Genomic DNA, 274965 nt, shown 5'->3' on the forward strand with positions numbered 1-274965 from the left:
GTGCAGAAGTAAGGATGGCATGGATGGTATTATCCTTACTTTTGCACTGCTGTCTGCAGAGCTGGGCCCTCAGTCAACAGCTGCCACTCTCCAGCTACTCAGCTCTGAAGGTAGTGCAGAAATAAGAGTGGCAATACCGCGACCCCTCGGGCCCTAAAATAATTTGGTGTTGGCAGTTCTTGATCACGTCTCCCTCCTGCCAAACTGAGTAGAAGACATGGTGCAATGGGATGATGATGTGGTTCTGCTCCTGCTCCATATTATGGGACAGATTAAGTTTATGCAATGGAGTAGACTATCAGCGAGATGCTGGATGAAATTTGGGCAGAACTCTCTGACACGTCAAAAAGTTCCAGAAATAATAGTGGGATTTTGTCAGGAATCGGAGCCTACAGCACAGCACAGCCAGGCTGTGGGTAACCTAATGGATGCAGCTGGCCTATAGTTGTCTGCCTGAGAGGTTACACTGCCTGATTGGTTGGAAGAGTCAGCAGACCGGCTCTTAAGTCCAGCAGCAGTTCAGTGGCTGCTCAAAGCATTCACCCACAGCTGCAATAGTTCTTGCAGCAGCTTGTTCCCAACCTTGCTCCTGCCTTATTCCAGTCTTGCTCCTACCTCTTTCTAACCTTGTTACAGCCTGGCTCCTGTCTTCACCCAGTCTTGCCCCTGCCTTGATTCACTGCAGGTAAGCCAGTTCTGACCTTCAGCTCTGATTCCTGACTCCAACTCTGACCCTTGGTTCTGGCCTCTGACTCTTGTTCAGACCCTAGGCTCCAGCTCCTGATTCTGGTTGTCATGCTTTGGCTCTGGCACCTGGCCTCTGACTCCAGCTCTGACCATGGGCTCTGATTTCTGGTTACTGACTCTTGTTCTAACCACAAAGCCTGACTCCTGCTTCAGTCACTAGGCACATCTGAACCACGTGCTGGTCACATGACATTTGAGAGGATGGGGCTTCCATCAATGGCACCTATATGCCAATACTTTGCCCACCAAAAGAGGCAAGTCAGTCTGTGAACCAAAAAGGTTACTATTCACTCATTCTGCAAATCTTAGTGGACTATAGAGGGAGATTCAAGAATAAAAATATGGGAAACATTGGAGAAGTTCATAACACCAGGGTGTTAAGGAGATCAGGATTGTACTTGAAGGGGGAGGAAGGAACTTTATTCCACAGAAACAATATTGTTCTTTGTGGTGTGTCTGTGCCAGCAGTTATTTTGGGGCCCCGCATACCCGCATGTAACTTGGCTCATGGAAGGCCCAGGAAAAAGGGAATTCGGTTACAAACACTGGGTTCATCTACAATTACTGTGCTGCAGTGGCTCAGCTACACTGGTGCAGGTGTGCCACCGTAGCACTTAGTGAAGACTCTACCTACACTGACAGAAGAGCTTCTCCTGTTGGTGTAGGTACTCCATCTCTCTTAGAAGTAGTAGCTATGTCAATGGGAGAAATGAGACATATAGCGCTGTCTATACCTGGAGTTCAGTCAGTATAACTGTGTCGCTCAGGGGTGTGGTCTGTAATATAGACTGTGGCTCAGTAGTTGCAGAGTGGTCATGGAGTGCGCGTTTGGTAGGCTGAAATCATAAGAACGGCCATACTGGGTCAGACCAAAGGTCTGTCTAGCCCATTATCCTATCTTCTGACAATAGCCAATGCCTGCTTCAGAGGGAATGAACAGAACAGGTAATCATCAAGTGATCCATCCCCTGTCGCCCATTCCCAGCTTCTGGCAAACAAAGGCTAGGGACGCCATCCCTGCCCATCCTGCCTAACAGCCATTAATAGACCTATCCTCCATGAATTTATCTAGTTCTTTTTTGAACCCTATTATAGTCTTGGCCTTCACAACATCCTTTGGCAAAGAGCTCCACAGGTTGACTTTGCGTTGTGTGAAGAAATACTTCCATTTATTTGTTGTAAATAAAACAAAACAAAACAGCTGCCTAGTAATTTCATTTGGTGATCCCTAGTTCTTGCATTACATGAAGGTGTAAATAATACTTCCTTATTCACTTTCTCCACACCAGTCATGATTTTATAGACCTATATCCTATCCCCCCTCAGTCGTCACTTTTCCAAACTGAAAAGTCACAGTCTTATTAATCTCTCCTCATATGGCAGATGCTCCATACCCCTAATCATTTTTGTCGCCCTCTTCTGAACCTTTTCCAATTCCAATATACCTTTTTTGAGATGGGGTGACCACATCTCCACGCAGTATTCAAGATGTGGACATATGGATTTATACAGAGGCAATATGATATTTTCTGTCTTATCTATCCCTTTCTTAATGATTCTCAACATTCCGTTAGCTTTTCTGACTGCCGCTGCACATTGAGTGGATGTTTTCAGAGGATTATCCACAGACTCCAAGATCTTTCTTGAGTGGTAACAGCTAATTTAGACCCCATCATTTTATACGTATAGTCAGGATTATGTTTTCCAATGTGCACTACTTTGTATTTATCAACACTGAATTTCATCTGCCATTTTGTTGCCCAGTCACCCAGTTTTGTGAGATCCCTTTGTAACTCTTCACAGTCTGCTTTGGACTTAACTATTATGAGTAGTTTTGTATCATCTGCAAATTTTGCCACCGCACTGTTTACCCCATTTTCCAGATCATTTACGAATATGTTGAATAGTATTAGTCCCAATACAGGCCTCTGGGGGATACCACTATTTAGTTCTCTCCATTTTGAAAACTGACCATTTATTCCTACCCTTTGTTTCTTCTCTTTTAACCAGTTACCAATCCATGAGAAGACCTTCCTTCTTATCCCATGACAGACCTTCCTTATCCCATGAAGACCTTCCTTCTTATCCCTTTCTTTGCTTAAGAGCCTTTGGTGAGGGACCTTGTCAAAGGCTTTCTGAAAATCTAAGTACTCTATATCCACTGGATCCCCCTTGTCCACATGCTTGTTGACCCCCTCAAAGAATTCTAGTAGATTGGTGAGGCATGATTTCCCCTTATAAAAACCATGTTGACTCTTCCCCAACAAATCATGTTCATCTATGTGTCTGACAATTCTGTTCTTTACTATAGTTTTAACCAGTTTGCCCGGTACTGAAGTCAGGCTCACCAGCCTATAATTGCCGGGGTCACCTCTGGAGCCTTTTTTAAAAATTGGCATCACATTAGCTATCCTCTAGTCATCTGGTACAGAAGCTGAATTAAATTATAGGTTACATACCACAGTTGTTAGTTCTTCAGTTTCACATTTGAGTTCCTTCAGAACTCTTGGGTGAATACCATCTGGTCCTGGTGACTTATTACTGTTTAGTTTATCAATTTGTTCCAAAACCTCCTCTAATGACACCTCAATCTGGGACAGTTCCTCAGATTTGTCACCTAAAAAGAATGACTCAGGTTTGAGAATCTCCCTCAGATCCTCAGCCTTGAAGACCGATGCAAAGAATTCATTTAGTTTCTTCGCAGTGGCCTTATCGTCCTTGAGTGCTCCTTTAGCATCTCGATCGTCCAGTGGCCCCACTGGTTGTTTAGCAGGCTTCCTGCTTCTGATGTACCTAAAAAAATGTTGCTATTACTTTTTGAGTCTTTGGCTAGCTGTTCTTCAAATTCTTTTTTGGCCTTCCTAATTATATTTTTATACTTCACTTGCCAGAGTTTATGCACCTTTCTATTTTCCTCAATAGGATTTACTTCCACTTTTTAAAGGATGCTTCTTTGCCTCTAACTGTTTCTTTTATTTTGTTGTTTAGCTGCAGTGGCACTTTTTTGGTTCTCTTACTATGTTTTTTAATTTGGGGTATACATTTAAGTTGAGTCGCTATTATGGTGTCTTTAAAAAGTTTCCCTGCAGCTTGCAGGGATTTCAATTTTGGCACTGTACCTTTTAATTTCTGTTTAATTAACTTTCTCACTTTTGTGTAGTTTCCCTTTCTGAAATTAAATACTACCATGTTGGGCTGCTGTGGTGTCTTCCCTGCCACAGGGATGTTAAATTTAATTATATTGTAGTCATTATTACCAAGCGGTTCGGCTCTATTCACCTCTTGGACCAGATCCTGTGCTCCACTTAGGACTAAATCAGGAATAGCCTCTCCCCTTGTGGGTTCCAGGACTAGCTGTTTCAAGAAGCAGTCATTTAAGGTGTCGAGAAACTTTATCTCTGGATCCCATCCTGAGGTGATATGTACCTAGTCAATATGAGGTTAGTTGAAATCCCCCATTATTATTGAGTTTTTTTTATTTTTATAGCCTCTCTAATCTCCCTGAGCATTTCACAGTCACTATCACCATCCTGGTCACATGGTTGGTAGTATATCCCTACTGCTATATTCTTATCATTCAAGCATGGAATTACTATCCATAGAGATTCTATGGCATTGTTTGGTTCATTTAAGATTTCTACTTCATTTGATTCTATGCTTTCTTTCACATATAGTTCCACTCCCCCACCAGCACGACCTTTTCTTCCAATATATTTTGTACCCTGGTATTACTGTGTCCCACTGATTATCTCATTAGGGCTGCCTATGCACCCATCTAGGTGCCAATGTGGAAAACACCGTTTGTACAGGGCCGCCCGAGGGGGGGGGGTGGCAAATGGGGCAATTTGCCCCAGGTCCCGCAGGGGCCCCCACGAGAGTTTTTGGCGGCTATTCGGCAGCGAGGGCTTCTTCCACTCCGGGTCTTCGGCGGCAATTCGGCGGCAAGGGCTTCTTCCGCTCCGGGTCTTCGGGGAGGAGCTGTGGGTGTGGGACAGAGAGAAAAGAGTCTGCAGTATCATGACACCAGCCAGTTACACCCTTCCAATTCATGTGTTGTGAATTGTGGGACCCAATCCCAAATTGGAAAACATCTTGCATTCATCATCCTTAGGAAGAAGGGTCCACACACAAGTCAGGGAAACTATAACATTTATTAAAAGTACTTTGAAACATGTAAGTAAAATATTTTTTAAAAGACATGTAAACCAGCAAAACATAATGGGACTGAATCCGTGAACAATGACATGTTAATGTCTCTGCAGCTGTGTCCTTGCCCTCTCCTCTTTTTACATCAGTAGATTCCTTTCTTTCCTTCCCACTGTATGGCTTCAGTTGTGTAGCATGCAGCCATTGGTTCACTACCCCTTTTCATCTTTTCCCAAACCAGGTTTATGTCGGTTTAACCACATCCCTCAGGGGTATTGATTTTCACACCCTGAGCAATGTAGTTATACCAACCTAATTTCCTCAGCCAACTTAGATATCAATATCTCTGCTGCCAAACTTAAACAGTTCTTCTTCTGACAGGCAGTGTTAGCTTCTGTGTTATTCGTGTTTTTCTGATTGAACTTACCAGGTATTTCATGCCCCTCCTTTTTTTTTTTAATTATCAGCATTCTCGTTGACATTTACACTTTTAACATTTTAACACTTGCACTACTCCGATTGTCTAGTCCCGTCCAAGTTCTGCGGTGTTCTTAGTCTGTGCAAGGCCATGTCTACACTAGAAAATTAGATAGACCTAACTTACGTCGGCATACAGCCACCACAGTAATTACATTGCTTGTCCGTGTCTACACTTTGCTCCTTCTATCGGTGGTGCACATCCTCACCAGGAGTACTTGTATCAATTGTGGGGCTATTAGTGTGGGGCATTGTGGGACAGCTCCTAAAAGCCAGTAATAGTTGACCTAAGAAATGCAGTGTCTATAGTGACACTACGTTGACTTAACTACATCGATCTTGACTCTATGGTGCTTGAGGATGTGGAGTTATTAAATTGGCATAGTGGAGCAGTTACATCAGTGGGAGTGAAATTTAAGTGTAGACATTTCCATAATTAGATGGACATAAACTGCCTTGCATCGATCTAACTCTGAAGTGTAGATCAGACCCAAAACTCCTTTTAACAATGTCACACTCCTTTTTCTGAAATCACTCACCTTTAAACTTTTTACCTTTTTGGCCAGAGTGACAGTTTTCAGCCAATGTATTCTACAGCCTTAAATTATCTCTGTGCCATTTATACTCATTTTTCAGTTTAGCACACTTTGTAACTGTCGGCAAAGCTGTACTCCAGACACAGCCCTTTAAGGACAGCTGCTTTTTGTTGTCTTAAGCAGTCAATAGCCACATGGATTGAATCCCCTCCTCTCTAGGGTAGGGATACTGTTGCTGGGGAGGGGGACCCTCTCCCTCAACCTGGATGCACACATCCATACTCCCACACTCAAAACTTCAAACATAAACTTCAGGAAATAGCACGCATCATTCCAGAACCTCAGCATCTGTCACATGTTCCCTCTAATTTAAAGAATAAACCCCTTTAACTGTAAACACTGCAGTGAGCCATTAGTATGGAAATGTTCTCATTTACCTTGTGATGAATTCCACAGCAAAAGGTTAGCCAAATTCACCTTACAACCCCAGGCTTTCATTCACTCTGCTCCTAAAATTTCCCTACAAGCATCAGCCACAAAGACATGAGTGACAAAAAAGCTGCTCACCATGACATCAAAGGTTTAGCAAGCCAGTGAGTGGTTCCGTGCTCGTCAGTTCAGTCATGGTAGTACACTGTTGTGTGACATCTCCCACCAGGATTCTAGACGTTAAAGAGACAGACATCCCACTAATAAGCAAAACTTGCCTATGAATGCCTCCTCTAACTGATGATATGTTGGGGGCATCCCTACCCAGCAAAGGTAATGCAGGTAAGAATCCTGGATGAGTGGGAGGCAGCTGAGTATCCCTATTGGGGGATGGAGGAAATGGTTCTACCCAGCAGATCACTCCCCGTCCCTGAGGTCAGTTCCTGAAGCCTCTCTACCTCATGCAAGGTGATCCATGGGTGCCCATGGCCACTCGCACCCACACCTTCTCCAATAACCAGGGGGTCCTGGACTACCCTCCCTCAGAACTGGGTTTCTGCCACTTTCAAGCCTGAATGCTTTAGCCTCACCCACTGTGTCCTTATTCTTACCCTCCAAGGCATGGAAGAAAGCACATGCCGCTTTTTCAGACAAAGTCTGAACATTAGTACTACCCCATCAAACCCCATTTTAACTGCCCCTTTAACCTCTGCAAGTAGCCCATCTACAACAAGTTGTGGTGGGTAGTCTGAACCATCACAAGAGGGATTATTAGTGACCAGAAAATAAGCAAAGAAAAGTCATTCTTCATATTCTGCAGGGGGTTCCTAAGTTTTCAGCTCCACAGCACCAACAATGGTGATTGCTGCGTCAGATCTGCCACTGTCCCTGACTCTCTAGCCCTGTGGAATACACAGCCAAACCCCAGGGTCCACTTCCTTCTCCAAAATTGTCTCCCAATCTCCTCTAGTCAGATCACAAAATTCAGCCTTCACCCTAATTTTCAGAAGCCACTTTAACACCTCCTCTATAACCCTGCTTCTGGGACAAGGATCTATTTCTTTCATTATGGCTGATATCTCCACTGGTGAAAGATTTTTAACCTTCACTTCCCTTCATGTACCACCTTCATGATTGTTTTGGACTGTCACAGTCACCTATGAGCATTTTAGAGTCCAGATTGTTCAAGGAAGGAAAAAATGGATTATAAAAAGGTGGAGCCTCCTGACTATATTAATGCTTTCTCCTCCCAAAAGTTTCACTGTCTGATTAAAAGTGCCTGTCAGTAATGAACTGCTTTTAGCTGTGCTTGCAGAATGCTTTCTGCTCCTTCAGAGACTCACATTCTCACTCAAAGCCTCAGAATTGTAAAACACTGTGCCTGTAATTCAGTGACCTTGTTTCTCAGTTCTTGTATCTTTATATCATATTTGTGTATTTAACTTGAGTTTCATATTTTCTGCATTCCAATACTCTTAGGTCACGGGCCCTGGGATATTGGTTGTTAACCCCAATCTACATACTGGCTGGCTTGCCAGAATGTTGGATTAAGATTCACTTCTCTCCCAACAAAACCAACAAGGAGTCCGGTGGCACCTTAAAGACTAACAGATTTATTTGGGCATAAGCTTTCGTATTTAAGGTGCCACGGGACTCCTTGTTGTTTTTGTGGATACAGACTAACACGGCTACCCCCTGATATTTCTCTCCCAACACTGGCCACTGTTGGAATTTGGAAGGCAGGATACTGGGCTAGGTGGACCATTGATCTAACCCAGTATGACCATTCTTATGATCTTATAACATAACTTTGCGGCAGAAGCCTACAATTTTGATACTTTTCAGCATTCCAGGAACGTGACTGTTAGGCTTTGTCTACAATGGTACTTTCGTCGCTAAAACTTTTGTTGCTCTAGGGTGTGCACACACACACACACAAACACCCTGGAATGGCAAAAGTTTTAGCAATGAAAAGTGCCGGTGTGGACAGCGCTTTGTTGGAGGTGGTTCTATTTTGTTGCTGGGAGAGCTCTCTCCCAGCGATAAAGTGCAGCCACACAGCACACCTTACAATGGCGCAACTGCAGTGGCACAGCTCGCTCTTGTAAGGTGTGCAGTGTAGAAATAGCCTTAGACTATCCTTGGTTCTCAGACAACTTTTGCAGCCCATGAGGAAGGAGCAGAGGCTATTAATGGTAAGAAATATGTACTAATGGTTTAAAAAAATTAAAATGTTCATAATGTCTCAATTACCAGTTTGAAATTTCTTCTTTAAAAGCTGGCCAACATTTGGAGACCATGACAGTTTTCAAGGTACCAGAATGGAAAAGAGAGGTGGCTTTCCAGTCTTGTGGAGAGATCTGGCAATCTATGCCAGAGAGGTTTCTGCTAATGTTCATACTTCTACATATTGCTGAATGGAGAGGTCTGGTCAGCTGTGAAGGTGGACCAAGCAGCTTTGCACTGCTGTTGAACCTCAAGCCCCAGATGGAGTTTCTGCTACACCAGAAATTTGCTGAAATATGCTTACACGACTGGAAATCAATTTGACTAGAAATTGACTATATTCTCAGCTGCCATATGGAGTCAATATATTTGAAAATGTAGAAAAACGTCCAAAAATATTTAAAACATTTAAATTGGTATTCTATTGTTTAACAGTGCGATTAAAAGTGAGATTAATTGTGTTTTATTTTTTTATCGCCATTAATTTTTTTATTTAATCGTGTGAGTTAACTGTGATTAATCAACAGCCTTAATTTGCCATATCACTCAAAGAAGCTATTGTAAGATTTCTTGGCATTAAATGAACAAAATCTGCAATGGCAACAACAATCTAGAATGTATGAGTGTATTATCTTATAAGGTCCATTGTTTCAGTTTGTTTATATGTTAGTGTAAAGGAGGTTGTATAAACATCGATTTTGGATTAAATGAAAGTAAGTTGTACAATGTTTTACATGATACAGTCATGTTTGCATAGCAGTGTTATCTTTACAGGAATCTCTATTCTAGGAATCCTTTGCAATCTTTAGTAGGCACCCACTTGTAATACTCAAACTACAGAATCTTGGTGGGTTGTGTTTCTGTGCTTTAGTCAAATACTGTTTTTCTCCTTGGCCTCAGTCCTGTTTCCAAACTAGGAAATGGTTAGCATCTCTTTCCGTCACCCACAATGGTGATTGTTTTTCTTTCAATATGTGGCTTTGTTAAGGGTATACATGGAGCCAAGAAAATGGCTTGGCTTGGCTCGTGCTCCTTAGCATGCACAGATTTTTTAGAAAAGCCATGCTGGGTAAGTCAGCAAACTGGTGAGGGTTGTAAGATGTAATATGCTGTCTTATTTAAGCACAGTAGAAGGATACAAATTGCTCTTTATTACAACTAAAAATAACACTTGGACTAATAGTTTTACGTATTAAGTCAGTAAATCATTAGGATAAATTGGAAATCAGCAAAAGAATTAGTGGTGTCAATCAGCTCCAAAATTCTGCATTATAAAGAACATTGGCAATGTGGTCTAGTGGACTGAGCACATTGCTGGGAGTCAGAAGACCAGAGCCCTGTTTCCAACATTCCCATTGACTCATTCTGGGACACTGGACAAGTGACTTAAACCTACATTTTCAAAAATGGTCTCTAATTTTGGGTGCCTCAATTTTTGGCTAGCCAGCTTTACACACCTACAGCTTTATTTTCAAAGGTGCTGAGCATCTGTAGCTCCCATTGACATCAATCCTGGGCCCTAGGTATCTAAATCTGGGACCCAAAACCCAAGAAGAGCAAACTTAAAAGCCAATTTTGAAAATGTGGGCCTCAACTTTCCTGTGCTTTAGCTATCTCCTCTGTGAAATGGGGATTAAATGTTTTTATCCACTTTTGTAAAGCACCTTGAGATCTACAGATTAAAAAATTCTATGTGACAAGTATTATTATTATTATATCTCACTGATCATGATGAAAAGTTTAATTATTACCCAAAAGACTATCAAAATTTCACAATGTAGTCATTCTAACCAGAAATAGCTCAATTACATATTTAATAGTGCTTGACACTCATATAGCATTTTAATGTTTGTACAGTGATTTCAAAATGTAATTAACCAACCATTATTATCTCTGTTTTACAAAAGGAGAAAATGAGACTCAGAGAGGCTAAATTATTTCCACAAGACCACACAGATTCAGGAGCAGATTCATTACTAGAATCCAGTTCTTATACAATGCTCCCTGCTCTACCCACTAAATCAGCAGTGCTCAAACTGTGGTGGCCTACAGACAGAGGTTGGTCACATGGTGCTAATTCTCTTTCTTGTGTCCAGCTGCTAAACCACATTAAAAGGAGGCTAAAAATACATCCCTAATAATACCTTTCCTTTCCCCATAGGCAACTGCTGTAGTTGCTGCAAGGATTTTATGAAATCATGAATATGAGGGGAGGTGATCTGCTCCATTATCAATCAGTGCTGATATGATCCACAAGATTCTTTCTGTGAAAGTCAGAGAACCTTTGCACTAGATATTGCTGGTACTCCAGTAAAATCTGATTTTGACTTGACTGTTTTAAATTTATTTCTTCAGTTTGCTGAATATCAAATGCTACTGGTTAATTTTCTCAATTTAAATTCCAAAAGAAGTAGGACTAAGACAGCAAATGAAAGGATTTATAACGCCATGTACAATGGGTTATATCTGTAAAACTGACTCAAGTATTTAAGTATTGCAATTGAACCAACATGATTTATAGTATTGCCCTGAAACTGATAAGCACTTGAAAGCTAGTAGGTAGAAACAGTACACACACAGTGCGTACCCAAGGTTACCATTTGTGACACCGTCAGCATGTTGTGATGCATTATGATGACACTGGGTCACATCACATTAAAATATAATTATGTTGCAGTTCAGCATTGTGATGTGATGGCTCTGAGCCCTGAAATTTTATTTTGGAACCTGTGGATGTCCTGCAAGCATTGCTTGAGGGATGCAAAACCACATCAATAAGTTTAGTGCTGTCCAATAAAAAGCTAGAAGTGGCAATATGCCAATTGACTCAGCTCATTCACCAACACAACTGCAGTTTATTGGCTGATATTAACAAGGCCCCCAAGTCATGCCATTGTTCAACTTCGGATACAGTAATAAATAAGAGCAGTTAGGCCTATGATGTCAAGTATCAGGGGGTAGCCGTGTTAGTCTGTATCCACAAAAACAACCAGGAGTCCAGTGGCACCTTAAAGACTAACAGATTTATTTGGGCATAAGCTTTCGTGAGTAAAAAACCCACATCTTCAAATGCATCTGAAGAACTGGGTTTTTTACCCAGGAAAGCTTAGGCCTATGAGTATCTTTACTGAGTCTTTTACTTGAGTGTATTAGATTTCATGAAAACTTGAGGAATATTCAGTAAGAACAGAAACACAGGGTGGCCAAATAAGCCAATGTAAGGCATCCATTTCTTGGAGAAAAAAAAAACAGGTGTCAGTTGTACTACTGTAGCGTTTCAGCGTAGAAACTCACTACAGTGAGGGAGAAGTGCTTCTGTCGCTGTTGTTAATCCACCTCCTCAAGAGATGGTAAATGGTTCGACAGACGAATTCTTCCACTAACCTAATGCTGTCTATGGGGGGTTAGGTCGGCTTAACTATGGGTATGTCTACACTTGCAGAGTTTTTGCACTGTAAATTTCATCGGCGATAGGGAACCGGTGAAAGAAAAGTGCTCTTTTGTGTACTCACTTAATTCCTCAGGCGTCAGCGAGTGTTTACACTAGCAGCACTTCCATCGCGGATGACAGCAGCGCTGTAGGACAGCTATCCCACAGTGCAGCTCTCTCGATAGGTCTTGTGGAAAGGGAGGGTGAGCTGAAAGCATTCTGGGTCCCTGCTCAGTGCTCCGTGCTGCCCTGCTTCCTGTCCCAGCAGCCCCATTATTTCCTTGTTTCTTTTTGGGATTTTTTTTTTAAAACCCCCTGCTGTCTGGCTGCTTCCTCTGCCATATCTACAAGCAAAGGGAAAGGAAGTTTCAAACTTCCCGGGGTTTACAGGGGGAGGGGTGGATGTCCGTTTACCTGGCGTCAGACCAGTGGCGATGCTGGCCAGAGTGGTCACTTTTGGAACTGTGGTATATCCTTCGGAGGCCAAAAGGTGTTTACGCTGGTAGAACATGTCTTCACTTTCACAACAGTGCAAAAAGAACAGTGAGAAGAGCTATATGCCTCTCGTGAGGGTGGTTTTCTTGTAGACGCTCCCGCGGTTTTAGCGCAAAAAAGGGACATTTTGCGCTTTAAATGGTAAGTGTAGACATAGCCTCTGTAGGATGTGGTGTGGATTTTTCACACCCGAGTGACCTAGCTGGGTTGACTTAACTTTTTAGTGTAGACCCGCCCTAGTATCTTCCTTGAAAATGTATCCAACCGCACAGGTTCTCACTTTCTTTCAAGTGTGGACCACGGTATAACAGGCAGGCATTTTCTTGTAGATTTATCTCCCCTCCCATTTTCAGTCACATCCTTGTGGCAACTACAGCAGTTGTTTCCCTAGAAAAGTACCAGTACAAAGGTGTCATGTATTTTTTAGCAGCTGGAAGTAAAAAGGAGAAACCAGCCCGGGGGTTTAGCCAGCTTCCTGCTGACCACCCCCAATACTCTGTAGCACACCAATCTGTGAACTTCTGCCCTGGATTGGGCTGGGTAGGCAGAAGACCCCTCAAGGTACCCAGGAAGGTAGGAAACTACTTTTGGGGAAGTAGGCCCCTCAATATGGGTAGAAGGGCACGAAACCCTGCCCTATCCTCATAGGGATAGGAGACACTCTCAGCACAGGATGACGCCTCCTAAGGATTAAACCCCTCTCCGTGTGGGTGGGGGCCAAGAGGCTCCCCCAGGGGAGAATAAACCCCCCGAACACACCAAAGAATGGGAGACAGGGGAGACCCCTCCTGAGGGGGCCGGAAGGCAGAGTCCCCCCCTGAGGAGTCTCCCCCCCCCGGGTGCGTGTGCCCTCTCGGCGTGGGGGAGGGGTTAGGGAAGCCCGTTGTGAGTATACGGCTAGCGGGGGACCCGGGGGGGGGGGGGTTCCGCGTGACCCCGCGGGGGTGACCCCGCTCGGTGGCTGCTGTCCCATGGTGCCCCGCGGAGGGCGGGCGAGCGGGGCGGCCCCATGGCCCGCAATCCCAGCATGCCGTTCGGCCAGGGAGCAGCAGCAGCAGCAGGCGGAGCCGCCGCCGCCGTCGTCTCCTCCTTCACTGTGAGACAGCAGCAGTAGCAGCAGCAGCTTGAGGAGAGCGAGTGAGGAGCCGCCGCCGCCCCTGCCCTGCGCCGCTGCCCGGCCGGCCATGCCCTCTCGGGCAAGGTAATGAGCCGCAGAGCCCCGGGGTCTCGGCTGAGCGGTATCGGCACCAGGCAGCACTATCACCCGCGGAGCTGGAATGACTGGCAACCCAGGTGGGTTGGGCTCGGGCAGGGGGAGGCGCGGCCTAGGCGGCCTCCGGGGCCATGGGGGGTGCCTGGCCTGGCCTGTTCCCGCTGTGCAGGGGCCTGTGGAGATTGGGAGGAGGGAAGGTGTGTGGGAGAGGAGAAACCCCCGGCTTTCTACGTAGGCAGGCACAGCTTCCTGAGTGCTGGGGCCTAGAGGGAAATGGGGAGGGGGGAGTGACCCACCCCCTGATTATTGGGGCCTAGAGGGAGGGGGGGTATGACCCAGTCCCTGTCCCTGTCTATTAGATCTAGAGGGAGATATGGGGGGAGGTGCGAGTGACCCAGTCCCTGACTATTGGGGCCTACACACTCAGGCTTGGGGTGTGTGGGGGGTGAACGGCCACTGCCTCTCTAATGTGGCCTAGTCAGATGGGGAACGAAACGCCAGGACGCCTCTGATATAAAGGATCCAGACTTTGCTGGGTACTGGAAAGAGCTGGGGTAGGACGTGTGGACAGTGGAGGGGTATTTCCTGCTATATAAGCAATTCCTTATCTGTTGGTGGCTAGAGAAACAAAATGTTTCTGTATCACACAACACGTAACTTCTTAGAATCCTAGTTTGGTTGGGTTTATGTTGATTTAGCCCAGCCTCTCCTTCCCCTTTCAGGGTTTTGACCTAGGTGATTTATAGTTTATGATGATTTTAAGACATTTCAGTTCAGCTGCTGCTGGCACCCCACACAGTATTGTAAGTAGCAACTTTGTTGCTCAGTGATTTCTTTTATACTAGGAGACACTTTCCTTTAGTGGTAAACAGACGTTTTGAGTTGCTTATATTGAAACAGAATTTACGGGAACCTTCAGTAAGTGCATTTTTGTTCTTTGTGTTTTTTAATTGGAAATTACTTGAAGGAGAATAGAGGCTGCAAACATACTGGAGGTCTTTCAAGGGCTTAAAAAAAAGCACACACAATGTATATATAAATTTTGTTCTTTAATCAGGAAAAGTAGTCCAGAGTTGCAAGTAAACTAATGGGATTTTTGTATGTGATGTATTGCAGTTATTACATTTCAATAAGTGAAAGTGTATTTTGCATCTGAATTATTCCCAACATGTATCACCCGTGTAGTTGCTAAACTGCTTTAGTTTCTTGATTTAGTATCTTGATTATCACTTCAAAAGTTTTTTTCCTCTTACTTAATTGGCCTCTCAGAGTTGGTAAGACAACTCCTACCTTTTCATGCTCTCTGTATGTGAAAGCTTATGCTCAAATAAATTTGTTAGTCTCTAATGTGCCTCAAGTACTGCTGTTCTTTTTAGTTTAGTGTATTAATTTTTAAAGTTGTTTTTGTGAAACTGTTGTAGTTTGGCCTGAAGTATCTAAGTCCTTCGACTTCTTCATTATTGTTTCTATGTTGAACTTCTTTGGCTTCGTTTGAACGTTACCAAAACTTAAGTTGACAGAGCAAGGGACTGCAGTTCTGAAGTTTGCTGTCAGTATCACGGTAGTTTCTTAAATTGATGGGATTGTCATTGGAATGGGGAGATTGAATGGATGTGGAAGTGGATCCTGCTATTGTATGGGTGGAACGCTAGTTTCATATATGTGAAAGAAACAAAAGTTCATTTTGACTAAGTAGTCAGCACTCCACATGTTAGGGATGTTGAGTATGCAATAAGCATGCAACATTTAAATGATCACATGGTCACACCTCACTAAATTCTGCTCTCTTTAGTTGTTGAGGTGTAGTAAATTGCAAGTTTAAAAGTTAGAAATTTGCAAGCCATCATATTGATGTCCTGTTGTGGCATCCTATTTCTTCAGTAACAATGGAGGACTTCCAATGGCCTACAGTCTGGTACCTCCCTTATTCCCTAAATGATTACCTGCAGAGGAGTCCTGGACTCCATACTTGAAGTCAAATACTTTTAAGCTCTTGACCCAGAGTTTCCCCCTAAAAGAAAGGGTTAGATGTAATTTGTGTCCCTGCTGATATTGTGACAGCTGTGATAACAGCTTCCTGATAGGACATGTTAATTTGCCACAAGACCCATCTTTCTTTCAGCATAGAAAATGTGCTTTACAGATGCTGAAGCCCTGTCTATACTAGGAAATTGACTTACTGAAAACCATTGAAGTGGAGGAGGCGAAAATGGTTTAACTGTTGGCACAGTAAGAACAAAACTGTATTCAGCAGTATTACAGAAAGTGTGACTGAGAGGAGATGAACCATTGTCACTGACAAGTTAGTTTCCCAATGTGACTGGGGCCTGGTCCTCTGTATCCAGAGGATCATGAAATTGGAGCATTTGTAAAGGAATAAGTGAGATCTGTAGCTGTCCTTGGGAGTAACCTCAACCTACAGCAATTCGCTTTACCCCTTAGTTTATCTCCCAGGCACCCCAAAGAGTATAAAAATGTGCACAATGAGAGTTGTGAGATAATTCTACATATGTATGAAGTCTAAAAATGTTACCATAATACAAAGATCACTTTGACCGTATGAATTAATATACGGTTGTTTAATTGAGCCTTCAACAAGGAAAAAAAATCTTTGCAAAGGTATATTGTCAGCTAATTAAAAAAATTCTGATAGAGCTCCCTTAAATAGTATGTTCTGATATTTTTTTTTAATTTAAAAGTAGCTGTGAATTTTTTTGTTTCCTTGTTTTATGTTTAGAATGAACTTTTGGATAACAATTATAACACAAAATATACTCAGAATTTTTCTTTTTCCTTCTGTGTATACACCTGTCTGTTGTTTACTACCTGTTCAGTTCTAGCTCTGTTGCTGCTGGTTAGTGGTAAATAGCTTCTTGCAGGGGCAGAGGAAGGTTGTATGCAGGCACCAAAATTGCAAAAATTCTATCAAATTTCCAAAGCAGGAAAAAAGAAAATAAAACTTTTTTCACTAATCTTTCATGGCCAATAGTATGTACAAAACTTTCAAATGGAAATACTATTTTTTTAAGTTGACTGTATCCCTTTAATTAGGATATTGTGTTTTGAAGTTTAATGATCTGTAAACGTGATAAATGAGATGAAATCTGAACTATATCATCAGAATCAGAACCTCCTGAACCTTGAGGTGTGAAAAATCTGATTCTGAATTTTGCAGCTCAGATCCATCTCTAATAAAGTCTAGTTGGTGAAGCAGAATTTGAATTTCGTGTCCATGTGAATGCGGCAATACCTGTCAGATGTGTGTGGGCTGGTTTACACACAGTTTTTGTAATGCTGTATATTGGAGAGTAATAAGCTATATGATATACTATAAGCTCCTTTATTGCTGAATAACTGCATCCACACTAGGGAGGTTGTACCAGTTTAACTATATCTGTTTCTAAATGAATATAGCTAACTGTGTATGGACAAGACCTGAGTGTATGTGGCAGAATTTTGATCAGGAGACTTGATCACATTTAGACCCTCAATTGCTGCCTTTCTGAACTTCCAGGCCTCTGCCTCCTTAGTTTTCCTTACAAGTGTCCACTTCCTTTGGCTTTTGGAAAAAAAATTAAAAATTTATATCACTGTGGAGTTCCTGCTAGTTTGTCTGCTATTAATCTTTAGCATTGGGCTTAATTAACTGTGCAACACACAGTACTTCTTCACACTCACAGGAAAGCAGGCTTTGTGCAACACAGAAGCATTAAGCAAACTGATGTCTACTGATGCAGCATAATGGTAAGGACTAGAACCATGGTTTTAACATTCACCTTTTCAGGCCATGGTGAGACAGGGTAGATGGATTTTAAATAGTCTGCTCCTGTAACCAGGAGTTACTTCTGGAATAACTGAACTTCTCTTTATGAACAGAAAAAGACACAAACAATACAGTAGCTGAGGATGTATATAGAGAAGTAAGAAACAAAAGCTCTGACTGGTAAAAGTTCCAGAACTACTCTGATAGATACAAGTTCAATCCTGGAATTTAATTCTTGAAAATGGAAGTTATCCTTCTCATGCAATGTAAGTTAGTGTTCTGAATTATTATTATTTGTTTGTATTACCATGGCACCTAGAACCCCTGGTCATGAATTAGGAGCTACTTGTGGTAGGTGCTGTACAAATACAGAACAAAAACATGGTCCCTGCCCTCAAATTGATTATAGTCTAAGTATTAGGCCTGAGCTACATTAGAAAATTGTGGATCAGAAAATCCACGCCCTTGAGTGCTGTAGTTAAGTTGACCTAAACCCTAGTGTAGACATGATTGAGATGAGACCCCATAAGAGTTTTAGCTGTGTGAATGGATAGACAAGTCTGTATCTTAGATGTTATTCAGAAAGAATCGGCAAGATTTATACATAGACTTGATGTGAGGACCTAGAGAGAGATCCAAGATGATAATGACATGTAGGTTACAGGCAGGAAGGTGGTGTCGTCCACTGTGAGTGAGAAAGGGGGTAGTGGGGAGGGTTTGGTGGAAAAGATTAACAGCTCTGCTTTAGCTGTATTCAGCTTGAGCTGACAGACAGCCACAAAGTCATGTCAGAAGGAGACATAACTGGCAAGAAGAGGTAGATCTGTGAGCATAGAGATAGTCATTCAATTTGTCTTTGTGGATGATATTCCCCAGAGATAAGGTGTAGAGAGAGAAGAGAAGGGGCCACATACAGAGCCCTGTGGAACCCCCACAGAAAGTTGGACGGGTGATGGAGAGGATGTGCCAAAAGACATGCTGAAGTACCAGTTACAGAGGTAGGAGGAGAACCAGGAAAGGACAGAAACATGAAAGGCAAGAGCGCACAAGGTTTCAAGAAAAGCATGGTTGACTGTGTTGAAGATGGCTGACAGGTCAAGAAGGATGAGGATGGAATACTGGTTCTAAACTTTGATTAGGTAGAGGTTGTTAGAGCTTTTGGTGAGAGGGATTTCAGTGGATTGCGAGGGACAGAAGCCAGATTAGAGAGGGTCAAGGATGGAATTGGAGAAAAGAAAACAATTGTAACCAGCGTATTCAATGAATTTACAGATGGGTGGAAGAAGGGGTTGGAGAAGTAAGTGGGGTCAAGCTTTTTTTTTTTTTTTTTTTAAGTAATTAATTTATTTTTTAAAAGAAAGACTAAAGCAATGGCTCTCAACCTTTCCAGACTACTATACCCCTTTCAGTAGTCTGATTTGCCTTGCATACTCCCCAGTTTCACCTCACTTAGAAACTACTTGCTTACAAAATCAGACACAAAAATACAAAAATATCACAGCATATATTACTGAAAAATTGCTTGCTTTCTTTCTTTCTTTCTTTCTCATTTTTACCATATAATTATAAAATAAATCAATTGGAATATAAGTATTGTGCTTATATTTCAGTGTATAGTATACAGAGCAGTATAAACAAGTCATTGTATGGAATTTTAGTTTGTGCTGACTTCGCTGGTGCTTTTTATGTAGCCTGTTGTAAAACTAGGCAAATCTCTAGAAGAGTTGGTGTACCCCCAGGGATGGCATGGGATGGGGTCACTGAGGCAAGTGGAGGGATTAGAGGAGACGGTCGGACAAGAAACTTCTATGTCTCTGACAGGAGAGAGCTATAGGAGGGGATTGGGAAAGGAAGGAAACTAGGGGAGAGGGAAAGTTGTCATATTTTGCCCATGTTGTCAACTTTTTCTTGTACAAGTTCATCCTGTGCAGAGAGAGAAATTAAGGCAGGAGGCAGGGAGGGTTTGAGGATTGAGGCTGAGATGGAGCACATGACAGTCAGTTAAGTTGGAGAAGTAGAGTTGTTTAGGAAGATGGCAGAAGTGAAGGGGGAGAGATTGGATTCATAGTGAAGGTAGTTAGCTTGATCACAGGCTTTTTGCCAGAGATGCTCTGCTGTGTGGGAGCAGAAGGAAGTGAATGTTGTGACTGAGCCAAGGTTGCAGATTGACAGGATGGGTCTTGCAAAAGAGTCAAGGTGTGTGGAGGGGAATGAACCATGGAGAATCATCCCACCCTATCAGTGGATAAAAAGGGAGGTGAGGACTGAGAGCAGATGAGAAGTTATCAACCTTGATAGACTGGAAGTCACAGAATATTCTGAATGTTTCAGTGTTGTATGTAGCAAAGAATTAAAGCATATTATAGTTAATTTGATCAGCATCTCCTATTTGATAAGTCGTTCTGTAGGTTTCATGTAATGTTCATGGAGCAGTTTTTTATGCAGCCCATAAACTTTAGTTTTTCTGCAAGTTAAAAGTTCTTGTGTGTCACTTTCAGTTTCTTTTCAACTGAGGCACATGGATTTCAAGACTTTTTGTTCTAATATACAGTGCTTTTTTGCTAATTATGTCAAGGATTCAAACTTGTATAGAGATAATGTAAGCATGTAGTGTAGTATACAGAGAGTTACCTGCACAAGTCCATTTACTGTGTGCTCTATTGCCTTTTTGGTGCCAGCTTGTACTGAAAAGATAACTTACTTAGGTAACAACTGATAGTTGTGGTTCATGTTGCCAACAGAGATACTGCAAAATTCTAGTAGAATGCTTTTCCTAGTACAGAAACCCTTTTTTTAATATTGCAGTGTATCAGACTTCTATTCCACTCAGAACGAAGAGATTATAACAAGCCCAACGATACTTTTTTCTAATTCAAGCAGTTTTACTGGGGATTGTGTTTTAATTTTATGACAAGAAAGAGCAATAGGCTTGATGTGTAAAGTGAAGGTAAAGGGAAATGAGGTAGCAGTGATCACATTAGTAAAATTACGGTGAGAGAGCATGAATATGCTTCATATGATGAATATTTACCTATAATGACTCATGCGCCACACTTTTCTGCTGGCCTCCTTGAAGTGTGTGTGTGTGTGTGTGTTTTTAACAAGTATTCTATTTCTGTCTTTGTTTTTTTGAATCAGTTTCAGTAGTTTTTCCCAAAAGCCATGCTTTTCTAACCTTGAAATCAGTCAGTTCAGTTGTTCACTGAATGCTTTACAGAAATCTGGGTGACTGACATGTAATATTTCATCCTTGTTGGCCACATTAGTACTGTTATCTAAGCATTCATGAAAACTGTTGTGAATAATTTTCGTCATCAATCTTACTAGTCTTTAAAGGTGACCTGCAATGGATTTTTAAGTATTTATACATTATTAATTCTTTATAAAAGTGGCCTGTAAGATAATGTAAGTGGGGGAAGAAGATGTTGTATTTTGTTCCTTTTTAATAATCTGGTAAATAACTAAAATATCAATCTTGTGTTTTTCTGGTTTTGCTGGAAGACCCTTCCAGGTCTCAGAGCAAATGGACTGTGATCTCTCATGTCTTGACTGAATGGTCAGTGGAGTTAAATTTTCTAATAGAGATATCCTTTCTTCAGAATGTTCTGTGATCATCCCTGCTACTATAGCTAGCGGTCCAAATCACTTTTGAGATCTTATTGTGCTAGACACTACAAATACAGAAGTAGACATTGTCTTCTTGTCATGGGAGGATTCTTTAACCACAACATTTCTAATTGTATTTAAATAGGCATCAACAAACACCATTTTAAACTTTCTGACTAAAAATCCCTTTTTCTTTCAGTTGCTTAGGTTTGTCTTTTGACTTCTGTGAAATAAAAATTGGGGGAGAAAGGGATAATTTTTCCTTCCCGTTTTCCTTAAAATATGGGGGTTGGTGGAATAGCAGTGGAAGTTTTCTCCCATTTTTCAGATATATGGACTTCTGTTTTAGGAAGTGGGAGCTTGCTTTCAAAAAACAGCCTTGGCAAACAGGGCAGGAAACACAGATCAAAGCCTGCCAACCCCCCCAATCCCCCCCACACACCTTTTTTAACCGGATTTCGGTGCTAATTTCTTTCTCTGTATTTTGGAGAAAGGAGAGCAGTTCTGTGACCCACTGGGATTTATTTTACATTCTAGAAATGTACCTCAACTTCAACATATTTTCAAATTCATATTTTCCCTCAAGGTAAAATACACTACCTGATGGATGTATAACTCCTCTGCTCCTTCAGTGTTTCCATCTTGAATTGTCAACATGTAGATATTATCAAAAAGTTCAGTTACTATTGTCACCTCATCTGTTATCTGTACTCCTTTCTACCCTTCATTTGTGTCTTGTTGACCCCAAGCAGTTTGGTGGACCACCTTGTCCTCTAGCACAGTAGTGGTTTTGTCATTTTTGTTGGCACAGTGTGAAACTGACCAGGATCACATAAACCTAGTGCTGGCACCATTGTGGGTGGGTAGTTATAGAGGATTGAGTTTGAATGGCAGTATGCCAGAGGGGTGTGAAGAATATTAAGCATTGATAGTCTCTTGGCTAATTCAAACCAATGAACGTGCTACATGTTCAGCCAGTCATTCACCTGTGCTGTTGCAGGTTGTAAAATCTCTGCTAAGAGTGAATATTTTAATAATTCATTTCCTCTGGACAGAATGCCTACCTTGCAGGGTGGGTACAAATCTGACTTAACCCCCCACCCACCCCCCACTAAAAACAAATATATTTTTTTTCTTTTAAAAAGTAAGTCTGTTTAAAATGAACTCTGAATTTAGTCCCAAATCTGTTTTAGGCCTAAATTTATTATTATCTCTCAAAACATTCAAATAGAAAATAAGTAGGCTGAATCCATGAGCCTCTATGACAAACTATGTTAAAGGCTGCTTTTCTAAATAAAAAAAGAATCAGGGGAAAAACATCTAACTTGGTGTCAAGCTTTATGAATGTGGCCCAATAGGTCATGTACTGTAATAATGGCTTGTTTTGTTTAAAACAATTTATATGCTATTTTGTGTATTTAAATTCTAGTTAACCGTTCTAATGCATCCAGACACAAATCATGAGCAGAAAGTTCATTATCTAGTAAATAAGCAATATATTCACCATTTTCTAATATATTAAAAATGTACAATTAATAAGAATCTGAAAATATTAAACTTTTAAACTATAGCCTTTATTTAAACAACTATTAAGGTTACGTTTTAGTCACGGGCATTTTTAGCAAAAGTCATGGACAGGTCATGGTCCGTAAAGAAAAATTCATAGTACTATATATCCCTAACTAAAACTTGGGCCGGGCACTGCGGGGGTGGGGTGGGGTGGAGGGACATGGGCTGGGACAGAGCCGGTGCTGTGAGGGGGCGGGCAGGGCCGGGGGTCTGGGGGGGGATCCAGGAGCGCAGTTGGCGCTGGGGTGGACCAGGCGGCAGCAGCGCATGGCCTGGCACCGCACTGGTGCTGGGGGACGGGGGGTTGGAGGGACTGGCAGGCTCTCTACCTGGCTCTGCGCAGCTCCCTGGAAGTGGCCGTCATGTCCCTGCAGCTCCTACGGGAAAGGAAGTTCAGGGGAGCTCCGTGCGCTGTCCCCGCCATGAACTCTGGCTCTGCAGCTCCAAATGGCTGGGAACTACAGCCAATGGGAGCTGCGGGGACGGTGCCTGCAAGCAGGGGCAGCGTGCAGAGCCCTCTGGCCCCTCCACCTAGGAGCTGCAGGGACATGCTGGCTGCTTCTGGAGAGCCCCCCACCTCCCCAGAGGTAAACACTGCTCCACACCCCAACCCCCTGACCTGGCCCTGAGCCCGCTCGCACACCCAGACTGCTGTTGCTGCTGGTCCAGGGGCTGCCTGAGTGCTCGGGCAACCCCTGAGCTAGCTGCACTGGCCACTGCAAAAGTCACGGAGGTCATGGAAAGTCACGGAATCCGTGACCTCTGTGACACACATGCAGCCTTAGTTATAGTGCAAAAAGATGTACCAAATCTAGTGTAATGGCTCTATTTAGTTGTAAATCAACATGTTTTAATGGTTATATCAACCGGTCAGAATGCACCTTTCTTTAGAAAATAACTGAAGTACTAATGGAAAAGTTGCTTAAAATTGATGATTTAAATTGAGGCCTTCCGGTTGGAGATTTAAATCAATCCACCCTGCTACTTTGGGCGCGTAAGTACTGGGATTTGTCTGCATGGAACAGTTGACCAGCAAGGCTATTCCAGAATAACTAATCTGTTATAAAATCACTTTTATTCCAGAGTAATGTCCACAGAGGGCAGTTATTCTGGGATAGCTAAATTATAGTAGAATAGTTAATCTGGAGTGGCCATGCCAGTGAATTTCCTCTGTGTAGACAAGACCATAGAAATCTTAAACCCTTCTGGCTGTCCTAAAAATGTATAAGTGTTATCGCCACTCAACTACGATGACAGGTTATTTTTACTGACTTGGAACTATAATCAATATATTCATCTAGGAGGGAAAAAACAAATCTATTTGTAAGGTCACTGACCCTCTGATCCTTTACAGGATGATGTATTCCTTCAGTCATAAATTTGTGCAGTCAGGACATAATGACTACTTTTGACAGGCAATGAAATGAACTCCTTTTCCAAAGAGATTTCTGCCTGTCTCCTTACTTGTGTGTTAGAACGTGAGTACAGTAACTTTTGCGAACATACAGTGACTATTTGAATGTTTAATAAACTGGACTGCTCTTTTTTTCGATAGGTGGGGAAAGAGAATTCAGAATGTTGCTTTGTGAATGTGAGCTTCCCAATATAAAAGTGCAGCACAAAAACAATCACTCTTTGGGCAAGAAAATTTCTCAGTAGGCAATTATGCTGATTTGCTTCTCTTCTGTTACCTGACAATGCATCTTCTATCCATAATACTCTGTTTTCTTTGTCTATTCTCTAGTCATGAGTTTATCATATAGAAACAAAAACTTAAACGTATTTAATTGGCACTGCCTTGTGGTAGTACATCAAACACCTTATGGATAGTTATGGTTATCCACCTTCATTGGGTTGCTCACTTCTCATTCCAACTGCACAATTTTTATTATCTCATCTTGTATTTGTGACTGAGCTGGTCTACTGGCACCACTGCATAATGGTTTGGTCAGCACGCTCTGTGTGTGAGTGTGTTCTCTTATGAGGTCATGTCAAAATATGTGACTGATATAAAATCGGCATTCCACAAGACTTTATGAGACGGCATGTTATGTTCATTACTCAAACTTATCTGCCTGGCACAGTCTAGTCAAAATAGAAATATTACTTTATGAACAAGAAAAGTGCCATCTTAAAATACAGGCATGAGTTTAGAAAGGCAAGAATACAAGTTTTGTATATCTAATTTGCTTGATGTTTGATGGCACAGTTGTATTGCATCATAAAGGAGGAAATGGGGAGACAGGTCAAGGAAGTATACCTTTTAAATGCAAGTCACTGAAAAGGTTCTGTATTTGTAAGTATCTATATAAAGTGTGTTATGGTTTTAAAGTGGGTAAAATAGTTTAGCACTCTCTCCAAAATACATGTACTCTAATATAGAAAGAAGCTTTTAAACTTTGAATGATTGAAAATAGGTTTATTTTTGATTTTCTTCTTGGTGTTTACCAGTAATTGTACAAACATATTTGGATAAGCATGCACAAGCCATGATTTCAGCAGTCATCTTGCTGTTTGTTCCTTCAGTGAAATATAGAGGCTGAATTTCCATAGTGACATATTATGATGTCACACATGGAACTCTGATAAGATCAAATGAAAAAGAAAATAGGGGCTGTGTGACTGTTACGTAAACACACATTTTGGAATAAATAACAAGGTAATACTGAAATGACTGCTAAGAAAATTACTTTTTGCATAAATTTTCTTATTCCAAGCTTGCTTCAGTGTGAGAGTCCATCTTCAAAGCACGACCGGTCATAATTGAATCATTAAGTCTTTTCTCAGGAAACCAGTAACTTGTATTGAAGTGGCCCTTTGGGCCTGCTGAGAGAGGATCAGAAATTGATGGTTGTTTGAAATGAGCATGTTGATTGCAAAGGAGAGGCACAGACTTTTTAAAAGAGATGATAATACCTGCTTGAGAAAGATGTGTGGGGGCAAAACAGCTTTTTTTATTTAAACAAAATGCCACTCTTCCTTCTGCAGCTGATGGGCTGTTATGCTAGGCTGCCCAGCATCTCTTGAGTCTGTTAATTTGCAAGACTCTGCTCCCAAACACAGAACCAAACTAGTACATAATACTTCTCAAAGCATTACTTCTCAAAGGCTTGTAGAGCATGTAGGCTTCACCACAATGAAAAGATTCTAAAACACCTTTAAAAAGAAGGCAACATTTCAGGAAGTGAGGTTAGTCAAGAACATGTGCAATTCTCAGGCCAACTGACGTACAAAAAACCCCAGAGTTTAAATGTGCCAAGTCAATTAATGCTTAACTGAACTAAGTTGTGTTGATTGTCCCAGTTAATGTTGTTTCGTTGTGATCTATTAGGGAACCAGCTTGTTTAAAGTTGCGCAATGCTCCCTTATAAAGTCGTTTGGCAGCTGCCTGCTTTGTCCACTGCTTGCAGGATTCTCTGGAAGAGTAGCCCCTCATTGTGGGGATTAGAACTGGGGTGGGCTGCAGCCCCTCCCTTCATCAGCTCCCCTAAATTCCCTGTAAATTATGTGGCTTGGCAACTGCCCAGCAGCAGTTCAGGTGGCCCTCCCCCTACTGCTGTGCTGCTCCTGCCCTGCCCTCTGCCTTGGAGCTGCTCCCGGGGGATGGGGGGAGAAGGGTGCTGATATTAGGATGTGCCCCTGCTCCTGCCCTCCCACCCCATACCCCGTCTCCACAAAGCGGAGGAGGGGGACAGGGCTACAGGACAGAACGGAGGGAGCTTGCTGGAAGCTGTTGCTTCCTGTCTGAACTGGCTGATCTGTTTAAAAGGGCAACGAACTTGAAGTGATGTCAGTGTACTTAAAGGGGCAATGCACGTCACTCTCTCTCACTCATGCTTGCACCCCCCAGCACTCTAGAAAGTCAGCACCTGTGCAGCTCTGCGTGTGCTGTCAGGAGGAGGGGGTGGTGCGCTCCAGCTGGGTAGCGTGGGCTCATCATCATGTTTGCAGCTACTGCCCTGCATCTATTGTGTTTCCTCCCTCCTGCCTCAGTCCATGCTGCCTTGTAGAGTGTCAGGCTACATTAACAACAGTGTATTAACCCATGAGGAATCAGCCGAGTGCTAGTTCATCATTTAGCAGCAAGGCATTGCCTTACTCCACCACCTCAACCAAGCTTCACAATCATTCATTGCTGTGTACAATATTAAACTGTTGGTTTAAAATTGTTTATATACATATGCAGTACAAGTTTTAATGTGTTTTGTCTGGCAAAAAAAATTTTCCCTGGACCCTAACCCCTCCATTTACATAAATTCTTATTGGGAAATTGGATTCGCTTAACATGGTTTCGCTTGAAGTCGCACTATTCAGGAACATAACTACAATGTTAAGTGAGGAGTTACTGTACTGGAGGGCCATGCTTATCAGAGGAGCCAACTGTTACGAAACTTTTGGGCGTTTAAGCTCATAGCAATTGAAAATCTGCTGCTCTGTTGCATTGGGTGCCTGAGACGGCAGAGACCCTATATGGGACATTCTCCATCTCCCTGAGGGTGAACTAGAAATTTCTGCAGTTCACGCTGGAGGGGGAAAATGTGCATGGGCCATGTAAGTGGAGTTGAAGTATGATGCAGATACATGTGGTACAAAATGGGCTTAATTTGCTACTTAATACCTTATGCTGTAGTAGTGACTGTAGTCCAGTTGTGTGGACATCTTCACAGTTAGTTCTCATGAGCAAAGTCTTTTATTCAGGCTTTCCCTGCTGGATCAGGATTTGGGCCTAAGGGGCATCTGTCTTTATTGCAGTATTGCAATATACTTTAATATGAAAGTACTAATTGGGACACTTATCTACTTGAGTCTGTAGACTGGGGACAAAATTGTAATTTGGGGTGGGCATTGGGAAATTCAGGAAAACAGATGTCTTTTTTTTTTTTTTTTTTAATCCCCAATAATATTTTTAGTGGTTTTTCACATGCAAAGTGCTTGACAAGCACTAACCCTCAGGATTGTTATTCTGCTCTGTAGATTGGGAAGCTGATCTTTGAGAGCACCAGGTCTTTAAGAAACGGTTTAAGAAATAAGTCTTAATATTTCTTGGTTTGGTAACCTTTTTGCCTGCAAAGTGTATTTAATTTCACTGTTTTGTATTTGCCTCTTGGCTTTTACCACAGTGAACTTTTTTGTTTTGTTTTTATTGGAAGACCATTGTAGGATTTGTAGTATTTTTCCCTTCTGACTTTTGGGGGAGAGGGGTTATATTTAAGAGTAGAAAAATTAGACTATCATTTTTTTTTCTTGATTTATTAAATATAAACAAAACCCATAATCAGGGCTTTGGAGCAGAGCCCTGAGCTGGAGTGCGGAGCAGCTCCGGAGCAGTGGATCTGCAGGTTTTTCCTGGAGCTGGAGCACAGCTCCAAAGCCGTGCTCATAATGAGTATGGGAGATCGTTAGGGCTTGCTGAACAGCCCCCTCTGTGAATAATTTTCAACAACGTAAACTCAGGTATCATTCAGTGTGTTGTATAAAAATCATTTTTGTTGGATATAGTTTTACTGGATTTAACCTAAAACCTTCAATGCTACTTATAAGGAAGCATTTAAGAGTCTGGTCTTAATAACTTAAGATAGTGGACTTGGATATGCAAAACCAATAACTTCAGAAAATTTATTAAATTTTACAGCATTCAAAGTCAAATTCGCTTGGTACATATGGGGAAAAAATGAATGTTGAGGTTTCGGTTTGTCACCGCCCCCACACTTTTTTTTTTTCCATTATGTCATGTTAAATAAGTTTATAAAGTATATCCAACACACTTAATGAAAGTAATGCACCTTTATAGTTTTCCCCCAGTTTCTTGTTATGTAGTTACCTTGTGTGTGCTAAATAACTTCCTAATGTTAAACTTACTGCTATTCTTTTGCACTGTACTTGAAAGGTACTGAAACTATTTGGTAAAAATTCATATTGTATAATTATTTTGAGATGTGTTAGTGTGATAGTCTTCCTATGATTTGGTTTTTAAAATCTCCAATTCTGAGACATCACAATTTACACTTCATACTGCAAAGGAATTGCCTGAAAAGTCATTTGTAATTTCCTGACCCTTGAAAAGGGTAACAACTTATTCCACTCCGTATGCATCCGAAGAAGTGGGCTGTAGTCCACGAAAGCTTTTGCTCTAATAAATTTGTTAGTCTCTAAGGTGCCACAAGTACTCCTGTTCTTTTTACGGATACAGACTAACACGGCTGCTACTCTGAAACTCTTACTTTGCAGCTTTAACTCTCCCACAGTCACTTTCCCTTTAAATCTCATCTACGTATTACACAGCTCATCATGAACAATCTACCTACTTACAAGGAGGAATTACCTTGGAGCAGATTTAAGTTCCTCCACCGTTAACTAGAGAGAGAGAGAGTGAGTGACAGAGAGAGATCAATCTGTTTTTCTCTTTTTGTCCATCCCTTCCTTCTTTCTTGCCAAATTGATCAAGATCTAACAGTCCATGCAAACACACAGTCCATCCAAGTCTGAGCACTTGACCAGGTAGTTCTTACAGCAGGGCATTAACACACTAGAACACTTTCATTACCTTTATGTTCTGTTACTGTGCTTACTCAGTTCTGATTCAAGGCACAAGTTTAAGGTGCTTACTTCTTCTAAAAGTAGCTAGGGTATACAGTGTAACTTTATTTTTCTTTCTAAGAAAATTATTGGATTGTTTTTAAATGTGAGTTGTGTTCATAAATGTGAATTCCTCTTTTAGTGTACTCTTACATAAAAATAATTTTCTTTTTGTAGAACTGACAGTGCATCAGCTGACCAAGACAATTTAAAATACCCTGCATCCAGAGACCGGGGCAGCTCTGCCTCCTATGGATTACAACCCTCAAATTCAGCTGTGGTGTCTCGACAAAGACACGATGATATCAGAGTCCACACTGACATACAGAATGAAGAAAAAGGTATATGGATTGCTGTTTCATGTGTAAAGCACTAGGGGATATCCAAAAAAACCTTGAAAAGGCAGAAAACTTAAAACTGATAAAAGGGATTGTCTTTACATAAAGCACAGATAATCTGTGGAACGTATTGCCACAAGATATCACTGAGTCTAAAACATAACAGGATTCAAAAAAGATTAGACATTTTATATGGATAATGAGAAAATCCAGAGTTACATTATATAAAATAAAAAAACCAGATATTAATTGACTGATTAGAAAGAAACTTTGCTGTGGTCCTGTTATTCCATAATTGTCTGCTATGGTTTTCTGGCACCTTCCTCTGAAATACCTGGTACTGGTTGCTGCTGGTAGTAAGTTACTGAACTAGATGGACCATAGGTCTGATCTGTTATGGGAATGTTTGGGGGGGAGGGGTAGCTCAGTGGTTTGAGCATTGGCCTGCTAAACCCAGGGTTGTGAGTTCAGTCCTTGAGGGGGCCATCTAGGGATCTGGGGCAAAATCAGTACTTGGTCCTGCTAGTGAAGGTAGGGGGCTGGACTCAATGACCTTTCGAGGTCCCTTCCAGTTCTAGGAGATAAATTATAAAAATTAATGGAGATATCCTATTTATATTAATCACTATTTTTCTAGTGATCATAGCAGTGGATTTGGAATTTACTTCTGGGATCTAGTCTGTACTTTGCTGCTTGCTGTAATCTTGAGCAATTGTTTAACTTTTCTGCCTCTGCTTACCTTTATTATAAAATGTGTGTGTGTGTATATATATATATATATAATCTGAAAGTGACATTGTCTACTTCAACTTTATAGCTATTTTCTGGTTGGGGAAGTTCTCTAGATTCTAACAGCTTGTCTACAGAGCACAGCAACATGCACTAGATTAGTTTGAATTCTAAAACCCACCAGTGTTGTGCAGTAACTAGCATGCATAGACTCTGCTGTGTGCACTAAAAGTTCCCTAGTAGGAAAGAGTGTGAGTTAGAAAAGTCCATGATTTCTCTTCAGAACTCCCCCCAAGTTCTGAAAAAGCAGTTTTGCTGTTTTCATTGCAGAAAGTCTGTACTGTGGAAATGACCAAATACTTCCCAAGCCTGATTACCAAAATCAGTGTATTTAATTCTAGTAGACTTAAAGGATACATACCTCCACATTTTTATCTTATCCACTAAAGAAACTTGCATTTTATGATGACAAGAAATCCGTACTGCTGTCTAACTTTGTTTTTTGCTCTGGTCTTTGCACTAGTGGTGTTTTTGAGTATGTCTACGTTACAGACTTCTCTCCACTGAGTCTGCTTATAAAGGTCCAGGTACTTTTGGCTGCTTGTGTGTGAACTAGGACGTGTATATTTAACCTGATCAGAATAAGTTGTCACTATTTGTCCAGGGAATAGTCAAGCTAATAGACTGTAGACAGATAATTGTCACAAATTGATTTTCTCTTCATTCACAATTTTGACTCAGTAGTGATGATTGGACTGCCATTGGTGGAATATTTCAACCCCGTAACAAGAGATTTGAGAGGTTACACTGCTCTTGAGCAACAGTCCAGGAGGTGGTGTTTTGCAAGGAAGGGAGAGTACATTTCCTCTTTTCCTCCCTGTTGTAGGCAGGTAACATTAAATTTGATTATGAGGGTACTGGAAGTTCATTCCACAGCCTTTCACAAGAGCCAGCTATCCCCCTGTATATTGCCTCAGTTTCCACCACTGCACACAATGATGTCTGCATGTTTCTGCTAAAATGAACAACACTATAATATTAACATATTGAATTACTCCTGGTGGAATTCTGCACCAAAATGTTACAAATTATGTGCACAATATTGTAAAAATCTACATATTTTATTTATCAAAATAACACAATATAATTACACGAGTGTCAATTATTTTGGTAATTTATTTCAAAATACCTGTCAGCAAGTATGTCTGTAACAATATAGATGACAAAAAAGATTCAGGAAATATTTTTTGACAAATAGATTCCTTACTAGGCATATTAACATAGAATGTTGAGTAATAATTCATTTAAACTACAGTACAGGAACATATTTCCTGTACCCCTCAGAAGCAGTGCAAAGGCTTGGGGGAGTCAGGGGTAACAGGAGCTGATGGAGCGGGAAATAATTGCTGGGAAGGAACACGGGTGTGAACTTGGAGGGTTGTTGGGTGTGTGTGAGAGACGAATGGAACAGTGTTTTGGTTTGGTTTGTTTTTTTGCGGGGGGGAGAGGGAGTCGGTGAGCCTCCAACCCTGGTTGGCCCCTAGCCTCTCCCATTCAGTCGGCACATCTGCCCCCGTCCCATGTGTTCCTGCACCCCCACTCAGCCACCCCTCCACCCCTGTCCCCGTGTGTCCCTGCACTCCCACTCTCCTTCAGCCCCAGGCTCAATACTGTCACCCCACTAGCTCCTGTGCCCCCAGTCCAGTCTTACCCCCCCCCACACTAGTCCTTCTGAACCCCAGTCTGTGTTCCCCCTCTCCCCCAGCAGCTCCATGTGCCGTTCCTCCTTATCTGTATGACAACGTGGATATTTTGGAAAGTGCATATTTAAATGTGGCTTCGGTTTAGTGTGAATTCAAATGTTACCTGAGACCTTCAATTAAATTACATGCGTTTAGTCTTGAATTTTAGTGTGGTATTCTGTTCTTTAACCATAAAATATATTATAAACGTAACAATTAAAAGAAGTGTTGTTGTAGCCATGTTGGTCCCAGGATATTAGACAGACAAGGTAATATCTCTTATTAGATCAACTTTTGTTGGTGAAAGAGACAAACTTTCAAGCTTGTACATAGCTCTTATTCAGATCTGGGGAAGGTATGCGGTGTCACAGCTAAATAGAAGGGGGGACAGATAAGGAGTTAACCCATGGTGAAAGAGACTATTCAAGGTGAAGTGAACAGTTAACGTCTCTAGAGTCATAGGACAAAGGAGGGTTAGTAGTTTACAGATGGTTGTAATGAGCCATAAATCCAGTGGAGATATATCTGCAGGTTTTGTATCTGTTATTTCTCTTAAAACTGCCTTCACCAAACAAGGAAACTCCACCGGAGTAGAGTATTGCTTACTTGTGGCAAAAAGGCCTTGATGACATATATGCTTTCTGTTTGAGCAAAAAAAAAAAAAATATGGGAGAAATGTTGCAGATCAAATAAAAATACATAATAAAAGATTATCCTTTACTATAATTTTCCAGTTAATTACATAATATACTGTACATAGTTTCAAAGTAAGGATGTTATAGGACTCTGTACAGAATTTTGTGGGGTCCTGAGGGAATGGTGAAATTTCTATTAACATCTCAGATTCGCTGCTTTTGGAGAGAAGCTTTATAATTTGGTCTTTGGGCCCACTGTATCTCAACATCATTTGTGCTTCAGTTTTTAAATTTCCTAATTCCTGCAGCCTTAAAAGACAGCCCTGTTCCAAGCAGCTGCTATGGCTGCTAGAAGATGGTCTACGTCAGGCCTGTGCAACATACGGCCCGCGGGCCGCATGTGGCCCATGGGGGCTCACTGTGTGGCCCGCAGGGGGATTCTAAACCCCATGCACACATTTGTCTTGCGTCCCAATCGCACATTGGTCGGGACGCCCTTTAACCGCTCGCTCACCATCACCGCCAAAGTCCCGAGGTTGGCGTGGCGGTGCTTGCTGGGGCAGCTCCCGGTGGTGTGCCCGCCCACCGACAGGAGCCAGCAATGCGCGCGGCTGAGTCCAGGCCAATCAGAGCTGCGGGGGCAGGACTTCCAGGCCCCCCCCCCCCCCCGACCCGACGCAAGAATATTTTTGTGCCCTCGTGCACCCCCGCCCCAAGCGGGACACGGGGATGGAGCCCTCGTGCGCCGTTGCGCCTCCCCCCCCCCCCCAGCAGGACACGGGCACAGAACCCTCTCCCTCCCCCCCCCCAGCGGGACACGGGGCTCAGCCACCGCCCCAGTCCTGAGCGCTTTTTGGCCCACCCCCCCCGGGACTCCTGCCCCATCCAACTCCCCGCGTTCCTTGATACCCTCCCTGGGACCTCTGCCCCATCCACCCCCCTTCCCTGTCCCCTGACTGCCCCCCGCCGCCCCATCCAACCACCCCTTCTCCCTGTCCCCTGACCACCCTTGGAACCCCTGCCCCTGACTGCCTCCCACCGCCCCATCCAACCCCTGCTCCTTCCTGACTGCCCCCAGGACCCTTGCCCCCATTCAATCCCCCTGTTCCCTGCCCTCTGACCGCCCCGACCCCTATCTATCCCCCCCCCCTCTGAACTCCCATGCCCTCTATCCAACACCCCCTCCCTGCTCCCTTATTGCGCTGCCTGGAGGTGGCTGGCGGCGCTACAGCTGCGCCGCTCGGCTGGAGCCGGACCATGCCGCCACCGCGCAGTGCCTGGAGCACTGGGTCAGGCTGAGCTTGCATTCCCCCCATTTCCTGTGAATCAGCTGTTTGCGCAGGAAGCCTGGGAGGGCTGAGAAGCAAGCGGCGGCTTCACGCTCAGGCCCCGGGAGGCGGAGCGGAGGTGAGCTGGGGCGGGGAGCGGTTCCCCTTTGCGCCCCTCCCCCCCAGGTTACCTGCTGTGGTGCGGGCAGCTCCCCCCACCCCAGCTCATCTCCGCTCCGTCTCCGCCTCCCTGGGCTTGAGCACGAAGCTGCCGCTTGCTTCTCTGCCCTCCCAGGCTTCCCGCGCGAACAGCTCATTCGCTGGAAGCGGGGGGGGGGGGGAGGGAGAAGCGGGACAGAGTGTTCAGAGGCAGAGCAGAGGTGAGCTGGGGTGGGGGGAGCCGTGGGGTGGTGCTGAGGAAGGAGGGGTTGTTTCCGCGGGGCCAGGTGGCGCTGGGGGGGAGGGTGTTTCCGCGGGGCCGGTGTGTTTCGGCCCTCAGCTATTTTCTTTGGAGTAATATGGCCTTCGCCGCTTTACGAGTTGTGCAGGCCTGGTCTACATAATAGTCATATTTCTTTTTCATCTTCCTTGTATTGTGAGGCGATTTGGCTTTTGGAAGTGGTGTTGCTGAGAGAGGGCCTAGCGACCACTGGTGATCTAGATATTTTTGACACAAGATGAGTTCTTCCCTGGCTATCTGTAGGGGTCAGGTAGGGAAGAAATTTTAAAAGGCTGCCTGCATGGCTTGAAACTTTCTTTCCATGTTTGAGTTTAGAGTTTGAGTTCTTGCCAGTTAGCCAAAGGATTGTGAAGGCCCAATAGACTATTCTTTGCCATGTACAAATTGGCAATCCTATGGAAAGATGGGCAGAGGGAAGTCCAGCACACAAAGTGCTGCAGCAAACATGATGGAACAGATGGTTTCTTCTATTCACTATGTAAATTCTCAGAGAACTGGTTCTTTCAGAATGGCAGTGACATTTGGCTGTTACTATAGGATAGTATGAACACCACTGGGCTGTGCAGTACTATGAAGAGGTGCTGCAGGACATTGGGAAGGTCATGTACAAGAGACCATCCTTTCTTCTGGTTTGGCTGGTCAATAGTGAATCAGCATCTAATTAACTTCCAGGGCTTGTATAGCCTAGAAATGTGCAGCCTTTTAAGGAACATGATCCATTAGGGAAAAATATGTCAAAAAGGGTTTTAGAATTTAAGGCAATGACAACATTTTAGATTGTATTTTACTGTTAGTGGAAGTGTTCCCAGTTTAAGCATACATTGTGCACTTAGAATGGACCAGTGGTTCTCAAATTTTTGTTGGTGACCCCCTTCACAAGTAAGCCTCTGAGTGCGACCGCCCCCCCTTACAAATTAAAAACACTTAAAAAAATGTTTAATGCTGTTATAAATGCTGGATGTGAAGCTGTGTTTGGGGGTGGAGGCTGACACCTTGCGACCCCCACATTACCTTGTGACCCCCTGAGGGGTCATGACCCCCAATTTGAGAACCCCGGAATAGACTGTTTCATATTTAAAAAGGTTTTTCCAAATAATAGACTTGTTAGTACACCATGTGTGAGTGAGGATATTTGTTGACACATGCTTAAAAGGGACATTGTCAATTTGAAAAATTGCATTTTTACCTGGAATTTTTTTACTGGCTATTGTTACAAATGACCCCTAACATCTTTATAACTGAAACTAGAGAACTTCCTCTCAGTTTTTTTCACCGTTTCCCAGAGTGTACAAGATAATGTTTACCTGTTAATAGCAGCAGCAGATCTGGAATTGGAAATAAGCAGGCAGCAAGGAACAGGTGGGCATGTGCATAGAGGATGGGTGGGCCCTAAGCCCACCCAGAAGACCTCTCTAAGTATAAATAAGAGCAAAACACCCTTAATCTTTTAAAGGGATTTAAAAAAAATCAAATATGTATTATTTTGAAAATCGAACTCTTTGAAATTAGAGTTAAAAAAAAAAATCAAATTGATAGTGTCTCTTTAATCTGAACAAGGGACCCAGAAACTCAACGGGCCTAAACAAACACTTTTGCATATGAAAGTCTAAAATCAAGCCAAATAACAAATTAAAATAATTAAAAGGCTTCCAGTTTTAATTATGAATAAAATTGAAACACTTTTTATTACATAGGTATAACGTGCTACTAAATAGACAAGGCAATAACATTCTGAATTCAAACCAATTTTTTCCCAGGTGGCTACAATGTCAATGGAGGATCTGGGGAAAATACTTATGGTCGGAAGTCGGTGGGGCAAGAGCTGAGAGTTAACAATGTGACCAACCCTGATTTTACCAGTGTTCAGCATGGAAATCGTGCTTTAGCCACAAAAGACATGAGGAAATCACAGGGTAAGAATGCTATGTGTTTACAGGAAGAATAACAATAAAAAAATTTTTTTGGCCAACCTCTGTCATATATTCAATGAATGAAAGGAGCAGAAGTTTTTTGACTAGGCATTGTGTACATATTTTTCAATTATTTTGAAGTCTAAAATTGTAAACCTCCAAAGATAGGTTGACTGTGGATGAAAAATATTTGGGAAAAAATGCACAATTTAAAAACACATGTTTTGGCTATATTGTGTCATGGGAAAAAGAGAACATCAAAATATGACTCTCTAATTTGACAACTCAATTTATCTTCTAAAGTGAGGAGCGTGGTCTACTTAGTGATAAGAGCAAGATGGGAATCAGTCATGGGCTCTGCTGCATCAGAGACTTCCTACGTGAAGTTGAACAGATCTTCAGCCTTATTTTTTATGATGGTTTAATTCGAACTGCGTTTGCATGAAAATAGGATTTGTTTTATGACTAAATGAAGTCATAAACACTAACTACAGTTGTGTTACTTAATTATTCCAACAACAGCTGATTGTTATAATTAATTAGTAGTTCCAAAACAGAGGCGGGCAAATTACGGCTTGCGGGCCACATCCGGTCCGCGGGACTGTCCTGTCCTGCCCAGTCCTTGAGCTCCTGGCTGCGGAGGCTAGCCCCCGGCTCCTCCCCTGCTGTCCCTCCTCCCCTGCGGCCTCAGCTCGCTGTGCCGCCAGTGCTCTGGGCAGTGGGGGCTGCGAGCTCCTGCCAGGCCGCGCAGTGGCATGGCTGGCTCCGGCCAAGCGGCATGGCTGCTAGAAGGTCCTGGGGGGCGGTCAGGGGACAGGGAGCGGGGTGGGGGGCGGTTGGATGGGGGTGGGCTCCCGGGGGGCGGTTAGGGGCGGGGGGTCCTGGGAGGGGGCAGGGGACAAGGAGATGGGGGGGGGTTAGATGGCTCAGGGATTCTGAGGGGGGCACTTGGGGCAGAAAGTGGGAGGGGGCAGATAGGAGGTGGGGGCTAGGCTTTTTGGGGAGGCACAGCCTTTCCTACTTGGCCCTCCATACAGTTTTGGAATCTCGATGTGGCCGTCAGGCCAAAAAATTTGCCCACTCCTGCCCTAAAGGCCTCCACCAAAATTGACTGTGCTATGCAATTTATAAACGAATAGTAACAGACAGTCCTTGTGCCAGATAGCTCAGTCTACTTTAGGCAAGACAGACAAAGGCTGTGAGAGAAGAATATTATCTCCATTTTACAGATCAGAAAACTGCCACACAGACTGACTTATTCAAATAAAGATTTTGTGGCAGAGCCAGGAATTAAACCTAGACCTCCTGAGTCCCAATCTAGTTTCTCAACAACAAGAATGTCATGTCTTTCTGATCTCTTCAAATGAGCCATAAGCAGGTGAAGTAGATGAATGACTAATAGCTATCCCTGTTTTAAGTCTCATGTCTCTAGTAATAGAATTTGGGGGTGAGAGGAGAGAATATTTTTCAGTATTAGCAGAATATTCTTAATTCTTAATATTCCTTTGAGCTAGCCACATCTCTAATTTGCTTCTTAAAGTGCAAAAACGACAGTCTTTGAAGAATGAAATTTAAAAGTAGTCATCTGTGACTAGTACACATCTGTTCATATTTCATCTGTCTTTGGACTCAGCAGTTTGAGGGCATCTTTTAAGTTGAGGAGCGTTCACTAATGTAATGGGTGATGTCGTTTCTTAGCAAGTTATGTTGAAACTTGGTGGTCTCCTTTGACATATAGAATAATTTTGTTGCAGTAGGATTTAATTTTTAATTTCTTTGTTGCCATGATCTGAATGTGGTTTCTTTACAGTTGTTTAAATATGGAGGTTGTCTTAGTATGAGGGGTAATTAGCATGTTGCAGAAACTTCCCTATTTTGCAAACAAAGTCTTTTGCAGATGTCCTGTGTTTAGTGCATTGTTTTGCACAACTTCATTCATGCTGCTGGATGTTCATTTTGACCTTCTGACTTGGTTTTCAGCCTATGATTTAGGCTCAACTAACTGCCAGTCTCCACGTTTATTATGTAATAAAGATCAATGTTTCATTTATTAATCAAATCAAAAAAAGCTGTTTTTAACAGAATCATAAACTGGAAGACTTTTTCATGGCGAAATGAAGTACATCTGTCTATACCAGTAAACTGTCTTTTATTTTTTTAGTTTCATATTGTAGTTTCTTTTTGTATATAAAACAGCACAGCTGCATTTTAATTGAGAAATGTAAGGTTCTTGCTCTAAAGAGATTACAAACAAAAGGATAGACACACAGAAGATGACACCAGGAAGTCAAGAGATGAAGATTTAACTACTACAGGGTTAGTTATTTCTGTTAACTTTAGATCTACAAGTTAAAACTGAAGAACCTGCCAGTTTGCTCTACCTCCAGAGCTGCAATTGGTGATAGAAATCCCTCTGTGCAGGTTAAGCACCGCCTTATTCAAGAAATTTCTAAATTACTTACTAAAGAGTACTTATATTCTTATTGCTATCTGATTTTGCACCTAGCTATAGTATAACTAGTACAGAGTGCGTTTCAGAAAAGTAGTTTCTCTCTAAGGCTCTGGTGACCTGTTGCTCTGAATGCTACAGAAATTGGCTGACAAGGCAAAAGAAAACTTAGGGGAAAACTACTCATCCTGTTCCTCTCCTTTCTTCCACAGTGGGTCAGAGATTGGTGATTTTCTGTTTTCAGATGAGTCACTGCAGTGCCTTTGCACCCTGCTCTTCTATCTCTATAGCTCAGCCATGTATGGAACGTTGGCAGGTAATCTTTGCAGAGCAGCTGCCAAATCAGTCCAGCAGCCAAAGGCTTCTCAAATTAGAGTGATCTCCTTGTAGCAGGGATTCCAGTTCCTAGGGTGGTAACTTCATGGAAGAAATTCCAGCTCTTGCCTTATGAACACCAGGGGCTGACTTTGGTTTCTTCAACACTCCTCACTGGATGTATGGTGTGCTATCCCATTTCTTAAGAGCATGCCTTCCAGATAAGCCAAGAGAAAAGGAAAATGAATTCCATCTACATGGCTATAGTAATCAGTAAGGTTGAATACATTGTGCTCAGTTCCAAGGAAGAAATTACAATGAGGAAGTAACATGTTCTCCATAGGCCTTTGTGAAATTCTTTGAGCTTTTGGGGATGTATAGACATGCTGGCCAGAAACAAGATGTACATTAGACTGCATCAAGTTTTCCTTGCCATTTCCTTTTCATAAAGATGCCCAATCACCTGTAAGGTCAAACTTCCTCAAAGGTTTAAGACTCTGAATTAATGGCCGATGAGAAACAGATTCTCAAATGTCTTTTAATTTTTTTTTTTTTTTTAAACCAGGCAGGACAGTTACAACAATTGATACCTGTTTGGAAGGTTGGGAAGCACCTTTGCCAATCAGAATAGTACAAGGAGCATGGTCTCCTAGGGTGAAATAACGAATTAATATTTACCAGAACAAAAAGAGTGACAATCCACAATGGTCTCAAACCATTGATCTAGTAGTCAGTGATGACTAACCATAATCTTTCTCATGCTCCATATCTCTTTAAACAGCAGGGAAAATCTAGTCAACCAATCTTCCAGAAGGAGTCCTATATTCTCCTATAAACAGAGGAAGAAAAACTACTATCCATCTGAACCCCTCCATTCAAGAGAACACCATCACAGTTGGCTGGCTAAGCAAAGAACAGATGAATTTATGGATTGGAGTTGCTACCTCCTGTCTTGGTATTAGTAGTAATATTGGTCGGCTTTAGTCAGACCTAAGGGCTTCCAAGCAAAACTACAATTCTTCTTTTTGTATTTTTATGCCCTAGACCAAAACATGGAGCAGTAGGCACTCACAGTTAGGACCAAGGGAACTCCTGTCCACGATTACTTTTTTCTTCAGAACCAGAGATCCTATTGAAGATCAGAAGAAGAAGAGCAATAGTCTTTCTCCTGATGTAGGATACCATGTATTTGGGGATCAACAAGTCTCTGGGAAATAATCTGTTTGTTCCACACAGGAAGAATTTGCTAGCATGGGAATTAATGCCATATCAAGATCCTACCAGGTAGAAGTTAGCTGACCGGTTGTTTAGGTCATCTAATTATTCTTTTTTCCCCAGTGTTGACATGCCTTTCTCATCAAAGAGAGAATTATGAATAAAGTCTATGCATGCCAGTTGGTGTTCAAACACTAGAACAAGATCAGACAAATCACTCATCATTCACATAAGATTGTACAAGTTGGGATTTTCACCACTATGATATGGATAAAGATGAATCCATGTAGAGTGCATGTTTCCTCTATCCTTGTTTGTCCTCATAGTAATAAGACTATGATTTTCCTTACCTCCAGATGTCAAGATATAGCTGAAAGCAGACTCTCTATTACTTCTGATAGATGAGCAGTTCATTCACCTCAATTCTTTTATCTGATATTAAAAGTATTTTCTGAAAATTGATTTAGGTTTCCCTAAAGTTTCACTGTACGTTTTATTTATCAGAGTCTCTTCACTTCCTCATGACCTGATTTGTAGTGAGGGATCTCTGGGAAACTCACTTCTGTATGTTCTACTTAGATAAACGGGTACCAAACATAGATTCTATTTCCAAAGTAAACCAAACTTTTCATAGTTCTGAAGTAATTCTGACGTCATTTGGTAAGATTCTCTCCATGTAAAATAAATCTGACAAATTTTAGACAACTGCAGAGTCCTCAAGATTCCTGAAGCCTAGTAGGTTACCATCTTATTTAGGGCTCCAACTCACCTATCAGTAATAACCTTCTGGACCATGGGATGGTACATCTCAAATGAAGGTACTGGTCAGGTAGTAAATAGATCGATCACTCACTAAACAATAGAAAACTTATGTGGAGTCCATACTCAACACAACATTTGGACGGAAAGTTTTGCATGTAGTAGTAACTTGTTAACTTTTATTTTATATTACTGTGGCACAAAAGAAGCCCCGACTGAGATCAGGGCCTCGTTGTTCTGTACGTAGACATATATTATAAACAGTCCCTGCCCAGAAGAGCTTGACGTAGAGAGGATGGAACAAATAAATATGATGCCTATTTTACAGATTAAAATTCTGTATTTGTCTCTCTTCGAACATTAAAACAACAATATGACCTGCCACCCTCAGTGGAGTGACAGTACTTAAAACGAAAACCGTTGCTAATCTTTCCTAGGGTGTGGATGCCCTAGGCCTGCAAGAGGCCCCAGCGCTACAGGAAACCTTGGAAATGCCTCAAACTCCCCAAGTCCATGTCTGCTATATATGCTTTACAAATGAAGAACTCCTTTAGTCTGGAGTTCTTTGTGTAAGCATAGGAACATGAGTTATCACAGCTCTTAAAAGAATCTCCGTGGCAGAGCATATTGGAGAATGTTAAAAATGCTTCTGTGGATCTCAGACTATGCCTGATATACAGCAAAAGTTCTATTCAAAATGTATTGGACTCCACGGAGGTTTTGCAAGATGGGGGGCCTTGTCCTCTGGTGTATGTTGATGCTGTAATAGAGAAAAAGGAACCCTTCTGCATGCTATGGGACTGTCCAACAGTCAGGCAGTTGTGGAAAGAGGTGGACGCAAGTGATATTGGTACTATGCTTCTACAACCAGACCTCAGCTTAAAATTATTTCCTAGGTTATGTACCTACTGTGCTAGGTTTAACTCCACCACAAGACTTTGATTCTTGAGGGTTGCCATAATTGTGAAGCTCATGATATTACAAAAAAATGGAGTAGGCTTATGCCCAGAATAGAGCAGTGGTATTCGGACCTGTCTGAGTGAGCAGCGAAAGAGAGAATATCTTACCAATGTAGAGAGCACTTATATGAATTGGAAGAAATTTGGACCCTGTTTCTTGATACATTTGGATAAAGAATGCAGACAGCTCAAGGAATACAGACTTCCATTCCATCTGACCCCTCTGCTTTTTTTTCTCTCCCTTCATCCCCCCAGTTTTCTCCTTCCCTTTTTTGACTTTGTGTATTTTTATTGTTACCCCAACCCTAACATGTTGTCTCTGTGTAATATTGTTTTATTTTTGTATTATCTAGTCTTGCAGCTTTGACAAGCTGTAAAATTGCATAATTTTATTGAATTGCCTGTGAAATGGGTGGTATTTCGTAACATACACAAGCTGTAAATTATTTAGTTTTTGTATTTTTTTTGTTTCCTTATGAAAACTAATAAAAAAGGAATGTCAAATCTGTGTTCTGCTGTCCTGAATTTCTGAAAATGTATTATCATTCCATTCCAGTTAAAATCGCTCCTGCTTGGGACACCAGCTGCTAAAATTTCATTTGGACCTGAATATACTGGAGATTAGGAAAATTATATTCACCTGAAAACTTTCTCTTAATAGTTAGGGCGAATAGGATTAGTGAGTCTATAAGAAGAGGAGACATAATTATAGTAAAGGTATTCTGTTTTGAACAGCTCTGTTTTCCTGCCTCTGCAGCAGGGTCTTCTACTTATAAAACAAAATAGTTAATCTGTTCTTATTGTTAATCCATCGTAAAATTTAAATTTATTTCAGTTTTGAAGTTCTTGCACTGATAGGCTCTTCAACAGGCAGGGTTAGCCTAATGCTGTAGCCAAAGGTTTTGTTCTGCCTCAGAGCAACAAGGAGACAGAAGAGACATTATAGGGTGTTTCCTATTTGCCAGAAGAGAAGAAATTTTCAGGTATCTGAACCTATTTTCCTATTTCATTTTTTTTAAATTTGAAGACTAAGGTAAAAACAAAAATAAAACTGGGTTTTGTTTTTTCTCAAGGAATGGCTATGCTATTAAAATATACCCATGAGTTTAAGTTCAGCTTTTTTAGTAAATACTGATGCACCACATATATTATAGAGAATAAAATATTATTTTTCAGAGCGATCGTTGTCTTATTCTGACGAGTCTCGACTGTCAAATCTTCTTCGGAGGATTACTCGGGAAGACGACAGAGACCGAAGACTGGCTACTGTAAAGCAGTTGAAAGAATTTATTCAGCAACCAGAAAACAAACTGGTTAGTAATGTTAACATGCTGTTCCATGTATCATTAAAATGTATAATATGTTTGTTCATTTTCTAAATCAATTTTATAGAAGTTTTACTATTGAAGTGTGAGGCTGGGTTAATGCATTTTTTTTTTTTTTTTTAAGGATAAACATTTCTGGGCCATGTGCCCTTTCTGTAGCGTTCAGGAAATGATTTATAGCCTGATTACTTAAGACGTTTGCCTCGAAGCAAAACCACAAAATATGTGTGAGCCCAAGATGTAAATATGACATCCATTGAACAACAGTCAGTCTGTTCTTTTTCTTTTGACTGCTCCTGGAAATGTTTTCTTAATGCACTAAGTGCATTTTTACTTGCATTTAAATTGTTTTCTTATATTCAAAATTATAATTAACTTGAATATTTTCAATGAAAATTGAATACATCTATAAATCATGGATTACTGTGACAAGGTTCACGTCTGAGGGAAATGCAATTTTCTAGAAAATACAGATGGACAGGGAGGGAAGGGGGAAGAACTTCCTACAATGGTCTTGGGGAACCAGAAGCTCCCCATCCATCCCCACTTTAATTATGAGCTAGCTTGATGCAAATATCATTGTCTCACCAGTAGCTTCCCAGCTGTTGAACAGGGATGGGTGATTAGAATCTTATGAAACCTGCATGATAGATTATTTCAGAAAAATGAACATTTCCTCAACACCAACCTCTCAGATCTCTCTGAAGGGCAAAATAGAACCACTGAAGCATGAATCTTCTACTCCTGCCCAGGGATCACTGCCAAGTTAGCAAAATCTCATAGTTAACTGTATAATATAGTAAATCTGAATCCTGTTCATTACCAGGATTGGATTGATATTTAATGATTAAAGGGCAGTCTCTGTGTTGCAAACTAGACTTAAAGCCAGTTAAAAGGGGCAAGGTAATAAGAGGGCTCCACATGGAGTTAATTTTGCTATAGCCGTCTTATATCTTTGCCCAAATAGGAAAGATTGTGGCAAAATAGCTTTGGTTCCGCCTGCAGTCCCCTGACTTTCTTCATCCTTGACCCTATGTAACAGGATAGCTTGCACCTTTTAAAGGTGAGAGGCCTGGGGCAAGCCAATCTTAGGTAAGTAGGCACACCTTAGCAGGGATCAGGTTAGTCCCCTATAAGAGCAGCAAGAAGCTGCAGAGAGAGGGGATAGTCAGGGATAGAGAACCGGAAGAAGCTGTGACAGAGACTGCAGAAGAGCTGGTTGGGCACAGGAGACCTTTGTCCAAGCAGAAGGGTTTGGGCCTGGAAGACAGAGAACAAGGCTGATGGCCAGGCAGAGCAGATTCCATGGGAGGAGGGTAGGGCTGAGAGTGGCTTGCCAAAACAGGGAAGAGCTGGGGGGAGACGAGAAGTCCCAGGACTGAGAATAGTTTTGCGTTTCATGCCAATAAATTAGATCCTAGAAGGGGTGTTATGTAAGGCCCCTTGCAGTAGGGAAATTGAGGCAAGCTTGCCTGTTGAGTGACCTTAGGCTGCAAGAAGGCATGGAAGGCAGTCCTCACAATGAAACCCTGGCTGCAGGCCTCTATATGAGACTGCACTGAAGTTGTTAATTGATATCTTAGCAATAGTCCAGTTTGCAAGTTGGAAGTCAAAGCTTTGTGAGCCCATCTAGTATTTTAAAACTGAACCAAAACAGAGAAGATATTGCATTTGTCTCCTCTAAGTACAAATTTGCTACTATGAAGGCATCCAGTCTGGCCACAACAGAAATATTACTGTTTTTTGGAGAAGGCAGTCTTGATTCAGTAGACAGTATACACCTCAAAAAAATTCTGGTTTCCTTGTTCTGGAAGAAAGTGTTTTACCTCCTCTGAATCACTGTTAGACACAATAAGAGTCTTCTAATCCCATTCTGCAATTTACAAAGATTTGGCATTATAGACCTGAGATGTGAGAAGCAAAGAGCAAATTTGTCAGTATTTACATATTGGCGAGAAAATGAATCTATTGCAGATAAAACATCTACATGGGATATTTACAAATCTCCTGTTCTGCAGCAATTGATGCTGAGTTCAGCAGTCTTGCTATCAACATCAGAAGCTTCTTTTGAAGATCATATAAATGTTTTTCCCTTTTAAAGTTTAAACCAGTGCACTTTTCTCATGCAAATGAGACCTACATCAGTTACTCTCCTTTAGCTTATTTAACTGTAACTGTAAAGTTTCCTTCTGAAAATCAGTGTGGTATTGATTTCTGCATCATATTGAGTATCTTTTTTTTTTTTTTTTTTTTTTTTTATTGAATAAATCTTGTTGGGTCTTGATAATTAAATACCAGAAAATGTATATATCAAAAAAGGATTCCTATTATCTGTCAGACATGTGAGAGGATCTGATATATAATATATAAAAATTTTTTTTTGAAAGACTAAGGCATAAGAATACTCCCAGTGAAGTGCATGCCTGTTTTATGCTTTTCATAGCCACAGTGCTGTTAAAACTTCTGAAGGAACCCATTACTCATAAAAAGTCTTATCTGCTGCTGATTGGAATAAAAATTAAACATAAGTAGCTGGGAGGCCAGACTACTTTTACATGTGAATTTTAGTTCACATGTATTTATAAACATCTTTTTGGAATCTAACATAGGTCTATTCCACCCCCTACCCCTTGTGGATCTTTCATGTTTTAGGCTTAGTTATCTCTCTCAAGCTCTCCAATGGCCTTGGGATTTTTCACAAGTATGCTCAGGAAAAAAATACTGATGGGCATCTGAGCACTTCATGTTGTTTATTTTGGGGTGGAGTATAAGTGTTTTGTTTTTTAATGTGGGAGAAGTTAAGATTCCTCAAAATGGGACAGTTGAGAGCACTGTCATTTTGGTATGCTAGCATGACGACAGGACTTCAAAATTAAGGGTTAGCCTAGCTGAAATTATGAGCACTTGCTAAAAATCTCTTCATATCATTTTACTTGTAGGACCTTAGCTCAGGCTCCCATTATTTGTCAACCTCTTCCCCCAAGCCCTTCTCCATCCTCAATCCAACCTCAGTTTTTCATAATCTTTTTAATTTAGACTTTTCATAACACTAGGGAAGATACAGTAGACTTGCAGCTGTATTTCTCAGAACGTAGTGGCAATGGCCATCTAACTTGTCCTTAACTCAACAGTGAAGAAAGTTTTAGAGTAGACCTACAAACAATTAGGACACTAAGTATCATATTTTTCACACGTTACCTATCAGAACTCTGTCAAAGCCTCTCAACAGTGTCAAACCATTAATATTTTTATAAAGGAAATATTTTCTTTAACTTAGACAATTCCAGGAACTACACTTTTCATGACTAAAATGTTTAGTTATGAGCAGATAATGTTCCTGACGTAATCTTGAGCCAAAACTTTAAAACATACTCAAGACAAAGATTTTTAGTGAGCCTGTAGGGCTTGTCTACACTGCGATGTTGTTGACAAAACTTTTGTCTTTCAAGGGTACTTTAAAAAGCTGCTCCCTGCCCCTGCGAAAGACACAAGTTTTGCCAATGCAAGTGGCAGTGTGAACGCGGCTTTGTCCTGCCGTCAAAGCTAATGCTGCTCGCAGGGCTGGAAGTATTTTGTTGGCATAAGTGCCGACAAAATACTGACAGGGTTCACACACACGCTGACTTTTAGCGACAAGGCTGTGTCGATACAGCCTTGTCGCTAAAAGCTGCATAGTGTAGACAAGCCCAAAATGTTTGTAAGCATTAGATGCCACCACTGTTTTTGCATTCTGTCTCGCAAAGCCTGCATAAGACTCCCCCCTCCTTGTTCCATGGTATCCTGTACCTTTTCATACTTTCTTTCCCAGAAATAAAACAAGTTGGGGATCCTTTACAATGACACCATGGAATTCTGAGGGAGTCAAGCACACAGACCCTCTTATTTTGCCATTGTTTTCTAAAGTGGATCAGTATTTATCAGAATGTAAGATTTTTGAAGTGGCCACACACTTTTTCCCCCAAAGCACATTAGAAGGTAAACGTGTTTTATAAATGAAGCAAACATAAAAGTAGGAGAATTCATTTTGAAAACATGTCATGTTTTTTGCTACATAGTGCCTAATACTACTGCAATTAATGTATTTTTGTTTGACTATGCACTGCAGTATACACCATGCAAATAACTATTCCTCTAGCTTCAGCAATAATTACCTTTGCAGAATAAGAGATGTTACTGTTTTCCAAAGTTAGGATCACCTAACAAAACATGTTTTTTGTTTTTAATACCCCACAGCCTTAACTCCATCAGTTAAAGAGTTATTCTGCTGATATACCTGATGGTCAACACAAAAGTGTGTACCTGTTGAAGACATTACAGTAGAACCTCAGAGTTACGAACACCTCAGGAATGGAGGTTGTTCGAAATGTTCGTAACTCTGAACAAAACGTTATGGTGGTTCTTTTAAAAGTTTACAACTGAACATTGACTTAATACAGTTTTGAAATTTTACTATGCAGAAGAAAAATGCTGCTTTCCCTTTTTTTTTTTTTTTTTCTTTAAGTAGTTTATGTTGAACACAATACTGTACTGTGTTTTTGGATTTTTTGGTCTCTGCTGCTGCGTGATTGTGTACTTCCGGTTCCAAATGAGGTGTCTGGTTGACTGGTCAATTTGTAATTCTGGTGTTTGTAACTCTAAAGTTCTACTGTACTGGAGATAAGGCTCTCTTCATGTTTGTGATGCAACAGTATTAGTGAGAACTGCATTTAGGCTTAATTGCGGTATGTTAGTAAGCTTTCCTAGCAAGTGCAGATAGGTATGAAAAATAATCTGTAGCACAGTATTACAAATCTATTTAAAATAATTCATAGCAGTGAATGATGATCAAGGAAGATATAATAGCAGTCCACTATTGCTAATAATGTTTTAATGTGAGTGTAGGAAGGATCTTTATTGCAGTAGCAATTGTGACAGTTTTAAGTGTATATCCTTTAATTATTGCAGGTACTAGTTAAACAACTGGATAATATCCTGACTGCCATACATGATGTGCTTAATGAAAGGTAAGCCGCAATAAGCTAGAAAAATGAAGCAGTCCAAAAGTTTTAAAGGGAAACTGTCCACTTGAATTTTTGCAAATTGACTAAATGATAAAACGTCCATTTTCTTATAGAGCACCTTTTCAAATATTGTGCCCTGACTTAAAATAAAAAATCCTTTTAAACATTTTTAAGTGCTTTTCTGCTCCTGTGTTAGGGGCAAGGGTGAAACTGACTGTTGGAAGTATGTAGAGTCAGTTTCACAAAGTAAACACAGTGCAAAAAGACATTTTTCTCCAACTGTCTATGAAGTCATACTTCATAGGCATGACAAGTTATATGAGTAGGGTGGGATTTTAAAAATATGCTTAAGGGAGTTGGGGTTCCAACTCTTAGGCATGTCAGAAAATTCCACCCACATTGCTCAAGTGCAAAAATGACACATGCCTTATATTTCTGAGGTGTTTACTTTTTTTTTTAAATCTTAGATGCTACTTTTAACAATAACATGTACAGAATTTTCATGTAGAAAAGTGATTGTTATTTGCAAGGGGTTATGATATCTCTAACTGAAAGGTTGTATAACATCATTGACACTTGTTTATTCTCAGTTGCTATAATTAAAATGTAGATTAGTATGTAAAATTAGTATAAATGCTCATTAGTAGCCATAGGTATTTTGACAAACTTTTATTTGGTGGTCACTGCAGCAGAAAGCCTCTCTTGGCTTTCATTCAACATGATACATTATATGTATTGTATTACGATCAATTTTCTAATCGTGTCAAGTTGCCAAGGATACTTTCACAAAGCTACTGGTCCTGTTTCATGATGTGTATTGAGCTGGCCACTGTTTAGTAAAAGTCACTAATATCCCTGTTCAGTGTGAGGTTTTTAAAATAATCCTTCAGTTGACATTTTTTTGTTTGTTTGTTTGTTTCAAATTCAGGCGATCTTTCAATATGAACAAATTCTACAAAATTAAAAAAAAAATTAACTTTAGCTTGTCTTTTAAAAGCTGTTTGATATTATATCTATCTTCAATTTGCATCTCTCCATAATAGTTTCCTACTCCTTTGTTTATATAGTAGCTTTTTTCCAAAATTTCTACAGACACCCAAATCCACCTCTTGTCTCTGTCGCTATACATATAATGAAGGGGACGTTAACTATGGTTACAAGGAAGTAAAATTTTACACAACACATAACTAACCTTTGGAACTAAATGCAGCTAGAAATCATTGGGGCTAAGAATTTAAGTAGCACTCAAAAGAGAATGATTCATTTGTATGGGTAAATAAGAACATCCATAACTGCATTAGACTCGAAATACCTTTTTAGAAGACACACACACCCCCAGCCCCACCCACCCACCCTTCATGTTGCTGGACATAAGCAAACCCACTAAGTGACAAGGGTTAGAAAGAAGCTTCTTTTGTGAGCAGGTTATTCCATCATTGTCTGCTATGGGGTTTTTGGCATCCTTCTTTGAAATATCTAATGCAACTGCTAAACAGGATATTGATCTACACAGACTGCTTATTTGATCTCGTATTGTACGTAATTCCTAGGTTCCTAAATAATGCAAATAATTCATACCTTAAGCATTAGCATTTTTTAACTTAACCTGAAAGCTCATTTTCACTACAGTAGCTTCTGAATCTGTCAGTTTTATTTTGCTGAGTTTTCTGCTGGCTGAATTAAATAGTTAGACTCTTCAAGTTTTTAAATGTTATACATAGAATATTGGAGCTTTATTATAATGTAAAGGAAGTAAATTATCCTCGGGGGATTGGGGAACAAGAGAACCCAAGATTTACTCATTTGAATATCTAATGATAGGAGCGTACAGATTACAGAAGTTTTGTGCCAAATGCAACCTTGGTACATATATGCTATAACTTAAATTAAAATAAAATGAATATTAATGTTAGACATGAAAGAAAGAAAGAAAGAAAGAAACTAGTATTTTCTTAAGCCTCCCCATTGGCCAATAGACAAACTTCATACAAGCAAAGAAACACAATCCAACTAAAAGCTAAATGAAAACTGTTTTACATGGTTTCTAGAAAATGGCCGGACATAAGTTCTCATGTAGTGTGAGAGGGAGTGAGTTCTGGAGGATCACCCATTAAGAGTGCATTGCCATAGGCAATAATAAGGTCATTTTGTAGGGTTGCCAGAAGAGCACATGAGCGGATAGAATCTCTTGCAAGTGGAGCATGGGAGGTGGTGTCTGAGAGAGCCAGGTCCTGAACTTTACCCCTGCTATATATTATTGTGTCTAAAGTCAGCTGTCTGTTTACAAGGGGAGATTTGTTCATCAGATGGCAGATCTAAAATAGTTTTGCCAATCTAACTGTAGTATTTCCATATTTATATAGACTTGTTTAGTGGAAATCCATTTCATATTATTCATTTTTATATAACTCATCTAAATGGCAGGTGCAGCTTTTATTGGAAGGAATACAATAGCTTCATATATACATGCTTTTTTTTGCTTTAGAAAAGATTGCTTGTGCAAAACTTTTTTAATGAATATGTTCAAGATGTTTTCTTGTACTTGTTCACTGTGTAAAAGGTCTAACTGATTTTACCCTCTGAAAGCTTAAATAAATTTTTTTTGTATAAATACAGTAGCAAATTGCTTCAAGAACTGAGACAAGAGGGAGCTTGCTGTCTTGGCCTTCTTTGTGCTTCTTTGAGCTACGAGGCTGAGAAGATCTTTAAATGGATTTTTAGCAAATTTAGCTCATCCACTAAAGATGAAGTTAAACTTCTTTACTTGCGTGCAACCTACAAAGCACTAGAGACTGTGGGAGAAAAGAAAGCCTTTTCATCTGTAATGCAGGTAAGAATGAAAGTTAAAATTGGGGCATTGTTGCTTTTCCGGTATTGTATTGATGCACAGCTTCAATCAAATCATTGCTTTTACTAAAATGAACACATGAAGAGTAAGCAGTCAGGGTGTTAGAATAATAGAGATACATAACCCTGTGAAAAACACATTTTTCACTTTGTTTAATTACATGTTTAATATTTTATGAGATTTAAATTTAATTTTCCTTTAAAAATGTGATTTGAATTTGATATCTGGGTTATAGTTTGAAAAATCTTTACATAGTAAGGATGTATGACATGTCCTTCTTCTGTTCCTGGTTAATATCTAGTCTGTAAGTATTTTAGAACTAAAACTACTATTTTAGCTCACTTCTTGTGACATTGCTGCCTGCTCTTGGTTATTATAGCAATTTTTTCCACCTTTTTACTTGATTAAAGTGGAAGACTTGGCAGCAAAACTTGCCAGACATTCCCTCTCCTTGAAATTTTTTTATTTTCAGTCATAAGGACATCTGAAATATCATCTGTCCAGAATGAGGGCTGTGAAGTATTTAAAATCAGCCTGGTGGCTGAAAGGTCCACCAGAGCACTAGCTTGTGTTTGCCTTGTATTTTAATTTGCACCTTTTTACTCTTCATCCCGTTTTGTTCTTGTGAGTATTCATGATTTCATCAGTTTCCTGGGTTGTTTTTGATAGGGAGACCTGCCTACGCTTAAAAGGGTTTGCGGGCATAGATATGCTGGTAGAGCTGGTTTGCTGGTAGAGTTATGTTGGCAAACTGCCCTAGTTGGAGATGTTCTTTTGCTAGTATAGCTTAAACCAGTTTCTAAAATGGAGTAAGGCTTGGTCTGTATTTAAAAGTTTTTTGCTAGCATAATTATGACTGACATAGTTATGCTGGCAAAAGCCCTAGTATAGATAGCCATTCTGGCAAACCTTCTAGACAGAAATTATATTAGTAAAAGAGTTCTATTGCCAATATAGCTTACGCCATTTCCCAAATAAACTTTACTGGCAAAAGGACTCTTTTGCCAGTATAGCTGTGTCTACACTAGGGTTTTTTATCTCCTCCTATCCTTGACCGACAGCTATGCTGGCAAAAGCCATAGTATAGAAGCAGTTACGCTGTCAGAAAAGTCATCTTGCCAGTATAGCTTATTTTGTTCAGGGAACTGGTAAGAGTTATACTGGCAGTAAAACTGTTTTGCCAGTATAAGTTGCATCTATATTAGAAGAGTATACTAGAATAGTTATAGTGGTATAACTATACTGGCAAACCTTTTGTAGTGTAGACCAGGCCTAAGTTATACCGGCAAAAGGACTCTTGCCAGTTTAACTGCATCTATACTAGGGCTTTAGCTGGCATAGCTATGTCAATCAAGGTTGGAGAAAAATCACACACCTTATCGATATAGCTACGCTGACAAAAGTTTTAAGTGTAGACCAGGTCCACACCTGTAGCACAGTTGCTACGCTCATTTTGAAATGCTAAACTTTTTTGTCACTGTCACTTATGAGGATTCCTTCAGTGGAAGAAGTCTGTAGGAAAAATGCTAATTATAGTCAAGAAGCTCATTTTATTTAGTGGTCACTTCAGTTAGCCTTTGGCCTAAGGTACCTTACACTTTTTTTTCATCTCTTAAATGTTTTGTTATGGAGTGGCTATAGCGCCATACTCCCCTTCTCCAGACAGTCGCTCCAAGCTAAAAATATTTGTGATTTACCCTGGGGGTGAGCCTACAGTAAACCCCAAATGTTTGGGTAAAAAGTATTCAAACTGTCTTTTAAAAGGTGTTAAAATTGTCAGTCAGTTAAGTCAAGATAAACTCTAGAGAAACAAGACATGAGTTTATGCTTTACCTTTAGATTGTGTCTACAGTCTGGAGACTTGGTCTGCACTTAAAAATTAGGTTGACATAGCTACATCATTCAAGGCTGTGAACAATTTCGCCCCTTGAGCACTGTAATTAGGTTGACCTAACCCTGGCGTAGATCTTCCATCAACCTAGGTACCACTGAGCTGCAGTGCTGTAGCTGTGCCATTGTAGTTTGTGTAGTGTAGACATAGTTTGGGTGGTGGTGTTCCTACACGGATGAAAAAATCCCTTCTATTGACATGTCTGTGCTCCAGGGCTATGCTGGCATAGCTACATTGACATTGGAAGGTGTTTTTCCCTCCGTGTAGGAACACTACCTCCACGAATGAAATTAGATACGTCCCGATAAAATCTTCGGTCGGGACACAGTTTGTTCTGATATCCGCTGGCAGCACTCCTCCCCTCCCCCCCTCAGCCGGCAGGACTTGGCTTTTTTTTATTTTATTTTATTTTTTTTTTTGCCCCCCACCCCCCCAATGTGTCCCGATATTTTCTTTCCCTCTTCTGGTCACCCTACTGTCAACATAGTTGCATCTACATGGTGGAGGAAGGTCAGCATAGCTGTGTTGATCAGGGATACGTTGTTGTTTTTTTGTTTGTTTTTGTTTTTTGTTTTTTTCCTTCACGCCCCTGGTCAGTGTAGCTATGTAGATCTAACTTGTGAGTGTGTAGGCCAGGCCTTAGGAAAGACAAGGCTTCTCTCACAAGGCTAAAGCATGAATGCTTGTAGCCTGGATCAAAGTGAGGAGTGACCACATAGTCTTTATGAATGTTAAATATCTCCTAACTGGATGTGAAGACAAGCCCTTTGTGAACCTCAGGTATTTTGGAAGATCCATCCATATGTTCAGCTCATACAAGTGTTAGAATGATTGTTAGGGGAACCTTCAAGTCGTTTGTAGTTGGTTGGAAACCCTAACACCATGCAGCCCCTCTCCCCTGGTACCCTTATTAGTCTCTCTAATTCCTAGTAAGTTTAAATAAGTTTGTCATTGGTAACATATCATTTTCCACCCTTTCACATCTTGGCATTTCCATGTTTCCTAGGAAGGCAGAAAATATATACTATACATCAAAATGCTATACAAATACCTGTTGCTTGAATCTTAACAATGAGCAGCCATCTGTTTTGTAGCAGACCTTTCTTATTTCAGTCAAGGTTACAATCGATTTAACAACATTCATGACATTTCAGCTTATTCAAAAATATTAAAAAGACTAGTAATTTTTTTTATTTGTGACTCTTTTTAAGCTTGTAATGACCAGCCTGCAGTCCATTCTAGAAAATGTGGATACACCAGAGTTACTGTGCAAATGTGTTAAGTGCATCCTTCTGGTGTCCCGATGTTACCCACATATTTTCAGCACCAATTTTAGGGTAAGTGTGTGCCTGACTTTCTTCTGCCCCCTCTTATTGTATAAAACATTGACGTAGCACATCACATAGGTGACTTACCTTTTTCTTTGCTTTCAAGGACACAGTTGACATATTGGTTGGGTGGCATATAGATCACACTCAAAAACCTTCTCTGACACAGCAGGTGTCTGGTAAGTCTGGCCTATAAAATTGTTACATGTGGTGACCTATTAGTGTTCTGTTCCACCTTGTGGAGGATGAGGATTTATTTCTAAGTTTTGCTCACTGCCACTGCGCGCACACTGCTGTGGAGGCAACCTGCCTGATCCCCAGACAGAGGATAACTCTTGTCACTCATTGGCAACTCCTCCAAGTAAGTGGCATTCATGAATTATTAAAAGTCCAATGCAGTTCCTCCCCACATAGGGTAAAGGAGTTTACATAAAACCAAAATAAAAATATCTGGATATATAGGAGACTTAATATATTCATAGAACTCAGAACCAAAAAACCTATTGTCATATACCCTGCATGTCAGTCAGTTAAAATTTAATTAAAGGACGTTTTAGCCAGTCTACATTTAAACGCCATTTGCTTTCTCTGTTAGAGAAAATTAAATCATTCTTACAGTTATCAACCCTCAAGTGAACTTCTGAAAACATAACCTCCTTCTTGAGCACCTTTAAAAATAATGTTGTGTTGGAAAAAAGGAAGGATGGATTGGGATTCAGGAGACTGAAGTTAATTTCCTGGCTTTACCACAGACTCCCTGTGGTGACTTTGGGCATGTCACTTAATCTCTCTATGCCTCAGGTGCTCATCTGTAAAAGGGGACTAATGTTTCCTTTGTCTGTTTAAACTGTAGGCTTTCTTACAATATACTTAAGCAGTGTATAGCTCAGTAGGACCCCAATCTCTTTGAGGCTTTTTGTGTTACTGTAATATAGATAATTATAAATAAAAATAATTTTGTTTAAAAAAAAAAAAAAAAAGTAAATGAGTAATCTCTTTCGTCCTTCAGTAATATGTATCTGAAATTTTATACCTGTGTTTTACCTTGCTTGTAACAATCTATTTCACTTGGTCTGACTTCTACAGGATGGCTACAGAGCTTGGAGCCATTTTGGGTAGCTGATCTTGCTTTTTCCACCACACTTTTGGGTCAGTTTCTAGAGGATATGGAGGCATATGCTGAGGTAAGCAAAGTTTATTGTGCAGCAGTATTAAGAGTTTTATAATATAGCCATAAAGGCCTGTTTCAAGCTTACACAGAGCTCTTCAAAGCTCATCTCTCTCCAACATAAGTTTATCCAATAAAAGGTATTGCCTCACCCACCTTGTGTAGGTCTGTTCATATTACCTTGTTCCTTGTTTTGTTAAGTTTATAGAAAGTATGTTGAAATAAAGGTGTGGGGTTGATGGGAGGGGATTCAAATGCTGCATACACTTGTAGAATATAAAATAAAGATGCTTGCATACTGATGTACTTCTTGGATTAAATCCTAGCCCCATTAAAGTCAGCCCCTCTTGTTTTTAGGAGGTCTGTAATTTTGAGGATGGGAATAGAGAAGTAACAATCATCTTTTGTAAGAGCTTAGTCAGTAGCTCTGGGATGTGTTTAGGGCACGCAAATTGAAACATGGGTGCAATACTGCATTTTCTTTGAGACGAGCTGGGTGAGGTAATGTCTTTTATTGAACCGACCAGCTTCTGTTGGTGAGAGAGACAAGCTTTTCTTAGCATTTTTCGCTAGTTTGTAATCTTGTCGTCGTCATGATTTCCTGTTAAAACAGATGAGATGACATTGAGATGATCACAATAATTGAAAAGACAACATAAGAAAGTTGCTTCTTAAATCTTATTTAATATGGTAACTGGTTTTATTTTGCTATAAATCACAACAATAATGCATCTGTAATTTGTACACCAGTAATCTATCTCAAAATTTGTGGTGACTATATACACAGGGCTAATGTAAATACAGTTTTCCAGACATTTTGTGTTGCTTGTCATCTTTAATTAACCAGTATAATTACAGCTTGCTGAAGCTATGCGAGGAAACGGTGGGCTTCTTAGTGTTGTCATATTTATTGTGATACACATGGATATGTCTGATATTAAAACTGAATTTTATATATACTTTGTCTATATTAGTACTGCTTGTACTTATTACCTAATGACATAAATTTTCCTATCTAGGACCTCAGCCATGTGGCCTCTGGAGAATCAGTGGATGAAGATATTCCTCCTCCTTCAGTATCACTACCTAAATTAGCTGCACTTCTTCGGGTTTTCAGCACAGTGGTGAGGAGTATTGGGGAACGCTTCAGCCCAATTAGAGGACAACCAATTACTGAAGCATATGTAACTGATGTAAGATTTCCATACCTATTTCATGCTACTTATTAAGAAATATTTGGCAGCATACAAATGTACTCATGATCAACTTTATTCAAGGACTAGATTTGTTTGACAGCTAACAGAATCTGATTTAATATTTAGTAGTGATTGTGACTTAGGCCAGTGATAGCCATATATACCAGAAACCACAGTGTATTTGATGTAAGTATTTTTGCAAAGGTTTTTCAGTCTGACCTGGCTATAGACATTTGTTGTTATGATCTGTTCATGTAACCATTTGTGCAAGTTATCATGGTGCTTTAAAAAAACTGGAGTGTAATTATAGCCAGCTAGAGGTTTGTACTTCATCCCTTTCTAATTTTCATCTAGTTGAAATCTGATATATAAGAAGTTCTTTCATTTTAGAGTATCTTTTGGAATAGGTAGTATTGCAAAGTATGAGAAGGTGACTTTTGTTCTTACATTTGTAATACAAAAATAATTAATGGGTTACAATCACAATTAAGGCAACAAGGATCCAATTTCATCAAAAGAAGGAAACTCAGTATTAAGGTCCTGATCCTGCAGTTGGATCTGAGTGGGTGGACCTATGCCTGTACCGAATCCCATTGATAAATCTGGGATTCCTTGCAGACATAAGGGTCCACCTGCACAGATTTCATTATTGGGGTCTTAGGTTGTCTTTGATTGACATGTGCACAGGCACTTAAATATGAGACCCTTGTCAGACAAGTTAAGAAAAGAAGCCCAGTTCTTTTCTCACTGAACGCAATAGAAGTTCTACCATTGACTTCAGTTTCAAGCTGGATAGGACCCAGAGTAATTACTTTAACTCTGTGTTTCAGTGCTTCTTTTAATTCGTTGTCTTTAAAATTATTCTAAATTTGGGGTTGTTGCATTTTTTGTATTTAATGAAAATATAAATGCACATTGTCAAAATAAATATTAAAAATGGTCAAAGAACTTGCTCCAGTGCATAGTAGTGCTGGATTCTGAGATGATTAACAGGAGTGTCATGTAAGACATGGAAGGCAATTATTCCACTCTACTTAGCACTGGTGAAGCCTCAGATGGAGTACTTTGTCCAGTTTTGGACATCACACTTTAAGAAAAATGTGGAGAGTCTCTAGAGGAGAGCAACAAAAATAAGAGGTTTAGAAAACATGACCTGTGAGGAAAGGTTAAAAAGCCTGGACATGTTTAGTCTATAGGAGAGAAGACTTGTGGGGGACATAACGGTCTTCAAATATGTAAAAGATTGTTACAAGGAGTGTGGTGATCACTCGTTTTCCAACCCATCAAGGGTAGGACAAGAAGTAATCAGCTTAGTTTGCAGCACAAGAGTTTTAGGTTAGATATTAAGAAAAACTTTCTAACTCTAAGGATAGTTAAGCACTGAAACAGATTTCCTAAGGAGGTTGTGGAATCTCCATTCTTGGTGATTTTAAAAGAAAAGATTAGACAGCTATCTGACAGGGATGTTCTAGATGTACTTAATCTTGCTGCCTGATGGGGGTATGGGTGGATTAGATGACCTCTTGATGTCCCTTCTAGCCCTGCATTTCTATGATTCTATGTAGTTTCAAATGGATGTGGGTTTTTCCCCTATGCTTAAATAACATCCAATACTAGTTAAACTGACTTGAATTCACTTTCCTTCTTTTCCAGGTTCTGTACAGAGTAATGAGATGTGTGACTACAGCGAACCAAGTGTTCTTCTCTGAGGCTGTACTCACGGCTGCCAATGAGTGTGTTGGGGTTTTACTTGGTAGTCTGGACCCGAGTATGACTATACACTGTGACATGGTCATCACATATGGCTTAGATCAACTGGAGAATTGCCAGACTTGTGGTACCGATTATATCATCTCTGTCTTGAATTTATTGACACTGGTACATACAAATTCTCATTTTTGTCGGGCTTTTTAATTAGAAAAAATTATTTATCATATCTCATTCAGGCACCTGAATAACAAACTGCTTTAACAGTAAATCATGATATTTGCTTCCTTTTCGTCTACTTCAATGTCTTGTATTCCCCTCCCCACCCCACTGTGAAGAAAAAAACACCACAAAATAAACAAACAAAAACCTATCAAATGTTAGTAATCATTTCAAAAAGCTGGTAGAACTTGTGCTGATAGCCCTCCTACTTGGTCCCGTTACTGAGTAGTTTCCAGTTTATCCAAAATTATTTTCCTTTCCACTTTGGATAGTGCCTATTCTTTAATCAATGGGTTAACTTTCCTCTGCAATTAGTAGCAGCATTTTTGATGAACCGCCAGAGAGACCAGGCTTTAGTATGTTTATGCAGTCACTCTGCCATGGCTACACGCTTTGGATACCGGATTACTTCAGAATATTGATCTCAACAACCTGGGTGTTGGCTAAATAACTATTTTAACCTTCTGTTGACTAAATAACCATATTAGCACATCGCCATAGAACTTACATCCATCAACCTATATTGGTTATATGTTTGAGTTCCACTTAGGTTGATAGCATAAAAATAGCCTGTCCTTTGAATATTGAATTTTGGGAGAGTAATTATGTTTTTTCATTAACTTACAAAAATAACTAATCTATATCTATGTAACTGATTTCTTAACTCTAATGTAGTCAAATATCTTTAAGGGGTTCTGATTTATTAAATTCTATAAATTAGTGCCATAAATGTGTGTCTGAATAAATAATTATTACATTGAAGATGTATATTATCAGTGCTTATGTTTTGTCTCTAGATTGTTGAACAAATAAATACAAAATTGCCATCGACATTTGTAGAGAAATTGTTTATACCAGAATCTAAACTGCTTGTACTCCGTTACCATAAGGAGAAAGAGGTAAGGATGGATGGTTGCTATTAATATGCTACAGCAATTCTAATACCGTTTTAGAGCACTGGTATATTATCTTATGGAATTTTGCCCCATAAGAAAAACAGTTAGTTGCATAGATGTCTGAACTCATTAGGAAAACAGAAGCCCAAATTCAGGTTTGGTTATTGTTCATTCGGTTGTGGCATGTGAGGAAATATACTTTGTCACATACTAGACAGAAGAGAATTCTTTTCTAAAACTGTTTTCATAATTTGCATAGGCATCATTTGTAGCAAATATAAATTGGAAGGTGGAAAAGAAAAGGATTACAATACAGTATTTACTTGGGGTTTTTTTGTGTGCACGCTAAATATATCTTAACTCAAGGTTTATTCAGTAGAGCTTTTAGCATATATTTTAAGATCAACTCAATTTTAATTTTAGTTTTACAGTTGATTCTTAATGAAAGTTCAGCTACTTGTGGCAAATAGTCTAATTTGTTTTACTATTGACTGGTGTAATTTTGGTACCCTAAAATGATGATCAGCTTAATTTGCCTAGAAGAATTAAAGAAACAGTTAATTATAATAATCTGAAGAGCGAGACACTGTCATACCATGTTTCATTCATCTAACAAGAAAGCTTCACTTCAGAAATATCTCACTGTTAAATAACATTTTGAATCTTTTCATTTTCAAGGTTGTTGCAGCAGCCCATGCTGTCTATCAAGCAGTATTGAGCCTGAAGAACATTCCTGTTTTGGAGACTGCTTACAGGTTGATTCTGGGAGAAATGACCTGTGCTCTAAATAGTCTCCTTTGTAGCCTACAACTTCCTGAGGCATGTTCTGAAATCCAGCATGATGCTTTTAAGAACCATGTATTCAACGTGGCTAATGCAAAGTTTGTAGTTATATTTGACCTCAGTGCCCTAACTACTATTGGAAATGCTAAAAACTCATTGATTGGGGTAAGTATTTAACTGCAGTAAAAATAAATACTTTTTAAATTTTTGCTCAATAAATCATATAATGTTTGGATTTAATTGATAGATACAAGTCTGTGGACTTATATAATGCACATAATCTTCATTTCATGCTTGCATATATGTACTTAAGGTGTCTTTTTCTTGATCCTTCATTACTTTTGAGGGGGGAGTTTTAATATTAACTTCCATGGTACAAAATTGTTTGAAATAATTATTTCTAGTCTTAAAGATGTGATGAAATGTAATTTCCACATTACAATACTTTACTGGTGTGATGGTTATTGCTTCTGATATTGTCAGGACATTCTACTATCTTGATGAGACAAGAAAGAGACTAAAGTAGTTTTGGCATATTTTTTGCAGTGATCTTCACTGACAGTAAAAAGCTACCTTGCATTTGATGTCATGTGTTTTCTGTCTTTTCAAGGTAGAATATAAACCTTTTGGGGCAGTGTATGTATAGGGTGCTTTAAAAAAATGGGGACAGCAAAACAGAAGATTAGCAAACAAGGTCAGAAATATGAAGGATATACTTTCATTAAATAATTTAAAATATAAAACAACCAAAAAAAAAAAAAAGGCAATGTATTTGAATACAGTATATAGAACAGGGGTGGGCAAACTTTTTGGCCCGAGGGCCACATCTGGGTGGGGAAACTGCATGCAGGGCCATGAATGTAGGGCTGGGGCAGGGGGTTGAGGTGTGGGAAGGGGTGTGGTGTGTAGAAAGGGGCTCAGGGCAAGGGGTTGGGGCAGAGAAAGGTTGCGGAGTATACGAGGGTGCTCAGGGAAGGGGGTTGGGGTACCGGAGGGCTGTGGGGTGTGGCAGAGGGTTGGGGTGCAGGGTGTAGAGAGCTTCGGGGTGCGGGCTCTGGCCCGGCACTGCTTACCTGGAACAGCTCCAGGGTGGAAGTGGCATGCACCGGGGCCAGGGCAGACTCCCTTCCTGCCCCTGCCCCACGACGCTCCCAGAACTGTCTGACACTACAGCCCCTGCGGGAGGGAGGGCGGAGGGCTCTGATCACTGCCCTTGCTTGTGGGCACCTCCCCCAAAGCTCCCATTGGCTGTTGTTCTCCCTTCCCAGCCAGTGGGAGCTTTGGGGGAGGTACCCACAGGCAAGGGCAGCGCGCGGAGCCCTCCGCCCCCTCGTCCCCAGGGGCTGCAGGGATGTGATGCCTGCTGCTTCTGGGAGTGGTGCAGGGCCTGCGGTGTCACGGGGGTAGGGTGACCACCCATCCCGATAAAATCGTGACAGTTCCGACTTTGAGGAGTTTGTCCCGCGTCTTGACCGAAGTATGGTCGGGACACCATTTGTCCCGATATTTTATTTCAGGTGGTTTTTTGGGGTGTTTGTTTTTGTTTGTTTGTTTTTTGTTTTGTTTTGTTTTTTACACTCACCCGTCTGGGTCTTCAGTGGCAATTTGGCGGAGGGGTCATTCAGTCGCTGACGGTCTTCGGTGGCATTTTGGTGTCGGGTGCTTCTGTCTTTGGTGGCAAAGTTTATTATCCCCCTCTGAAATGCTGCCGGAGACGGTCCGTGACTGAAGGACCCTCCACCGAAGACCCGGATGGGTGAGTGTAACAATTAAAAAGGCGTGCCCCCCCTCTCCACCGCCCGCAGCAGTCCTGATATTTTCCACTTAGCATCTGGTCACCCACCCCAATACAGAAATTACTGAGTAGGAAAGAAAGATGTAGAAAGCTGCACTGTCTCCAACTTTCACATTGTGCCGCTTTGATTCAAAGTACCCTTGCATCACCTTTTAAAGAGAACTTTTACATCAGAAAAGACTGGTGTGTGTTTCTTCAACTATGGGCAGGAAAGCATTCACATTTGAGAAATTCTAGATAGACGACAGTAAAGATTACTAGTAAAAATGTCCTAATTTCAGCAGGTTTTTTGTGATTTCAGCAGCATTTTTTGTTTAAAGCACATTTAGGACCATTTCTTTCTTTATAAAACAGATGTATGTAACTATGACTAATAGCAATATCCTTTACATACATATTTTTGTGCTTTTATTACAATTGTTTTATAGATGTGGGCCCTTTCTCCAACTGTGTTTGCACTGTTGAGTAAGAATTTGATGATTGTTCACAGTGACATAGCCGTTCACTTTCCTGCTGTCCAGTATGCAGTTCTCTACACTTTATATTCACATTGTACCAGGTAGGAGGATCACTAAGGCATTAATATTTAAGAGGATAAATAGATAGATGTAAACCGTATTTGAGTTTAAGGAAGAATTTTATTATAGCGGCACTGATGGTAGTGTAATCAATGTTTTGCCACCTTTTCTCTTAAATCTTTATTTTCATTGATTTTATTTTCATAGGTACTAGAGATCACCTATTAAAAATGGTTCTATGTTGAAATTGGCCATGCATATTCTCAGTTTCCTAAAAATCTTGTGCAAAACATAATGTTAGATATTTTTAAGATTGAGAATTAAGTTTAATTTATAGTGTGTCTAAAATTTTGCAAGCAGTTCATGATGTGAACTAATGATTTTCCTTATTTGAAAAAAAATAACGTCTGGTATGTTACATGATTCCTCTGATATTTAGCGTATTCTTTTCAGTACACATTAAACAGAGCTTCATTTTGTATGGCATCTTGCATGCAAACGTTAACTGAAACATTGTACGCTGCAACTGGAAAAATTAAAGTAGATTTTAATTGTTGTATTAGGGATAAAATGCCTATAAATAAAAAACTTCTAGATTTCAGATCAGCAAGTAGTCATAACATAAGTGACTGCAAGGGTGAAATAAAAAATCCAGCTTTAAATGGAAGAAATCTGGGAGGGGAACAGATTGCTGAGACACAAGTTGCTCCTTTGCCACCTTGGAATTAATAGTACATGATTGGTCACTCGTTATTTAATGCTTGCAGTGATGTTGTGGGCCGTGTTGGTCGCAGGATATTAGAGACACAAGGTGGGCGAGGTAATATCTTTTATTGGATCAACCTCTGTTGGTGAAAGAGACAACTTGAAGAACTTGGTCCAATAAAAGATATTTACCTCACCATCTTTGCCGCTCATTATTTGAGGTATTTTGCAAGGTATGTCTTGTGGTTGAATCCAGCGTTAATGAGGGTGATGAGGGATAGTAGCCTTGACATAAACTAGAACCATGGTGCACACAAGCATGGTGCCAGCATCTACGTGCAGTTTTGTAGGTCAGGACTGAATGACATAGGACAAACTGTGTGGTGATTTTGTAGTGGCACACATCTGGATCAGACCCTTTCAGCTTATCTAGCTTTAGCTTCCGTTCTTGCTTATATACCTTATATTTTTTTCTGTCACTCAGTTTAATGTTGAAATTATTTATTTTCAGTACTTCAAAGGATTTGAGGCTGTAGTTAGCATAAAAATAATTAATTTATCCCATTCTTATTTAGCTACGCGTTCATACTGCATTGGAGCTTTTAAATTTTAGACTATCATGCGATTATAACATTGAAACTACTTTCTGGGCAACACATCTGAGTATAACACTGATTTTTTTTTTTTTTTTTTAATTTAGTTGCATGTTTAAGGAAATAAAATACTTTTTTCTAATTTTCTTTCAGGCATGACCACTTCATATCCAGTAGCCTCAGCTCCTCCTCTCCTTCTTTGTTTGATGGAGCTGTGATTAGCACTGTAACCACAGCTACAAAGAAACATTTCTCTATCATACTAAACCTTTTGGGGTTATTGCTTAAGAAGGATAACCTTATTCAAGATACCAGGTAAATAGTATTTTCTTCATATCAGAGATTGAGATTTTTTTTTCAAGAGAATTTAGTTCTGATTTAGAACCAAAAAAATGTTTGCATTATTTTTCTTTAAAATAAAAAAAGGAGGGGGGAGGACTAAACATTTCAAAGTGGAGGAATTCTGTTTCATACAAAACATATGAACTAAAATGATCATTCATGCTCAACATAATTGGTTCATAGGATTCAAGCTAAAACATCTGAAAAAAATTAATTGATCATATTTTCATATTCATGAAAACACCAAAGGTGAAAACTCTTCTAGGCCAAACATTGAATATAGAGCTTCCAAAATTCAATTGATAGGTAATTTTCACTTATTTAATATTTGCAAGTTTGCATTACCACGTTGATGTGAAAACGTAAATACCTTACGTTTTATGAGTAACTTTGTCCTATTATCTAGTTGTTTAGAATGACTATTCTGTAATGCATTTTTAGGAAACTACTGATGACCTGGGCTTTGGAAGTGGCTGTTCTAATGAAAAAATCAGAAACATATGCACCATTATTCTCTCTTCCATCTTTCCACAAGTTTTGTAAAGGACTTCTAGGAAACAGTAAGATCGCACAAAATTGTTTTTTCTTATTGGTTACCCTTTATAAGCTGCCATTAACTGTATTGATATGTCCTTGGGTAAAGACAGCTGATTGATAAATACAACTGTGGTCATCTTCTGATTTGCAATTTTTTTCTGAGCTCTGGTTGCAGCTGCATAACCACTCCCTTGCCTTCTCCTCTTGTTCCTCAAACTGTCAGTTATTTGGAGAAGATAATATCCTTGCATGAAGGGACTACAGTTATGAGGTTGATTAAGGTTCTCAGTGGAATGATAGATATTTGGAAGTCAGATTGCATATGTTTAACAAAGGGTTAGGAATCCTACCATAATTTGAGGTACAGGGGAGTCACATCTTGCACAGGGGTTAGGTTCTAAAGTCAGCGCGTAAGGCAAAAATCGCGTATAGTCAAAATTACCCTCGAAAATCCCTTAAATCACCCATAAAGTACAGTATACTGTACATGGTTTTGTGTATACAACCCTGTATAGTAATATGTATAAATGTATACAGTAGTGTACAGCATATAATAGAGTACATATGCAAGATATAATTTTACAGTATTTTTAATTACATAAAAGAGAGAGAGACGGAAGAATGAAAGAATAAAAAGGAAAATAGTAAACCTAACCACTCACCATTCATCCTGGATAGTCTTGGTAGTCTACGATGATGACGATAATGGTGATATGACGATGAATGATGACGATGATGGTTAGTATAGCACCCATATGATGAACGATGAGACAATGAAGATGGTCGCTGTACACACTCCGATGATTAGTCTTCCTCTTCCCTTGACAACATTATTGGGAGGAGGGGACCTCAGGGTTTGATGACGGAGGTGACGGAGATCGAGTCATAGACGAAGTGGTTGGCTCTGATTCAGCTCGAGAAGTTGACTGCGTAGGCTCATCTGCTGCTGGTTGTTTTTTCTTGAAAAACATGGTGATCGGCAACTGTCGCTGTTGTCTCTTGAGCTGCTCAAACATTTCTTGATACGGTCTCAAATTGTCTGTAATACTGCATGTGATTTTGAGGCTTCGTTCCATAGAGGGATCATATTCAGAAATTAAATCATTCAAGTGTTTTGCTGCTTGGAACACTTCAGCAAATTTATGAAGATTCCAACTTGCTGGCTCTTCCTGTTCGTCATCTTCATCTTCTGTAGACGATTTTATCAGTTCCTCTAACTCTTCGTTAGTCAATGTTTCTCTATGGCCCTCAATTAATTCTTCAATTTCTTCCTCAAGGATGTCGACGAAGCCATCACCACCCACTTGCCTGGACACCTGAACAATGCGTTTCACTTCTTTGTCAATGGTCACACGTTCTTTCCATAGGTTTCTCCAACATGCATTGACTGTTTGAGGCTTGATTGCATCCATTGCCTGTTTAATATAAGTGATGCAATGGACGATGTTGAAGGATTTCCAACACTCCATCACGTTAAGATTGGGATCAGCATCCATAGTGCTACGTATCCATGAGAACGTAAGCCTCGTGTACGTGGCCTTGAAACAACGAATCATGCCTCCATCAAGAGGATGGAGGTGGTATTGGGGGGGAGAAAGATGACTTCAACGTCGTTATGCGCAAACCGGAGTGCCTCAGGGTGACCAGGAGCATTGTCTGCGATCAGCAACACTTTAAAGTCAAGTCCTTTTTCTTCAAGGTACCACTTGACTTTCGGAATGAAACACTTGTGGAACCAATCCAGAAATAATGCTGCCGTCACCCAAGCCTTTTTATTTGATTGCCAGAACACAGGCAGGAGATTTTTGTTCTTGCCTTTTATGGCATGGGGATTTGCAGCCCTGTAGAACAATCCCGGCTTTATTAAACGCCCAGCCACATTGCCATAAAACCAGACAGTCACACGGTCTTTAGCTACTTTGAAGCCAGGGGCTTGTCTTTCTGATTTCAAAGTGTAAGTGCGGTTGGGTATTTTTTTCCAGAAGAGCCCAGTCTCGTCAGCATTAAAAACTTGTTCCGGAAGATAGCCCTTTTCTTCTATGATTTTCTTTAATTGTTTGGGGTAGGCTTTTGCTGCCTCTTCATTGGCAGATGCAGCTTCACCAGTAGTCTGCACGTTTTTGAGGTTGAAGCGGTTCCTAAAACTGTTAAGCAAACCTTGGCTGGCTTTGAATTCCTTTTCATCAGTAGGATATCCCTCTTTGGCGGGAGGTTTGAACAGCGCGTAGAGGCTATGAGCCTTTTCTCGTAACGTGTTGCCATTGATAGGCACACATTTATGGTTCATGTCTTCCAGCCATAAGTTTAATGCCTTTTCTGTCTTTCACTAAAGTCTTATTACTCACCTGGCTCATCACGTTAGCAGTTATTGGAGCACTTGATGCCACGGCTTGACTCTCTTGAATCTTGATGGCACGGATCCTAGATTCGTTGTGACCATATTTACGCACCACATTGCAGACCAATGTACTGTCTCTCAATAAGTCCAACACAGCCAGTTTTTCCTCCAGCGTTGGAACAGATCGCTGTTTCTTTGGTTGAAACTTTATCGCCAGATGAAGTAGTTGTCTTGCATTTAGGGGCCATGTTGTACGAAAAAGACGCATCTTTAAACACTAGAATCACACTCAGCGTGGCGAGATGCTCACACTATGAAAGGATGCGGGATCTGAGACCGACTGAGGGAACAGCAGATTCACGTCTCCCATCTCACGCTCACTCTGGGGCATATGCTCATTGAGTGGAATGGTGGGCGGAATCACCCGCACTACTGTATTTAAATTGTTGTTTTTCTTTTTTTTTGCCGAGCTTGTATAGTTGAATTCGCGTAAGTTAAATGCGCATATGATGCAACTCCACTGTATTGTGCTAGATAGAGCTTGGAAAACTAAATGGTGACAGGGTTATGGAAACAAGTATTCTAGCCCTACTGTTATATCCTTCTGGTCTTGGGCAATTAATTTACTTTCTTTACCACTGCCTATTTTGCCGTTGGGGAAACAAATGTGTATTATCCCCATCGCATAGGGCAATCTAAGGATTAATCTGTCAACACTGTTTTAGGTCAGAAAGTGCTACATAAGTGCCAGGGATTATTATTAATTATGGTTATACATTTTTAAAATGACACAATTATGTTAAATATACATGGTAGGGATACAATTTAAGCTTTGATTTCCATGCGGCTTCTTTTAGTATTAATAAAATCCATACAGCTAAAATGGAACAAAAAAAAGAAATGATTTTTTTATACAGTAATGTCCTTTAACGTTCAGGATAGCTCTGTGTGGAGATGAATGAATTTTTCCATCTTAATGAAAATGGCATCCTTTATTTGTACCCTTAATGCAGCCCTTCTTGAAGATGTGAATATCTGTCTTCAAGCATGTAGTAGCCTCCATGCCCTGTCATCTTCCCTACCAGATGACCTTTTACAAAGGTACTTTCCCAAAAATTCAATAAATTTTCTTCGTATGTTACTGGTCGCACATTTTATTATGACTCCATTTATTTATTTTATTTATTTATGCAGGTGTGTTGATGTGTGCCGGGTTCAACTAGTCCATAGTGGTGCCCGTGTAAGACAAGCTTTTGGAAAACTATTAAAGTCAATTCCTTTGGATGTGGTTCTGAGGTAAATAGTTTGTTTTAAGTATTTGTGTATCTAGAAAGTGTTTTACTTCTTTGTTTCACAGTCTAACTTTATTTTAATATTAAGAAAGTACACTTCTGTAATGTATCCAAATAGCTTAGCTATACAGAGTAATATTTTTTAAAAGGTCATATAAAACATGACAGTACTGTGAGACTATTTTTTTACTGGGTGCTCAGTATACTTTTAGTATAAAACAACAGTTATTGACTTGGAGATTAATGAAATGTGAATTTTGTAAGATCAGTATCACCCAGTGTTTCAACAATAACTACTTCTTGGTCTCCAGGACACAGACTCCTGGCTTCCAAAAAGCATTTTTCAGTCTCATAATCTGAGAACATACTTATTTCCAGCAGTTATAACTTTTATTTTGATTGGGAAGAAGATTGTTGCTTCTGTGCATATCTAGTAAATTCTGTTTTTAATATATCAAATTGTAGTCTTAATCTAGGAACATATGAATGTGTTTCCTTCATTACTTCTTCTTTTGGGCTGAAATAGCCTCTATCTAGAGTCAAATACTGACAAACCATGTATGGCAACTCTCAGTTTATATATATATATATATATATATATATATATATATATATATATATTTTGACCATCCTGTAATTCAATAAGATGATTCAACTTGTATAGGCGGAGAACTTGAAATCCAGAAATACTTCTAGTATCTGGTAAATTTATTGAAGTATCAAGTCCCTCAAACCTTACATAAATCTTTAGATTCTACCTTAAGATATATTTGTGACCTGTTTTCTTTTATCCTTGGATAATTAAATAATCTCTATTTTTAGAAATTTCTTACTCTAATTTCTCCTGTTCTGCTAGAGAGTGCCATCTTTTTAAGGTATTCTCCCGCCTGAGAAAAACAAGTGGCAATGTTATACAATTTTTTTTTTAAAAATTAAGTAATTTGTGGTTTTATCCAAGTCTATATCTACCAAAGCTTGGAAAGCCTGGCAAATTAAAAAGGTGTATGAGTGGCAGAGACTCTTACCCCTATTCTTCTCAGTCCAGAATTTATATATATGATGATGGGATTTCTCTGGAAACTTTCTCTTTAGAAGCTTTTCCGAAACTCAATTGTTTTTCTCAAGGAAATCCTGTTAATATAAAATTCCACACCATTTATTACAAAATGTAAAATGTACTAGTCATCCCCAAATCTCTAAATAATAACACACACAACAGAAAAGCCCTTGCTTTACTCCAAAGGGTGAGTAATGTACTGGCAAAATTGTAGTTACGAAACTGATTATAATCCTTAACTTCAAAACTTTCACTGTGGAGTTTCTAAGCTATTTAGTATAGTACGTTTTCAAGCAAACCAGACAAGGCTCAAAATCTTTCAGTAACATAAAACAGGTACAAAAGCAGTTCAACAATTGTACTCCAAAATAAAATATGTAGTTCTGCTTGGTTGAGGTCACTGATTTGAAAAAAGGTAAAAAAAAAAATAATTACAAATGTACAGGTAATTGAAGATAAAGTACATTACTTCTTTAGTTTTTGCTTACACCTTCTCTCTAGGCCTGTGTGGGATGAGATTGGCCCAATGAGCTCTAGGGACTTTTTGCTGTACATGCAAAAACTAGTTAAAATTGAAATCGTGTTGCAGTTTCTTTCCTAAAGTTAATAAATACCGGGAATAATTTAAATTTGTTTTGCGAACTTCCTTCTATAGTATAGTTTTGGTCTCAGGAGGATCAGACATATCTTGCATGTTTTTTTGTTTGTAGTAACAACAACCACACAGAAATACAAGAAATCTCTTTGGCTGTAAGAAATCACATGAGCAAAGCTCCAAGTAATACATTCCATCCACAGGACTTCTCTGATGTCATTAGTTTTATTTTGTATGGGAGCTGTCACAGGACAGGGTAAGAACTTTTTGTACCTTTAAAATAAAAAAGTATCATGTAGAATCCACACTTGACTATTTACTAAATATATGCCTATCATTATTGAACAAGTTTAATGTGTTTTGGTTTGCATTGGTTACCTTGAATCCTGAAATATTAAATTAACCCATCAACAGACCCAGTTCAAAAGCAGTAACTAATTTACAAATGGTTTTGCTTCATAATATAGATATTACCTGTGCTGGGATTTGAGACTCTGCTTTTATTAAATATGTAAGACCAAATAGCTTTGGCAGCTCTTTTCAATGCACCCTGGAAGAATTGGATTCATTTTAGAACTTGGGCCTCTTGCTCTTAAGAGTTATGGAAAGTCACTTTGGTGGTAGAAGGCTGCTTCCACCTTTCAAAAAACTCCTGTTCAACTAAAAAAACCCTGCTTTTTGTTCACCCTCTCAACCTTTCAGTTAGCGAGAACTGTGTATAGGGTTGTGCTAGTGACAATGTAGTTGAACAAGCATTTTAATTACATGACTGTTTTTTTCAGATATTTGTAACTGTGTGTGTACTTTGTGCCCTAACTTCTCGTTCTTTTTCTCAGCCCAAAGGCTAGCCTTGTTTTGGAAAATTTGGTAAAATTCCATTGAGCTGTTAGAATTATCAGGCTAGGAAGTGCTTGTGGAAAGGTATCTTTAGTCTTAAGCCCCAGTTCTATAAAGAACTCCATGTGAGCAGACACCCATTGTAGTTGGTGTTGCTCCACCCAAGCACGTAGGTTTACACTTGGCTAACTTGGGGGATTTATTTTTAAAAACGAAACTTCTCATGCTTGAGCCTTTAGATACATGTGAAGAAATTTAGTTTAGAAATCCCATAGGGGTGTGATTGAAGTAGCCACCAAATTATAACAATTTAGCCCTGTGAGTTGCATGTACTATTTTTTTCAGTTAAATGCAGATGCCAGCACATTTGTTTGTGTGCAATCTCACAAATGTGATTATATTTATAGCATACACAATATGATTGTGCAGACATTGTAACGAATGCATCTCACATCACACACTACAAAACCTACAATACTGTGTTATAACCAAGGGGGATTAGTTACAGACTGAGATGTTACTGCAGTACAAATAATAAACAGTAATTGCAGGAATGCAGTCGCTGTGGGAAAATTGCTTTATATATCCTGACCTTTTAAGATGTTATTAATCCTCAATCACTTTTCCATTGAATTAAAGAAAGTAAGATTCTTCTTTGAAGTAGATGTAGCTATGTATTCCATGTGGGTGTTCGCACCCCACATACCTGTGAGCCAGAGATCTTTGCCTCACAGTACCTATAGGGGCAGCACTTACGCCCTGCAGCCATCGCTCTTCCCCTGGCCACATAAAGGTGGTGCTGCCCTCACCACCTCGGTTCCTTTGCACTGCCCATGGATAGAGTTGGAGCTCCGTGTGGTATCTTCACCTCATAAGATCAGCCATACTGGGTCAGACCAACGGTCCATCTAGCCCAGTATCCTATCTTCCAACAGTAGTCCATGCCAGATGCTTCAAAGGGAATGAACAGAACAGGGCAATTATTAAGTGATCCATTCTGTTGTCCAGTCCCAGCATCTGGCAGTCAGAGGTTTAGGGACACTGAGAGCATAGGGTTGCATCCGTAACCACCTTGGCTAATAGCCATCGATGGACCTATCCTCCATGAACTTAGCTAATTCTTTTTTGAACCCAGTTATAGTTTTCACCTTCACGGCATCCTCTGGCAATAAATTCCACAGGTTGATTATGCGTTGTACGTTTTTTGTTTTGTTTTAAACCTGCTGCCTATTAATTTCATTGGGTGACTCTGGTTCATGTAAAAAGCAACAGAGGGTCCTGTGGCACCTTTAAGACTAACGGAAGTATTGGGAGCATAAGCTTTCGTGGGTAAGAACCTCACTTCTTCAGATGCAAGTAATGGAAATCTCCAGAGGCAGGTATAAATCAGTATGGAGATAACAAGGTTAGTTCAATCAGGAAGGGTGAGGTGCTCTGCTAGCAGTTGAGGTGTGAACACCAAGGGAGGAGAAACTGCTTCTGTAGTTGGATAGCCAATCACAGTCTTTGTTTAATCCTGATCTGATGGTGTCAAATTTGCAAATGAACTGGAGCTCAGCAGTTTCTCTTTGGAGTTTGAAGTTTTTTTGCTGTAAGATGGCTACCTTTACATCTGCTATTGTGTGGCCAGGGAGGTTGAAGTGTTCTCCTACAGGTTTTTGTATATTGCCATTTCTGATATCTGACTTGTGTCCATTTATTCTCTTGCGTAGTGACTATCCAGTTTGGCCAATGTACATAGCAGAGGGGCATTGCTGGCATATGATGGCATATATAATATTGGTGGACGTGCAGGTGAATGAGCCGGTGATGATGTAGCTGATCTGGTTAGGTCCTGTGATGGTGTTGCTGGTTCATATGTTATGTGAAGGAATAAATAACACTTCCTTATTCACTTTCTTCACACCATTCTTTATTTTACAGATCTTTGTCATATTCCCCCTTAGTCATCTCTTTTCCAAGATGAACAATCCCAGTCTTTTAATATCTCCTCATATGGAAGCTGTTTCATACTCTTAATTGTTTTTGTTGTTCTTCTCTATACCTTTTCCATTTCTAATATATCTTTTTTGAGATGAGTGATCAGAACTGCACACAGTATTCAAGTTGGGAGAGTATCATGAATTTCTATAGTGGAGATATATTTTCTGTCGTATTATTTATTCCTTTTCTAATGGTTCCTAACTTTCTGTTAGGTTTTTTTGACTGCTGCTGCACATTAAGCGAATGTTTTTAGAGAACTATCCACAATGACTCCAAGATCTTTCTTGAGCGTCAATAGCTAATTTAGACCCCATCACTTTGTATGTATAGTTGAGATTATTTTTTTTTTCAATATGCATTACTTTGCGTTTATCAACACTGAATTTCATCTGCCCTTTTGTTGTTCAGTCACCCAGTTTTGTGATATCCCTTTGTAACTCTTCGCTGTCTGCTTTGGACTTAATTATGTTGAGTAATTTTCTACCATCAGCAAACTTTGCCACTTCACTGCTAACCCCTTTTTCTGGATCATTTATAAATATGTTGAACAGCGCTGGTCACAATATAGATCCTCTGGGGACCCTGCTATTTACCTCTATCCATTCTGAAAACAAACCATTTATTCAGTCCCTTTTAACCAGTTACTCATGCATGAAAAAAACTTCCCTCTTATCCCATCACTGCTTAATTCGCTTAAGAGCATTTGGTGATGGACCTTGTCAAAGGTTTTCTGAAAGTCCAAATACATTGTATCCACTGGATCACCCTTGTCCACATGTTTTTTGACCCCCTCAAAGAATTCTAATAGACTGGTGAGGCATGATTTCCCTTTACAAAAGCCAATTGACTCTTTCCCGCAACAAATTGTGTTCATCCATGTGTCTGATCATTCTGTTCTTTACTGTAGTTTCAACCAATTTGCTTGGTACTGAAGTTAGGCATATCAGTCTGTAATTGCCAGGATCACCTCTGGAGCCCCCCCCCCCCTTTTTTTTTTTTTTTTTTTTGTCACATTAGGTATACTCCAGTCATCTGGACAGAGCCTGATTTAAGTGATAGGTTACATACCACATTTAGTAATTCTGCAACTTCATGTGAGAGTTCCTTAAGAACTTTTGGATGAATACCATCTGGTCCTGTTAACTTTTTCTGTTGAATTTATTAATTTGTTCCTAAACATCCTCTACTGACACCTCAGTCTGAGATAGTGCCTCAGATTTGTTACTTAAAAAGAATGGTTTAGCTGTGTGGATCTCTCTCACATCCTCTGCAGCAAAGACCAATGCAAAAAATTAATTTAGCTTCTCCACAGCGCACTTGTCTTCCCTGAGTACTCCTTTAGCACCTTGATTGTCCAGTGGCCCCACTGATTGATTGGAAGGCTTCCTGCTTCTATTGTACTTACATTTTTGTTGTTGTGTGCTAGATGCTCTTCAAATTCTTTTTTCACCTACCTAATTATACTTTTACATTTGACTTGCCAGAGTTTATGCTCTTTTCTATTTTCCTTAGTAGGATTTGGCTTCCAATTTTTTAAAGATGCCTTTTTGACTCTTATTTATTCTGTTTAGCCATGGTGGAATTTTTTTGGTCCTCTTACAATTTTTTTTAAATTTGGGGTAAACATTTAATTTGAACCTCTCATGTTTTAAAAAAGATTCCATGCAGCTTGTAGTCATTAAGCAGTCACACTTTCACTCCTAATTTTCTGAGAACTTTTATATAGTAATATTAGTACCTTAGGTTAAGTTTAAGTGTTAGTTTAGTGTTAGTAGAGTAGTTAGCTGCCCAGTGTGATGCCCTAACCAGGGTTCAAGCAATGTCCATCATGTAGGGGGGCTATTCCCAACAGTTTATTGTGTCTCAGCAAGGGTCTGATTAAAGAGAGGTGCACCATCTGCAAGTCATTCACCAAGAGGACTCAGGTGGCAAGAGACTTGCAGTTGAAGCAGAACCTTCTGGAGCAGGCCTTGCCGCCCTCATCTCCTCAGCAGACAGCTTTGGATCCAGCAAACGATGCCATCCTGCGCTCGGGCTCTGGTGCTTCCCCCCCCCAAGAGAAAAAGGGGTCGTTCACCATTTTTGGTACAGTGAGAAAGAGGTTCTAAAAAATGAGTTGGGCCCATTCCGGGGCTCGGGGAGATGACAATGACTTTTCTAGGAGGAGTGTTGACCGGCATTTTATTTCCTCTGGCGTCAGGGCTCAGCTTCTGTCTCAGCACACTGCCCCTACCAGCCTCTACAAATGCCTTCTCCTCCAACAGAACTCCCACTCAAACTCCCCTGTTTACAGCTCTGTTTGCCGGCTCCTGTGCCACTGCAGCTGTCTGTGCCGCTGCCTGCAGATGAGAATATGAACCAGCGGGTGTTGCTCTCTAAATATGACTTTGTCAATTGGGCAGCCATATCTAAGTTCATGGACAAATTGCCAGAAGCCTCTAGGGAAGAGTTTAAGGTATTCATTGCAGAAGGCCATTTGGCCAAAATTTTGTTGCAGGCAGCTCTGGACATGGCGGGTACCTCAGCCAAAACCAACAAAACTTTGCCCTCTTTTAAAAGACTCTTGAGCTACTTTATGTTCTCTGGCTGTGAAGAGGCACCACTGTAGTGGTAAGCAGCTGCAGCAGTTACACCGCTTGCAGTTTTTTGATAATTGTCCCATCCTGTGTGGCAGTGGGATTACTCCAGAAAAAGCCAGCAATTACAAAGGAGGAGGTCCTCTGGTTCTGGGTTTAACCAGCCGCTCCCACCCATTTGCCCCCCTGGCATCTAGCAGGTACCCATTTTGACTTGTGTAACCTCTCCTTTTCCATGTCCCCAGTTCAGGGACAAGCTGGCCCACTTGTACAGTGTTTGGGACTCAATTACAATGGACATCTGGATCCTAAACACAGTCAGATTGGGATATGCTATACTGTTCCTCTCCATCCAGCCTCCCCCCCGCCCCCGACCCCGTCCCTTTTCAGGGACCCCTCATGAGACACTGCTTCTTGAGCAGGTTACGTTTTTACTGTCTTTGGTGGTCATAGAGGAGGTCCCCCTGCAGCATTGGGGAAAAGGGTTCTACTCCTGGTATTTCCTGATCCCCAAGTCCAAGGGAAGGAGACAACATATCCTCAACCTCCACAATCTCAAATACATCAGATATGTAGGATTCCATATGGTCACCCTAGAACTATTGTCCCCGCCTTGAATCACAGCAATTGGTTTGCTGCCCTGGACATGCAGGATGCTTATTTCCATATAGCAGACCTCCTGAGCCACAGGAGGTATCTCTGATTTGTCATGGCTGGCTAGCACTGGCAGTACACTGTGCTGTCTTTCGATCTGTCTTCTGCTTCCTGGGTTCATATCAAGTGTATGACTCTGATAACAGCGTACTTCAGGAATATGGGAATTCATATTTTCCTACATCTAGATGAATGGTTGCAGAAGGGCAAGTCCAGAGAGAAGGTCCTCCATTCATGTTCACTTCACACTACACCTATTTGATTTGTCTAAACAGCGGGAAATCAACACTGGTTCCAACTCAAAGAATTGAGATCATTGAGGCCTGATAGACTCTCCAAGCTTGAGAGCATTTTTACTGATTCCAGGCGATCCACCATGTATGTCTGGAGCTTCAGACTCAACAACAGCCCACTGATGCCTGAGGTTCCTAGGCCGTATGGCCGCATGCACGCAGGTAGTTCAATATGCCAGGCTGTGCCTATATCCTCTTCAGATGTGGCTGAAGTTGGTCTGTCATCTGAGTTGCAACCCCTTGGACGTGCTGGTCTGACTTCTCCCACTAATTCAGGGCAACGTGTGCCAGGGTGTTACTTTCTTTCGGCACCCACTGATCAGTACTATAAGTCATCAGTGCCTCCTTTATAGATTGGGGAGAACATCTGGACTTGCTGAAAGTTCAAGGCATGCAATCAGAATGAGAAGCTTCTTTGCATATCAGTGTGCTGGAGCTTCATGCCATTTACAATGCCTGTCAGACCTTTCGAGATCACATCAGAGGCTCAGCGGTTGTCATACTCACTGACAATACCACTGATTTGTACTATGTGAGGAGCCAAGTAGGCACACTACAATGTGCTTTATCAGCAGGCAGTTAGGCTCTGGCAGTTTTGCATTGGGAAATCATTACCCCCGTAGCCAGTCACTTGTCTGGTATTCATAGTCATCTAGTAGATCACCTCGACAGGGGTGGGCTCTGAAGCCCAGCAGTGTGCAATCCATCTCTGCAGTTTGCGGCATCCTGATGGTCAATCGGTTTGCCATGAGAGACAACAGAAATGCCAGCAGTTCTGCTTCCGAGGGTATCTCAATCTGGGCTCCTGGGCTGGTGCTTTTCATCTGAGCTGGTAATCAGCACTCCTGTATGCTGAAATTGGATTGTGCCAAGCTCATTCTTATTGATCAAGCATGGCCAAGACAATGTCGGTTCTCTGACCTCTTCACATTAGCTGTTTGCCCTCCCATATCTTTTCCTCATTATCCTAACCTCCTGACTCAGCATCATGGTCCAGTTTTGCATCCAGTACTCCGCTCCTGCATCTCACAGCATGAATTCTGTATGGTTAGATGAGGAATAGGAACAATGTTCAAAGGCAGTCTGGTAGGTCTTGCTTAACAGTAGGAAGCTCTCCATCAGGGCAGCCTATTTGGCCAAGTGGAACAGATTCTCAATATGGTTGTTAGCCCAGGGAGTTCAATCAAAGCTGGCTTGTGTCCAGGACATCTTGGAGTACCTGTTATACCTTCAGTGTTCTTGTCTTCTGCTTAGTTCATTGAGAGTCCATCTGGTTGCAGTTTCAGCATTTCATCCACCTAGCCAGGGGAAATTGGTGTTTTCAAACTCCATGGCAGTGAGATTCTTGAAAGGAGGAGACACTCCTCTCCACCCACCAGTTAAAGAGCCAGTTCCTTTGTGGGATCTTAATACTGTTTTAGTGGCTCTCATGGGACCTCTATTTAAGCCTCTAGCAACTTCTTCTTTCCACCTTCTATGTCAGAAAACAGCCTTTCTTGTGGTGATAACATTTGTAAGGAGAGTGTGCAAGTTGCAGGCTTTGATGGCGGAGCCTCACCACATGCAATTTTCAAAAGGCAAATTAACCCTGAGGCCACACCCAAAGCAAAGGTGGTTGAACAGTGTTATATATTTACCAGTGTTCTTCCTAAAGCTGCATTCAACCCCAAAGGAACAGCATCTTCATACCTTGAATGTCAGGTGATGTCTAGCTTTTTATGTGGTTAGAACTAAACCTTTTCATTCCTCGCTTCGTCTGTTTCATATGCAGACCGAATGAAGGGTCAAGTGGTCTCTTCACAGACAATCTCTAGGTGGATAACATCATTTATTGTGACAGCATATGAAGTAGCCCATGGTAAACCTCCTCAAGGGGTATGAGTGCATTCCAAGCAAGTTCAGGCAACGTCAACAGCATTTCTATTAGGCGTTTCTATATTGGACATTTGCAGGGTGGCCACTTGGTCCTCTTTGCATACTTTTGCTATGTGCTATGTCATTACAGCTGTGTCCAGATCAGATGCAAACTTTGGGAAGATAGACCTGCTGCCTTCTTTAAGTAGACTCTGAGCCCCACGTCCTGCAAGTACTGCTTGCAAGTCACCCACATGGAATACGCGGCTGCATCTACTTGAAGTAAAAAGAGTTACCTACCTGTAACTGTTATTCTTCCAGATGTGATACAAATGTGTATTCCACGACCTGTCCTTCATGGCCTCTGCATTTGGAGTCTGTACTTCTGACCTTTTATGTGAAGGAACTGAGGGGATCAGGGCAGTGCAACCTGTGTACGGCCAGGGGAGGCTCTACAGCCATAGGGTGTGAGAGCCTCTGCTACGGGTATGTCCCAGCTCCAGAGCATGGAATACACGTCTGCATCACATCTTGAAGAACAAAAGATTGCTGTATTTTTCCAGGCAGAAACTATTAAAATTACATAATTTACTAATGCAAATTGTAAATATTAAATTTAAAGTTTCAGTTAATTTTTTGGTATGTAAAGACTTAATGTATTAAATCTACAAGAAGAGATGTTATGTAAGCCTTTGTATACTCCATTTTGTCACCATGTAGCTACTAAAACCCACTACTCTGCTCACATCCATGTTGAAAGAATTGGATATGTTTTTTGCTTTTACTTTTTATTACGACTGGGTTGGTCATGTGGCATTAGGAGGGCCTTCGGTGTTTTCAGAAGTTTCTGAAAGCAGACTAGGTAAGGCAGCATTTGTGAACCCAGAGAGCAAATTCTATATACATCATAGTCTTCAACCATCTGTTTCTCCTTTTATCCCTGCCAAGTCACTCTTAAAATTAAGGTATTTTCAGCTGTAAGCAAATATGTTTATTTTTTTTTAATTATGGTCTGTTTAATAGTTTTTTTCTGATAGCTTTGTCAGCTTGGTGTGATAGGTGAATTTGAGTAACTTCTTTTTCTTGTCTTAATCACACCATCGTCATAGTGGATTTCCTTAGCTTGATGCACCCAGTCCTTCTATACAGCTAGTCCCAATGTGCACAAAAGATGCTACAAATTAATGTTGACTGGGATATAGCACACTGCTTCCTCAGGAACTCCAGAAGCCATCGACCTTCTTGCCAGGAACCATATGTTCCATATAGTTATACATGCCCCTTCCTCCCCCTCCGCCCCCCAATGAGCTCAATGTATACATAGTCAATACAGATGTCTTTATACTATTTCTGTAGGATGCCTATCTCCTTCTCATGTATTTGACATATGATACACTGAGAAGTTATACTGATATCATCTGCATTCTGAGACTGCAGACTCAATGCATACTGACAATGAGGCATGTTTTGGTGGTGCATGTTAAAAGAGGAGACAGTGTTGGAACAGATATTGAGTTGTACTACTTGCAGTTGGCTTCACTGCGGTCTTTCTAACTAGTGGGCCTTCTCTGTCATTTTGGATATCTGGAAGAGAATGCCTGAAATCCTTTTTCCAGTTTTTGTCACCAGCTGAAACTATTTACTATTCTAGTTTTTGGGATGCAATATTTTATGCTGCCAAATCCTCACCATCTTCATTAATTTCTATTCACATCTATTTTTCTCTCTCTGAATTTTGAATATCTTATTTCTCTTTGCTCATTTTCATTTTTCACCAAAAGTGAATGCCTCTTTTTTAAATTTGTCTTCTGCACTGTGTTTTCTTTACTTTTGGATAGCAAACCCTTTATCTCCATTTCTTCTGCCTTTAAGTCATTTTTTTGCAATGTTCTTGAGCTCTGTATTTGTTCCTCCAGAGTAATCCTGTGTGTGTATATACATGTGTGCATGACCATAGGAAACATAGGTCCATTAGAGGTTTGATTACAAGAGTAATCAACTACAAGCTGAAATACATTTACAGCTGTGTATGTAGATATGAATTGCTGTATTTGTCTTAACTTTTTTTCAGGAAGGACAATTGGTTAGAAAGGTTGTTCTACAGCTGCCAGAGATTAGATAAGCGTGATCAATCAACCATTCCGCGCAATCTATTGAAGACGGATGCTGTACTTTGGCAGTGGGCTGTTTGGGAAGCAGCTCAGTTTACAGTCCTTTCTAAGTTGAGAACCCCTCTAGGTAGAGCCCAAGATACGTTCCAGACAATTGAAGGTAATGTAAAGAAGGTATATTTTTTTATGGTATATTTTATGGTATATTTAAGAAATAAAGCAGTGAGCTATTTTCTTAAATTATGTTCGATAGGAAAAAATTACTTTCTTTTTCAGCAATTTGCTGCTTTTTTAGACATTTCTTAAATGTCAAGAAATCAAGTTATATAATAATTTTGGAGGCATTTTATGTAGTTTTTAATTTGTTGAAGTACATGTTAATGATTTTAGACTCAATTTTCACAGCTATTTTTATATTATATAAAGATGTAAATACCTGATTATTTGATAACCAATGTGTTGAAATGTTCTGACCAAATGTTTATAGGTATCATTAGAAGTCTTGCAGCCCACACGTTAAACCCTGATCAGGATGTTAGCCAGTGGACTACAGCAGAGAATGATGAAGGACACAGCAGTAATCAGCTTAGACTTGTTCTCCTTCTACAGTACTTGGAGAATCTGGAGAAATTGATGTACAATGCTTATGAAGGGTGTGCTAATGCACTCACTTCTCCACCCAAGGTTTGTGTCTTTCAATGCTGACAGTACTGCAAACTGTCCCACAAAAGTGGGAATATTTCACTGTATGTCACTTGATGCTTATCAAGAATCAGATGCCATTCTGAATGATTCCTTGTAATAACTTTTCTATAGAAATGTCTGATATACTACCCTGATTATAAGCCAACAATTTTTCCACTTTAAAAATAAAAAAGCTCAGGATTGCCTAGCTGTTCTCCCTATTGGTGGAACTTACATTGGTTTTGAAAAAGATCAGCTGCAGGCAACTTTGTTTCCAAATATTTTAGGCCTGTGTTCTGATTTTCATTTAACCTTGCTTGTCTAATTTCTTAAAACAAACATGATATATTCCTTCAATTTGTTTTGCCTTACTTGATTTAATGTTGTTTACTATTAAACAACTGAAAAGGGAACATCATTTTCTTGAGTAACTGTTTACATAACAGCACAATATCAAACAGGTTGCAGATGATAAAATGAATAACTACTGAATGTGAATTAAAGGTACAGTAGCCACTGCTCTGTTAAGCTATTATCAAAATTACTTATGAAATGTATTCAATTGTGAGGGGTTCAAGGTGCCATTTGTTGGATATGAAATAAAAATTGATGTATTTACAGTTGAATCTATGAAGTATTGGCCTTCATAGAAGCAAATAGCTTTAAAAATTTGAAAGGACCACTTTGCTATTTTCCCATTTCTGCTTAAACAATCTGTAAAATGGCCAAGCTGTTAACATTGTAAATCGTATCGTAATTGCAATGAGTTTTTGCAAGAATTATTTATTTGTTTGCTATTTTGCCTGTCCAGATATGTAATTGGAAGGGTTCCAAAGAAACCATTTCTGTTTGTTGAGAACAAATCCATCCAAATCTGATTGATTATAATATTTGGTAGAAAGTTATTGCACCACTTGTGTGTGTTTGCCTCAGAATCTCTATAATTATAATGTATGTTGTAATTTCCCAATGTCAGGTCAAACTGAATTTGGAAGTAGTCTAGAATTAGTATATTTTGCTGCTGTGCAGGGGATCAAATTTTAAGGATCAAGCTGAATTCTTTTCTCCAAGGCTGGCAAGAAGCAGCAAGTCACTGATGAGGCAGAATTTCTCTCTTTTCATCCCTTCTTTTCTCCCAACTTCCAGCCTCTTTCATATGGAAATGTGGTCCTCCAAGAGGCAGGTATTGACAGAGGGTTGAATAAAGCAAAAATATTTCTGAGAAATCATCCATTATAAGTAGGGCTTTTTAGGTATGGGGGAAAGAGAATTTGAAAGGACAAGTTGAAACACATTTAAATGTAACTTCTTGTAATGGACTTGCTGACAGAAATCTACCCATGACGAGGTTGTTACATTTTAATCATTCTATAGTTAAATTACACCACTTGAAAATTTAGTCAGAGAGGGGAACCCTTCCCGATAAAGATTATGCTGTTCTACATATTATTAAATATTATAATGCATCTATTTTAATTTATACAAAAATTGAAAGTATTGTTTTATAAAATTCAGGATCTATTTTTTTTTTTTCTCTATTGTAAAGGTTATCAGGACATTCTTCTATACTAACCGCCAGACCTGCCAAGATTGGCTAACTCGGATTAGACTTTCTATCATGCGGGTTGGATTGTTAGCTGGTCAACCTGCTGTGACAGTCAGACATGGTTTTGATTTACTCACAGAAATGAAGACCAATAATATCTCTCAGGTACTGTGTTTTTCAAAATTTAGTAGGCTGTAGAAAAAAAAACATTTCCATAGTATTGTATGTAAACTAAAAGCAATAGGCCTGTTAAAAACTGTATTCTCGAGCAACAGTTTTGAACTTTTACTTATCTGTTTTTGCGGGGGTGGAGTTTTTTTCTAGCAAAATAATTAAAATTTGGAAATTCTGTGTGTTACACATTTAGTCAAAGATTTAATAGTAAACAGATGCTGGAGCTAGCTCATATTTTGAACTATATAATTCCCACTGTTTAAGTAAGGAGCCTCTGTTTAAAACTTGCAAAAGTATCAAAAACTTCCAGTAGACCCAGTATTTTTCAAACTTTGTCTGTGGAGCCCTTCCTGGTATTGTGAAAAGCAACCCTTTTCTGACCAAGGTCTGGGATGAGGACTGGAAGAGGATGTGGTCCAGGAGAGGATCTTTCTACAAAATGTTGGCACAATGAGTTGGAAAAACCACTGTGTTCAGAACCCTTTGTATAAAAGCTGAAGGGTACTGATGACTTGTTCAATAATGTTATTTGACCTTCTTAAGATGTGTGTTTTTAGCAGAAAAGGCTTTCTAGATTTATGCCTAGGTAGTAATTTGTCTGCTGACGAATTTCTGGGGATTTGTGAAAAAGTAATGTCTTTACATAAGTATAGGCCATGAGCTGGATGTGTTTTTCAGAGGGTAGTGTACAGCGTCTGGTTTTCAAAGATTCTTTGCTCTACTCTTTTTGGGAGTGGGGTAACTGTGACCATTGAGAATACTTTATTAAATATAAACGTGAAATATATTGCATTACATATTTAAAACATTTAACAATGTACGTAGCTTTTCTCTTCAAACAAGATCTGTTAAATTAAGCTTAAACTTCATTTCTAGGGAAGTGAATTAGAAGTGACAATTATGATGTTGGTGGAAGCACTATGTGAGCTTCATTGCCCTGAAGCTATACAAGGACTAGCTGTCTGGTCTTCTGCTGTAGTTGGAAAGAGTCTGTGTTGGATTAATTCTGTAGCTCAGCAAGCAGAAGGACGGTAAGTTGGCACAAATGACTGGAGAACTGGTCTAAACGTGAGCTTATTTTCTAAATACATGAAGTGCCAATATTTTTATCTCAATTAATGGATCAAAGCAGCTCTTCTGGTTTCCTTATCTGAACAAGAAGTTCACTTTTAACATGTCTTTGGGAGATGGTTAGCATGTCCTAGAATTTTTTTAAAACAGATGCATAAGGACATCACTAAGTTGTCAGTATTCCAGGATCAGCTGTACTATGTTACATTTTCATAAATTCTCTGTAGTGTAGCAGCATTATTTAGTCAGGTTTATGTTGCAAATGATTGTTTAATCTGAATTTTTTTTACCCGGTTTCCTGGCCAGAGGTAGTAATCTGAAGGTTCTTTAAGGATATCCAGATGTACTTTTCAGACCTGGATTTTAACCCTTTTTTTTGTGTGTGTGTGTGTTATGAGTGTTGATCACCACTGAGGTAGTATCTTAAATTGCAGATAAACCCTGGTCTACACTACAGTGTTAGGTTGACATAAAGCATCTTATGTCGATCTAATTATGTCAGTGTGCACACTACAGCTTTGCTCCCACGGATGTAAGTGCCCTACTACACTGACATAACTTCACCTCCTTGAGAGGCATAGGGCATATGTTGATGTAATTAGGACGACAGTGTCCCTGTAGACATAGCGTTACTTACATCTATTGGCTGTCATTCTTGTCAGTTTCATGGCTGTGCTGAAGCTGTGAAATTTACAAGAAAGTTGGTTCACAGCTCCCCAACTGAGCTACTGCTTGATCTCTGCTACCAGCTGAGCTGCCACCCTGCTCCAATCTCCCCCAGACTCCCCACCAGGAGCCCAGCTGTCGTGTCCTCCTCCCTCCCCCCCGCAGTGCTCTCTGCTTGCAACTCGGAGCACGGCTGCGCCTGGCGGGCAGCTCCGCACCCAGTTTGGTTGGCTGCTCCATTCCCGGGGGGGGTGGGGGGTGGGGAGTGTGGGGATCTGAGAAGCCCAGTGTGGCTGCCCCGTTCCTGGTGTGGAGCCAAGGGGGGGGAGGGGCACTGGTGAGCTGGGTTATTTGCAGGGAGCTGTGCTCAGAGCTGAGAGCCCCATTCCTGGTGTGGAGCCAAGGGGGGGAGAGGCACTGGCGAGCTGGGTTATTGGCAGGGAGCTGTGCTCAGAGCTGAGAGCCCTGGCTCTCAGCCCCCAACACTGCCCCTCTTAAGTCGGTGGAAGTGCTCCTGGTGAGGACACACACCACCAACAGACGAAGGGCAGTGTGGACCTGAACTACTGCAGTAATTACTGCTGTGGCTGTAAGTCAACCTAACATAGGTCAACTTGTTTATAGTTTAAACATGCCCTAAGAATCCGTAGGTCAGTGTGGTAGATTTTAAAAAGTGGGTCAAAATACATTGAAGCATACTGAAATTTTCATCCACTTTTGGGGAAACAACTCATCTTTTCACTGTGGAAGGCACTTACTGAATCCCAGAAAGGAAAGCGGAGATACCCTGTTAATTCTTAGGTACATGTGCGGACAAACAAAACTTAGGCAAAAATCTATAGAATTTTTATAAGGATTATTGATGTCTGTTTTCTTTTGTTAGGTCCTTCAAATAATGCATATCTTTGTAAGATACAAAGAGTGTTCTTCAGAAATATTTTGTTAGTAATGTGTACTATTGCTGTACCAAGACTTACAGAAAACCATCAGTCCTAAAATCCACTGCACTAAACATTGTTTAGCTGATGGACATCCAGTGGTACTGTGTCAAGACAGTTATTACATGTGTGACTCAATAAGCAAAATAATATTTGATAGATTATTCAACTATTTGAATAGTCAAAGCTTGCAAATCTGTTGTTATGCAACATCCTTTCAGATTAATGAGATGTTGGGATATGACTAGTACAACAGGCCACAGTGAAAAAGGAAATTAATGGGACATTTCTGAAAGGAAGATTAGCAGTGAAAAGGGAAATGTTGGTTTACATTGTTTGGTTTAACATTTCTTTTGCAGTACTAGTCAGAGCCCCTCTATCATGATGATGGTGATCTCATTCTGTTAAGTGCTGCACAAAGGCATAGGATGACAGTTCCTGCCCCTTCTTACAGTCTAAGAAAATATGCAATATACAAAGACTAGCGGGTAGAAGGGAAAAGTCAGATACAATTATTTTTATATATATATATATATGCATGCCTTTACATTTTTTGTTATAAATAAAGTAAGAATTATTCCCAACTGCTACTTAAACTAGCCGACATTATATGCGCTTCGGGATGTTGAAAAGTGACTAGTTTTGTTTGCCCTAAATTAAAACAGTCAAAGACACCAAAATTTGGGATTTGTGCTGTTAGCTGTATGCAATAAACTAAAATAAAACACTGTGGTTTTTTTTAAAGGTCCTCATGGGTTATATACTTAGCACTACTGCCAACCCACAGAGCTAATAATTTATAGAAGAGAGATTATGTTGTATAGTTCTAATGTGGGCAGTCTTCTGATTTTTGAACACACAGGGAAAAGCATCCTTTCCACCCATACCAAAGTACTTTTGTCTTACATATTGGACTAAAAATTCACCTGAGGGAAGAACACACACACACACACACACACTCACTCTCACACTCACTCTCACACTCACTCTCACACTCACTCTCACTCTCACACTCACTCTCACACTCACTCTCTCTCTCTCTCTCTCTCTCTATATATATATATATATATATATATATATATATATATATATATATATATATATACATACACATACACATACACATACACACACACATACACACACACACCTTATCCTGCTGGCATACTGAAAGAAACACTCCTAATCTCTCTCCCCGCCTCTGTCACAGGTGCTTCCTGCCCCTGCTTTCTTAACTGCTTGATTTGGCCTGTGTCGAAGCGTCTTCTTGCAGGACTAGCTTCTTTGTCTCTCTACCTCCAACATTTTACCACTTCCTTCCTCTGCCACCAGTCAGGGCCCATAGACACGCTGCCTGAAGTGTCGACATACCTTAAATAGGATCTGGCCAGAGGCATGAAGAGTCAGTGGCAGAATGGATGCAAATCAGGCCTGCAGATCACACCGGTGATCTTCTCTTGTCCTGCTCTATTGAGTGAGGGAAATGGGAACTTCATGGCTCTTCTCCTTCAAACAACTTCAGCTTCCTCCACAAGACCAGCAGTGTCTGATAAGCACTCCTACCATATCAGCCTCAGTTAGGTAACCTTGCCAGATTACAGTTCCCTGTCTCCTGCTTGTGGTTCCTGTAAGCAGAGAAAGAAAGAATCCAATATTTGCTTTTCTCAGTTAGTCATGAGTAGCAAACCTATGTGAATATAACAAAGCTGTTCGTCTAGTCATCTTTCATCTGTGGAAGTACTCCCAGTATGCTAAGTGCTTTCCAGACAGGCGCGAGAGAGAGAGAGAGCCTTGTTGCAAGGGCTTTAGAGTCAAAAAAGGAGAAAACATCAGGCTGGGAAAGAGGTACACATACAAGCAAAGAGGCCATAGCAGTTAGCGTGTGTCCTGTTTGTTCTGTGGTTTTCCTTTGTTCTTTTAAAAAATGTTTTGTTATGGGGACAGTGGCAGCGGAGCAAGGAAGATATGAGGAGCAAGGGTTGTGGGAAGGTCATTGAGAGGCAGGAGTTCAGGAAGAGTGGCAATGGAGGGGTGAGAATGAGGTTAGGGGGGGCAAACAGTCAGCAAAAAAACAAGTCTAGAATCCAAATTGTAAAATGCCAGCTGCTGACATCACTAGGGCCTAGAGGCTGTGAAAGCTCGTTCCACTAACCATGGCTTCTGTTCTGTCTCCCCAAACCAACATAGCTGAGGGAGCTCTGCTCGTCCTCACCCTGCTGTGTTGTTGCTTCTGTCTCCTGTGAGGGAGGGGAGTTTCTGGCAGACTTCTCATGTGAAAATCATATTAAAGCTATTCATCTAGAACAGTGCCAGCAAGTAAATTTTGCTTCAGTTCATAGTAATTTGAAGTTGGCGTGAAAAGCTGATACATAGAGATAATTTCACATATATGAAACTATCAACTGACAACCTTAATTGTTTTCCATCTTATTCAACCTTATTTTTTAAAGATCCCAGTTTGATGTTTTGGATTGAAAGATAAAGAAAGTTCCAAGAATAAAAGAGATCAGTAACTACATCACCCACCTTCAGTAGCTTTTCCCCCCACCACTTCTGTTTTCCACGTTTTACCATAGGGAGAAATCCTCTGTAGTCTTTCTTTGTTTTATTCTTGTGGCATTGCAGGGATCATTCATTCTCTTTTATAGGAAATTTTAATACAAACTCCATATACAAAAAGTAGAATATCATTGCTGTGAAATGTTGACTAAACATTAAATCTTAAATATTTAAGGTTTGAAAAAGCAACTGTTGAATACCAGGAGCACTTGAGTTCCATGACAGGAGTGGATTGCTCCATAGCTGGTTTTGATAAATCTGTCCTGAAGTTGGCCAATTCAAGTAGTGGCAATAATGCCAGCCCAAAGCATTCTTTGAATGGTAAGTATTATTAATTGCTTTTTTAAATGGCCACAAACTCCATGTACTGAATATGTACATACATTGTTGTGGTTTACAGGTAATATAGTCAACAGTAAAGCTTTGTTAAATTACCTTAGTAATTTACATTGTAAACACTTACGTACAAGTTTAAGTGAAAAATCCAGTTGAAGTTATTGGGGTTACTCATATATGTAAAGATAAGCACATGCACAGATATTTGCAGGTTTGGAGCCTAGTGAAGAGATGGTTAAAAGCAAGGATAACACACAGTAAAATGTACTTTGTATTTACTTGAATAATACGCATTACTTCCAGTTATTTGTATACTTCAGGAATGTACTATAGTATAAAAAGAAGCCTTAAATGAGACCTTGCCACAGCACTCTATTAAAATCTTGAGAAGTGGGAAGGAGTATTTTGTATACTTTTTTGTGTGTCTTATCAGGTGCACATATTAGTTTAGTTCTTCTATACTGATCAGATCATTTTCTATCTTCCAGTTTCTTTATAAATATTAACTAAACTCTTCCAAAGCCTCTTGCATAAGTATTTCAGTTTTACAGGTGATAAAATATGCTATAGATGAGAAGTTAGGCACTGTAAATATTGTGTAACTAATTTTATCTAAAGCAGATGAAACTTTTTGCCTTAAACATAATTTCCAAATGTTTTGTCAAGTAATGAGATTTATTTTTCTTAAATATTGATTTTCTTAATTTCACAGGTGAAGCTAGAAAAACTGTTCTGACTAAACCAAGTGATTCTTCACCTGAAGTTATAAATTACTTGGGTAACAAAGCATGTGAATGTTACATTGCAATTGCTGATTGGTCTTCTGTACAAGAATGGCAGAATGCTGTCCATGACTTGAAAAAAAGCACAAGTAATACCTCAGTCAATTTAAAAGCAGACTTTAACTACATAAAGTAAGGTTCTCATTCATTTATTCAATAATATCTCTGAAAACAGTAAACTGTTACATGAAAGCTTCTCTTAGTCTCATCATATCAGTGCCATGTGGTTTCCAAGATCTTTATCTTTTGTGATGCAAAATCTATAATGATTTAGTAGGAAAACTTCCTTGATGTATAGTAGCTATAACAGATAAGTAGTGAATTGACACCATCCTAAATAAGCCTTTGGGGCTTTCTTGATTCTTAAGATTAGGAAAGGCCTCTTAAATTGTTTATTTGGCTGCAGAAGATAATGGATTTGTCTGTTATTTTTTTAATTGTAAGGGGATTCATCCATTCTCTCAATTAGAATAATTTTTAAAATATCTTGTCTTTCACTTGTATCTTTTTTTTATTCTTTAGATTTGTGAATTAAAATATTTTGACTCTAAAGCTTTTTTCAGAAATTAAAAAAGATTGTCGATTGATATCTAATGATTCGTTAGAGATACAAGGTGATCGTGAGGTAATATATTTTATTGAATCACGATCTGTTGACAAGAGAAACTTTCAAGCTTACACAGTGGTGTTCTTCAGGATCTCTGTGTAAATTTGAAAGCTTGTCTCTCTCACCAACAGAAGTTGGTGCAATAAAAGATAATCTTTTCACCTTCATCAACTTGTCTCTAATGTCCTAGGGCCAACACAGCTACAACAATCCAGCGTATATCTAATGAATCATGATAGTCTTTAGGTTTTTTGAACTAAATATAAAAAAAGCACACCTAGGATTCTAGCAGACATTTGACTTGTTACTCAAGTGGGTTTCAGCCTTTTTTTCATTTGTGAACCCCTAAAAATTTTCAAATGGAGGTGCAGACCCCTTTGGAAATATTACACATAGTCTGTGGACACCCAGGACCACAGGTTGAAAACCACTGTTCTATGGTCATAACAGTCTTTTGCGAACACCTTAGACGTCATCTGTGGTCCATGGGTCCAAAACCACTGCTCTAGTTAAAATTAAGTTGGAATTGCAATAGGTAAGACTTCTGAAGCCATTCCATTTGAAGTTCTATTTTTGAAGATCCAATAAACTTAATAAAAAAATCTTTTGTCTGAAGTTTCTCACATGCAGACTTGGCCTAAAAATAAATTCTTGGGGGGAAAAATTTAAATATAGTCTGTCAAGAAGTTTGAGTTTCTAAGGATAGTGTGTGCCTTTTCTTCTGTTAGTAAAACTGGTGGCCTTCCTCATATAAACATAACAAATGGTTTGTTTTTAAAAGTTGCCATGTAGTTAATCCATAATGTGGGCAAGTCTTTATGATGTGTCTGAAAATATTTTGTTTAGAAATAGTTATGAATACTTCATATCCTTACCCGTTTTAGATACATTTGTCTGTGCAGGCAGAGATTTTCAATGTTAAGTATCCACAAATAGTTTGTTTGCAGGTGCAGAGATTTGATCATTTTGAGTTGTGTGGGGCAGGTGTAGTTTTATCCAGATAGTCTGTCAAATCTACGTATTTTTCTGGTTTTTAGGCACCAAATTTGTACACCCTCTAAAAAGCTTTTTAGGGTTGCTCTATACCCATTTAAGATTATGACTTCACTGCAGAATCAAGCAAAAGGGAGAAACTCTGTATTTAGAGAAATTTTTAATCAAACAAATCTGCAGTAGTAATGGGAATATAAACATTTTCATAGTGAACATGGATTTTTTTTCTTTGTCAGTCCAGACACTTCATATTTCCTTTCTGCCAGCAGATGGTAACAGAACACTTGAACATTTGAATCATGACATTGTCTGTTAAGGGGCTTGTGGGCTCAATCTTCAATGTCTTATCTCAGTTGGCTGACTGATACTGTTCTAGAAGAATCTGGTCTCCTGAAATGCTCAACTGATATGCTGTCAACAGGGTAGAAGGATTGGGTGAGGAGTTAGATTTTGGCTGTTGCAGGCTATCGGCATACTCCTGTGTAAACAAGGCCCTACACAGGACTCTAAGGTAGTGGTTCTCAACCTGCAGCTCATGGGCTGCTTGCGGCCCAATCAGGACACAGCTGCAACCCATGTGACATCCTCAGGGCCATATACAGGTAGTATTGGATGTGGCCCACATAACACATTGTGGTCCATAATGGTAAATAGGTTGAGAGCCACTGCTCTCGGAGCTTATCTATGGAAGGACACTCAAGAAAATTAACTGAAGGTGTAAATTTAAAGTGGATTAGTTAAATCAAGTTTAAACCCCTTTGTGGATGCTACTATTGAGAATTAAAGTGGCCTTAATTCACTTCAATTCTGAATAAGAAGATTCATGTAGGAGTTTAATGCAGTTTAACTAATCCCCTTTAAAATTTAGTTTGGATTATTTTTTCTGAGTGTCCCTGTGTAGACAAGCCCTATGTCTCTTGCCATGTGCACCAAGCAGTTCAATTTCAAAAAAATTTGGGGCCTCTTTATTGGCCCTATACAAGTCAATGGTAAAACTCTCATTGGCCTGGATGGAACCAGGATTCCCCCCCTTGGACATAAAGGAAAGCGCTTTTTAATTTTGTTCCCCTGAAAGGATCATACTTTAATTTGCCAGTACTTATTCTTTTTCTTCCTTCATCCCTACACCTAGTGGAAGAGCACTAAGTGTGTGGACTAATTGATGATTTTCTATAAATATGAAACTTTGAAATGTTTATTCTTTAATTTTGATAGTCTGATAGCTTCTAAATTTTCATGAATGGCAGAAATTGAATTAACTGTGTTCTGCTACGTTACCTTCATTTTACAAATTATGATTGTATATTAAGATTGAAATCTTTGTTTTAAAGTTATGTGAATGTGCTCTGAATTCCACCTTCTAAAGTGCTGTGTAAAAACCCCAGGGCTTTGAATAAAGGTATGTCTGCACTTGAAGCTGGTGGCATAATTCACAGCTGGAGGAGACCTACAGTAGCTCTGACTGAGCAAGCATGCGAAAAATGGAATGTAGTTGCAGCAGCGCAAGTGGGCTAGCTGCCCTGATTGCCTGTCTAATGTTTTTGACACACATTCTGGGTGGCCAGCCCTTCATGATGCTTGTGCTGCTGTGAGCTAGCATGTTAACAATAGAATATAGCCAGTCAGAGCTAGCGTGAATATCTCTTCAAACTGGGAATCACACCCCCTGCTCGAAGTGTAGACATATCAGAAGGCTACATGAAAGAAATGTGTTAAAAGAAAATTGGTTTATTCGTAGTGCTCCTTCTGGCTTTTCATTGCTGTTAAGTTGTAGGATATTCACCAACGAGGGTGAAGTAGAAGTATGGAAATAAAACTATAAAAATTGAATTGCAGATCTTTAAGCAGCTTTGAATGTGGAGAACTTACTGACTGTACGGAACAGCTAGAACTGCTACCTGGAGAAAACATCAACCTACTTACTGGAGGATCCAAAGAAAAAATAGGTAAAAATAAAATCAAAATTCATAATAAACAAAGTAATTCCTAAACACGTATTATAAGCTTAAAATACTGTACCATATCAATATAGAAATGATACTTGGAGACTTTCTGAATATGGATTCCAGAGTTCAGCAGAACGACTGTAACTTTATTTACCAAGTTGAGAAATAATTGGCAACCATAATCCTAAATGCTGTTGTATTTTTTTTTTCTATTTGTGTTTTGAGAAAAGAATTTGGACTTAGATATGTAATTTTCTCATTAAAAGAATTATGGTAATGGTTGGTAATTTTTAACCATTTGTGGAATGTATGTATAATCTTTGTAGACATGAAGAAGCTGCTTCCTAACATGCTAAGTCCTGATCCAAGAGAATTTCAGAAAGCAATTGAAGTACAGTTGTTGAGAAGTTCAGTATGTCTGGCAACAGCTATAAACCACACAGAACAGGAACAAAAGTGGCAATTGATAACTGAGTAAGTTTAAAGAACCTTTGAGTGAATACAGTGACCTTGTATAATTTGTGTGTGTGAGAAGTTGTAACCCATTAAATTCCACTTTCTAGTAACTGTAGTCTTCGTTGTATTTAAGTATCAAGCTTTTGTTTGGCTGCCTTTCTGAGAGTACATGAAGTTGTGTTTCATGGATTAGGAGTATAAACTGCTAGGAGGGATTTTAATTTTAGAGATCTAATGCTTTGTTCACCTGGGCAGTTGACAGTAAACAATGCTTTGAAACAGACAATCTGTGGAATTTACTGTGCATGATAAATGGTTATGCAAGACCTGATCCTTTCTTCCATACGAAGAGGCTGAATTTTGCTGCCTGTTGCCTGTTCATAACTTTTGTATGTTAATAAATATCAATATCTATTAATTAAAAAGACAAGGACAATTAGTAGCTAATAGAATGGACTGTTCTAGTTTCTAACACTAAATCTTTATTTCAGAAATGTTGTAAAATACCTGAAGCAGACGTCACGAATAGCCGTTGGACCTTTAAGACTTTCCACGTTGACTGTGTCTCAGTCATTGCCAGTGTTGAGCACTCTGCAGCTATATTGTTCATCTGCTTTGGAAAATACAGTATCAAGCAGGCTTTCATCAGAGGTATATTTTTTGTGTATAAATTTTTTAAAATAATATAAGGTCATGTGTTAATACATGCATCAGGTAATATCTTTCTACTGAACTGTTATTGCACGAACACTGTTGCAGAGATGGGCTCATTCTTATTCAAACTAAGTTGAGAACATGTTGAATTTCCTAACATAGTTACACTTGAAAATAATTATTTTTAATCTGTTAGTAAAATTTCTGACTATTTAACACCACTTCCATCTGCACCTTTGTAATCCTACAGTAAAAAGGGCTTCATTGCAGGACTCTTCAGACCTTACTTTAGACACCTCTCTCATGCAGTAACATTCCTGCTCAAACAGTCCAACTAACCAAATATTTTTGGTGTTATTTTGCTATATAAATTTAAATTAGTAAATTACAGCTTACTCCACTCTAAAATGTTCTTTAGGTATTGAAAACTACAGGCTCTACATTATTCCATGACAAACATGAAATTTTTTATGCCTTCCGCAGGACTGTCTTATCCCTCTTTTTAGTGATGCTTTACGGTCGTGCAAACAGCATGATGTAAGACCATGGATGCATGCCCTAAGATATACTGTGTACCAGAATCAATTGCTGGAAAAACTTAAAGGTATCTAAATTTTACTTTAACGTTCTGAAGCGTCTGTGCAGAATTAGTAACTTAGATCTTTGTTTTGGTAGAAGCACCTGCATTTTCATTGTTCAAATAATTTGCTTAGAAATATGAAATAAACATGTTTTATTTAGCAAATGCTTATGTATGTTATAAAATATTTAGGAAACGTTGCTATAATGCAATTAACTCATCCTCAAGTTTTTAAACATGTCCATTGTATTCTTAGCCATATCTTGTGCTGTCATTAGTGTGTTTTCAAAAACAAGCTCCTTTACAGTCATTTAAGTATGCTTGTGGTGTGTAAAGAAGCAGGGTATAGGTAAAATCTCTGCCCTGTTTGTTTTTTTTTTTTTTTTCTTTTGGTAATCCATGAGTCTCAAATTTGAAATGTCAAACTGGAATTAAAAGTAGCTACATGAGACGAGAGCGTACTATGGAAGAGTGATTGATGTTTTTTAAATTGGCTCCAAACAGGTTTTTTTTACTTTTATATTGTCTAATAGAATCGTAAAATGGAAAAACAAATTGCAAAAATATTGCTTTGCTTATGTAACTAGTTTTGTGGCCTCTGACATCAGCCATCTGTTAAATTGCATGCATATTAGAAGGGAGAGAGCCCACAACCTTCTGCTCCAAAGCCATCTCATATATCACTTGACCTAACAGACTCTTCACTAGTTGTCAGTGATATATATATATATATATATATAATTTTTTTGCTGTGAATCACCCATCTAATACTCTGGATTTTATCTGTCGTCTGAAAAAAACATGTATCAGTAAAATCGCACAATAATGAATTTGGACCATTGTCGAGAATCTAAATACCCTTAAGTCATTCTTCTATCTTCAGAAAAGAAAACTCCTACTTAATGGTCATTTAAAAAAAAAAAAAAAAAAAAAAAGTGCCTGGGAGAATAATGAAGGTTTAGCATGATCTGAAGCTCAGTACAAATGTGGATTCTGGCAAACCAATTAGAAATATTCAAGCAGCTCTCATTTCTTTGAAGAGAAAGCAAGTAGTATACATAGACTTAAGCCAGCATACCAGTTCTTTAAAATACTTATTTAGGAAGTTTTCCCGGGATTACAACATAGTGCCAAATCCAAAAGAGGTCCTTTTCTTTTGTTAGAATTTGATACCGAGAAAGGTTTTGGTAGAATAGAGTGGAACTTTCTGTCTATGTAGTCCTATCATATTGACTTTGACCCCCAATTCCTTAAATGGATAACTGCTCTTTATACTGGCCCGACAGCAGCTGTGCCTTTTGGAGTTAAAGTTCCCCTGTTTAAATTACACAGGGGAGCTAGGCAAGGATATCCATTGTTTCCTTTACTTTTTACATTTCCGTGGCCTTTATACAGAGGATAAAGAATAACAAATTTATCACAGTAAGAACGACAACGCCTCAGAAAATAGCTTTATATGCTAATGATGTAATAGTATCTAACCTGAACATTTCCTTAAAATTAGTATCTAAAGAAATCCATGATGTCAGGAAAACATGAGGCTTGAAACAAATTATAGTGTTTTTATGTGCAAATATAAATCTGTAATACTAGCTATAAATTTGCTAGACTTTGAGAAGTTATCTCTCCAGAAAACATTTGGGTTCAAATAGGCAACAAATTCTGTAAGATACTGGGGAATTAAAATCTCAAAACAGCCAAGAGCTATATGATTTAAATTTCAAACTATTGTTTTAGCAGATGAAAAAACATTTGGGGTGCTGCGGGAAGTATGCAATTTCTTGGTTGGTAAGAATAGCCATGATCAAAATTAATATTGTTGCCCAGGATATCTATCTTGCTTCAAAATCTTTCTACAATCATTGCAGATAAAACTCTAGCAGGCATACAGCGAATATTAGAATTTATATGGACTAAGAAAAGACCAAGAGTGAGTGCAGTTTTTTTCCTCTGTTGGTAATTGCATTCTGTATATGGTTGGCATGGTGAGGCAATCATCTACTATGTGTTCCAAATGCAATTATTGCTTTAAAACAAAGTTTTGTTAACAAAAATTTGCTTTCTTTTTCAGAACAAACTGTCTCTGTTAGAAGTCATCTAATGGAACTGGGTCTAACGGCAGCAAAATTTGCTAGAAAACGGGGGAATGTGGCCCTAGCCACACGATTGCTTGCTCAATGCAGTGAAGTTCAGCTGGGAAAAACCACTACTGCTCAAGATTTAGTTCAGCACTTCAAAAAATTGTCAGCACCCGGTCAAATAGATGAAAAATGGAGTCCTGAACTTGATATTGAGAAAACAAAATTGTTATACACAGCTGGTTAGTGTTTGTTTGATAACCTCACACAGATACTATGGCTTATGGTACTTCTTGCCAGGTTGTTTTTTCCAAGAAATCATAATGGTACAGTAAAGCTAGAAATTGCTTTCAGCCCAGTAACTAATGTCTAAGTTTTCTCTTCAGCTGTTTAGATTTGAAGGAGGAGAAACTCACTTTATTACAAATTGCTGAGAGTATATAATTGTTTTTATATTATAAGTTTAACTCTTACAAATATTTGGCCCTGTAGTATAGACTTGTAATACCCCAGTAACATTAGCAGATAGAAAAAGGCAGTCTTTCATTTCTGTTCATAATTTGTTAAAGCTGCATCTGAAATTTGTGGAATTTGAGATTACAGGGAAGTGCTTTGAATAAAACTAACATCTCTAGTAAAAATGTACTGTGTGTCTTGATATATAGGTCAGTCAACACACGCTATGGAAATGCTGAGTTCTTGTGCCATATCCTTCTGCAAATCTGCCAAAGCCGAATATGCAGTAGCTAAGTCTATTCTTACACTGGCTAAATGGATTCAAGCCGAATGGAAAGAGATTTCAGGACAACTAAAGCAAGTATACAGAGCACGACAGCAACAGAATCTCACTGGCCTTTCTACATTGTCTAAAAACGTATATACTTTGATTGACCTGCCGGCTGTTAATACAATAGAAGAGGAATATCCTAGGATTGAAAGTGAATCTACAGGTAAAAGTTCCTCCTTCTAGTTTTGCTTTGCAGGGCTATATGGTTACTCAGATGTGATGGTTCCAATAAGGGACGGAGCCAGTTGCACTGGTAAAGTTTAATGTGGTACAACTGCTTTGCTATTTAAAAAAAAAAAAAAAAAAAGATTTTCAGACTTAGGGTAAGATTTTACATAAAATTCATATTTCGGTGTTTTGTCGAATTTAAATAATAATGGGAAATACAGGAACTCGGAATGAATTCTCTAAGGGCAGCACTATGCTTTGTTATGCTTTTGTGATAACTTTAAACTCTCACTTAAGATCTAGCACCCAGACTGTGAATATAAAAGATCTGTATTTAAATATTTTTAATAAATCTTCTAATTGTGTTTAAAGTTTTTTTCCTTGAGGGATAACTGATCTTCTTTCTAAACAACTTTTATTTCTCTTACAATTGTGCTGTTTTGCAGTTAGTAAAGTTGTTTGTGTTTAGGAGACTGCTCCAAGTGTCACAATTAAATTTTTCTTTGTTTGAATCTGAACTTCCTATCTAATTCAGGCCTCTGTTCAGCACATGCTGTCTACCTGACTTGAATCTATATTCTCTTCTCTTTACCCTTCCTATATCTCCACTCTCTTTAAAGTGATATATAGAAGTCTCAGTCTCTGAAGCACAGAATTCTGGTATTTTGGAGATCAGGATTCTCATAAATGTGAATCAGATGTGTTTATTTTTGTGTGTAAACCTCTGTTGCTCTATTTCCATCACCACAGTAAATATTGGCGTTGGAGAACCTGACTTCATTTTGGGGCAGCTGTATCACCTGTCTTCAGTACAGGCACCTGAAGTAGCCAAGTCATGGGCAGCACTGGCTAGTTGGGCTTACAGATGGGGCCGGAAGGTAGTTGATAATGCCAGGTAAATCCATTATCCTTATTAAAAAAAATTTTTAACTTCACATTTGTTGAGTATATCTTAGCTCTCAATAAGTGTAATTCACCCCTGTGTGGCGCAGAGACAAAAACAAGATGGATGTGCCACTTGTGTTCTGTTTTGATTGCTGGCCTTCCGAATAGGGGTGAATTTCACCCTAAGATGAAGCCTTAAATATACAGTATTTAAAAAGGTAGTAGCTCTTTAAATATTTACATTAATTGTGGTTTTGGGGTTGATGACTTATTAAATGTTACAGTCAGGGAGGTGTCCGTCTTCTGCCAAAAGAGAAATCTGAGGTTCAAAGCTTGCTTCCTGACAACATTGCAGAGGAAGACAGAGAGAAAATCTATGGCATTCTTGGACAGGCAGTATGTCGTCCAGCTGGAATTCAGGTAAGTGGAAACTTGAATTCTTGAAAAATGTTCCAGTTCATTCAGTTTGCCACTTTAGCTTTCCTCCCTGCTTATGTAGCGGACTACAATATTTATATAATGCCTTAAATCAAACTTCTACCAAAATAGCATACTGCACAAAAAATGCAGAAATTCCCAAAGAACTAAGCTATGTTAGTGATTATACGTGTATGGCATTATGTCTGCTCTGGGAGATTATGGCTATATTATGGAATGAGGCAACTGAAAACTGTGTGTACACATTTCAAATTCCCCCTACCCTTTCCAGGATCAGCAATTAATATACATTGTGGAAAAGTTTTGTGGTCTTGTTCAAAACCATTATCTCATTCTTTCCTCTTAATATTCTTGCATAATCTGAATTTAGGATGAAGACATGACCCTACAGATCACAGAAAATGAAGACAATGAAGAAGATGACATGGTGGATGTTATATGGCGTCAATTGTTGACTAGTTGCCCCTGGCTTTCAGATCTTGATGAAAATGCAACAGAGGGGTTAATTAAAGTGTGGAGAAAAGTAGTAGACAGAATCTTCAGTCTCTATAAACTGTCCTGCAGTGCATATTTTACCTTCCTTAAACTCAATGCTGGTCAGGTATGCATTACGGTCTGCTGTGGTGATGAAAGTTAGTTCCTAAACATTTTTAAAGCTCAAGACTCATGACAAAAACAGTATGGTCAGTTAAGAGTGCTATTTCTTTGTATAATATGTAGGTTCCTCTTGATGAAGATGATCCCAGACTACTGTTAAGAAACACTTCTGAACAAAGCACTGATGATGTTATTGTGATGGCAACCTTGAGATTGTTGAGGTTACTTGTGAAACATGCTGGAGAACTTCGACAATATCTAGAGCAGGGACTAGAAACAACCCCTACTGCTCCATGGAGAGGTAAGGTGGTTTTAGCTGAATTATTAAACTGAATTTTGACACACTTCTTTGCTAAATATAAATAAACAGAAAACTTCTTATGAAACTTGTCTCGACAAACCTTTGTTTTTCAACCCTTGTAAACCCTAAGTTTATAAAATTTTTGTCTCCCACCTAATAAGCAGATTATTGTGTACTCTTCATCTAACAAAACTTAACTGCTAAAAAATTTTGGGTATTTCCCAAGACTTTTGCAAAGACTAACCTGTATTCAAATTTGAAAGACTATTTTAAGTTTCTTGTAGGAAGGTGAATGACCCCTTCCCAGCTGGGCCAGAGGGATGGACCATATATCCCTGAATTATAGTGGTAACTGCTGGACAGTGGCAGCCCTTCCAGGAATGGGTGAATTCCTACCACTTCTTTCAAGTGCTAGGATTAGTCAGCAAGATGCAGTGACCTGACTATAAAAGAGTGATGCTGAGTGGAAATGGGTCTCTTCTTATTCCACCTTCCACACTCTCACAAAATTACATTTGTTTTTGGAGCTTCTAGTGACGCAATCCCTAAAAACTATGACTCTAACAGACCCAATGTGCAGGACTCAATTCCTAGTGCTCTATTGCAAGATTTATGTACTAAATATAATTGACTCTGCTCCTTGAATGGGGTGGGGGGAAATAATCTAGTACGCATACAGTAAAAGGTAGAGATCTTGCTGTGGATTAAATAACAGGAGAATGTGACTGTTCAGTTTCTTGTTACAAAAATTACACACCACTGAAAACATCTTTCTGTGGCTTGAGTGTACAAAAATCAATGTACCCCCTTTTTCTGCTTCTTTTTATAAAGGTATTATTCCTCAGCTCTTCTCCCGCTTGAACCACCCTGAAGTATATGTTCGTCAAAGTATTTGCAATTTACTGTGTCGAGTAGCTCAAGATTCTCCTCATCTTATATTGTATCCTGCAATAGTGGGTACCATTTCACTTAGCAGTGAATCCCAGTCTTCAGGTATGGAAGGATTCTTTTTGTTGTTGTTGGGGTTATTACTGAATGCCAAATAGTTGATAAATGCAAAGTGAAATAATGTTCAGAAGATCCATTTTAAACAATTTGCTGAGAAATACAGCAAGTCTATGTATGTGTGCCACTAGCTAGACTGCAGTATGTTTGAACTTTTACTGTTTATCCAGTAAAATGCCATTACAGTAAAATTGTTCTGATTAGTTTCATCACTTCGGTAATATCCTTTGATACAACACTCCTTTAAGCGTGAAGTATTATGGACTACACCTGTGAAGGGTCTAAAATTCAAGTACCTTATATGGAGACCCCTTTGGCACACCATAATTTTTTCATCATGATTTCATATATTATATCTAAGCCTTTTATATGTCCATAACTTTGTGCAGTACCTAGCATAATGGGGCCCAGATTCAAAATTTGGCCTTGGTATGCTACTGCAATATGTATATTATTCAATACACTTTTTCTAATGTAGGGAACAAGTTGCCCTCTGCAATCCCTACTTTGCTAGGTAACATTCAAGGTGAAGAACTATTAGGTGGTGAATGTGAAGGAGGAAGTCCCCCGGCTTCTCAAGAAAGTAATAAGGATGAACCAAAAAATGGATTAAATGAAGACCAAGCAATGATGCAGGACTGCTACAGCAAAATTGTAGAAAAACTGTCTACTGCAAATCCAACCATGGTGTTGCAGGTAAAATAAATTTTTTTTTGTAATTTATTCAGGCTGACTTGTAACCAGACATACAGTTTGTGAAATTACGTATTCTTCTTTTGGGTTCTTGCACGTGTCCATTCCAATGTAGGTGTGCATGCGCCCTGAGCACAGTTGCCAGAATTTTTTCCCTTAGTGGTATCTGTTGGGTCGGCTCCAGTGCCCCCTGGTGCCGCGCGCTCATAGCGCTGGTATGAAGCCCTGCTGAGCCCGCATCCCTTTAGTTCCTTCTTACCACCCATGACGGATGCTGGAACTTCCCTCTTTGCTCAGGCAATCTCTTCCAGTGGTTTCCTTCTCCCTTTTCTTTGTGTGTATAGTTCTTGTAGTTTAGGTAGTTTTGTGGTGGTACTTTTAGTAGTTAGTGTGTTTTGGATGCCTCTGTACTTAGTTGGAGAGGCTTGTCCACTCGCCAGTGCCAGGGCATGCCTCTGTCACCGGATTTTAAGCCCTGCTCTTCCTGTGGCAAGTCGACTAATTGCATCTTCACCAGACCGGCTAAATCGCCACCACTGCATTAACTACAACAATGGGCAGGGCGGAGTGCTCTCTTCCTCCCTATGCCAGGAGGCAATCTGGCTGTGGGAGTTCTGCATTACACACTCAATCTACCTAGAAGCATCTTACCTGCCAGGTACACAGAACCAATTTGCAGATCACCTCAGCAAGTCCATCTCCACTCGTCACAAGTGGTCCCTTCATCCAGACATGGCAAGGGACATCCCCCAGAGCTGGGGGACTACCTTTATAGACCTGTTCGCTACCCACGACAACAGGAAATGCCATCAGTTTTGCTCCCTGAGGGGCCACAGCCTTGTGTCTCTTATGGGTGCCTTCCTGTTGGTATGGACAACTTAACTGTATTACACTCCCCCGCACCCCCTCCCCCTTTCCATTAATTCACAAGGCTCTGTTGAGGATCAAGCAGGACTGATCACGGGTCATCCTTACAGCCCTGGCATGGCTCAGATAGCACTGGTTCACCATCCTCTTAAGCCTTTCGATGGAGCCCCCAATCCGGCTCCCACTGCACCTGGACTCATGGTCAGGACCATGGTCAGCTGCTCCACTTGAACCTCAGTGCTCTTCATCTGACGGCCCGGGATCTTCATGGCTGAATTCTGAAGAGCAAGCTTGCTCAGAGCAGGTTCATAGAGTCCTACTAGGCAGTAGAAAATCTTCCACCATGGCAACTTACCTGGCAAAATGGAAACGATTCTCCATCTGGTCTTCCCAATGCAGGGTTCCACCTATACAGTCCTCATTGCAACTTATTTTGGAGTACCTTCTGCTCTTGAAACAAGAAATTGGCCATTTCATCTTTCTATCCTAAAGTTGACAACGGATTGGTCTTTTCACACAAAATGGTAATCCGTTTTCTCAAAGACCTGGAGAGGCTGTTTCCTCAGGTAAAGAAACCGATCTCTTGTTGGGACCTAAACCTTGTCCTATCAAAGCTGACAGGCCTGCCCTTCAGGCCGTTAGCAACAGGGTCGCTGTTGCACCTCTCCTGGAAAGTGGCCCTCACTTCAGCCAGAAGAGTTTCAGAAATCTGAGGCCTCACATTGGAACTCCTGTATATGATGTTCTTCAGAGAGAAAGTACAGCTGTGCCTGCATCCAAAGTTCCTCCCAAAATTGGTTTCACAATTCCATTGCAGCCAAGCAGTTTTTCTAACAGTATTCTACTGTAAGCTGCATGCAGATGGGGAAGAACAGCGTCTGCACTCCTTGGATATTAGATGGGCCCTGGCATTTTATATTCAAAGGACCAAAACGTTCTGCAGATCAACTGTTCATGGTGATAGCTGAGAGAATGAAGGGGCTCCCCATCTCTGCCCAGAGGATTTAGTCTTGGATTACTTCATGTATCTGGGCATGTTACGACTTCGCGGGAGTCCCTCCTCCACTTAACCTGACTGCTCGCACCACAAGATCTCAGGCCTTTTCAGCCGCTTTCCTAGCTCAAGTCCCTATTTAAGATATCTGCAGGGCAGCAACCTCGTCCTCGGTGCACACATTCTCAGCGCACTATGCCATTACCCAACAAGCCAGAGACTGTCAACTTCGGCTGCGCAGTGTTGTAGTCAGTGTGTCCTTGAACTCTGAGCCCACCTCCTGTGCAACTGCTTGAGAGTCACCTACATTGGAATGGACATGTGCAAGCACTCTAAGAACAAATGTTTGCTAACTTTTCTATAACTCTTGTTCTTCGAGATGTGTTGCACATCTCCATTCCAAGACCTGCCTGCCATTCCCTCTCCTGAAGCAATCGGTAAGAAGAACCTGAAGGGGGGTGGGGACAGTGGGGACCCTTATACTGGTGCTATGAGCATGCAGCACCAGGGGGTGCAGGAGCCAATCCAGTGGAAAAAATTCCAGCAGATGTGTTCTGGGCACTCTCACACCTACATTGGAAAGGACATGTGCAATACATCTTGAAGAACAACAGTTACAGAAAGGTTAGTAACGGTTTCTTTTGGGTGGAGGGTTGTTAAAGTTTTCAGTGTAACTTTAATCTTACTGTAAGGATGTAATTCTTTCAAGACATTCAAGCTGCTATTAAATAGATGAACTAGAAAAAAAATTCTTGAACTTTAAAAATAAGGGCATTTTAATTTATTTTATACAGGTTCAGATGCTAGTAGCAGAGCTGCGCCGAGTTACAGTTCTTTGGGATGAACTTTGGTTGGGAGTGCTGTTGCAGCAACACATGTATGTCCTCAGACGGATTCAGCAACTGGAAGATGAAGTCAAAAGGGTTCAAAACAACAACACTCTACGGAAGTAGGTTTTCATGAATAACTCCTAAGTAAAAATTGGTGAGAAAAGACAGATTGTCACTGTGCACTAGAATTATTAAATTGACCAGTCACACTTTTCCTATTAAATCTGTATCAGAGGTCAGGGTGCAACAATTGGTACTTTGGTGCATTCCATTTGCACCACACAAAAGGTGCAAGGGGAGCAAAATACACCAACAGGTCTTTGCTGTGGATTCCTTCAGTATGGAGCAGTCACCTGTGGGCATAGAGCTACAGTATTCATATCCTACTCCTTCTTCCCTTCTCACAGCCCGAGTACAGGCTCATGTCAGCTGAGTAGAGGTTTGTCAGGGGGTAGAGATGGGAGTGGCTTGTGTACACTACTCCAGCTATTCACCACTGGCGTACAGTAGCAGAGGGACAGTTAACAGCTCATGTTAGGCTTGTACAGGAAGCTTTAATCGATTTTCAGTTTTCAGTTGTCTTTTTTCCATTCTTGGGTTTTCGTGGATGGCTGTGTGGAGGAGGGAAATGCCTTTTGAAGCACTTGTCTTGCCTCAGGCAGAATCAGATGAGCTTCAGTTCTGCTCTCCCTGTAATTTACTGCAGTCTAGCATGGAAGCAGACGATAAAGAAACCAAAATTATTACTGCTTCTTCATATGCAGCGCTGCATGCAACTATGCAGAGCCCTCCCTTCTCACCCCAGAGCAGCTCCTCTGAGTGGAGAGGAAGAAGTGACAGGTTGTGCCTTTATTCCCCATAGTGATGGGGCTGATTCAGAGGCTTCCATTTAAAAAATTAGAAGCCAAAGCTCAGGGGACCATATTTTCAATATGTAACCATATACAAATTTTCATCTTAACATATCCATCCTCAAAGGCCACAGTTTAAAGAACTGAGGACCAAAGATTGGCTATCCCTGTCTTAACTCCTTTTAGTTTGTTGTCTCTTATTAATGTATGAGATCACCTTTATCATATATCTGTTTGATTCTAAGTTCTTCACTGGTAGGCAAGATTGAAGGTGGCAAAATATACTCAGATTTAACTATTAACAATCTGTAATTCGCTTTTTCAATTCTAAGATATTTTATTTGGTATAATTTTGTACCCAACACTAATGTATCCATTTTTGAAATGTTAGATTTAAGTATTTCTGGTACTACTGATCTGTCTCCTGTCCTGAAACATCAACCATTGACAAGTTCCCAGTGTGTATTGCCTGCTCTTCTGAAAGGCATCACAAATGGTTTGTTTTGCAGTGTTTTTTTTATGAAGAAGACTGGAGCTTAAAAGAATGATGGTGGTTGTTCTTTGACAATTATTTCTACATTTCTAATATAATACAGAAATGCTGTTAAGTGTTTTGGGCATACATAAGTAGCTTTTTTTTTTTTCTTCCTGGTATTAACGTCTGGTTGGCTCACTTGTGGGTTTTTAAATATTGCTTGCTGGTGTTAAAATACCTATTTTCTTCTATTTTATATTTATCCTGAAAGATTGGTATCTTAATTTCAGTCTTTCTATTTAACTGGGTAACAGTCAGTGTGATGTATCCTATAATAAATATGCCATTTGTTTTAAAATACTTCATTTTTAACGCTGATCTAGAATTATTTTTTTCTCTCCTTCCTACATAGAGAGGAAAAGATAGCAATCATGCGTGAAAAGCATACAGCTCTAATGAAGCCCATTGTATTTGCTTTGGAACATGTACAAAGCATCACTGCAGCTCCTGCAGAAACTCCTCATGAAAAATGGTTTCAGGACAACTATGGAGATGCAATTGAAAATGCTTTGGAAAAACTTAAGAACCCTTCTAATCCTGCTAAACCTGGAAGCAGCTGGATCCCGTTTAAAGAGGTACTGTATCTTCAATGTGCTAATAAAGAAAATTATATATACAATCTGATTACTACTTCTGCTACATATGATTAAACTGATTTCTTACTTGTTAGTGGAATGACTAATGTACCAGTTAGTTTCTTCCTCTGTTTCATGAGTTTGAATGTCACATTATTTTAGGGCTAGATCATACCTGGTTGAATCTGGGAAGATCAGATTTTGTGTCCTCATTGCACAGGCAAATATTTTTGTCTCAAGAGGGGAAGCTAACATTGGGAACTTGTTTAAAATCATAATAGGGCCAAATTAGGGCAGTGGTGCTCAAATTATAGTTTGCAGAATGACATGCTTAGTAATCAGGCAGAGGTGCGTTAGGACAAAGGAAATATCTTCTCATGGATTAAGTAGACTGCAGACTGAAGCAATGTGAGAGCTACCAATGCATCAATAAGCATCTGTCCTCCAGTATCATCCGACTATAGGTTGGCTTCATCCTTTGCAATTTGGGTAATGTTCCATATGCACATTTTTTTTTATGCCCTCTCCAAGCCTTATAGGAGCTCTGCGATCACCAAATCCTAGTATTTTGCCTCTGCCACAAATACAGCTTATATCTTTACCCTCTCCATTACTAACCTTCCAGCCACTGGTAGTACTTTCCTTTTTTAACCTCCTACCTTCTAGTCTGTGGGATCCTGGAAAATGATAGGAGCAAGCAGCTATTCCTTTCCTGTTTTTTCCCATCCTATCTCTTCAAACTTCTCCCCATCTCCCTCCCCATGAGCCTAGTCAGCTCGGACTCTGCTACCGAACACATTCCCTCTCTTGGAAGTCCAGCAGTGCTCCAGTCAGTTTCAACAGCAGTTCTCAACTTCTCCAGTTCTCTTTATATGACATGCTTTCTAGCACCTGACACCCTTTCTTAAAATCTCACAATTCTTGCAGTCTCTCCTAGTTCCTCCAGCTACTGGCTTTGCCATCTCAGTACTGGAAGACTTGGGCTGCTAGATCAAGGTATGAAATACAGCTCTCTTCTGAAGGTTTCTTTGGTGTGACTTTAGGGTTCTGAAGTAATGAGACTTTTATAATCCTTCCACCAGTGCATTTGGCTGATATTTTTCTACTGGTTGAAGGCTGCGTTTGGAGCTTCAACAAGTTCCATGAACTACCATTCTGGAGTTGTTTTAGATGGTTTCATTAAAGGTCTCAACCCCAGCACTGTGTAGAGACCGTCTTCAATGTTGGCAGCTCTGGACCTGGCAGAACATCTTGGTCACCTACTGTAATATGGGGCCTTTATCTGTTAGCTGTCCCTTGTGGCAGGATGGGGAGCTACACCACCTGACTCCATCCCCCTTATGCCACTGAGTTCCAGCTCAGGGCCCTTGTTTGGATCATCCAGAACCAATCCTTCTCAGTCCCTTGCTGCTTCCTGCTGCCTCCTACCTTTCTTTCTCTATAGGCTTGCCCTGCTTCTCCCTTTTTGGAGCATTGGCTTCTCACCAGTTTCCTGGGATCTTCTCTGCAGTCCTGGCTCTCTGGCAGCTGCCTTTTCCCTCAGGAGTTCCCCCTCTAACTGAAACAACAAGGAGTCTGGTGGCACCTTAAAGACTAACCGATTTATTTGGGCATAAGCTTTCGTGGGTAAAAACCTCACTTCTTCAGATGCATAGAGTGAAAGTTACAGATGCAGGCATTATATACTGACACATGGAGAGCAGGGAGTTACTTCGCAAGTGGAGAACTAGTGTTGACAGGGCCAATTCAATCAGGGTGGATGTAGTCCACTCCCAATAATAGATGAGGAGGTGTCAATTCCAGGAGAGGAAAAGCTGCTTCTGTAATGAGCCAGCCACTCCCAGTCCCTATTCAAGCCCTGATTAATGGTGTTAAATTTGCAAATGAATTTTAGTTCTGCTGTTTCTCTTTGAAGTCTGTTTCTGAAGTTTTTTTGTTCAATGATAGTGACTTTTAAATCTGTAATAGAATGACCAGGGAGATTGAAGTGTTCACTTACTGGCTTTTGTATGTTACCATTCCTGATGTCCGATTTGTGTCCATTTATTCTTTTGCGGAGGGAAAAGAATAAATTATTATTGGGAGTGGACTACATCCACCCTGATTGAATTGGCCCTATCAACACTGGTTCTCCATTTGCAAAGTAACTCCCTGCTCTCCATGTGTCAGTATATAATGCCTGCATCTGTAACTTTCACTCTATGCATCTGAAAAAGTGAGGTTTTTACCCACGAAAGCTTATGCCCAAATAAATCGGTTAGTCTTTAAGGTGCCACCAGACTCCTTGTTGTTTTTGTAGATACAGACTAACACGGCTACCCCCTGATACTTGACACCCTCTAACTGAGGTACCTTTTATCATGTCCAGGTGCTAAACTGTCAAATTAACTGCCTCCCAGTTACTCCATGAGTTAACTTCTCCTAGGTGAACCTGAGCTGTCTCATTCGCCCTTGTGGAGCCTCTCAGAGGTAGGCTGTGCCCCTGACTCCTTAAGGGGGCTAACTACGCTCTGACACCTACATATCTCTCACTTCATACCTGCTAAGTCTTAGGATATGTCTTGTGACTCCTTTTTGGTCATCTCCTATCCTGTTTTATTGCTGATGCTTTAGAAGGTTGTAGCAACAAAAATGCTCTTACAGGCTGGAAAAGGGAACTGAAACCTGGTTTATACTAAGATCTTACATTGGTGTAGCTATGTCTGTCATGGGTGTGAAAAGTTTAGAGACATAGGCCAAGTCTATACTACAGACCTATTATGGTATAACTACGTCACTCAGGGGTATGAAAAATCCATACGCCTGAGCAACATAGGTCAGTATAACTATCCCCATGTGTAGACAGCGCTGTGTCGACAGGAGAGCTTCTGTTGACATAGCTACCATCTCTCGGGGAGGTAGATTAACTGCGCTGATGAAAGAAGCTCTTAGGTCAGCGTAGTAGCATCTTCACTAAAGCACTGCAGCAGTGCCACTATAGTGCTGTACGTGAAGGCAAGCACATAGCTATACCAACCTAACCCCCTCAGTGTAGACAGCACGAGGTCAATGGAAGAATTCTTCCAATCTGCCGTCTCTCAGAGAGGTGGATTTACATATATTGGCAGGAGAAGCCCTCCCGTGAGTGTAGGTAGTGTCTATACTGAATCGTGGCAGAGTTTTGAGTGTAGACATGCCTAAAGAGAGAGAGGTTGTAAATGACATTGTCCAACTGTTAAATGGCCAGAGCCAACATGGTAATTGAACTGGATTGGTAGATGGATGCTATTTAATATGTAAATTGGTTTTCTTGAAGTTAGCCTGTTCTGCAAAACAGAAGTGAGGAAATATGCAGATTTCTTGGTAGCAAGTAACTCTCTAGTGCTCTGCTTTGCCCTTTTTTCTGTTCCCAAAACAGACCTAGTACCAGATCTTAAATACAGGAACCTAGCCCCTTTTAAGAGCGTTCCCTTACTGTAAATACAGTTATCACTAAGCCAAAACCGTTTCTTTTGTTAAATAAAAATGGTGAAAATGTTAGTCTTTGATATGGTTTTGTCACCAATAATTGTAAATATAGATTAGTACATCAATAAAATGGAAGAATACATGACTTAAGAAAGCAATTCCTTCCTCCCCCCCAAGAAAGTAGAAAATCTATTTGTTTTTGTAAATGTTTACCACTACATCAGCTTGACCTTTAGGTTTTTAACAATTTCTTTAAAAGGTTATGCTAAGTTTGCAACAAAGAGCACAGAAACGTGCCAGTTACCTCTTACGCCTTGAAGAAATTAGTCCTTGGTTGGCTGCCACGATGAACACTGAAATAGCACTCCCCGGAGAAGTGTCCGCTAGAGACACAGTCACGATTCAAAGCGTGGGGAGCACTATCACAATTCTGCCTACTAAAACCAAACCCAAAAAACTCCTTTTCCTGGGTTCAGATGGGAAGAACTACCCATACCTTTTCAAAGGTAAGACCTGGAAATTTCCTCAGGATTGTGTGTGTATGGGGAGGGTTGCTAAAATATTGGGCAGATGCATGTTTTATATGTATATTCAGGCTTACACTCCCTGTAAGTTAGAGAGTAGCACCTCTAAAGATGGAAAGACGTATTGTGAACATTGAGTGTGGATGTGATAGTCAGCCTGGCCAAAAAACTTTTCAGGCAGCCCTTAAAATTATACCTGAACAGTGGATGAGAGACATTGTAGGTGTCCATATGTAATAGTGTCGATCATCCATCGGCTTTTCTTTCCACAAATGCTGTAAGATTCTTTGACTCACATAAGCTGCAGAAGAAGAGGCCTGTGGGTCCTTGTGGCTGTTGCAACAGAAAACAGAGTTCCAGCTGCAGCCTGTTTTGATCTTCCTTATCCGCTGAACTCTCTCACAAAACTCATGCAGTAGCTGGACGAGAGGGCGTCAGCCTGAGGCTTCACACATTCCTGTGAACGGTAGGGAAGTGCTTTGCAGAGCTGGCACTCCACTTGCATGCTTCTCCCATGGAGTTAGAACAGCAGCCCAAGCCCAAGGACTGTTCCATTAGCAAATACCCCATTGCTTAGGAACCCACTCCAGGCCTGGATAGATATGTAGCTGTTTTAAGTCTAAAATGAAATGTGCACTTCAGAAATGCTACTTTTGGGGATTCATTTAAGGGGAAAGAGCCTTTATAGTTTGTTGTAGAAGCTAAATTTTAAACAGAATACTTTCTTAAATTTTATAATACAGGTTTAGAAGATTTACATCTAGATGAGAGAATCATGCAGTTTTTATCAATTGTGAACACCATGTTTGCTACAATTAATCGTCAAGAGACACCACGGTTTCATGCTAGGCACTATTCTGTGACACCACTGGGAACAAGATCAGGCCTAATTCAATGGGTGGATGGAGCCACTCCTTTATTTGGCCTTTACAAGCGGTGGCAGCAGCGAGAAGCTGCTTTACAAGCACAAAAGGTAACTACTGTATTTTAAACTAATTAGCACCTCTCAGAAGTGGAATATTTCATAAGTTGCTTTAAAACCTAAAGCAAATATTAAAATATTTTTCATGATTTTTATCTGTACATGCATTCATGCTGAGTAGATCTGTATGCCCATCTCTCATGGGGTTTGATCGATATCAGGCAAAACTGTATAGTCAAATTTTGTCTTTTAGAGAGAGGAACATTTCTTAGGTATATCTTTAATTCTTGTGTGATACTTCAAGGGGAGGAGCATTTTTGTATGGCTAAAGTTAAAGTTACTCTAAACCATTTCAGTTTCTTTTCCCATTCTTAGCTCTTTTGTCGCTTTACCTTCTGTAGCTTTAGAATGGGATTTTCAAAAGTGCTAAATGTTGTCCTAACCCTGCTGCTACTGAATTCAGTTGTAAAAGTCCCATGGACTTCAGTAGAAGTTGAGGTAGGACAGTGCTGAGTGCTTTGAAAATCACTGTCATAAATTAAAAAAAAAAAAAACTACCCTCCTGAATTTGAAATAGTTAGTCCAGGCGCTGCAAGTCATAATCCAGAGAGAGGATTATTTAGATTCCAATTTTTTTTAGTCTGAACTGACTTCAAGATAATTTTGTAACTCAGTATTGTAGTTAGAATAAATAAGAGAGCTTTATAATGCGATTTCTTGTAGGCTCAGGATTCTTACCAGACCCCTCAAAATCCTGGAATAGTACCTAGACCTAGTGAACTTTACTACAGTAAAATTGGACCTGCATTGAAGGCAGTTGGGCTTAGTCTAGATGTATCTCGTCGTGACTGGCCTTTGAACGTAATGAAGGCTGTTCTAGAGGAGCTTATGGAAGCAACTCCACCAAATCTTCTAGCTAAAGAACTTTGGTCATCATGTGCTACACCTGATGAGTGGTGGAGAGTTACACAGGTAAGCTATAACATATATTATTTTCCTTTTTAAAACCATATTTTTGACTTGGGGGCGGGGCAGCAGATGCTTGGGATGCTTATAGCAATGGCACTCTTGTAGGGACAGGTGAGCTAGTACTGTTCAATCATCACTTAGCAGAAGTGTATGCTTTAATATGGATAGTTAGAAGAAGGGAGAGCGAGAGAGTGGGCGTAAAAGCAGAAAAAATGGTGCCCTAGAAAGAAGTGGAAAACCTGATTACCTGTATCTTAATTAGCCTATTACTTGAAGTTCTTAAAGAAATGAGTGCTCTGTTGGTAGATGTCCTGAGACAATCAGTAAAGGAGAACTTGCAACTGACTGCTGTGAATTATCCTAAAAAGAATAATAATAATAAAATAATTAAGTGATTTTTTTTTTAAATTCCTAAAATCAAAAACATGATTCTGAAATTTTCTTTAAAGTCATACGCGAGATCCACTGCAGTTATGTCCATGGTTGGCTATATAATTGGTCTTGGAGACAGACATCTGGATAATGTTCTTATCGACATGACTACAGGAGAAGTTGTACATATAGATTACAATGTTTGTTTTGAAAAAGGTAAAAAAAAATTTTTTTGTTTTATACATGTTCAAATATAACCTTTTTCTTAATAATTAAAAATCTGAATCTTTCTCTTGAAGGAAAAAGCCTTAGAGTACCAGAAAAAGTTCCGTTCCGGATGACACATAATATTGAAACAGCACTTGGAGTAACAGGAGTAGAAGGGGTTTTCAGGCTTTCTTGTGAACAGGTAGGCTGTGTGACTTCTAGAAGTGTGGGGAACTCTCATCTGTTGTTTGTTTTGGAAATGCTTCCCTTCTCCTTACTGCCTTTTCAAAGTCTTATTCTATTCTTATTCTTTAAATGTTTGATATGGAGGAAATAAGAGTATTATTTTGGGGACATTTTATATTTTTGTGAAACACCTAAAAAAAAAAAAAAAAAAAAAAACGTGCAGGTATATAAAATTTAGCTCCAGATGTTGGCATGATCACAATAGTCCATTGTTTGGCAGGTTTAACTGACTTCTAAAAATTAGGCTCTCCAGATAAGAAATATAAAGTATTATGTTTAGAATACTATGTTAAAATTTGAGATAAATGCAATGTAAGAAGCACATAGCCCATCATACCTGCTAAAATTAGAAATAAGGCACACCTTTAACCGTGAGTGTGATTAACTATTGGAAAAAACTACCAAGGGAAGTGGTGGATTCTCCGTCTCTTGATGTCCTCAAATCAAGACTTGGATGCCTTTCTGGAAGATATGCTTTGACCAAACACAGGTTTTTGAGCACAGTACTGGAGTAACTGTGTGAAATGTACTGGCCTGTGATATACAGGAGGTCAGACTAGATGATCTGATTATATCTTCTGGCCTTAAGCTCTATGAAGCTATTATGTCTTATGAGGATATAAAAGATGGTTAGAGAATTTAATACCTGAAAAGTTTTTGTATTCTAATAGTAAATTGAGGGGGTGTTTCTGGAGAATTTGTGGTGATGTGACAAAGAAGGCATTAAGTTTCACTGAAATCTTAACTTACTGCTGAGCATGTTCAGAGACTTCTTTCAGCCGCTAAGAACATTTTTCTTTATTACTGCATACCAAACAAATGAAGTAGCCCTCCAGGAAGACTATATGTATGTCAAACTTACATTTCAGACTTCAGCTTTTTTTGGTTGTGTGGTTTGTTTGTTTTTTTGTTTTTTTTAAGTGGTGAGATTTTTATTTATTATATATATGTTACACAAGGGGGAAGTGGGAATTTTTTTACTCAACCATAATTCAAATGACTGAAGGGATTTTGCTTAGTTGTCATTATCTTTCCTCTTCTTTCGCTACTACTTTTCTTCTCTCTGTCTTCCCACCTCTGCACTCTTTATGCACAAATAAGAAAAGAAAAATCAGCTTTGGGCAGAGACAAATATAGGAAAATTCAGCCCCAAAGTAAATCTTTTCAAAGAGTTAGGAGCTTGTGAAGAAAGGTTAGAATGCAAACTCTAGTGTAGCTGTAACTCAAGAAAGCGCTATTTGAACTTACAGCTATAATTCAGTATATCCACCTTCAGGAAAGTTACGGATTGCTTTATTTAGCTATTCAAATATTAATGTCTATATTGTATTTAAAAACTGTCCTATTTTATGAGGATAGCTTAACCTGACTACATTTATTAAAATACAGGTTCTACATATTATGCGACGTGGGAGAGAGACTTTGCTTACATTGCTTGAGGCTTTTGTGTATGATCCTCTTGTGGACTGGACAGCAGGAGGGGAAGCAGGATTTGCTGGCGCTGTGTATGGTGGTGGTGGCCAGCAGGCTGAAAACAAACAGAGCAAAAGAGAGATGGAAAGAGACATCACTCGTAGCCTCTTTTCTTCAAGAGTAGCTGAGATAAAGGTGAAGTAGTCACTACAGTAAAATGTCACATTATACTATCAGATAAAACATTTTTAAAATGCTAGACACGTCATGAATAGTAATTCTTCACATTTGAAAGTAGTTTTTGCATGTTAGAAAATAGTATTTGTTAAGCGCATAACACTTACAGCTTTTATTGAGCTAATTCAGGCCCAGGTTTAGGAAAGTATCACTGTTTAGGAAGGACACTTAAGAACATGCTTAACTTTTAAGAACATGAAGGTTAAGTATGTGCTAAAGTAATTTCCTGCATTGTGCCACAGGGTTGAAATCTGAAGCCTAGAGACAAGATCGATATTTTGATCAATCTTAAAAGCTTAATACCGGTGAGAGTTGAGGAAACCTGTACCCATGGATTACAGCTGAGCAGCAGCACAGAAATGAAGTACTCCCTCCTCTATCCATTTGAATAAGTAGCACATCTATTTTTCTAATTTCTATATCTTGATTTATAGGTAAACTGGTTTAAGAACAGAGATGAAATGCTGGTTGTGCTTCCTAAGCTGGACAGCAGTTTAGAAGAGTATCTAAGCTTGCAAGAACAGTTGACGGACATTGAAAAATTGCAAGGCAAATTACTAGAAGAGATTGAATTTCTAGAAGGAGCAGAAGGAGCCGATCACCCATCTCATACGTTGCAGCACAGGTATAGAAGTACCCGTGCTTCTACAGTGCTTTTATTTGAGGATCTTAAAACTTTGTTTAATATTGCACTGTTAGCACATTGCAGCTTTTTATGAATTAGATGCTGTATGCGCATTGGTTAATTTTATAATGGTTACTTCGGACCAGAGATTGACAGCAGTGAGAAACTTCTTCTCACAGTGCAAATACAATTTACAGAAGTGTTTAATATATTCGTTTTAAACTTTTTATAATATGTAATCTATGAAAATTATAAAATAGATTTTCAGATCAATTGAGTTAGTACGGCTTTGAGCAGTGTAATTAAATATTTCTCATAGGGCGGTTAATAGATTCTGTGACTTCTATAACTCAGGTATTCTGAACACACCCAGCTGCAATCACAGCAAAGAGCTGTTCAGGAAGCAATCCAAGTGAAGCTGAATGAATTCGAGCAGTGGATAACACATTACCAAGCTGCTTTTAATAATTTAGAGGCAACACAACTTGCAAGTCTTCTTCAAGAAATTAGCACCCAAATGGACCTTGGTATGAAATAAATAGTATTGTATCCTTCTCTTGGTATTTTTATCCATGAAAAAGTAATTGAACTAGTATTTAAAACCAAATGCTTTCTTAACAAATGACTTAAAAGTATGTTTGTAATACTCTGGTTTTAGACATATAAAGATCTGATTTTTAAATTATGGTCATATTACATATGTGATCACCAATAGTTACAGGAAAATAGTTAAAATTTAATCTCTTTCTTGAAAGGTCCCCCAAGTTATGTACCAGCAACAGCCTTTCTGCAGAATGCTGGCCAGGCACATTTGATCAGTCAGTGTGAACAGCTAGAGGGAGAGGTTGGTGCCCTTCTTCAACAGAGGCGGTCTGTTTTACGTGGCTGTCTTGAACAGTTGCATAACTATGCAACAGTAGCTCTTCAGTATCCCAAAGCTGTGTTTCAGAAACACCGAATTGAGCAGTGGAAGACGTGGATGGAAGAACTCATCTGTAACATGACAATAGAACGTTGTCAGGATCTCTACGGGAAGTAAGTTGACAGCACAATGGATTTCCCTAGTAATTTAATCCTTGCTACTTTCAAGATACTTTTGTTTTAAGCAGGAAATGTAAAACACTAAAGTTTTGTTTTATGTTAAAATGCCATAGTCTTTCCAAGGAGTGTTTCCTTTTAAGGTGCTATTGCAGCGTTTTAAAAAGAAAATAGAGAACATCTTTTAAAGTGTGGTCTCACAGCTTCATCCATGTAGTGACAAAACAGAACTATAAATATTGTTGCTTTATTTTGTGATTAATGGCTGTGCACAGCTCTAGGAAAGTGATCTTAATTGGTTTAAAACAAAACAAAACCCTACACCACACCAAGCAGAGTTTTGGTCATGAAAAAGAAGTGATAGAGGCTCCATGAGGTCCAATAGGGATTTTGGTATTGTTATCAAATACTACAACAATGGGCGGTAGAAAAACACTAAAGCACAGTGAACTGATATTTTAGCATGGTTAGTAGTTTTTAACGTTAATTGTACTTCTGACATTAGGAGACTCCTGGCTTGTTGTCCACCAATTGATCCTGAGAATAGATTTTAGTGTTAATGCTGGATTATACTCAAAAGGCAAGAAAGATAGGAAGTCCATTGACTTACATCAGTGCTGTTCTAAATTTATTGCCAAGTCATTCCCTAAAGAATGTTGAAAGGTGACATTAAAGAAGGAAGACTTTTTTTTCTTTTGAGTTAAAATAAGCATTGAGTATATTGATCTAGCCAAATGTATCTACAGTATTAGAGATGTTCTGGAAACAAAGGATCGAATTCTGGCTAATGAAGGGGAAGTGAACTTAAACTCTCCACCTCAATAAAAGGAGATGTATTCAAAACAAAAGCAGTGTTAATTTGCATTTGTATCCTGGCTTAGATCAACTCTCATGATTTTTTTTGTGTGCCAGGGGGGAATTTGGATGGACATCATGACTTGGGCCAGGCACTTGTGTATCAGCAGACTAAAACTGGTTGGAAAGAACTAAAATTTTCAGAAAGGGGTGGGGAAGGGGAATCTTGTGAATGTTTTGCCATCGTTTTTTTTGACCAAGAGACATGATCTGCACAGGAGCTGTCCATGCACTATTGTACTCCATGTCAGGAGCCATTGAATGAGTTATCGGTCCATGATTTGACAGAAGAGCCAAAGTAGGGTGGCCATCCTCCACTTTGTTCACATCTAGAATTTGGCCCAAAATATTTGATGATTCGTGTTTAAATATGGAGTACTCTTCCTAGGGAATGGAATGCAGCTTGTTAAAGCTTCAGAAAGGAGAACTTGTCATTTTGCTGTCATTTTACAGGTATGAAATGCAGTATGCTCCTCAGCCACCTCCAACTGTATGTCAATTCATAACTGCTACAGAAATGACTCTTCAGAGATATGCAGCAGATATAAACAGCAGACTAATCAGACAGGTGGAACGTTTGAAACAAGAAGCAGTCACTGTGCCAGTTTGTGAGGAACAGTTGAAAGAAATTGAACGTTGCATTAAGGTTTTCCTACATGAAAATGGAGAGGAGGGGTCATTGAGCCTAGCAAGTGTTATTATATCTGCTCTTTGCACCCTTACAAGGTGAGCAGTGTGTTATACAATATACTATAGGTAGTTGATCTCATGGTCCCTGGATAGGGTGCCCCCTATGAGACCCTTTTCCAGCCCCCTTATTGTACCCTTTCAAGTTCCAGGCCTGTGCCTCTACTTCTTTTTGTGGTCGGGTCTTGTGATCCAACCACTGTCTCTGGGTTACAGCCCCCTGGCTACCAATTGTGACTAATTCAGGAGAGCTAGCTGGGGTTGGATACTGCAAGGTTTCCCTTTTGGGAGCCTGAGACTGTATGCGTGTGATGCAGTGATGCAGAAACAGCTGATTAAAAAAGAGCATGATTTATTTTTCCCAAGGATACCCAGTACTTAGAGAAGTGGATTTAAAATAAGAAACCTACATGCATATTTCCTTACCTAAGCTTTTAACCTCTTTATCCATGGCTCAGGTGAGTCTGGCTTATTCCCCATCTCTGAGGTGGGTGAAAAGTCTGTCCTGCTTGCAGCTTTTCCCCCCAGTCCCTGAATGTCAGTCACTGTCAGCCTTTTCACTGTCACATCCTGACCAGCCTCTCTGACCACTTCCCCCTACTTTCCTGCCAGAAGCACCTTTTAAACTGGTCAGGATTTTCTGATCTTTCAGGTTCTCCTTTGATCCCCGTTTAACTTTGGAAGAGTAAAACATCATAGCCCGGATGGATCCAGCTAGGTGGTCCTTCCCCACACCACCACACTTGATGGCCCAGCCACTGTTATCTTAGTTCCCTTGCAGCTGCCTACCTAAGAGACTGTCTTATCTGTGTCATTGTTTTCCCTTTCTTACCTGACTCCTCAGAAACCCTTTTACAGCCTCCTTTGATTTCACTCTATGCATTTAGGCAGGCAGCAATACACAGTTGCTGGGAAACTGTCATACAACAGGGAAACAGTCACACAGTATTCATAAGAAATATAACAGACATTTTCCCAGGTCATCACAGATGACTTTATATTCATGTTTTGGCCAAAAAAAGGTAATTTTTTTACACTTGAGTTATTGCTATTAATATGTAAATTTTAATATGATTTTCTAATCAAAGTCAATTTAATATTAGTATTAGAAATCTAAATTATCATATTGCCTAGAATATACTATAAAATATGTTGCCTTTTTTAAGATCAGTTCCATTCCATGTTTTTATGGCTAGCTTATCAATTTAAGTGGTAGCAAAGTAAACTTAATATGCATTAGCACATGTCCTTTTACTTGTTTAACAAAACCATTGCTTCATTTAGACGTAACCTAATGATGGAAGGTGCCGCATCTAGTGCTGGAGAGCAACTGGTTGATTTGACTTCAAGGGATGGAGCCTGGTTCTTGGAGGAGCTATGTAGCATGAGTGGGAATGTTACATGCCTCGTGCAGTTATTGAAGCAATGTCATCTGGTCCCACAGGACTTGGACATTCCAAACCCAATTGAAGCATCAGAAGCAGTTCACTTAGCTAATGGAGTTTACATCTCACTTCAGGTGAAGTGTACTTTTATGCGATTGGTTTTTTCCAAAGACATCGGTGAAGCCATATAGTTTGTTGTGTTCCAGAAATTCTCCTAAAAAAGTATTTATAATTATTTTACATTATTACCAGAAGTCTTTTATCCCATTTATTCCCTGACTCTCAACCTATTACATTTACTATAATTACTTAATATTTAAATGACTAAAACAAACTATTAATGCAACCCAGAATTTTGAAAAAAGTTACTATTTATTAATGAGATATAGAAGATGGAGATAGTAACAAATTAGTCAAAATAACAGCTCCATGTCTTGCTGTTATTTCATATTATTCCCTATCACTGGGAGTCCAAAAAGGTTTCCAAATAGTGTTTAAAATTTTTCATTTCTATTTATTTCTAGCTTTAATTCCCCCCCCCCCCAAAAAAAAACCTGTTTGAAACACGCTAAAGGAATACTTTACAGGCCTCATTTCCCTGACATGGGAGGGGGGGAAATGAACTATCTTAATTTTACCCACAGAAGAGTGCTCACTGATAGAAACTTTTGACTTTAAAGGCAACTCTGAATCATATGGACCAATTACTTGATTTTCACCAGCCATCCATTTGACTATGACAGGTGTGACTGTTATTTTTTTTGAGGATTTTCGTGCTCCTGAGTCACTTTTCAAAAGCACTCTTTACCCATCTTTATAAAGGGCTTTGAGAGTCTCTGGAGAAAGGTGCTATTATATTATTAACCTGTGTTTCAGAAGCATGTATATAACTTAATTGCACTGCACACAAATAAGGCCATATTTCCTTTTGAGTTCTTGGATGAGACTTGAAAATCTTACGAAACTAAGCTAACTAACCTTCCTTTTGGTGCATCTTGTTGTCTTGTTTTGGAGATGGAGGGCACTGGCTGATACCTTGCACAACCTGCTGTAGCCCTCTGATGCATTCTGCTTAGTGAAAATAGTGGTTCTCAAAATGAAGTCTCTGTACCACCAGTCATCTGCAGAGCACTTGCAGTTAGTCCTTGTAGTGCTTTAACTCATTTCTAGTTGCTAAACAGCAGTCAGATAATCTAAGTCTACTTTAAATGTTTTCCAATTATTTTTCCATATAAAAAATGGTTATTTGCTACAGGGTGGTGGTTCACTCATCAGTGGGAGACTAGGTAATCTGCATAAGTCATGAAAAGGTGACAAGGTGGGCAACAAGACCCTTTCTCTAAGATACTGCCTTCACTACTTAATGTTGTAAAACCCTTTGGTTTATGTACAGTGCCATTGGTTTAGGTTTAAAACAGCTACACTCAAAGTTACAGGGCTTCCTATTCTCAATTTATACGATAAAATATTTGAAGCAAGTTTCTGATCCTTTTGCTAGCCAATAGTCTATTGTCTTCAAACAACCTTTACTGTAGGTGGCATAATAATAAAATAAATAAGGCATTGCATATGACACCTAAAAAGGGAGGACGCTATTTTTTTTCTTCTTCTTGCATACTTCTGACAGGAATTGAACTCAAACTTCAGACAGATCATTTTTCCAGAAGCTCTTAGGTGTTTAATGAAAGGAGAGTACACTTTAGAAAGTATGCTTCATGAACTGGACAATCTTATTGAACAAACAACTGATGGAGTCCCTTTGCAAACGCTGGTTGAATCTCTTCAGGCCTATTTAAGAAATACGGCTATGGGGCTAGAAGAAGAAACACATACTCATTACATTGATGTTGCAAGGTAAATAGTTTTGTGTGTGTTTCCTTTAGTTCAAAGTCAACATGTTTTGCCATATTCTAACCCACCGTATCCAATTCTTGGTTTGTCTTTAATTTGATTATTTGTTACATATGTCACCTAACAATGGATAATACTTAGTTTTTAATAGTAAAATGAGTATAAATGTGAGATTATGAAAACTTTTATATTTTAATCATCGTAAATTAGACCTTACGATGCATTTGATATCTGGGGTATTTCCCAAAGTTTATAGGCAACACAAGACCATTCTTTTAGCCAGACATTTTAAAAGAAAAGCTTAGGAAAATATGGAGAGAGGAGATTTCAGGAGAGCAAGTGTCTCTAAAATCTGAGAAGGCTGTGAACTGGAGTGAGGAATTCATAATTTTTGCAGTACCTGCAGCAGCCACGGTTTGAATGAGTTTTCTGCAAAAGACTTCCTGGTCAGATAGAATCACCAGTGGCCATAGGTATTTTTGGTACCAAAAATCTTTTAACCCCCTTATCTTTTTTTCCTAGAATGCTTCATGCTCAGTATGGTGAACTAATTCAGCCAAGAAATGGTTCAGTTGATGAAACTCCAAAAATGTCAGCTGGTCAGATGCTTTTGGTTGCATTTGATGGAATGTTTGCCCAAGTAGAAACTGCATTTGGCTTGTTAATTGAAAAGGTATGGCTTTATATTTCAAAATATCCTTGAGGCATAAGACATTTATAAAACAAGAAAATAATTCTTTCCTTACTTCCATTCAGCTAAACAAGATGGAAATACCTGTCGCTTGGCGTAAGATTGATATAATCAGGGAAGCCCGGAGCACTCAAGTTAATTTCTTTGATGATGATGATAATCGACAAGTTCTAGAGGAGATTTTCTTTCTAAAGAGACTACAGACAATTAAAGAATTTTTCAGACTCTGTGGTACATTTTCTAAAACTTTGTCAGGTAAATATGCATTAATGTAAAAGAAACCATTTTTGTTTCATAGCAATAGGAAACCTCCCTGCTCTCCACCACTTTACCTGTGATATGAGTACAGAATGAAACTAATCTGTAGTTCTGTAACTTACATATTTTAAGATGCTAGTGCCGAGAAAATAAATGTAAATTCTGTCATGTAATAACATTGCTGTCTGTACAGAAAATAAATGAAATTTTTCTAGATATACAAATGTTTATATGAAATATTGTTTATTTTTTAAAGGAGCAAGTTCACTTGAAGATCAGAACACAGTAAATGGACCTGTGCAAATTGTCAATGTGAAAGCCCTTTATAGAAATTCTTGTTTTAGTGAAGACCAAATGGCCAAACCTATAAAGGCATTTACAGCAGATTTTGTGAGACAGCTTTTAATTGGCCTTCCAAATCAAGCCTTGGGGCTTACTCTGTGCAGTTTCATCAGTGCTCTGGGTGTGGATATCATTGCTCAAGTAGAAGCTAAGGACTTTGGAGCAGAAAGCAAAGTTTCTGTGGATGACCTGTGTAAGAAAGCTGTAGAACACAATATCCAAATCGGCAAGTTCTCACAGTTGGTCATGAACAGGGCAACAGTATTGGCCAGTTCATATGACACAGCATGGAAGAAACATGATTTAGTGCGCAGACTTGAAACCAGTATTTCTTCTTGCAAGACTAGCCTTCAGAGGGTGCAATTGCATATTGCCATGTTCCAGGTAAACCATATGTAAACTCTTTCCAAAATTGTTCATCTAAAAATATGCTTCAGTTGTGTCATGCAGGCACATAAAATGCATATTGCTTGTGGAGGGTATAATGAACGTTGATGGTTTTTAGTAGACTTAATTTAGTTTTCAGTTTTTAAATTTTATTTAATACATAGATATGGAAGAATAGCATAGCATGCTGGTAGCTTGTGGAGCTAGCTGCTCTCAAGAGTGCAAACATGACCATTTATAATTTAAGTTTTGGAACTAAATATATATAAACCAGGAGGACCGGAGACACTGGATGTTTAATTAGGCCATAAATGTATTCTTATGTAAATGTACCCAGCAGATACAAGTGTATGGTGCAGGGAATGCCGTAATCATTTCAGTGTGTACCTGGGGGGCTTCAGTCAGCCCTCTCCCTTACCCATTGTGGTCCTCAGCCAACCCGCAGCTTGGACCTCCCCCTCTGAATAGGGGTAAGAGAGGGCTATAAAGGGAGGGGATTTGGTTCCTTGCTGTACCAGTCGTAGGAGCCCCAACCCCCCACCTTTCCCACTCCTTTAAAGGATATCTCCTTTAAATCCTTTACTAATCCATTTTATCGGATCTCTCTATCCCTTCCCTACGGAGTATCTGCACTGGACATCCACCCCATGCTCCCATAATGAGTTGCAACATCATAGTCTAATTCCTTTTCCTGTTTGCCCAACTAAGCCTCTCCCCACCCCAAACCAGCTGTGTGGAAGGTAGGAAAAAAAACACTTGTCCAATCTGGTGATGAGGGAAAAATTCCGTTCCAGCCCCCTGAGAAAGGAGGAACTAGTGCAATGTCCACAGTGAAAAATCCACATCCCTGAGCGACATACCAACCCAATCCTCAGTGTAGACAGCGGTACCTTGACAAGAGAGCTTCTCCCATCAACATAGCTACTATCTCTTGGGGAGGTGGATTAACTCTGCCAATGGGTGAAGCTCTCCCATCAGCATAGTAGCATCTTCACTAAAGTGCTAAAATGGCACACCTGCACTGCTGTATGTGAAGACAAGCCCGTAATGATTTCTGCTGTGTAGATATTTGGTTGAGTGTAGTCTTGTGATAAGTCTTCTTTCTGGAATGTTTTGTATGTTTTAGAAAAGTGGAGCAGGAACTTGTTTTTTATTTTAAATGTGAATGAATTGTTTTTAAAAATCAGCAATAATAATTAAAATGTTAATTGCTAAACTGATTCATAGATGTCTTCTCAAATATTCTGTTTGTTAACCTCTGATAGGTTAAAAACCAAGTATAAAGTATAATCCCTTTTTCTTTAGATTAAGGGTACATATATATATTTTCTGAAGGGTTAATAATAAATGGTTAATCAATTTAGTCCAACAGGGCAGTACATTATTTATATCCATGGCTTATAACCATCTGTATCACCTACTGATGTTTATAACTATCTATGATGCCTGCTGCTTATATCTGTAACATATTTGCCATTTATTAATGGTTTATCCCTTTATAAATATACCCTTGATATAAAATGTAACCATAATGTTAGAATTAATGTCTTCTTATAAAAGTTTAACATTTTTGAAAGAAATGATATAAACTTCAATACAAATATTTTTCTGAAAAAGTGGCAGCATGAAGATCTCCTTATCAGTCGCCCACAAGCCATGTCCATTACTCCTCCACCCCGTTCTGCAATTTTAGCCAGCATGAAAAAGAAACTTCATACGCTCAGCCAGATCGAAGCTTCAATTGGAACAGTTCAGGTATTTTCTTGTTTTGGGTGTGTTTTTGCAGCATGCATAAATGTGAATTCTTTCTCCTTGTACTAACGCAGTCCACACATTCCAAAAGTGTCCACCTCTTGATCACTATGATTCTGGATATTAGCCATTGTGAGCTAACATCTTTTATGTGAACTTGTTAGTCTGAGTTGCCTTTCTTTGTCCCACCTTTTGCGTAGTATTCCATTACTTCATCCCTCTGCCTCAGCAGACACAGCATTCTCTGCTTGGGATGGCAGAAAATTTGCTCCATGACTAAATACCCAGATATACAAAGAATCCTTCTCCTGAAGGCTGAGACACTTATCCTTCAAGAGGAAGGATAGTTCCATGGGTAGAGTGGTTTAAAAAAAAAAAAGTCTTTATTTTTTGCAGTTTTTTGATTCAGCATCATTTTCTCAATCTAGGAGAAGCTAGCAGCACTTGAAGCCAGCATTGAGCAGCGTTTGAAATGGGCAGGAGGTGCCAATCCTGCATTGGCCCCAGTCCTACAAGATTTTGATGCCACTATTGCTGAAAGAAGAAACCTTGTCCTTAAAGAAAGTCAAAGAGCAAGTCAGGTACTAAAGCTATTTCATTGATTAGTGTTGGTTTATTTGAGAATTTAGGAAAGTTTGTTCTGCCCTACTAAGGTAGGGTTTGGAAAATCTCTGGTGCCACTAAGGGCAGTTGACTAGTTTTGGGAATTCCAGAGCTTATCCCAAGTGCTTTTAAATTAGAAAAAACTATATAATGTTATTGCCCATGAATTGACACAGTTGTTATTACTGCCTGCTTTGAGTGCTCTTGTCTAGAAGTAGACTTGCAGATAAAAGCTTAGAAGCATCATTGTGTTTTTATTTGATGTAATATGCAATTTAATTGGGGTGGTTCTCACTTTTTCTGCTTTGTAGGTTACTTTCCTCTGCAGTAACATAATTCATTTTGAAAGTTTACGCACTAGAACAGCAGAAGCCTTGAGTCTTGATACTGCGTTATTTGAACTTATCAAACGTTGTCAACAAATGTGTTCATTTGCATCACAATTTAACAGTTCAGTCTCTGACCTGGAGCTACGTTTACTTCAGAGAGTGGTGAGTAAAGTTGATGGGGGAGATGGATTGTAAAATACAACATAATTACCAAACTTATGAATGGCTTCTCCACTTTATTTTCACTTCTTATTAGTTTTGTGTGCTTGTTTTAGCAAGGAAAGCGTATTGGGTTAAATCCGTTTAGCAGTAAACATAAAATGGAAGTACTTGTATATTAAATTATTCTGTCTAGATAGAGCTTAAAATTTTCTTTTTTTCAGGGCACCAATCTTGAACATCCTATCGGTAGCTCTGAATGGCTTCTTTCAGCTCACAAACAACTAACCCAGGACATGTCTACACAGAGGGCAGTGCAAACAGAGAAAGAACAACAGATAGAAACAGTTTGTGAAACAATTCAGAATCTGGTTGATAGTATTAAAACTGTGCTCACTGGTCACAACAGACAACTTGGAGACGTCAAACATCTGCTGAAAGCCATGGCAAAGGTAATGCCCAAAACTTCTATTGTTTTGTTATAGAAGACCTACCAAGTGTTCAAGGGAAAAAAAATTACCAGGGTATTCATGATAAGCTACCTCATAGTATTCCCTAAAATTAAATATTTAATAATGGCGATTCCTGCTCATGTACATAGGGTTGAACTGATTAACACTTGGAGATCAAAGAAATTTTACACAAGGGTATATTGAGTAAAGGGGTTCAGTATCAGGTCAGAGTGATACAGGTTGATCAGATATTGGTAGACCTAAGGCTTGCCTTTCTTGTACGCATGTCCCAGTTTCTGTTTTAATCCACACGCTCACACAAACCTTTTACAAATTTTGTACATATCCGACATTTCCTTTTCAAGTTAGAGAAATCTTAAGAAAATTTTTCTTCTATTGAAATTACAGTCACTTATGTAAGTGGTGTTCATAGGAAAACCCATCAAAGGCTGTAGAAGCAGGGCAACTGCTAAGCTTTTCTATGATGCAGAACAAAGCAAACGTGAATCTTAACACCTAGTTTCTTTGTTTATAGGATGAAGAAGCCGCTCTTGCAGATGGTGAAGATGTTCCCTATGAGAATAGTGTTAGGCAGTTCTTGGGTGAATATAAATCATGGCAAGACAATATTCAGACAGTTTTGTTTACATTAGTTCAAGCTATGGGTCAGGTCCGCAATCAGGAGCATGTTGAAATGCTGCAGGAAATAACTCCCACCCTGAAAGAACTCAAAACACAGAGTCAAAGGTAAAGCTATATCTTCTGTATGGTTGTAGAGAATTTTCTTTTCTGTTTACATATGTAAATAAAACCAGACACACACATACCATTCTAATTCTTTCCCAATCTATTTGCAGAATTTCACTTCATTTTTACTCAGGTTTTCATTTGGGATTTTCAAGTAACATACTATAGCTGAATGTATAAATTATTTATGGACTTTATTATGTTTCCTAGTGTCTACAATAATCTAGTGAGTTTTGCATCACCCTTAGTCACGGATACATCAAATGAATGTTCAAGCCCAACATCAACTGCTACATATCAGCCAACCTTTGCTGCAGGTAACATTTGGGAAAGTATCAAATCAAACATGATGGATTTTTTAGCAGCAAATTTTTTTTAGCAAAAAACAAAAATTGCTTTATAAAATTTACTGCAAATGTAACCAGTGAGTTAGTTTGTGAGCGTGTCCCTTTTCTTAAATAAAAATATACTGTAAAATTGAAAAATTGATATAAACATAAAGTAGCCTCTACTTCAAACCACAAATCCCAGAAAATGTATTAATTTTTTTTATACTCCTTGTTGTGCTTCATGCTCCATATCAAATATACTGTAAATGCACCAGAACCTGTTAGTTTGGAACCCTCCGGATACCTTATGAACAAAGAACGAGTTAGTGGTGCTTTGCTTTGTTAAATAGCCTCACATCTGAATTCATCAATCCAATTTTTAAAGGGTCGAGATTAATTTTAAAACATCTGAATTTACAAATTACCATGTAGGGGTTTATTGTAAAATCAGTACTTGGGGCGAGTTTACATTCTAACTCCTATTGATAATAGGAATAGCTTGCGTAAGTTCCTCACAACAGTTGAGGCAGTGGAATCTTTTAACTTCATATAAATACATGGTTTACAAAACAAAAAAATATTCTGGTTTAGTTTTGTGAGGTGGGGAAGTAAAATGGGAGCAGAAATGAGGAAGTCTGGGGAGCAGAAGAAAAAAGAGCTGTGGTAGGATCATGCATTTGTGTATGTATTGAAATGCTGAGTGTGGCTGTCAGATGTGTGTGCATATATAGAAAAATAAAGGATGAAATCTCTACAGTGTACTGTTTTGGCACACTTACTACACCTATTTCTCAAAGAGAAAAAAATCAAACTTGGTGAAACAGGTATTTTTCACAGACTACATGTGTGTGTATATACCAAGTTTTAATTAAAAATATTAGTTGTATCCAAACTCAGTTTGAACTGTTAGTCTGAAAGGACACTTTTTAAATAGCTGATGGAATTTTCATTCAGACTTTCCAAATTTTTGTCAGGGCTGAAAATAAGCATGACAAATTCTGTACTAAAGGATGTGTTTTTTGAACATTAACATTGATCTACCTTGTAAACCATATAGCTTCCTTCAGTCCATTCTGCACACGCAGTTCAATAGTAACGTACATGCACAGCAGGTGTGTGTGCTGTAGGCCTATGGAGATGACCTCAAGCAACTCAGACCAGGCTGTCACACAAATGGCCCGGTTAAGAAAAGTTTCTGGAGTGCCACGTTCTCCTCAGGCCTGTGGGGTAGAGGAGCATATGGAGAAAAGGTGGATGGAAAACCAAAAGGCCAGTAATCTACTTAGCTAGTAAAGGTGAAGCTGCCTTGAGAGACAGGTAGCTGCAGGCTGGGTGCAGAAGAAAAAGGGGAGGAGGGAAAGGTCAGAGTAGCTGGAGAGAGGAGATGAAGAAGGCAGAATCAGAGGTTTAAGGGGCAGAAGAGAGCAATATGCCGAGGCTAATGCAGCTGTTCAGTAGTTGGACAGGATTTGTGGGTGGGATGAAAAGGCCAATGTACAAATTAAAAAAAAAATCTATTTCATGTCAGGAATCCAAATCCCAGGACCATGGAGTTGAATTTGCTTATTCATTCATATGCTAGTTACTAATGGGAATACCTTGGCTGCTAATCATCTCCCAGGAACTTGTTTTAGAGAACTAGGAAGTTAATGACCTGTTTCTAAATAAGAGGAAATATATATATAATGTTAATTTTTACATTTAAATTTGAATGTAAAAACAAATCAGTTTTAGTAATACTTTTCTCCATTCTGTTGCTCAAATGATTAAACATTGTCTTTACAGCAGTGCGTAGCAATACAGGACAGAAGACCCAGCCAGAGGTCATGTCGCAGAATGCAAGAAAGCCAATTCAGAAAAATCTTGCTACGTCAGCAGATACGCCTCCGAGCACAGTTCCAGGAACTGGCAAAAGTGTTGCCTGTAGTCCTAAAAAGGCCGTCAGGGACCCTAAAACAGGAAAGGGTAAATAGTGGAGTAAAAATTGTTGTAAAATGTGTTAATGTGCTTCTGTATGTACTGTTACATGTAGCTGATTGTTTGAATTTGCATTTTTAGCTGTGCAAGAAAGGAATTCATATGCAGTTAGTGTGTGGAAGCGAGTCAAAGCCAAGTTAGAGGGCCGAGATGTGGATCCCAACAGGAGAATGTCTGTTGCTGAACAGGTGAGTTGAACTTGGTAAAAGTTTAAGTAACAGTCCTTGTTAACAATATTTGTCAATAAATTATCAATTTCCTTGTTTATCTTTTGTTAAAGCTTGACTGCAAAACTACAGTGAGTGGTCTCAGAATTGGTTAATCCACATTGGAATATTGTGCTCTGTCCTGGTTGTTTTATGGAAAAGAGGGTCAGTGGGAGGGATAGAATGGGAAGCAGTATTGCTACACTAGAGCTAGTTGGGAGAGCAGGAAGAGGGGCATGTGATAACAAATTAGACGTGCCTTTGCAAGACAGTGTGGGAGCAAAAGCACCCAGTGCAAATTTAAGCCATATATGCAGAGAGTCACTGCAAAGTAGGGAGGCTCTGGTGTAAAGTGCATCTGTAATATTCTATTTAGGCAGCAGGGTGTTCAGTAAAAACTGTCATATATATATATATAATATTTACTTTAGTGACCCAAAGTTCTCATTCTTGTTAGCTCTGCAGAGCCAACACAACTAAGTGTGAACTATATTGTATTCCTTTTTTCATGCATCAGAATTGTTGCCTTTTGTGCATACCTTTGCAACTCCCTGTCTTTAATAAGTAACACAAAGGGCATAATTTCCCTGTGAATTTCAGCATTACAAAGAAATGCTTAATTTTACACACGCAAGTCAATGGCACCTATCTAGTTCAAACAGGAATTCAAGGAAGTCCTATTGCCTGCTATGCAGGAGGTGCTAGATGCTTGTAATGATCATATCTGGCTATATAATTTATGTATATATGAGCATGTTCTTAAATATTTGCAGCACTGGGGCTTTAAAGAGGATACTTGGTCTTTCCTTTTCTGAAACTGTTTAATAGGCAGCAGGTTTAAAACAAACAAAAGGAAGTACTTCACACAACACAGTCAATCTGAGGAACTTGTTTCCAGGGGATGTTGTGAAGGCCAAAGCTGTAGCAGGATTCAAAACAGAATTAGATAAGTTCATGGAGGATCGGTCCATCAATGACTATTAGCCAAGGTGATCAGGGATGCAACACCATGCTCTGAGTGTCCCTAGCCTCTGACTGCCGTAAGCTGGGAGTGAACGACAGAGGATGGATCATTCAGTGATTGCCTGTTCTGTTAATTCCTTACGAAGCATCTGGCATTGGCTACTGTCGGAAGACAAGATAGTGGGCTAGATGGAGCATTGGTCTGACCCTGTATGGCTGTTCTTATGTAGATTTGTATAAATAAATTAATTGAATATTTAACGTTTACTTAGAAATTCACTACAAAAGTTTCTAAATGTTAAGGCCTAGTCAGCAAGTACTTTTATCAGTTAACTATGATTTGAAAATGCATTCAGTTGCACTAATTTTAATAGCTTTTATTTATTTGTCTCTTTAATAGGTTGACTTTGTGATTAAGGAAGCAACTAATCTAGATAACTTGGCTCAGCTGTATGAAGGTTGGACAGCCTGGGTATGAATAGGAAGAAAGCAGATCAGTCTGGTTCAGCAAGGTCAGACATCCACCAGAATCAACTCGGCCTCAGGCATCCATAGCTGCACCACAGCCGGTGGTGATGCATACTGGGGCTTAATCTGAGGAAACCTAGGAAATCTCGGTGCACTGGGAAGTGAATCCTGCAGGATAGCTGCACTCAGGGATATGCTAAACACAATGGTCTGCAACCCCCCAGGGTCAAGGGTGAAAGCTCACCGCCTGAACAACACGGTTGTCTTTCTGCTACAGAAGAACTGCAAACGTGTCCGGGGGTTAGCTGCAGAAAAGAAATCGGAATGCTACAAACCGCAGAGTGATTGGGACTCAATTCCACCTGACCCTGTGAACAATTCAGGAAACATCAAACCCTGTTCAAAGAAAAACAGAAAAATGGGGCCGAGAAGAAATCACAGCAAAGGAAGATTTGATGCATTTAGATTCTTGTTACTCTTGTTGGTTGGCAACAGTGCTGGTTGAGTTGACCAGTTAGTATAAAAAAGGCTACAAGATATGAACTTCAGAAATGGACTGAAAACAAAGAGCTGTATCAGATACACACTACATTGGAAGAACTTCTGAGATAGAAGAAAAAGCCTTTGTGTCTTCCCCTTTTTCCCCCCCTTGTCCCATCCCCTTGGCTTATTCTTGTAGTTTAGGTGTACTTCCAATATACTTTTTATTTCAATCCTTGTATTTCACAGTTTAGTCAAATTAACAACATAATTTTTGTTTGGTAAACAGGAAATTTTCCAAAAGCACTGAAAATATTGAACATTCATTGATTATTTCTGAGTTGGCTGATCAAATGCAAAATGTAATTTTGGTTACTTTAAAATCATTTCTGTGATTTTTATCATGTACAGTTTCTCAAGATTGTCACTGTGCATTTAAAAGTAATGAATCTAGCAGGCATTTGATTTAATGTGCACTTCCCTCTGCTTGCAGTGTACACTTTTTTGTAATTCAGAATTGTCCCTCAAATCTCATTCTACTGTGATTGCTGTAGTTTCTTTGGTAAAATGTAGCTAATCCAATGTAATCTTTACCTTTTTTAAAACCAGGATAGAGTATCTAGTAGAGTTTTACATTGTTGATGACAGATAAACAATAAAGTGATATTCTGGTGGAGGTAGAGTGATATGCTTTTTAATTCACCTTCTTAATACTTTAATTTACACTTGTAAATTATTGTGCTTCAGTTTACTGGGGTTTTCAGGACCTATACATATAATATTAAAATGAAGGACTATCCAATTTTTGTTCAACTCATTTGAAAAGATTTGTGCAAAGTAATTTTTGCTTTGCCATATGACTTCAGTAGATGGTTGTTCAATAATGCATTGATAGTTAATTTCTTACCATCAAGATTTTCTTAAATTCAGCTTTGCACTCAGTGTGGTTATGATCAGAAAAGTTTCTATAAAAATGGCATCTATTTAACAGATCTACTTCCAGTTTGTACTGTCTCATATCTGCCTATTGACTAAAATATTTTTTCCACTGTTTTATTCTTTAGACTATATGGACTGTGCCATACTATGGAAGAGATGAGCTGGTTCTCTTTGTGGCTCATGCACTTAGCACAATTCTGTTCCAATTACAGAATCTCTTACTAGTGGTGATGTCCAAGACAGAAAGCACATTGCTTGACTCTCTGATCCCAGATGAATTTGCAGGGCGGGCAGGTGTAAAAATCATTTCTCTATTTGTAAACTTAGCAAATTTGATATAAAAGCCATTGAAAGATGATAAACTTGGAATTCCATTTTAGCCACTTGGAACTTGTGCCATTTTAGCCACTTTTCAGAGTAAAAACACTTTAAATACTGAGCTACCCAAAATATTTTTTTTTAAATCTGAACTTAATCATAATTAAATATCTTGCGCCAAGTTCACCACTTGCATGAGCTGACACAATTTTCATTGATGTTACTAGAGTTGCACTTATGTGAATGGAGAGCTTGGCCTTTAGCGAGAGTAGTGATTATCAAATAACACACATTAACAACAGGCATTAGTAACAGAAGAACATACATTATTTTGCATATTTACCTGTTACCTGTTCTGCCTTCTCAGTAGGTCCTAGGTAGATCTGCGTTCACTCTCCTTTTGCCAATCTTTCATGGACATACTCTTCAAGTGTAAGATATTCCAACAAAACTATGGCCTTTTTTGCATTCTGATTGCCTGACTAGGTGTAGGGAAGTGACAGGCTATATGTTTATTGATACTCATGACAAATGCATTCCAATATCAATGCTTTCGAAACCCTCTGCCATGACATGTATTGCAAGAAATAGTGTTTGAATGTTGCAAGCAAAGAAAATTCATATGCCTAACCAGACACTCATGCTGTTAGTCCATTTTACTTTTTCGCCACTTTCAAATAACCTTACAAACAATCTGTATTGGAGCACCATAGTAATAAGACTGTATTATACATGCTGTTTTATTTCTTGGAAGCTGGGGGAGGGGAGGGTTAATGCACTCACCTGTGGCTCATGTATTATACCTCTGCTATCCAGAAATGAAACGCTTGTGTGGAGATGGGTTCTTTACTGCCTAACTGAATAAAGTTTAAAAAGAAAATCAGCTTGTATTCTTAGTTTCCTTGTATGGTATTCTAAATTACTTTTGTCAAGTATCAGAGGGGTAGCCGTGTTAATCTGAATCTGTAAAAAGCAACAGAGGGTCCCGTGGCACCTTTAAGACTAACAGAAGTATTGGAGCATAAGCTTTCGTGGGTGAATGCCCACTTCATCAGACGCAAGACTTTTGTTTTTGTAAGGTGTAGGGAGAGGAACAAAATCATCTTAAATGGCCAGCAAGTGCCAAATTTAGGCCTTTAGAATTAAGCATATGTGTAACTTTGGCTTCAGTAGGACTTCTCACATGCTAAGTTTTTGTAGTATTGAAGCCTCGAACTGGGGTTGTAAACATTTTTTCTGGGTAAATTTGCAGATTCAATATAAAGTTAGGGAAACCTAAAGTGCAATCTGAGTTAATCTTAATAGTGGACTTAATGTAATTACAATTTTTAAAAGATGAGACATAGCTTTATGAGCTGGATGAAACCATGTTATGAGCTGAGTTTAAACCTCCAAGTTGATGCATAAACAAATCCTACATTTCAGATAGTTGTAAGAGACAGTTAAGGGGCCATGCCTAAGAGTCTGCCCAGAAACTAGTACCAAGAGGGTTGACGGATTGACTGGGTGTTATGACCAAGTGGGTGTATGTGTGGGTGTGAGAGAACACAGAAAAAAGCTAGGAACAGACAAGACCGCAAGAGAAAAAAAGCAAGAGACACGCAGTAGTCTGTGAGCACAGGGTGACCTGGAAAAAGCTAGAGAGCTTTTGGGTCTGGGTTTGGCTGTAGAGGTTTGGAGGGGGCTAGTAAGCTATGAAACTGCTCCTTTTTGTTCTTGGTTCCTTCTGCCTTCAGAGACGTGGGTTTTGTAAATAAACAAGAATACAGCAAAGAAATGTGACTACCCCCAATTTCTATATCCCTGGCGTCCTGAACTTTGACTAGTTGCTCAGTTCAAAAGGGGCTTCACTGTTGTCAGGAGTGGGCTTCATTTTCCAAGGAGAGAGATTGTGAGCTGGTATCCTGTTGAACCAAGATGGACCAAATAAATAGAGGTGCTTGTGGAAATCAGAAACGGCCAGCAGGATTTAAAACAAGACCTAAAAAAACAGGAACTGGAGACTGCCAACGGAATTAAAACAAGATCTAAAACAAGACCTGGAGGTTTCCCAGAAAGGGCTCAGGGATGACTTGCAGGCTGAGATGAGATCCTTGTTGGAGCAGCAGCTACAAAAGTGCTCGGACAGATTCAGAAACCCAGCTGCAACACACCCAGGATGGAATGGTGAAACAGATTGATCAGGTGATCAGTAATCTGACTGCCATCGACCAGAAGTTTTTCCACAAAATAATGCAGACCAAAAAGGCTTTGTCCAGTTTGGAACTTGCTAACTGAGATGAACTGCAGTAAGAACTTGAGCTGAAAATTCAGCTACAGAAGGAAATCAGAGTCATTCACTGACCATAGTGGAAGACAACTACCTGAATGAGGAATTGAACCAACCAGAAGACTTGGATGAGACCAGACATTTACAATGATTTTCTACCCCATTTGTAACCCACATATGCCCTGAGGGAAGAGATCAGGTTGTCTCAGCTCAAATGATGCAAAAGACCCGCTATTTTTGAGGGGAAAACTCTCTGGGAGGCTTATTTGGCTCAGTTCAACATTTTAAGTCAAATTAATGACTGGGAAGAGGGACAGAAAGGGGGATTATTAGCCACCAATTTAGGTGGCCCAGCTCTGATTGTGTTGCAGAACCTACGTCCAGAAAAGAGACTGGAGTTATCTCTACACTACAAATATTGGTACTGCAGCTTACATTGGCATAAAGCTGCCAAAGTTAGTACATCACTTGTGCATGCACATACATGGCTACTTCGTTGGCACTAGGAGTACTCACCATGAGTGCTTGTGTCAATGCACATGTAGGTATCCCAGGGCCACTCACCACTACCTGGCACATTATTGGGAAATTTTCACAATGCATTTTGGAATAGAAACAAGTCACACAGAGGTGACTAGGAGTAAGGGATCAAGTTCCCGTCTTAGAACTTTCTCTATCCCATAATGCCATCCAAGGTTGCAATGGGGGGGGGGGGGAGCAAGAAAGCTAACCAGTAGCCTGTCAGCACAGTGACCCCCGGAGAAAGCTTTTGGGTCTGGTGTTGGCTAATGTGGTTTGAGAGCTGGTAAGCTAAAAACTGCTCCTTTTTGTTGTTGGTTCCTTCTGCATACAGAGATACAGGACTTTGTACATTCCTTGTAAATAAACAAGATGGCGTTAAATAAATACCTGGCTACCACCAATTTCTGTTTCCAACTGAAAACCCACAAAGCCCTGAACTTTGGTTACCCACTAGGATCAAAGGGTCAACAATAGCATATCTTTTGATACAAAGCCATACACATAAGTAAACTACTGAATAATCCCTTAACAAAACTGACATTCAATACCTATTTTTTCTCACGGCATACTAAAAGAACAGAATTCTTTTCTGCAGGTTGGAAAAGCTGTTTAGCTTTGCTATGCAAAACCAGAATTAAAAATTTTATTAAAGCTAATGTTAAAAAATGTATATAATTCACAGGTTAAGAAAATAGTGCCTGTACATCTGGGTATAGTGCTTAGATTATCCACAAATACAAAGTTTGTTTTAAAAGTCATAAGATACATATAGTGCATGATCAGCAATAACCCAAATGTAGGTGAATATAATTTTAACAATACAGTTTAGGTATTAGAATCTGAATACTCGGGTACATCACTCATGAAAAGTTGTACAGAGTTCGTTGTGGAAAGCAAAATATATCACTGAGTGAAGATTGTCCTTCAGTAATAGAATTTAGGGTAGGTTGTCTATTTAGAAAATACAATCCATCACGTGCATTTTCCTCAGCTAAGATAATTGGAGCCATACTTTATAACTCATGTCAGAATTTTGCCCATAGGTTTTACCTTCAGTAAACTGGCCATAAAGCCACCATTTTCAGGTACTCGTGAATTAATTTCTCATAAAAGTTAAATTCCAAGTGGCTTTGTAGTTTTCAGTTGTAACACAAATATTGATAGCAGTGGAACTTTAATACAGGAAAAACAGCTACAGTATCAGTTCCAAGTCTAAAGAGAATTAGCACTGTAAGTTCACATATATGGAGGAAGTATAGGCCAGTGGGTTAGGGTGCTACGAACTTGGGAGACCTTGATTCAATTCCTTACTCTGCCTGCGTGACCTTGAATAAGTCCCTTGGTGTCTCAGTTCCCCATCTGTAAAATGTGGATAATACTTCCCTACCTCACGGAGTTGTTATGAAGATAAATAGGGTACAAGATTGTGAGGTGCTCAGCTACTGTGGTAATGGGGCCCATCATATATAACCTTAAATATACATTTATGAAACCATGATGTAAATATCAAATCATAAAACTCAGGGTAAAATTATGAAGTTGTAAACACGTTTTCCAGTAATCAAACTTGCCTTTGCTAAACCAATATCTATTTTTTTCCTTTTCCTTTAATGCTTTGTAGGTGCTTCATGATCTTTTGCCTATTTTAGCTTTCCTTCTTGACTATCTGGATCAATAGGAAAGACCCTTTAATGCAGCTGTATTAGCAACTTTACATACATATTTAATTAAAATAATCATTTTTGTTGATCCCTGGTAGTTAAGTTGTCTGGAGTGCCTTGTTGGTGTCTGTTTCCCATTGCATGGTTGTACTGCACTGCCCTGGTGGACTAATAGTTTGAAAAGCCATTACATTTTCATCAGTCTAGTCTTCAGTCTTAACATATAAATACCCTAAAACATTTTTTTAAAGGAAAAACCCATGCAATCTATGATTAACAGCTGTGACATACTTTTAACCCCATAAGTGAAGATCATCAGTTTGGGGCTAACATGCCCTATTAATTGTCCCTAAGGTTTTACAATAATTTCTCAACTTCCTTTGAAATCTAGTCAATTTTTAAATTAGGTTTTTGTAATCAATGGGATTTTATACTAGTCTTGTAGGAAACTAAGAAAGGTAGCATGGTCTGCTGGAGAGGCACCACCCTGGGAGTCAGGAAACCTTGGTTCTATGCTCAACCTTGCCATTAACTTACCATAGTGCCTTTATGGCAAGTCACTTAAACTCTTTCTGACTTCCAGTTCCTTATCTATAAAATGGATATAGTGCTCTGAAATCTATAGATGAAAAGCACTATAAAATTGCTAAGTATTACTTTTAAAAAACTCTTTGCAGCATTATTGTAGTCACGTTGCTCCCAGGCTATGAGAGAGATTAGGGGGGTGAGGTAGTAGCTTTTATTGGACCAACTTCTGTTGGTGAAAGAGACAAGCTTTCAAGCTCCACAGGGCACTGAACCTGAAGAAGAGCTCTGTGGACCTCAAAAGCTTGTCTTCTTCACCAACAGAAGCTGGTCCAATAAAAGATATTAAAACTCATCCACTTTGTCTCTTTTTAAATGCTGAAAGGGGTAGTGAGAAATAAAGCTCAAATTGATTAGATGTACTTTAATCCTAAAGCCCTACTTCCCATCTATCCACCCCAAGTTTTTTTGCCCCTAGCAGATCTGGCTTTGGTGGCATTGGCTGTTATCTGCTTTCCCCAATCTTCTCCTATGCAGGCCGACAAGAACTGACTCAGAAAAGCACATTTAAAGCAAAGTGAGACCTGTTATCTTTCTTACACTCTTTTCTAAAACACACACAACGCAACTGTCGTCGTCAATGTACAGATTTTTTTTCCTGAGTAGTAAACAGCCATTCAGAAGTATTCCAGCTGCAACCTCAGTTAGCAAAAAAATAATTTTAACGAAACAATAGATAATTGTTACAAATGTAATACTCATGAGCATGTTTAAATCTATAGTTTAGTTTGAATTAACTGTCCCAGCTGCCCAAACTTGGACTATGTATTACTATCCAGCATAAGAGGCAAAGAGGCTCAGGCAAAGTATCTACCTCCTTTTTAAATGCATCTGTTGTTTAAATGGCTTGGCAGCTACCCTAGGGAATGTCTAATTTGCCTCTCCTCTGTCTGACTTAGTCCCAGTCTAGTGCACTATTAACTCAGAAGACCAGTGTTCTGTTCCTGGCTCTTATACTGGCCTACTGTGTGACTCAGGCAAGTCACTTAACCTCTCTGTGCCCCAGTTTCCCCATCTGTAAAATGGGGATAATGATACTGACCTCCTTTGTAAAGGGCTTTGAGGTCTACTGATGAAAAGCCTTATGTAAGATCCAGAAACGAGAGATATTGGCCACTGTCGGAGGCATCTTTGGGCTGATCTAAATGCAGTTTTGACACCAGTTTAGCTAAATCTGTTTAAAAAACAATTAAGTTAAATTGGTGCAAACCCCTGGTGCAGATCCACTTATATTAATTTATATATAAATTAGCTGCTTAGATACTGACACAAGCTAAAGCAGTGGTAATGACAATTTAACTCTTTAAAATGAATTCTGGACAGCTTGTACCTGCGCTGTGCGGTTTTGGGCTATCAGCAGCTATCTCTACATTGACTTGGTTCATATTATTCATTAACTGTCCACAATCTGTACATCATCAATAACACAACATGCCAGATATCACAAAGTGGCAACAATTTACAAACAACTTTGGCTTCACTAACTACACATAACTATGTACAAAAAGTGCAACATACAGACTGAATGCCAGTTCATCACAGATGTATTTGTTCCCTGAACTTTTGTCCACTGGAGTAGAGGGCACTGATGCAAGGGGGGAGGGGTTGGTTGCTGGAGAAGGGGTGAGTACAGTCTTTGCCAGTAACCTGTATTATCCATGTGTTGAGAGGGGTGAAACTATTGCGGTGGTGTCCTTGGTGTTTCCTCATCAACAGTTCATTCAACCTGCTAGTCTGTTGTACAGGTACTGCAGCATATCTGTCAATACCTCTCTCCTCCAGTAGCTGTACATGTCCCTCACTTCCATCCCTTGCATTTTGCTCAGAGTTCTGCACAGTAGAACCATTCCTTTTGGTGCTGATAGTGACGAGGCTAGGGCTGTCAAGCGATTAAAAAAATTAATCGGGATGAATTGCACTGTTAATAATCTATACCATTTATTTAAATAGTTTTGGATATTTTCTACATTTTCAAATATATTGATTTCAATTACAACACAAAATAAGTGTATAGTGCTCACTTTATATTTTTGATTACAAATATTTACACTGTAAAAAACTAAAGTAATAGTATTTTTCAATTCACCTTATACAAGTACTGTAGTGCAATCTCTTTATCATGAAAGTTTCACTTACAAACGTAGAATAATGTATAAAAAATAACTGCATTCAAAAATAAAACAATGTAAAACTTTAAGGCAGGAGATAATGCTGCCCCTTTCTTGTTTACAATATCACGTGAAAGTGAGAACAGGCGTTTGCATGGAACTGTTATAGCCGGTATCGCAAGATATTTACGTGCCAGATGCACTAAAGATTCATATGTCCCTTCATGCTTCAACCACCATTCCAGAAGACATGTGTCCATGCTGATAACGGGTTCTACCTGATAACCATCCAAAGCAGTGCAGACTGACTCATGTTCATTTTCATCATCTGAGTCAGATGCCACCAGCAGAAGGTTGATTTTCTTTTTTGGTGGTTCAGGTTCTGTAGTTTCCGCATCAGAAGTCTTAAAAGAGCAACACTCCGAAAGCATGCTCTACACCTCGTCCCTCTCAGATTTTGGAAGGCATTTCAGATTCTTAAACCTTGGTTGGGTGATGTAGCTATCTTTATAAATCCCACATTGGTACCTTCTTTGCATTTTGTCAAATCTGCAGTGAAAGTGTTCCTAAAATGAACAACAAGTGCTGGGTCATCATCTGAGACTAATATAACATGAACTATATGGCAGAATGCGGGTAAAACAGAATAGGAGACATACAAATCTCCCTCAAGGAGTTCAGCCACAAAAATTTAATTAATGCATTATTTTTTAAAGAGTATCATCAGCCTGGAAGCATATCCGCTGGCCGAAGCATGAAGGGGCATACGAATGTTTAGCATATCTGGCATGTAAATACCTTACAATGCCAGCTACAAAAGTGCCATGCAAACACCTGTTCTCACTTTCAGGTGACATTGTAAATAAGAAGTGGGCAGCATTATCTCCAGCAAATGTAAACAACCTTGTTTATCTTAGCCACTGGTCGAACAAGAAGTAGGAGGGAGTGGACTTATAGGCTCTAAAGTTTTACATTGTTTTGTTTTTAAGTGCAGTTATTGTAACAAAAAAATCTACATTTGTAAGTTGCACTTTCATCATAAAGAGATTGCTCTACAATACTTGTATGAGGTGAACTGAAAAATATTTTAGTTTGCCATTTTTACAGTGCAAATATTTGTAATTAAAAATAGCAATGTAAAGTGAGCACTATCTACTTTGTATAGAAGTAGGATGTAGCCCATGAAAGCTTATGCTCAAATAAATTTGTTGTTCTCTAAGGTGCCACAAGTACTCCTGTTCTTTTTGCGGATACAGACTAACACAGCTGCTACTCTGAAACCTGTGTTGTAATTGAAATCAAAATATTTGAAAATGTAAAAAAAATCCAAAAATATTTAATACATTACAATTGGTAGTCTATTGTTTAACAGTGCGATTAAAATGGCAATTAATCACAATTTTTTAATCGCGATTAATTTTTTTGAGTTAATCGTGTGAGTTAACTGTGATTAATTGACAGCCCTAGCTCGGACATATTCTGCAAGTTTTAGTGAGGCTCTTCTTAGTCTCCCTTGCTGAGGTGGTGTTAGGTTGGGAGGTAAAGAGGGTAGGCCTTGCACGATAGATAACTGTTGCACCTATTCAGATTTTCCCATCTTGTGCAGTATAAATATGTGGACTGCCTCAGATTTACTAGGTTATAATGAGTTTGTTAAACCCAACAGGATGGCACCACTAGACTGGTTTGCCAAACAAGCCTCATTTGACCTTTATTGTTCACACACAACGCTGAGTTCAAGAAGTCTAATTTCTCTGTTCTTTTGGAGATAGGCTAGAAGGGATGAAAGCCTTACCTTTTTAAAGAAAAATTCCTGCTGTGTTTACAGTGTTGATGACTCATGATGTTCAATGGGCGTTTTTAAGCCTCAGCTCCTGGGGTTGAGTGATTGTGTGAGAATCTGAGCTCCTAATTTAAAAAAAAAAAAAAGTTTCTAGTCCTGATAATTGCTGAGAAAATCTTGAAAAGGTGACCAGATGGTAACCTCTAAATAAGAAGGCAAAAGAGGAGCTTGGGAGAAAGCACAAAGGTGCTTGTTTGAAAATGTAACAAGTGGGTGATGAAAGCTGGCATCGTGGGCTGATCATCTTGATAGTGAATGAGAGATGATAGGTTCTGAAAGTCCTTGAAAGTGAAGACAAGGAGCTGTATGTTCTTCAAGTGCTTGATCATGTCCATGCAACAAAAGGAACCATTTTGCACCAAGGAGAAACACCCACAATTGTCATACCGTAGCCTGGCCAGTCATAAAACTGGTTTCCAAAGCCTTTCTGATGCGCAGCACGCCTAGCTGTGCTCTTCTAATTGCCCTGCTGTCTGTCTGTTCAAAATTGGCTGCCAGGTGATTTGCTTCAACCTCCCACCCCGCCATAAACATCTCCCCCTTACTCTCACAGATATTATGGAGCACACAGTAAGCAGCAATAACAATGGGAATATTGGTTGTGCTGAGGTCTAACCTAGTCAGCAAACAGCGCCAGCACGCTTTTAAACATCCAAAGGCATATTCTACTACCATTCTGCACTTGCTCAGCCTAGCTGAACTGCTCCTTACTACTGTCCAGGCTGCCTATGTATGGCTTCATGAGCCATAGGAGCAAGGGATAAGCTGGGCCCCAAGGATAACTATTGGCATTTCAACGGTAATTTTCTGGTCTGGGAAGTAAGTCCCTTCTTGCAGCTGTTTGAACAGCCAGGAGTTCCTAAAGATGCGAGCGTCATGCACCTTTCCCGGCCATCCCACGTTGATGTCGGTGAAATGTCCCCTGTGATCCACCAGTGCTTGCAGCGCTACTGAGAAGTACCCCTTGCACTTTACATACTGGTTGGCATGGTGGTTCAGTGCTAAGATAGGGATATGCATTCCATCTATCACCCCATCACAGTTGGGGAACCCCATTGCAGCAAAGCCATCCACTATGACCTGCACATTTCCCAGAGCCACTATCCTTGCTAGCAGAAAGTTACTGATTGCCTTGGCTACTTCGATCACAGCAGACCCCATGGTAGATTTACCCACTCCAAATTGATTCCCGGCTGACCGGTAGCAGTCAGGCTTTGCAAGTTTCCATAGTGCTATTGCCACTTGCTTCTCAACCGTCAGGGCAGGCCTTATCTTGGTATTCCTGCATTTCAGGGCGGGGGAAAGCAAGTCACAGAGTTCCATGAAAGTAGCCTTACTTATGCAAAAGTTTCGCAGCCACTGGGAATCATCCCAAACCTGCAACAGTATGTGGTCCCACCAGTCTGTGCTTGTTGGCCGGGCCCAGAATCGGCATTCCGCTATATCAACCTGCCACACTGCTGCTATGATGTCCTAATTGCCACATCCAGTGCTTTCAGGAACGTCTGTGTCCATGTCCTCCTCACAATTGTCCTCATGTTGGCATCTCCTAGCCAGGTTCTGCACATACTACAGGATAATTCGCAAGGTGTTTACAACAGCACCTGATTGTTCACAACAGCAGCAGTGAGCTGAGCGGGCTCCATGCTTGCTGTGCTATGGCGTCTGCATGGGTAACCCAGGAAAAAAGGCGCAAAACAATTGTTTGCCGTTGCTTTCAAGGAGGGAGGGAAGGAGAGGAGACTGAAGACATGTACCCAAAACCACCCATGACAATGTTTTTGCCCCATCAGGCATTGGGAGCTTAACCCAGAATTCCAATGGGCAGTGGGACCTGTGGGATAGCTACCCACAGTGCACCACTCCGTGAATTGATGCTAGCCATGGTATTGAGGATGCATTCAGCCGACCTAATGCACTTAGTGGGGACACGCATGATCGACTGTATAAAATTGCTTTCTAAAGATCACCTTCTATAAAATCGACCTAATTTCGTAGTGTAGACATACTCTGAGTGTAGTTGGTTGGTTAGATAGTCCCGAACGGGACTTAGCCTAGGGACGGGGCATGCCCTGGGATTCAAACCCTGTGACCATTGCAAAAAGCCTATGCCGGTCAGCAATCCCCACAGTAGCTGCCTGAGGTGCTTGGAGGAAACCCATGTTAGCGACAAGTGTCGCATTTGTAAAGGCTTTAAACCTCGGACGAAAAAGGAGCGGGACATTCACCTCCAAGCACCCTTATGGGGTGGCACTGGAGCACTCTTTATGGAGTGGCACTGGAGCTGTCCAGGTCGGACTCTGATCCCAGCACCGCAGCCTCGGTGCAGAGTGCTCTGCCGGTGCCGTCTTCGGACCAGCGTTGTTCCCATTCCCCGGTACTGGCTAGAAAGCAAAGAAAGGCTGGAAGGGGTCAGTCTCCGTAAAGGGAAGGAGAGGGACGGAGGAGAGCAAAGACCTGTGAAGGGCAGCTCTTCACCTCTGAGTGGGAGTCGGGTCCTAGCTCCTGTCGAGTGGGCTAGCCCACCCCAGGATGCATCTGCCACCCCGGATAGCAGCATAGGTGTCTGGCACCTAGGAGGCCCTGTGGGCCACACAGAACATCCTGGCGCTACCGGTGTCACCCACGCTGGCTACGGCAGTGTCCCATTCTAGGGGTAAACCGGCCTTGGGACCCTTCCATCGGTCCCCATCAGTGTGGCATGGCTCCTCACCACTGGGAGTGTCCCACCAGGGCTCGTCTGCACAGAGCTACCACATCTCTGACACGGGGCAACCCGCCTGACAGAGTCTGCAACATTGGTCACCAGACTCAGGGCAGCGCTTGTCAGGCTAGAGGTGCCTATCGCCAGTGACATGTCACAGACCCATGGAGGTACGCCCATCCCTGCAGCCCCAGTACTCTTCTAGTGTTTGCCACCACTCTAGTGACTTAAGCCGACAGTCCCAGGAGCCTTGTTTCTGGTCACCAGAGCACTGGTATGAGTCACCATGGCTGCGCCGACGTTCCCCAGTTCGGCAGCCTACTCGCTCCTGCTCCCACTTGACAAACCAGCACCGCTCAAGAAGTGTTAGATGTAGATTGCCATTGCCAATCGGCCGAGCACCACCACCAGGTCACCAGGATCTTGGCATGGACAGTTGTCGCCCTCATCCAGATTCCCGTTGGAGCTTTGGGGTCGACACCGATGTGACCGGGGTAGACAGTCTGCCTCAGCACCATCCTGGTCCCCCAGACACAACCCCCTTTTTAGATTCTGTTACCAAGCAGGAATCCTTACTAGCAGGCCATGGTCACTCATCGGGGTACCAATGCTTCCTGGGACACCGCCCGGAGCATCATGGTCTCAGGGCTAGTGGCCTGCCCCCTGGCACTTTTGGAATCCCTGGGGGGTTCCTGCAGCCATCGTGGGGCATAGGTTGGCCTTGGTGGCCTCGGACAGGCTGCCGGCCATGGTCTCCTGCCCGTCCCCCTCCATGGCCGTAACCATGGAAAAGATCCCTCAGGTTCACCTAGTCCCGACTGAGGGACCTGTAGAAGAGGTTTCAGGGGTGGCAGAACCACCTGTGCCTGCTTCCTCTTCATCCTTGCCTGACAAAGTGGTTACAGAGCCCCCTCATCCAGTTCCATAGGATGATGCCAAGGCTTATCAAGAGCTGCTGAACAGGGTCACCTCAAACCTGGGGCTAGAGGCCGAGGAGTTGGAGGAACCCTCAGACTTCCTCTTCGACATGCTTAGCTCAACGGCCCCGGACAGGGTAGCATTGCCGGTGCACCAGGGAGTAGCTAAGATTATTAAATCCTTGTGACAGAGGCTTTCATCACTGCCCCCCATTTCCAAGTGGGTGGAACGTAAATAGTATGTGCCTGCTAAAGGTTATGAATATCTTTACATTCACCCTGCCCAAAGCACACTGGTGGTGTTGGCCATTAATGAGTGGGAAAGGCAAGGTCAGTCAGGTGCGACACCCAAAAATAAAGACTCAAAGAAGCTAGATCTATTTGGAAGAAAGATTTATTTGTCCTCGAGCCTCCAGCTGCGGGTGGCCAACCATCAGGCCCTGCTTGGCTGCTACAATTTTAACATGTGGGCAGTCCCATGGCCAAATTTGCAGACTCACTGCCTGAGGACCCCAGGAAGGCGTTCCGGGCGATCCTTGACGAGGGCAAAGTGGTGGCTAGAGTGGCCCTCCAGGCAGTCTCAGATGTGGCGGACTCCGCGGCCTGAACTATGGCCTCTGCCATCTCCATGAAGAGAGCGTCCTGGTTGCAATTCTTGGGCCTTATGACAGATGTCCAGTCGTTGATCCAGGACCTCTCATTTGATGGTCAAGTGCTGTTCGCTGAGCAAACAGACACTAAGTTACATGGTCAGAAGGACTCCTGAGCGACGTTACAGATCCTGGGCCTCTACACCCCGGGCCCAGCTAGGAAGCAGTTTAAGCCGCAGCAGCCCCAAAGGTTTGGGAGCCAGTCCAGATTGGAGCCCTTCCATAAGAAGAGCAAGGACTATAAACACAGGCAAGGCCACCAGCTGACGTCCTCTGCTCAGTTGAGCTCGACCCGCACCCAACAGGGTGGTAAGTGAGCATTTTGAGGGTGCACTTGAGGGTGACCTGCCAGTCTGTGTCCTGGATCCTGCTTCCCGGTGTTTCTTCAACCGTCTATCCCCTTTCCTCCCCGCCTGTGCCTCTATAACAGGGGTCGGCAACCTTTCAGAAGTGGTGTGCCAAGTCTTCATTTATTCAGTCAAATTTAAGGTTTCGCGTGCCAGTAATACATTTTAATGTTTTTAGAAGGTCTCTTTCTATAAGTCTATAATATATAACTAAACTATTGTTGTATGTGAAGTAAATAAGGTTTTTAAAATGTTTAAGAAGCTTCATTTAAAATTAAATTAAAATGCAGAGCCCCCCCCAGACCAGTGTCCAGGACCCAGGCAGTGTGAGTGCCACTGACAATCAGCTCGTGTGCTGCCTTCGGCACGCGTGCCATAGGTTGCCTACCCCGCCTGCTCTATAACTTCCGACTGTTGGGTCCTCAGCACTGTGGCTCAGGGTTATACCCTACAGTTTATTTCTGTCCCTGCACACACCCCTTCCCTGTCCCTCTTCAGGGACCCCTCTCATGAGTCTACTTGTGTAGGAGGTAGAAGGCTACTACTGAGGCAGGCGCCCACTGCACTGGCAAAGCACCCTCTGAGGTTCAGCTGTGAATGGGAGAGCAGGGCCAGCTTTAGTAAATGCAGGGCCCGATTTGAATACCCAGCGACGGTCCACGTCTTTGGTGGCACTTCGGCGGCGGGTCCTTCACAAGACCTGGAGCGAGTGAAGGACCCGCTGCCGCCGAAGACCCGGACCGCCGCCAGGTGAGTAAAAAAATGTAAAAGGTGCCTAAGTTAGGTGCTCTTCTTTAGGGCACGGAGCCCTCTTAGGCATGGGGCCCGATTTGGGGGAATTGGCCTAAAGCTGGCCCTGTGGGAGAGTCTCTCTGCCCCTTCCCCCCCCTAGATCTGGGGGGCTGTGAATGGTGGAGTATCTCCCCAGCCCCAGCTGACTCCCCCTCTCACTACCCCCAGGGAGATTTGCTTCAGTCACTACGGGGGAGCCTCCCCCTATGCGACCCCGGCGACCAGTTAGCGCTGTACGCTACTGCGAGGGAGAAAAGAAGCGGCTCCCTGATTGGTCGCTGCCTGTATTCAAACAACAACTGCCAGCAGGCTCCGGTTGCAGTTGAGCGCACTGGGATTGGTCTGACCCAGGGTTTGAGTCGGCCAACCAATTGGGCGGGGACGGCGTGTGGGTGGAGCCAGCAGCTTCTCCCTCCCCCACTGGACGCCGCGTCTATAAGGGCGGCGGCCCGTGTGTCTGGCGGGCCGCGGCAGCGCTGTCTGACGGCCGCAGTGCAGCGAGGGCGCGGCCAGAGGACGAGAAGCAGCAACCGCAGCACACAGATTCGCACAAAATGGCGGAGGGAGACAACAAGAGCGCCAACCAGCTGGTGAGCGGGTCTGTCGGAGCCGGGCCGTTTGGGAGCGTCCCCGGCCCCTTGTGCCGTTCTTCTCTCCCCGGGCGCGGCCTGTTCGGGGAAGGAAGGAGACAGTGGGGCTGCGTCTCCTCTTCCCCCACCCCAGCTGCACGCGTCTTCCGCCCTCGCTCTCCAGCCGGGCGTGGCGACCAACGGAAATTTACCCCTCCGCCATCCCGTAGGGAAGGGATCCCGGCCTGCCCCGTTTCGCCCGCCTCCGGGAGACGCTGCTGGGGACTGACTCCCCCTTCCGCAGGAGCGGGGCTGTCCGTGCGGCGGGGCCGGGGCGCTCGCGGCGGGAGGCCGAGCCTATCCGGAGAGATGGCGTGGCGGCTCCCTGGGCCCGGAGGGGGTGTGCAGCCGCAGGGCGGCCTGTCAGCCTCCGTGTGCTTCCCCTGCCCTTGCTACCGCCTGAGCCCGTCTAAGCGCCGGTGGCCGAAGGTCTCCACTGGTCCAGCCTCCCCTCCCCCGACCTGTGGTGGCTTTGGTCAGGGCGCGCAGAAGGGCTGCAGCCGCTGGCTGCGCAGGGCATCCTTGTGGTGTTAGCCCCTGCCCCGCTAATAAAGAGGACCGGGATTAGCTCGGCGCTTCCAAGCAAACCCCGCACGAGGCCTTGGTCACTTGTAATTGGCCCGGTCCTGTATGCAATTTTAAAATCCGATTGTTTTTTACGTAATGTGTACAGGCTTGCTTTCTTAGGTTCTCTCACCGAGATTACAAGCTATCAGCCTTTCCTCCGGGGATGTTCATATTCAGCGTATTTTGGGTGTGACTAGGTGTTTGACAGATGTAAGAAGACCACAGAAGTTGCAGGGTGGCTAGTCGGTCAGTTTAACGTAAGGGATGGATATAGCTACAAAGCTAAGGGTGGAAGAAGTGAAGGTTTGATCGTGGTGGTAGCAGAACAGGGGAAGAACGAGTTCATCTTCCATTCAGTTTGAAATTTAAATAAAACAAAACTGAGTAGTTGTTTAGGGTACTCCCTTGGACATATGTGTTTTATAACTATATTTTAAGATTCTTCAACTTGTATTATTCTAAAAATTCCAAATAGACAAAAGGGGGGGAAATTACTTCTTGAAAATACAGGAAGGAGGAAATAGTGAAACTGACTAGATGTAGGTGCTACCAAATGCACAAACTAAAACAAAAACCTGGAAAAATCATAATTCACTTTTAGGAGGAGAACTGAAACAATAGGCAATTTGAATTTACCATCAATCTACATTCTCATTGCAGTGGTGTTCTCTGGTCTTGAAGTCTGATGGCTTTGTATCAGTGGTTAACCCATTTGTTGTTGTTTATATTAAAGCAGAAGGTTCCCAAACTCTGTGGTAAGAGACCTTATTGAAAGTGATACCCAAAAGCTCTTTTAAAAAAAAAAAAAAAGTTTCAAGTACAGTCATCCCCTGCACTGCAGCATTTTAGAAAATGCTTGGGAAGCAAAATGCACTTGTCTGCTTTGAGCCATAATGGTGAATAAGACTTTTTTATTTATTTTTTTGCTAAGCCTAGATTTCCGCTTGCACCAAGCTGCACAACTTGAGCAGCTGAAGTGAATTTGCAAAGTTCCATATCACCCTTCAGCGCTCATCTTGAAAAAGAGACACACATACACAGCTGGTTCAAAATGTGCAGCTGTGGGGATTGGTGCAATAAAAGGGCCTGTTACAAACAAAGTCACTGCAGAGTATGAGCTCCCTCTGTACTCCCTACCCTGCAGAGGCTGCAGACTGGGCCCTGCAGTACTGGGAGGCCTGGGGCACATGGGGGTTTTCCTCCTATCTCCCTGGGGGTGGGTGTGTGTGTGTGTATGCGCGCACATGCTGGGGGTGGTGTCAGTTGGGTCTAGAACAGGGGTGGGCAAATTACAGCTCAGGGGCTGCATCCGGCCCTTCAGATGTTTAATCTGGTCCTCAAGCTCCCGTCGGGGAGCAGGGTCGGGCTTGACCCACTCTGGTGCTCCAGCTGGGGGTGGGGTTTGCCCTGCTCCGCGCGTGCTGTGGCTCTGCACAGCTCCTGGAAGCAGTGACGTGTCCCCCCTCTGGCTCCTATGCGTAGGGGCAGCCAGGGGTCTCCGCACGCTGTCCCCGCCCCAAGTATCGCCCCTGCAGCTCCCATTGGCTGGGAACCATGGCCAATGGGAGCTGCAGGGGCGGCACCTGCGGATGGGGCAGTATGCAGAGGGTAGTCAAGACACTGCGGATGGGAGCTGCTTCAGGTAAGCGCTGCCTGGACCCTGACCAGCCCCCCCACCCCAGCCTTGATCCCTCTCCCACCCTCTGAACCCCTTGGTCCCAGCCTGAAGCACCCTCCTGCACCCCCAACCCCTCATCCCAGCCTCACCCCAGAGCCTGCATCCCTACCTGGAGCCCTCACCCATCCCTGCAACAGCCTGCTCCAGCCCGAAGCCCCTCCCACACCCTGAACTCCTCATTTTAGACTAAATTTTTTGTTGGAAATTGAAAATATTCATTAGTTGAAATGTATTGTTCAGATGAAACTTTTATCAGGAAGGTTTCTCAGGTCCAGAACAGAATTTCTGGTTGAAACCAGAAACCCACCCTAGAATAGCCAGTAGCCCCGTGGTTAGGGCACTCTCCTGGGTTGTAGGAAACCCATTTTCAACAAGTCCCTGGTTAGCATGATTCAGACCAGAGACTTGAATCTGGGTCTGCTATATTCTGGGTGAGTGCCCTAAACACTGTTCTATTGGCTATTTCAGAAGTATTTATTGGGGGAGGAGAAAGGTCTTGCTTTTGTTTCACATTGGAATAAAAACAAAGGTTGAAATTGGAGAATTTTTTATTGTAATTTTTATTTTCTAGCCAGACATAGTTATTATCTAACATTTTAGGCCTGCTAGGCATTTACTTCACAGTCTGGATATACTTAAATTAAGCTTATGAAGGGCTAAATTAAATGTGCATAGAAAAGAGAAATTTGCATGTGGTACTTAGAATATCATATTTTCAAGAAGGTGCTATGGGAACTAATAAAGATTGGGAAACACTAGACTAGGGGATTTCTTCTATGTCTGAAAATAGCAAATTACAAATCTTTTAATATAGCAGTATGTCTTGGGATCCTATTCAGGTTGGGAGTCTCAAAACAGTGTAGGGGATTTAGAGAGACATTCTACTCTGTAAACTGCTTAGAAAATCTGTCTCACTGTTTTGATTGAAACTGACTATATTGCTTTATCCCATACTCTTTTGGGTCTGACTGAGGTGAATTGTTGATATAAAAATGTTTTTCTAATTGAAAGAAGGAACTAACCATATCTGGTATCTTAATAAAAAATAACTTAGTTGAGAGTGGCTTCACAGCCAAGGGTCCTTATTTAATATGATTTGTGTATCTATAAAGCACTTTAGATGCAAGAATTATTTGATTTCTTAATGAATGATGAAGCGTTTTTTTGTTTTGTTTGTTTTTAAATACAGGCTGCAGAGACTGCAAGTTTGGAAGAACATTTGCAAGGATGGGGAGAAGTAATTCTGGTAGCTGACAAAATCCTTCGTTGGGAGAGAGCTTGGTTTCCACTTGTATTGATGGGTGCTGTTTCCTTTGCTTTTCTGTGAGTGCAGCACCCTGTGACCACTTACTTCTTCTGATAGCAAAAATGCAGAGAAACTTAGCAAATCTTTACTTCTCTAAAGGGGCATTTGTGCAGGATTCTTACTCCAAGATCTCTGTTCATGCAAAATCTCTGTTTATGCAAGTAAAGCAGAACTCCCCAAGCTCTAAAGATTTCTCTTTCTGAGAACAGTGGTAACAGGAAGGAGCACAAGCCACGTTCCACCCACACACAGGCCAGTGGCAGCACTGATGACTTAGTCCCAGAAACCTTAGAGCAATGGTTTTCAAACTTTTTTTCTGGGGACCCAGTTGAAAAAAATTGTTGATGCCCACAACCCAATGGAGCTGGGGATGAGGGGCTTGGGGTGTGGGAGGGGCTCAGGGCTGGAGCAGAGGGTTGGGGTGTGGGCTGTGGAGTGGGGCTGGGAATGAGGAGTTCGGTGTGGGAGGGGGCTCTGGGCTGGGGCAGATGCTTAGTGTGCGGGATGGGGGTCAGGGCTCGGGGCTGGGGATGACGGGTGCAGGAGGGGCTCGGTTTGGGGGGGGACCCAGGGCCGGGGCAGGGGGGTGGGGGTGCGGGCTTACCTCTGGTGGCTCCTGGTCAGCGGCACAGCCGGGGTGCGGAGGCAGGTTTCCTGCCTGTCCTGGCACCGCAGACTGCGCTGCACCCTGGAAGCAGCCAGCAGCAGGTCCGGCTGCACATGGAAGCACATGGCTGCAGGCACGCACCCACCCAGCTCCCATTGGCCAGGAGCTGGTGCTTGGGGCGAGAGTAGCGCGCGGAGCCCCATGGCCCCCTGCCTAGAAGCCAGACCTGGCCACTTCCGGGGCGCAGCGCGGTGTCAGAACAGGTAGGCGCTAGCCTGCCTTAGCTGGGAAGCACCACCAATGGGACTTGTAATGTCCCGATGGGCAGTGTTGACCAGAGCTGCTAGGGTCTGTGGTTGCTGAGCAAGGCGACCCAGTGCTTTACATGCCACGGCCCAAACTTTGAAAAACACTGCCTTAGAGGAACCTTGCTGCTGTGCTCCAGGTCTTTCTGTCAGCAGTAATTAAGTGCTATTGTCAAAGCACTTTAGATCTTTGTACTTTGTCCACTTCAGACTACTTGTTTTCTTAGAATGTCACTTGGTCTCAAACTCTCACAAGAGGGGCAGAATAGTGTACCTCACTGATTAACAGATTCAGCTGTGCCTTGGGGTTTAGGCTTGTAATGCCACGGGTGTCAGATATACCTACAAATATTACAACACTTGAGTACTCAAGATGACGTATCTCATAGACTTGTATCCTCTGAATACTTCCATAACCGTCATGAGCTGTCCCAGAGAGCTTCCTCTTGGAATGGTGAGGAGAGGGCAGAATCTAGAATTTAGTAAACCTTCTCATGATCCTCCAAATAGAGTGTTGAGGACCTGTGTATCTGAGATGATCAGGGTCAGTTGTGGATAAAAGGTTCTAGGGCTGGTCTAAACACAGTTCTTGATTTTCCCCATAGGGTAAAACAAGCTATACTGATGGAAATATCTTTATACAGATACAGCTGCATCTACACTAGGAAGTTCTACCACTTCATCTAGAAATGAAGGGCTGGAAGGGACCTTGAGGCCATCTAGTCCAGCCCCCAGTGCCGATGTAGGACCAACTATACCTAGACTATCCCTGATGGGTTTGTCTAACCTGTTCTTAAAAACTTTCAATGACTGAGTTTTCATAACCTATTGGTAACCTATTCGAGTACTTAATTGTCCTAAAGTTTTTCTTAATATTCAACCTAAATCTTCCCTGCTCTAGATTAAGCAGATTACTTCTTGTCCTACATTCAGTGGACATGGAAAACAAATGTGCAAATAGTGATTCTTTGGTGCTTGTAAAATAACTCGTTTTTTGTAGGGATTAAAGTACTATCAGTTTCTTGATTCTTGAGCCAGCACTCACCATGCCTTGTGTTTTCATAAAAGCTCCTTGGTGTATCAACACTTAACTTGGGTTGGGGAAGTATCCCCAACCTGCTGTCCTTGGGATGGTGTTTTGCTTGCCTGTGCTAGGGAACTGCAAATCAAGAGTGACAAGTCTTAAGATGACATCATAGAATTAGAAGTACAAGTGAAGTAACTGTCCCTTCCTGAAATAGTGTAAACATTCTGTATTGCTAAACAATTTGCATAGCACATTGTCTTGCTGCAGGTTTTAGTGCTAACTAGTTTGGCACCCATGATTGCCACAAAAGTTGCTTGTCATCTTAAATACAACTATCACTTGTTTACTGCCTGCAAACTAAAGAACTGGTATACTTTTCACTACTTATGCCATTATTATTGCATTTCCCTTGTTTTACAGTAGACAATAGAAGTCAGTTTTGCTTTTTGCATTCATTCTTTTCACTTGTATTCATGATCTTTCAATGGAGGGTACTGCAGGGGAATAGTTCTGTATTGTGGGTTTTTTTTTTTTAATCACTGGATCTGAGAGCAACTTTGAACCACTTAACTTGTTAAATTGTTTAAATCTAAATTTGTGTTGCACTCAGACAACATCCTTTTAAATGCAGCAATTTAAAGATTTAGACTAACTGAATTTTCAGAAATCCACAAAAAAGAAATTTTTGTATTGCCTTTTCTTTACAGGATGATCTACTACCTGGACCCTTCTGTTCTTTCAGGTGTCTCTTGTTTTGTCATGTTCCTGTGTCTGGCTGACTATCTTGTTCCTGCTCTTGCTCCTAGAATTTTTGGCTCTAACAAATGGTATGTAAAATCAAAACTAAAGAAATAAACCCCTTATAGCTTTCCGATTTATGAAAATGAACATTGTCAAAATGGGCAATTGAGTGGCTAATATCAGGTCAGTTGTGTATACTGTAGCATGTAAGGGTCAGGCACTCATCTGCTAACCAAAAGATGCTAGTGAGTCCACTCGTAAGAAATCGAACTTAATTTTATTTTAGAAGATGAGGAAGGTGGGGTACTGCATGTCTTCCCAGCTCTGCCTCATTCCAGCTAAAGATGTCTTTAGTGATGGGCAATATTGCCTTAATCTGCTTTAAGAGGTTGCCCCACTACTAACTTTATTCTTCTAAAGCTAACACTTCAAGTCTTACCAATTCAAACTTGCACAGGGAGTGATTTGTGTTAAATATGGCCTGACTAAAAATCTAGAAAGGGGAGTATACAGCACATGGATGAAACTTGTAGGTACTGAAGTGGAGTAGTACTAAACATAAATAAGGATGAAGAAAGTAATACACAGGGACCTAGAGTAGAAATTTGGGTGTGAAATAATCAACACTTCAACTTGGGGGAAGGAAAGTGAACTTTTACAGAAAGAAGTAACGATAACCTGACCTACTGGAAGGAAAACCTAGAGAATTACATGTTGGATTTTTAAAAAAACAATCTAAAGTGGGATAATTGGCTAATGCCAGGGTAAGACCATACAGCTGTTGGGGGGGGGGGGGGGTTTTATGCAAGAGTATCAGCTAGTGTAGCCAGACTTGGTAGTGGATAAAACTTCAGTAGAGGTGTGCATCTCTTATGCATGCTCTAATGTAGCATTATGCAAGCCTTTTTGAATTAATTGCCCTTGAAAGATTAGTACACTATTTTTGAGAGATTCAGTATACAGGCGAGTCTCATCTTACGCGGGGTTCCATTCTGCGGTTAGCATGTAAAGCAAAAACCCCGTATAGTCAAAATTACATTGAGTTGAATGGCAGGCGGAATCACCTGCACTACAGGTACAGTATTAAAATTGTTATTTTGCACTCTTTTTTTGTTTTTGCCGACCGCATAAAGCTGAAATCGTGCATGTTAAATGTGCGTAAGATGCGACAGACCTGTACAGTGAATTCAAAAACAAGTTCAAAGTATACAGTCGATTGATAAATATAGGGTGCTCAATAAAATTACAGTAATTTAAGGAAATGTAAAAGTAAACAAAATCAAGATCATGCTTCAGTGTAGATAATACTGATGTTGAAAAGTTAAGATCTCTGCATGTTTTTTGCTTTTACTGAAAGAGCAATGAATTTTACATCCTGAACTTTAAACTGACCTTTGGATGATATCTTAGGCTTAAAATATTTCAGATTGTAGTAAATTTATTTTAAAAAAATTCTTTTTAAAAAGGACCACAGAACAGCAGCAAAGATTTCATGAAATTTGCAGCAACCTGGTAAAAACTCGTCGCAGAATTATTGGCTGGTGGAAACGTCTCTTCACGTTGAAGGAAGAAAAGCCTAAAATGGTACTTTGCACACTTGGCCCTGAAGAGTTTTTACATACCGGGGTTGAAAAAATTATTTAAATTGTGATTCTGCTTTATTCATATTTGAAACAAGGGTTTTGTCTCTTTATGAAATGGCATCTTGTATTTAGATATGGCAACTCTGGTTGAGTTTGCAATGCAGGGAATGCATCTTATTTTTGTGAATCTACCAAATGAGGGTTCAAAACACTTCTCAGTGTAAACTCGACCTGTGACCAACCTTAACCTTAAAGCAGAGTATATATAACAACTTTGAGGAGCTCAACTTCTGAGACCATCTTAAATAGATGTCTTTCAGTAAGCGCCTGCCATCTGAAAACCAGGCTCCTTTTAAGGCCTAAAAATAGCTTCAGATGCTGCACCTGCCAGTTTTCTTATCAGTTGTAATGGTGGTGCAGTTACACACAAATATTTCTCTACCACATCTGTGTGAAAGACCCTTGCAAACAAAAGGAACAGTTAATATACTGGGAAACTGATAAATTGAAAATATGAGAACATTTGTCTGATCTCAAGTCAGGCATTTTAAATGATGCTTGTAACTATAGTGTTTGTAGCTGGGTGAGCGAGGGGCGCTTCCAACTAAAGTGGTTGGAAGTTAGTTTTCCTTTTTAAATTTGGGAATTTAAAATTTTGTGAAATCCCGGACAGGACTTCAGTAACAATGTTTTATCTCTCATTCTTAGTACTTCATGACCATGCTCTGTTCTCTTGCTGGAATTGCTTGGGTAGGACAGCAAGTTCATAATCTCTTCCTCACCTACCTTATAGGTAAGTGTGTTTATTTTGCAGAATGGATGCAAGCAAGAATATTTCCTCCTCTTCTGAATAGAGACATGATAGCCAAAAGTTCACACGCTAAACTGCTAATTTGTTTGAAACTCACTGTTTTCTGATGGACATACTTTCCTACTTCCACTGAAAGGAAAAGCAATACAGTAACTCCTCACTTAATGTCATCCCAGTTAACGTTGATCAATTAGAGAACATGCTCATTTAAAGTTGCGCAATGCTCCCTTATAACATTGTTTGGCAGCTGCCTGCTTTGTCCACTGCTTGCAGAAAGAGCAGCCCGTTGGAGCTAGCTGGTGGGGGCTTGGAACCAGGGTGGACTGGCAGCCGCCCTATCAGCTCCCCTAAGTTCCCTGTGTGGCAGCTGCCCAGCAGGCTATCAATTGCTGGGCAGTTCAGCTGTCCCTCCCCCACTGCCATGTGCTGCTCCTGCCCTCTGCCTTGGACCTCCTGCTTGCTGGGGGGGAAAAGGGGGGGGGCGGGAGGAAGAGGGATGTTAATGTCAGGATATCCCCCTTTCCCTGCTTCTGTACCCCATTTCCACAGAGCCGGGGGGGGGGGGGGGGTAGAGGTGGGGGTGGTGGCACAACAGTGCTCAGGATGGAGGGAGCTTGCTGGCAGTAGCTGCTGTCTTAACTTGCTGATCTATTTAAAAAGGCAGTGTACTTAAAGGGGCAATGCGTGTGTGTCTGACACACACACCCCCGTCTCTTTCTGCCATGCTATGTTTCCTCTCTCCATTTGTGCTGCCTTGTAGAGTGTGAGGCTACATTAACAAAAATGTGTTAACCCTTGAGGGCTCAGCCACGTGCCACTTCATCATTTAGCAGTAAGGCATTCCTTGGGAAATAGTCCATCCTCTGACTCCATCACCTCTACCAAGCTTCACAATCATCATTGCTATGTACAGTGTTACATTGTTTACAACTTACACGGTGTGTGTAAAATTGGATTAGTTTAACATCGTTTCGCTTAAAGTAGCATTTTTCAGGAACATAACTACAACATTAAGTGAGGAGTTACTGTATAAAGAACACTTAATAGGGTTCAGTGAGCATGTAGGGTTATATAGTGAAAGGAACTTTTTCTAAGAAAATATATACTGTTGAATAATTTATGTTCTGTCTGATCTCATTTTAGTGATTTTGTTGTTGCTGTTTCCTGGATTAAACCAACATGGAATCATTACGAAGTATGTTGGCATGGCAAAAAGGGAGATTAACAAACTTCTCAAGCAAAAGGAGAAGAAAAATGAATGAAGCATCACTTGCTAATTAAGCTACAGCATAAGATGTCCCTGGGAACAGTTTCTAGAATTCATGTATACTTAATATTATAGAAGCAGTTACTTTGCTCATTGGCTCTAATTTAAATCGGGTCCCTATTCAGCAGAAATGCCATTCTCTGAACAGCTGAGAGCGTCTCATGTTTGCTCTGGTAGGCATATAGTTTTGTAGGCTGCTGGTGATTATATATGGGAAATACCTATTTTATGCAATGGGGAGCCCTGCTGAACTTATTTAACATCCACACCATGTGGGAAGTCTTGGGTACTAAAGCACAAGAATTGGCACTTTTGTAATGTATGAATAGTATCCTCATAATGAAGTTAGTAGTGTTGCCCCACCATCAATAGGCTACTGATTTGTGGGTGCAGAAAGTAGTGAAGTATGTGATTTAAGAACTAGTTAATTGGTGTGGAGATTTTTACTACTGATTCTAGTGGGAAGAGACCAATTAACAGTCTTCATTCCCATTCATTTCTTTCTGTGGGCACTTGTGCAGAATTATGGCTAAAAATGAATCTATGGCCTAGCTAAAATAGTATTTATTTGTTTGTTGGCTAGCTTAGTCGGTTGAATAAACCATGGATTATTTCTGCCAAATAGGGCTCCTGAACACTTAAATTTTGAATTTAGTCACTAGCTGTAGTGTAACTATCAACTCAGTTGCACTGAAACTATGTTGAAAGTGAGCTAGGGTACATGTACCCTAACAGTCAATTATCTGGAAAACTGCTGTATTCATGGAGCCATGTAACAAGTCTGTTTTTATGTATGTTGTACTGTCCATAGATGTATGAGATATCTGTCTCTTGTAAATAATACTGTCTTCTGAGTTTTGACTTCAGTTTTAAAAACTGTACTTCTGTTTCTTCAAGTAAAAAGCTGAAAGATGTTAACATATCCTGGCATCTTAAAAGTTAAACATTGTTTTAAAATGATCTTTCTTCAATGTTTGTCTCAGCTGTAAAACAGGTAAATGTTACCTTTTAATTTAAAATATAGACTCGAGAAAACCATTTTGAATTTGTTCTTTTGCCCATCCCTGGTATGTGTTCACAATGTATCTGATCTTTGCCAGGATGGAGAGTGGAGATGTGAAAGTACTTCTTATGCTTCAACCTCACAAATATATCTATGGGGGGCACAGAGCTACTATTTTAAAGAATAGTCTCTCCTACTGAACTACTGCACTTATTCTAATGATAGCAAATGTCTATATATATAATTTTCCCCCAAAGAGTAAAGAGTGTCCGTATAACTGCTGTTTATGCAATCTGAGAAGTAGTGCCTATGCTGCTGAGAAGCCTGGAATGTCATGGGAGCAGAAGAGACTGTAATGTCTTTTCTCTGCAGCAAATGGAATTCCGTCAACTGTTGCTTCTCATAGCTTTCATAGTAGCAGCTGCTTATGACTGACCTAGGTCAATTTTTAGGAACTGTGAATAAATCTGTGGGGAAAGGCCATATATGAAAGTGACAAAGCAGGCCCAATCAACAAAAAATTCAAGTTTGAACTCTACAAAGTTACACTGCTGCGGAAAATGAAACATTTGTTAATGTCTCAAAGCTGACATTTAACTAACTGGATTCTGACAATGATGATGAGTGTCCCATGTAATGAGCAATAATACTCCAGGATGATAGAATTTCCCTTAGTCTCCATGACTGCAGAGAATCTTTAAAATGTAAACCGATGTAGGGTTAATAGTTTAAGTCTATAAGTAGCCTGAAATAGTAGCTTTCAATGGCATGAACTTTTCCATCTTAATCAACTTTGAAAAATATGTGCTAATGTTAACTTGCTCACTTCTAAAGATGTCTATAGAAACAGAACACAATTCCAAACAGCCTCTAATGGGCTTCCCAGACGCTAAAAATCTGCTTTATCAAGCTGCCAGGCCTCAGCTTTTCCCCTGCCAGTTTTTATAATGTGGATTGATACACAACTGTACCATACTACATTTAGGGTGTATGTTTAAAAACAACCAGCTTTGTTAAATGGTATAACTAAGTAATACCGTGGTGTTCATATACAATAAAAAACATCCCTTTTTAAAAAAAAGTTGAAGAATCTCCAGACATCTGTGCCATAATTCAAGAGTTTTACTCCAAAATCTAGACTTGCAAGTGATTACACTGGCTCTTGGCTATGACTGCATTCATACGGCTTGAAAACTGGGTGAAGACCATAATGAAAGATCAGCCTTGGGGATATTGAAGTAACTATTCCTTTGTTTTGCAGTAACTATACCTGGCATTTTTCTGTGCATGTTATTACCAAAATATAGTGGCAATTTGGAAATAATACCTTTGTTGGAGGGGTGGAGTGGGAAGAGATGCCTCTCTGAGGAACAAGACACTTACTTTAGCATCATAAGAGTATAACTACTTGACCTTTATTGTAGCACCTGCTGTAGAAGAGCTTGGAGGATGGCTCTCACTTCTCTTTAGAGCAATCCACTCCCCATAACTATTTCACCACTCCCTGTGCTTTTTTGAACCTGGTCTCAAGAAAGGGCTGGAGGTGAGGATAGAATTTCCATAGAGTCCTAAAAGGGGTTCAGGGAATGAAGCCACCCCATTGTTTTCTTCCAAGATCTCTTGATTCACTTGCAGAGAATGGAAAAAGACAGCTCTGTGAAGGAATCCAAATAAGTGATATCTTCTTGATCCCAAACTTAGAGTGGTAGAGCTGCTATATTAGTGATAAATACCCTCCTGCAGAGTTTGCAGTGGGTGGAAAGGGCCTGCACTTCTACCTCCCAGTAAATGTCATGTTATGTTATGAATGCCTGAAATTTAACAGCACAAAGCAAAAGTAAAACTACATTTTTTTATAGTATTAGGTGTTAGCTATACAGAAGTAGGGAAAATTATGAGTGTGTGTGATCCTTAATGTAAAGGTATCCTTTTTAAATACCAACAAAAATCAAGCTAACTTATATTCTTGGTATTTCGGTAAACTTGAATTCAGATAGAAATGTTCATCTTGCAAAAGGGGTAATAGTAGAATCTAGAATGTGAAGATACTTTTTTTGGGGGGGTTGGGTTTTTTTGTAGCTTAAATGTCTATTTCCCACACTGATATAAAACTGGCCTATCATGCCCAGTCTAGGATTTTTTCCTCTCCCCACATATCCCTTCTGTTGGTCTCAAACTTATTTTCTCACTTAAACAATTTACTCCTTAAGACTAATTTTTTTGTTTATAAATTTATGGCTGCTACATAATGTTTAGTGAGTTGTGCAATTTCAAAAAGAAAAACTGAAGAAATGAGGTTTAAGCAATCATTTCAATTACCTCACTTCTGCTGAATGTACCCACAGTAACATGCACCAAGCACAAAAGTTGAGTGAATGTACCACTGTGATTTAAATGGAATATTACTACATCAGGGAATACGGCTGGAGTGAGAGTGAAAGGGTCAAAGCCTGTAATGTGCTCTGTATGAGTGGCCCCGTTTCTCACAAAGAAAACTTTAGGATCTGAATACATTTTTTTCATAATGCTGGAGACTAGTGAGTATGAAGGGCTGCTGTTAGTATATTACATTAGTGAAGAAAGTGCTACAATGAAGAAGTTACCTATAAGAAAATATAGCAACCAGAGAAACTAATGCCTCAAAAATCAAACCTGACCTTTTCAACAAAGCACACAACTGCTACCCCACTTCATTAGGAGTGCTATTATACATGCTATTAAAAGGAGAGATCATAAATAAACTGGTTTAAGGTAGAAACTTTTTTCAGGGTTTGTCTACATGAAGAAACTTACCAGCATAATTATACCAGTAATTTTTCTTGTGCAGGCCACCTCTTATGTTGTCTTCTGTGTTTTGAGCCACAGTAGCAGACCCAAATGCTTGAGGTTAGGCAGCTGTGGTTTTGTATTACTTGAATCAGATTTACTGGCAAAGTGGTGTTGGTGTCCCATTGTGGGGCTTTCTGACTGCATGAGGTGCTCAGTACCCTTTGCTATCACAGTTCCTTTCAATTTCTTTTCCTGCTGTTTCAAAAGAGATTTCAGAGTTTAAGGCCAGAAGGGATCATTGGATCCAGTCTGATCTGTATACTATAGGCCATTACATTTAGAACACATAAGATTGGTCATACTGGGTCAGACCAAAGATCCTTCCAGCCCAGTATCCTGAGGTGCCCCAGAGGAAGTGAACCTAACAGGTAATGATCAAGTGATTGCTCTCCTGCCATCCATCTCCACCCTCTGACAAAGAGGCTAGGGACACCATTCCTTACCCATCCTGGCTAATAGCCATTAATGGACTTAACCTCCATGAATTTATCTAGTTCTCTTTTAAACCCAGTTATAGTCCTAGTCTTCATAACCTCCTCAGGCAAGGAGTTCCATAGGTTGACTGTGTGCTGTGTGAAGAACTTCCTTTTATTTGTTTTAAACTTGCTGCCCATTAATTTTATTTGGTGGCCCCTAGTTCTTATATTATGGGAACAAGTAAATAACTTTTCCTTATTCACTTTCTCCACACCACTCATGATTTTCTATACCTCAATCATATCCCCCCTTAGTCTCCTCTTTTACAAGCTGAAAAGTCCTAGCCTCTTTAATCTCTCCCCATATGGGACCTGTTCCAAACCCCTAATCATTTTAGTTGCCCTTCTCTGAACCTTTTCTAATTATAACTTTTTTGATATGAGGAGACCACATCTGTCAATATTCTTATTTTCTATCACTTTTTTAATGCTTCCTAACATCCTGTTTGCTTTTTTGACTGCCGCTGCACACTGAGTGGACGTTTTCAGAGAACTATCCACGATGACTCCAAGCTCTCTTTCCTGATTAGCTGTAGCTAAATTAGCCCTCATCATATTGTATGTATAGTTGGGGTTATTTTTTCCAATGTGCATTACTTTACATTTATCCACGTTAAATTTCATTTGCCATTTTGTTGCCCAATCACTTAGTTTTGTGAGATCTTTTTTAAGTTCTTCACAGTCTGCTTTGGTCTTAACCATCCTGAGCAGTTTAGTATTGTCTGCAAACTTTGCCACCTCACTGTTCACTCCTTTTTCCAGATCATTTATGAATAAGTTGAATAGGATTGGTCCTAGGACTGACCCTTGGGGAACGCCACTAGTTATCCCTCTCCATTTTGAAAATTTACCATTTATTCCTACCCTTTGTTCCCTGTCTTTTAACCAGTTCTCAATCCATGAAAGGATCTTCCCTCTTATCCCATGACAACTTAATTTACGTAAGAGCCTTTGGTGAGGGACCTTGTCAAAGGCTTTCTGGAAATCTAAGTACACTGGATCCCCCTTCTCCACATGTTTGTTGACCCCTTCAAAGAACTCTAATAGATCAGTAAGACAAGATTTCCCTTTACAGAAACCACGTTGACTTTTGCCCAACAATTTATGTTCCTCTATATGTGTGACATTTTAATTCTTTATTATTGTTTCAACTAATTTGCCCGGTACTGACGTTAGACTTACCGGTCTATAATTGCCGGGATCACCTCTAGAGCCCTTTTTAAATATTGGCATTACATTAGCTATCTTCCAGTAATTGGGTACAGAAGCTGATTTAAAGGACAGGTTACAAACCATAATTAATAGTTCCGCAATTTCACATTTGAGTTTTTTCAGATCTCTTGGGTGAATGCCATCTGGTCCCGGTGACTTGTTACTGTTAAGTTTATCAATTAATTCCAAAACCTCCTCTAGTGACACTTCAATCTGTGACAATTCCTCCAATATGTCACCCACAAAGGACGGTTCAGATTTGGGAATCTCCCTAACATCCTCAGCCATGAAGACTGAAGCAAAGAATTCATTTAGTTCTTCTTCTAGTGCTTGCTCATATCGATTCCAATTAGGTGGGCACACACTGTGTGCACGATCGTTGGAGAATTTTTACCCTAGCAACACCCGGTGGGTCGGCTGTGGAGCCCCCTGGAGTGGCACCTTCATGGCGCTGGATATATACCTCAGTCGGCCCAGCACCCCCTCAGTTCCTTCTTACCGTCCATGACTGTCGTTGGAACTATGGAGCTCAGTTTAGCCAACACTCCACTCTCCCTAGCGCTCTTATTGCAGTTTGTACATAGTTATAGTGTTAGTTGTCATAGTTGTAGTTTAGTCTAGTAGTTGTAGTTTTTAGGGGTGAGGGGTTTCCCCCCGGAGTTGTTGGGCTCATGCCCAAAGCTCCAGGATTTAAGTCCTGCGGCTCCTGCTCCAAGCCCATGCCGACGGGTGACCCCCACGACTCTTGCCGTAAGTGTCTGGGGGAATCTCAATGAGTCTTCTGGGTCACATGGCTTCCTGCACATTCATAACCAGGTATGCCAGGCTACGGCTCCGTCCTTTTCAGGAATGGCTGGCATCTGTCTATTGCCCAGGCCAAGACAACCTGAACCTGGTGGTCACTGTCCCGGACAGAGTCCTGGCCTCCCTCCAATGGTGGCTGGACCCACGACTGGTGTGTGAAGGAGTTCCATTCCGCACCCCTCAGCCCTTCTTGTCCCTTGTCACGGACCCGTCAGCCCTGGGATGGGGCACCCATCTCGGGGACACCCAGACACAAGGTCTCTGGACCCAGTCAGATCTCTCCCTCCACATCAAAGTTCGAGAGCTGATGGCTGTTCGTCTGGCTTGTCAAGCTTTCCAGGAGCAGCTGCATGGTCGTTGTGTAGCAGTCCTCACAGACAATACCACGGCCATCTTCTACAGCAACAAACAAGGTGGCACTCGGTCCTCCCCCATTTGTCAGGCCATTCGACTGTGGGAATTCTGCACAGCTCACTCCATTCACCTGGTGGCATCTTTCCTCCCAGGGGTCCAGAACACATTGGCGGACTGCCTCAGCAGATCCTTCTAATCCCACAAGTGGTCAATATGCCCAGATGTCATCCATACCATCTTCCTGAAGTGGGGGTTTCCCCAGGTTGATCTGTTCGCCTCACGTGCCAACTGGAAATTCCCGGCGTTCTTCTCCCTTCAAGGTCGCTCTCCGGGCTCCCTCACAGACGCCTTCATGCTTCCGTGGACAAGCCGGCTGTTTTACGCCTTCCCGCCATTTCCCCTTGTATACAAGGTCTTGCTCAAGGTGCGCAGGGACAGGACATGTCTGATCCTGGTCGTCCCAGCGTGGCCCAGGCAGCATTGGTACACCACACTGTTGGAGATCTCCGTGGATGCCCCCAGTCCCACTGCCCCTCTTTCCAGATCTGATCACTCAGGATCACGGCCACCTCTGTCATCTCGTTCTTCAGTCCCTCCACCTCACAGTGTGGATGCTGCTTGGCTGAGCCACTCAGAGCTCCTCTGCTCTTGTTTGGTGCAGCAGGTCCTGTTGGGCAGCAGGAAACTTTCCATTCGGGCCACATATATGGAAGCGATTCTCTTGCTGGTGTTCTAAATGGAAGCGATTCTCTTGCTGGTGTTCTCTCCATGACATGCCCCCCCATCCAAGCGTCTGTACCTCTCCTCCTGGACTATCTCCTGAGCTTGAAAAGGCAGGGCCTGGCAATATCTTCTATCAGAGTTCATCTGGCAGCCATCTCAGCCTTCCACCTGGGAGTGAATGGCTGTTCTGTTTTCGCCAACCCCATGGTTGGTAGGTTCCTCAAGGGACTAGACAGCCTCTACCCACAGGTTCAACAGCCAGGACCCACGTGGGACCTTAACCTGCTCCTTTCCAGGCTTATGGGGGCCCCTTTTGAACCGTTGGCCACATATTCCCTCTTATACCTCTCTTGGAAGACAGCTTTCCTCATTGCTATCACTTCGGCGAGGGGTGTCTCCAAGCTCAAGGCTCTCACCTCGGAGCCACCTTACACGATCTTCCATAAGGACAAGGTGCAGCTACAACCTCATCCTGCCTTCCTTCCCGAGGTGGGGGTGTCTTTTCATATCAACCAAGACATCTTCCTCCTGGTTTTCTACCTGAAACTGCACGCCAGTAGTCAGGAACAGTGGCTGCACTCCCTCGATATTTGTAGGGCTCTCGCCTTCTACATTGAGCGTACGAAGTCTTTTTGGAAAACGACGCAGCTCTTCATTGCGGTAGTGGACCAGATGAAGGGCCTCCCGGTCTCCTCCCAGCGGATCTCTTTGTGGATCACATCTTGTATTTGTGCGTGCTATGATTTAGCGGGGGTCCCGACCCCTTCTATCACAGCTCACTCTACGAGGGCTCAAGCCTCGTCGGCAGCGTTCCTGGCCCACGTACCAGTTCAGGAGATCTGCAGAGCCGCCACTTGGTCATCAGTACATACATTTGCCTCGCACAATGCCATCGTTAGGCAGGCCAGACGATGCCTTCGGTTGAGCGGTCCTACAATCCACGGTACTTTACTCCAACCCCACCGCCTAGGTAAGGCTTGGGAGTCACCTAATTGGAATCGATATGAGCAAGCACTCGAAGAAGAAAAGACGGTTACTCATCTTTGTAACTGTTGTTCTTCGAGATGTGTTGCTCATATCCATTCCAAACCTGCCCTCCTTCCCCTCTGTTGGAGTTACCGGCAAGAAGGAACTGAGGGGGCGCTGGGCCGGCTGGGGTATATATCCAGCGCCATGAAGGCGCCACTCCAGGGGGCTCCACAGCCGACCCACCAGGTGTTGCTAGGGTAAAAATTCTCAGACGATCGTGCACGTGGCGCACGCACACCTAATTGGAATGGATATGAGCAACACATCTCGAAGAACAACTGTTACAAAGGTGAGTAACCATCTTTTTCTCCGCAATGACTTTATCAACTTTAAGTGCTCCTTTTTTATCTCGATCGTCTAGGGGCCCCACTGGTTGTTTAGCAGGCTTCCCGCTTCTGATGTACTTAAAAAACATTTTATTACCTTTTGAGTTTTTGGCTAGCTGTTCTTCTTTTCTTATTACATTTTTACACTTAATTTGGCAGTGTTTATACTCCTTTCTATTTACCTCACTAGGATTTGACTTCCACTTTTTAAAAGATGCCTTTTTATCACTCACTGCTTCATTTTCATTTCATTGTTACCCCTGCACTGAGACCGGTATAATTTGTTTAACCATACTGCCTCAGTGTGGTAGGCACTGTACAAATACAGAACAAAAAGACAGCCCCTGCCTCAAAAAGCTAATGCTCCAAGTAACTTGTGTTGGACTAAAGTGTATCTTACAGAAAGGGAGGCATTCCGTTTTTTCTTCACTAGATGAAAAAGTCCTTAACTACCTGATATCTTCTGGTGAAGGCCTTATGCACTGCAATCAAGTAATCTCTCAATCTTTTTGATAAACTAACAGAATGAGCTCTTTAAGGCTTTCACTGTAAGGCATTTTCTCATTGAATAATTTTTGTGGTTCTTTACCCTCCCCAATTTTTCAAAATCCTTTTTAAAAATGTGGGATATCAGAATTGTATGTTGTATTCCAGTATCAGTCTTACCAATATCAAATAGAGAGAAAATCACCTTCCTACTCCTGTTTAGTTTTCCAGGGATTGCATTAGCCCTTTTTGCCTCAGCATTACACTGGGAGCTCATGTTCAGTTGCTTGTATGCTTGGACCCTTAATTCCATTTCAGTCACTCCCTTTCAGGATTCAGTCCCCCATTTTGTATGAATGCCCTGCATTCCTTGTTCCTAGATGTATAACTTAGATGGATATATTAAAATATTTTGTTTGAATGGGCCTACCTTACTAAACAATCCAGATTATTCTGTGTGACTGCCCTGTTCTTATCATTATTTACCACTTCACCATTCTTTGTGTCATCCACTAATTTTATCAGTAGTAATTTTATATTTAGTTTTAGGCAATTGATGAAAATGTTGAACTGAACTGGACCTGGTACTGATCCCTGCAGAACCCTGTTAGAAGCATCCCCATTTAAAGATGATTCCCTATTGACAACTACCTTTTGAGATCCATAAATTAGCCAGCTCTAAATCCATTTAACATGTGCTTTATTGATGTTGTCTAATGCTATTTTTTTAATCAGAATGTTATGTTGTGCTAAATCAAACAGCTTACAAAAGTCTATACATATATAGTTACCTTTCTCAACTAAACGTGTAATCTTCACAATTGGGTTTGTGTCATAAAACCTATTTTCTATAAAATCATGGGATGAATTACATTCCTATCTTTAATCCTTCATCAATATAATCCCATGTCAACTTTATATTATTTTGCTCAGGATTTATGTCAGGCTAACTGCTCTATAGCTATCTGGGTCATCCCACGTGCCCCTTTTTGAATACTCGCACAACATTAGTAGTCTTCTGGTATTTTTCTGGTACTCCCAAATTTATTAAAAATTAACATCAGTGACCAAAGTTCTCCTCATCCACCTGTTTCAGGATTTTTGAGTACAAATTATTCAGGATTGTTAATTTTAAAATGTTTATCCCTAGTATATGATCTTTGACCTCCTCCTCAGTTACTAATTCACTGGAAACTACTTCATCAGCCTCATACATGATTACATTATCCTGTTTCTTTCCAAATACAAACCAGAAATATTTGTTGAATATTTCTACTTTTTCTGCATCGTTATTAACAATTTTACCATCTGATGCCATTTCGACTAATGTCTTTGGAATGCTGTCAAATGCACAACACAAAGCTCTCTTCCAGCCAGTTCCACCGCTCATGGTGCTGGTTGCTGAGCTCCCCACTTCTAGGTCCTGAAGCCCTTACTAAACGTCTCTGTTAGGGCTCCCTAACTGTGTGGGGTGACAAGTTCTCCCCTTGTGAATGCTTCTAAACATGAGAGGCAGCAAGCTTCCTCTATGAAGCCCTTGATGGGGCAAGGCACAGAGCTCACCCCATGACCCCCTAAGGTGTCTAGCTTCCCCCCGTACTAGGACATCTTGACTGCAAGGCACAAAGCTCACCCCATGACCCCCTTGGGTAACTTCCCCCCATCAGAGCCCCCTGACTGGAAGGCACAGAGCTCATTGCATGACCCCCTGGTGTTTAGCTTCCTCCTTACTAGGTTGCCCTGACTGCAAGTCAGAGTTCAACCCAGGGCTTCCTAGCCTGGAGGTCCCCGCTTAGTGGACTACACCATGTGGGGCACTAAGTTCCCCACTTCTGGCACCCCTGAGGGGGGGACGAGCTGAGCCTCTGGGCTCCCCACAAGCATGCGAGCTCCGAGCTCGCCCCTCACTGCAACGAGACGCTGCTTCCCTGCGCCAAGGCCTTCACGCTGAGCCCCCCTCCTCACCCCAGGGCTCCCCTCACCCCAAGATGCGGAGCTCACCTACTCCCCGCGAGCCAGGTAACTCCCGTCGGACTGCGGGCCACCGGGTTGCGGAGCGCGCCCCTCCCAAAAGGCGGTGACAGGGTGAGCGGGCATTAGGTTTGTCCGTTCACACTTGCCTTCACCCGCCTCCCTCCCGGATCGGAAGTATTCCGGTTGCTATTGGATACCCGGCGGAAGTATCGACTGCCTGTCCGAGGAAGGGCCAAAAAAAATGGCGGGCGCCGCTCTCAGCCAATGACAGCAGGAGAGACAGGCGAGCGCTTCTCTCCGACTGGGAGAGCGGGTATCGCGAGATCCCTGAGATCTCCTTCCACCACCCCGAGTTCCCATAACACCCTGCACGCGCCTGGCCTCTTCCTTTTTCCGCCATCTTGCTGCACCGGTGAGTTACGGGCCTCGCTGGGCCCTAGGCGCCATCCGCCGGGTACTATCCCCATCCTGGCCCTGCGGGCGTCTTCACCCGCCTTCCCGCCACCGCCGGACTCCGCCCAACCGGCCCAGTCTGTTTTGAGCCGCTTGCGCCCGCCACGGCCGCCGGTGGAGCCACCCGAATAGGGAGGGGGGAGGCGCTTTCCTAGCCTGAAACCCGCTCACTGGAGGGAGCTGGAGGGGGAGGGGGGCTCGGGTGGCAGGCCGGGCCCGGGGAGCGTGATGGTGGGATCGGGAACGGGGAGGGGAGCTGGGGAATGTGGGACGGTAGCCTTGGCCCTGGGAGAGGCGGTGGTAGGAGGGGGCATCGCGGCGGTGAGGGGGGTGCAGGCGTAGGCTTGGCCCTGGAAGAGGAGGAAGAATCGGGGGCGGGAGGGCGCAGACTGGGCCTGGGCAGGGAGCAGTCAGTCTCTCTGAGTTCACGCTAAATATCCCGTAGTTTATCTCCTGTTAAGTCGGTGGGTGCTGATTGAGTTTAGCAGTAAATGCCCCCGTGCACAGTGCAGATAAATACACCGGGCAGGAGCTTATTGCGTGTGGCAACGTGGCTTGATACAGCCCTTCTGGACTCCAAGCACCTCCGAGCCTATTGTAAAACTGTATAACCCAAACGCCGACAGTGTAATGGTAAATGGAGCGATAGTACACTGCCTTGTTTAACTGTGGGATACGTTGCCCTAGTCATCAGAACATAAGCTTGAGTGCCCAAGTGCCACAGTATCTTCAATATGCAACTGGATTTCTGCCAGAGATGGGTGAATTGGGCAATACTTAAAAGGTTTTTCCCTTGTTCTGGACAGGGTATAATGCAGGGTAAATTATTCTTGAAACCCACTATCAAGAGTTGAGTAATTTAGTAATGCCCCCCCACCCCCCAAAAAAGTGCAAAGCCGTGTCACTTTAATGGTGTAACAGTTGTGTAATTTAATCAGGGTCTAAGATTTTGTTCAGTACTCCAGTGCAGTCTCAACAGGCCTAGCTCCTACTGTGAGATTTTAGCCCACATTAACCAATAGGTCCAAAAATAACTAGTGACTGCTTCAGTTTTGGGGTGACTGATTTCAGAAAGTACAGCTAATCTCTGGAAATTAGGTCTTTCTCATATTGAACACCTGAAATCTCTGGTCACTTATGAAAAATCCTGGCCGGGATGTCTTGCAGCATCTTTAAATATGCTTTGTCTAGACTGTAAGTCTTTGTCTCTGAACGTATCTTATTGTAAAACACTTACGTTTTATGCTGTATATGTTGTATAAACTTTTTGTGGCATAAAATGTAGACTGTTGAATATAGTTATGGTGGGTTTGAATTGTGGTGGACATGCACAAATAATAATCGGACCTGCGTGTTGTTTGCATAAAACATCTTGAAGCTTTTGCTTCTCGGCTCTCTGTGAGCTGAGGGGTGAAAACATCATCATCTATCTGCTGTTCTGAGTTCAAAAATTCTGAAATTAACAGTGTTATCTTTTTCTAAAAGTATCCCTGCTTAAATGTGAAAGCAAGAAGTTAGCACCCATAACTAACTTTGTTCCACACACAGGCATCATGGTGCGCATGAATGTTCTGGCCGATGCCCTCAAGAGCATCAACAATGCAGAGAAACGTGGAAAACGTCAAGTTCTCATTAGACCGTGCTCTAAAGTAATCGTGCGGTTTTTAACTGTGATGATGAAGCATGGTAAGTCATCAGAAAGTAAAATTCATATCTAATTATTTCTGTAAAAGGTAAGAGGCACCAAAATAGTGTAAAACTTGACTATCTCCTGTAGCAAAAAGTGACAGAGTCCAATGGCACCTTATAGACTAACAGATGTATTGGAACATAAGCTTTCGTGGGTGAATAATCACTTCGTCAGATGCATGTAGTGGCATCTGATGAAGTGGGTATTCACACACGAAAGCTTATGCTCCAATACGTCTGTAAGTCTATAAGGTGCCACAGGACTCTTTTTGTCGCTTTTTACAGATCCAGACTAACAGGGCTACCCCTCTGATACTTGACATCCTGTAGCAAAGGGATATTGCATCACTTGCAATGTTTCAAACTGCAAAAAAAAAAATCATTTTGGGGTGGGGAGTGGGCAAGGGAAAATACTTTGTTTATTTTTCTTTTGCTTGGAGTGTGTAGTGAAGGATAGAATTGGAAAAACTTGGGTATGCTGCCAAGATAAAACCAACAATGCAATTTTTTGAAAGCTATCCACAGTGGCCAGTGTGCAGTGTCTGAGTGATTCCTTAGGTAAAACGTGCATTGCCTTTTCAAGTGAACTTAAGTTGCATTTAGTTTGAGTCTGTGGGAAAGTGAGCTGATCAGTTACCCTGCTCTTTTGTAGAGTAAGCTAATCAACTTCTTAAACTGCCAAGTTGAAAAGAGTACTTGGAGAGATGCAGGACTAACCTTGCAAAGTTAGTGCTGCCTCGAATATTGCTGGATATGAGACCATTGTATTAAATACATTATATGGAGAATAATAGATGTGTATTCAGTAATAGCTGAAATGTGATGACTTGTCTACATGAAAAAGTTGCACCATTTTAACAGTTGAGTGCTAATAGTTTTAAGGGTGATAGTTAAACCAATTCAGTGATATCAAGGCAAAAGACTGTGTATGGATGCTTATTTGGTTTAGCTTAAGTTGATTAGGACTCTTAAGCTAAACCAAAATAAGTCAGTCTTAAACTACAATAGGTGTCCAAAAAAGCTTGGCAGCAGTTTAATAAAACTGGTATATGAATTGATTTTAAGTTAAACCACTGCAGCTCTCTCATGTAGACATGGCCTAAATGTTAAGTTTTTGACTTGTCTGCATTTGAGACAGTGCACTAGTTTGGATAATAAAGGTTCTGCTTGATTTAATCGTTCACAGGTTACATTGGTGAATTTGAGATCATTGACGATCACAGAGCTGGGAAAATTGTTGTTAATCTCACAGGCAGACTGAACAAGGTAGGGTTTGATTTAGTGCTGAATTCTTTTTTCTTTCTAGAAGGCTGTTTAATTCTGAGAAATATACACTCTTCATATGCATTTATATTAATCTTTGAAGGAATTCTGTGAATGTGGTTGTGTAATGATAGATTTGATAAGGGCGTGTGAATGGAGGCTGGTCTGCATGTGGCTTAAGTGGAAGGTTTTTTGAGTCCTAATGATTGTGCTGAATAAAAATGTGCTTGAGCAACCATAACAAAGTAAATGAAGCTTGTGTGGGAATATGTACAGGGAACTTTGCTTGCCAGCACCACTTTCTCTACTTTTTCCTTAGGAGCCTTCTAGAAAGTGTTTATTGTCCACTCATACACCCTGTCTATATTTGTGTAGTCTGATATTCTAGTTTCAGACAACAATTCAATTATGAAATAATCAGTGAGCTAGAAATTGAATACTGAAGCATTTAAACTGACTTTAATTGGAACAGATTTGTTTGGAAAATGTTTAAGAAATGCAAACTTGTATCCAGGTGATGCATAATACTAGTAAATGACTAGAGAAAATTGTAGAAGCCAAGCCTTTCTGCTACTAACTGGATTTTGTATGCAGTGAACTATTGAGCTGTGCATCTTGTAGATATGTCAGTGCATTGCATAACTTCTTCCTAAATATCCATGTAGTGTTTTTGGGTTGTCAAGAAGATTTCTTTTAACTGTCTGGAAATCCTGTGGGCTATATAACTTGACTGTTACCATCATGGTCTATTATAACAGATTCCTCCATTGGTTCAAAACCACTTCTCACTAAAATAATTTAAATGAAAACACTGCCCATCGGGTATGTCAACATTCTCAATTGGTAGCAGAGAAAGTTGACCCCTCACGAGCATATTTTGGATCGCTTCCATAAAGAACAGAAATCTGTTCACATAAACATGTCTTTCAGCTGGAAATTACTTGTCTGGAGCAGCCAGAGGATTATAAAAGTGCAGTAGTAGAATCTCATAACTTGACCAGATGGAACTTTATAACAGTTTGGAGTCTGTTGTACTTTAGGATAAGGGTTTATGCTGTCACTGAGCTACTTGGCAATTGTTTTTTGAGTGATGTTTGGCACAACCGAATGTTTTTCTAGAGCAGTTCTGTTATGTGGGCCCGTCAAACATTGAACAATGCAACAACAGCATACTTTTTGTGCATGCTTAAGTGGCAAAGACTTGTTAAAATAAATGTAAATACCAATTAAATGGTGAAAATGAAAGTTGCTGTCTGCTCCACTTTAGGGGCCAGATTGTTAGCATTGCTGGTTATTGACACATCAACACTTATGATACTAACCCAAGATATGCTCTCTATTGGCAGTTCTAACTACACTGTATACTTCTGTTTTTTAATTATTTGCATAAGATTAGTATAATTAACTTGACCATTTCTTATTAGGTGGTTAGTTTCTAGGCATAGTTTTTAATTTCTCAGACATACCTAAAATAAAAGTTTGTGTTCACGTAGCTAACTTTGTAGATATTCAGTTCTTCTTTGCCATGGTTAAGAACCTGGGAGTAGTCTCCATTCCTTGGTAAGAATGTTCAGGAGTTGATGCTTTCTTTCAAGTAGTATACAGCATGCTCTTATGCTCTCCGAGAACTGAACTGACCACAAAATGGCATAGCCTTCTGAGTTTGTAGCCCCAGCAGCAATCTAGTTTCAGTCTATCTAGTTGAAAGGAAGAAGGTAGTAGTATCAAAACAGCTCAGAACTGAATAGTTAGATCCTCTGCTTAGTCCAGCTGGCAACCTGAGTATGCACTGTGGATGAAGTTGATGCAGTAATGGAGTGCCATTCTTGGACACTTTGGTCTTTCTCCGTCATACAAGTTGGATACTTGATTGGCAGTATAATCCTCTTCTGATCAATGATTTGGAGAGAGATATAGGGCTGAATACACAAGTCGTAGCATTTAAAAGGCAGAGAGACAAGGTAGGCGAGGTATTACTTTTTATTGGATCAACTTCTGTTGGTGAGAGAGACAAGTTTTCGAGCCACACAGAGTTCTTCTTCAGGTCTGGGTAAGGTATTTACAGTAAAATGCATGGTGGAACAGATTGTAATGGACCATTCAAGGGAGGATGGCCTGTTAACACATCTGCAATCATAGGCTGAAAAGTGGAGTGCGTGTTAATGGGTTATAGATGGATTTATGACTTATTACAACCATTTTCTTTCCCAGACATGAAGAGCTCCATGTAGCTTTGAAAGCTTTTGTCTCCCATCAACAGAGGTTGGTCCAATAAAACATTACCTCACCCACTTTGTCTCTCTTATAACCTGGGACCCAATAGGGCTACAATTCCACTGCATACAACAATGGAAGAAATATATGTAGTAGTCCTCCTGTATCAAAGTTCTTCAGCTTCTGTTGGGGTTTTGTTTTATAGTGTGGTGTGATCAGTCCCAGATTTGATGTTCAGTTGAAGGACCTGGAAAAGTGGCAGAACAACCTTTTGCCTTCACGTCAGTTTGGGTAAGTGCCAGATATGCAGAGTTAAATTGTTGAAATTCACAAATAGGAGAACTGCTATGAATTGTTCTAAGTGAAAGTAGTTGGTGCAAAAGAAAACTTCTTAGGGTAATTTCATAAATGAAACTAGCATTGTTTTGAAGATCTCTGTTCTGATCTCTTCTTCAGAAAGGGGACACACACTTAAACAGTTTTTATATAAGCATTTTTTAACTACTGCTAAAAGTTAGCACCAAGAGACAGCCGTCTCTGTTTTTCAGTTTGTGCATCTGATAAGACTTCATATAGTCAATTTCATCTACATCAGGGGTCGGCAACCTTTCAGAAGTGGTGTGCCGAGTCTTCATTTATTCAGTCAAATTTAAGGTTTTGCGTGCCGGTAATATGTTTAAACATTTTTAGGTCTCTTTCTATAAATCTATAATAGATAACTAAACTGTTGTTGTATGTAAAGTAAATAAGGTTTTTAAAATGTTTAAGAAGCTTCATTTAAAATTAAAATGCAGAGCCCCCCGACCGGTGGCCAGGACCCGGGCAATGTGAGTGCCACTGAAAATCAGCTCGTGTGCCGCCTTTGGCACGCGTGCCATAGGTTGCCTACCCCTGATCTACATCATTCTCACTCTTCTCTCTCCAACTGTTGGTCTTAATTCTGTAGAAACACTTAAAAAGAAAGTTGTAATAAAAATACAAATTAACAGTACTTGGGTATGGGTGTAGTATCAGAAGTGACTGAGGTCTTTTTTTAAAAAAAATTCTCTAGCTATCAAACTAAGGACTTTCTTTTAATAGAGGCCTTGGCTGTTACATTAAATCAATATAGTAGAATCCCACTGACACTGAATCTTGTGAATAAATGAACAGACACACCAAAGCAAGGAAAGCTGCATCGCAAAATGTACAGTTACTATAAACAGCTAACTGTAGCTAAACATTGATCTAGTATTCTAGTACATATACTTCAGCATATTTTGTGTGAATTAAATAGAAACTCTTGTGGGGTTAATCTTGACAGTCAACTTTTGTCCAGAAAGCATGCTAATTACCATAGATAGGTGTTAGAAATAACTAAAGTTACCTCAGCTGTCTGCAGCTTAGTACTAATATTAAAGTATTAGCAGCATGAGCAACTTTAGGAGTCCTACCATATGAAGTTTTCAGTTAGCAATCTGGCAATAGCAACCGTACACTTATTATGAGCAGGTAATTGACATGGGTTTGAAAATGGCGACATGGTCCAGCCGCAAAGTTGGGGCTTATGACCCTGCTAACACTAGTTCAGTTCTACAATGCTAACGGGAATGTCAAATGAAAATTCCTAGTCTAGATAAAGTTTGTGGGGAAGTCTGCTTTAAAGAGCATATCGTCAAATTTAAATTTGACATTAATACAATTTTAAATTCTCAAGCATGTCAAAATAGCATATTTGTAGGGTTTGTATAACTATTTTACATTAGGACTGTTGTAGTCTAAGTTGTCACATTTCCTTGCATTGGCTAAAGAAAGTGAGACGTTGCACTACAAAAATGAGATTGGACCGTTTTTCTAACTGTATGAGTGGTAGGGAAATCTACCATAATATGCTACTGAAAATACTTTTTACTTAATAGGTACATAGTGCTGACAACTTCCGCTGGCATCATGGACCATGAGGAAGCAAGGCGAAAACACACAGGAGGCAAAATCCTGGGATTCTTTTTCTAAAACTTGTAAAACAGGCATACTAATAAATTGTTCAAATGGACTCTGTTTGCATTCAGTATTAATGGTTTGGAACACTTCCTTTGGGAATACTTATTGATTCACTACAATATGTAATAACACTTAAGATCTAATGGTATACTCCACACACTGTAAAACATATTGTAATTGAGCCAGTTCTAGATTTGCCATCTAGTCTGCTCTGCTTACAGTTTTCTAATTCTACCAAGCTGTTAATTCCAATTCAACAAGAAACAAGTTATAGCCAATTACTCCAAAATGCCCCCAAATCCTCTGTGTATGTTCTGGAATGTTGAACTGCACAGTATTATAGCCTATGCCTGGGGCCACCTCTTATTCGGAAGTATGAATATCTAGTGCCTAGGGTTGTTAATGTGGATTGTTTTACCTTAAGATTAGGTGATGAAAGATGGTTTGCAAATTGCTATGAAGATAGTGCCCAGGGAATAGCAAAGTAGCTTGTGTGCTTTGAAATCTAAATCCTAATCTTATAAAAGTTTTTACTAGTTCAGGAAATAAGTACACCGGACAGTTAATCAATTTGTTCCTAGGTTTTCCAATTAATCTTTTTGTTAAAGCTTGTTTAAAAGAATGCAAATTTATATGCCTTCTCAATGTAGCTGTGCAAATTTAGAGTTGTGAGGTTCTGGGACTGTTGAACCCATTCCAGAATGGCAAAAAACCCTGAGATCTCTGTTTATTTGTGGGAGACGGAGCAGGCAGCAACAAAAATTGGATTAGTATCGAGTTATCGGTCACATTCTTCAAAGTCCAAGTACCCCCAAGATACAGTGGATTTTTTTTTTTTAATGCCATAACAGGAGAAGAGACAGCTCATTTCAAACAGTACCAGAGAACGTGAAGCAGGCTTCCTTGTAGCACAGCTGCGCTGCTGTAGCACTTCAAGGTAGACGTTACTTATGCTGATATGAGGGGTTCTCTCATTGGCGTAGGTAATCCACGTCCCCAAGAGGTGGTAGCTAGGTTGAGGGAAGAAGCCTTCCATTGATTAGCACTGTAACGCTTATAAAAACTCACCGAATCTTTTTCAGGGGACAAGGCAATACGCTGTGTTTATTTAAAATGCTAAACTAGTATTAAAAATCAGTAAGTATATGCATATATTCAAACACGCACGCACACAAAGGTTTTGCATCTGGTGTTCTAGTTACCAGTCCTTATTGTTGCTCGAGTCAGCCTAGTGGCCAGCTAGACTGAACACGAGTAGGGGGAGCTGGGCCTCCGTCGAACATGTCCGATTCATTGTTGTTGCAGAGTGACCCAAAGCCTCCTAGCTCTCGCCCACTATTATAGTAGTTGTCTTTCATGTAAGTCTGTGGATTTTGCTGTGTCAGCTGGGATCCGTTAATTGCAAATCTGCTGTTCTTGGTCATTTTTCATCAGTGATGTTTGGATCCTCAATCACAAACTAGGTGCTGGTATTTACACATCTGCTCCTTATCTTATACTTGGTTCTTAGTTTGGGGCAGATGCCTCGCACTTCAAGGTCGTTAATCTGCACTCCTTCGGCCATCAGGACAGGATGACACTGGCATGACAGGACAGGATGACTCCTACTCACATCCTTGCATGCCTCACTCACGCAAAGAACTATACACCCATCTACTAAGCAATTGGAGGAAGTTGAACAATTTCACAGCTATACATTCTTCTAAGCAATTAAAGGGAACAGCACAGGAGCTGTTAATTTTCTAACAAGCAGGCTTATAATGGAACATCATGATTTGAGACAATCCATCTTATTTACTACTTTAACTCGTAAAACAAATTACTAACTCAAAAAATCCAAAACAGCTTAATAGATCAGGGCAACTTTGTCAGGGATTGGTACTGGGTATGCACTGGCTAACAGCACTGTCTACACAGGGACTTAGGTCGATTTAACAGCACCACTCGGGTGTGCATTTTTCACACCCCAACCTGGCATAGTTAAATAGACCTAATTTTCTAGTGTAGACCAGGTCTTACACTAAAACTTGAATAGACCTGTTGGAATAGAACAAACCTCTTTACATTTTTAATAATTAAATATATAGTTTTCCTTAGTATAATCAAGTATACAACTTGCAGATTTCTTTATCTTTGTGTCCTGGGCATCAGTGCTATCACTGTATTAAAAATAACTGGATCGATGGAAGTCTTCCACTGCAGAATTCTAAACTGAGCCTAAGATGGAAAACTAACCTTATTCATAGTGCTTGAGTTGAATAACCTAAGAGTAGCAGTAGACTGATAAATGCAAAATAATGGTTCTGGTGTTAAAAGGATTCCTGAAAGAAAATTGGAAGACATTGCGTATTCCTAAAAACAAGTTCTCATTTTTTCGTAAGCATGGGGATACTGGTTTGTGCTATTTAGTGGTGATGGATGCAGTTCCCATTGCAAGCTTTCAATCTTACAGCTTGATGTTCATAAAGCTCTTGGGATCACCTTAAGATATACCATCGTTTTCTTTAATTCCTTGCTTTGTGTTGTTGCCCTCCAGACTGGAAATAGTTGAAATGTATATGTAACATCAAAGCTGTGGTGATAAGTATTCCCTTGAATGAGGTTCACTCTAGTTTTAAACTCACTAATTTAGTTATTTTCTTTTGTTTGTGGTTTATGGAGCCGAAGTGTAATTACAAAAATCAGCCATTAACATGTGTATAGCTCTATCCAGTAGTCTATCTGCAGTAGGTGTGCTTGCTTTAACCTCATAAAGCACCTCATTGATGTGATCCTACTTCTGAAATGGAAGAATATTTTAATGTCTCTGGATGACTTCTCAGTTTAGGCTAAGGTTGTCTTATGTATTGGAGTATATTCAGTTTATTTCATGATCCAATACGATTGACACCAGGCCTAAAGCATCTGTTCCTTCGCATTGATAGTCCCTGCACCAGATGCAAGGGAAAGGCATGTATGTAAGTAGGTGGCACCAGGAGCACCATCCCAGGACAGATTTTATTGTACATAATTAAGTTTGTTTTAGAGTGGGGGTTTCCAGACTTGCCTACTATGGACTACATTCTAATATGGGCTTCCTTCCCATTCATGATCAAATAAAACCCTGGTGGCAATTACAGCTTTCTTTAATGTGATTTAGCACTTAAAAGTAAGGGAGAGTAGCCTTATGTGATCAGCCAGCCTTCCACAGATGGAAAACTTGAAAGCAGACTTGTAGTGTTTGAGGCTTCTATACACACAAGCACTGGAATGATTCTAAGGGAAGAAGCAGCATTGGTTGCATTTAAAAAAACAAAACAAAAAAAACCACTTGCACTGACAAAAAGTGAAGAGACTGCAAATGTAACTATGGAAGTAATTTTCTGGTGACGCTATTTGTTTGAATATCTCATCTTCATTAGCTGATACTGCTTTGAAGTTATAATCCTATATCTGATGCATCTATAGTCACAAATTGAAATGTCACAATACAACATGGAAAAGCTAAAATGAGGTAACATGAAGAGAATCTTGAAAGCTGTAAAATACTAAAGCAAATTGCATGTCTAGGTAGTTTTGCTTCAGTAATAGTCCCCATTTAATTCTGCCTAATGTAAGATTTCCATAATCTCTGGCTGTGGTTTTACTAGCTAGTTGCTGCAGGCTAGAGATGTATTTAATTTCTGAAACAAGATTCAGCAACTAACACGTTGGATTTACAGCACCCAGCACAACGCCTTAGTATGGAGCTGCCTTAGAAGGTTTTGTAAAAACTTTCAGTTCTAAAGCAGGCTGTAGAAAGTGGGAAGAGAGAGGTGCTGAAAACCTGTGGCACTGCTCAGAACGTTTAGATATCTTCCTGAGTGAAATCTAATCTTTGCAGATTGTTCAGAAGAGCTCCAAATCCAATAGTATGCAAATTTTCTGAACTTGCATGTGTGCCTCTCCCCTCGGCTAGCTAGAGGTGGACTTTAGAGAAAAGCATTAGCCTGACTAACAAACTTGAAAGACTGCATCTAGTTGCTATTCATAAACCTGCACGCTATCCACTATTAAATCCAACTCCTTGAATTAATTGCCTTTGGAAGTGTTTCTCGAAGCAGAACCTGCTTACCTAGTTGAGGAATGGTTAGTATTTGTAAACCACGAATAATAGGCGTTCTTCCCACATGTACAGTGCATTCTCACTTTCATGTCCCCACAACTTACAAAGGTGGGTAAGCATCACTAGTCCTATTTCAAAAGTGGTGGAATGGTTAAAGAGGCTAAATAACTCACCTAAGATCAGCTAAAAAGTCTGGGGCAGTCAGGATATGAATGGTGTTTATCTGCTAGACCAGTGGCTCTCAACCTTTCCAGACTAATATACCCCTTCCAGGAGTCTTGATTTGTTTTGCATACCTCAAGTTTCACCTCACTTAAACTACCTGCTTACAAAATCAGACAAATACAGAAGTGTCACAGTATACAATTACTGCCATTGCTTACTTTCTCATGGAATATAAATATTGTACTTACATTTCAGTATATAGCTATATAGACCAGTATAAACAAGCTGACTGTATGAAATTCTAGCCTGTACTCCAGTGCTTTTCATTTAGCCTGTTGTAAAACTAGGCAAATATCTAGATAAGTTGATGTACCCCCTGAAAGACCTCTGTACCCCCCTGGCTGAGAAACAGTGTTTGTCATCTGATTCTTTTGATCACATGCACTATAGAAATGGCATCTTCCTTTCTTACTGACTGTGGGCATTTCTTTTTCAGAGTTTTACAATAAATTAAAGAAAATCACTGATTAATTTTGCTGGATATGTATTTCTCTTGCAGTGAGAGATTCTACCAGCAGGTGGTAGTATATGATTTAATCATCCAGGGTTTTTGAAAGGTTATGCTAAATGGTGAGTTGCAAGTCCCATCTATTCTAGTTGTGTTGATTTCTTCCTTGCTCTGGAATCATGATGGAGGTACTTCTGTCTTTTGTGTAGCTAAGGAAAGATCCTGACTCTTACCTCACACTAGTAGCCTTGTGCAAAACAAACAGAAGTACAAGTGAGATGAGAATAAGGACTGAAAAAGAAACCTGATCTACAAGATGCTGGCTCAAACTGAAGCCTGATGTAACGCCAATGATTTCAATGGAATTTTACACCAGGACTGATTTTTCTGATCCCTTATGTTTTCATTACTTTGTGGGAGAAGCCAATCAAAGCAGTTCTATCAAGAATGGCACACTTTTTCAGGTTCTTAAAAATTAAGACTTATGAGTAGGGCCCTACCAAATTCATGGCTCATTTTGGTGAATTTCACAGTCATAGGATTTTTAAAACAGTAAATTTCATGATTTCAGATGAAATCTGAAATTTCACAGCGTTATAATTGTAGGGGTAATGACCCAAAAAGCTTTGGGGGGGGGAGGTTGCATTATTGTAGGGGATGGGGGTTGCGGTACTGCCACCCTTACTTCTGCGCTGCTGCCTTCAGAACTGGGCAGCCGGAGAGCGGCAGCTGCTGGCTGGGAGCCCAGCTCTGAAGGCAGAGCTGCTGCCAGCCGCAGCGCAGAAATAAGCATGGCATGGTATGATATTGCCACCCTTATTTCTGCACTGCTGCCTTCAAAGCTGGGCCCTTGGTCAGCAGCCACCACTCTGAAGGCAGCAGTGCAGAAGTAAAGGTGGCATGGTAAGGTATTGCCCCCCTTACTTCTGCGCTGCTGCTGGCGGGGCGCTGCTTTCAGGGCTGGGTGCCTGGCCAACAGCCACCACTCTCCGGCCACCCAGCGCTGAAGTCAGTACAGAAATAAGGATGGCAATACCAGGACCCCCCTAAAATAACCTTGCAACCTCCCTGAAACTCCCTTTTGGGTCAGGACCCCCAATTTGAGAAACACTGGTCTCCCTGGAGAAATCTGTATAGTATAGGGTATGAGCAGACAAAAGACCAGATTTCACAGGGGCAGACCAGATTTCATGGTCCATAACACATTTTTCATGGTTGTGAATTTGGTAGGGCCCTACTTATGGGTCAGTTACCAGAAATACAAGTAGTAATTACACTTAGATCTTTATTGTCCTTTAAACTAAACAAAGTTAAATTATTTCAATGGCTTTCCTGTCAGTGCCTTTGAGATTCTAGGAGACAAATTCAGTGGTGACAAACACTGATGGATGTTAGTTATCAAGCGTAAACTGGACAGAAAATGGATGTATGAGTTTAAGTGGCAAAGCTTTGACTTTCATCATTGCAGGTTGAGGGATAAGAGTGGGTATAACAGGAAGTGAAACTAATAGAACTGTGAAGATAAAGCAGATTACCTTGTTTTCTCTTGTGCTCTCATTATTTTTCCTACTACATCGAGCCCCTGCTTTGATGTGTAAATCCCAGGTGGCCTACCCACTGAATGCCCAATCAGTGCAAGTTACATTGGGTCCAGAACTCGGCAGCAGTAAAGCACTTATACCACTGTTTATTGCTGCATTTGGCTCAGACTTCTGTGGTCATGATACATCTTGGCACGATGGGTACATGTAGCAATCTGAAATGCGTTCCCACATCTATGAGACATACCATTACTGTGGTTACTAATATTGTAGGTATAGTTTGGTCTAAGATATAGCTGTTAATAAAAGGTCTGAGGAAGAGCAAAGCTAAATGTTACTCGAGTACTGAAGTTACATTCCAAGACATCAGCTTACCTACGTATAGGTAAAATGAAATATGAGTGAAATCCTGGCCCCTGTAGTCAATAGCAGAACTCTCATTGACTTGAGGATTTTATCCTTATTGGCAATGGATTGCAGTCTTGATGCCATGTCCCTCTGTTGTACTTTGGGTAGGAAAGTTCTCTCTTCTACTGTGACATCCATTATTTGGCAAAAAGGTAATTTTAAGAAAGAAGCTGCCCTGCTGATGATTGACTTCTTTAGAGCTATATTCGGGCTGAATTTCTAGGATGTTTGAACTGATGAGGTTTTGGTATTTCCAGTTGCTCATTTTGTAAACATTATGTCCTTGATCTGCGTGGTAGGCTAGTAATAAACTTCAGGCCATGGCTGACTCTGCTTTTGGTTGAGAAGTTGCTGTGAGCCTCTCCCCTTCAGTTTGTCTGTGGCACGTCAGATAGTATAGGTGGCAGATGTTTCTCTCATCAGATTTTGTGGGGCTATTTAGTTTTTGACTCCTGAGGAGCCAGCCCAAGTATACTGTACATTAACTGGTCTTTCAATTCAGGTAAGCGTCAACTAAAAGGCCTGCATCTCAGCTTCATCTGTCCCCCAAAACACTAGTGTCAGATGCGAGGGTGTGATGTTTCTCTTTCTGGTGAAATTATGGTGGAGGGCCCTTCGTCTTCTGACTCTACGTAGTCAAAGAGGAATGGTGCTGATAGTCAATAATATTACACCCTGCAGATCATTGACCTGATGAACTGGGTTCTCTCCCTTGATCCAGGGGCTCCTGTAGTTTTCCCTTTCTTTCACTACTCCTTGCAGTTCTTGGCCTTTATAAAGACCAGGTGCTTTTCACTATCTCCAGCCTCGTGGACCCTGGCCTGAGCTGAGAAGGAGATGATTAGTCACAGGTGTGGCTGGGCCCTTCTGTTAAAAAGGCCAGTCACCTAGTGACATTGCTTTTGTCTGCCTTTTCTCCCCAGGAAAATCAGTATCCTGTAAAAAGCTAATGCAAACGGAAAATGTGAAGGAGCTACTCAATTGGTTCATGATTACAAATTACATAGTCTCAAATGACAAGGTTTCCTGGGTTTTTCAAAAGGCTAATTCAGATTTATACATAAGATTAGCCAATGTTAAATATCTCACAACCAAATAAATCACATTATGATTTGATTTGACCAAGAGCTTGATAAATTGTCTCAGTAGGTTTGGTAAACAGAACCTGAATGTTTAGTCCAGAGGAATGGCCTATTCATTTCAGGAAATTTCAGAAACAGCATGTATTCATTCTGAAAGTCACCTATTCAAATGCTTTCTTTTCTCCAAAGGAATCTATTTATACACACAGTTCCATTTTAAAACATAAATAGAATTATCTAATTTGACATAATGCTGATTTACCGTAGCAGACAGATAAGTATAACAGCAGGAATATTAAGGACTAGTGGCTCCACTTTAACTGGGAAATTGGTATTAAAGTAAGTGAAGATTAAATAGAATCTGTTATTCTGGACCATTTGAATTTGATACCAGAGTGCTCTGTGATATTTCTTTGTAAAGATAGGTGGAAATGAATTTTTTTTCTGTGTGTCACCTGAGTACAAACATCTAATTTGGTTTTGTTTATAAATTGTATTTCTACCACAAAAGGTATACCAAAATGTTGGCAGCGTGCATTAAAAGAATAACTGGATAAGGATTCTCTGTTGAATGAGGTCTACTGAATTCTTTATTGAATTTATTTGAATACCAGTCTACCCCTTCTGTTGAAAACAGGACCAATGACAACAGAGGGGAAAATGTGAATACCACTGTAAATAAAATGTTTCACTTATACTGGTGTTCAATGCACATACTTAACATTATGTAAATGAGTGCTAAGCAAATAAGCTGAAACTTTGGCGAAACAGAAACAAAGGAGAATTTACTGAAAAATTCTCTATTGCTGTCATAATATACAAAGGAACTGGACATATATAGGGTTCCATCAAAGTCATTGACTTCCATAAGAATGGGGATTGGACTAAAGAGTAACCTGTCAACGCCTCCTGGGAGCTCTATGTAAACATACAAATCTAACTGCCGTTTCTGGAAAGGTGGCCTTGTAAGTTAGATTTGGCCAAACCGGATATAGCACCATACTGGGAGTCGGGCGTTCTATTCCCAGCTCTGCCATGGACTACCCATGGGGCCTGTGAAAGGTAACAAACTCTTTGTGCCATAGTTTATTGATCTGTAAATGTGGTATTATGATTCATAGAGGAAAAGCGTTACATTCCACAGTGTGTAATCAGCTAACTTATACTGGGATACTATATCTTGACTAATATGAATTTCACTGCTGTACTCAAAGGGTTAAAACTTTACAAGAAAAGGGAAATGGCCGCAGTGCCTGTCTGGCTTCAATTGGTACTGGACAGTGGTGATACATTTAAACAAAAGAGGTTTTTAACAGCCCTTGTTAGGGAAGAAATTGTTACATTTGTGTATTGGAAGCAGATGGCATTTTCTTGTTCATTTTGCATAATGGTTTTGGTTATAACACTGTTCTAGTTACACGGTTCCCTAATCAGAATGGCCGCCAAAAATTTAACCAAAAAAATTGTTGCTTTCAGGAATTCATCTTTATTAACGCAGCGCGCGCACACACACACACAAAGATGAGCAGAAGTCTAATTAATAACTAAATTACAACTTGCTAAAATGTGATACTTTTGCTTTGATATGATGATGATATTAATCACATTCCCTTTATATAACCTGGGTTTCAACTGGAATTTTAATTCCTTGAACACACGAGGCATACCTTGTTCATTGTTCTGAAACTGAGGAATGGATATGTTAAATACTGTACAGCTATTTTAAGTGATCTGAAACAAATTGTTCTAGCTGCATTCCTGCCTGAGCTTGACAGGTGAGACAAAACTGTGGGCCAGAAATATACATATATACTATTAATACAGGTGGAGAAATGGTGCTTGTGTCATTTTGACAATGTTCCCCATAGTAATTCTGGATTAATAGATTTTAAGGCCAGAAGAGACCATTAAATTATTTATCCTGACCACCTGTATAACACCATAAAATTTCATTCAATTACTCCTGTACTGACCTGGATGAAATTCCTAGACAGCTGGAGAGAGAGACTTTAGTGAACAAACATAAACTGGAAGCCTTGCTAGCAGGGAAAATTGTTCCATTTGTTGTTTTATCCTTACAAAGGTTTCATGCATCAAACTTAGAAATCTTAATGTACATGAGTTCTATGGCACCAGTTTAGACATGTATGAATCTGTTTTGAAAAACAACAACCAATCTTATGAATGTCTAGTCACTCAGCTCCCATTTAAAAATAAAAAATCTGATTTCTATCTAATTTCTTTAGTACAATAAGTCTCGCTCAGTTTGCTCCACCGATATTTTGAATTCTATATTTTTTTTCTCAGATTCTCTTTATCTAATAAACCAGTCAAATATGCAACTATCTAATAAGAATAATATTTTACACTGACAACACCTTTTATTTGAGCATCTCAAAGCTCTTTTCAAACAGTTCTCCCAATGCCCCATGTCTCTCCATACCCGTGTGAGGTACGTAGGTAAGAATTATTACTCCCATTGTACAGATAGGTGACTTGCCTAATGTCACACAGCAAGTCAACAGCAAAGATAGGAATAGGATCCAACAGTAAAGAATATTAGTGCCATCAGTTTAATTACTTGAAAACATCAGCTGGTTTGGCCAAGGACAATGTGCTTTGTAAGAGGCCCCACCTAGAAGCAGACACAGAAGCCCCATTACAGAGTTGGTTGCAGGCAGAAAAGTTTAACTTTTTTGCTCACTGTGGTAGCTCTGAGATACACGTCTTGTTCTTCTGAGTGCATCAGGGTAATGCAGTACTAGTTGATCATATTTCAGTGCCATACAAACAAAAGAATGCAGGATTCTCAAATAGCCAACAACACCCAGCACTCACAATTTCCGTTCTTTTTACAGTGGAAAAAATTCTATAAGATAGAAATCAAATGTTTTTTGACATCAGGCTGCTTTGCTGCATATTTTTATGGAACAGGTATTCCACCTATTCTGGGCTGTGACTCCAGAATTTGGTTTCCCTAGGCAGTTTAGCCATAGGCACTTTCAAATGGGTCAGCTGAGCATTCTTGCAGTTTGAGTTGGTTAAAAGTTGGCTAAATGTGCTGGTATCAAGCCACGAACATGTTACTAAGCAACGTAAGCTACAACTTTCTGTTAAATCCAGTCACCCCACTTGGTAATGTGGTTGGAAATGAAGAATGATGTGTTTGAGGTTGCTTGCCTGGTATGCCTATTGAGTGACTTTGCTATTTAATCATCATGACCTCTTGTGCAATGGTGCAACGCCAACAAGAGCCTCATTACTCACCTGATGTCCATGATACCGTACTCAGCAGAATCCTGTAGAGTTTATGAAATGTCCCTTTGTGAGGCTACCATCTGTGATTTACTGTCTGCACTGGACCCACTGTAATGTGTGGTGAACATGAATGTAGCAACTTTGGACATGATCGTTGTTTGAGGAATCAAGATCCTCTCTTGGTAGGGCACTTAAATAGCTTCAGAACTTCACTACAGTTCTGAGTGAAGGCCGAAAAGGTACCGAGATGACATTGGCGCGCCAGCCTCTGTTGCGAGTCATGCCAAGTATACCTATCTTTAGGGCAAAGAAGGAGCTAGCTGTGTTTTCTGGGAAGACCTATGATACCTTTTCTGCATAGCTGTACAATACTAAGTGGCCTCTTCTGCTGATGAGTAAAGTGCTGTACTTTGTGGCTCTTATTCATTTTTCAATAGGTTGATCATCACCCAGGATTAGGGGCTCGTTGCGGAAGGAGGGTCATAAACTTTTGTTCCTACCAAAGAAACAGTCCGGGGAAAATTTTACCATCGTTACTCTGCACTTCCCGAAGAAGCCCAATTTTTTCCTATTGGGTTTGTTTGTTTAATTTTGGGCATGGTTATGAGAATGCTGGAAATATCAAAGGTAAAATGTGCTGATGTACACTGATTTTGTGAATATGAATGAGTGTATGATATTGCCTTGTAGTGGCTGGGCGGATAAGAAACTTACTACCGCATATATTCATTCATAAGCCGAATATTTTTGGTAAAATGTGACGCATCAAAGAGCGGGGATTGGCTTATAAACTGGTCTGCACCAAAATTTGATGATTTTAAACTCCATGGAATCATTGAATCTAATACATTGTCATTTTGTTTACCTGGAGTGTCTGCAGGCATGGAGCCCCTCAGCTCCCTGTGGCTGCGGTTCACTGTTCCCAGCCAATGGGGGCTGCGGGAAGTGGGGCCACTTACCTGCAGACACTCCAGGTAAACAAAACGTCCCGACCCACCAGCAGCTTACCCTGACAGCCAGGAGCCAAAGTTTGCCAACCACTGAAATATAGGGTCAGCTTATGAAAGGGTCATACAGTTTTTGCTATTTTTACCTAACCATCTTTGGGGGTCAGCTTATAAATGAATGGGCTAATGAACGAGTATATACGGTACTCCTATGTGCTAAGGAAGTTTTCCATTAGCTCAAGTGGTAAAGGATTCTGATTTTGAAACTGAAGGAGCCGGGTTCTAGGTCCAGCTCGCAAGTGAAGGTATGTGATTTATCTAGCAATTATATCTGATAGCAGTGCTTGGATTCATTGCTGCTTGGCACCTGGCCATTGCATTTGAACTTCTGTTTTGAAGAGGCAATACTAAACTAGAGGAATATATGCACTGAATAAATCACTCATTTTGATTTTTATTCTGCAAGAAGATAATTGATTTGAAAGATTATTGGGAAGAGCCTTGTCTGGCCCTAAATTATTAAAAAGATACTTAAGAGAGCATCATAAAATAAAGAATTCCCATTCACCATCCAGTCCCTGATTTAGAATACCTTCTTTAGTTCCTGGTTATAATACTGAGTTCTTTCTCAAATTCCATCCTAAAGGATCCTTGTATTTATTATACCATCATGCCATTCAGCCTAGGGAGAACCGTGTTCATCCAGAAACCTGCACTCACCTGTCTATGGTCCCTAGATGTCTCTATTGCCTTAGTAGATGGAAATTTGAAAGACAAAGAATGTTAGACAATCACAACGTGTTATCTTGAATAGAAATATGCTATGTGAAAGGTTCCATGGTTTTCTACTCTGTTGGTAAAATAGAGTGAGGTTCTTCTATTGTGTCACAGGGGGAAAATGTTTGTGTAAACTTTTTTATTGCTTATCACCGATGCAAGCAGATTTTGCAGCTGGTTGGTATTGGATAGAAACAGAAAGAGGAGACTATTAAGCTCAGAAGCAGAATGTGAAAAGCAGGTAACTGGGTGAGATTAATAGAAAATTAATGTCTCAAAATTATTTCTAAACCACCTTCCCAAGGACCCAATCTTATTAACTCCACAGATAGAGCCTCATGGATCCTGGAGTTTCTGTGCCAGTTGCTTTGGGGCAGATCATTCTTATGGTCTGATTTTCAGAAGCGCTGAGTACTAACAAAGTTCATTGTAGTCAATGGGAGCTGCAGGTAGTCAGTATCTTTGAAAATCAGGCTTTGGGTGTTGTCAGTGGGAAATCATAGAAAAATGGTGAGGAATGCTTTGAATGTTACCAGGGATTCTTTTCCTCCACACCCTTTTGCAATTTATGTTGATGGTTTCTCATATACTTCAATGGCAAAAGCAACTATTCTCAGGAAATAATGAGCCCATCAAAGCATAATCCATGGGTCTCTGTGTGGACTAGTAGTTAGGAGTCCTGGCTCCCAGTCCTGTATGCTAGGGTCACTTCTCAGCTCTGCCACCCACTCACTAGGTGACTTACTTGAGTACTTGTGTCCCTCAGGGTGAAACTGGTGTATTAATTCTTACCTAGCTCAAAGACAGGTTGTGAGACTCTGCTTGTGTACACTTAAAATGCGACAGCACCGATTTTTTAGTAATATAGTTACAGTGGCACAACCCTAGGGTTATTTTGCTTCCCAAATCAGAATAAGCTATATGGATATAAGCACATCTATAGTGGTGCAAAGGCATCCACACTAGGTGGCTTTTGCCACTTTAACTGTACCAATAGAGTTAAAACAACACACGTTCTAGTGTAGACAAGCCCTCTCTGACCTGGCCAAGAGGCCTTCAGTGCAGGATCCAAACATGGTATGGAACAAAGGTGGCTTTAAGCCAATCCATTTTCTGATGCCTGCCTGCCCACAACTCTAAGGAACTGTTCTGGCAACTTGGAGTTACCGGGTTGTAGGGATGTCCCGCCCCCAGCCACAACTTGTTTTCCCCAAACATGCCCCTATGCCAGGGGCTGGAGAGATGACCTATAATCACTATGGAGACCTTATGGCTAGATCCTCAAAGGTATTTAGGCACCTAACTCCCATAGATTTCAATGGGAGTTAAGTTCTTAAATGTCTTTCATGTCACCCAGAGATTCCTAAACATGGGCAATGCTCGGGGACCAAATTTAGCAGTTTCTTTTGCACCGCCAGAACAGCACAAAGCAGCTGGAGTGCACCCGAGAACTGGGGCCACTGCATGTGTTATAGTTATGGTGCTATGAAAAACTAAAAGCCATTTTCTTGTTCCAAAATGTAGCTGTGAGAGCTTGCCTTGCAAGTCAGCGAAAGAGGAATCCAAGGCTGGCAGGCGAACACCACGAAAATAGAACAATATTGCTACAGTGGGTAACATGTTCCCCTGACAGCTGAAGTAAAAAAGAATTAAACTGAACAAAAATCTGCTTTAATTGCTATCTCTCTGTCTCCTGCCTGCCTAATTCACTAAAAATAAAGGTCTTCTCTTTAGTGATGCTCAGAACCAAGCTAAGCAGACGTGATGGGGAGATAAACATGTTTGGAATAAATACTGATATGAATGACACTTATTAGCTACAGCGTGGCATATTTATCTCTCATTAGGTAGCATAATAGCACATTGTGACAAGAGAAGGGTTCTTTACTTTTGTATTATTATATTTATGTAACCCCCCCACAATAGATCATCCGGGTGGGGAGGCGTGCAGATGTTAGCAGATGATTTTCTTGTGTCTCTGTAATTAGCACTGACATTGTTTATTGGGAGCTCTGAGCAAACAAGATGAGCACAGCTGCAATTTGAGGTTTTTCTCCTTCTGTGTCAAAAAGTTACTCTGTTCACTTCACACATAGGGGATGAAACAATGGAGATGCGCTGTGAGGGAAGAGCATAGCAGAGTGCTCATCAGTTGTCATTCCGGTTGGCCTTCTAAATCTGGTAGAACAGAGGCTGGGCCAGACTTCTCCCTGCTGTAGCTCTATTGAAGCAAAGGGCCAGACTGTAGTGGCTTTTGTCAAAGGGTGGAAGGGATTGCACTTTGCGCCCCCCCAGAGGGACATGCAGCAACTGTTCCACTACTTTATAATGTTCCCCAGTGCAGTCCTGCACTTAGGACGGAAGAATCTCATGCACTGCTACAGACTAGGGACCAAGTGGCTAGGCAGCAGTCCTGCAGAAAAGGCCTATGGGTTACAGTGGACGAGAAGCTGGATATGAGTCAACAGTGTGCCCTTGTTGCCAAGAAGGTTAACGGCATTTTGGGCTGTATAAGTAGGAGCATTGCCAGCAGATCGAGGGACATGATCATTCCCCTCTATTTGGCATTGGTGAGGCCTCATCTGGAGAACTGTGTCCAGTTTTGGGCCCCACACTACAAGAAGAATGTGGAAAAATTGGAAAGAGTCCAGCGGAGGGCAACAAAAATGATTAGGGGGCTGGAGCACATGATTTATGAGGAGAGGCTGAGGGAACTGGGATTATTTAGTCTGCAGTAGAGAAGAATGAGGGGGGATTTGATAGCTGCTTTCAACCACCTGAAAGGGGGTTCCAAAGAGGTTGGATCTAGACTGTTCTGTCATCCACTACCACTGAGAACAAGGAGTAATGGTCTCAAGTTGCAGTGGGGAGGTTTAGGTTGGATATTAGGAATGGGTTACCTAGGGAGGTGGTGGTAGGGTGACCAGATGAGGGGAAGAAAATATCGGGACACATGTGGGGGGGGGCAGGGGGAGGATGCGTGGGCTGGCAGAGCAAAAAAAAATATATATATATATATAGTGCTGCCGTTGGATATCGGGACAAAATGCGTCCCGACCGAAAATCGGTCGGGACACGGGACAGACACCGAAATATCGGGACGGTCCCGATTTTATCAGGACCCTGGTCACCCTAGGTGGTGGAATCTCCTTCCTTAGAGGTTTTTAAGGTCAGGCTTGACAAAGCCCTGGCTGGGATGATTTAGTTGGGGATTGGTTCTGCTTTGTGCAGGGGGTTGGACTAGATGACCTCCTGAGGTCCCTTCCAACCCTGATATTCTATGACTGTAGGTCATTAACATAATCCATTCTCTTCCCTGGACAAGCCAGACAAACCTCTGGGGGCCATGCACTATGCAGACTACTTTACAGTCAACATAATGTGAAAAGATCCTGGGTGGAAAATCAGCTTAGTCATTTGGATGTTAAATATATTTGCTTTTGGATAATGGTTGGCCTGGACATCTCCTGCAATATTATTATTCTTTGTTGTTATTTCTTTTTCTTTATATGTTTTTTGGTAGTGCTCACAATGTGCTAGGCACTTTCCAGATATTCAAGAAGGAACAGTCTCTTTGCCAAGGAGCTCACAGTCTATGGACAGACAGGTAGAGCTGGGTTAGGAGAAAAAGAGCAATAAAGCAGGAGTTCTGTACACATCAGTTGCAGAGGGTCCTGTGGCACCTTTAAAACTAACAGAAGTATTGGGAGCATAAGCTTTCGTGGGTAAGAACCTCACTTCTTCAGATGCAAGTAATGGAAATCTCCAGAGGCAGGTATAAATCAGTATGGAGATAACGAGGTTAGTTCAATCAGGAAGGGTGAGGTGCTCTGCTAGCAGTTGAGGTGTGAACACCAAGGGAGGAGAAACTGCTTCTGTAGTTGGATAGCCATTCACAGTCTTTGTTTAATCCTGATCTGATGGTGTCAAATTTGCAAATGAACTGGAGCTCAGCAGTTTCTCTGTGGAGTCTGGTCCTGAAGTTTTTTTACTGTAAGATGGCTACCTTTACATCTGCTATTGTGTGGCCAGCGAGGTTGAAGTGTTCTCCTACAGGTTTTTGTATATTGCCATTCCTGATATCTGACTTGTGTCCATTTATCCTCTTGCGTAGTGACTGTCCAGTTTGGCCAATGTACAGAGCAGAGGGGCATTGCTGGCATATGATGGCATATATAACATTGGTGGACGTGCAGGTGAATGAGCCGGTGATGTTGTAGCTGATCTGGTTAGGTCCCGTGATGGTGTTGCTGGTGTAGATATGTGGGCAGAGTTGGCATTGAGGTTTGTTGCATGGGTTGTTTCCTGAGTTAGAGTTGTTATGGTGTGGTGCGTGGTTGCTGGTGAGAATATGCTTAAGGTTGGCAGGTTGTCTGTGTGCGAGGACTGGCCTGCCTCCCAAGGTCTGTGAAAGTGAGGGATCATTGTCCAGGATGGGTTGTAGATCTCTGATGATGCGTTGGAGAGGTTTAAGCTGAGGACTGTAGGTGATGGCCAGTGGAGTTCTGTTGGTTTCTTTTTTGGACCTGTCTTGTAGCAGGAGGCTTCTGGGTACACGTCTGGCTCTGTTGATTTGTTTCTTTATTTCCTTGTGTGGGTATTGTAGTTCTGAGAATGCTTGGTGAAGATCTTGTAGGTGTTGATCTCTGTCTGAGGGGTTGGAGCAGATGCGATTGTACCTCAGTGCTTGGCTGTAGATGATGGATTCAGACTAACACAGCTATCCCTCTGATACTTGACATCAGTTGCATTCGCTCTGAGCAGCTTAGAAGTGGGTTTTAGGACTTGATCCAAAGCCCACTGAAATCAGTGGGACTCTTTCTATTGATTTCAATGGGCTTTGGCTTGGGCCCTTAAAGAAGGATCTGATGTGCACAGCTTATCTAACCCTTTCATCACAGAAATGTAGGACTGGAGGGCCTCAAGAGGTCATCTAGTCCAGCCCCCTGTGCTGAGGCAGGATTAAATGTTGTGGCGTTATGAATGTAATATAATATCTCATTAAAAGGTGACAGGGCCAGAAAGAGTTAATTAACTCACAGACTGACCTAACCAGTGGTTGAACTTCAGAGAATGGTTAGGAAGATATGTAAATGAACAGAGCTTTGAAATGCAAGTCTGCATTGTTAGAGGTAAAAGGGTAGATGTCTGCTCAGGTATTGTGATGTAAGCAAACAAGTCTTGTCTATCGCTATAGCTTTGATTCAAAGATCAATTAAGTATTAAGTAAAAAGAGTATTAGGAAGACACTGGAGTGAAATAGTATTATTGTCTATATGTCTTTGAAGGTTGTGGTAATCTGTATCTGAACTGTTTAATAGATAAATTATCCTGTGCTAATTGCCATGATGTTTAGAAGAAAGAAAGTTGAGCCTATTGTTTTCTCAGGCCAAAAGGCTGCTGGAAATGTATAAAAACCTTGGGACATGATCCTTCTGCATCTCAGATCTGCTTTGGGTTTCAAGAGGAGGAAACCTTAAGCCATAAGGATTGAGATCCCCAGTCACTGACTGGAGTCACCCTGAATATGGACATTAGACTATAACCTATGGACTATTTCTAAAAGGACTTTTGGCAACTACAAGCTCACCTCTGCTATGTATTTAAACCTCAAGAATTGAATTCAAGTCTGTATGTACATTGATCTTTTAACCAACTCTCTCTCTCTCTCTCTTTTCTTTTTTAATAAATTTTAGTTTAGTTAATAAGAATTGACTCTAAGCATGTATTTTGGGTAAGATCTAAGTTATAATTGAACCTGGGTATGTGGCTGATCCTTTGGGATTGGAAGAACCTTTTCTTTTATATGATGAGATAAGATTTTCAGTAATCATCATCATATCTGACAGGTGTGTCTGGATGGAGGCCTGAGGCTGGGTTCTTTAAGGGAACTGCGTTGTTGGACTTCTGAGTAACCTGTATGGTAATATAGAAGTTGTTTTGGCTGGCTTGGTAAATCTAAGTATTGGAATATCCACCAGCATTTGGGGTTTGTCTGCCCCGTTCTGTTTGCAGTTCACCCTAATTGAGTAACCTCAGCTGGCTCCCACAGGCAGCACCGTCACAAGTGTACATAACCCATACCGAATAGGGGTTTAACGTAGGGTTCTAAGAAAAAACTGGAGCATCACTTTGAGTGAGAGGAGCCTGGAATCTCACAGGGAACTGTGAAAGCTGAATAACAATATTTCAGGGAGCTTTAATGGAAGGATACCTCTCTTGATGAGTCTAGATCTATCCTGGCAAAGCTGTTAAATCTACTGTTATTCATATACTGTAATACAGATGATTCCATTCCACCATAGCTGAGCTGTAAGAGGAAAACCTTGGGACACACGCCCATGAGTAACAAACTTTCCATTCCCTCAAAGTTTGTTTGATTGAGTGCTTGGTTCAGAACTACTATAAAAATGCCCAGCCATAGCTTGAAGTATCTCATTACCAGGTGTTCAGCTGCTCGGAACTTTCACTCAAGGGTTGTTGCGGGTTTTGTGTTTTCTGTTGATTTTTTTAATGCAAATGTCAAAGGGGGGGGAACAATTACAAAAAGTGCTGCTTTGCTTGAAAATAAAAATGCTGACTTTCAACAGCAGGGGCTTTCAACAGTGCTTACTCTGTTCTACGCTTCTGATTATTTATTATCACAAAAGCCTTTGGGATGCCGTTTGGTATGAAAGGCCTGGTACAAATATGAACTTGTTTTTAGCATGCTGTAAGGTAACATAGGTCTTACCTGGAGGCAAAGCAGGAGAGAAGAGCAAGTAGGAAGTGTTGCTACTCAGACTGTAATACTCTCCTACCAGGAGAGAAGCCCAGCAAACAGATAGAAGGACAAGTACAATAAATTGGCCACATAATTGACCAAAATCATAACAGCTCTGTTCTAGGTAATGTGGCCTAGCAGATAGGGCCCTGATCTGGGACTCAGAAGACCTTGGTTCTATTCCCGGTTCTATGAAATGACTCACCCCAGGTCACCTTTCTCTGCCTGTTTCTCCTCCTGTGCCTTATCTGCTTAGATTCAGAGCAGCGATTCTTTTGCTATGTTTTTACAATGCGCCATGGGGCCCTGATCTCAGTTATGATAGCCTCTTAAGCGCTACTGTAAACAACAAAAATACTAAAAGTTCTCAAACAGGTCAAGAACAGGTGGGAGGGTAAGATGTGTGTAAACAAGAAGCTGAAAAGAGCTAACCTGATAACCAAGCAGCCAGCAAAATTATGAACAGGAAGGAAACTTCAGTAAGGTCTAAAATTGACCCCAAGTGGGAAAAATCTTTGTAGGGGACTGGAATTGCTGTAAGGTTCCCCTTGTGGAGTATTCCCAGAGTTGTTCTGTCAGGGAAAAGGGCAGAGCTGAATTAAGGCATAGGCAATGTAGGCCTGTGCGTAGGACCTCGCCCCAGCTCCTGGAGACATACGGTTGCATCACTCTCAGGTTTTGTTTTTTTAAGAAGTTTCTATTCCTCATGGTTGTGAAGAAAAGTTTGCAAATGTGATCCAGGTGTAGCCAACTGTCACTCTCTTGCTTTTCACTGTCACTATCTGAGTCTGCAAGCAGCCAGAAGCAATAGCTCCAGGAGGAGTCAACTTCTCCTACATTTTAATGGAGTGTTAACTCCCAAACCCACTGCTGTAGGGTGGCCCTGCTCACACCAATCCACCACAGGACAGTGAGTGTGGCAGGAGAAGAGGAGGGTAGGTGGACATGCAGAACATGCTGGCTGCAAAACCACCAGGGCCTCCTGTGCTTCTACCATGCTACTCCCAAGGGAGAGGAACCCCTTCTGCTTCAGCTTGGGGTGGGGCGAAAGGGGCTCCCATGCCACTACCAGTGCCTAGAGCTCTGGATTGTTTTTATTTTGTCCCAGGGAGAAGAGGTTCCTGCTTTTCTTGGAGAAGCAGCAGGGGATTTGGCCTAAAGATTCTCCAAGACCTACTGGAGGTTGGGGGCATCTGTGCTAGTTCTGAACCCCTCCCTGAAACATCCCTAGCTCCCTGGAGCTTCCACAGCATGGAAAAGAAACACAGACATGGCATCCAATTTCAAATAGTAAAATATAAACCATATGAGAAATATCTTCCAGGACTTAATATAAACAGACTGTAGTTGAAACAATTGTGTTTTATAGATAATCATCTCTGGCTCCAGCAGTAGAAATAAAGGACAAAAACTGTGAGGAGCCAAAAAAGAGTGGTTGTGGGAATGGGGCTCCGCGAAATGAAGATTAAAAATACATAGAAAAGCGTAGAATTGCCTTAGACAGAATCAGAACTATCTACCTAGAACAACAGCCAAGGTCATATAGGAACCACATGGTGAAAGGTAGAGAATCAGGCTAAAGGTCAGGATGAGTTGGCAATTAATAGTGGAAAGGGCAGGCAGCCAGGGTGGGAGTCATCCTGGCACTTCTATTCTTCCAGTAGTTTTTCAAGACTAGGCTTTGTTGCTAGGGGATGGTCCTTAGTGCAGGTCATTGTAAATATCACTTAGAAAGGAATATGGACTGATAGGCTCAAGCCAGAATGGTCAGGTGAGGGTCCAGATTTCAAACACCCCAAAGTTTGGGAGACGTTCAGATCTGGGTTTTTATTTCCATGGATAGAGAATGGATTTACTTGTGGGAAATTTAAACTGTATAAGGGTGACTCTGGAAGTGAAATATGTCAGAAGCATTGCTGTTTATTTTGCCTAACTATGTCTGATGGTGCTGCCATGCAGTGTCACAAGCTGTTGCCCTCTCATGAAGCTATATGTGTTGAACATGTGTTGCTCTTTTCAATTAATTTCTATGCCAATCTGTTCACATTAAAGGGTCATTGTTATGCGTTAAGGACCTGACCCAAAGAGTCCTATTGACCTCAACAGGCTTTCGATGAGGGCGTAAGGGCCCAAATCTGCAACTCATGCCAAGTGGTACTGACTTTTGTAAGTAATCCCATTGACTTAAATATTACGACAGCGCATGTGACTAAGTACTGCTTAGCACGGACAAGGATTACAAGACTGGGCCCTAAATATTAAGTCCCTCCCATTTGCACATTAATTGATCAGATATTAGGAACAAAAATCTATATTGGTAATAGAAATAATAAATGTAAGTGCTAGGGAGAGATTAGATGCAATTAGTTTGCATGTTATTACCTACATTTAGTCATGAGACATGTATGTAGGGCAGATCCTCATCTGGTATATATTTACACAGATCCATTGAATATACACAATTGTCCTATGAATGTCAGAGAAGCAGATACATCAATAATCTGTATTCTGACTATTTCCTAAAAGAGAAGCAACAGGGACCGCCCTAGCTGAAACTGGCACTTTGCAGACAATAGAATGCAAAGGTTTATATAATTCTTATTCTGCTGCTGTGTTCTATTCAAGGGCTGAGATGATATTTTTAGTTGGAAAGGAGAAGCATGTCCCAACTTTATGCTAATAATGTATTTTTGGTGCACTAGCTGATTTTCTTAGGCTGTTGAGTTGGTTAAACAATTGCCTAAGGGCTAGACCCAAAAAGACTTAGGTGCCTAACTTCCATTGTCGACACCTAAATCCAACAGCTAGGAGACGCTGAGATCCTCAGCTGCTGCCTAGCTCTGGAGAAAATAGCTCACAGAAAATAGCCAGGGGAGGACGTAGGGATGCCACTCATGTAACTTCCACCGCTGTGGTTAGAGCACTCACCCGGAGATGGAAAATCCAGGTTCAATTCCACTCTCCTCCCCAACCTGGAGAGTTAGGTGAGTACCCTAACCATTGAGGTTAAGGGGGGTGCACCACCACCTTTTTCTCCTTGGTTTTGTGTGAAGGGGCTTAGTGGCCTAATTTCAGGAGAGGGTTTGTGAACATGAATCCTGAGCAGAGATAGGGGACTTAGGCATTTCCTATTGGCTAGCAGAGGCAGCGCCCTGCTCAGTGTGCTGGCTTTTGTGAGTCCCTTTCTTAGGCACCTATTTCTCCCCACGCCTTGCATAGGGAGCCTAGGTGCCTAACTCAGGTTGGTGGATTCTGCTGGGGGGCAAGACGTGTGAAAGCTCAGTATTGCCATGCCCAAGTCCTCCTGTGGCTCTAGCACTAAATTCATAGAATACCTCACTCCCCTTTTATGTTGTCAGTTTGTCCCATAAGTACTACCTGGTCCAAGTTTTTCAATATGGCTTCCTAGATCCCGAAATATGAGCAAGCCCTACAAAAAAATGAACATTTATTAGGTAAGGTCAATTAAGTCATCCTCAGCAGAAGGTATTACGTGCACACCTCATCCTCAGCAGAAAGTGTTGTGTGTGTGTGTATGTTTATACACACTCTCTCTCTCTCTCTCTGTGCATGCAAAAAACGGAGGCGGGAATGCAGTCTCTATCTCCTGGTTTCTGAGTACTGAATCTAAAAATGTATCTGAGCTGGAGAGAAACAGAATCTCTTTTCTACGTTGAAATTAACTAAAAAAGACCCCAAGAAATCTCCGTTAGTAAAATGAAGTTGCATATATGGGACAGCTCATTGTTTTGAAACTGACAACTGGAGAAGCTTTCTCCCCAAATTAAACCCTGGCTTATCACAGAATAAACATGCCATGCAGTTAAATGAATCAGAAATGCAGCAGACACTTGCTTTGTGGCTTTCCTTTTCTGGGTTATAGTACTTCGGCACTAATCAGTGCACATTGTACAGAATATTTTTTATACCACCATGAGATAGGTATTAGTCCCACTTTAGAGATTAGGAATGAAAATAGAGGGAAGTTAAGTGACAGGTCTGAGGCCACAGAAGAAGTCAGTGTCAGAGCTGGGCTTAGAATTCAATTATTCCTGGCTCCTAGTTTATTCTCAGACTACATCCTTTTCTGACAGGCAATTCTTGTCCTCCTTCCACAGCTGCAGATGGTCCTGCCAGCAGTATACCCACTGTGATCCTGCTGCATGGAATTGAGGAAGGTTTGGAGGAGCTCACATAGGAGTCCACCCTGCCAGAGCAATCATTATACACTCCATTGCCCTGTACACATGTTTAGTCTTTGCATGAGTTAGCAGCCAGGCCACAGAGCACGTGTGTGGGGGGTCACTTGGGAGGTATTGTAAGGCAGTGTATTCCCCTGGGGCTGAATACACAGCAATGCTCCCAGCTCCTGCTGGCCCAGACACAGCAATACGTGAAAAATATTAACCTCTCTCCAATCATTTAACCGTGTGATACCAACCACTGCACATAACAGCCCTTTGTGGTTCAACATTGGGAGAAACAATAAATCCTCTATGATTTCTGAGCTCGTCCTGTAGAATTTCCCCATGCGGTTGCAACAACAGTGTAAGCTGTGAACATCTTTCTCCAGGCCACAAGTTATGGAGATGATTCCTAGCTACAAAGAAGAGTGGGAATGCACTGCTGGGGCTGTGAATGACCCAACTGTATAGATGCAGATGACCCCTCACTGCAGCAAGCTGACTGACAAAACGTCCTTGGTCACTTGAAATCACTTGACATGTGCCCTTGCGTAGGTAGCATGATTAGCTTTTTTCAAACCTTATTCTTATCTCAGTACAGGTCACAAATGCCCCAGAAGCAAAGGGGAACAACAACAACAGGAAACCTGGAGAACCAGTCGTCTGACACTGCATTTAATGAATGCAACTTGTTCAGAAGTATCCAATGGCTCTATCTAGGCTTTGTATCATGCTCATTATTGTAGTATTTTAGTGCCTAGAATTGGAGGGTCCACCTCCCCTGGGGTGTATGTAGCCTCTTGAAAAGGCAGCCCTCCATATTCAAAAAGGGCCCTTTTAAGATTTCCTCTGAGTTTCTCTTATAAATAACCTCTTCTGCTGGCCTCCCCTGCCTCCAAACTTCCTGTTGTCTCATGATTCTGCAGGACAGAAAGTATCACTTAATTAAGAGGCTCATGTGTCCAGGGGAGCATGACTCAAGAAAGCAGACCAGTGTTTGGAAAGCTGTGGGCCAGGGCTACCTCTGACATTAAGGAACTTTCAGACTTACTAGAGGCGTTTTGGGAATCTTTCAAAGGACCAGAAATTCACATCATGGGGCTGTCATCTGTATCTAGGCACTGACATTTATTTTAGATCAGAAATGTTGACTTGTTACAGGAGATCTTGGAGGCGAATAGCCAGCAGAGTTGGGAGATTAAAATAAAAAAAAAAAAAATCAAGCTGAGCCTTTGACCAAACCATTAACATCTTTTTAAAAACAACAAAAAATTAAATTAAAAATAATTCTAACGAAATGTTTTCTTTTCATTTTGATACTCTTCCTAGATTCTACTGGGCCTGAAAGAGATGCTATCCTTATGGCTTTTCTGACCCCTTTGGAACCAGAAATGATCAGGAGTAACACAAAAGATTTATGAAACTTTCAATCTGTTTCTACACTAGAGAGATTTAGAGAAGTCTTAAAATATGTAGGGGCTTCACTGAATAGAACCATTGGAGATGGGCGAGTGGAGATTCCATACATCTTTTTTGCCTCTTTAAAGAAGTGTTCAGCACATGTAACCCGCTTTCATTTTCTGTGTCCTGGTGAACATAAATATGTAATGTCCACCTGTTATATACTAAAAGGAAGTGGCTAACATCAAACTTGCATCCCAGGTTTTTAAATATAGAGCCATTTTCAAAAGAGCTCAGGGGCAGATTTTCAAGGGCCCAGCACCCATAACTGGGGCCAGATTTTCCAAGAAGCTCAGCTTCCATTTAAGGCACCTAAATAAGAGCCAGATTTTCAGAAGTTCAGAGTTTCCAGTGGGCTGAGCTCTTTGAAACACTGTCCAGTCTTATTTTGGTGCCTACTGGGGAGCTAAGCTCTCCTGAAAGCGCTAGTCCCGTAGTTCTCAAACTTTTGTGCTGATGACCCCTTTCACATAGCAAGCCTCTGAGTGTGACCCCTCCCCAATAAATTAAAAACACTTTTTTATATATTTAACACCATTATAAATGCTGGAGACAAAGCAGGGTTTGGGGTGGAAGCTGTCAGCCTGTAATAACCTCATGACCCCCTGAGGGCTCCCAACCCCCAGTTTGAGAACCCCTGTCCCAGATGTCGGTCCTGAGTCCTTTTGAGAATTCTGGCCATATCATCAACACAAAGATATACACCTGGCTTCAGCCTTGTAGCACTTCACTAGATCCCTTCCCCTTCCTTCAAAGTGAAACTTTAGGTGCTTCCTAACAGGTACCTTTCCTTATGAGGAACTGCCTTGCTCTCAGCCTCCCCTTTTAGGAACCTTTCCCAGAATGCTTTTCTAACAGCTGCCTCACTGAAATGTGTCAGCGCTAAGCAGCTGCAGTCCTGAAGCAGCCATTCAGTAGAGGCTTGCTACAGCTCCTGTTCTTCCAGCTGGTAAGCACTCCAGATTTGTTTTCCCCTTTCTCTCAAGTGAGGAGATGGCACCTCCTCTCAGTGATGCAAAATCACCTCAAACAGGTATTCATTTCCTGCCAAACCTCTTCCTCCCCCAGGTTTGTGAGGGGCCATGGCAAGTGCAAAGAAACACAGAATGAATTAGCTGGCCAAGGAAATAAACACTAATTCGGCATAATTTCATATCCGCATTGTAGCACTTTGGTGAAGCTGATTGCTTTTGCTTTGATCTAAAATGTTTACGCAGACATATCCCGAGTCACCCATTCCTACAGAATAAAAGGAAAAATAAAGTAAGGGTGGGTTAAGTAAACAGTTAAACTGAGGAAGGAAATAAAACTCACTCCAAATGCCTATATTCAGAGGAAAGTTTTCAACTAGCAATAATCATGCCTCAGATTAACCTCATTGGCTATGATGCTGCCCCTGTGAGCTATGTTTTCTTAGGGGACTAGCCAGCTCTGGTGGTCAGTAATAGGGAAACAGTCTTTCACCTTCAGGGTCCCCAGCTGCAATCCAGCCCAAGTGAGGAGTGACCAAAAGTCATTGCTCTCTGAAGGTCTCTGTGCTGAGGAACAATGCAGAGGGGAAAGGGTGTTCCAGAGGCAGCTTTCCTCAGAGGAAACCCTGGCTGTATGGCTTCAGTAGAGTAGGGACAGAGAGCCCACCACGTGTGATGCTAGAAGTCCTCTGCAGTGAGACTGCATTGTGTTCAAGGACACAGAACCCTCTATTTCATTCCCCAGGGAGTGTAAGAGGCCAACACCTCTCAGCCAAGGAATGATTTGGGGATAACTCCGCAGTTAAAACCTTGTGGAGTATTCCTCTGCCAAGTGCTGCCTCCCGCCTGGGTGACTGTTGCATTGGCAGAATCTCACAGCTCAGTGGTGACTTGTTCCTGCCCTGATCACGGTAGTGCCAGAACATGCATGATACACTGCAAACATGCCTTGTCTTGAAAGAGTTCCCAAACCTCAAACACTTCACTCTCCCAGGGAAACAGAAATTGGCCTTGCATTGACTCAGTAAGGTCACTGATTAGTCCACCACTCTCAGCTGAAGGTGCAATTACAGCCCATTCTTTCAAAACAGTGCACCTGTACCTACTTCACTGGACGTGCTGTAATAGCATCACACAAGGGTCATGGGCAGTTTATGCACTAAAGATTATGGCTGCATCTGGTTGCATATTGGGTCTCTAAAAGCAGAGGGAGAAGCATAGGGCTGATGTAAGTGGCCCTTTGTTGCCTTTCCTCTTTGCAAGGCCTGGTACCTGGGCAGGAGGGTGGGGGGCATATGTTGGAAATGGGAAGAGGAGTAGCTGGAGCATTAGGTACTATGGAGATTCTGGTTTGCAGTGTTTGGGAAAGTCTTCCATATGTTAGATCAGCCCCTAGGGAATCTGGGCTATGGGTCCCTTGGAGCTTGTGCCCATCTTTGTTGTGCTTTGGAAGCCTGCCTCAACTGCTGTGACTTGTTAGCACTAGCTCCAGCTGACACGTGCTATTGAGGTGGAAAATGGTTTGCTCCTGAAGGGGAGCTGCACCTGGGCAGAACTCCTCTAGAAGGAAATATTCCAGGATTTTCTATGGCGGACAGACATAGAGCAAACAGTTTGCTGAATCTTATAAGGATTTTCCAGACTTCAGGAGGGAAATAACATTATCTGGTGCCAGATTTTATGATTTTTTGCCTTTTTACTGACAAGGGAAGAGTGTGGCTAACTACTCATAGGCCCTGATTTTTTTTTTTTTTAAGTCTTCCCTGGCTTTGTTGCCTAGAAGGGGTTAGATCCTCAGCTGGTGTAAACCAACATAGCATCATTGACTTCAGTGGAGAAAATATTCCTCCATGACCTCATAGGGTGAGAGAGTGCATATCTTTGGAAACACTTTAGTGGAGCTACCTTTGATGTACACCACCTGACCATCTGCTCAGAGTGTCTTATTGGCTTTTCTGGTGGTAAATTGTATCATGTGCTTCTAATAACCCTCTCTCTGTAGTCCTGTATTCAGTGATGCCAGGGCAAAGGGGGGATGTCATCATCTTTCCCAATCACACTTTTTCCAAATGGAATAACAGCTTCACTGCTACCTTGTGTTGCCTCCCACACACAGAGTGGGGCCTTTGAGAGCTCCTCTCTATTCCTGGCCTTGCTAAATCTCTAGCAAGCTGCACATTTTCAAAGGAGCGATAAACATTTTATTCTTGACTGAAGTCAGAGGAAGAGCTGTCAGCTGACTGAGTGGTTCTGGATCCACCTGTCGTTTATTTTTGGCAACATTCTCCCAGGCTCTCCCATCAGCCATTTCAGTGTGTCAAGGTGAGGCAAGGATTAGTTCTTTAAAGAAAATGAGTCAGACCCAGAGCTGGTTTCAATCAAACTCCAGATAGTGCTGCACAGGTTCACACCAGCTAAGGACCTGGCCTATACTTCCTTTTTATTTTTTATTTTATGCACCCCCATCTAACTGTATCTTGAGCTTCAAGGACCAAAACAAAACCCCCACAAAACATCCCTGCAGTTGAACAACTTCCCTGGTTTCACATTTCAAATATGTTTACATTTAAAAGGCTGAGTTAAAAACAGAATGGGACAGGGAGAAAGTGGGAAAGAGACAAAAGACGGGGTGTGTGTGTGTGTGTGTGTGTGAGAGAGAGACATAGATACACTGAGAAAACACATTATGTAGCTTAAATGAAAAAACAGCCTGATAGAAAACTTGGCTTCTCTTTTGTTGTAATTTCAGGCACACTGTGATTAGCGGAGAGAAATTTTTCCCATCAGTACTGTGCTAGGAAAAGAAGAAAACTAATTGGCATCTGCCACCCACTGTTTTTAATGCAATTTCTCTTAAATATTTTCTGTGTACTGAGTTCTGTTGTCAAAAAAGCAGCTTTTTCATGGTCTGTGAAACACATTTCAGTACAAACACAGCTCAATACAAAGGTCACCCCGTCAAAAAAATGTTTTTCCTCAGTAGAGAGTATAGTGCCAAAAGTGGCATTTTGCTATATATTTTCCCCCTTTTATTTGGTATTTCTTAAGTGGTAGACAGCTGGAGATTGTAATTTTTCTTTGAGCAGAATTTGAGGGAGCCTGGATTTTTTTCTTACTGGAATATGGGCTCTTTAATAGCTACTTATGACAGGTAATTTTCTTCTGTCTCTTGTTTCTTTTATGGCTCTTATTATCTATTGTTTTTGAGATTGGCTATTGTTCCTTATATTAGTGTGTGTTTCACTACGAGTTAGAGTTTTAATGGTAGTTAGGCTCTCAGATGCTAAATTTACATTTCCCATCAGCCTTTCTGTTTACCTGATGCATGTCAAACCTGAAAAGGCTCTGGGAACTTGCATACAGAACAAGAACAGCAAATTGACTGTATATCACATTGTAGGGTATGGCCAGAGGTCGTAGAAAGGTTTCGAATGATACCCCTCCCTCCACAGTTGTTCCACATGTTTAGAATAAGGCAAATTTTGAAGTTCTAACTGAAGCTTTAAGCATCCAGAAATGTTTGTTTTCTGCATGTTCTCCCAGACGTGTTTGTAATAGAAATATGTGCACAAAACAAGTTTGATTCTTATCCTCTTTATGTCACACAGGAGCCATTACTATGTATGGGGGATTTACCTGGTGCATATTTCACCAAGTGTTTTCAATCACTCTGTTTATCGCTATTAATTTGGGGGGTTGAAGAGGGCATGGATTGTTCAATAATGGTTCAATTGTTCAATGGTCTCCTTTGTTGTGCTGACTGAATTAACCATTAGAAGATACTTTTTTGAAGAAGCATCTGAGAGGGAGGGAAAACAATGATTCCTGATTAGCTCCTACCAAGTAAATGTCAAGTAATCTTCCAGTGCTGGCAAAGGAAAGATCAAGACATTTAAGAACACAGCAGCAGATGCTCCCCCTCCCTTGAAAAGAGCTACTGTTTATTTTTGTTGGGAAACAGTCATTTGAGAGAGAATTCTAACAATTTCATTTGTAATTAGTCCAAGTATATTGACTTTAGGCCTACCTATGTTTATAGAACAGCTCTCTGAAATGAGTAGTATATGTAAAGGATCATATACCTTTAATCTTGGATCATCCCATTAAAGAGGATCCCCTGAAGTAATGTATCTCCACAATGGAGCTCTTATTGGGTGATGTGGGCAGTGTTGGAATTTTAATATTTGCAGACAATGGCCTAGGTGGGACTTGAATTTGGGACTCCTGGATCTATAAGCACAAGATGCTGCTGCCTGAGCTAAAGAAAGAGCTCCCTTAGCCTGGAGGTAATAGCAGACTCTCAAACTTATTAGGTGAGACAGCTGCTAGAGGGGAAGAAAGTGCCACTGTGGGCTACAATTCCATCTGTCCTGCAGGTGGCATTCCATTTAATAACATGGAGTTCTTTTTCAAAAAAAGACTCTTCTGTCAGGACAGGAGGATTTTAAGGCTCCTGTGGCCTGATTCTTCTCCTAAATATTGGATTTGGGTTTTTTTTAGGCAAATAGGATTGGCACAAATGGTACCAAAACTGCAGGTGTGTGTATTTCAGTTTACATTGGCAAAAAGTTACTGAATACAATGAAACCTGCTTTGAAGAGTCATACTAGCAAAAATTGTTGTTAGTGATGGTTTTTAACTAAAGGCTGAATTAAACTGCTCTGGAAGTAGCCTGGATATACTTTAAAGTGATTGCTTCAGACATGAAGTTGCTATTGGGGGTGGTCCTCCTGTTGCACTTTTCACTGTGCAGTTTCTATCTGTTCTTGCTGCTAGAGTGCTGTGCATTTTAGGAACAGAATTTATTTTAGCTTGTTGTTTGTCTAATTACAGGGCAAAGGAGCGTACATGGTAATGTCAACTTCTGATCTCCAAAACATTGTTATAAACACTGCTTGCCACAACTCCAGTCTATTGACAGATATTCATCAGGGTTCAGGTCTCTCACTGTAGGATGCAGGTAACTCTCCCTGTCCCTGACTTGCTATTAATTTCCGTCAACCCTCTGAAGAGTTCTCACATGCTATGAAGCACAGTCAGTCTATTTCTACCCACTGGGGTGTTCGACGTTTTATCAATGGAGTGTGTTATTTATTCTTTAGGCCCAATCACAACCTAGTTCTTGGATAACAGTTTGTGTTGGGCTCAGCCATCTGTTTCAAGCAGGACAGATTGCTAAAGATCTCTGTCACTTCCAATAGTTCTGTTCCTCCCATTGCTGAGAGCAAAAAGGGCACCAATGTAACCCATTTCCTGCAGTTCAATTCCACAAAACCCAATGCAGCATTGGTCCCTTGGTTGACTGCATATTGGAAACTGTAGTAGCTGACAGTGCAGTACTGCCTTTTATATCAAATAACGCTGTTTGCAAGCCTTTTTGTTTTAGATTTACGTTGGACACTAAAATTGTTGCTTTGACCTTGATTTTAAGTAACTGAGATTAAATAACACTGTAACATGCCTGTTTCCCATATGTGCATCTAACTCACATTAGCTGTTCTGGAATTTCAAGCCATTTTCTGTGCTCCTTTTGCTTTTAGCCATTCATTTGGTTCACTCATCCTGCTGAGTCTCAGCAGTGTATTATCAAGCAAGATGGGTGAGGTAATTTATTTTACTGGACCAACTTCTACTGATGAAAGAGACAAGTTTTCAAGCTACACAGCGCTCTTCTGTCAACCGAAGCTGGCCAAATAAAAGATATTACCGTGCCCCCCCTTGTTGCCCTAATATCCTGGGACCGACGGCTACAACACTGCAATTGTCAAGCAATGTACTCACTAGGTGGCAGCCACTGACAATTAATGCCTAGACAGCGGCAAAACACCCTGTAACATGTATTCCCACCCTTAACCAGGGCTGGCATTAGCGAATGATAAGACACATGCAGTCACAACAGGTAAATGCCAAACAAAGCAGCAATTTAGTTTAAATTAATCTCAGACTTTTACGCAGATTGAAATTTCTGTCAGTCCATCCCCACATTACCGGAATACCTCAGATACAGATAGTCAGTACGGTGAGCTTCAACTGACCTGCCACATAGAGTGTGTGCATGTTTGTTACTTTTGTGCACCCTCATTTGGGCAGCTATGATAAATTATCCCTGGTTTGGAGGATTCCTCGCAAGGGGAAGCCTTTCTATTGTAGTTACAGATTTTTCTTCTCTGTAACTACAGGAGCCACTTCCTTCACTAGCTGACTGCTTCAGGACATCTTGGGCTTCAGTTTAGTTTCTCTGTGAGACAGGCAGTTGAGTGCACAAAATGATCCAATGTTTTAAAAACCTAGGAAAACAATATAAGCTATTTCCCACCCCCAAACCCTACTGTTTGAAGAGCTCTTTGGTAGTAGAGTGAGAATTCTCTTGTGGCTTAAGCGATCACCGAGGCTCCTGGAAAGGAGCTGCATTAAATAGGGTATTATATGTAATTCATTTCCGAGTTGGAAGGGTGATCCAGTGGTTAGGACACCAGTCTTGGACTTGGGATCCTGACTGCAGCTCCATGCTGCACTGTACACTTCCTGTGTGAATCACTCTCTTTATTGCTTATCTGTGAAATGGGGATAATAGCCTTTCCCTACCTCCCAAGGGTGTTGGGAAGTGGCAGGGCAGGGGTAAAACACCCTTTAAAGCCCTGCCAAAATGCTGGCTGCAGTCTGCTCTCTGGCCAGGAGGCCAGGTAGAGACACCAGTATTCAGCAGGGAGCCCAGCTGCAAGCCCGAATCAGGGCTGGCTCAGAGGAACATGCTGAGCTGAGTGCTGACAGCTGGGCTGAGGCACAGGGGGGGGCTATAAAAACCCTGAACAAACCTCAGTGAGGAGGCCAGACCGGGAGGAGACAGGAGCGTAGTGTCGCTGTCTCCTTACCAAAGAGGGAAGCCTCAAAGGCAGGAGACCCTGGGGAGGGTCTGTGGGGCGCTAGCTGTTGGGAGACCGGGGAACTGCACAAATGCTGTAAATAAAGACACTTGCGTGATCCAGCAAAAGAAGGCATGGAAGACTCTTTATTCTACCAGCCTAAACACAGGGCGCAGGCACAAAAGTGGGGGACCCTGCACCGACCCTGTGACAGGAAGATAAGTGTGTGAAAGATTGCGAGGTGTTTGTATAGTGTGGTTATGTGGTATCTGAACTGCTTTTTGTTGAGGGAACAGTTGTCTTCAGTGACCCTTCTGGCTACATCTCTCCTAATCGGAATATTATGGGCCAGATTTTCAAAGAAGCACTACCCCTATTTAGGCACCCGAAAATCTGTCTCCATGTGACGGGGCACAGCTTCCAGGGGTGACAGGCTGCACAGTGCTCTTCGTCCTCTCTGTGCTTGGCTTGACAGGTTTCCATTCATTCACTGCTCACAGCTTGCAGCTGTGTTTCCAAAAGTCACATGGTCCTGCCTTCCTGAGCAGAAACCTCAGGCCTGGTCCATCTCCCATGGAATTCAATGGAAGTTTTGCCACGGACGTGAGCTATGTGCCCCTCGAAGTCCTAGCTGTGGTGTCGGAGCCAAAGAGTCTGAGAGCGCTCTGGGTTCTAACTGATCAGCATCGCATAACGTGAGCCTCTCCATAACATGGGTGCTGATTCCAGCTAGCTTGTGCCAGACCCTCTGAAAGGCACAGTGCCCCCACTAGCAGCACACACCGGTGAGCGCAGCACGAGGGATGCTAACTTGGTTATGGCTTTGCAGTTTGCTCCGTCTTAGGTGCCAATCACGCAAGTTAAGTCTGTGGGGAAGACGCACTCACAGGCTGTGCTGCTTCACTGGCCAGGAGGTGTCAAGCCTTGTCGCCTTCATCCCTCGCCCCTTCCCACCCACTTTACAGAAGAATGACCCTGGGGCCATGCTTGCATTTTCCAGCTGTGGTTTCTTGCACCCTGCCATCGTCCTGCCCTCTCCAGCAGGGTTTCGGTAAAACTTTCTTGATTCCATTTGTGATGAACACAACAGGAAGAACTGTACAGAGCGGCCTCCGAGGGAGAGCAGAGAGATCCTGAGTTAAAGCTAAGTGCTCAGTTACACATACACCGGTATATTTATCCAGCTGTGGGAGAATAATCCTGCCAACAGTCTGTGGAGCCTTGGGGTAATTTGCAAGTCCCAGCAGCAAAGAAATGAAATGTTCGCTTGTTCTGGGAGTATAGAATACCAGAAATGTGTGGCAGAATTTTTACCTTGGGCACGTTCCCACTAACGTTCCTTCTCTTCCCCCCACTCTACACATATAGCCTGAGCTTTTAGTAAACAAATGTTGTGGCAAAACTGTACATCCCTGAATTCACTATACATGTTTAGGGCCTGCATTCAGGAGCTCTGCTAAAAGTTTGTGTCTGTATTGGCTAAACATAATGGAGACATTCACTACTGTATGCAGACACTTCATTTAATTGGACATCAAGCTACAACAGTATAGCCAACTCTCATTGTTTTATTGTGGGTCTCAGGATATTTGGGATATTTCTTAAAGCACCAGCTCTTGGAGTCATGTTACTGCATTAAAAATATTGGCCTTTTAAAAAAAAAAAAAAAGTTTCTAGTTTTTTGGGGAAAACTTCAAAACATGTCATGGGAGCATGCTAGAGACTCAGAAGACAAATAAAAAGGACACTACAGGTTTAAATTATTATTATTATTATTTGGACGATTCTAAAGCCAGTTTCCTGAGGTTTTGAGGCCTGGCTCATGATTTTTGAATACTTGGGGTTGGCAACACTGCTCAAAGCCTACCCTTGTAACTCTGGTCTGTCACATACCTTTGTTGTCATTATCTACACGGCACTGAAGTCTCATCACCACTATAACGTCCAGTCATAGTCACAGACAAAACAAAAGGTAAAAGACAGAAAAATGTAATGACCTCAGCTATTGCCATGGGCTCCACTCTCATAAGCTTTGTAGAGTCTTCTGATTCATTAATCAGTGTGGAGTGAGAGAGAGACAATGCTCTGTCCTGCAGAGGCTACCTTTGCTGCTGCATTGTCTGGTGGCAGTGGCCTATACAAAGAATTGTCAAAGTGCCAAAAGAGACATGAAATGTCTAGTAAAGGGGAACAAATCTTCAAAGGCAGCATGTTTAGTGACCAGAGCCGGGAAAAGCTGGTAGTCAAGAGCTCCAGGGTCTGTTTCTAATTCTCCATTGACTTGCTGCATGAGCATGAAAACCAAATCACCTCCCTCTTTCAGTGCCTCTGTTTCCCTATCTGTACAAAGGGGCAGGGTGAACCGTGTAAAGCAGGTTGACATCTTTGCGTTACATAATTGCAAAGCATTATCAGCCCTTGATTGTTATTTTCAAGCCCTCTCATTTTGCCTTGTGGTTAAGGCATGGGCCTGCTTAGGAGAGCTGAGATCAATTCCCGGCTCTATCACAGACTTCCCTTTGGACAAGGTATCAAATCTCTCTATACCTTAGTTTCTAGCCCATAAAATGGGGTTGCAATAGTTCCCACCTCTCACAGGGCTGATGGGAGAATAAATTCACTGACGTTGGCCGTGGCAACGCAGGCAGTAAAAGATCCTAGATAGAAGTCATTCAGCTGAGGCACAGCAACACTTTTATCCGTCTGTTCATTCAGGAATATGGCTGGAATTCTTTTTTTTTCTCCCAACCTTGCTCTAACAAATGTGTGCCAGACCATATTGCACGATCTGCTGCTCTGTCAGCTGAGGAGGATGGACACCTGGTGTCAGTGGAGGGAGGCTAGTAGAGGGGAAACAATGGCTCCTCTGGGAATCGCCTATGAAAATGAAAACCATGGATGGCCATTCGTGAAATATTTGAAACAGCGATGGAGGCTGAGGAAGTGGCCCAGGTGTGTCTGGCATACGGCAGGAGATGTTGTAAAACTGGGGCCATGAAAAGCAAATATGTTGAGCCAGCCAGGTTCTTATCTGGGTAATACGAATACCACAGCAATGACGGGGGGCTAATGGTGCTTGTCCTGCAAACCTGCATTGCAGGCTGCTTGCCGCGCTACACCTTGGTGGGTGTTCTCCAGAGAAACAATTCCACCCCAGGATGAAACAGGAGCAGTGTGTGATGCCAGGCAGCGTGAGAACCAAGTGCTCTCGTCATTACAGCATTGTGGGTCAAATGGAAAACTACATAGGTCGCAGCATATCAGGCCAGCTGACAGGCTGTGCTCTCATTAGGGAAGATCCAGCCACAAACACGGATGAAGTGGGAAAATATCTTCTTGTGGACTGCCTGCAACAGGACGGGGAGGCAACAATGAGGAGTGGGGTGGAATCTAACCAGAGTCTGTGGATTTTTTTTCACAATACCAAACTTATTGAAAATATGTCACAGTAGGCATGTAAAATGTGTGTGTATTGTCCCGCTTATGCTAAGGCCAGAAAATTCTGACCCAGCTGGAGGAAAATAACAATTTGGGCAGAGATCACATCAGGCAGGATGCTTCAGCTTGTTAAAATGCAACTTACTGTATGCTTGAGAAGCTTCTGCAATGCATAAAAAGAAACTGCTCATGCTTGCATTGGGAGATATAAAATAGAACCGAAACATATTGTTTTCATCGCTTTCTACTGGAAAATTATTTATTGCCACTTTAAGTTAACAGTCTCTGCTATCTTAAAGTGGTTATTTGGAGAGTCAGCAATGGGAATGGAAGTGTAAAAATGGTTCAATTGCTTATCAAGTAGCATCAGAGCCTTTTGGTTGGAAATATGCAAAGTAAATGTAAAAGCGAATGATACTTGTTCAGAAATGTAACATTTGAACAAAACCTACCTGGGTTCTAAACTATCCTCAAGCTTCCACATTTCTGGAGTGTTTGAAAGGAAAGAGTAAGAGTGAGCCACATTGTCTGACCCTTGTCTCAAAGGCAGAATCGGGACCATAATCCATAGTACAGATTATTGGAAGGATGTTCTTGCAAATGAATGTTGGAAGCCTCATCATTGCATTCCTCTGCATTTTTTTTTTTTTTTAAGAAATCCAAGACCATTTCGTAACCTATAACAAGTGCAAATTTCTGGAATATCCCAAACAGGCTAGTAACAGATTGGTACCTCCAGTGCCATCTGCACAAATGGTTAATCTCTTAGTGCCATTTCTGAGTGCTATTGAGCATAGGGATAGCACTGGCCTTTTTGCAATGAGGGCAGGGCAGAACAATTCCGGCAAACAAAGCCATGGTACCTATTCATGGGCTGCAGATTACAGCGCTGGTCTATCACTTTAACCGTGATCTACACATTAGATCATATTATAGTGATGGCTTATGCATTAGAAGTACCTTAGGTAGAATATGATCTTTGCATAAGTAGAAGAATATTTCCATCAAGAATAGTTGGCTATTGGGAGGAGACAGCAAATAGCACGAGGAACCAAATGTCCCAGAGTTTATGATACAATTGCTAGGGCACAGGCATGTCTGATTATAGAAGCTGCCCTTGTATTTGTAAGTGTTCTTAACAGGAGAGAAGTTGCAGAGTGAACAAGTTAGTGGTGGTTGTAACTGGGTTACCACCGCATTTTAACGGTTAGCTGCTCTGTGTTTATCACGGGCTACGATAGCTCCTGTTTCCCCAGCCCTCCTGATATTTCTGGCACTTATCAGACACTTTATTAAGGCATCACTATCTAATAAGGGAAAGCTTGGTGAAAAGAATGTGGTGGGAATAAATAGCGGCTTTGTCTGGCCCCCACCACCAAACCACTGGTTACAACTGAGCCAGCTTGTTTCAGTCACGGGCTAGTTCTTACAAGCAATTGGAAAAAAATAGGTTTTCAGTAGCTTCTCCTTACAGTAAATCTGAGTGACCATCTGCTCTGGGCAGTCTGTATTGTTGTCCAAAAGAGACCGTTCTGACTAGAATAAATGATTGCTTTTTCTGAGGGCTCTCTCTCTTGTGAGTAGTGGGAGGAGGGAGGGAATCAATGAATCCTACAAAAACTCCAAGGCCAGTAGACAATATTGGATGCTGTGTCATTGGGAGCCACTCAGTTAATACCCAGAGCCTAATGAAAGGTAGCAGGGCTGTTTATTACTCACCAGGTTATACTAGTTGTTGGATACTGAAAAAAATAAATTAATACATGCGAGTGTGCACTTATCAAGGTTGCATCTCCATCCCAGGTAAAATCTGGGATGGACCAGATACCATGGAGATGATCCATCCTGGACATCAAAGTAGAAAAAACTTTTCTAACTTTGCAACAGACCCCAGACATTGTAACCAATTGCTGAGTACTGTGAGTATATCCTGGGTCTAAAACCAGGATACTTTGGCCTCATTTCAGGAAAGCATTAAGCATGTGCTTGAGTCCCTATTGAAGCCAATGGGATTTAAGTAGATGCTTAAAGTTAAGCATTTTCCTGAATATGGATAGACTTAAGCATGTGCTTAAATGCTTTCCTGAATAGAAAGCTATGGCGAACGAGGAATTAATGATGATCAGTGTTGTGATGAATGGAAGACAGTATTTTTAATACAAATATTTTTTCTCGCCCTACCAGATTGCGAACAATAACCCAGACACGCCTCCTGGCCATCAAAGTGTCTTCACTTCCGTTTTCTGCTGCTATAACATGCAGTGAACTAAGGAAAATGAAAGGCAATTGGGCGGAGCTGAAACGTTAAACATTGCAGAGAGTGTGGAATCGTGTCAGCCCCAAGCTTGTAAAAAGAAAAATCATCACTCAGTACAGACAGCTTAATAGGCTCATAAAATTTGGCACCATCAAAATCACGATTTTGGTTTCATCAAAGCATGGCAGGGGAACCTTGAGAAATGACATCTGTATTATCCCCCGATCAGCCTGAGAGTAACATCAGGAGCAGGCTGGAAAGAGCTCAGAAAATAATTTCATACGGCGGGCTTGCTGGGAAAAGAACGCAAAAATAGATTGAAATGAAAGAATTAATAAGAGTATCAATAACCTTCCAACTGCATCTCTGAGACGTGACTTGAAAATGATTTGAAAGTTGGAATCTGTTGTGTATACTATTACCATCAAGACAGGCTGGGGGATGAGATGAGAATCCAAATCAGGTAATTAAAAGACTATCCTGGAAAGTAGTAGGAAAACTAATGCTTAAAGGCAACACACACCAAACACTACTTGCCTGCTCTACAGACAGAAGTGTGAGGTCAAATTCTGATCTCACTTACTCTTAGGGCAGGTCTTCACTACGGGGGGGGAGGCGATTTAAGATACGCAAATTCAGCTACGCGAATAGCGTAGCTGAATTCGACGTATCGCAGCCGACTTACCCCACTGTAGGGACGGCGGCAAAATCGACCTCTGCAGCTTCCCGTCGACGGCGCTTACTCCCACCTCCGCTGGTGGAGTAAGAGCGTTGATTCGGGGATCGATTGTCGCGTCCCATCGGGACGCGATAAATCGATCCCCGAGAGGTCGATTTCTACCCGCCGATTCAGGCGGGTAGTGTAGACCTAGCCTTAGTGGAATGAAGAGATTTACAGCAGGGTGGCTGAAATGGGAATATAGCCTATTGGGTGCAAGGGCTAATCTCTCCAGCAGAGAGCATAATGCATCTTCGCTTTCAGAGGAAATTCTGTGGGTGTAAGGTGTGGAAGAACTCCTCACCCAGAGATATGATTGTTGAGTCTGATCCGAAGCCTGCTGAAACAGCCTTATTGAGTCCAATCCTGACATGGGTAAGTGTCTCCTGAGTGGTGGGGTATCATACAGGAGTGGGAAATAGTGGGAGCAGCCCCCCCCCCCCATGCCCTCAGTGCGTTTTTGGGCCTTGTGTACTTGCACTGTGCCTGAGCCTTCATGAGACCTCTCTATGGAGGGCCGGGATGCAGAGCTGGTGCTAGGCATGAGCAGATTAAACAATTGCTTAGGGCCCTGAACAACTCAAGGGGGCCCCTCAGTAGTTTTTTTTTAGCATGCGTTCGGGGTGGGCCCCCTAAAATATTCCTCCTTAAGGCCCCCAGTGTGTGTGGCAGAAATACTGTGTGTTGGCTGCTTTGGGCATTCCTGGGTAAGGACGCTCAGGATTTGAGCTCTTGGCATAAATTGTGCTGAGCACAGGGCTAAGGGAAAACAAGCCCTGTCAGCACTTAGGGGAAACATGACTTAGGGGCCTAAGCCACTCTTCTAAAAGCGGTTTAGTCACTGGAGTGCCCCACTGTCATTCAAAGTCAGTGTTCCTTAGGAACCTTATGAAAATTTTACCCATAGTGCTTCTATATTTACAGACATTACATAACTAATTCTCGCAAGTTTTCTGGAAGCATCATTATACCTATTTGACAGTTAGGGCTGTTAACTAGAAGAGCGATATGACTCACTCAAGGCCAAACAGTGAGCCAGTAGGTGAGCTGGGATTAGTATTTGGGAATTCACAACTTCCAGTACTCTGCTTATTTGCATCATGCCACCCTTCAACAGAGGATCCTTTGTAGGTTTAATGAATCGTCATCCCCAAAATGCTGTACCAGCTTTAATTCTCAAACCGCAGCGACATACAGAAGAAGTTCTTTGTAGGACAGGAATGCATCAAGCAAAAGATTTCTCATTCCCCGTCTTTAACTTTTTTTGGATACACTAAACAATCCCAGATTCTGTTTTCATTCACTAGATCTTAACCTAGTGGACACTCCAGCAGACCGATTCAGCTGTTGCTCTGCAAAATAAATACATACCAATAAAAGCCCAAGAACAAATATTTGTGGCAAATGGGTTGCAACTAAGGCTCTAGTGATAAAGAGAATGTGGCTGGTAGTTAATTTGCACGGCTTGAACCAAAAATATATATAGAGAGAGTTTCACACCAAATTCAAATCCATATTTAATTTCATGTTTGCAGTGCAGACAGCCAGCGTTTGTCCTGAAGGCCAAACCTGCGATATTTCATCATTTCAAACTTAGAGTGTTCTCAGAAAGAAACACTGTTGCTGCTCAGATTTCTAAAATATGTGAAAGCCACTTGTCTGTCTCGATGGGCACCACACAGGATCAGTGAAACTTTTGAATAAGAGAAAACACTTTTGTGTAAGCACATTATATGCCAAGACAAAGATTAGGTCACATGGCTCTAACTAAGACCAATGTTGTATATTTACATACAAAGGAAAAAGGAGGAATGGAACAAAACAATAAAACTCGTCATTTTAGCAACAACCCAGGCATTTCTTTCTCTATTGCTCTCAAAGGGAAGAGAATCTGAAATTAGTTGATGCTAAACTGTTTGATGATTCCTCTAACTTGGTGTGTCTTAGCAGATAAGCATGAAGTAAAGAGTGTTGTTTTTTCAGATGGGCTGAGAGGGCAGAGAGGAAAAGTAAGCAGCATTACTTCTGTGCTGGGGAGAAGGGTTGTGGTCTCGCATGCAGCTGGTTGAAAGATGGAAAAACCATTCCATGGAGGCTGTCGTGGTTCCTGGGTAGGCTGCCACTTCTGAGGGACTTCTCTTGTCCACCGAGTGCTTCCCTTCCTAGTGACAGGCCCGTGCCTCCGCTTCTCATTGGGACAGGACCCCTGCTCTAACCACTCTCCGACTGGGTCTCCAGGTTAGGCCCCTCTGCTTGCCAACCATAATCCTGAGCAGGTGCAATGGACCTGGCACCTGGAAGAGTTTCCTTTCGGGATCCTGGGGACAGTAACTGGATGCAGTGACACATAAGCAGATTTTAAAAATGAAGTATGATGTATTGGGCTTAAAAAGTGCACAGCTCTCCGTGAAACAGATGTAAAGTAACAGGAAATCTATGCACATGCTGTCACACCTGTGCTTGGCCTTCCCCTCCGGTTCCTAGGTAGACATAGCATTGGTGCTGCCCCACAAGTTACAGCCTGCTTGCTGCAGACCATGATGCTCAGTCAGTGTGTGTCACCTTGCAGCTGCTGACAACTCTCCCAAAGTCGTCTCTGTGGGGCAGGTCTGTCTCTTTATCTCCTTCTTCTCAGCCTTGGCAAAACAGCCCAGGGCTGGGCTGAGTTGACTCTTCATGCTGTAAACCTGGCTATTCTGTTTGGTGCTTGTGGAGATGCTCCTTATCCAGGCCCTTGTTTGACCTTTTTATTTTGCGTGTCTCATTTCTTTACAACCCCTTTTGACTTTGCTCTGTGCACACAGGCAGGATAATACCATACAGATACCATATGCCCCCTCAGTGTATTTATAAAAAAAATTACAAACATTTCCCAGCTGTCCTCAAAGGCTACTCCACTCCGATAGCTGGCGTAGGTTCTGCAGCCCCTTACGTGACCCTGCCCCATGAGGCAGTATTGGCAGATCCATCCTGCTGCACGTCCTCATCCTGTCTCTTCTCCTGGCCTGCCCATAGCGAGCCTCCTTCCACTGCACAGGTGCATCCAAAGAATCTGAGATGGGCACCCAAAATCCTGTTCCACAATCTACTTGTGCAACAGAATGTTTTCACTCTGCAGCCAGAGGTTTCCATAACTACAAAGGGAGGGGCAGGATTTGCCCCCGCTGCGGTACCTATACCATTGAGTATCACGGTAGAGAAGGCTACCATGTCAGATGTGTGCTTCCAGCATTGGTGAATGAGGAAAAATTGTTTCCCCCAGTTTTAAGATGTGGGGTTGCCTTTTATGATTCACAGGAGAGTATTGCTAGGAGAAGTGATGAAATGGAACCTATGCAGAGGGTGCAGAAACACTTGCAGAAGCTACAGCTAAACTGGACCATCTTTCAGTCGTTTTCACAAAGTGTTTGTCATTTCCATTTCAGCCACCTTGAAGCTGCTGTTGATACAATGCATGTTAGAGGGAGAGGGAGGAATACATCTGTATCCAGAGTGTTCTACCCAATTGGAATAAATCAATATGCATGTACCCGAAGAAAATTATTTCTATGTGGTGCTCAAAGTTTGTGATTCTAGGTGCTTTTTCTTTTGAACACTTGATTTTTCCCATACATGGTTGATTTGACTGGGAATTATTTGCAGATAGCTTCAAAGGATAAAAGCCAGAACCAGCCTTTACAACACACTATTTATCCCTCTGACATTCAGTTTAGGCAGATAGTAATAAGATTCATTTTGTGTGGCCTGACATTCATGTCTTTTGTTTACTCTATTGAAATTGTTTTGCAGGTCTTCCACATTTTAATAAGCTGTAGAGAATCTGGCAACATATTCTACAAAGATTTTCTAGACTAAGATTAACAGTAGGAAAATGAGAAAATGCTCCTTCCCCCATAGTTGCCGAATATATTCGGCCATAAAATGATAGAATCGTGCATCTGACTCCTTCAGAGCTATTCTCTATTGCTGCCCTTAATCTACATTATTATAGGTTTAAAGCAAACACACTCATTTCTTGCCCTTTAATAGCTCTAGTTTTCACATGAGAATGAATGATTTTGTGAAGGCTGTACTGAAACTAAATGACATGCTCCTACACCTTTAAAGGGAGGTATTCCCTGTCAGTGATAGGAAAAGTCTCATTAGTCTTTTCAAATCACTCCCAGCAGGTTTTTCTGCAATTCCTGACTCGTCAGGTGCATAAATATACTTCTCTAGTTTAATCAGCCATGCTGATTGTGCATGATCACTATGCTGGAGTTTGCTTTGCTTTCGTATGGAGAGCTGAAATATCTTTTTTTTAAGCAACAGTGAAAGACAGAGCCATGCTGAATCCTGAGAATTAGTTGGCATGTGTGAGACGTAAGTTGGAACCTGTTCATTTATTTCCCAGAAAATACTGTGGTGAAGGGCATTATAACTATTGGAAAAGTATATATTAAAGAAAAGGTGCTAATGTGCTCTCTGTCTCTCTCACTCACTCACATACATACATATATTAGGATACAGGATTGATTAAAGAGCACCCGAATACCTGATGGGACACGCAATCAGGGATCTGTCCCTTAAGGATTCAGCTACCTCTTGTGCTTTCACTACATCTGAAGCCATAAGTATAGGGGTATCAAAACTGTTTTCACAGCAGCCAGTTGTGGTCTCAGAATCCAGGAGTTTATTCTGATGTCAGTGACAGGATGGTCAAAAGTCAGGAATGGATGAATGAGTAAGACCCAATGACTGGACTGGATTAGATCCAAAGCACAGCTCCCCTGCCTTTAATGAATCTATGCCCATTTACACCAGCTGAGGACCTGGCCTTTTTTCTTGCTGGAGCCTTTAGTAACAAAGAATGAAGGAGGAGAAACACAGGCACTCGACAGAAAATAATTGGATTTAACGGTCGTCTGAGAATAGCACATCAGGATTAGTGTTATTGTTGTCGTCGTTATTGCTACATGATCAGATCTTACATAGTATTTACTCAGGCAAAGGCCCCAAATGGGCTCAATGGGTGTTTTGATGGATCAAGTACTGAGTGCTGTAGGATTGGTCTCATAGTGAAGAGTGAGCTCCCTCTACGGTCTCTGTGAAAATTAAGTTCCACTTCTATAGTATGAGACTGGTAAGTATGGGAAGATAAGAGGGTTTGGAGTGTTCAGGGACAGAAGGATCTGCCTGGCTCACAGTGAAGTAATGAGCTAAGTTCCGGGATTAATGACTGGCTCTCGGACAATCATACTGCAGGATTCATAGATGGCGGCTAAGGCCCAATCAATCTCACTGGTACTGCCTGTGGCAGAGAGCCAGTGAGGTGCACAGAACAAGGGGGTGGTGGCTCTATATGCTGTTCCCTAGATCCTGTGGAAGCCTTTTTTGTAGGTACACCATAGAGCTGGGTCTCTGCAGGTTGTGAGGGAAAGTGCTGAGGGCTGCTCTCCGCAGCATTGTGCTCCTCACTCCCACATGATGCTCCTCCAAGTTCACCCACTCAGTGTTCTCTGCCGCTCTGCTCAGCCATGGAAGTGTAGGGTCAGGGGCTGAAGCCAGCAGGGCTCTTGAGAGAGTGCCACCATGGCTACGGGTAAAGGGGTGGCCTAGAGAGCTGTGTGGAGAGACCAGGCTTGCATGAGGATGGCCCTCTCTGCATTCCATGGCTGTTTTGAGATCCTTAAGTGCTGAAAGCAATGCTCACTTTGTGGAAGGACAAACCCTTCTCCCCCCCCCAGGAAAACTCATGACATTTCCTGTCCCCTCTAAAGCTAATTTCTAAGCCTGTGTTGATTTGGCCCTTTGTTTTAACATGTGATACATGTGAAGCTGAGCCAAAATAGAAATTAGACGGGAATGGAAGTGGCGGCGGCAGCAGCAACAGCACACAGAGGAAAATGTGAAGCATGCAACATTTGAGCCATTTCACAACCTCTGTGCAAGCAATGCCAGATTCACCACCAGGCAAGAAGAGATTAAAGAGCTCTCTCTCTCTCTCTGCCTGTACTCAACAGCACTTTGGATGCAAAACAGTGCTGGAATAGATATCCTGAAACAAACTGCCTCTCAGAGCAAGTGGGATGCAAGAGAAGGATCTGACTTAGCAAATAGAATGGGGCAACAATGTACAGAATGAAGTTGGCTGCAAGGTCGTGACCACATCACGTGCTGACTGCACTGAGAAATTAAGACACTCCCCCCCTAAAAAAAACCCAAAACAAAAAAACCCTTCATCTCTTCCATAAAAGTTTTAAGAACAGGAGTACTTATGGCACCTTAGAGACGAACAAATTTATTAGAGCATAAGCTTTCGTGGGCTACTGCCCACTTCTTCGGATGCATATAGCATATGCAGTAGCCCACGAAAGCTTATGCTCTAATAAATTTGTTCGTCTCTAAGGTGCCACAAGTACTCCTGTTCTTTTTGCGGATACAGACTAACACGGCTGCTACTCTGAAACCTGTCATAAAAGTTTTAGGTCATCATAAAGCATCAGAGCAGCAAATTATCCCAGTGTTTCTAAGATGCTATGTGTGTGTGGAGATGAAGAATAGAAATGATTCGGAAAGTCTTGGAAGTGCATTCTTTTGAGCTCATTTAGATGAGGATGCTTTCCCACACAAACTTTAATTAAAGTATTTGATTTTCCTTTTGTGCATGGAGTTAATTTATGTGACACAATTAAGTCCCTTTTGTGTAAATAAAATGTGTTTTTAAAACTGGAGTAGGTAATTAAAAAAAATCTTTTGTTCTGAAATTTTAACTGCCTTTAATCTCAAAAGATTGTTTCATTTTAGCTTTATTTTACTTGAGCACTTTTGAAATGGAATCTGTTAAACATTAGGATGCATTTCAAATAACTTCTTATATCCCCCTGTTTTTCTTTTATGCACAATCTGGATTTTATGCCTTGCATTTGAGATGTTTAAAGGATCTTGAAAGCATTTAATTGGACTAAGCAATGAATTTTAATTCAGCCATTGGACCTTATTGCTCAAAGTAGCCTGGATGAAGTGAACTGTTTTGTAGTGTCACTGCAAAACAGTAGAAAAGTCATGGTTATGTCTCTCTTTGAAATCTGTGTGATTTGGAATAAAAATACTTCTGGATGTATTATTAATTGAATAAATGACACCCCCCCCATATATATATATATATATATATAATTTATCATCAGATCTGGTTTCCTGCATCATGCAGTGATCAGTACCTGATAGAGAGAAACAACATCTTCCCCAAACAAACCAAAACCCACCCACAAACAATAAAAACCATAATGCACCTGGCCAATTTTGTCTTGCTATAAATGACTGAAAAAGTACCGTGCTGAGCTGTCACATGACTATCTTGCATCCTGAAAAATGAGATTTGATTACTCCATATTAGCACACAGAACTATTGTACTCATGCAATTGGATCTCAGGGGGAGCATAAGGAGACAGAGATTTGGCCATCCACATCTTTAATGTTACAAGACCACTCTTTATAAAGGGACTCATCTGTGATTATTTTCATGCTCAGTTTGCTTGCGACTTCATAGAGGATATCAACTGCTGTCTTTGGATTTCCAGTTGTTTCGTTATAAACTAAAAGCCAGACCCTGCAGCTTCACCCTACTTTAGTGTTGAACATCTCATAATAAGGTATAAATTTCAGTTCTTCTGCCTATCAAATAAAATCTCTTAACTCACATACTCATCTCCTAGTGTTTTGCTATATTGCTTCTTAATACAGATAAACTTGATTGCACCAAAAAAAGGAGCAAAGTCCTTTTCCCATGATAAATATTTATTATTATCTTCAAAATGTTTATTATCAAAAACATTTTTGGGCCTCGTCTTTCAGTCTCCACACATGTAAGACTCGCATTGGCCACATTTAGAGTCTAGCCTGAGTAAGGACTGCAGCATTATGCTGTTTGCACACTAATTGCAATCTCTCCTCTAATTTAAAGATCATGTGCTACAGAAGGTTTGTTTGGTTTTGTCTACACTACACAGCTTTTAGCAACGTGGCTATGTCGTCACAGCCGTGCCACTAAAAGTTGTGCAGTGTAGCCGCTGTTTGTCGGCTCTCCTGTGACAAAAAACGTCCACCCCCAAGGAGCGGGGTTAGCTTTGTCAGTGGGAGTGTTCCTGCCGACAACATGCTGTTCACACTGGCACTTGTCGTGGCAAAACTTTTGTCTTTTGGGGTGAGGGGTTAAACACCTCTGAAAGACAAAAGTTTTGTCGTTCAATTGCCACTGTAGACATAGCGTTAGTCTGGTAATTCTTGTAAGTAGAAGCTGTAGTCACTCTTTCCTCCACAGTACATGTGTGCCCCTTCCTCTTGTGTGCACTGCTCCACTACATTTTTCTTAGTGAGGAGGCTTAAAATGACTCTATGTATTGTCACACCTACAAGTCCTGTATGTTAATCAGTTTTGCTGTCTTGATAATCTCCACCTGCTTTCCCAATCTTCATTCCTTCCCCTCCCAACCAGATCTCAATGGTTCTGATAGTTAATTCTTTCCTTTCTGGAACATTGATAAATGGAAAAAGTACAGGCTTTAGATTTTCATTTGCAGCTTGACTAGTCATACTCGCACAGGAAACTTGCCTCAGTGTTTAGATTATCATTCCTGCAGCCCTCCAGTCTGAGATCACATCTAGAGTTTATACTTTGGAGAAAAAAGAAAGGGAAAAAACCCATCTACAGAACTTTAAATCACACTTAAACCACAGTCTGGAAAAAGTGATGCTGCATGCACAATAATATTCAGGGTTATGCTGTTCCAAGGTGTCAACCCATCAAGAATCTGCATAATGATTCAACAAGTCAAAATCTCCAAGGGTAGCTGTATCAACCTACTTGGAATGAGTTCAGGTCATTATAAGAACCAGCAGTGTCTAATGGCTGCTTTTTTTTTTTTTTGGTAGCTTTTTTTATCCAGACACTTGGGTAGTGGGTGCAAGTGTGATGTGACAAAATTGGATTTCTATTCTTACTCATGCGGCTTCAGTGAGACAAAGGAGGTGGTTTCCAGGCAAAGCAGCACAAAGCATTTTATTTAACTGCTACACTATGGAGTACCTAGTCATCCTCCCGCCTGCTGTGCTGATTCAGAGCACCAGGTGCATTGTCTCTCTTCATTTTCCTCCCTGCCCACAGGGCTGGGATGAGCTAAAGGCATAGACAGGAGGTTGGTAACTCTTATAGCTACAGGTACAGTCCCATCAGTCCATTGCACTACCTGCTTCAAAGAGTCAGTAGCAGCCCCTTGTAAAAATGGAGGAAGGATTTTGTTTTATTGAGTCCTTTCATTTTGGTGAGCCTGTGTTCAGCATGGGTCTTTGGGGCTCTATTCTGGATGAGCAATACAGCCAGTAAAGACCCTTTGAACTGCTAGATATTGCGATGTATTTTCTAAAGGGACCATTTCTCTGAGATGTCTTTAGTTGTTTGTGTATAAGTAACAATAAAAGCTGGTTAAAAAGGTTTGTACCATTTTTCATGGAAAATTTTGAACTCATTTCTATTCCGCAGGTTTGAAAAGGGAACATTTTTGTTTTGAAATTTTTGGATAAGAATTTCAAACAGTTTCAAAAACATTGGTGTTTTCAATTTTCAGGTATTTTGGTGGGGTTCTTCCGCCCCCTTCTCCCTCCCCCTCTTGTTTTCATTTTGCAACTGAAAAGCAGCAGGAGGATAGAAGGGGAGGGGGAAGGCAGAAAACTGAAGAGAAAAATTTCACTTTTGAATAAAATGGAAACTTTCACACACACCCCCAAATTTTTTTTTTCACAAAAACTTTCATTTAAAAAAGGCCATTTTTCAACAATAAAAATTCATTTGAAAAATTCTGATTAGCACTAGCGAGAAGCCCCAGGCTTTAGGCCTCTAACTCCAAGTCCTTGGTGTCTGGACAAAATATGAAACCTTGAGAGTTCAAAGTTCAAATGCAGCAGTGGGCAAAGAGAAGACCCAGGGCTGCTTTTTTTTGGCAATGTAGCACCGCTCAAAACACAATTATCGTGTGCAGTAATGATGCTGCACTGTACTTGAGTGAGCCTTCTCTGACTCTCTCTTCTTTCTCTCCCGTATGGATTATTAATTTACTCTGCTCCTCTCTGCTGCAGTGGATTAAATAACTGTAGTCTGAGTGTAAAGGAAGAAAAACAGCTGGTGCCCCTCTTGTCCTGGAAAGAGGCAGAGAAAATCAGTCTTCATGGTGCCAGGATGTCTGTTAACAAGTCTCTCTGTAGTACGTCTTTTTCTTTTTGGACCATTGTTTTGTGGTTAAAGCACTAGACTGGGAGTCAGGAGATCTGGCTCAACATTTTCCAACGATCTAGGATTTTGGGAGCTTAACTTGAGATGTCTTACAGCAGTCTAATTTTTCAGATATTGCCAAGCATAAGAACTGGGTGGGAATTTTCTGACAAGATGTTCTTTTATAGGAAAATGCCAATTTGCCCAACAGAATGTGTTTGCGGGAAACAGTCTGTTTTGACAAATCTTCAAATACAAATTTTTTGGGTGGGGGAAAAAAAAAGAGTTTAAGTTGTCAAAATGAAAATGATCATTTTCTGGTTCCAAATGACTTTTCATTTTGAAATGTTAGTGAATTTGTATGAAGAAAAGGTCTAAAAAAATCAAAATGGTACTTTGAAATGGTCAAAACGCAATGTTTCAATTGACCTTCATACTTTTTTTTTTTTTTTTTGGATTATCAGTTTGTAAAAAGTTTTGAGATTTTAACATTTTGTCTTGATTCTGGAGAGGAAAAATTCTGAAGTCTCAAAACCTCCCAGGACTGGAAAACCATTTCTTGCTCATCTGTACTGAGAACCCTCCCTCTGACAGTCACCTCAAAGGTGTCGCATGCTAAGTCCCCAAAGTCACTACTCATTTTGGAAATTACTGTCCTTGGGTTTTCCCAAGGATCTATCAGAGATTTGCTGGCTGACTTTTATGTGCCTTGGCTCCCTCATCTACAAATGTGAGAGAACAATACATCTCCCATGTCACAGCAGAGGAGTGTGGCTGCATTAATGTGTGTGAAACATTCTGAAGTCTTTGAACAGAAGGTACAGCGTAAAGTATTGTCAGACACAAGCAAATAATGTGCAATTAAACAATTATTGGATGAATTTAATTTTTATTCTGTTTGAGAACTGCCTGTGAACAGGCTGCTAAATTTTCCAATAAATTCTTTATTCTAAATTATTTGTGAGTTTCTACAGCAAATAATTCTTGGTCTGCGTGTAACTTGTGAACAAAACTTGTGAATATTTGCAATTGTTCAGCTATGCAAGTCGTGGTATTTGACTCTGGTCCTTGATTGGTAACTTAGGGAGAGTAGTTTCCCAACATAGTGTGAATTTCAAAGATTACAAACCAATATACAAATTCAAAACTTGCTTTCAGCAAATATTCTAAGCATTGGAACTGAAATGCTTTGCTGGATTGGGGTGAGAGTTTTCATCACCTTGCCAATCTGAGCCCAAAGAACAGAGACACCACACTCTGAAGTCAATGAGAGTCTTTCTACTGACTTCAGTGGATACTGGATTGGGTCCCAAATTCCTTTTCCCATGAGTATATGGGTGGGTGTTTGAATGTCCATGGAAAGCAAACTTAAAAGGGTTGAGAATGTGGATAAATCAAAATTTGCCATCAAAGGAATATTTGCAGAGAGAATCCTGCTAGCTTCTCAGTTTTGATGATTATTTTTATCATTTTAACTGTCTCTCTCTTCTATGTTTGCAGTGTTGTTGTAGCTGTGTAGGACCCAGGATATTAGAGAGACAAGGTGGGTGATCTGCAGAAGAGCTCTGTGTAAGCTCAAAAAGCCTGTCTCTTTCCCCAACCAAAGTTGGTCCAATAAAAGATATTATTACCTCATCCAACTTATCTTTCTTCTATGTAATATATGATTTAATCCTTAGCAGGGACACTACTGCATCTGCTTTTGTCTGTGACACTGAGTTTAGGTTTAACCCGTGTTGGCAGTCTGCCTTATATTTACATGCCTGTCATCAATGCCAGGTGTGGGAGTGGCAGTGGGGAGGGCCTAGGTTGAGCTCAGTGCTGGAGAGCTAGCTGAAGGAGGGGAGTTTTAAGTAGTCATTTATATGAGAAGAAGGAGGTTGCCTGAATGCAGGAGGAGGATATTCCCAGTGTCTGGGGTGGAGTGTAAAAAGGTGCAGTGCCATGTATGGGAGGAGGAGAGCATGTGGCCCAAGTGGTGGAGAAGGAGGAAATGAGAGCTGTGAGGTAGGTCATGGAACACCTTGAGGATGTGGAGTTGGCTTTGAAGCAGAAGGCGACAGGAAGCTAGTGGAGGGGGAGTGATATGGTTTGTTGAATGGAGCTGACAGATTCCAAGGGCATGGCAGAGGTGCTGAGCACAAATTCCTCATCCAAATCCATCCACCCAATACATATCACAGGAGCAAAAAATAAGGAACACGAAAGTTTAAAAACATCAAAACCTAAGTCACCAAACCTGCATGGTGGGGCAAAAAAAATCTCAAGATGAGAATCAGTGGTGTGACACAACAGCAGTGTTGAAAAGGGCTGCCAGTGACAACTGGTTCAGCTAAACAAAAACCCTAGTGGCAGACAGCTATCAAAGATCTCCTTATTTATTCCACCCAGTATCACTGCTCTGAGGACAGCATGGATGCGACAAAAAAAGCCAGAGTTTCTGCTTTATTATATTCTACTACATTCTGCCTGTCATGGTTTTATTGCATGTCATGATATAAAGAACCAGTGGATTGTTTTCCCCTGGTTTTTAATTTGCTTGATAGTCCAGTGACTGATATGAATACCATTCTTCCTGTTCAGTATGGAGGCATGCATGTGGCATTACTAAACACAATAAACACAAAACTGTGCTCAGACTAATGAAGATGGAAATGCTGGCATCCTGTTTGCCGTGAAAACTTCACTTTTTAGTCTACTGTATGAACCTCTTTGCCCCACTGGTGAGAGTGACTTGCTAGCACATGCAACAATGTTCACTTTGTCAGGGTTTTGGCTTTCCTTTTAGATTAGTATAGCTCCCAGCCCAACTGAACTGGCATCAACAATTAGTTCATTTTGCTGGTGTTAATTAAAATAAGCTAAGAGTATCCCTTGTTATCGTGGCTTTTAAAGGCATACAAGCATCTCTGTGTCTATCAGCCCATTCCCATGGCTGATCTTTGTTTGTCGATTCACGTTGTGGCTGTGTATTGGTTGCTAAATCTGGAGTGAAACAAGCAATGATTAATGAAACCCAGATGATTTCTTGCTTCTACAGCAGTCTTTGGCTCAGTGGCATCTTACAGCTATACCTCCTTTCTTACACCAAAACAAATGCACTATACAATTAAATCTTTGCCCTTTGTTACTTAGGTGGTGTAGGTAGCGATGAACCTGTTATGGTGGGAGTCACCAGATGGTGCTATTAGGCATATTGGTGGGGGTGTGCTTCATTTGGGGGCAGTGCAGAGCCTTTGAAAAAATGATGCATTATTGTTCTGTTTCTCTTTGGTGGAGTCGTTGCAAGAAGCAGGAGAATTTCCTATCCACCTTAAACTCTTTAACTAGCAGAGCTGCCCCATGGGAACTTGGCACTAGTGTGTTGGCTTCAATTCCTGAAAGAAGGGATTGTCTGCTTGTGGTGTTCAACCACGTCCGTTCAAGGACTGGTGTGTCTATAATGTAACTAAAACAAGTTGCACAAAGAAAACACAGGGCCTCCATGTCACTGATTTCTCCTCCTCAGGAAACTCACCTTCAAGTCCTTGAATTCTGCTACCACTCGGCAGAGGGATGACAAAGTAATGATTTTGATTTCTGCGTATTTCACCTTGACGTCTCCAGGAGTCTTCAAGGGCAGCTGCCATTTTGTGAGGTGGAGCTGATGCAGTATGTTACCAAGGCAACCAACATCATGCTCTCTCATGGAAACCTTACTCTTGTTCGTTCTTGTTTTGTTGTCTTCCTTAATTTTAAAATAAGTAATTCATAGTGCTAGTACATGGTTGCACTTTGTGTATTGAAATCATAAACACACCTATCCCTTCCTTTCAATCAAATGGCATCACTATTTTCTTAATCAAAACCCTCTGAAAACAAACTCAACCATAAAATGATTTTTATTCTTATGACAGAAACAGCCCCAGTACTAGGGGCTGTATCATGACATGGTCCCACATAACCCTCTGTAACTTGTAATTTGCTTCTCCCTAAGTTCGATTCTTTTCTTGCAGCCTTTGGAGTACAGATGCTAACTTGGCAGCAAGTTTATCTTGTGTTTCTCCATGCACCACAATATCCTCAGGGACATTCAGTACTCCATGGATTCCTGATTGCTGACTTTCAATGACATTCTGAAAGATCTCTGCTGCTGATGCGAGATTGTCCTTTGTCCTACAGGATATAAAAGACAACAGTGCATTTAATATATTGGAGTATATGAGTCACAGCAGCAGTTTGTATGATTTATCTATAAGACAATGGTGCTGCCATGGCATGTTCTGTAAATATAAGCACAAACAAATCATGCTGTAACCGGTAGTAAATTTCCTTTACTGCTGAAGTGTCTAAATTAGTAAATGCAGTGGCAGCATAAGCAATAATTAAATAATTCAAACAATATGCTGAATAGGAGGCTGCTCACCCAGTACAACTGTGGTCCATTCACCTTCTCTGACAAAGGTATGGGAATTCAGAGACACTGCAGAGAGGAAAGAAAACAACATACCTCGTGAGGCCTGGCTCTGCATACCTTGCCAGTGGGAGTAGGGCAGTGGTAAGGGCTGATCAAGCAGGTGAGACCCCTGCATTAATGTAACAATAATGGACAGTTAATGTAACAGTTATAGACAACACACTCGGCTTTAAAAGAGTAGCTGTTGCTGAAAGCATTTTTCATTTGATCTCTTAAGGCCAATTTCTGCCTTCAGTTACACTTATGTTGTCCCTTTGATTTTCAAAGTGTGGGAGCCTGATTTTCTTCTCACACTAGCCTTACACTGGGGTGTGAATCCATTGGCTTAAATTAACTTCCTCATGATGCATTTACCAGTATGAGCAAGAGGAGAATCAGATAAAGCAAGAACATTTAAAAAACTAATCAAAATTCTGAACAAACAAACCAAAACTCTCGGTTATGTGACTCTTTACATTCTAGAAACGTAGGACCTGATACAAAACTCATTGAACCTAATGGAAAATTTTTCATTGACTGCAGTGGGCTTTGGTGTTCAAATGCCATAACGGTGTTCAACATTTTCTTTGTTAGGCTTCAAACTTTGTCTTACTGTAAGAAGTTTTAATAAGAGTAGAGCATGCGTGTGGAATATGTAAGTTGAATTGTACTTTAAAAACAGACGAGAGCTAGTTCTAGGGTCTGAAGGATATTTTCCTTGATTGGAGCTATTTCCTCCCTCCCCTCCCCCTCCCCCCCGACATCTATTTGAATAATTTGAATTTTGCTGAACCTGTGCCTGATCAAATATTTTTCCTTTTGAATTGCTGCTGTATTTTAGTAGGGATGTGTCAAGTAGCTATATTATTATCTCCAACGTTCTCCAGTAGATTCAACAGGTGTCCTATATTCAAACCATACCCTACAACTGAAGATAAGAATAAACCTTTTTAAACTGATAAAATGATGTGTATGCAGATGAAGAGTGGCAGCTTGCTCCACAAATTCACATTCTGATATGCTGAGCGATGAGAGTATGAGCTCTCTATAGGTGAGAAAATACAAGTAAAGGTTTGCTCCTGGTATTTCTGCTTGCAATGTCACTCAGCTGAATATAGATTGTTCTATTAAAGGGAGATAAACATGTTGCCATTGATCATCCTTATGGGTATGTGATGTGTTGTGTGTTCAAAGGAACAGTGCCCCTCCTTCCCCGAGCCCCAGACTCTCAGTTGTGTGCCTAGTTCCAGAGCTGGATTTAACATGCATAAAGAAGGACTGGACTGCTCAATGGGTTATCATCAGGAAATGGAGCGTCTCACTTGGACTACTGGTTTGACTCCAGCTCAGAACAGTAGTGACTGAAAGGGGTTGGAATCCAAATGCTCTTTGGTTCTGTATTTGAAATAGGTTGATGGTCTCAGCCCAGTCCCCAAGGGATGGGTGCCCATTGCAATGGGCATCCTTGTTGAGGGGCCTCAGCAGAGAAGCTAAAGATTGAGTGGACATGGGTCACTGAGCTCTCCTTTCACTCCTAAAGCTGGTCTCTCCAGGTAAGAGTTCAGATACATGTGTAGGGAAGCTTGCATCACCATTGTTAATGCTGCACCTGCTCTGTGGATTAATAGGGGACTTCTGTCTCCATGGCAGTTAACCAAGCAAGTTCAAATGCATGCAATTTTGTGTGCAAAATTGTGTGCAAAGGGAGGCAAAACAGAGGTAATATGCTATGATTTGGACGTATGACTCTGAGAAGCATGTGGTATCCACATAATGTAACAAATGATTTGTCTGTATAGCTTTTCCATTCAGAAACTCATTGAATGCCCTGGTGTCTACTTCACTGAAGCCCACACAAATTGCATTTCCTTCATTTTCATGCCCTTCTAGAAATTTGAGTGCTTTTCCCCATTTGACACAGGCTGAAGGAAGATAACACACATTTAGTTTTTGTTCTCTTTACTTATGATTTATGGTCTTTAAAACAATAATTGAACAAATGTAAAGTGAGACAAAATAAAACTCGAATCATTTGAAAAAGCCTGGTATCTTGGATCATGTTTTGCTAGATAAAAAAGATCAGGTATCACCTATGTCCTGACAAACTGCTTCCTCTCACAAAGCAAACAATCAGAAACAGGTTATTTAATTGACAGTAACTTTAAAATAAAATGTCTTCTCTAGTAATACAACCACATTGTCAGACTGTTTTTCTAACTGTTGCCATAAATGTTATGACATTCAAAAGATGCATCGGATTTTGTTGTTTGCTAAGTGGCTTAATGTATAAATATAGAAAAAATACCAGCAAAAAAAATGTTAGTCATTTCTATTTGAACCTGGAAAATTCCCTCAGGTTTCATAGAAATATCCAAAGTAGTGTGAAACAGTCTGAATTATTCCCCTTTTTTTATACAGCTTGTTTTATTTCTGATGACCTCTTCCCTCCTTCCCTCCATCTTTACTTTTGTCTTGTAAAATGTTTTCTAATTAGAATTATTTTTTTAAGGAAGCCAATAAAACTCTATGGCAGGAGAGACTGCCACAAAAATCCCAACCAAGACCAGCTCATATTTTCATAATGCTCAAATGATCAGATTTAGGCCCTGATTCTGCAAATAGATGTGCCACTTTGAATCTGTATTCCTGTGGAGCCTTCCTGAAGTCAATGAGACTCCAAACAGGAATATGGGTCCATATTGAGGATGCTCTTAAGGGGGCTTATCCCATAAGCGTTTGGGAGCAGCAAACTTGTTGCCATGTTTCTTTTGCAAACACCTAGCATAACCTTAGCATTACGGCTCAAGTTTGTAATGTGCTAAGTGTCTCCTGAGAGATGCTGCTCAGTGTCTTTAATATCCGTTGAAATGAGTGGGAGTTGAGGATGCTCAGAGTATTAGGCCCCTACTAAATCATCAACTGTGAATACGTTATGTGAGGGAGGTCCTGACAGAATGATACCGAAGTATGCAATAGAGCAGGAAAATCCACTTGGTCCACATATTCTATTATCTGTATTATGGTAGTATCTATAGGCCAGAGGCCCATGGTGCTAGGTACTGTAGTACAAACATATGACAGACAGTCCCTGAGCCCAAGTGTTTACCATTTTAATTCGAATACAGGCAAGTGACTGCCATTATTGTTCCAGAGGCTTGTGGGTGGGTACCAGGATCCTAAACATGACAATCATCAAAAAAAGTCAGGCCAGGGTTGATTTGAAACAGAAGCCAGAGGCAGAAAATTCTTGCTACAACATCTATTCAGTCTCTCTATCACTGCCAGAGCTCTGTTGGCATACCTCCCCTCCCACTACCGTTCCATCTCTTGCTTGGGAATCTATCCACAGCCAATATGGAGCATGCTCTCTCTCACAGGAAGTCTTTTCTGAATGTCTATATATTCCATTTCACAACTCCATCCTATTGCTCCAAGATATAACCCAAGAACTTTCTACACCGAGAACTTTCTCTTCATTCGTGGTGTTTGTTAGGAGAGTGCTCTGTGGGTATGTCTACACTGTGATGAAAGGACCCCAGCATGGCCCCGACTGGCCTGGGTCAGCTGAAATGGGGCTCAGGCTGTGGGGCTATACAATTGAAGTGTAGATGTTCGGATTCAGGCAGGGGCCTGGGCTATGAGACCCCACAAGGGGGGTAGATCTCAAAGCCCAGGCACCATCCAGAGCTCGAACGTCTACACGGCAATTTTTAGCCCTGCAGCTAAAGCCCCATGAGGCTGAATCGGCTGACTTGGGCTCCAAGCCCTGAGGTTTTTTTTTCTTTCTATTGCTGTGTAGACATACCCTGAATTTCTAAATTGTTAATAAAGTGCCAGTAGATGGCACTCAAGAATATGTAGCATAGTTCTTGGGTTTTCTAGGCCCAATGAAATGCAAATAGCTTTCTCTTGGTGCTTTTTACATCAGCCTCTAGCAGTGTTTATGCCTTCTAGTAACTGCAGACTGTTACTAAATGCTCCACCTCTCCTCCACTCTCAGTTGTCTCTTAGTGATGCTTCTGTAATTTTCCATGAAAGCTGGTCCTGCCTTCGTACAAAATATTTTTATCTCAATTCCTTCTTGTTTTCAGTGTCCTGGCCGGTGTCCGGAACTGGATGCAATGGGTATAGCAAGGACTCTGTCAACTGCCCCGTTTGGGCTAATTTAACACTAATCCATCTCAGCCGGGCAGTTCATGTGCTAAACTCCTGGCAAATGAACCATCATAACAAATAATTCCCCCCACCCCAACATAGATACAGTATTCCTCATACAGCACAAAAGATCCCAGATTGCTTGATAAAGCACAAAAATACTACATTAAGTAATTGAAACCCCTTAATTCGTTTAGCATAGCTTGGACATTCCACAGCATCATTTACACTTCTATTACTATTACTTTATGTAGCATCGTAAGTAGGAATGATTCAGATCAGAGAATGGCCAAGTGTTTTCTGTCATTGATTGACACAACACACACCTACTGAGTCCAGGTGCCTGAGCTATGAAATGGTGTGACACAAGCAGTTTAAGGTTGTTTGTAGGTTGTTTTTTTTAAAAATATACAGAACATAGATCAAAAGTAAAGACATGAAGAGGGTGAAATAGCTGTGGCTTAGCCTAAGACATGCTTGAATCATCCATAGAATTATATAACACATCTGAGACATCACAGGGAAATAGTGCAAAGCCTTGAGAACAAGTACAGTACTCAGCCTTTTGTATCTGGAAACTAGTTTCTATAGAAATTGAGGTTTGCAAACAGCACAGTAGATATTCTTACTTGAAAGCTAGTTCATATCTACTTATTTAGCTCATTCTGTTATAGAGTGTCTTCCCCCCCGCTCCTCAAAAAACACAATTCCTTTCTGACGTTACCCTGGTAAAACAGTATTTGTCGAAGGATTAGCCTCAACCCTATAAACACTAGTTTCCACCCTTCAGTGGGGTATAAAAAAGTCAATATCTTAAATGCTAAGTTTACAAAACATTAGGGCACCAGTGATCTGAAAAGCCAATCCCAGAGGTAATTTTAGAATGCATTTCCTTCTGGTTTTTTTAAAGTTATTTTCTCATTGCACAGGAGGTAAACTTCAAGTTAAATCAGTGTTTATTGTGCAGTACTGGGTCCCAGTGGACAAATGCGTCTCAGATGAGTGGTTTCACATGTCTGTGTTTAAAGTATTCTTTTATTTATAACTTTTTATTGAGTCTTCTCCAAAGCAGTAAATAGACAGACTTAGTTCAAGTGATAGTAATTCTGTCATCAAATATAGTGAATCCGCTGTATGGCTCCTAAAAGACACATTTTAGAGCTCTCATTCCTTCAAGTGATGCTGTTTAGTCTCAGTCAGGACAGGAACAATGCATTCTGATTTAAAATAGACATTACAGTTTCAAAATAAAGGAAAAAACCCTCTATTAGAGCTGGTCACAGGATGAGCCATGATTCTTGAGATGTAGGCGGTGGGCAAGCACACGTGATATGTCTTGAAGACAGAAAAGACCCTAATGACTGAAAACAAACACTAATCAGATCATGGCTGAGAACTGGCTTAAGATGCTCAACTAACAGTGAAAAGAGAGGGGAATAAATTAAATTGTAATTTGTGAGTCTTTCAAAACCTGCTTATTTCAGGAGAGATTGTATTGTTATGAACATATACAATTCATCAGACCCCAGTGGGTCTTTCCATTGACTTTAGTGGACTATGGAAGAGGCCCATCATGAGTTATGGAAGAAGATGGGCCAAATTCTCTATTAGCCTAACTCTACTATGTACAATAGAGAGAGGCCACCAGTGAATTTGGCCTGATGACTTCAACTAGGAACGGTCTTCCATTCACAGGTTTTTGTGGATTCTTTTGGAAACTGCATTCGGAAACACCAGGCCTAATTCATTGCTTACTCATGTGATGCTTCATGTGTTATGCTGGTATTTCAGTGGAGTTATAACTGATTTTCCTTGATGTGAGAACAGAATTTGATCCCAGGTCACTATGCAAGACGTTACGATTTACACTCATTTAGGCTTTAACACTAGACTTATCATGTCTACTATAACATATAGCATGGTATACAGTACAGTATGTTGCTGCTATACGTTCTTTTTTTGCATGGAACTATGTTTGTTTTTCTCAAACACAATAAGGGCTATATGAAGTTAAAGAAATTTGGACCCCATTTCTTGATGCATTTGGATAAAGAATGCTGAGACAATCCAATAATTCCAGACTACCATTCAACCTGACCTCTCTGCTTTTCTCTCCCTCTTCCCCTTTTTGCCTTTTTGGATGTCTTTTTTTGTTGTTGTTACACCCACCCTAATATCTGTGTAATATTGTCTGATTTTTGTTTTATTTTGTCTGGTCTTGCAGCTTTAAACTTGTGTCAATGCATAATTTTATTTGATGTATACAAGCTGTAAGTTAGTTATCTTTGTGAATTTTTTTAAAATTAATTTTCATAAAAATACTAAAATAATAAAGAAAATAAAATCACAAAAAACACTATACTGACAATTTGTAAAATTTCCTCCTCAAATATTAACTGATTTAAAAACAAACAAACAAAAAACCCCACCTCCTCTTCTATTCTATTTGCTAGAGGACATCTGCTCTGCAAATGTGTGCACTAAATTTCAGTCTGATGGGATTTGAAACAAGTGTTTGTGCGCGCGTGTGCACACATGTGTGCGACCATTGTAGTGAAGTCAATTACATTTTGTTTTAGAAATCAAGTCTTCCAGGGTTCAAATTTTTTTCTCTCTTCACGATGGAGGTAATATTGTCAAGTGTTTTGCTGTTTTATTGCTCCAAAATATAAACTGAAAAAGGTTAATGTGTTCCTTAAATGAAGTCTTTGGATGACAAACTCGTTTCTGAACTGGCCCAGTGCCCCCTCCATTGCTATATCCTCCCATCATGAAAAAGCTCCCATGCATTGTATGCCTTCACGGAAAGCCAAGTTAATAAAAGATTTGTCAACTAAAACTGACATAATTACAGGAAGAGCTTTTGTTTTCATAGGGCAAATAGAAAAACAAAGCTGGCTCAGGTGCTTGGGGGCAATACTCAAGTGGACTGATCCCACTGCAGGTCTGCTGACACTAATCTGCTGGCAGACTGGTTTGTTTCACTGCTTGCTGTTTCCATAGTGACAAATCTCAGGTGGGATGACCATCAGATAAAGGCCTCAGCTGAGTGCAATATGTTTTCTGCTCCTGCTGCATCCAACCTAAAATCTTCCTTCAGAAAAGGATAGCGAGCGCCACCAGCTTCACTTATCAATTCTTGTGGGCACCTTCATTTACACCATGTTAAAACTAATGGGCCAAATTTTTTGCTGGTGCAAATGTTTTAAACTCCATGAAAATCAATAGCGCTGTGCCCATTTATCCCCACAGAGTGTGGCCCAATATCGGTAGTGAGCAGCAAGCCCATCATCTGGGCGGCCAAAAGACAAGGGGCCTGATTCAGCAATATGGTGATTGCCCCAGATGGGGAGTTCTGCTCAGGCACTGATAGTACACAATGGCCCCTTATTATGATTTATTGTTCTCTGACCACACAAGCATGCTAGGCACAAAGCACATCGACAAAAGACAGTCCTTGCCCCAAAGATCTGGCAAGTTACTTAGGGGGGAGGATGGGAAAGGGCTACAAAAATAAAATAAAATAAAAAGCCCTGTCTCTGAGTCGTTCCAAATTCCCATTTCTTGTTATTTGACTCCATTGCACTGACTGTGGTGTGTGTACTGTTAATCCTGGCATATTGTTTCTTGGAAGCTGTTTTTCATATTCCTGCCTTTTCTATTCTTTTAAAACTTTATAATTTAACCTTTGCCTCTTTTCAGTTTTTATTACTATTAACATTTGCCTTTTCTATAAGTTTTTTACTTTTTGAAAACATATTATTACCCTCTTCTCTCTGAATTTCAAATATTTGACCCCAACATTTTCCATTTTAAAAGTGAGTGAGACAAGTTGGGCAGTGAGGTAATATCTTTTAATGGATCAATTTCGGTTGGTAGAAGAGCTTTGTGTAAGCTTGAAAGCTTGTCTTTTTCACCAACAGAAGTTGGTCCAATAAAAGATACTACCTCACCTACCCTGTCTCTCTGATATCTTGGAACTAACATGGCTACACCACCACTGCAAACAACTATTTAAACGCTTTGTCTTTATTAACCCTTGACTGCAATGGGACTACTTAAACAGTCAAGTTACTCATGCATGTAAATATTTGCAGGATGTTGCTCTCAGATTCGGAATCACTGTTCCATCCCTTGCTCTTCTTTGCATAGAGTCAGATTACCTTCCTTTTGTTTCCTGAGTGGACTTCTCCCTGCTCATTCACCTGCCTTTCTTGACTAATACTTTTCTCTCATAAAGCCCCTACATTCTTGCTCTCTTGCCTCTCACCTCTCATGTTTATCTGCCTTTGTAGAGCAGCTACTTACATCACATTTTTCATAGGGTGGGACTGTGCCCTCCAGATCTGCATACAAAGGGTACCATTGCTATATGGCTCTTCCACCCCACCCATGTGCATAGAAAGAACACCTAACTGCATCTGCAGCACTGTCTCCTCCTTTCCTTTGGACTTCTGGAGGCTTCTCTGTGGGTCCAATTCTCCGGCCCTGAGGAGCTTAAAAAGAAAAGATAATGCAGATAGGGGATGTTACCTTTCCTACAGAACCCCTTCATGGCAGGGATCTGCCTTTACATCTGTGCACAGCTGTGACAGGGGGAGCCATAATCTCAGGGGCCAGTGTGGGGTCCAGTGGGTGGGGGCTAAAGCTGGCATGAGTCCTCTGCAGAGATGACTCTAGCCTCTAGTGGGTCCTTGTGATCCAAAGAGTTTTTAGTGGGCCCTATCATCAAGTGTAGGTGTGAAAGGGAGACAAACAGGGCCCTCCCAACCCCCCATTTTATGAGGGAATCCTTGTAAGTTCTTCTTTCTCCAGAGCTCTCTCCCATGGCGTGTGTGCAGAGAGGAAAATCAGACCCTTTGATAATAGAGATGGACAAGATGACCTGTAGAGGTGGCCATTGCAGGGCTGCTGTCACTAGTATATTCTCAAATAGTTTTGTTCTGTATTATGGTATAAAAAGAACAAAAATTGAAGTGAAGGTTAGAGGCTGCTAGAAAATATCCTCCTTCCTTAACCTGATACCCTCTTCACTCTTCCTCCCTCCAAGACCTAATGTTAAAGTTAGTCTCAAGTTTACTGCCTGAATGCTTTCTCCCCCTATGCCTTGCTAGCCGGCAGAACTTGCACTGCCTGTTTCTCCTTCCAGAATGACAGCCAGGCAATTATTACAGTGCAATTTAAAGACCATAAAATAGAAGAGGAGCAGATGGCAGGCCATGTATCTTTCACGTGAGCAGTCTATGTCACTGTGGTATATATTGTCAGCACTCACTGTGCTGCTCTCACAAAATCTTGAACAATGGATGTTACCATCAGACTAAGATGTTAGCCCAAGCAAGATCCTAGGCACTCGGGCTTTGTGGCTGCGGCAAGGAAGCTGGGCAAGGCACTTCAGTGACAATGAGATTTAAATACCTGCCGTTCAGATAATCACAATCTATCTGCCAGATTTTTTTTTCTAATTCATTGTGGGAGGCAAAATCCTTTGAATAGCTGAATGAAGAGGTGGCATTGTGACTATTCTTTAAACTGTCATACCACTGGAAGAAGCCATTGTCCAGCTCATGAAACCGCAACCTCCCCAAGATGGAGGACACTCCCCACCCTGTAAAGACAAACATTTACCTTTGAAAAGGAAGCTGGAAAGTGAATATTTTGGCAAAAAGTATGCAGAATTCTGAGAAAGGGCTAGAAAAGTGACTGACACTGTCAGGGTTGGCTGCACCTTTGCTCCCTTCCTGGTGTCTGAGTGCACTCCTTCAGGTGCCAGTCTTCGTGCCTTTACCTTTCCTGGGGTGGGATTCTCCCCTCTTAGACCAGGCCCTGCTGGGCCACTGTACCCCGTGAATCAACTGTTCTTACCTAGCAGGTCTGACTGGGTTTGGCATCTGCTGTTCTTCCCTTTGAGTCTGTGACCAAAGCACTTACTAGTAAGAACAAAGCATTTAAAGAAAAAGGATTTTAAAAGATAAAAAATCTGCCTGGACATCTATCCTACCATGCACATGTATCCTATCACATCTATCCTACCATCCCCCAACGGGGACATGGCCAAGCCTAGCTTCTTCAGACACCCCAGTGGGTGTCTGTGTCAGACTGGTTTTCCCCCCAGCAAGCTAACCCCCTCTTGAGGGAGTCTCTTTGAACGGCTACAGTTCTTCTGATCTGCTGGTTCCTTGGCCCTGCTTGTCAAAATCAGCTCTGTAAGTTGGCTGGAGTCAGGAGATAGTTTTGAAGAGTTTTCTAGTGTGGGCGTTGTCTCTCAACAACCCTCAAATGGCTACTGGAGGGGACGTGTGCCTAATCTTGAGCCATTCTTCTTCCCTTCCTGCTGCTTTTTCATTACAAATACCCCCATTACATTAAACCAACATACTCATACGGTAAATATCCAATAACCAGGTCAGCATGACAGAGCAGCTGCATTTTCCACAGTGGTACTTATGGCAAAGACCAGTCAATATAGACACAAGCCCATGTATTTGGTTCATATATTTAGGATTGGAGCATTCCATTACTAGTAACAATAGTAAATACTAACAAAAAAGCTTTTAGATGAGAGATATAATATGCTTACACCAATCTCGAACTATTAAGGGTTACAAGGAGACTCCTGTTGGAGCCAAACTATCCCACATTATTATTTATTTGGATTACAGTAGCATCTAGGTGTGCTATTTATTGACCAGGACTCTGTTGTGCTAGGCACTGCACAAAAAGACAGTCCTTGCCCTGAAGAGCTTACGGTCTTTGACTGTAATCTGTGTGGGGCAGGCACAACATCCGTCTACTTTGGGGTTTTTGGGCATGTCCAGCACCAGATACTTCAGAGGAAGACAGCAGGATACTGCACGAGATGGACTGTGGGTCTGATCCAATAGGGTAACTCTTATGTTCCAGGTAGGAAACTCTAGACTAAATTCATCACTGTTCTAACTGTAGTAAAAACTACTTGTAGTAATATGGTCATCAAGGGGTTAACTGGGTTACTCAGAATATTATGGATTGGAGCCATACTCCACCCCTTCCTTACTTCCAGTTTAGTTAGCGTGTGGGTTTTTTTCCCTCCAACTTTATGTAGTTGAATAAAGCAGCATGTTCCTAGTCTGCAGTACTGTAAGTAGAGTGAGCTCCTTGTGCATGCATTGAGTGGACCCTTTACAGATCTATTGTTGTGAACTACCCAATGAACCTCCGGGCATCAGTAAGGGTGACTTAAGTCCTCCAGCTAATTATAGCAGCCGTTACACAAAAATCCCTCCTCTGATGCAATGGAATGAGTGGATGAAGTGTTCCCTGTCGGTCAACAAAGATTACCTGTAGCACAGTGGGATACCTCTGCTACATGGCGGATGACAGATCCTTAACTGGTATAAATGGGTATAACTCCTCTGGTGTCCATAAAACAAAGCTGATTTACAAAATGAGGATCCGGAACATGGAGTCCAAAAAATGGCTTGGAAAAATAAGGCTTCTTTTTTTTTTTTGTGGGGGACGGGGTGGAATGCAAACACACCCTGGATTTTATTAGTGCTAAAGGGCCTATCTCATTGTTTGATAAATTTGTTAATTTTTTCTGGAGATCCTGATGAGCAAAAGGAAATGGATAGTAGGGCTAACGAGACAAGCTTACAAAGTGAACAGTATTTAATGGAGAAAAGATTACCCTCTTTGTTGTTGTTCTGGAGTTCATTTCAGCTGGTAATGATAACGACTAATACCTTGGCTGTAACAATTTGTGTTTAGGTGGGGAAACAAATATTTTCAAGGCAAACTTTCTGCCAACGAGCCCCATCCAAATGAACAAGTATACTACAAGAACAGTGGCCTGGCAGGTAAATAACACTGTCTCATGTGGAGATGGTTGGCTTTCATACTTTAGTTGTATTTCATTTACTGAAATCAATTTAATTATTTATTTTTAACTATTGAAAACTCTCACCCTGAGTTGAACAAACAGAGGAGAAAAATTCCACAGAGACCAGTGAAATGAGAAGCTAATGTGCTGTAACACAGCTATAAATCTGCCACCAGATAACACAGGAATACTTAGGAGCTTGATCCTGCCCTGCAAGAGGAGTCTTGCTCAGGCAAGTAGGTGCAATCAGGGCCGGCTCTGGCTTTTTTGCCTCCCCAGGCAAAAAAGCCTCTGGCCGCTGGCCCCCCCACCCCGCGCGGCAGGGGAGGGGGGAGGGCAGCCAGAGCGCGGCCAGAGCCCTGGGAGGAGGGCGGCGAGCCCCGGCCGGGGCTCTGATCTCCCCGGCGGCTGGAGCTGGAGCGCCGCACCGCGCCGCCTCCTTCAGGTGCCGCCCCAAGCACAAGCTTGGTAGGCTGGTGCCTGGAGCCGGCCCTGGGTGCAATACAGTCAAGCCAGAGCAGGTTGGTGCATGAAAGTTGTTTCCATCTGTTTGCTGTGGGTGATCTACGTGAAGTGAGTTTGGTGGTCTTGGTCCAGTTCCAAGTGGACAGATGTCAATCTTGTAAATACTGCAGCCACAACTGGCAGCATTGGTGGCGCTTTCAGTGGAGGGTGTGTCTTCACAGCACAGTTAGCTCAAGTCCTAACTCAAGCATTATCTCTAACTCGACTCCTGTCCAAACACAAAAATCTGTCCCCTGAGTTAGCTCAAGCTTAGGGCGCCACTTGTCTGACCTGTGGGAGGAGAGGGAGTTGGTGGTTGAAGCTCCTGAGCAGTTGATGCTCCACTCTGTGATGTCCTGTCCTTTTTAAATGTTCAGGGGGCTCTGTACTCTCCCCACTGCAAAGCCTTATTTTCCTGTTTAATTTCAGTTTAGCCGCTAGAGCAATAAATCTAGCCAAGCAGGCAGGTGTGTGTCCATCTCCTTCTCCGCTGGCACCAGAAATATGACACATGCCAGCTAATAATGCAGGGAGGCTGCAACAGTTACAACTCAGCTACGGCTAATCCGGTCACTCTGCTGACCCAAGGAGTGTAACTCCCATGTTGTTTCGATTGCTCTCATTCAAACTAGGCTAATTCCAGTGTGCTAACTGTGTTGCAGTGAAGACAAGCCCTGAGAGGCCAAAGACTAAAGGGGCTTTAAAAGTGGGTCAGATTTGCAAAGCAATGTGTGGAGGCTTGTGCTGGGACTGCTTGTGCTTTATATATTCTCGGGATAAATGAGGATTTTGGTGTCTGCAGCGGCTCTGGGCAACTTTCACCAGTGCTAAAATTACTACTGTTCTCTTTTAATTTCTTCTTTTCTAAGGAAAATGCCTAAGCAAGGTTTCATGTCCTTCGCCCCAGTTAGCTGATCCTAGTGCTGTTTCGTACTCAGCTGGGACCCTTGTAGTTTGCACTCTGCATCTTTAAGAAGCGAGTTAGCTAAACAGAAACATCCCAGCAACCAAGCAGGAGTTGTGCTGAGTTCTTCTTCCCTCCCCCCCTTGAGCTGGAAGTCATTTATCATAGAGTTTTCAGTCCTGTTGAATCTGGCGTAGTGTTTCTCAAGGGATGGAGGCGGGATTGCTAGTAGTTCTGTGAATCCATGAAAGATTCTCTCTTTAGAATCTCTCCACAGAACAGGCTCAAGCAAAGTCCTGTATCCAGGGTGACTTTTTGCTAAACAGGTTGGCAATGCTCTATTTAGCAAAATCTTTTATTTGCCTCAGATTGTATTGAGGCTCCCTGGTGTTCCCCTGCACAGAAGAGCCATGCACAGGCAGTGTGAGAGAGGCTATGAAAGGAGATGTAAATACACATTGCCATTTCCCAGGACGTGGTCCCTAGAATGAGTGCAGTTATGAGGCAGTGATAAGACAATATTCTGACCTGAATCAGGAGATCAGTCTCCCCCATATGCCCTATTCCCCCACTCCTCCTCCACACCACGCACACACTTGTCCCTTCACCTATATAAAATACATGGCTTTCATCTCCAGGGGAGAATATTGGTGCCTTCCACATTATGAAGATAGGGATAGAATTGTGTTTTGGCACAATAACCTTAGTTATGTAAAATTTACTCAGGATATTTTAAAAAATGCTTGATGGAACTTGCCCATCTTTTGAAGTCAATGTTAGGAGCACCCAGAATGACTGCCCTTGATAACACCAATTCTAATCTTATTTGTAATAACTGGTCACAGATTCTTTCAAAGCAGGTTTTTTTTTCCCCCTCCCTCAATGCCCAGTGAAATGAATCTGTAGATGGCAGGTACTGGACCTTGACGCACATAATGTCATGTACTGATGCCAGTGACAGACTGTAATAAATTGCTTGTCTGAGTCAACAACCAGCTTCTTCAGTTCTGTTTGTCTTCTTGCTAATTTTGTTTCTCTGTTCAGTTTTCCTGGAATCTGTGCACACATATTGACCTGATAAATAACTGGAGCAAGCAGCAGAGATAAGGGGAAACTTTACATTCCAGAGGTCAAGTTAGCCTCCAAATGGTATTTGTCCTAACAGAGAACAAATTCAACACTAATCCAATTAGGTGTCAAATGAGTGTTTAGTCACCTAAGAAAATACTATGATAAGATTAAATGAACTCTCATTATTTTTCCGTTGTATTTCTTTTTTCTTTAATTTCTCTTTGGCTTCTGCTACAAACCTAGAAATAGAGGCCTTAGAGTCACATGGTACTTCAGAGCCACCCCAAAGTAGATGTGAAGTTCCAAGATAGATTAGGGTTGGTAGTTCCAAATAGCAAATTAAAAAAAAAAACGCTCTTTAAAAGGAGTGGAAATAAACCACTGGCTCTCCAGATACGTAATTTGTCTATTTCAGGTATTTCTATTGTTTAGCTAGGAATAATATAAAGCAGTAGAGATATTATGGAGTCATGCAGATGCGGGGGGATTTCGTAGCTAGCTGCTGCCCTTCAGAATCCCTTTCAAAGGGATTCTGTGTCTTGGAGGAGGTCGTGGTGGGACACCAGAAAGGTAAGTTTGGGTTCATTTCTGGTTTATGGCTTTTTTTAAAGTAATTATTCGAGGAATCTCCTAGTCTAAAGCTGTTCAGTCTCACTTGCCATAAGAATAAGCCACACTCAATTTAGCGTTTCGATTATCATTCCAAAGAAAGTTCAAGAAAATATTTTACCCATTTTATGGATGCTTCTCTAGTTCGCCCTATAAAACTGTAGGACTGGGGGCCAAATGTAGGCCTGGTCTTGGGGTGGTCCCATAGATGCAGTGTTCCATGGGAGGCTCAGATGTATTACGTTTGGCACAATTCCTCCCTGAGCAGGCCAGTGAAGAGGGGGACTGCAAGGACGGTATCATCCTCTAGTATTGTGCAGTTTGCTGCTCCTAGTGGTCTGCTTTGTGGGCTGGTGCAGAAGCCAGGTGAGTGCATGGTCCTGCCTTCTCCTTGCACCTCTCTGCCCTCTTTGGAGAGCATCTTGGGCTAATGGAAAGATTCCTATTAACATCCTGGATCAGCCCCAACTTTGCAAACTCAGGGACTGTGACTGAGACAGACTCTCGCCCCAAGTTATGGAAGGTTGGAGTGGCTCTTTGGATGCTCTCCCCACCCGTGCTTGTAACAATCTACCACAATCTGGTTCTGAGTTAGGTATATGAGCAAGCTGGTGTCAATTGGTTATGATGCCATTTCTACTTACTGTAAGGGCAACCATTACATTGTTTAAGAAAAGTGTCAGAGGAGCCAGACTTTGTACCCAGTAACATAACTCTATATTCAGTACATTGGATACCTCCTATTTTGTGCGTACGTAAAGTATTTCTCATACAAATAACTTATAACAACAATATTTCATCACATTACTGTGCATGGAGGTAAATGTGGGTCTCAAATGAGTGACTTACTTGTTAACAATGTATAGTTGGAAAGAGTGGACAGCTCCCTAATACATTTGAATTTAGTATGTACCATAGAAATGTAATTTATAATTCTTCTGTAGTTAGATTAGTTGTAACAGAGTTGACTTACCATATGTCTTGCAGTCCTTTCACCAATATACCAGGGGACCATCTTAACTCTCTTTCTGCTACATTTCATTGTTCCAAGTTACTGGAAGATGTCTGATTGTTTCATCCTTAATTGTGGTTTTTCCTTGAATAGCCCAGTTTGTGTGACAGACATAACCCAATTTAAATGTAGTGTTTAGTTGTGACTGTTTCTTATAAATATCAAATAGTTCAGCTGGGGAGCCTGGCCCATATAAGAGAAGGAGGGTAAGAGGCACTCGAACTACAGTTCTCATGAGGTATCTTGACAGCTCAGGCAGATGCAGTTTAAGGTTGAACCAAGCTAAAACAAAACATTTAGACGTTTCTGAATTGAAATCTTTCTGCTTTCTGTGCTATGAAAACTTCTGGCATTTCATATTGAAGTCTGTAGGAGTTTTTCTGTTGATTTTAACAGGAGCTGAATCAGGCCTTATCACGCCAAGAAATCAGTTTATATTTTATAAAGAATCTCAAGGCTGAAGAACTAAGGGCCAAGTTCTTTTCTTTAAGGAGGTGTGACGATTCTCTATTTTAATTCTCCTGATTACTCCAGGGCTGAATTTGACTGACTATTTAAAACAAAAGCACTAGCATAAAAAGACAGTGAAGGAATCTAAGAACTAACACGATATCCTAGGTGGTCCTCCATAAGTCAATAGAAGGAATAGTACACCTCTACCCTGATATAACGCGACCCGATATAACACGAATTCGGATATAAAGTGGTAAAGCAGTGCTCCGGGAGGACTGGGCTGCGCACTCCAGTGGATCAAAGCAAGTTGGATATAAAGCGGTTTCACCTATAACGCGGTAAGATTTTTTGGCTCCCGAGGACAATGTTATATCAGGGTAGAGGTATACTAAAAAGGCGGCTTCTCAGACTTTAATAAGATATCTGTGAAGATGACATATTGGCTTATAGGCACAATATTTCATTCTCTCATCTTTTCTACTATGTCAGCGCTCACATCTTGTGCTTGCAAGCTTATTTTTGGTCACTCCTCAGTCAAGTAACATTAAACAAAAAAAAAAGAAGTAAAAGATGGATTCTAAAATGCTAGTGTTAGGATGGTACAATGGCTGAGCTGGTAAACAAACTATTCATTTAAAGAAAATGTATTGAAGCTGCATATGACATTGGTGAATGCTAGAACTTGTCGTTCAACACCATCCCAGCCATGCTAACACCAGGAAGATCACCGTGGAGACACAGACCAAGTGGGGGTAGAGGATATCTTTTCTGAACAGCATGGAAAATAAAGTGATTTCTCTTTCCCTGAATTTGAATAGTAGCCCATAGCAGTACTGAACTGAGCGTGTACTGAGAGAACACACGTAGAATAATCCCCACTGGCTAACAGAAAACAAATGTCTAGCTAATCACTCTTCAAAGAAACACACAGATTTTCTGTCAGGGCTCTTAAAAGACATTTCCAGCCGCTGGATTGTTCATGAGGGTTGCATTATGCTCTGTGGCTCTTATTCCAACTGTTTCCCATAACTATAGGTTTCCTAGACATCTGATGCAAGAGACTCTGCTTGGAAGCCTCAAATGCTGGTGATTTATTTTTCTCCTTAATGATATTCAGGTCTTGTGTGACCTGATGTATGTGACATGGGGGTAGAGTTGCCTCAAAGGGTGCATTTGCTGTAAAATAGATGGTACTTGCTCTGTTAGGCATACCGCCCATCTAAACCCATTTTAGGTTGCCACCTGTGTCAGCTGGAGTGCTACCATCTGAATGGATACAGTGAATTCTTGACAGACAGCCAAGCAAAAATGTATGTGCCTCACTTAGAGATGTTACTGACAGATTCAGAATGGGAAACATTCAGTGTTTGACCTCTATTCCTGTACCTGTAGGTTGAGGGAATAGGTCATTACTATCTTAGCTCAAAGCATGATCAATAGATTAGACGATGCCATGAGTTTTGTGTTTAGTGAGTCAAACATAAACATCTCTGTAGTGCCTATGATATGTTTAGCTCCAGAAAGGACAGGTCTATGCAAGATTTGGTTTAGATAGTGGTTTGGTGGGGAGACCAAACTCCATCTGAACAGTAGAGTAGAGCCAAGAATGGGGAGCTTGTACCCAGATCCAAGCTTCTGCAAAGTGCAAGGCCATTCACATCCGAGGTTCTGGTTCTGGCCCATCTCTAATAAATAGGTCAATGGAAGAGCTCCTTGAATAGTGTAAAAATCGAGTCTGTGAACAGTTTGCCCAAGTAGAACTCTGGATTTGGTTCAGCATTTTTATCTAGCCTTTACATATTCAAATTGCTGTACAAACTGGTTCTTACAAAACCATTGCAAGTTGCAAAACATATCCCCATTTTACACATGGGGAAACTGAGGCAGAGAAGTGACGTGACTTGCCCAAGGCCACCCAGCAAGTCAGTGGCAAAAACAGATTAGAATTCAAAATGTCCTAACTCTCAGTCCTGGACCCGTTCCTACTCTTAATTTATTCACTGTTCATGCACATTTGTCTGACTGAAATTTCATTGAATTCTGGGCCTGTAGCTGAGATCTGTTTAATCTAGAAACAAAGTTTGGGTAAATATATATTTTGGGTAAAACAGAAAAATGTATCCAGTCATGGAGGAGTAGCACTTGAGGTAGGTGATTGGTCACAAAATTCAAATACTAAAGCTGGGCAAAAAATTTTTTGGACAAAACGGTTCCGATCCAGTCTGGCACTTCCTATGGATATTTAAATCTTGACTAGAGCTCTAGAGGGGACATGCTAAAAGTATGCAACATAATTAATGGGCTAGAGAAGGTAGATTGGGCACTTCTATGCACCTATTCTCATAACACAAGAACTAGGTGGACATTCAATGAAATTGAAAGGTAACAAATTTAAAACTGATAAGAGGAGATACTTTTTTTTTCACAATTACCTTGTGTCACTGAATTCCACAAGCTATCACTGAAGCCAAGAGTTTAATAGGGCTGAAGAATGGATTGGACGTTTATATGGCTAACGAAAAGCATTCATAGTTGTTATGGCAAGGATTACAACAACAAACAACTATGTAGAATTCCCATTATACAGAGAAGGGAAGTGACTTGTCCATAGTTATCACAGCAGTAGTTAGTGTCAGAGTTGGGGTTAGAATTTGTGAGTTCTTGGTTGCGAGCTCCATCCTTAGACTATTACTTTGTTAGGTTTTGGAAGGGATATAAACCTTGTGATTCAGGGCAAAAGCCAGCTTCTAATTAGGAAGAAATTTAACTGCCTGCTGCATGGATTCCCCCCCACCACCACCTTTTTCTGAAGCATCTGGCATTGGCCACTGGATATTTGACTAGATAGATCACTTGTCTGATCCCATATGGCAATTCCTATGAATTCTTCCAGTCTAAGCTTTCTCAGTATAATGCAAGATCATGCTGGGAAGTGACTGTGGCTTACTGTATGTTTACGGATTGCTGATTTGGCATTAGAACAAAAATGGCTAATCGTAATCTGCACATGTGAATTGCTTTTGGTGCAACTGTTACAGCCATGAGTGTACATGACTGCTAAACAGGATTAATGAGTGTTTATTATGTTGATGGTAACTGCATGGGATTCACTGCAGATTTACGGAAGAGCCTGGCTACAAGAAGAGAGCAACTGCTATTAACACTGAATGGAGACAACACCCCTTCCACCAGTTTTAAAAGTTCTCAGAGAGAAATAGCAGCTGTGAGGTAAATGGCCAACCTGAAGCAATGAGCTAGAGCAGTGGTTTTCAGCCTGTGGTCTGCGGACCCCTGGGCATCTGCAGGCTACTTTTAAGGGGTCCATGAAAGGCTGTCATTACCATAGAACAGTGGTTTTCAACCTGTGATCCACAGACTATGTCTAAGATTTCTAAGAGAAAAGCTGTTATGGAAAAAAGAGGGAGCTTTTAGAAGACTTTCACCTGATTTTTAAACTTTTGTCATGTTTAAAAACAAGCTCTGAATGGACAAGGCAGCACTTTTCCTACACTTTAAATGAGATCTAAAAAAACCCACAGTAATGGCATTGGTTACCATGGTGTTTAAAGGTACAACTCAGCAGATACTTCCAATAATGAGCAAAGCTTTTATCTGCCTATATGGCTGTGTTAATTTTCATCAGCTGGAATTATTTATTTAGTTAACTTTAATAATTATAGATGGGAGTATCACAAAGGGATCTGATTCTAATACAGACAGCTCCTGCTGACTCCAGAGGAAGCAAGACCAGACCAAAGTGCACAGGTCAGATGAAGTAAGCTGGGTAGTTATGAAGTCCATGTAGAACCCTACTGAAGTGAGGGGCTCAACTGATGCATGGGGTTGTACTTGCATAGACCTTGCTTAGAATTAGGGCCTAACATTCTAATCCATACAGTTACAGGCCATCAAATAAAAGCAGAGCTTGTAAAACACAATGGCCTTTCATTGGTAATGCGCCAAATGAAATAAACAAAACTGGCTGCATTTTAAAAATTCATTTTCAGTTTCAAAACACTGAAGACCACAGTAGTAAAAATACTGAACAAATATGTAGTCCTTTTATATGTGTCCCAGAACATCCCTACATCCCTGTGAGGAGGATGAATATTAGGATTCCTGTTATACAGTACAAAGAGGTGAAGTGACTTGTCCAAAGTCATCAGAGGGCGAATCAGTGTCTGTAGTAGGATTAGAATTCAGGAGTTCTTGGATCCCTCCTCAGACTATTGACCCTGCCCCAGCTCCCTCTAGAGCCCAAAATCTTCACCAGTTTTGCTGAAACTGAAAGCTTCAGCCTGAGCTGTGGTATCTACCGTGTAAAATGTTAGAAGCAGAGATGGATGAACTGGTTCAGATAAAATAAAGTCCCTAAATGGCCCCCCTCAAAAACAAAACAATAACCAAAACAAACAAAAGAACCCCACAAACAAATAACAATAAGAACAAACCAAACTAATAATCCTTTGTCCTAAACTCAAACCAAATCTTTTCTGAGGTGTTAAAAATTAGTTAGTTTTCCCCTTCTTCATGCTGCTCTGCCTTCCACAGGACTGGAAACAGATGTGCCAAAATCTAGCAAGTCAAGCAGTTCTTGCATGATAACTGACTTCTCAAGAAATATGCAGTGTTCTTGCAGCCATGTTGGTCCCAGGATATTAAAGAGACGAGGTGGGAGAGGCCTGAAGAAGAGGTCTGTGTAAGCTCAAAAGCTTGTCTCTCTCACCAATAGAAGTTGGACCAATAAAACATATTACTTCACATGCTGTGTTTCTCAAGAAGTAGGCAGTACCACAGATCTCATGGGATTCCCAGCCTTCTACAGATTTGAGTGGAAGGTTCATACATGAGATTTTTCAGCCTCATTTGTTAGTTTTAAGCTTGTGGGAGTTGTTTTCCAGTGCAAGTGGAACTGGAGAGGGAACAATCAGCATCTGTTTCTCTGGCTTGACTAAAGTTTTCTATTTACCCATAGAACAGGTACTGCAAAGGCAGTACCAATACAAGCTCTGCCAATGTACCTCAACTTTGTCTTGAACTGACCACCTCTAGGGGAGTGCGAGTTTGATCGCCATACCCTTCGCCATCATTGTCCACCATGCTGGGACTTTCAGTGGTTTGAGCATTGGCCTGCTAAAGCTAGGGTTGTGAGTTCAATCCTTGAGGGGGCCACTTAGGGATCTGGGCAAAATCAGTACTTGGTCCTGCTAGTGAAGGCAGGGGGCTGGACTTGATGACCTTTCGGGGTCTCCATATATTATTTATTTTTTAGTGTTGCCAGTTGTGCTGGGGAGGTTTTCTAATATGGACCAAGAACATTACCTCATTTCACATAGACCTCCAAGCCGCTGCCATTGTGGATTGAGCATTATTTAAATGAGCTTTTCAGGTCACTCAGCTATAATAAGCACCTCACTACCCTTTGTTACCAGGGACAAGCTATTTTTAATAGTAACGAGAACTTAAATCCCAAATCCACCTTATGTGTCTGCCTGACTTTGCCAAAGAGCTGAGCACTCAGCAGGTCCGTGGACTGTAATGGTAGCTACTGGATGCTTGCTGCCTTTGGGAATCAGGCTATTTGTTTAGGTGCTGAAGACCCTGACCTGTGCCAAGTGCCCTATGGGCGGATCCCCCTGCCTGTACAGCGCTCTCTGCATGATCAGGGCTTGAAAATGGCCCACCTGCATTGCTTCTTGATCAGTGCCTCAGCAGCTTTGTATCGAGCTTGCTCTTTTCTACGTGTGACCCTGTGTTTTATAGGTGAAAGCACCCATGTCTTATATTGTCTTTGGATGATTCCCCCCACCCCAGCAGCCATACCTCTTTCCCCCCATCTGCCCTGTCTAAAATACCTGAGAATGCTGAGAAAGAAAAATTAGAAACAGATGATGTGAGACGCTGCAGGTCTGTGTAAGTTAATCTATTTCTGTCTTCCCAGACAGATAATCAGTACAGTACATGGATTTATCATGTTTTTCTCCCCAAATATTAGTTGTCACATATCTACAATGGCACAGTACTTAGCGCCTTGAGATCCTTGTGAACACCCTCTATATGCTTTTTTTTTAATTGATTTTTTTTTCACTCCTCCCTTTAGAAGCATGAGTCAGGAACCCGCACTTATTAAAAGTAGTCCCAGTTGCACATACCTTTCATTTCCTTTGAATTACATTAATTGCCTGACAGCTCAAAGTGATCTGGGTTTTTCAGATTTCAGCACTGGACTGCAAGAAATAGTTGCCAGCTACAGCAGATTTATAAAGATGCCACTGCGATGCCTTCAGACTAACAATCAGAAAACACAGCAGCAAAACAACACTATTTTTCAAGGTTAAATGCTCGGAATGCTAAAAAGGAATTGCACATAATAAAGCCCAACAATGAGTTAGATCCAGCCTGTTTTCTCAGCTTGCCTCACATAAAACGAAGATGCCAAACAATTTCACAGTGCCACACAACAGGTATAAGTTTAATAAAGCAGCTTTTAATAAGGGAGCTGTACTTTTAATTTAATTTGTTTGTGTAGCTCAAATCTCTGTTTGCTTCATTCTCCTGCCTCCATTGGATGGTTATTTTCTTTAATATTATTTAGGGACTTAGGAGTCAAAATCCCATTGACAAGTGATGGGATTTAGACTCTTAAGTGCCTAAATCCCTTCTGAAGATGAGATTTAGACTCCTAAATCAATTAAGCATTGCAATGTTGAGTGCAGCAACACCTAAATATCGTAAAAATCTGGGCCATAGTCTCTGTGATTTAGCTCCCCATCTGTGAAGTGGGGATAATGACATCTCCCCACCTCAGAGGGGCTGTGAAGATAAGTGCATTTTAGACTGTGAAGTGTTTAGTAGTGTGGTTATAGGGGAATATAAGCACCTTAGACAGACAGATTGAAATGCAAGTGTTCTTAGGGATTATACAGGCAATGAAATAAATGTGGACAACTTCTCTTTGTTGCAACTCAAAAATTAGTGGGCCTGCTTCTCATTTACACAAAGGCCACTCTACACCATGGTAGCAGTGTAAGCAAACCCACTTCAGGGTCCCTTCTTGCCAGAGTAGGATGAAATGCCCTGCATGGAGATGAGAATTGGGGTCATTGTTACTGTTGCCCCGAAGCCTTGACCAGGACCGCATTGTGCTAGACACTGGGCATGCATATAATAAAAAGACATCCACTGCCACAAAGTGATTTCAATCTATACGCAAAAAGGCAGCTTACCATGTAACAAATCGATGTTACCAGTCTCAGATGTGGAATCTAAAATGAACTGTTTGATGTACAATAATAACAAAATCAAGGCCATTTAAGACTGGCCTGCTAAGGGATACAGACCTTCTTAAATGATATTTAATGAAAACAGGTGATGGAAAAGTATTGCTACTTGTCACTGAAATGACCCTGTAAGAATTTCTCTAGTTTCTCCCCATTCCAAATAACTGCGGCACTCTTACATCTTTATGGATTATTTTGATTAAAAAGGAAAATACGTGCTCTCAGTAGATGGCACTTGTAGCAACATTATTGCATAGCAATTTATTTTAAATTATAAAGAAACGGACCGATCTGTTAGGTCAATGCGGTTTTTAAATAACCCAGCTGCCCAGCATGCCAACTTTCTTTGCCTAACATCTGAGATTATCAAAAAAAGATTTGCAACAGCAGGGGAAAAAATAGAAAATGGCCCCAAATTCCTTCCATTTTATGCCTCACACTGAACACTCGGCAGACCACTGAGAAGTGCTGAGCTAGATCAACTAAATCATGCTAGCTGGGAGTAGCCAGGAGAGCCTCAGAAGAATGCTCAGGCCAATGCTCCTTACCAAGAGGGGAGGAAATTGACAGTCTCTTTATCTACTGCTAGAAGTACATACCCATAGTAATACAACTCCAGACTGGGTCGAAAGATAAGACAGAGTTCCCCATGCCTTGTTAACATGAGCAAGAGGATAAAAAACAATCCTTAGTAGATTAACCTCTCATTAATAATTAATAAGACATCCCTGACAGAAATATTTCTCTTTCCAAGTCCTCCTGGTGGAAGTGCTGTAAATTTGGTCCATCCTCTATTCCAGGGGTGGCCAACCTGAAGCTGAGAAGGAGCCAGAATTTACCAACGTACATTGCCAAAGAGCCACAGTAATACGTCAGCAGCCCCCCATCAGCTCCCCCTGCTCCCAGTGTCTCCCGCCCACCGGCAGCCCAGCCACTCAGCGCTTCCCCCTCCCTCCCCGCACCTCCCAATCAGCTGTTTCGTGGTGTGCAGGAGGCTCTGGGAAGGAGGGGGGAGGAGTGAGGGCATGGCAGGCTCAGAGGAGGGAATGGGAAGGGGTGGAGTGGGGGCAGAGCCAGGGGTTGAGCAGTGAGCACCCCCTGGCACATTGGAAAGTTGGCGCCTGTAGCTCCAGCCCCGGAGTCGGTGCTTGTAAAAGGAGCCACATATTAACTTCTGAAGAGCCGCATGTGGTTCCGGAGCCATAGGTTGGCCACCCCTGCTCTATTCAGTATTAGTTCTTCAGGAAGATAGCTTTTCTCCAGAAGATGTTTGGGACAGACTGACTGAAGAGAGAGCTGAGAAGCCCACGGTATGATCACAATTGTCTTAGATGTGTCAGTTCAGGTGGCCTGTTTTTTCCAAAGCCTTCCTGGAGTTGAGTTGACCCAGAAAATGGACTCCTGCCAGACCAGAAAGAAATTCAGACTGGGTATTCACTAGCTGCAGTTTACCATGGTCATGTTGACAGTGACCAATGGGGCCTCATTTCAGGGGGCTACCTTGCAGGTTAGATTGCAGTATTGAGGCCTATGACTTGATCTAAATTATATCATGATTTATACAGTGAAATAATGTTGAGGAGAGCCTTGTGACTGCATTCTATGGTAGACTGTTTTCCCAGTATAGATAATATTTTCATTCCCCATTCTTTGAAAACAAACAAAGTATTGGGGTGGGGGAGGTACCTTAGGCCTTGTCTAGATGACAAAATTTATAGGCATTACAAAATATACTAGATTAATTAAACTGGATTAAGCCCCTGTGTGGAATAAAAATAGCTTTAATTTGGTTTCTATTAATTCACTTTCTTCCACAAGGACCTTAGTTTTTCTGAGTGTCCCTTTGTAGATAAGACCTTAGCGGAGCCTTCAAAATCTTAAACTTCTCCTTTGTAGATTTAGCAGTGAGCGGGTGTCCTTGTATGGATATCACATCCTTGTCAGTAGTTTACCATGCTGCCCTCCTCTAATATGGTCAAACTTGTACATTCACATTTGTTTTCTGCAGCACCCCACCTTGTTAAGTCTACTAGTTGCACATGAATGTAAAGAAGTGATGTTTGGTTTTGCAACTAAAAACTCTGAATTTCCCATTCATTTTACATTCTTGACCCTCTTTTGCCAGTATGGAATTTTAATGGATGGGTTTCTCTAGTCCTTAGAGGCCTGCATCCTAAATCTCAGTAATGTATGTGTTTCTATCATATTGTGGCTCCAGGTTTATCCTCCTCTAATGAATATGGAGAGAAGATTTTTGGTTTTCAATGGGCTAGTAAATTGCGCCCATTATTATTTCTTATCTCGCTCCCTCTGCCTCTCACAGGTTGGAAGGGAGCCCTTTACCTCAGAAATGCCTCCTTGCCCATGGGCCTTTGAGATTTCTCAAAACCTAAGGCTGGCTGCCACATTTCTGCTTTCTCCTTTTCTTTCTTTTTTTTTAAACTCTAAAGAATTAGTTGTTTTTGTAAATTTTCCAGCACTCAGCTCTTTTGCTCCAGCTTTGTGTTTTTAATATATCCACTCAACCCATTGCCGTTGACTCTTTCCAAGAGAGGATTCTGGGAACTTTAAATATTGAATTTTTCTTTAACGCTACCCCAATAGTCAAGATAGCCTTGTAGGTTTGGACTCAAGAAGAACCTGTGACTTTGTAAGTGTGTGTGGTTGTAAGGTTTTTAGGGGTATGTGAGTATGTCATGACCTGCCTGTGGCAGCTGAGAATAGGAAGGGGCGTACTTTTTTTGTCTCTACCTCACGGTTGTTTGGGCGTGATGGTTATTTTTATTATAAATTATTTGTAACACTCACATCATCTGAATTTTTAAAGTAATATTTTCATATTTCATCACTAAATAATTCTCTGCTTGTTCAGTGCAGCTTTCATTCAAGGGTCTCAAAGTGTTTGACTTGCATTAACAAAGGTAGCTTAACACCGCTACTCATGCAAATGGGTAAGTTAAAGTCACAGCATGGTTAAATGACTGACCCATAGTCACACCTAGGCCAACTCTTCAAAGCCTGTCGCAATAGGTGCGCTGGGTAATATGTACACTGACCATCATTATGTGGGTAAAATCCTGTGTCTGATTTGTGTGTGCAGACGTGTGCGTAAATGCTGAGTTTTCCTCACCCCACTAGCATTTTTGCCTTGATCACCACTTCCATCAGGCTTTGACAACTGGCTCAGTGAATAGGCAGATGGCAGCAGTAGGCGTAGAATCCAGGAGACCTGCCCTAATTGCTAGGCAACAATGCATATCTAAATTAAAGATGGACAGGAAGTGTAGGAGGGGATCTCACTATGATTTCCAAGAGCATACTATGGAGTTGTGTGTTTAATGCAATATCTCTAATGACACTTAATTATCTGCTAAAAATAATCTCCTTTCAAGATCAGGTGCTTTTGTTTTTAACAGTTCCACATGTCTAGAAGTACCTTTCTGGGAAGAAAATATCTGATAATAGAAGTCTGTGAAGTCTGTCAGACAAAGACATGATAAAACTGAATGGCTGGAAGTTGAAACTAAACAAATTAGGGCTGGAAGTATGGCACCAATCTTTTAATAGTGAGGGTAATTAACCATTGGAATAATTTGCCAAGGGAAGTGGTGGATTCTCCATCATGTGAAGTCTTTAAATTAAGATTGGGTGTCTTTCTACAAGGTATGCTCTTGTTCAGTCAGATTATGGGCTTGAGGCAGGAATACTGGATGAAATTGTTTGGTATGCAGGAGATTAGATAGATGATTCATAATGGTCTTTTCTGAGTTTAAAATCTATGGGTGAAACTCTGGCTCTCTGAATGTAAAATGTATTTAAAACATGTAATCTATTTAATTCAGAATATTGCTATGGCAGGGGTCACTAGATGGTGCTGTTACATATAGGCTTATAAGTTCTTTTTCTGAGTGTTGTTGCAATTTTCTGTCTGTGAAGAAATGCTGCATCGTTGTTAATTTTATTATGCAGTGGTCCTTAGAGAGATCCGGAGGCAAATAGCAGAGTATGGTCTCTGCCTAATTCTCTGTATTTGGAGGCAATTCTTGGAACACAGTAACTTCCTAGGAATGGGATATTGGGGTGAGATCTGAGATTTCTGGAAGAGGGGATTGTCTGCATGCTCTTTGTGATCAAGTCTGTTCCAGGACTGGTGTATATGTGTAAATAAAGTAATTACATTTAGAACATACTGAGACTCTGCATCACTGATTTCTCCTCCACTGGGAAGTCAACCTACTTGTCCCAGCCTGGAGGGAGGAGCACAGGTTGCAGGAGGAAAGAGTTTGGAGGATGCACCAGATAGTCAGTCTGTGTACACATATCTGGAATGCTAACTGCAGTTGCAGTTGCAACACCTCTGTAAATAGTTCTCTTAATAAAAGCCAGTTTAATTTTAGAAACATGTTATTACCTTGCACAGTACATAAAACCCTGCAAGGCCCCAGAATTCTGCTACTGCTTGATAGAGGAGGGGCACTGGTGTCAGAAGGGAAAACAATATATTACAGCTGTGATGGGTTTGGTCACAGAGACCCCCTTGGGACAGTCACCTGATGTGCTGAATTTGCCTCTGAGCCCGTTTTCCCTGCCAGCTTGGGACTCCAGAACCCTGCCTTGTTGACCCAGACACACTAGCCTGCTGCAAACACAGTCCCAGGTCTGGGCCACGCCCCCAGAGCTGCAGCCTTTAACCAAAAACTGCTCAGTAGGTCACCTATCTCCAGCACCCAGACACCCAGTTCCCACTGGGATCCAGTCCCCAAATAAATATGTTTTCCTCTATATAAAGCTTATATAAGGTAAACTCATAAATTGTCCGCCCTCTATAACACTGATAGAGAGACATGCACAGCTGTTTGCTCCCCCAGCTATTAATCACTTACTCTGGGTTAATTAATAAATAAAAGTGAATTTATTAAGTATAAAAAGTAGGATTTAAGTGGTTCCAAGTAATAACAGACAGAACAAAGTAAGTCATCAAGCAAAATAAAACAAAACATGCAAGTCTAAGCCCAGTACATTAAGAAACTGAATAGAGGTAAATCTCATCCTTAGAGATGTTCCAATAAGCTTCTTTCACAGAGTAGACTTCTTCCTAGTCTGGGCCCAATACTTTCCCCTGATACAGTTCTTGTTAGTTCCAGCTCAGGTGGTAACTAGGGGATTTCTCATGACTGGCAGCCTCCTTTGTTCTGTTATATCTTTGGCACAAGGTGGGAATCCTTTGTCTCTCTCTGGGTTCCCACTCCTCCTTCTAAATGGAAAAGCACCAGGTTAAAGATGGATTCCAGTTCAGGTGACATGATCACATATCACTGTAAGACCTCCTTCTTCATTACCTAGTAGTTGGAAGACACATACACAGGAAGGCTTGCAGGTAAACAAAGCCATTCACAGTTCATTGATTCTGAATCACCCTTAATGGCTTCCACTTAACATGTTGACATCACTATTACAAGTTTATATCTTATTCTCCTAACTCCGGACATAGAAATATTACATGCAAACAAATAGGATGAACACATTCAATAGATCATAAGCTTTGTAATGATACCTTACAAGGGACCTTTTGCATGAATCATATTCCAGTTACATCATATTTACACTTATAAACATATTTCCATAAAACACATGGAGTGCAACATCACAACAGCTTCTTGAATATTCTGAGGTGAGATAAACCAAACCCACTAATCCAGCACCTCAAGCCAAACCCAAAAATAAGGACTCCCATTCCCTTCTAAGCTCAGATCCAGATCCCAACTTCACAACTCACCTGGTGGTATATTTAACTATGCCACTAGTATGCCTTTGTTTTCTGTGTACTGCACCTTTAAATCTCTAAATACTCTGCTGCCTGCAGAGATAAGAAATCATTTTGAAAGGTTGTTACAGAGGAGATATACACTAGAACAGTGCTTCTCAAAGCCGGTCCCTGGCTTGTTCAGGGAAAACCCTTGGCAATCCGGGCCAGTTTGTTTACCTGCCGCATCCGCAGGTTCTGCCGATTGCAGCTCCCACTGGCCACGGTTCGCTGTCCCAGGCCAATGGGGGCTGCGGGAAGCGGTGCGGGCCGAGGGATGTGGGCTTTCCCTGAACAAGCGGCGGCCCAACTTTGAGAAGCACTGCACTAGAACATTCCCTTACAGATACTTTACGTTTGTTTCTTGTTTGGTTGTTTTCCTTCTAAAATAAAAAAGCCAAAAGACTCAGAGTGTGTGTGTGTGTGTGTGTGTGTGTGTGTGTGTGTGTGTGTGTGTGTGTAAACTTAGCTGCCTCTCTCTCTCTATAGTGGGCCAAGATTCTCCAAAGTTTGGATCGGAACACTGTGATGTGGAACACATTTTTGTTTTGACACATCTCCGCTTTTCATGCTATTGTTGATATATAAGCAGTGGTGGGTGGCATTAAATCCAAAGAGTTATCAGTTCTCAGTAGGATCACCAGTAGAAATTGAAATGAATCCACTGTCTTCCACTCTGAGCTGTATTATGCTGACTTTAAATGAGGAAAGAAAAAGAACTCAATAAAGTCAGAGAGATGCAGAATGGAAAGGATAGGACTTTTCAGCCACTAAAGAATCAAATATAGGAACAGCTGTTTAAAACAGGGGTGACAAATGCAGAGAAGGGGCAGTGCAGTGTTCTCCTCAAGGAACTGGGAAGTGAACTCCATAACTCCAGGAATAAATATTCCTGCACCATCCTGTATCCAGTGTGTTCCCTAGATGAAATTTTTCCAGTGAGGCAGGTGGTGAGCAGAAGAGTCAGAGGGAATTGATATTGGGGAAATATTCTCTTTGAAAAAAAATCTGGGGAGACATGAGTGGTTTAATTGCCCCTAAGAGTAAAAAAGAAAGAAAGTTATAATTGTTCTGATGCTCCTGTGTGGGGAAATTGCAGTGATGCAATATTGTATTGACAATAGCAGTCTCCAGAGCAGCACTAAGATGTAAGGGCTAGTTCTGCTCTTCCCGTTAAGACAAGGAAATCATTCTTCTAACTGCCGTGAACAAATGGACTGACTGACTTTGCAGCAAGCCTCTAGTAAACTCTAAAACAAATAAGATTATGGAATCAAATCTTAGAATGCAAAATATTTGTGTTAATTGTATCATTGAAAGCTGTTGCAATATTAATATTAATATTTTAGTACCAGGATTAAACAGCAGATTCATTTCAGTTTTGCAAATGTGCCTAAGCCTTTAACCTAGCAGAGTATTACATTGTAGGTAAATTTTGCTAAATCTTTGCACAAAAGCATTTTATTTAAAAAGCACAACCAGAACCCCTTCCATTTCAAAGCTCTAGTCATTCTCCACTGTTTCCTGTGATCAATTTCTTCCCCATTCCCCCATTATTCCAGGTCCCTCTCCTGTACATAAAAAGTGGGTTATAGCAAGACATATAACTGAAGAACATACATAAGGAAAGCCATACTGGATCAACCAATGGCCTAGCTAACCCAGTATCCTGTCTTCTGACAGAAGCCAATGCCAGGTGCTTCAAAGGGAATGAACAGAACAGGCAATCCATCAAGTTATCCATCCCATGTCATCTACTCCCAGCATCTGGCAAACAGAGGCTAGGGACACTCAGAGAATGAGGTGGCATCCCTGACCATCCTGGCTAATAGCAATTGATGGACCTATGAATTTATCCATGAATTTATCTAGTTCTTTTTTTAACCCTGTTATAGTTTTGGCCTTCATAAAATCCCCTGGCAAAGAGTTCCACATGTTGACTGTGTGTTGTGTGAAGACGTACTTCATTTTGTTTGTTTTAAACCTGATGCCTATTAATTTCATTGGGTGACCCCTAGTTCTTGTATTATGTGAAGGAGTAAATAATATTTCATTATTCACTTTCTCCACACTAGTCAAGATTTTCTAGACCTCTATCATGTCCATTCTTAGTCATCTCTTTTCCAAGCTTAAAAGTCTTTTTAATCTCTCCTTTTACAGAAGCTGTTTCATACCCCGAGTCATTTTTATTGTCCTTCTCTGTACTTTTTCCAATTCTAATATATCTTTTTTGATATGGGGTGACCAGACCTGCATGCAGTACTCAAGTGTGGATGTACCATGGATTTATATAGTGGCATTGTGATATTTTCATTTCATTATCTATCCTTTTCCTAATGGTTCCTAACATTCTATTAGCTTTTTTGTCTACTGCTGCACCTTGAGCAAATGTTTTCAGAAAATTATCCACAATGACTCCAAGATTGCTTTGTTGAGTGGTAACAGCTCATTTAGACACTCTCATTTTGTATGTATAGTTGGGATTATGTTTTCCAATGTGCATTTCTTTGCATTTATCAACATTGATTTTCATCTACCATTTTGTTGCCATTCATTGTGCCGAATATGTACCCCCTGATTTCAGGTGGATTTGTACTCCACATGGCTCAGCCATGCCTCCGCTGCCATTACCCGTGCTACTATAACTACACTTCTATTTATACTCGCACTAGCTTAATGAGAGGTAGCATGAGTATGTGTACACAAGCAGGGAAATCACACCCCAGCTCAGTGTAGATGCAGTGTGTGACATCTAAGCCATTTCCTTTGGTAGCTGATAAAGCTTGGTTTCACTGGCTTCAATGAGAATACTCGTGCAGGTTAAGACACAAAAAAGGAGTTTGAAGGAAAGGGCCTTAAAATCTGATAATTGATTGATTGCACACTATCAACGGTTACAAGAGTGCTTCCTGGATATATGTAAATTAGTCAATAGATAAGGGGCCAGTAGATGATGCTCATGAATATGTATCAGAGTTCTCGGGATTTGTTGAAGCAATAAAACTTGTTGTTTGTACACTGCAAATGTCTTCCTTTTGTGCAGCTTTTTGCACTAGCTTTTAAAATCAGCCACAGAATTTGGAATATTCCTTAGCTTGTATTCAGGAGAGGTCTGGGGATATATGATAGGAAGCATGTGAGGCTAGAGTGCTTGTCAAGGTTAAGCACAACTACATGGAGAAACTTGAATCACATCTGCCCACACTACATGTGGCTCAATATTGTCAGTCTCTTTAATATTTAAAATAGGATATCTGCAAATGATGATCTAAGCCTAAATTTTTGAAATTGTCTTTTTTTTTCAGGCACAGTTTTGCACCAGCTGCTACGTGGATCCACAACTTTGCACCTGTAAATGAATTGCAGATGCAAATAGTGGCAATTGGACATCTAACCACCTGTCTGAGAGTAAAAATCAGGTAAATTACATATCTATTTGCTACCATTTGTGCCTGCAGTTTATTGTGGATGCAAACGATAGGCTGCAAAATTAGAGACCAGGTTATAGCCTGCCTGAAAATCAGGGCTTTATTGTCCAGATTTCCAGAGTTGCTGAGTACCCCCTTGAGTTGTCATGGCAGCTACATGCGATCAGCACCTCTGAAAATCAGGCCATAAGTGTTTAAATGTTTTACCTAGGAAACTTTCACAAAGGCCTTTTGCAAGAAGTAATCCAGCTGCACGTACAACAGTCCCCTTCTCGTGCACAGGGATAGTCTGTTTAAAACATTTCATCTCCATGTAAACCTTGTTTGAAAATCACTTATTTACACATTTCTGGCATTGTTTGGCGGTTAGTTCTTGCTGCCAGCTCTGTGTTCTCTGACTCCTCTCCAGATCCATCCTATTTTATATCCGCTGCAAAATAGTTTTACTCTTGGATTGTCAATATACAGATTCCAAACTGCAGCGAAGAAAAAAAGTGCCGCTCACGTCTGGAGAAAGGGGGAGGAGAAAGACTCATGGACAGAAGAATTCAAACTTTTGGTAGTGGGAATCAGAGTGTGGTTTGAGCTGACTTGTATGCACTGCATCCTCACCTTCACATCCCTGCCTCAGCGATGGGCCTTTTTCACAGATTTCCTTTCACTCTCCCCCCCTTAGGGAGACTTGAAGCACATTCCTGAGGAGTGGTCACTATCTCAGACCCCTGTGCATGCTTTTGTTTAGTCACGTGTTGCCACAGACCAGAAGACAGAGGTTAGGAACAGGGGAAGAACATGTGCTCTATTCACAGCAGAGTCCAGGACTGAACACTGAGTTCAGTCTCCTGCAGGGCTGGCTCTAATTTTTTTGCTGCCCCAGGCAAAAAAGAAGAGCGCCGTCCCGCCGTAACACCCCCCCCCCCCCCCCCCGGCCCCCCCCACCCCACCCCCCGCCCCCCCCCCCCCCAAGCGCTGCGCCGGGCCGCCCAAACCCCCGCACCCTCCCGCCGAGCACCGCCCCGGCCAAACCCCAAGCGCCATGCTGGGCCACCCAAACCACCCCCCCCAGCGCCGGGCCACCCAAACCTCCGCCCCCCCAAGCGCCGCGCCGGGCCGCCCAAACCCCGAGCGCTGCGCCAACCCCTGCCCCCCCAAGCGCCATGCCTCTGAAGCCTCCGCTCCCCCGAGCGCCGCGCCAGCCCCCGCCCTCCCCATTCCCGCGCCACTGAAACAAAAACAAACAAACAAAAAACCTCGAGCGCCGCCCCACCGAACCAAAAAAACAAAAAACCCCGAGCACCCCCTGCTACCCCAAGATTGGCCGCCCCTTCCAAGGTGCCGCCCCAAGCACATGCTTGGTCGGCTGGTGCCTGGAGCTGGCCCTGGTCTCCTGCTGTCACGGATCTTTACGAGGGTCTTCGGTGCAGGCAGGAGAAGGGTCTTGGTGATGAGCTCAGGAAGGTCCTATCTCCATGCAGGGGACCCAGTGGAGGAAGGCGCAGAGAGGTGACTGTGCAGGAAGCTGACAAATGGGTGGGCAAGGCCGAGAGCACTGGCCCAGCAAGGAGGGCAGGGGGCTGTGAGAAGCTTGACAAAGGAGGACAGGCAAGGAGGGGCAGGGCTGTGCGAGCTTTGAAGGTGGTGAGTGACGAGAAGCTTGGATGGCGCTTGGGGAACCAGTGGAGGGATTCCTAGAGGGGAGTGACATGGTCAAATCAGCAGGTGGCTCCTAGTGAAACTGAATGGCGATACAACTAGAAAAGTCCTTTCTTCTCATGCATTGTGACCCCAAGAGCGCCCCTATGTCAGATGGCACAGAGCCCCCTGGTAGGTAACAGCAAAACTCAGCTGGCCTGAGCAGCTCAATACACCTCATACACACAGCTGTTGTCATGATGTTTATTTAAAAAGTATCTTGTAATAGATCATTTGAAATCTACTAACACACCAGTCGTTAATATCATTGTGAATGTGTGCCACAATGCTGTATGTGAAATTGTGGATATTCTGATATTATATTTTGGAACCTGTAAACAGACTAAGGAGGCAACATAAGTTTTTTTCCAGACAGAGGAGAATGGCCAACACCTCTTGGACTCAATCACAAATCAAGCCAGGTGTGGCCAAGAACAATGGGATATTCATTTGCACTGGGGATTGAGGAAAGATAATTTGCATTGCAGAATCACAGGAGGCTGCAAAAATGACCAGGGTCTGGGCTCCCTGGTGGACACAGAAAGCTGAGCCCCCAAGAGAGCTTCCTGACATTGAAAACAAAGATAAACTTTGAGGCTATAAGGACCTGCTGAAAGACGTTGGATATCCACCAGCTAGAGGACAAAGGGGAGAAGCATTCTTTGAGTTCATGAAAAGTGGCTCTTCTTGGCCCACAAGGCAAGAGTAGCTGGAAACTGACTGTAGGAGAAAAAGCTGCTTAGACAGAGGGTGTGTCTACACTGCAATTAAAAACCTACAGCTGGCCTGTGCCTGCTGACTGAGGCTTGCGGGGCTTGGGCTAACGGGCTGTTTAACAGCAGTGTAGACGTTCGGGCTCAGCTCTGGGATCCTCCCACCCCACAGAGGTCTAGAGCCCAGGCTCCACCCCAAACACAAATGTCCACCACAATGAAACAGCTCTTTAGCCTGAGCCCCAGGAGTTCGAGTCAGCTGACACAGGCCAGCTGCGGGTGTCTAACTGCAGTATAGGCAGACCCAAAGGTTGTAACTTGCTGAAATGACGTTTTAGTCACTCGAAAGCGTGTTTGGTTTGGTTTTACTTGTAACCATGCCCGTCTCTTCTGTGGTTACCTATCATTCAAATACCTCTTCTTTGTTAAACTCATTTTTGTTTTCTTACAAAACCCTCTCAGTGCTGTGTATTGAACGGAAGGGTAAAATGCTCCCCCCACCTAACAGACCAGGGTGTGTGCTGTCTCTACGGAGGCAGCAAGCATGATAACTTCTTTGAGGGTTCAGTGAGAGGGACTGGACCCTGCAGGGGAGATGGGTGAGGGGAGACTTGGGACTGGAAGGGCTGGTGGAAGCCAGGGTGCTGTCCTTGTGCTGCGAGCAGGCTGCTGTGCAGGGCTCTGAACCAGAGTAGCACAGCACAGAAGCACCTGGGGTTACTTGGCAGGCAGTGGCACCCGCCCCGCACTGGTCTGGGTGAATCCCAAAGCGTCACATCCATTAGAAATATTATGACAGTTACCTGTAGTTGGGAAGCCAGGAAATCCTTTCCCCAGTACATACGGACAAGCGATTTCCTCCATGTGTCTAAAAGTTCAGGGACGTCCCAGCCAGGCAATGTATTTTTCCAACTTCTCTCTCTCTTTTTCTCTCTGGGTTGTGTTATCATTTGCTAAATACGTCTTGGCTTGCTATTTCGCTTATGCTGCATGGTAAATGCCTTTCTGTGTCGTCCCCAGCTGGGAATTCCATGCATAAATCACTGCTGTACAAATGCTCTTTGTGCGTGTGACACTTTTGGCAGAGAAAGCAAGTTGAGTTCCGCGCAATGCAAAGGGGACTGTGGTAAGAATGGAGCTGAAATGCAATGAGAGAGACGGTGAGAGAGAGAGCGGATGGAGCCTTGATGCGCATTACTTTATACCCTCCCAGACTCCTCTGCCTAATATTAGCTTGAAGCCAAATTACTACCTATTTAGACAGTTAGCATCAGTCACAAAATCTGCCTTTCCTCAAGTTCCTAAAACCATGCACTGAAGGGATGCAGTTTCAGTGCAGACAAGACCTAGTAGCCACCATGTATAAAGGAAATGAATCTCCTTTAAAAGAATTGTATTATGCAGCTCCATTAAACTATTTAATGACCATTTCAAAGCTAAATCACTGCCACTGATTGGAGAGAACGTAAGCATGTCACACATCTTACCATGTCAGCCAGGCAGCTATCAGGCTATGGGGCAGAGGGGAATATGCAGGCCCTTTGTCACTGTACCATATGTCTTGGCTGAGGTTTTCAAAAGTGGTTAGTGGTTTAGCCTGCCTCCATTTTTTGGGTGCCCAATTTGAAGATTGGGGTATTAAATGGGGTTTAGAGAGTGGGGGCTCTGTGCACTTTGAAAATCAGGCCCCTTTACAGTGTTTCCGATTGGTTACCCAAACATTGAGGCATCTAAAATCACTCATCGCTTTCGAAAATCTTGGCCATCTGGCTTTCCCTATAGATGCGTTAAATGGCCTGTTAGTGTTTCCCTCATCCCCAGGGTTCTGTAAGAAAATGTTACTGGTTCAGTAGTACCATGTATGAGGCTGAAGGCTGGGACTCCTTCGTATCTGGGTTTTATTGAAACTGGCATATGCTGCAGAGTTGAAAAACTGTGGGCTTGGGAGGAACGGTCCAAAAGGACAGTGATAGCAGAATGCTGATTGACTACATTCAATTAAGAAGTAGTGATGTGACTTCTGCTTTCCTGTGGGTAGAAATAAGGCATCTTGTCAGCAACCAATCTGCAGCAGGAGGGGAAGGAGAACCCAGTATTGCTTTAGAATAATGGAATGCGTGACCTTACCTTGGACTGGCCTTTGGGTCCAGGTGGTGGTGGGGAGATCCCTCAGGATGCTTCTGCAATAAACCCACATTCCAGGCTTGCTTAACTTGGTTACTTTTTTACACCAGTGGAAGATGTGCCTAAGCCAAGATGGCAGGATTGAACTCCAGCTGTACAGACTGAGTGCTTGCTACAAGTGCACATATCCTTTGCTTTCAGCAAAACAAAGATCTGAATGGATATGGGATGCCCATCGTCCATGCAGAATGAAAGCCCCACACCTTCTATGAGACTCTTGAAAGTTGCACTTGTTTAGGGGAGGGATGGGAAATCAGATGCTATGGGTGTGATTAACAAAGGTGCTCCGGACTGGTCTAATTTTGGCTCCCACTAAAATCAAATTAATTCAGTGGGAGTTAAGCCAATCCTGAGTACATTTGATAATTGCAGCCCCTTGTGTATTTCTACCCCCCATGTGTGTGTGGCCACCAAAGACTGGCTCATAGAAACACAACCTTGAGCTTTTGGCGAAGTGCAGGGTGAGTACTTGACTTTAATAATATGCTGAGGTTAATTAAACCTTTCTGGATTTAGTTTGGGGGTTTTGTTTACAGACAGGATTTGTTGTGGGTATCTGAGCAACTGTTCCCTCACCACCCTTGCCCTGACCCAAAGACTAGACTGAGATAAAACCCTCAGTTTGTCACGCAATCCTTCATTCTGCAACAACAGCATGTACTTCTTTCCTTCTCAATTCCCCATGTGGCTGCTATCAACATAGCTTTCCTCTGGCCACAGGAAAGCTGAATCAATGTTTCTTCGCCATTATATGTCTGCTCCAGTCTCCTCACAGCCCGCTCCGTATCACACTATTTCACTGGTAGTTTTGCCTGCGGGACTGGACCTTTCTGAGCATCTGACTCTAAGCTTGGTTCTTTGTGGTCTTGTTTCCCAGAAACCATACAAAGTTTGCCTCATTTTTGGTTTCACTGCAAACTCAAAACTCAGCCAGGGCACGGAAGGTTTGTGGAACTTTGAGGTTCACATAGGTTCTAGGTGAAACCTGGTAAAATTCCATTTTTTGTCTCTGCTTTGAGTTTTTAGGATTGTTTTTGACCCCAAAATGCAGAACATAATTCTAGGGGTGAGGAAACTCTTACAAACCAAAGCCAAAAGGAACTGAATTTGCATGAGTTGTTTGGGAACCAAGTTTTGAGTAGTTCCTCTCCCCACACACCACCCGTCTGGTTCTTGCACTGCATAAAAGTCAGTTGAAGTTAGCATCATTTTCTCAGCTAGTTGTTCCTTGGCTGATGTAAAATAGACTACACATGTAGGCAAAAATGGCTTAGACAGTAATGTCTTCTTCAGCATCCTTGTTCATTCTCAAGACTATGCTGAGCACTAATTACCATAGATCTTGTTTTGTTCTTCCAGGCAATCAATATCTATTCTTTCTGGAATGACAGTTTGAAAGCAAACAAAGAACCCCAGGCCAGATATATGGAAAGCAAGGGGATGTCACTATCGTGGTGGGTAACAGAAGACTTTCATTCTATAGGATGACATTTCTTGAGGTTTCTCATCTGCAATGTATTCCTGGGAGGTTTGTCAGTCTGCAGCAGGGCCTGTGCTTTCCTCCCACTTTGTGAGTGCATTCTGGAGGCCTGAATTCTTTTTATTGACAATGACAGATAGCCTTATCAGAGCTCTTTCCCATTACCACCCTCTGATTGGCTACGCTGAGCCCTTGTATGGGTAGAAAATTCTTCTCTGTAGAAAGAAACAATTATAAAGCATTTTAAGAACAACCAGCTGAGTGCTTTTCACAGCTGGCAGTTCTTGTTTATGACAAGTAACCAAAAAAAAAAAAAAAGGCAAGTTTATTTTGAAAGGGCACTTAGTGCCCATGAGAAGTCAGGTTCTGTAGGTAACAGGGTGATGTGCAGAAAACAATTGAATACTCAGGCTCCCAAGTGGAATTAATTTGGAGCTTGCAGTAGGGTCTGATCTCAGGTAGGCATATGTTTCTTTGGCTCTGGCACAATTAGCTGTTGCCCAAGTGAGTAGCAGCCTGTGACTTTATTTTAAAAGACACACGCTGGTAAAAAAAAAAACAACCTTTCAGTTTTCTAAGAGCACATCAGGCCATTAGGACTCTATAAGAAAATTGTTTCCTTGGTGCCAGAGTCTGGTTCATCAGGGCAGACTGTAGCTACTCCTAAGTCACTTAGAGGCTTTGGAAACTTCCACCCTAGGTCTATTTTTTATGCTTGTCACAGGTAGTGCATTCTGGATCACACCGTTCACCCCTGCTCTGGCACCTTTATGCTGGGTAAATATCTTGAGTGCTATAAAGAGACCCTAAAAGCCCTGTATCTGGCCAGGGCAGGATTTGCTTAGCACAGGCATTGTGCAAGGCCATCTTGGGGGCATGCTGGGGATGAGGCTGGGGGTGAAGGGCATGTTGGGGGTGAAGCTTCAGCATATCTGTAGGCAGCTAGGGACAGGCTGTCACAGCCTAGATAGGTCCACAGGGATATAAAGGTTGCATAAGGCCTGCTCCAGTCTCTGGGGCAGCCTTAAAACCAACTTAGCCCCACCACCTTTCCCTTGGTCAGTGAGTTCTCTGCTGCACCTCTAAGAAGTAGAGGACAGACTCTTCTCTCTGACTTTATTCTGTGGTCATTGGCAAGACAGCACAATATCCAGTCAACCTCACAGAGCGTGTAATAAATACTGCACAACGTTACACATCATCATTCCTATGCATATGTATATGCTTTGTTATCATGCATCCTAGAATGGAGAAGGCAGTTGCATTGGCAAAGCTCAGCATTAATCAAACAGGTCACAATGATTCCTCTCTCATTAGGGAAGGTTGCGACCCATGTGTGGAGCTGGTGGATACATCTCAGTCACCTTGCAATTCTGTCTTGGGACTCAAAGAACTAAACCTCCTGTGGCTTCCTACAGAGCTATACCCAGAAGCACTTCTTTTCAGCTGCAGTTTTCCTTAAGCTTATTATTGGAAGAAATGTCAGAGCCTTTGAATTTTGATAGTTTGCATCATCTCCCTTTTTTTGTTGCTTGTTTCTCAGTTGGGTAAGTTCTTCAATCCCTGTTCAGTCACTTGTGCTTTGTTTAAGCCTTTTCAAATGTTGCTATATCAAACACTTCCAGATGAATCATCCAACAAATTATGGGCAGCCGCAGGCAAAGCGGGAGATTACTCTGCAGGGTAGAGAAACAAATTTCTCAGTTTTGTTGTTTACTTTTCTGCTTGGGATGTTGCTCATATTTCAATGGCAGGGCAATTCTGACCTGTTTGTAGCTTATGTCTAACTTATGTTTTTTCACTCTATTCCAAGGATAGTTGATGTCCATCCACAGGAAGGTCAGACATCTAATTTTAAAAGGCTAATATGCTGCTCATGTTCCTTTAATGGATACCTGTCATAACTAGAAAGGGAAGGTAACAACCCTCCTGCATACAATACTATAAAATCCCTCCTGGCCAGAGGCACCAAAATCCTTTTACCTATAAAGGGTTAAGAAGCTCAGGTAACCTGGCTGACACCTGACCCAAAGGACCAATAAGGGGACAAGATACTTTCAAATCTTGGGGGGGGGGGAGGCTTTTGTTTGTGTGCTCTTTTGGGGAGGGTGTTTGCTCTTAGGACTAAGCGGGACCGGACATCAATCCAAGTTCTCCAAATCTTTCTGCACAAGTCTCTCATATTTCAAACTTGTAAGTAACAGCCAGGCAAGGCGTATTAGTTTTATCTTTGTTTTCTCAACTTGTAAATGTTCCTTTTGCTAGAGGGTTTACCTCTGGTGGCTGTAACTTTGAACCTAAGGCTAGAAGGGTTTCCTCTGGGCTCTTTGAATCTGATTACCCTGTAAAGTTATTTTCCGTCCTGAGTTTACAGAGATAATTTTTACCTTTTTCTTTTAATAAAATTCTTCTTTTAAGAATCTAATTGATTTTTCATTTTTTAAGATCCAAGGTTTTGGATCTGTGTTCACCAGGACTAATTGATGAGGGAATATTCTCAAGCCTACTCAGGAAAGGGGGGTTAGGGACTTGGGAGATATTTGGTGAAAGGCAGAGTTCCAAGTGGATCTCCATAAATATTTGGTTAAAACGCTTGGTGGTGGCAGCATATTTTTAACCTAAACTGGTAAAAATAAGCTTAAGGGGTCTTTCATGTGGGTCCCCACATCTGTACCCTAAAGTTCAGAGTGGGGAGGGAACCTTGACAGGTAAATTCTTCAATCCTTGTTCAGTCACTTGTGCTTTGTTTAAGCCTTTTCAAATGTTGCTATATCAAACACTTCCAGATGAATCATCCAACAAATTATGGGCAGCCCCAGGCAAAGAGGGAGAGTACTCTGCAGGGTAGAGAAACAAATTTCTCAGTTTTGTTGTTTACTCTTCTGCTTGGGATGTTGCTCATATTTCAATGGCAGGGCAATTCTGACCTGTTTGTAGCTTCTGTCTAACTTATGTTTTTTCACTCTATTCCAAGGATAGTTGATATACATCCACAGGAAGGTCAGACATCTAATTTTAAAAGGCTAATATGCTGCTTATGCTCCTTTTACAGATAACATCTGTAGCTTCCATGTAATGATCTTAGCAATAAAGGAAGGATCCTACAAACCCCGGCTTCCACTGGAAGACAGACTGAGTCAGCAGGCGCTGATAGTAACTGCAAGGGCAGGGTGAAGCCATGTGGGCCTGCACCCTATCCCCCAAGCACCCCTCAAGCTCCAGGTGCTTCCAGCACTATCTAATTGACTCTCCTTTCAAACCCCTCTGTCTGTTTCCTTGCACATACGCTTTCAGACCAAACCTGCGTCTTTGCTGTAGGATAGGCCAAGTGGAAGGAGGTAGCAACATTTATCATGAGTTGGCTGCGGGCCAGAGGGACAGATGGTAACTAGAAAAAGTGACACTCACCATGACCTCAGACATTTTACTTTGTCTTTGCTTGTTTGTCGTCTTGTCTGTTTGGACTGTAAACTCTTCAGGGCAGGTTTCACCACATTCTAGGCACTACTTCAGTCTAAATAAATGAATATAAATAATAATTAATAATTCACTTGCACTTTGCTCTCAGACAGGACTTCACATTTGAGAGTGGTCATAATAGGAGGAAGGAAAGAGAGAAAGAACTTGACACTGGAAAGAAAAGAAGCATAGTTCAGATGGGCTTCTCAGCTCTTTAAGCCCGTAAATTAGTTCAAAAACTGACTTCAGTCAGTGGAAGACACACACTAATAAAGAGCTTCCATACATCTAAGAAGAGAATTGGGCTCTTTAGACTCTTTGAGAGAAGCTTACAGACAGTTAAGCATGTGTTAAAGTCAGGGTCTCTAAACACCATCTTCTCCAGTTTCCTAGGAAGTTTGTTGAATCCCTCGTGGACCATTTTATTTCTGTGTTCCATTTAATAGTGAAATGAGGATGAAAAAGCCACTTTGAGCATCATCATTTCATGGATGGTCCAAGGAGACTATGGTTGGAGAAGAAATGGATAATAAAACTTTGTTCTTCTCTCAACATAGATGTATGTAAAGAAATGCAGGGCACCTGATTTTAGAGGATCTGTTCCAAAGATACTGGGCCATACCCTCAGCTGGGTGAAATTGGCATAATTCCATTGAGGTCCACAGAGCTGCACCAATTCTGATGATTTAGCCCATAAAGGGAATGCTGGATATGTGTCTAATCACACTGTTCTAATTGCCTATCTTATTATCTGTTTTTCCCCCTCTAAGCTGCTGAGATGATAGCCAAGCCCCTTGGCAGTTTCCAGCATCCCTAAACCTTTTTGATTTAGCCTTGTATTTGAATTCTCCTCAATTAATATTTTCAGCCTCCCGATGACTCCTGTAATTATTCTGTCACTAGTTAAGTACAGTACATGATATGGGATATCTACAGTAGATTTTACAGTAGATTTTACCTGATCTTTTAAATGCTGGCTGCTTCTTTGTTGGGGCTCGATGTTGTCACTATTATAGGTCATTTCATTCATGTTTTGGAGCCTTATCAGCATTATATCCAGAATAATAAAAATCTAGGCATTTTATCTTAAATGTAGTTTGATATCCAGTAGGGCTGTAGAACTAGTAGAACTCATGCGATTAACTAAAAAAAAATTAATTGCGATTAATCGCCATTTTAATCACACTGTTAAACAATAGACGACCAATTGAAAGGTATTAAATATTTTGGATGTTTTTCTACATTTTCATATATATTCTGTGTTGTAATTGAAATCAAAGTGTATATTATTTTTGATAAATATTTACAATTTTAAAATGATAAACAAAAGAAATAGTATTTTTCAATTCACCTCACGCAAGTACCATAATGCAATCTCTTTGTCGTGAAACTGCACTCAAAACCAAAACAATGTAAAACTTCAGAGCCTATAAGTCCACTCAGTCCTACTTCTTGTTCAGCCAATCACTAAGACAAACAAGGTTGTTTACATTTACAGGAGTTAATGCTGCCGGCTTCTTATTTACAATGTCACCAGAAAGTGAGAACAGGCACTTGCCTGGCACTTTTGTAGCCAGCATTGCAAGGTATTTACGTGACAGATATGCTAAACCTTCGTATGCTCCTTCATGCTTCGGCCATCATTCCAGAGGACATGCTTCCATGCTGATGACACTTATTAAAAAAATAATGCGTTAATTGAATTTGTGACTGATCTCCTTGGGGAAGAATTATAGATCTCCTTGGGGAAGAATTGTATATCTCCTGCTCTGTTTTGCTCGCATTCTGCCATATATTTCATGTATAGCAGTCTCAGATGATGACCCAGCACATGTTCATTTTAAGAACACTTTCACTGCAGATTTGACAAAACGCAAAGAAGGCACCAATGTGAGATTTCTAAAGGTAGCTACAGCACATGACCCAAGTTTAAGAATCTGAGCAGGACAAGGTGTGGATCATGCTTTCAGAAGTTTTAAAAGAGCAACACTCTGATGCGTAAACTACAGAACCTGAGCCACCAAAAAAGAAAATCAACCTTCTGCTGGTGGCATCTGACTCAGATAATGAAAATGAACACGTGTCAGTCCACACTGCTTTGGATTGTTATCAAGCAGAACCTGTCATCAGCATGGACGCATGTCCTCTGGAATGGTGGTTGAAGCATGAAGGGACATATGAATCTTTAGCACATCTGGCACGTAAATATCTTGCAATGTTGGCTACAAAAGTACCATGAGAACACCTGTTCTCGCTTTTAGGTGACATTGTAAACAAGAAGTGGGCAGCATTATCTCCTGCAAATGTAA

The 274965-nt window shown here is 41.2% G+C and overlaps 3 protein-coding genes and 1 pseudogene across 4 annotated transcripts; 3 read left to right on the forward strand and 1 right to left on the reverse strand.

The window, feature by feature from the left end:
* The first annotated feature begins 13561 nt into the window (after positions 1-13561).
* Positions 13562-133093, forward strand: SMG1 (SMG1 nonsense mediated mRNA decay associated PI3K related kinase). 2 transcript variants are annotated; one of them, XM_034784999.1, is made up of 63 exons: positions 13563-13779; positions 29391-29554; positions 36143-36298; positions 43169-43305; positions 48262-48320; positions 50934-51147; positions 54268-54393; positions 54491-54563; positions 55471-55568; positions 56572-56745; positions 58402-58626; positions 59475-59576; positions 60252-60521; positions 62580-62710; positions 64121-64282; positions 64751-64869; positions 68198-68285; positions 68379-68480; positions 70244-70384; positions 80397-80596; positions 80924-81120; positions 82667-82831; positions 83717-83871; positions 88250-88395; positions 89123-89324; positions 92629-92738; positions 93065-93212; positions 93686-93845; positions 94332-94452; positions 96500-96748; positions 97172-97456; positions 98212-98356; positions 98631-98766; positions 99155-99385; positions 99505-99682; positions 100514-100675; positions 101166-101383; positions 104036-104190; positions 105810-106032; positions 109739-109985; positions 110747-110976; positions 111649-111897; positions 112344-112482; positions 112566-112675; positions 114109-114327; positions 114804-114994; positions 115349-115521; positions 115750-116029; positions 117341-117613; positions 118859-119093; positions 120587-120813; positions 121333-121483; positions 121567-121756; positions 122016-122485; positions 124106-124243; positions 124669-124821; positions 125155-125334; positions 125556-125783; positions 126319-126530; positions 126741-126847; positions 128645-128824; positions 128918-129024; positions 130406-133093. In XM_034784999.1, the coding sequence occupies exons 1-63, from the start codon at positions 13691-13693 to the stop codon at positions 130481-130483; spliced, it is 10983 nt and encodes a 3660-aa protein (XP_034640890.1). In that variant the 5' UTR covers positions 13563-13690; the 3' UTR covers positions 130484-133093. The 2 variants fall into 2 exon arrangements, with proteins under 2 accessions (XP_034640892.1, XP_034640890.1); XM_034785001.1 differs by lacking the exons at positions 126741-126847; positions 128918-129024; positions 130406-133093 and having other exon boundaries at positions 13562-13779; positions 128645-128788.
* A 13947-nt stretch (positions 133094-147040) lies between these two features.
* Positions 147041-158174, forward strand: ARL6IP1 (ADP ribosylation factor like GTPase 6 interacting protein 1). The gene is made up of 6 exons (XM_034783647.1): positions 147041-147198; positions 150672-150805; positions 153435-153554; positions 154935-155052; positions 155760-155844; positions 157006-158174. The coding sequence occupies exons 1-6, from the start codon at positions 147163-147165 to the stop codon at positions 157122-157124; spliced, it is 612 nt and encodes a 203-aa protein (XP_034639538.1). The 5' UTR covers positions 147041-147162; the 3' UTR covers positions 157125-158174.
* A 10435-nt stretch (positions 158175-168609) lies between these two features.
* Positions 168610-175996, forward strand: RPS15A (ribosomal protein S15a). The gene is made up of 5 exons (XM_034784080.1): positions 168610-168757; positions 170347-170484; positions 171674-171753; positions 174170-174255; positions 175863-175996. The coding sequence occupies exons 1-5, from the start codon at positions 168610-168612 to the stop codon at positions 175954-175956; spliced, it is 546 nt and encodes a 181-aa protein (XP_034639971.1). The 3' UTR covers positions 175957-175996.
* Positions 175997-202336: 26340 nt separating this feature from the next.
* LOC117884562 lies at positions 202337-202532 on the reverse strand (annotated as a pseudogene).
* Between the last annotated feature and the right edge of the window lie 72433 nt (positions 202533-274965).

Source organism: Trachemys scripta, chromosome 10, assembly GCF_013100865.1.
Source record: "Trachemys scripta elegans isolate TJP31775 chromosome 10, CAS_Tse_1.0, whole genome shotgun sequence".
In the NCBI taxonomy this organism is placed as follows: Eukaryota; Metazoa; Chordata; order Testudines; family Emydidae; genus Trachemys; species Trachemys scripta.

What these genes read in the sequence shown, in the direction of transcription:
- SMG1 (XM_034784999.1), top strand. Translation starts at nt 13,691, where the DNA reads ATGAGCCGCAGAGCCCCGGGGTCTCGGCTGAGCGGTATCGGCACCAGG. An exon ending in TTATATTCACATTGTACCAG is followed by an intron (nt 62,711 to 64,120) that starts GTAGGAGGATCA and finishes ATTTTCTTTCAG; the next exon opens with GCATGACCACTTCATATCCA. An exon ending in CATTACATTGATGTTGCAAG is followed by an intron (nt 120,814 to 121,332) that starts GTAAATAGTTTT and finishes TTTTTTTCCTAG; the next exon opens with AATGCTTCATGCTCAGTATG.
- ARL6IP1 (XM_034783647.1), top strand. Translation starts at nt 147,163, where the DNA reads ATGGCGGAGGGAGACAACAAGAGCGCCAACCAGCTG. An exon ending in ACAAGAGCGCCAACCAGCTG is followed by an intron (nt 147,199 to 150,671) that starts GTGAGCGGGTCT and finishes TTTTAAATACAG; the next exon opens with GCTGCAGAGACTGCAAGTTT. An exon ending in ATTTTTGGCTCTAACAAATG is followed by an intron (nt 153,555 to 154,934) that starts GTATGTAAAATC and finishes CTTTTTAAAAAG; the next exon opens with GACCACAGAACAGCAGCAAA.
- RPS15A (XM_034784080.1), top strand. Translation starts at nt 168,610, where the DNA reads ATGACAGCAGGAGAGACAGGCGAGCGCTTCTCTCCGACTGGGAGAGCG. An exon ending in TCACAGGCAGACTGAACAAG is followed by an intron (nt 171,754 to 174,169) that starts GTAGGGTTTGAT and finishes TTTGTTTTATAG; the next exon opens with TGTGGTGTGATCAGTCCCAG. An exon ending in TTGCCTTCACGTCAGTTTGG is followed by an intron (nt 174,256 to 175,862) that starts GTAAGTGCCAGA and finishes TTTACTTAATAG; the next exon opens with GTACATAGTGCTGACAACTT.